The 233,684-nt window shown below is 50.7% G+C and overlaps 2 protein-coding genes and 3 long non-coding RNA genes across 14 annotated transcripts; 3 read left to right on the top strand and 2 right to left on the bottom strand.

The window, feature by feature from the left end:
- Positions 1-27,775: 27,775 nt before the first annotated feature.
- Positions 27,776-125,430, bottom strand: Ece1 (endothelin converting enzyme 1). 2 transcript variants are annotated; one of them, XM_020177126.2, is made up of 19 exons: positions 125,270-125,430; positions 76,470-76,556; positions 69,184-69,325; positions 64,260-64,472; positions 55,550-55,671; positions 54,010-54,156; positions 53,051-53,116; positions 51,937-52,128; positions 46,307-46,449; positions 45,401-45,515; positions 42,716-42,826; positions 41,326-41,424; positions 40,653-40,730; positions 39,011-39,114; positions 34,918-35,028; positions 34,226-34,293; positions 33,322-33,512; positions 30,790-30,885; positions 27,776-30,173 (listed from the first exon to the last, which is right to left on the bottom strand). In XM_020177126.2, the coding sequence occupies exons 1-19, from the start codon at positions 125,270-125,272 to the stop codon at positions 29,997-29,999; spliced, it is 2,265 nt and encodes a 754-aa protein (XP_020032715.1). In that variant the 5' UTR covers positions 125,273-125,430; the 3' UTR covers positions 27,776-29,996. The 2 variants fall into 2 exon arrangements, with proteins under 2 accessions (XP_020032715.1, XP_020032712.1); XM_020177123.2 differs by lacking the exon at positions 125,270-125,430 and adding an exon at positions 76,714-76,832.
- LOC141425018 (uncharacterized) lies at positions 78,430-82,370 on the top strand. The gene is made up of 3 exons (XR_012450085.1): positions 78,430-78,827; positions 79,658-80,151; positions 81,439-82,370. It is a non-coding gene; the product is annotated as an uncharacterized lncRNA (long non-coding RNA).
- Positions 125,431-125,609: 179 nt separating the features above from the next.
- On the top strand, positions 125,610-127,347 carry LOC109694911 (uncharacterized). The gene is made up of 3 exons (XR_002213159.2): positions 125,610-125,813; positions 126,574-126,630; positions 127,003-127,347. It is a non-coding gene; the product is annotated as an uncharacterized lncRNA (long non-coding RNA).
- A 42,034-nt stretch (positions 127,348-169,381) lies between these two features.
- Positions 169,382-221,819, top strand: Alpl (alkaline phosphatase, biomineralization associated). 4 transcript variants are annotated; one of them, XM_020177110.2, is made up of 12 exons: positions 169,382-169,527; positions 204,547-204,711; positions 208,300-208,419; positions 208,681-208,796; positions 209,937-210,111; positions 210,721-210,896; positions 213,834-213,977; positions 215,866-215,935; positions 217,179-217,313; positions 219,503-219,694; positions 220,154-220,273; positions 220,846-221,819. In XM_020177110.2, exons 2-12 carry the CDS (start codon positions 204,651-204,653, stop codon positions 221,109-221,111), a joined length of 1,575 nt encoding a protein of 524 aa, XP_020032699.1. In that variant the 5' UTR covers positions 169,382-169,527; positions 204,547-204,650; the 3' UTR covers positions 221,112-221,819. The 4 variants fall into 4 exon arrangements, with proteins under 4 accessions (XP_020032699.1, XP_073937178.1, XP_020032700.1 ...); XM_020177111.2 differs by lacking the exon at positions 169,382-169,527 and adding an exon at positions 190,308-190,771; XM_074081076.1 differs by lacking the exon at positions 169,382-169,527 and adding an exon at positions 195,735-195,857.
- On the bottom strand, positions 183,747-195,160 carry LOC141425016 (uncharacterized). 6 transcript variants are annotated; one of them, XR_012450082.1, is made up of 3 exons: positions 194,899-195,160; positions 193,883-194,085; positions 183,747-187,148 (listed from the first exon to the last, which is right to left on the bottom strand). It is a non-coding gene; the product is annotated as an uncharacterized lncRNA (long non-coding RNA). The 6 variants fall into 6 exon arrangements; XR_012450079.1 differs by having other exon boundaries at positions 183,747-186,536; positions 194,899-195,154; XR_012450083.1 differs by having other exon boundaries at positions 193,883-193,977; positions 194,899-195,152.
- Positions 221,820-233,684: the final 11,865 nt, after the last annotated feature.

Here is a 233,684-nt window from a genome sequence, read left to right as displayed (position 1 = left end):
GTGACATGAAGGTGATGACTCATCGTACACATCTTCTCCAGGCCCAGTGACCTAGTAGCCTGTGGGTCACCGCTGCGTTGCTGAGTGAAATGGGACGGGGTTCAGTGCTGGGGATGAGTCAGGGCCTCTTGCAAAGTAGGCAGGTACTCTACCGCTGGGCCACACTCCTGTCCTGATGGTTCTCTCTGTTCTCTTTGGTTTGGCTTTGCTTTTGTGGTACTGGGGATCAAATCCAGAGCCGTGAGCATGATAGGCAAACACTAACACTGAGCAACATCCCCAGCTCACCTAATTTTCTTTATGATCCTCTTACTGTTGTACGTGGGTACGTTATGACATTTACAAAAGCTCTTTCGCTATGTCACACTATGCATCCTCCCTCCTCCCATTCCTGTACGGAACAGTTCCAGCAGGTCTCACTGCTCCATTCTCACGCATGAGAACATATTTCCGCCATATTCGCCCTCCTTCACCCTTTCCTTATGTCCTCCTCCTCAGCCCATCTCATTTCTTTTTCTCTGCAATACTGGGATTTGAACTCAGGGCCAACACCTTCAGCCACTCCTCCAGCCCTTTTTTGTGATGGGATTTTTTTTGAGATAGAGTCTTGCAAACTATTTGCCCTGACTGGCTTTGAACCTCGATCCTCCTGATCTCTGCCTCCTGAGTAGCTAGGATTACAGGCGTGAGTCACCGGCGCCTGGCTGCAAGCCCATCTAATTTCTTAATTGAGGTTCATAAGAACTGGTTTATAGTATCCTGGTGACATAATCTTTATAAAACAAGTGAGCTGGTAGCCTCAGTTTTCCAATCCTTACAACTATAGTTCAAAAACAAAACACACAGGCTGGGGACATGGCTCAAAAGGTAAAGCACCTGCCTAACAAGCTTGAGGTCCCGAGTTCATGCCACCAGTAAATTAATTAAACCACAACCACTATCTCAAAAATGAAAAAAGAGGAGGGGCTGGGGCATGGCTCAAGTGGTAGAGCACCTGCCTAGCAAGTGCAAGGCCCTGAGTTCAAACCCCAGCACCACCAAAAAAGAAAAAAGAGGAGAAGAGGAAGGGCTCACACCTGAAGTCAAGGGCCATGGAAGGAGCAAAAGCCCAGTGGAAAAGTAAAGTGTTGCCCCATCTCCTGTACAGGGAGCATGGTCACAATGGAGTAGTCATCTTGCAGTGAAGAGCAGGCCCTTTGACATGTCTCACGGCCCAGTGGTAGGGAGCTGTGGGAGGGTGGTAGTTCTGTTCACAGGTTATAAATTTTTTCTTTGCCTGCTGGGGATAGAACCCAAGGCCTCTCACAAGCCTGGGTACACATCCTATCAGTGAGCTACAACCTCAGCCGGCCCAAAGGTCATAAACTTTAAGACAGAGCTAGACTCTATCTATCCTTGTAGACTAGCTGGTCCACCATAAGCAAGTTTCCTAATTTCTCTGGCCCATTAGCCAAGTAAAGACACGCAGTCTAGGCAAAAGTTTAAAGAACTGTCTGTAGAGACTTTCAAGAAAACCCAGGGTGCAGTGAGCACCTCCACAAACCTTAGCTCCTTCCTTGTTCCCTCCAGGCCAACCTTCAGCTTCTCTGAGTCACTGTCACTCTCAGTTCTCATGTGCTCAGGCAGTCCTACCCCTCTGCCCACTGGGTATGTAGCAGCTTCCCATCCTCAGCTCCTCCTTGCCAGTCACTGAGGCTGCAGGTGGTTCAGCTTTACCAAGATGCAAGAGAAAACAAAAAGTATTATCATAGAACAATTAAAGATGGTAAATTTTAGGTTATGTATGTTTTACCACAGTTTTGTTTTGTTTTCTTTTTAAGGTGTTGTAGTCTAGTCAAGGCTGAAGTTTCCCTTTCCCAAACTCTTGGTTTTAGGGATAGATCACAGAGTTGGGATTGTATATTGCCAAGGTCATACAACAAGTGAGCAGCAGAGTTCCTACTGAGTGCTGGGATTACAGGTATGCTCCACCACACTTGGTAAAGTTACTTTTTAGTTACTTTTTTTTTTTTTTTGCAGTGCTTGGGTTCAAACCCTTGGCCTCATGCATGCTAGGGAAGAGCTCTACCAACTGAGCTGCCTCCCTAACTCTTGCCTTCTTAAAAATTGTGTTCCCTCTGTTTTCCTTGCTGTTGTTGAATTGTGGAAATTCTAGCTCTGCCACTTTTTTTTTTTTTTTGGCGGTACTAGGGTTTAAACTCAGAGCTTTGTGCTTGTGAGGTAAGCGCTGTACCACTTGAGTCATGCCTCCAACCTGTGCCACTTTTACCTGTGTCTTTGAGCCACTGTGCCTCAGTTTCCTCAAGTATAAAATTTCTTTTTAAAACCTATTAATTTCTACTTCCTAAAGCTGTTGTGGCTCTTGACTAAGCTAACCAGCAAACAAACCAACCATCAGAGTGTCTGGCTGATAAAAATACCTAATATTTATTGAGCACTTACTATATGCCAAACATTAAACAAAGCTCTTCACACGGATTAACTCAACTGGACTCTGTATATTTTGTTTGTTTGGTTGTTGGGTTAGTTTGGTCTGAGCTTTGGTTTTTTGAGACAGGGGCTCATAGCCCAGACTGGGTTGGAACTCACTACATAGCTCAGGCTAGCCTCAAATTCAAGATCCTTCTGCCTCAGCCTCCTGCGTGCTAAGATTATACATGTGCACCACCATGCCCAGCAAGCTCTGGGCATTAATGATGCCTGCATATAAGGAGGAGGCCTCCTTCCTCCATTGTCTAGCAAATCACATGTTCAGTAGGCGGCCACTTAACCTGGGGACAAAGCAACCTTTGGCCTTGCTGATCAGGCTGTATTAGTGGAACTCTTGCACATACCACAGCCACTGAGTTGTCCTGTCACTGAGACCAGCCTGCACCTCCACTGGGCCAACCCCAGAGAAAGTCCATAATACCTACTAGCAGACTTTTAAGTTTTTAAGCCAAGGGGCGTCATCCAGTACCCACACATCCCATCCTGAATCAAAAAACACCTCCTTCTACCCTGGGTGGCTCAACCTTCCCATGACCCTTGGCGTCTGAAGCCATTTAAATACCTTGCCAAGCTTGCTGCCTTGGGAAAACCCGGGCTCTAATTTACCCCATATCTAGTGACTAGAGGAGGAAGCTGGACTTCAAGATGTCCACAGCTGGCGCCAAGTACCAGGCAGGCTCCAGTGATCTCCGTGGAAGCCGGCCTGCCAACCTGGCCTGGCCCAGCTGCCCTCCAGACACCTGGAAGGACACAGAAGCATCGCAGTGCACAGCCTTTCTCACAGTCATCTTTTTTTTCCCCCACCTTCATTGCATGCCTTGTCTTCACTGGACTAGAGAAGTTGGAGAAGGGGCTTGGTTCTCACTGTTCATGCAGGTTAAGCAGGAATGGATAGAGTTCAGGTCCTCAGCTGGGCTCCTCCAGCCTGTCACATCAGGCTCCTGCCCATCTCAGCACCTCATCTCCTGCCACTTCTCCACCGACATGCACCCTAAACAGTTACCCAGTCATGTCTCTGAGGCTTTTGGTGCAGTCCCTTCCCACCTGGATTATCTTCTGCTCCTAGATGGCCTAGAAGCTCTTATTTTATCCCACAAAGCTCAGCTCAGGTATCGTCTTGTGGGGCAAACTTCCCTGGGTTCCCCCTCCTCCCCTAGGCAGTCTTCATTGCTCTCTCCCTTCTGCTACTTTTGTGTTGGACCTTCTTTTCTTCTTCTTTCTTTTTGAAGTGGGGGAGAAACAGGGGTTTGGCCTATGCACTTGCAAAGCAGGCACTCTATTGCTTTCAGTCCATTTTTCTCTGGTTATGTTGGAGATAGGGTCTCACAAACTGTTTGCCTGGGCTAGCTTCAAACCACCATCCTCCTGATCTCAGCCTCCCAAGTACCTAGGATTATAGGCATGAGTCACTGGGGTCGGGGGGGGGGAACCTTATTTTCTTGAGATACTGTCACACTGTCATAAGGGGCTTATGTAGCCTGGTACCCGCCCCACAATCAGTACACAGTGAGTAGCTTATCCATCTCTTCTGTGAAGCTGGAAATGGCTGCAGGATATTATCAAGCCTTTTTTTGAACATAAAGAGAACCTCTCATTTCAAGCCATCATATGGCTAGCTTCATGTCTTTCTCCCAAGGACAGGGGCTGTGCCTTTCCCCCTCATTGCTGTAGGCCCAGCACAGAACCCAGCCCACAGGAAGTGCTCGGTAAACAGTTGAAGGATGGGTGATGATTGAGTCATGTTATGAAACCCTACTCTGGCAGATTTGGGGAACACCCTCTACTTGGGGATGTTAGAGTCCTCTGCCAGTCAAGGATTTCTGGAGTGGTTTTCTCTGTGCTTAGGAGAACGCTTGGGACCCTCTCGTTGGCACCATACTGAAAACGGTGGAAGATCAACAGACCTCCCAATTCTGAGACCTTAGTTAAATCGCTTCAACCCTGGGCCTTGGCCTCTTAACTCTGGACAACGGGGGTTATATTAGTCCAATGTTATAGCAGCCCTGTGAGGTGGAAAGATCTAGCATGGACCAGGGACACACAGGAGATTGTCAATAAATGAGGGTCCCCTTTCCTTTCCCTTCAGCTCTGCCTTACCTCTGATCCCACTGAAGCTCTAACTCCCAAGCCAGAAGGGGACAATGGTTAAGAGCTCAGGCTCTGGAGCCAGGTGGCTTGGGTCATTAGCTGTGTACCTCAGTCTCTCCATCTGTAACAGAGCACTGACTTTCTGAGGAGTACAAGAAGTGTGCCTGCTTGCAGGTGTGGCTCAGTGGTAGATCATGTACTCAGCACACTCAAAGCCCTGGGTTCAAGCCCAAGCACCAAAATAAATAATAGGATGCTAAACTATGAGTCAGCTCTTTTTTTCCAATAAGGGGGTTTTTTTTTTTGGTGGTACTGGGATTTGAACTCAGGGTCTCACACTTGCTAGTCAGGCACTCTACTACTTGATCCACTCCACCAGCCCAGCAAGTGCCTTGCATAGCTTCAGTTTGGTCATCTTCATAGCTTCCCATGGCTAGATCTGTCACCATGACTTGGGGTTTGGTGGGAAAATAATCTCTGGACTTTTCATTTCTTGCTACCCCTCACTCTACTCCTGACCTGGAAGTGAGGGGAAACCGGGCTGCAGAATGCAGTCCAGTGTTGTGATGGAATGTGTAGAGGGGGGCCTGGTTTAAATGTGTCCCCAAAAGCTGCATGTTGGAGTTTAATTCCCAGAACTCATGTTAATAGTATTTGGAGATGAAGCCTGACAACGTAATGAGGATTAGTGAGGTCATGAAAGTGAGGTCCCAGTGATGGCATTAGTGGCTTTATAAGAAGATGAGGGCTGTGGATATTAGCCGAGTGGCAGAGCACTTGCCTAGTACAGACAAGGCCCTGGGTTCAATCCCTGGTACTGCCAAAAATAAAGTTTCATAACCAGTTTTTGGTTTTGTTTTGTTTTGTTTTGTTTTGTGATACTGGGGTTGAACTCAGGGCCTACACCTTGAAACACTCCACCAGCCCTTTTTGTTTTAGGTATTTTCGAGATAGGATCTCGGGAACTATTTGCCTGGGGCTGGCTTGGAACCACGATCCTCCTGATTTCTGCCTCCTGAGTAGCTAGGATTACAGGTGTGAGCTACCAGCACCCACCCATAACCAGGTTTAAGTGAGAAAATTAGAAAAAGGAAGAGAGAGCTGACTGTTGCTCTTGCTGTCTCACCACGTGTTGCCCTCTGCCATGTTACTGTACAACAAGAAGGCCACCACTACGTGCTGGGGCCATGCCCTTGAATCTCCCACCCTCCAAAATTGTAAGACCTAAATTTCTTTTCCCTAGAAGTTACCGAGTCTGTGGTATTCAGGGATAGCAACAGAAAACAGAGCAGGAGAGAGGGCAACACCTGGGCTCTGGCGTCAAGCCCCACCCGGGTGTGGGTCTCAGCTTTGTCACTTCCTAGCTGGCTTGGCTTCTTCTCCAGACCACCGAGAACAACAGTGTGGATCCGAGGATTACAGGACACAACGGTCAAAGGTCCCACTACAGAGCCATGCCCAGGGCCAGTGCTCAGAGACACGGTTCCCCTCCTCGCCCTCAGGCTGGTGTTCCGCCCCTCCCCCGTGCTGGCACTGCCCACAAGTTCAAAAGTGGCTGCTGCAGCTGTCGCTTCTGAAAATACATTCCCTGGCTGCTTTGTGTCTTTTCATCCAAGTCTTCCTCCAAATCTTCAACATTTGCAAACCAAGGGTTTCAAAAGACAAAAAACCCCGGTTGACCAATCCAGGCCACTGGCTTGGCAAATGTCCCAGAGGATTGTGACCGCCTGTCACTCAGCTGACATTCAGTCCCCTCAGTCAAGTTCACTCCTATCTGACAAGATCAATGAGACAAACAGGCAGTGATGATCAAAAGGGCTGACAAAGGCTCTTGAGGCAGCTCTCCCAGCAGGAATGTCACACCTCACAAAAGTGCATGCAGGGGGCGTGCCATAAAAGCTTCTCCACCCCAGGCGTCCCTCATGCCCAGAGACACCAAAAACTGGTTCCCATGGCAACGCTGCTACAAATGTTATATATAAATGTGTGTGCATCCTGTGTGTACACAGCCACATGGAGATGCACAGAAATAAACTCTCGGCACATTTTTTTTTCCTATTCCCAATACAAAATAACCTGCAAAGATCGACTACTGGAGGAAAGGACAAAGAAGCTTCCTGAATGAAACGCCTCTAACGGACTGGCGCCCAGGGTCACACACACCTGTTCCGATGTGTGGCTATCTTGTTTTCTGCACCTGGGATACAGTAGATTGCCAATAAATAATTGTTGAATGAATAAATGATAGATAAGTGGCAAAAGGGAAAGGAAGGAGAGAGGAAGAAGGAGAGAAGCAGCCTGGTATGGCAGGGCTTGAAGGCCTCCTACTGAGTGTCCAGTCCACCTTAACCCCTATTTTTCTATTGGAGAAACTGAGTCTCAGAAAAGAGAAGGAAGCAAGGTGTAACAGGGCATACCTGCAATCCTGTCTATTTGGGAGGCAGAGGCAGGAGAATCTTTTTTGAGGTTGACCCAAGCAAAGTTGTTGAGACCCTATTTCAAAAACAAAATACTGGGCTGGCGGAGTGGCTCAAGTGGTAGAGTGCCTGCCTAGCAAGTGCAGGCCCTGAGTTCAAACCCCAGTGCCGCCAAAAAAAAACCCAAGAAGGCTGGGGCACAGCTCAAGTGGCAGAGTGCCTCATGGTGCAAGAGTCTGAGTTTAATTCACACTGCCAGGAAGAAAGAAAGTCCCAAAAGAAATTACTAGCAGAGCCCCAGTTCCAGAAATCTACTAAGTACTAATGAGAGTTAAATTTCTCTGATAATAAACATTCATTCAGCAATTACTGTGTGCCAGGGTCTGTACTCAGACCGTAATTGCATTTAAATTTGCAACCATAAGGGGCTGAATGGACCAAAGTAAAGCACACCCACACTGGGCCTGCATGGAGACGCCCCTTTGAACATCAACTTAACTATTAATAACGAAAACCAGGATGTAAAATAGGCACATTGAGTGTGTGGGTGTGGGTGGGCACTAGTGGGAGAGGGGAGGGTGAAAGAAGGAGATTAAGGTATATAGCAGATGGGCTTCATACACCTACATGAAACAGAACTAAGAAACTCTTGCAATTGCTTTAAGTGGGGTGGGAGGGGGCAGAGGGGGAGAGATGACGGAGGCAATGTAAATAGTGTGCAATATAAGACTAATCAGAATAAATATATCCTAATAAAATATTTTTAAAAATAAGTTAATAAAATTTGCAAGCTTGTAATGAGTAGCACTTTGTCTATACTTTACAACACTTGTTGTTGTGCATTATGGTCAACCATTTAGGAATGCATTCCTTCAAATAAACAGTGAGGTCTTCAAGGACAAAAAATAAATAAGATAAAATTTGCAACCATGCAAGGAGTGAGTTAGAATTCTCATCTAACAGAGATGGAAGCTGCAGCTAACTCAGAGTGGGAATTAAACTTAGGTCACTCAAACACCAAGTTCTGAGGCTCTTCCTAAAATGAGAGCCAGGGAGGAGCCAGGTTAGGTTGTTAACTCTGTTCTTACAGATACTGGGAGCTCAGAGAGGTGAAGTCTGTTGCCCAAGTCAGGAAGTTGTGGGGGAGGGCCTAGAACTCACATTTCTAGGCACCCAGTGCAGAATTCCTTCCAGCTTCCTCCTGGCCTTCCAACGAACTCCTAAGGACTGGAGTCAGCCATGTTTCTGGGGGAGAGGAGAGGAGAGGATCAAGGATTTTTGGGCTGTCTTTGCTTTCCAGGACTCAGTCCCCAGGGGTAGACCCAAAGCTGATTTCAAGTGTCTCTTTGGGTCTTGTGCCCCCTGGTGGTGACATCTTAAAACTGTAGAAGGAAACAGCTCCCCTAAATGAGAACACACCCTCTTTAGAATTAGAAGTTTCTGAAATGACCCAAGCCTTGTATGCACATATGAATAAAAAAAAAAAAAAAAAGAATTAGGAGTTTCATGTGTGGAAGGAAACGCAAAGGTGGCATAAGTCCAAGTGCAGGTTGCTTGCCACCCTGGGTATACTGTGCTCCCCTTTTGTCTCTGCTTCCATTTCAGCTCTCCTCCAATCCATTCTCTGCACAGCCCACCCAACAGCTTTTAAAAACCCAAAGTGAACCAGGGGCAGTGATGCATGCTTGTAATCCCAGCACTCAGGAGGTTAAGGAGGTTGAGGCAGGAGGAATCGAGTTTAAGGTCAGCCTGGGCTACACAGTGAGACCCTATCAAGAAAGGACAGAAAGATGAGAGAGAGAGAGAGAGAGACAGAGACAGAGACAGAGAGAAGAGAGACAGAAAGGGAGAGAAAGCCCCTAAAACTGAGCATGCTACTCACTCCCCCACTTACACTCCCTAAGAGCTTCCATGGATCTGAGGATAGAGCCCAGTCCTCATGGCCCACAGGGGACCAGAGACCAATGACCACCATCTCTCTCTCCCTAGCCTCACTGGTCTTCCAAGTTGGAAGAAGCATCTGAGTGCTTCCTAAGTGGGCTTTTCCCATGTCCTTTCCTGTGCCTGGCACACCTAGCCAGTTCTCTGCACCTGGCAAATTCCTGTTTGTCCTTCAAATCCCTGTTGAAGGTGATGGCTCAGAGATTCCCTCATGCTAGGCAAGCACACTGTCCAGATCTGCACCCTGGCATATCTGCCTGCATTTCCACTTCTAGGGTGCTCTGGGAACTGCGCTACTTGTCCAGTGACCGCCTTTATGGGTCATTAACAAGAACCCTGCTCATTCGATGCTGTGTGGCCAGAACCTAGCAAACTCCTAGTACAAACTATGGTTTCTTTTCTTTATCTTCCTTCCTTCCTTCCTTCCTTCCTTCCTTCCTCCTTTTCTTTCTTTTTTTTTCTTTTCATTTTTCTTTTATTATTCATATGTGCATACAAGGCTTGGTTCATTTCTCCCCCCTGCCCCCACCCCCTCCCTTACCACCCACTCCACCACCTCCCGCTCCCACCCCTCAATACCCAGCAGAAACTATTTTGCCCTTATCTCTAATTTTGTTGTAGAGAGAGTATCAGCAATAATAGGAAGGAACAAGGGGTTTTGCTGGTTGAGATAAGGATAGCTATACAGGGCATTGACTCACATTGATTTCCTGTGCGTGGGTGTTACCTTCTAGGTTAATTCTTTTTGATCTAACCTTTTCTCTAGTTCCTGGTCCCCTTTTCCTATTGGCCTCAGTTGCTTTAAGGTATCTGCTTTAGTTTCTCTGCATTAAGGGCAACAAATGCTAGCTAGTTTTTTAGGTGTCTTACCTATCCTCACCCCTCCCTTGTGTGCTCTCGCTTTTATCATGTGCTCATAGTCCAATCCACTTGTTGTGTTTGCCCTTGATCTAATGTCCACATATGAGGGAGAACATACGATTTTTGGTCTTTTGAGCCAGGCTAACCTCACTCAGAATGATGTTCTCCAATTCCATCCATTTACCAGCGAATGATAACATTTCGTTCTTCTTCATGGCTGCATAAAATTCCATTGTGTATAGATACCACATTTTCTTAATCCATTCGTCAGTGCTGGGGCATCTTGGCTGTTTCCATAACTTGGCTATTGTGAATAGTGCCGCAATAAACATGGATGTGCAGGTGCCTCTGGAGTAACAGTCTTTTGGGTATATCCCCAAGAGTGGTATTGCTGGATCAAATGGTAGATCGATGTCCAGCTTTTTAAGTAGCCTCCAAATTTTTTTCCAGAGTGGTTGTACTAGTCTACATTCCCACCAACAGTGTAAGAGGGTTCCTTTTTCCCCGCATCCTCGCCAACACCTGTTGTTGGTGGTGTTGCTGATGATGGCTATTCTAACAGGGGTGAGGTGGAATCTTAGTGTGGTTTTAATTTGCATTTCCTTTATTGCTAGAGATGGTGAGCATTTTTTCATGTGTTTTCTGGCCATTTGAATTTCTTCTTTTGAGAAAGTTCTGTTTAGTTCACATGCCCATTTCTTTATTGGTTCATTAGTTTTGGGAGAATTTAGTTTTTTAAGTTCCCTGTATATTCTGGTTATCAGTCCTTTGTCTGATGTATAATTGGCAAATATTTTCTCCCACTCTGTGGGTGTTCTCTTCAGTTTAGAGACCATTTCTTTTGATGAACAGAAGCTTTTTAGTTTTATGAGGTCCCATTTATCTATGCTATCTCTTAGTTGCTGTGCTGCTGGGGTTTCATTGAGAAAGTTCTTACCTATACCTACTAACTCCAGAGTATTTCCTACTCTTTCTTGTATCAACTTAAGAGTTTGGGGTCTGATATTAAGATCCTTGATCCATTTTGAGTTAATCTTGGTATAGGGTGATATACATGGATCTAGTTTCAGTTTTTTGCAGACTGCTAACCAGTTTTCCCAGCAGTTTTTGTTGAAGAGGCTGCTATTTCTCCATCGTATATTTTTAGCTCCTTTGTCAAAGATAAATTGCTCATAGTTGTGTGGCTTCATATCTGGATCCTCTATTCTGTTCCACTGGTCTTCATGTCTGTTTTTGTGCCAGTACCATGCTGTTTTTATTGTTATTGCTTTGTAATATAGTTTGAAGTCAGGTATTGTGATACCTCCTGCATTGTTCTTTTGACTGAGTATTGCCTTGGCTATTCGTGGCCTCTTGTGTTTCCATATAAATTTAACAGTAGATTTTTCAATCTCTTTAATGAATGTCATTGGAATTTTGATGGGAATTGCATTAAACATGTAGATTACTTTGGGGAGTATCGACATTTTTACTATGTTGATTCTACCAATCCATGAGCATGGGAGATCTCTCCACTTTCTATAGTCTTCCTCAATCTCTTTCTTCAGAAGTGTATAGTTTTCCTTGTAGAGGTCTTTCACATCTTTTGTTAGGTTTACACCTAGGTATTTGATTTTTTTTTTGAGGCTATTGTAAATGGAATTGTTTTCATACATTCTTTTTCCGTTTGCTCATTGTTAGTGTATAGAAATGCTAATGATTTTTCTATGTTGATTTTATATCCTGCTACCTTGCTATAGCTATTGATGATGTCTAGAAGCTTCTGAGTAGAGTTTTTTGGGTCTTTAAGGTATAGGATCATGTCGTCTGCAAATAGGGATATTTTGACAGTTTCTTTACCTATTTGTATTCCTTTTATTCCTTCTTCTTGCCTAATTGCTCTGGCTAGGAATTCCAGTACTATGTTGAATAGGAGTGGAGATAGTGGGCATCCTTGTCTGGTTCCTGATTTTAGAGGGAATGGTTTTAATTTTTCTCCATTAAGTATAATGCTGGCTGTAGGTTTGTCATATATAGCTTTTATAATGTTGAGGAACTTTCCTTCTATTCCTAGTTTTCTTAGAGCTTTTATCATGAAATGATGTTGGATCTTATCAAAGGCTTTTTCTGCATCTATTGAGATGATCAAGTGGTTTTTGTCTTTGCTTCTGTTAATGTGGTTTATTACGTTTATTGATTTTCGTATGTTGAACCACCCCTGCATCCCTGGGATGAAGCCTACCTGGTCGTGGTGAATAATCTTTTTGATGTGCTGCTGAATTCTATTTGCCATTATTTTGTTGAGGATTTTTGCATCAATGTTCATTAAGGAGATTGGCCTATAGTTCTCCTTTTTGGAGGTGTCTTTGCCTGGTTTTGGGATAAGTGTAATACTGGCTTCATAAAATGTGTTTGGCAGTTTTCCTTCCCTTTCTATTTCATGGAACAGTTTACCTCCTTTTCTTTCTTTTGAGGTATTGGGGCTTGAACTCAGGGCCTTCACCTTCAGCCACTCTACCAGCCCTATTTTTGTGAAGGGTTTTTCAAGATAAGGTCTCGCAGAACTGTTTGCCTGGGCTGGCTTCGAACTGCGATCCTCCTGAACTCTGCCTCCTGAGTAGCTAGGATTACAGGTGTGAGCCACAGGCGCCCAGCTCATTGTTTGTTTTAAGAAAAAAATATTAGTGACATAGTGTAGATTTATAAGTATGTAAAAAAAGAAAACATACTGGAGGAAAGGATGGGGTGGTGTCAGTCAAAGAACACAAAATTTCAACAAGAAGCTGGGCACTGGTGGCTCACACCTGTAATCCTAGGAGGAGATCAGGAGAATCGAGGTCAAAACCAGCCCAGGCAAATAGGTCTGCAAGACCCATTCTCAAAAAATCCCATTACAAAAAAGGGCTGGTGGAGTGGCTCAAGGTGTAGGCCCTGAGTTCAAACCTCAGTGCCATAAAAAAAAAATTCAGTGAGGAGTAACAAACTCACAAGATCTATTGTACATCACAGTTATTGTGATTCGTAACCACATATTGTATACTTGAAAATTTCAAAGAGATTATTTTTTGAGAGCAGATTTTAAATGCTCTCACCATATACAAAAACAAGTAATGAAGTAATGCAGATGTTAATTAGCTGATTTAACCATTTACAGTGTACGAATAGATAAGACATCATCAGGGCTGGAGGAGTGGTTCAAGTGGTAGAGTACCTGCCTTGCAAGTGTGAGGCTGAGTTCAAACCCCACTACTGCCAAAAAAAAAAAAAAAAAAATTAAGTTGATGAAATATTATATCATATACCATAAATACATACAACGTTTGTCAATTAAAAAGAAATAAAATGTCTAACCACAGTACACAAAGATAGGAGGGACTGTAAGTGCCTTGTTGTATGGTGATTTTGCTGCATGTGAAACAATATAATATTACTGGAAATCAGACTGAGATTAAACATATATGTTGCAAACTGGGCACGGTATCTCACACCTGTAATCCTAGCTACTCCAGGATTGGAGATTGGGAGTGTAGCAGGGAAGAGAATCAGAAGAAAACAGACTAGGCTTGAGTTCTGATAAAATAGCAGGGAGGTAGGGATGGCACAGCAGAGAGATAAAACTGGAGGAATCTGAACGTGGAGAGGGTCACGTAACACTGGGGTGGGGAAAGTCATGTAGCATTAGAGTAAAGTAGCCTATGGAATTGTACATAGCCATATATGGATTAGAGCTTGCTTTTTGCTTCTGTACCCTGCTTGCAAGGGTTTATAAGGTGAGACCCCTTTGTTCTTGGGGCCCAGCCTCTGGACACGAGTCCGCTGAGTCTGTACTGGTACAATAAAATGTTGCTTCCTGCTAAACTGTCTCAGTGTCCCATGTCTCAGCTTGAGATTCCCACAACAGGAGGATGGAGGTTCTAGGTTAGCCTAGGCAAAAAGTCAGCAAGACCTCATCTCAACAATGGCTGGGTGCAGCAGCACACACCTGAAGCATAAATAAGGAGGATCGTGGTCCAGACCAGCTGCACATAAATATAAGGAACAACTGGAAAAACAACTAAAGGCAAAAGACCTGGGGGCATGGATCAGCCAGTAGTGCTCTTGCATAGCAAGGCCCTGAGTTTCAACCCCAGAGGAAAAAGAAAAGAGAAGATATATGCATTGCAGATCTTAATTCAATGATTGAAAAGCCATGTTTGTGGGCCAAATTTACTCTCCATCACTGCTGTTTTTATTTATTTTTTTTAATGTGGAGGTACTGGGGTTTGAATTCAAGGCCTCACACTTGTTAGGTAGGTACTCTCACTTGAGCCATTCCTCCAGCCATTTTGTGTTGGGTTTTTTTCAAGATAGGGTCTCAAGAAGTATTTGCCCGGGCTGGCTTCGAACAGCAATCCCCCTGATCTCTGCCTCATGAGTTGCTAGGATTACAGTCGTGAGCACAGGTGCTCTGCCCACTGTTGTTTTTGTAGAACTTGCAAGCTAAGAATGTTTTCTACATGTCTTATATGGCTGAAAAAAATCAAAAGAAGAATCAGACTTCATGACACACCAAAACTATAAAAAATTCAACTTTCAGAGTCCATAAAATTTTATCGGCACCTCCTCTACATTTGCACATTGCCTGTGGCTGCTTTGGCACTCCAAAGTCCGTGACAGTGATAGAATGGTACACAAAGCCTGTGTTTGCCGGGCTGGGGGTGTAGCTCAGTGGTAGAGTACTGGCCCAGTGTGTGCAAGGCTCTGGGTTTGATCCTCAGCACTGCAGAAAAGAGAAAGAAAATGTTTGCCAGTTTCTGCTGAATGAGTGCCTGAATGAGTGCATGAAGCACAAATTCTGGAAACAGTGTTTCAGCTCACAGGGCTAAAAGGCCTATAACTGGTTGCATGAAACCTGGCCCCAAAGGTGACCTATGCAGAGCTGCTACACTGCAGAGGGAGTAATCCAAAGGCTTAGGGGTTGGGATATCACAGTGGATTTCTCATGAAAGACTGACTTCCTTCTGGGATGGTCAGAGGACGCGCGTGCCAGCGCTGAGATGGACAAGACGTGGGAGGAGCGCCCATGTCCTTAAGGAGAGTGGTGCTCTTTCTCTTTACCTCAGAAATCACAGTGAGAGTGGCTGAATTTCCCAATGCACCAGGAACCCCAAATACAGTGGGGGGCAATGGGATCCTGGGCTCGCAGAGGTCAAGCGGTAGTGCTCACTCTGCCGGGGACAAGATGCACCAGGTTCCGGAATGGACATCAGGGCTGAAGCAGTCACCAGAAGAACCTGAGTGATAGAGACCTGGTGCCGGCTCATGGTGAATCATGGCGTCCCCAGAGAGGAGAAAATGAGCCATCCACTAAATTCTGATTTGATCTGCGTAAACTGAATCACCAAAACAGAGATCTGTGGCCTGCTTACAGACTTGGAGACCCAGAATCCCTAGATTGGAGGGGGTGACAGTTCCTCATCCCAAGGAAGGGCTCTGCTGCACCGCCAACATTTGTACTGTTACTCTTTCTCCCACTCCCACCCAGGGACCGATGGATCTTTACCAGAGTGACTGTATATTGGAGAAGCTGCAGTAATCAGACTTGCCAGGGGTTACAGTACACTGGCTATGAATTGGCGCCCAATTCCTGGAGACCCAAGATGATGTCCTCCATCAGAGTAAGGGCTCCTGGAAGTCATGGGATCAATGGAGTTTTAGATCAGGTCTTACGTGTTGTGGGCTCCATGAACACTGAAATCCATCCTGCAGCCAACTTCCTGTCCTGGACTGCATAACTGAAGTGGATATACTCACCAGCTGGTAGAACCCCAGCATTGGTGTTCCCTGACTTGTGACATGAGGCTCTTTTTTTTTTTTTTTTCCAGTGCTGGGGTTTGAACTCAGGGCCTACACCTTGAGCCACTCCACCAGCCCTTTGTGTGTGTGTGTGTGTGTGTGTGTGTGTGTGTATGATGGGTGTTTTTCAAGATAGGCTCTCTCAAACCATTTTCCCAGGCTGGCTTTGAACTGCAATCCTCCTGATCTCTGCCTCCTGAGTAGCTAGGATTACGGATGTGAACCATTGGTGCCTGGCAGGAGGGCTCTTAAGGCAGGAAAGGCTGTGCTAGAATGGCCTATAGATACAAAATCAATAAACCCCAAACCCACTGCATTTCCAGAGGATTTACGATATTAGTGCTGTCATCAGGACTTGAAGGAGGCAGTGGTGGCCACTCACTCCTCTGCTTGGCCTGCTTGGCCCATGCAGTGGGTTGTCATAGGTCAGTGAGTGACTCATTGCAGCTGCTCTTCCAGCTAGGGTTTCATTTCTTTCATGAATCATCCCATCCTCTAGTACCTGGCACCACTGCCCCCAGCCATGTGACACACTCAAGTCTGTCTTATGCCATCAGGTGACAGGCTCACCATCATGAGACACACTGAGATTCGTGGTACCTGGTATGCAGCCATGGGTCTGGAAAATACCTTTTTCTCCACACTTGTCCCTAATGGCCATCCCAAGTGATTTTCTCTGAACTTGCAAGGTCAGCAGGACACTTTCACTGTCCTGCCTCAGGGGTCTGAAACCCCTCAGTCCTATGTCATAATTTAGTCCTCACAGATCTCGACCCCCTGTCCCTTCCACAAGCCATCACGCTGGCCCATTACCTCGTGACATGGCCGAAGGTGCCTAACACGTGGGAGGCAGCATCTGTCCTGGACCTCTTGGTCGTCCATTTGCATGTCAGAGGGTGGGCGATCAACTTCCTAGGGGACCGACCTGGGGCGTGGGCAGGTGAAAAGACACGACCTCTCTGAGGTGAAGGACAAGTTGTATCTGGACTCCTCCATCCAGGAAAGCGGCCCAGCACCCAGCAGTTCCCTTCCGTATCTGGGTGTGTTACTCTGGCTCATTGGCTGGGGGATTGGAAAGGCTGCTGGTTCCGGGTGGGCCCAGAAGACAGGCTCTGAAACAGACCCAGGTCAAGCACTGTGCAGGCTGCTCTGCCACTGAGCCCTACGAACAGCTGTCCAATGGCCCTAGAGTGTCACTGGCAGGTAGAGGTGCTTGGAGCCTCTGGTGGCCCCCTGTAGGCAAATCACAGCACAAAACCTCAGGGCTTTGGAGCAGAGTCCCCACTCCTCTCCTTTTGAGAAATAGCTTTTGGCTTCTTACTGGGAACTTGACCATAGGCCACCAACTTACCAAGAAACCTGAGCTGCCTTCACGAACCCTGGCTGTCTGACGCACAGAGTCATGAAGGTGGACACACACAACAGCATTCATGATCAAGGGGAGCCGTGTATTTGAGATTGAACTTGAGGAATCCCTGAAGGCATCAGGAACTTGCATGAGGAAGTCACTCAGATACCCATGGCTCCTACCCCCGCTACACCTCCCTCTCTGGGCCTTGCCTGCCTGCAGCCCGTCGTCTGAGGAAGAAAAACGCAAGCCTGGCTCACACCTGGTTTTGCACAGAGCAGGCATTTGCACACTACAGCTCCTTTCTGGGATGTTCCTGAAGGACAGTGGTGGAGGGAAAGCCTCCAGTGGGCAGACCTTCATTTTGCCGTCAGGGGAGTGGCTGTAGGTTTGAGTCTATATGGACTCACGGTTATGTTCCATAATTGGTTGTATGGAAAGAATGTGACTGGGAAATTGTTGATGAGTTTGTAGATGGATCTCTCTAAATGGGCAAGAGTGGGAAGATATTTATATCCTACGTGGCTCAAGGGGTAGAGCACTTGCCTTGCAAGTGTGAGGCCCTGAGTTCACACCCCAGTACTGCAAAAAAAAAAAAAAAATTAAATTTTTTTTAAAAGGTGAACTTAATGGAGGAAGACTCTCTCTCTCTGTCTCTATCATCTCTCTCTCTGTCTATTCATTTGCAGCACTGGGGTGTGAACTCAGTGAGTGAGGCAGGCACTCTATCACTTGAGCCACTCCACCTGACCTTTTTTGTGTTGGGTGTTTTAGAGATAGGATCTCATGAACTATTTGCCTAGGACCGGCTTCAAACCGCAATCCTCCTGATCTCAGACTCCTCAGTAGCTAGGATTACAGGCGTGAGCCACTGGTGCCCAGCTTGTTTAATTATTTTTTATGGTACTGGGCTTTGAACTAAGGGTGCTCTACTGCTTAAGCCACACTCCCAACCCTCTGCTTTATTTTTTTCTTCCTTTTTATTAACATATGTTAATTATACAAAGGGATTTCATTGTGATATTTACAACATGCATATAATGTACTTTGATCAAATCCACCCTATTTTATTACTCTTTATTAATCCCCCTCTCTACTTTAGTTATTTTTCTAAAGAGGTCTTATGTTTTTGACCAGGTGGCCTGGACCACGTTTCTCCTACTTACACCTTTCATATAGCTGGGATGACAGGCACACATCACCATGCATGGCTCATCAGTTGAGATGGGGTCTCTATACATTTTTGCCTGAGCTGGACCCAAATTGCGACCCTCATGATCGCTGCATCCCCAGTAGCTGAGATTACAGGTGCGTACCACCATGCCTGACATAGAGGAGAACTTTAATTATCAAGTGGATAGGGATGACCCATTCCATGGACTTCAACTAGCCTTCTTCCCTTGCCGTACAAAGTGGCCATGGTGGCAGGGACAGAGGTTTGCACCAAGGTTGATCTGGCTAGCAGCATTGCTGAGGGCACTCTGCCAGCAGTAGAGATCAGTATAGTCTCTGGTCACCCCTATTCCCCGGGGTGGTCAGCTAGCTGCCGCTCAGCAGGTTGATTACCCTGGGCCACTTCCATCATGGAAGGAACATCACGCTGTTTTCATTGGACTAGATGTCGACTGTGGACATGCATGGCATGGATTTGCCATCCTGTACATCATACTTTTGCCAGAATTACCACATGCTATGGCTTGGATGTGACTTGAGTGTCCCCCAGGGGTCCACTGTGGTTAAAGGTTTTGGTCCCCAGTGTAGCACGTTGGAAAGTGCTGCTGAAGCTTGGAGAGGTGAGGCCCAATGTGGGGTCCTCAAGCCACTAGGGGTGCCCATGGAAGGGATTGTGGGACCCTGGTTTTTCTCTCTCTGGCTTCCTATTTGGTGATGTAAACTCTTTTTTTTTTTTTTTTTGGTAGGACTGGGGTTTGAACTCAGGGCTTTGTACTTGCAAAGCTGGTGCTCTACTGCTTGAGCCACACCCCCAGCCCATTTTGCTCTGGTTATTTTGGAGATGGGGGGGGTTTCATGAACAATTTGCCCATAGTGGCCTTGAACTATGATTCTCCTGATCAAAGCTCCCAAGTAGCTGGAATTATAGACATAAGCCACTGAGCTTGGCTGTGTTGTAAGCATTTCACGCCTCTGCCATGATGTGATTCAGGTGAGAGAGAAGGCCCTCACCAGACCTGAGTTGTACCAGCTCTCGAACCTCCCAAAGGGTGAGTGGAATAAATCTCTTCGTCATTTGTAGCCGCGTCAGGTATTTTGTTACTGTGAGGAACAGCTGACCAATCATTGACAGACTTACCGTCTTGCTTCTAGCTAAGAAACTGTCTTCCACTCCAAATGAAATGTGGCAATGGCCCAGGCTCATGGAACTCACTGGCCTTGCCATGTTGCCATGGTCCTGAAGCAGCTGGCTTGATGGCACAGTGAATTGTCTTTCCAACTAGGTGGTAATACTTTGCAGGGCAGGGGCAGTGTCCTCCAGGATGCTGTATGTCCTCTAAACCAGCATTCAATCTACGATCACATTTCTCACAGCCAACACCCAGGGGCCAGGAGTCAAAGGGTGGTGATATGAGTGGCTCCACTGGCTGGCAGCCTCAGGGATCCATTAGCAAAACTTTGCTTCCCATCCCTAGGCTCAAGGTCTTAGCTCCAAAGGGAGAGATGCTTCCCCTAGACAACACGATGATCGCACTGAACTTGAACTTGACACTGCCACCCCGCCACTGTGGGCTCCTCATGCCTCTGAATTAACAGGCAAAGAAGGAGTTTACTGGCTGGGTGATGGATCCTGGCTGCCGAGGAGAGCTGGAGTTGCTGTCGCACAGTGGACGTGGAGATGGGGAGGCAGGTGCTGCTTTAGAGCACCTCGTGGATTATCATTCCCCATGACGAAGGTCAACGGAAAACTGAAATACAGCAGCCCAGTTCAGGCAGGTCTGGTAACGAGCCAACCTTTGCTGTTATCAGTAAAGATTGGGTCCCCCAGCCAGCAAAGAACCGTGATCAGAGGGGGTGCTTGCTAGAAAAGCAGACAGAGAAAGAAAAGTGTTGGGGGAAGCTAGAGAACCCCGCTCTCAGCTCATGACCGAGAGGAATGAGGACAGTCACAGTTTCTTTATGAGTATTTCTCCCTTGTTTTGTGATTAATATGGTTGTATGTATATTAACCTAATATTTTTGTTTTTTTACTCATCTTTTTCATTATCACTTCACATAAGGTGTGCTAAATAATAGTATGCTAACTTTATATTGCAATGTTTAAGTTACTAGATGTCAAAATGAAGAGAAAACATCTGCCAAGGGCCATGTGTGTCCCCCTCCTGTCCCCCGCCAAGGGCTATGGTTGTGTGAAGTAGAGTTGGGGCATGTTAGCTGGAAGTATGACTTTGTTATTGTCTGTATTTGGAAATTAAATGGGGTTTAAGGATTTAATGGAGAAAATTAAAACTGCCCAGTAAGTTTTAATTAAAAAAATTTTTTTGGGTAGTACTGGAATTTGAACTCAACCTCACTCTTGCTAGGCAAATGGTGTTCCACTTGAGCCAGGCCCCTAGCCCTTTTTGCTTTTGTTTGTTTTTCAGATAGGATCTCCCACTTTTGCCCAGACTGGTCTGCAGCCAAGATCCTCCTACTTCCACTTCCTGAGTAGCTGGAACCACAGGTGACTAACACCGTACTCAGCCCAACCTTTAACACTTTTTTGTCCAGACATTAAAAACTCTCTTTAGCCGGGCACCAGTGGCTCATGCCTGTAATCCCAGTTACTTGGGAGGATGAGATCTGGAAGCTCAAGGGTTGAGGCCAGCCCAGCAAATAGTTCGTGAGACCCCATCTCCAAAATCACCACCGCAAAATGGACTGGAGGTGTGGCTCAAGCAGTAGAGCACCTGCTTTGAAAGCATGAAGCCCTGAGTTCAAACCCAGTCCAAAAAAAAAAAACAAACAAACCACCTTTCAATGTAGTTTTTCCTACTATAAGATTTATTAAGATTAACACTCACAGAATGACGGCTTTCAATTCAAAGCAAAGCCCTGCTTCATTAAATTCTTCCCAAGACAGCCTAACACGAACCCAAAATTTTTTGGGGGGGCTTCTGGGGATCGCACATACTGAGCAGGCACTCTACCACTGAGCTACATCCTCTGCCTCAGATTCTAAAACATACTTTGCAGCGCCATCCCACTGACACCCCTGCGGTTTCCTATGGTGTGTGTTCTCTTTCATGTCAACGAGCAATAAACACAACTGTTTAACTACAGATGTGTTCCTGGTGGTCTTTAGTGAAAGCACTCTTCAGTTTTGTTTATTAGAGATGGGGGTTCAGTATGTAGCCCAGGCTAGCCTTGAACTTGCAATCCTCCAGCCTCAGCTTCTGGAGTGCTGAGTTTGTAGGTGGGTTCCATCATGCCCAGTCTAGCTTAGGGTATTAATACTTGTTAATTCCAAAGCTGGTCACTGGTCATATATCCTAGCTATTCCAGAGGCAGAGATCAGGAGGATTGTGGTTTGAGGCCAGTCGGGACAAATAGTTCAAAAGACCCTATTTCAAAAACACCAATACAAAAAAGGGCTCATGTGGTACAGCATCTGCCTAGCGCCTGCAGATATGAGGCCCCCAGTACTGCAAAAAAAAAAACTCCTAAGAATTTCATTTATAATATTGCTACTGTACATGGGTTTTCCCTTTCAATATATCTTCTAATTGGTTAGTATTGTGTGTATAAATGCTGTTGATTATTATACGTTAATGTAATATTACTTAAGAAGTTTTTTCGTTGGGTGCAGTGGCTCCTATTTGTAATCCTGGATATTCAGGAGACAGAGATCAGGAGGATAGTGGTTTGAGGCTGGATGGGCAAAAGTTAGCAAAAACCCCCATCTCAACAAACAGGCTGGACATGGTATCACACATCTATAATCCCAGCTACACAGTAGGCATACCTAGGTAGGAAGAGCATGGTCAGAGGCCTATCCAGGTGAAAAAAAAAAACCAAAAACTCAAGACCTTAGCCGAGAATTTTGAGGTTTTTTTTTTTTTTTGGAGGGGGACTGGGGTTTGAACTCAGGGCTTTGAACTTGCAAAACAGGTTCCCCTACCACTGGAACACACCTCCAGTCCCTTATCTAAAAAATAACTGAAGCAAAAATGGGCGTCACGGGTGTCACTCGAGTGGTAGAGCATTTGCCTAGCAAGTACAGACCCTGACTTCTAACCCAAGAACTAAAAAATACTTTTTTGGTGGTGCTGGCATTGAACCCAGAGCCTTAGGCATGCTAGCCCAGCACTCATCCACTGAGCTACACCCTTCTATGGTAATTTTGTTTAAGTCAGTTCTTTTTTTTTTCAGTTCTGGGGCTGGAAACTAGGGCCTTGCACATACTAGGCAAGTGCTGTACCTCTGAGCAGCACTCCAGCCTCTCTGTGGATTCATTTTCCTTTCTTAATTCCCTCTTTCCACTGTCACATCTCTGAAGGGGACCACTCCTCTCTATAGGGTCATCCACTGATACCTATGAAGATCCCTTCCAGGAATCCCATGGGTCCCAAATCTGCTTGCGTCCTTTGTATAAAATGGCATAGCATCTGCACTCGCACATCTTCTCCTGCGCTCTGAGTCACCCTAGATTACTGACAGCAGCTGACAGAATGTAGATGCAGTGGGACAAGCTGCTCTGTGTTAGCAAACAACAACAAAGAGAGCAAGTGTTTACAGACACAGCCATTGGAGGCCTATTTACATTTCCAGGTGTGGCGTTCAGAATCCCTGGTTGTGGAGAGAGCCACCTGCATCTGATTGTCCCCAAGAAGCCATGTTTCTCAGAAGCTGCCACTCTTTCCAGAAGCTTCCTGGTAATTGGTGCTGGGAGCCATTATGACCCAAACTCTGGATTTTTGGATTTGGTGGCAAATATTCTGAAGATGACTTTTGTTCATCTTCCTGTGAGGTCCCACCCCTCTTCTGTGGCCTTGCCCTGAGAGCAGCGTCGCTCGCCTCTCGAAGTTCACACGTGGCTTCGTTTCCTTCTGATGTTGCTCATTTCAGTTTTTCTTTTTCTTTTTTTTTTTCTGTGCTGGGATGGAACCCAGCTCTTTTGCACATGCTAGGCAAGGGCTCTCCCACAGAGCTGCAGCCTCAGCCCTGGCTTAAATCGTTATGGAAGGAGAAAGTAAGTGGGAAGATTTGAAATGAGGGAGTCATCACTCTCTCCCAAGCCTGGAAGTCTGGGTAAATGCTTTTTAAAAAATTTTAAATATTTTTTTTATTAGGATATATACGTCACACAGGGGGAATTCATAGTGACAATTCTGATTGGATTTATATTGTACATTGGTTAGATCACCCCCACCGTCTCTCCCCCTCAACCCCCCTCCCCGCCCCACTTAAAGCAATTGCAAGAGGTTTCTTTGTTCTATTTCGTGCAAGAATACGAAGTCCATCCACCACATTCCCTCACTTTAATCTCCTTCCTTCCCCCTCCCCCCACACTGTGCCTGTTTTACATCCTGGTTTCCGTTATTAATAGTTAAGTTGATGTTCAAAGGGGCGTCTCAATGCAGGCCCAGTGTGGGGCGTGCTTTACTTTGGTCCATTCAACCCCTTCCATTGCTCTCCCTCATCCCTTTACCTCCCACCCACCCCACATCTTTCAACAGCTTTCAGTACACATCCTTATATCCTCCACCTTCACATCTTACGTTATGCGACATTACTGATGCTCCATCATTCTCTCTTCCTTTCCCTCTGTCCCCGAGTTCCCTAGAGTGGTCCCCTGTTACAAACATGTTCTACAGCCGAGATTGTATACGATCATGCTTGGTTTTGTGTACATGTTTAAAATGCTTTTCTAACTAATTAAATTAAATTTTATCTTTTGGCGGTACTGGGGTTTGAATTCTGGGCCTTATACTTGCTAAGCAGGGTGTCCAACGCTTGAGCCATGCCCTCAGCCAGTGCATTTTAAATTTAATAAAATACTATCAAATTGGCTTTCGATGTGTTTTTAACAATCTGACAATTGACATTCTCATCCCCAGTGGGTGACAGTCACCAATTCCTCAGATCCTCACCAATTTTGCCAATCTGGTATTGTGTGTGTGGGGGTGGGTAGATGGGTGGAGGGGCGAGAATGCTAACTCATTGTGGTTTGTATTTACTCATTTGTGTTTGTTTGTTGAGATAGAGTCTTGCTTTGTAGCCAGGCTGGTCTTGAACTCAAGATCCTCCTGCCTCAGTCTCCCAAGTGCCACCATGCCTGGCCCTAATTGTGGTTTTAAGTGCATTTCTCATATGATTAGTGAGACTGGGCATCTTTTCCAAAAATTGTCTTTTTTTCTTCTCTGAAGAGTCTGTTTGAATAGTTTTCAATTGCTTGGGTTTTTATTTTGGAAGAGCTGTTTCCGTATGTTCTGGCCCTTTAGACATATACGTTACAAATATTTCCTCCCAATCTCTCACTTGTCTTAATTTTTAAACTATGTCTTGTTTTATAAAAGAATTAAAATTTGATACTGCCAAGGTGTTAATCTTTTCCCTTATGGTTTTCATGTGTATCTTTTTGAAGGACAGACCTTCAAAAACCTTCAAGGAGACAGACCTTCTCCTCCCTAGGAAATGCCCGTTTGCATTTGAAAGGCATCTCTGCCATCAGGCAATGCAAATAGGCTATAAAACCCCACTCCCCACCCTGACCCACGGGATCACCGGTTTCCGGGTCCCCTTGCATTCTCCAATGTGCAGTTTTTTCTCTTCTGTTCTCTACAGATAAATTCTCTACAAATAAAATCTTTCCAACCTCTGCTGTTAGAATCTGTCTGTGCTTTCATTCTCAGAGCAGGCTCAAGAACCCTGAGCACCTGAAATCATTTTTATTTATTTAAAAAAATTTTTTTTTATTGACACTGATTTTATTGATTGAATCTACACTGCCAGGGTAGAGACTGTGGACCCTATCTGAGAAGAAAGCAAAAAGGGCCGGGGGGTTTGGCTCAAGTGGTGAATGCCTGCCTAGCAGGGACAAGCACCCCAGTGCTGCCGAAAACAAGTAAGAGGCTGCAGCATGAGCTCAAGGAGAGGAGCAACTGAGTGCAGGGTGCAACCATTTATTTATTTATTTATTTTGGTGGTACTGGGATTTGAATTCTAGGCTTTGTGTTTGCTAGACAGGCGCTCTATTGCTTGAGCCACACCTCCAGCCCTTTTTGTGTAGGTTATTTTGGAGATGGGGTCTTGCTTTTTGCCCAGGCTGGCCTGGAATGCCATCTTCATATTTTCGCTTCCCATGACAGCTGGGATGACAGGTGTGCACCACCACACCCAGCTGTTGGTTGAGATGGAGTCTCACAAACTATTTGCCCAGGCTGGCCTCAAACTTTGATCCCCCTGACCTCAGCCTCCCAAATAGCTAGGATTATAGGCATGAGCCACTGGCACTTGGCAACGTGACTGATCCTTAAACAGGCATCCTTACATCTTCCTAGTTTGTGGGAGAAGAGAGTGCTAACTGTCCATTCTCTAGCTAGGGGAACTGAATCCAAGAGAAAGGACTGGCTCTTTTGTTTTGAAGTAGCATCTCTCTCTGTAGCCCAGGCTGATCTCAAGCTTGTGATCCTCCTGCCTCTGCCTCCTGAGTGCTGGTGATATGGGGTGGGCAGATAGAAGGGAGGGACACAAAGGAGCCAGGGAACAGGTGCAGCACACACCCAAGTACATTTTGTCAAATAGTCAACAGTCCCCAGCGACAACCTCAACAGACAGGGACTTTCCCAACTCTAGAGGTCAGTCAGAGGCCTCATCTACATCTCATTAAAGCTGTGGTTTCATGCACGCCCCTCCCCTCAAATTGCCACCTGGGCTCTGAGGACACCTTATTAGGTAAACCAATCCCCATCCCTGGTTCTTAGAAATGCCCTCCCATTCCTTGGGAACCTCAACTACGAACAAATCCTTAGCCTAGTCACTAAACCCTGTCCATGAAAGTGCCTACAGCTGAGGGCTCAGACACGTGACCTCTTGGTCACACTGCCTGCCCTATTTCCTTCGGAGGTACTATGTGAATCCTGACCCTCCCCATTCAGTCAACACCTATCTGAAACCTCTCTACTGGAAGCCTTTTCTGGTTCTCTCTGGCATTGATGCATTCGGGTTGGCCCCCTCAAGCATATTGCTTATGGCTCTGCCCATCTCGTGTCCTTCCAGCCACCCATCCATTTGTCCAGCAGACACAGGACTCTGCTATGTGCCTGCCCTGTGCCAGGAGCAGGGCTGCTGGGGACTGGGCAGGAGCCCCCAGAACCTACAGAGATGGGATCTTTGTGTTACGGGTTGAATTGTGACTTCCCACCAAATTCATGTGTTGAAGTCCTGACCTCCTGTGCCCACGACCTGCATGGATACGCTCTGTGAACCTGACAAAGAGCGGTGGGAATGAGAAATAAGACACACACAGACATACAGACATAACACAGAAAAGCTGGGGACGGGAGGGCTGCACATTCCTGATGGGAAACGTGAGCCCCTACCTGAGCCAGAGTGTTTATTTTATAGGTCAGTACAAGGAAAAGACTCAGGTAAAAATCAAGCTTCAACAATTCTTGATGCAAGGTGAAAGGAATGAGGTTTGGTGGGCTAATTTTCCTAAGGCTACAGAAGCTTAATTACAACACATCAGTTCTGGAATCATCAAGGCACACAGCACACCTTTTCTAAGGTATTGATTAATCTGGCATCAGGGAGTTTCCTAACAGTTCTGGTACTTTATCTAGTTTCGCATGGGGCCGGTATGCAGACACAGCAGGTTGTATTCTTCAAGGAGATGTGAGAACAAAGGTCAAGACACCAGGTACTGGGAAAAATATGGCAGAAGAGGCTGTGCAAACTTCTACATGGAGAGGCTGTGCAAACTCCATTATATCCCAGTCCAGGGTTCATGCCTGGTCTCCAACACTCCTGCACCTCCTCATGGAACTTTATTTGGAAATAAAGTCATTGCAGATGTAATGAGTTAAAATGAGATCACTGGGATAGGTCCTAATCCAGTATGGCTAGTCTCCTTATAAAAGGGAGAAATGTGGACACAGACAGACATGCACACAGGGAAAGTGCCATGGGAAGGAAGATGAAGGAGCACCAAAGGTGTCAACGGAGCACCAGAAGCCAGGAGAGAGCAAGAGACAGATTTTCCCTCAGTCCTCAGAAGGAGCCAACCTGCCAACGCCTTGACCTTGGACTTTTAGCTCCCAGAACTATGAGACAATACATTTCTGTTGTGTCTCCCAAGGTCGTGGTACTTTGTTACAGCAGTCACAGCATAACTAATACACTCCAGGGGAGCCCCCTGATCTGGACTGGGAGGTTGGGAAAGGCTTTCTGGAGGAAGTGATAAGGAGTGGGGCACTGAAGGATGGGTAGGCGTTTATCAGGCAGAAAAGTCAGGGAAGAACATTCCAGGCAGAGAGGGCATATGCAAAACCCAGGAGCCTCTTTCTTGAACCTCTTTGAATTTCCCTATTTCCACCTGCCCAAGTACCTGAGGTTTGCTAAGTCCTTTGCTTCAATGGACAGTGTTTTACCAGGAGGCCTCTTGGGCTCAGGTGGTGCTGTGCATCATTCTCACCAGGAGGGGGCGCACACATGAGCATCTCCATGAAGGAATGGCTAGGTGGGCAAAGTGACCTAGATTGATCAGGAGAGAGGTACAGCCAACCCTGGAGAGGCTAGGGCAGCTCTGTGCTGGCCAGGGCCTCCCAGAGTCCCACAGGAAACACACCATCATGGGAGAACCGACACTCAGACATGTGGCTCTCAGTACAAGTACTTTATTTTAATTACAATAGTGCCACACCAAAACTACAGTAGCACAAAACATAATAATACAAAACATAGATTCCCAACTCCAAACCCCACATCTGTGTACCCACAGGGAAGGTGAGGGGTCTCTCTTTAGGGCCTGAGGGAGGGGTCTCTCTGAGTGCAGCTGCCCGTCTCACCTCCACCTTTCTTGAAGCTCTGGAGGGGTAGTGGGAGCAGGGTGGGGTGTTGCCTCTCTACCCACTGTTCCCTGCTGGGCCCAGGCCCTCATCTCCGCCTGTCCCTGCCCACCCCGCACACCCTGAGCAGTAAGTGCAGTCTAGTTTCCTCAGGCTGGACCCCAGCCCAGGATACGTGCATCTGGCCGGTGGCACTGACCCTTTGCAGGAATGCCCATCCATGGGGAGGCAGGCAGGTGGGGAAGAGGAGGCAGGAGGACCTGGGTGGGGAAGGTCCTCCTGTGTGGCAGTTCCTGTCTAATTTTCCTGCTGAAGAGTTACCAGCCCTTGAACTTGTTTGCTGGCCTCCCTGCCAGTTCTGAGGCTGACCCAAAGTTGGCAGGACCATCGCTGTAGTCTGTGCTTCTTGGGCACGGAGGACTCTGGCTTCCTTGGCAAGGGGCTGGGCACTGTGGGGGCACTGACTAGCTGCCCCGCCCCATTTACAGGGGTGTGGGGACTATACTGAGGGTCACCTGGTGGAACTCATGCCTCTGCTGTCTGAAGAAGACATGGCCTTAGGGAGCAGACATCATTTCTGGTCCTCAGAAGCTGTTGCCCAGATTTAGTTGGGGAGCTCTTTGCTCACAGCTCCCTCTGGCGCTCAGGATCCCCAAAGGAGAAAATCCATCTAGCTACTGTTTGATTCAACCATAGGGGTTGCAGGTGGCTGGAGTCCAGGGCAGGTGGTTTCCAACTCCTGGTGTCTAGAGCTACTCCCTGCAGGCCATAGCTTCTGGGGGCTGTGTGGAGTGGCCCAGGGGGTCTGGGAGTGGGGGTTTGGTTTGGGGTTCCAGTCAGGACACTTGGGGGCTTCAGTGAGAGGCTAAGGGCGGGCAGTGGTTGCCTCCTTGGTGAAGCCCAGGAGCCACAGCCTCGATAAGGCACTAGAGAACCGGTCCTGGAGCCAGGCCAGGCTGGTGGTGCGGCTCGGAGCTCAGAGGGAGGATGTGGACCCATAGGAGATGAGTGCTGTTTTCTTTTTCCTTCCCCTGGGGAGAAGGGTCAGCAAGGCAGACCACTTCAGGATAGAAGCCTGCAGGAGGGACCAAAAGAGGACAACTGTGGACAACAGTATGGATCTGATGGCGGAGTGTCAGCTCTGAGGGCTCCTGTGGCCCAGATTCTGGGAGCTCAGGTGTCCCTAGGTTGTGTCAAAGGCCCTGACCTGGCCTCATTCTGCCACAAGCATCAGTCCTGCTGCAACTTTGGGGGTCAGCTGTCCCCTTTGCTGGGGTGCCCATGGTTGGACTAGAGACAGAGGCAGGCAAGCCCAGGCAGGCTGTGCCTGTGAGCAGGGGTCCCCTCTGCCCCCACCCATCTGCATGGGTGACTGCAGAAGCAGCAACAAGGCTGCAATGCACATCCCAAGGGTGGGGCGGCTGTCAATCTGTGGGCCTGCTCAGCGGCCTAGGGGGGGGTCCCTGCCTCAGTCTAGCCCTGCAGGAGGGTAAGTCAGTGGGGCTTCCTTTGTTCACAGGACATTTAGAAAAACAGAACATAATAAATATACCAATCCTTTCCCTAAAAAAAAAAAAAAAAAGTGTTTGAAATGCATTTTCCCTGAAGATTTCCAGTGTATTCCACTATGTTTAAAAAATAGTTTCCCCAAAAATATATCTTTAAAGCATTTGACACAGTGGTATTGTGGTTATCTGGCATTGGATGTGGGCAAGGGACTGTGTCCCATTGTCCTTGTCGGTATGAGGCCGGGGCCTGGTGAACCAGCAGCCTGACACCTAGATGCCTGCTAGAGCTGGCACCAGCACGTCTGGGATGATGGGTTTGCAGAGGGGATGAAATCTTGGGTTAGGTTCAGAACCTCTATCACAGGCTCGGTACCAGCTGCAAACCCTCCAGTGCGGGGCAGGGGACCTGGGTGGCCAAGGGGCTGAGCGGTGGCCTGGAGGCTGGAAGGAAGCAGTCTCCCAGCGCCCCCTGGGGGCCGGGCCTCAGCCCCTTCCCCTCCTGTCTTGGCTGTCTGTGCTCGGCCCTTCACCAGACTTCACATTTGTGAGGAGGGTTCATGGGGGAGCCAGGTAGGCAGCGGAAGTGCTCCGAGAACTCCTTGGAATTGGAGAGCGAGCCGATGACTCGGAAGCGGGAAGGGCTGTGGGGGTCGGTGATGAGGCCTTCGTGGGAGCTCTCGGGCGTGCGGACTGAGCACCAGACCTTTGGGAGGCAAGAGGGAGAGGCTGGCATCACTCGGTGCTCTGAGGCTGCCTGGTTGGCCCCATCACAACAGCAGTGAAATGAGACCCTACCTGGTTCTGAGATCCCAGGGGGTGAGAAAGGAGAAAGAGGACCAGTGTGGCCCCAGGCCCCCATGCTCTCAGGCAGCCCCCCCTCCACGTCGTGTCCCTCCAGCTGAGCAACATCTGTCTGCCTGACCATTCACTGGAACAAGGGTTCTGAAAACCTGATTTAGTCCACACCTTTTATGTGCTGGGCAGGACAGTCTATCTAATGGCCTGGGAGTTCTGGGCATTAACAGAAGTTATCAGCTAGCAACTGATAACGACATATCTAGGGTTAAAGAAATTTCTAGAATCCTAAAATCAGAAGGGACCTTGGCAATCACCTTGTTCTATGATCTAAGGATGCAGGATCCTTTTATTAGTCTCCTGGGCCTTCCTTGACTCTCCCTCATGACTGCAAGCATGGTTTCTCACAGGGTCATGTACTGTAGACGGTTCAGTGGGTGCAGAAGGCAGCCATCCATTTCAGGGGGAGCTTTTGGGCCAGCCCAATGGTGCCTGTGTTTTGCATTTTCTCCTACTGAGCTCACCTGTGCAAACCCCAGGAAGAAAAGCTGGTTGTTGGTGAGACCCAGGGCAGGCAATGTCTGCTCGGCGCCATTTTTCTTCACCCAGTTCTGGTAAGCCTGGGAGGAGAGAAGAGCAGGGCTCAGTGACTGTGCAACACTGACCCACAGGAATGGGACCGCGTGCCAGCTTTTGGGAAGCACTGCCTGCAGGGCAGGGACTGGGCCTCAGCTCTGCCCTGAGGAGCCTCTTCCTTCTCTTCTGTCACTGGGAAGGGGAGCACGTTCATCCCCACGGCCTGAGATACCACCTTAGTGCTGCTGGCTTCCAAAGTCATACTTTTGGCTACAGCCTCTTGCAGACTTGTATATTCAACCACCCGAGCTGGACATCCAAGATGCATCTCAAACTTAACATGGCACAAACAGAATGACAGGTCACCCTCCCAGGTTTTCCCTCATAGTCCATGGCACCACCTCCTACCTAGCTACTCAGGACACAGACAGAACCTTCTCTGGTTCTTCTCTTTCAACCAAAGCCAACACTCCATCTGACTGCTTCTCACCTTCCCTTTCCTCCTGCCCAGCGTCCTCGACTAAACTGATCCAGTTCTGACCCTTCCTCATGCAGCAACCTAAGTGGCCTTCTGAAGAAGGCATGGCAGCTCCAGCGGGCATCTGGGTGTCAGGCTGGTGGTTCACCAGGCCCTGGCCTCACACTGACAAGGACAATAGGATACAGTCCCTTGCCCACATCCAATGCCAGAGGGCAATATTTCTGCTTTGTGGGCTGAGTCCCTGCTGTAACTATTCAACTGCTTTTATTTATTTATTTATATTTATTTGCAGTACTGGGGTTTGAACTCAGGGCCTACACTTTAAGCCACTCTACCAGTTCTGTCCTTTTCTTTGTGTGTGTGTGGTGAGTTTTTTCGAGATAGGGTCTCACAAACTATTTGCGTGGACTGGCTTCTAACCGTGATCCTTCTGATCTCTGCCTCCTGAGAGGCTAGGATCACAGGTGTGAAACACTGGTGATTTTTGGTTTTTTTGTTTTGTTTTTTTTTTTTGAGACACAGTCTCACTATGCTGTCCAGGCTGACTTCAAATTCACAATCCTCCTGCCTTAGCCTCCCAGTTTGTTGGGATTAAAGGTGTGCACCACCACACCCCACTGTTCTAATATAGTGCAAAAGAAGCCACAGATAACATATAAACACGGTATGGGTGTGTCCCCCAAAACTATGAAAACAGGCTGGGGGCTGGATTTGGTCCACAGACTGGAAGCTTACTGACCTCTTTTAAAGATAAATGAGACCCTGACAGTGTGCATTTAAGAACCCCATGGTGGCTCTCCACTGTAACCACAGAGCCCCGAGAGCTGGGTCCCAGCTGCTGCCCTGCAGCCCAACTGTGCTTGGGTCACGTCCATCTCATGGCCTCTGCACCTGCTCTTCCTCTGTGGACACTATTTCCCTGCTTTTCTCCTGCCCCTTCTGATCAGTAAGGTCTTAATTCAATGTCAAATCTTCTAGAAGGCCCTTCCCCACCCCCTATCCTTCTTGGCTCTATTTCACACTCCTCACCTTCTCAGCCCCTCACACACACTCACTTTTTGTGGGGTGCACTTATTGTCCCCCCTCTGCCTCTGTGAATCCTAAGCTTTCACGGGAGCCTCTCTCATCTATCTGCCATACACCCTCCAGTGCCTAAAGGATATCAAGAGGAGGGCAGAAGGTTCTCAATGCATGCCCACTGACTGATGGACTTTACTCAGCGATGAGCTCAGTTCAGCTCTCCATCTGCAAAACTGGGATTTTTAACACTTAAGTATGAAGTTGTGGGCTTCACAACTTCATTGGGGTGTAGCTCAGTGGTAGAGCACTTTCCTAGCGTACACAGGCCCTGGGTTCCATCCCCAGAGTGCAAAAAGAAACAAATATTTGTAAAGTTGTTGGGAAGTAATCCAAGCCTACACATCGTAAGACCTCAATAAATGGTGGCTGTCAGCATTTCTGCTCTTCTGGTCACAGGTAGGAGCTAAGACTCCTTGCCCAGCCTCCTTCGTCTCTCAGCCTGTTCTCTCTCACGGAGCTTGGCTCATATCTCCCAGGGCCTCTCTTATTTTAATCTTCCCAATGCTCCATGGCGTGAGGGTTAGTGAGCCACAGTCAAGAAAACTGCAGCTCAGGTTAGTGGCTTGATCCAGAACCGGGATTTGAACCCAGAACTGGTTCCACGCCTAGGGTTCTCCTCCCTCCCTGCTCTCCTGCTGCCTGAAGTATAGTGGCAGGTTCTGTAGGTGGAGCCACCTTAGGCCTCCCTTGTGTCTCTGGCAGGCTCTAAGCAGGAGCCTTCTGTGTGCCAGGCCCAGCTCTGCACCAGCTGTTTTCACAGTCAGCTATCAATGAGTCCTCCCAAACCATTTCCCAGATGGGGAAACTGAGGCATGTAGAGTGGCTGTGGTTTCCCCGGGGTTGTTCATAATGATCTTCTACTGATGAGGCATCTGAACAGACCCAGCCCTGGGATGGGGCCCGTGGGCATCACACACACCCGGTAGGCTGCCTTGAGGCCTCCGTTGTCGGCGATGTTCTCCCCGAGGGTGTGCCGCCCGTTCACTGGCTCCCCGTTCACGCTGTAGTTGCTGTACTGCTCTACCATGCACTCAGTCTGCTGCTTGAAGGCCTCCACGGACGAGTTCTTCCACCAGGGCCGCAGGTTCCCGTCCTTGTCGTACTCCCGGCCTGCAGAGGGAGGGAGGGGAGCAGGGGCACAGTGGGACCACTGTCCCCAATGGATCGCTCCTGTCTCCTCTCACTGGGAAGTGGGTTCATCCACCTCCCTCCCCCAAAGGGGAAAGGACATCCATCCATCCATCCACGTGCTGGAGGCCTGGCCACCAGTGTGGTGTGTTCAGGGGGTCAGTGGAGTGGGCTGGTTTTCAGCACTGGATAAGGGTTGCCAGTGCTGAGGAATGGCTGCCTAGCAAGGGCCACTGGTGCCAGCAGCAGCAGGATCACATGGCAGGGCCTGGCCTCAAGGGCTCTGCCTCATCCTTCTTGGCTGCAGGGTCCCCAAGACTCTGGCAATATGGAAGATTCTGGACATTAGCTGGTAAGGAGGGCCTCAGTTAAGCTCTCTGACTGCATTCAGACCAAAGAAGTCTCTAGAATGCTGAAGAATGTACACTCCCCAGTGACGAAGAGTACCAGCACCCGTGTGCAGGAACACTCCATGTAACCTTCCCGATCACCACATGATATCATCTGCCCATTTTACATACAAAGAAGTGGAGGCTTGCCAAAGCCCATTCAGCAGGTGGCAGGGCCAGGATTCAAACCCTGTTCCTTCTGTCTCTAAAACTGAGATCCTTGGAAGTGAAAGGACCAGTAAGCAGAGGCAGGGGGTCCAGAAAGTTGATGGGCTCCATCTGAAGGGGACCTCAAGGAACCCCTACCTTGATCATCAAAAGCATGAGTCAGCTCGTGGCCCACGACAACGCCGATGCCGCCAAAGTTTAAGGCCCTGGAAGAGGGACGTGAAGGTGAAGGGATGCCTCAAGAGGGCCTCTGGCGCAATGGAGTGCCACAGCGCTTGGTGGGGTATGGCCCCTGGAGCCAACAGGAGGTTGGGCCAAGTCTGGGACCAACTGGGCACCAAGCATGGTGCTGAATGCTCTGCAGACTGCACTGTCCTTTCAGTGGTGTCGGCGGAGTCAGGCTTAATTATAAATGAGCAAACCAGGGCTGGCTGGGTCAACTAGTTTGCCCAAGCACCACACAGCAGCTCACCTGGGATTCAAACCCAGGACTGTGGATTTCACTGCAGGGTCGATGCCCTCACCCCCCCAACTCCACAGCTCTGACTGCTTTAAATGGCCAGGAGCAGCGTTTCCCCGACTGGGGCTTTTGACTCCATGGTGCATCCCTTTGCCCCAGCAGGCTTTCTAGAGACAAGAGACCTTGGAGGGGGGATGGGGACAAGAAAGCTTCCTTTTGCACCTTCTCTTATAGTCTCAGGTCACCTGAACCACTAGGGCACAGATGGCTCAGGGAGAATGGCTTGGTCAAGTGGTCAGTTGGGGGAACAGGGCCAGGCTGCACTGGAGTGGTGGGGGGGAGTCAGAGTGACAACACCAGAACAGCTTACTTGGGTGAGGAGCGGGTGTAGAACGGCGCCTGTAGGATCCCAGCTGGAAACACAATCTCGTTTTTGGTGGGTGAGTAGTAAGCGTTCACCATGGGTGGGGTCATGCTCCACCTGGAAGGCACACACACAGGTGAGATCAGGCGCAGCTGAAGGGAGGGCAGATGGGGCAGCCCAGGCGCTGGGATCAAGGACCTTAAAAATGGGGCGTGGTGCACGACGATTAGTTCCAGCTACGTGGGAGGCAGAGGTAGGAGGATCATGGTTTCCAGGCCAGCTGGGCAAAAGTATGAGCCCCTATCTGAAAAACAAACTAAGAGCAAAAGGACTGGAAGTGTGGCTCAAGTGGTAGACTGCTTGCCTAGCAAGGTCAAGGTCCTGAGTTCAAACCCTAGTACCACCAAAAAAACCCAAAAATTAAGATGTTATTTGCCTTTGCTTGTGTTGACACTTGTACAATGACACATAAACAACATTCTCACTTAGAACATCCTTGAAGATGTAGGATGATTACTAACTTTGGAGCCCCAGAGGACGTCTTTTTCAGTATTCTGTGTGATCAAGTGGGAAACACCCACACAGCACTTCTGTTTCTTTCTTTCTTTCTTTTTTTTTTTTTTTGAGACCAGAAGATCTTACTGTATAACTCAGACTGGCCTGGTCCAGGTCCTTCTGCCTCAGGAGTGCTGGGATTACAGACCTAAGCCACCATGTCCGGCTTTCCACTAGTCTTTTTATGGAATACCATTTATATTTTAAGGACTACTGACAAGCTATGGAATTTCAAACTTGGATACAGGGCAGACATTTTCTTACAAATGAACAAAGTGAGCTTATCACCTCAGGGAAGACAACTGACACCATTTGTTGCCAATTATAAAAATTTGAGGTTTCAAAAAAAATTAAAATTTCAAAACAAAAATAAAAAATTTTGAAAAACTTGTATCGGCCACCACAAATCTACAGCTTCCCAGCACTTAAAGGCTCTTTCACGAGGTTAGCAGTGATATCAACAAACATGGACTCTATTACGAATCTATTACTTGCTATTGTCTCTGACTGGTGTGTGATATTACAAAGCTGTGCTTGCGGAAACAATCTGTTCAAAGTGCAAGGTGGCCAGTGGATCTCAGTGGAGCCGAGCATGAACAGGTCACAGGAATGGCTTCAGATTCCACATTACATTCACCTTTAAGAAATTACCACTGGGCCTGGGGCTGTAGCTCAGTGGCAGAGCGACTGCCTGGCATGCACTAGGCCCCTGCCCCCAAAGAAGAAAACTAAAACCAAAAGTCACTTGTCAAGTTTTGACGTAGCAGTATCACTTAGATATTCCTCCCTTTCCAACCATTGAGTCTATGTGAGGCTACATTTTCTCTACATATTTCAAAAAACACATTACAACAGGTCGAATGTAGAAGCAGATATGAGAATCTAGCTGCCTTCTCTTAAGCCAGCTATTAAAGAAACTTACAGGGGCTGGAGGTGTAGCTCAGTGGTGGAGAAAGGCCCTGGGTTTGATTCCTAGCACTGGAAAAAAGAAAGAAAGAAAAAAAGAAAGGGAAGGAAGGAAGGAACGAAAGAAAAACTTGCAAAAGGTAAAATAACACCTCTCTTCTCACTAAATTTTTTTGAGAAAATAGCTATTTTTTTCATAAACTTGTCATAAAATGAATACACCTTTGTTAAAAAAAAAAAAGAGCTTTTGAAAAATTCAGAGTATGGAAGGGTCCTAAGACCAAAAAGTTTGGAACAGTATAAAGTGAAAGAAATATTTGAGGCCAGGCACCTGTGGCTCACGCCTGTAATCCTTGCTATTCAGGAGGCAGACATCAAGTTGTGGTTCAAAGCCAGCTGGGGCAAATAGTTTGTGAGACCCTTTCTCAGAAAAACCCTTCACAAAAGAGGGCTCAAGGTGTATGCTCTGAGTTCAAACCCAGTACCACAAAAAAAAAAAAAAAAAAAAAGAAAGAGAGAAAGAAAGAAAGAGAGAAAAAGTACTATTTGAGGCCAGGCACCTGTCATCCGGGTTTGAGGTCAGCCTGGACAAATAGTTCATGAGACCCCCCATCTCCAAAATAACAAGAGCAAAATGGACTGGAGGTGTGGCTCAAGTGGTAGAGCACCTGCTTTGCAAGCTCAAAGCCCTGAGTTCAAACCCCTGTCCTACAGAAAATAAATAAATAAATAAATAAAAATAAATATTTGCCATTGCAATGATTTTCCTGGTGAGAAAATCATTTCTCAGTGAGAAACAAGAGCAAGAGAGAGACAACATTTTTCCCAGGGGCCCAGATGGTCTCTCTGTGTCTTTCAGGTGAGCCCTACAGAGATATATTTTGGGGCGTCCCAAAGCCTTGTAAAGATAATAAGAAATTTAAAACATCATATTTATATTCAAAAAGTCACAGGTATATTAATGGGTAGATGACAAAATTTATATGAAAAACTTTGAGTAAAAATTTAAAAATTCAAATGGCTGCACACAGGGGCTCCAGCCTAATTCTCGGGAGGCAGAGACTGGAAGAATCATAGTTTGAGGCAGGGATGGAGGTGAAGTTTGCAGGACCTCGTACAACTAAGGGCGGGGCAAAAGGATGCAAACCTGGCAACCCAACTACGTGGGGAAGCACAGATCGGAGGATCACGGGCCCAGCTGGCCTGGGCTTAATGCAAAAATAACCATTGCAAAATCAGTTGGCAGAGTGGCTCAAGTAGTACAGCGCCTGTCTCGTAAGTGCAAGGCCCTGAGTTCAAATCCCAGTAACCCCCTCAATTAAAAAACTCCGATAAATTGGCAGCCACGTCTGCGCAATATTTTGAAGATTAAAAAGTCCCCTGGTATGTTTTCGGATGTAACCTGCGCGAAGCCGGGAAAAGGAAACCGATGTTTGAACCTCTATTGTCCACGAGGGGGCGCCGGAGGCACAGAGAGGTTGCTTTCACCTTCTGTTATCCTGTTTATTCTGCAGTGTTTTGGGCATGGGGAGCCTGGTTGAGGAACAGCTCCGGTCTGACTACATCTCTCTGAGGCGCTAGGTCTTTTTGTTGTTGTTGTTGTTTTGTTTTGTTTATTGTTTCTTGAGGCAGGCTCTCACTACGTAGCCCAGGCTGGCTTTAAACCCTATCCTCTTGTTTCAGCTATCTGAGTGCTGGGATTACAGGCGTGAACTGCCACTCTCAGTCTTGTTTTCTTTTTCAGTCTGGGCCCAGGGCCTTGCAAATGCCAAACAAGCACTTTATCACATGCCAGACCAAGAGACTTGAGGTGGAGGCCAGCCTGGGTCACATCGCAAGATCACATCTCAAAAAACAAAACAAAACAAAATCCAGATCTTGCTTAGGGTGGTGCATGCCTGTAAACCCAGTCCTGGGGAGGCTGATTATGAGTTCAAGGCTGGCCTGAGCTACATCATGAGACCCTGTTTCAAAAAAAAAAAAAAAAAAAGAAGAAGTCAGGAGAAGACATGCACATGCAGGCACGCAGCATGGAAATCTGTAAACCATATACAGAGTGTTTTGTGTGGTGCTGGGGGTGGAACCCAGCGCTGGCTAGGGCTGCCATTTTGCTACACCCCAGGCCCCGTATTTCTGAAGAAGTTCCCAGGGGATGCTGCTGCCGGGGCCGCTCCAGGATCTTCTCCGGGCCTCTGTGGGAGACCTGTCCCTGAGAAACCACCCCTCCTGTTGGTAAGGACTCAGGGGACACTCATCCCCGCTGTGGGCCTCCTCTCAGGGCCTGGCCAGCCCACGGATTCTCACAGTGACCCATGACCCAGTGGCTTCCATCCTATTTTACAGAGGATGAATGCTGACACTGTAGAGCAGATATGTGCACCAGGACCACTCGGCTCCCGGGCCAGCCTCACTGGGACGACAGGCTGGCCTGGGGTGCACAGACCTGGGCCCATCCCAGCCCCTCACTGGGCCCCACTTTGGTCTTGGCTTCATCTAAAAAGTGGGCTAACAGGAATCTCTCGTGAGCCACACCCAGTGAGCGTGACAGGGAAGCTCAGCCCAGGACATCCAGGGTGTGTGTGTTTGGGGGGTGGCGGACCGGGTGGGGGGGACTTGCAGTACCCTCCTGGGGACTCACTGATCTCTGTTGGGTGCTTTCCTGAGTTGGTCCGCAGTGACCCTCCATGAGAAGTTGAAAAAGCGCATGGCATTCTCGAAGTAGAGGTCTGGAACTGCGGTGTACTGGAAGAGGAAAAGCAGTCACAGGGTCAGAGCTCGCCTGGGCTGGGAGAACCTTCTGGAACCAAGGAAACCCAGACCTGCAAGGTTAAGGGATTGGTCTGCAGGCCTCAGGCTAGAGCAGAGGGCTCAGGGCTGCAGGCTCAGCCTCCTCCCTTCGCCTTTGCCCCGCTGGTGCTGGCACTGACTCTTCCCTTCAAGGACGCACTGGCAGCTTCAGCCAGGGCTGCCAAGGAGTGCCACGGGCTCAGAATGGCCTGGAGCAACACCTGGGCCTTAGGCAAGAAGTGTCTCCAGCGCTGGTCAACAGAGCTTTCCAGGATGACGGACCTGGCCTGTGCCTGCCCTGGTAGATGCTGGTGACAGGTGGCTGTTGAGATCTCAAATGTGCTAGTGTGGTTTCTAACATTAAATTTAACTTTAATTAATTAAATAGTTTCCTGTGGCTACCAACTGGACACACAGATCTGCTGACTGGAGCTGGAATTTAGCTCTGAAGTGTCAGGGGCTGGGCGTTATCACACGCCCCTCACCAGGCTGCCAGGCCTTTCTGTGCCTGACAGGTGCAGAACCCTTAGACTCACTCCAGATCCTTCCGGCTGAAGGAAAGGGCCTTGGTAAGATCCTGGGTGCCAGGAGAAGGAACCTGACCCCGTGACCCTGCCTGGCTGCTCCAGGCGCCCCTGGATCTTGCATCACGACCCCGGGAGCATCTTAAATTATTCTCAAGGGCTAAGGCTGCAGAATGAGTCTAGTATTCTCAGAAGTAATGTTAATAGCCTCAGGCTTTCACACACAACCATGAAGAGAGGTTATTCTAATTTAGAAAATGCCTGAATTCACAAATTTCAATCATGAGAACATAGAAAAGTTTATCATTTGGGCCAAAACCACAATCCATTTAAAGGAGTAATTTGCCAGAAGCTCTAACCAGCTGGGATGGAGCAATTACCACTGCTGCCTAAATTAACTTAAAAACACACTTGGGATTTATGCTTTCTTTTTCTTATTAGCAGTTCAAGGTCAAGACCAGAGCCCAAGTTTTCTCTGAGAAGGCGGGGGAGGACCCCACAGTCAGGAGGCAGCCCTGGGGGCGGGAGCAGCTGGTGTGAGGGGCCCCATTGTTATTCCACCCCTGCTGTTTTAGGGCCGCCCATTCTCTCTGCACCTTTCAGGGTATTTCCCCATTCTTCTTTATGGTGCTGTGGATGGAACCCAGTGCCTCTGCATACCAAACACAAGCTCTACCACTGAGCCACACCCCAGCCCACCCCCCAGGCTTTTCTCATTCACTGGAGCCCACCATTCACTGTGGGCACACAGCATGTGTTCTGATAATGACTGCTGGGCCTCCAGCAGTGGAGGTGCTCCAGGGATGGTGGCTCCAGGGAGGCAGGGTCTCTGCTGACCCAGGAAACGAAGCAGCAGGGAATGTCTTCCTCATGCCTGACCAGCCCAAATCTCATCCCATCATTTTGCCTGCCTCGACCTTTTCCCATTGGGCATTAGGGACCACTGAAGGGCAGGTGGAAGCCACTCACATCATTGAACACTTTGTCCAGTTCCTTGGGGTCCATGATGAAGTTGGGGTAGCCTATCATATTGTAGATGGCATCCGCCTAGACAGGAGGGACACAAAGGAAGTGAGAGCCCAGCAACACTGGCCAAGCTGGCCCCAGCTCAGAGCATGGGCTGAGGGGAGACAGGGCTGGGTTCCTCCCTCCTGAGGGCTTTCATCCAAGCTTTTTCTGGAGAGACCCATTTTTGGGTCTCTGCTTAAATGTCACTCTCCCAAGGGAAGCTACTGTCGTCTGAATGGGCCCTCAAGGTTCACACGCTAGAAACTAAATCCACAGGGTGGGGCTGTTGACAGGTGGAGCTTTTAAGAGGAGATTGGGTCCTGAGGGCTCGGTCCTTATGAATGACAGACATTGTGGCATCGTTGTGGAGAGAATATTAGTTACCACAGGAGCAGGTTCCTGAGGAAAGAGTAAGTTCAGGCTCCTCCCTCTCTTCTCTCTCTCAATCTCTCTCTCCACCCCCTTCCCCAGGACCTTCTTTTATGGGATACGATCATGTGACCAAGGGCTTCATCATGCCTGTTCCTGCTGGACTGGTCACCACACAGAACCAGACTCTCCTCCTGCCTCCCTCTCGGTGACTCCTGCCTCTGTGCCGGAAGCCCCGTGCCTCCGAGCTCCTGTGTAGCCTCACCTTCTCCTTGGCCGCTCTCCGGGTGTCTTCGTCCATCCACTTCAGGGTGCTCAGGCTCTCCTCAAATGCCTTCTTGATCTCCAGGATTATTTCACTGGCCTGAGGAGACAGACCAGTAAGGTCTGGGTCCTGGCCTTACTTAACGCAATGGTGCCCTGTGCAGAAGGTACTGCCACTCGTCAGGGGCTGAGCTTAGGTTTGGCTCAAACCTCAGGCTCCTCCATGCTGGAGACCACGGCCGTGTTTCCAAACCACAGTCCTAACAGTAGCTTCCTGTAAGGCAAGACTGGCTTTCTGAAACAGGGCTCCGTGGTCAATCAGCTCGGACAAGCTTGCAGAAGCTGGAAGTGTCTGCTGCAGGACTTTCCAGAGCCTTTAACGTGGACAGGAGCAGTGAGATTCTTCCAGAGAAGGCTAGAATATGCAGCCTCGTCCAGACTGACTGCACTGCTGAATCCCCTTTACATGGGGTGAGCGTTAAAACCCGGAGCACTCGTTCTGAGGAGCACTGTCAGAAGGGCTGTGCTCACACAGAGATGAATGGCAGCTCTAGAGGGTGACAGTGTCATAGGCAGACCTAGAGGCCAAAGACAGAAGGTGGAAGATTCTAGAGAAGGGCAAGGCAGAGCCATGCAGCAGCAAGAATGGCAGGGCTGAGAGCCAAGAGACCTCAACTCAGATTCGAGTCTCAGTTTTCTAACCTAACCTTTGACTGCAGGCAATATCTGTGCAATCAGTACTACTAGTAACAAAAACTGGGGCCAGGTGTGGTGGTGTATGCCTATAATCCCATCTCTTGGGAGGCTGAAGCAGAGGGATGGAGAGTTCAAAGCCAGTCTGGGCTACAAAGTAATAAAAACGGCACCAGTAATGTAATAGCTACCATTTCTTATACCTTATTTTGTGCCTGGCACTCTTTACATACAGTATCTTATTTAACTTGTCCTTGTGGGCAGGACAGCCCCACCTCCATGTCACCAGGCCAGGCAGTGATGGAGCTAGGGGCTGAGCTGGAGCCTGGCTGTCTCTATAGGATTATCCTCTGTCTCTCTAGAACAATCTGTCACCGCACAGTAAGAAAAATGTTACTTTCTGGGCCAGAGTGACTCTGCCAACCTTTTCTCCTGGGTCCTTCAGGGCCATGGGAGGTAGAGATGGCTATAGTAACCTTGGGGGAGGGGATGTCGCTGGGAAGGTCAAGTTGGATAATACAGGAGTAGGTACCACTCAATGGTGATAGCTCACATGAGTACCTCACATCTTGGGATCCTTGAGAAAATGGACTTCTGAGCCTGGACGCTGGGCCTCACAAACTCAGAAAAGGGGAACCCAGGATGACCCGAGTGTGGGCTGTCAGGGCAGGCATGATGTCATGGCCCATGGCACTTACGATGTTTTTGCTGTCCTCAGCAAAGGTCGCCTTGACAAACATGGGGCCCAGGGCAAAGCCGAGGTTGTTTTCTGTGTCACTCACGCAGAACTTCCAGCGGGGAAGGCAGGTCTGGAAAACAGTGTGGTCACTGGGCCCAGGCCTCCCAAATCCCTTCTGTCTGGGAGGTAATGCCACCAGGGGCCCATGCCTCCCTCCAGAGCTGCCAGGACTGCAGGGAGACAGGCCTTTTCTGACCCTGCGGAAGTTATCTTAGGCACTGCACCCAAAGGTCATGGAATACTCCTTGTCACCAAACCTACTGTTTCCCAAGGGCCAGCCTGTGTACTCAGCACTTTGCAAACACTGTGTCCCCTAGCCACCAAGATGCCCCCCTGGATAGACAAGAAAACAGAGACTCAGTAAGGGGTGTCACTGGCCCAGGGCCCCACAGCAATTAAGGGCAAGTGATGGGTGCTGCTGGAGCGGGAACCCAGATGTGCCCCACTCCTCCCTGTGTTCCCACCTACCGCCACCTTGCCCTGTCCCCTAGAGGACCGGGAATCCTGGTAGCACAGAGCCTTGGGAAGTTGCCCATACACCTGAGCAACAGGAAGCCTTCCTAGAGGGCCAGGACCCCGACCCCCTTTACGGCCTCCTGGAAAGAGAAGCACCACACCAGGATTCATGCATTTTTCTTCCATGTTTCACCCCAAACTCATAGTACAGGGATGCCTCCCTGTGAACCAGAAACAGGGTCCACGGGCTGCAGCCGCCTGGAGCATAGGTCAGGGAAAAGCCCTTGGGACACTGCAGCCATACTGGCCCTCCTGTCTGGGTATCCCCTGTGTCCAGCGTGTGACCACTTGTGGCAGCCATCCTCATACCAACCCCTCTGGCTGCAGGGTCCCCTTAACCTGGAGAACATGTGTGACACGCCCCATGCTCAGGGCAGCCTGACTCATACAAGCACCAAACTGCAAACAACCCAAATGCCTATCAGCAGACAGACAGATAAACAAAATGGGGTATTTTCATACAGCAACACTACTTGTCACAAAAAAGGACCAAGCTACTTGGTTACAACAACACAGATGAGTTTCACACACTTGTGCTGAGCACAAGAAGTCAGGCCTGGGTATGAGTTGGTCTATACTCATTTGTACCACATTGGGGCGGGGGTGGATGATAGGTGAGGGGCCCCAGGGATAGCCAGCAAATGGGTTGTGGAAATGTCTTCTATCTTGACTGAGGCAGTGGTTACATTTGTCAAAACTCATTAAACCACATACTTAATTCATAGTGTATATTTCATTGTATATAAATTAGGTCTTCATAAACAACTTTTTGTTTTTGAGATAGGGTCTTGCTACGTAGCCCTGGCTGGCCTGGAACTCTCCATCTTCCTGCCTCCTGAGTGCTGGGATTACAGGCATGCACCATCATGCTTGGCTCATCTTAATTATTTTTAAGTGCACAGTTCAGTAATGGTAAGTATGTTTTTGTGCAACCAATTTCTAGGACTTTTTCATCTCATGAATTGAATTTATCTCCATTAAACAATAGTTCCTCTGCCCCGCCCCCAGGCTCCTGGCCATGATGGGGAAGCTGTTTTCCCTGTCACTCCTGCAGAGTGGAGGCAGGGAGGTACAGCTAGAGCTCAGGGGCATGGGATGAGCAACTTTGAGCAAGCCCCTCCCCGCCCTGAGCCCCAGTTTCCTCATCCGTCAGGTGGCAGCTAGTGATAGTTCTTAACACATGGAGCTGTGGGAGGCTGGGAGGTGAGGCCTGTGAGAGGCCGGTCTCCAGTAGTACTGTCTTCGGTTATTGGGATTATTATTAGCAGTGAGTGGCTGGATGTGTGGGTATGCAGACCTGGAAGCTTGGCTGCTTCCTTGCCAGGTGACTTTATAAAGTCCTTTTACCTCCCTGAGCCTCAGTTTCCTCCTCTGTACCCTGGAGGGAAAGAGAGGATGCAGATGAGTGCTTGGTGACCACAGTCCTGAGATGGGTGTAAAACCCCCAGGAAGCTGTGGGCTGGTGGGGACAGAAGACAGGCTTTGTCCACATCTGTGACCTGGCTGGTCCAATGCAGAAGGCAGAAAAGGAAGGCAGGGCAGCAGCCCATTGCTTTCCCTCGTTCCTGTCCTTTGACTCTCCTGGCCAAGGCCCACTGGTGGCCTCAGAAGCTCCACTGGTCAGAAGCAAGATTTGCTCCCCACCACCCTCTTCCTCTGTCCCCCTACTGCCACAGGTGGATGGACATGGGGATGGGAGAGGAAAGAACTTCTCCCATGGACTTCCCACAAGAGGCGGGAGCTTGCCTCCTGCCGTTCTGCCCAGTCCTTGTCTGGTCTCACCCACTCCACTGGGAGGGGCGCAGGAGTGGAGTCTAGCTGAAGTCTGCTCTCTGGCCTGGGGGAAGGGGCACAGTTGTGGTGGTCGTGGGTGCGCAGGGTGGGTGACAGGGCACCACTCAGCCACCCCTGGGCCATGGCTGCACTTGGTTGGTATGTGAGGGCAGGTCAGCCCTATTGGCTCCCTCAGCAGCCTGGGCCACGGGCACAGACCCCATCTCACCCACATCTGTGTTCCTACCTTGGGCTCAGGGCCTGGTACATGGCAGGAGGTCAGTGAGCAGCCTGCCGGGTGCCTGGCATACAGCAGGGGCTCCACACGTGCATGGAAAGGCAGCAACAGGCTTACCTTCTTGGTCCCGTACATGACTTCCATGAACTTTTCGTCGGCGTCTTGAAAACGCTGATCGAGGAAGGAACTTGTTTTCCGCACCAGGTTCCAGATCATGTAGTTGTTGAGCAGGCTGGGTAGAGAGAGATGGGACCAGGGAGCTGAAAACGCCAGATGCAGCACTTTCCCCGCGGACTCATAGGGGGCGCTCACGCTCACCCTCAGATCCCAGGCTCTTCTCCCACTGCCCACTCCTCTGCTCTCTAAGCACGTGAGGAACTCGTCCAGGGTGCAGCCTGGGTCTTCTACCACCTTGGTGTTTAGTGCAATCACTTGTACACCACCGGTGCTTAATAAATGCTATTGCTTAGCTGCTCAGAGACTGGAAGCTATGAAGCCACTGCACGGAGACAGTCCAGGGGTGTGTGCTGCAGGGCTGGGATGGGCAGAGGTCCTGGCCAGAAGACCAGAGAGGATAATGGAGGCCTAAGACTAGGAGAGGCTGGGAAGGAGGCTCTGTCTGGTCAGGCCAAGGTTTCCGTGAATGGTACCTCCCATGGCCCTGAGGACCTATTTATGTCCACTGCCACCCTTATAAAGAAGTCACCTTAGCACAAAGATGTTCACCACAGTGCACATCTAGCCTCTATTGGAATTAAGCTAAATGTGACAACAGGAGAAGGAGTAAATAAATATATTTACGCTCAATGGAATACTATGTAATCACGAAAAATGATGCTTGCAGAGGGTTACCTCTGATGACCGAGCTGGTGGAAGAGGGGTGGGATCAAAATGCACCTGTAATCAGAACTTGGCTGCTTCTCATAGAAACCTACCCAGGGGCCTTTTCCTGAGCCAGGGGGTCACCCCATCCCCACCCATCCTGCCTGTGGGAGGTCACCTCGAGGGTGCTGCGCCCCTCACCATTTGTCGGTGTTATTGATGAGGGTGGAGACCTGCTCAAGGTATTCCTTGTCGTAGACCACAATAGGCTCAGACTCGTTGATCTCCACGGGGTAGAAGATGGTGTTGAGAAAGGGCAGCCAGTTGATAGCTGGTGCCAAGGTCTGCAAGAGAAGAGAATGGTGTGACACTGGCTGGACCACTTCTCCCATAAACCGATCTCCAGGGGTTCCTCTGAAGAAGGCGGCACTGCACCTTCCACCTTCTGACCAAGGAGAGCGTATGGCATCATGTTGACAGAGCACAAGGCAGAGACAGACAGGGGCTGGCTAGCTTCTGCCAGAGTTGCTGCAGCTGGTAGCCTAAGGAGCCAGGCATCAATACCTCATGTGAAAGCCAGGGATGGTGGTCCATGCCTGTAATTCCTGCTACTTGGAAGGCAGAGGTGAGAGAATAGAAAGTTCAAGGCCAACCTGGGCTACACAGTGAGACCCTGAAACAGCCGCCACCATCTCACTTGAAGTGGAACGAGGACGGAATAGGAGTACGTGCGGCATCTGCCGTTCTGTGTGGTATGCGCCTTTGCTCAGGAATCATAGGTCCTAGCCCAGTGGGTCCTCATGGTCCTCGTGAGAGGCCAAGTAGTAGGTGCAATCACCTCTGCTTCACAGAGGAAGACGCCAATCCTCAGACAGGCCTCTCACAGTTAAGAATCTGGTGCCAAACTGTCTGGGCTCAGAGCCTGCTCCCTGCTGACTAGCTGTGCATCCTTGAGTGAGTTAATGAGTCCCTCTGTGCCTCCTCCGAGAAGGGAGATCTCTAGAACTACAGGTTCTCCTGAGGGCCAGCAGCCAGGGGTGTCAAGTGTATGGTCCTCAGGTGGTGCTTCCCAGGCATGAACTGAAAATCAGGTCAGATAACCTGCAGCAGGAAGGGAGAAACCGAGATGCAGCCCATGTGCACACAGGATGCCAGTGTTTTAAGACAAGCCTCTGTGCCCTGGGCTCCCTCCCCACGGGCCCAATTCCAGGGCACCCAGCTGCTCAGAGGGGCTCAGGGCTGCCTCCCTGTCCACCCCTACTGCCTCAGCACCTGCCCCAGCATTTCCCCTACTCCAGGCATCTTTCTCCCTTGCCGGCTAGTGTTCTCACTACAAAGTTGCACAACTTAAAAAAAAATTGTGACTAAATGCAAACATAAAATGTATCATTTTAACCATTTTTTGATTGTTTCTTTGGTGGTACTGGAATTTGAACTTCCGGCCTCACGCTTGCTTAGGCAGGTGGTCTACCACGTCAGCCATTCCCCTAACCCCATCTTAACCACTGTCAGGAGTCCGGTGCGGTGGCATTAAGCCATTTACATTGTGTGCTACCAGCACACTGTCATCCACAGAGTTCCTCTGACCAAACAGAAACTCTCTGCTGTCAATCTCCTACTTCCCCCTGCTCCATGGAAACCACCATTCTATTTTCTGTCTCTATGAATTTGATTTGACTACTCTAGGAACCCCACATAAGTCAATTCCCAGTTACTTGTCCTTTTGCGGTTAGCTGATTTCACTAGCACAATGTCCCTAAGCAGAGATGCAATTTGTATTGTGCAATTTTACAGAAGGTGAAGGTTTTCAGGCTGCATACACTGTGTTTAGCAAAGATGCCTGTGCATGTCAACCTGGGCACCTGGCCGTCAGCAATCACTCCATCACTGTTAGCCATTACACTCATTGCTTAAGGTCTCTCAAAAGAGGCCCTGGCCTGTCTGATTTCAAGCTCTGTGTTCTGTTCCCATGAAAAGGGCAAAATGTGAGACAAATAAAGGAAATGAGAGATGCATGGTAAATGCTCCCTCTCTGGACAATCAGTAATGCAAAGTTAATCGATGAGAACAGATGAATGCCTGTGAGGTCCTCCATGAGAAGCACTTAGTCAAAGACCACCTGGCCTGAGGTCGTGACTTTCCTGAGGTCACATGGCTAACTGGAGATAGCACAGGTTCAAATCCCAGGTTCACTTCTCTCTGGGTTTATTTATTTTTCTGATGGTACCAGGAATTGAACTCAGGGTCTCACGCATGCTAAGCACATGCTCTATGACTGGGCTATGCCCCAGGCTATTGTCTCTGGGTTTCAAAGTGCACCTTGGCTATTGGGGAACAAGCATCTCGAAGGACAAATGAGACTGGGGAGGACAAGCTCCCAAAGGCAGTAGTGTGCTGGTGAGAAAGTTAAAGGTCAGCTCTCAGGGAGGGGACCTTTTCCCCCATGACCTTGCTGGTTATGGGGGAACGTCCCAGCAAGACTGACTGCAAACTACCCGCTAGCCTGGGAAGTGTACAGTGGGCCAAGGGTCCATGTGCCACGGCACAGCCCTGTCTGTCTGGCAGTGACACAAGCTGGAAGTGAGCAGACTAGGGTCAGGGTCCCCAGGAGGAATCACTTCTGGGAAGCTGAGCCATTTTCTGTCCTGTTTGTAAAACAGTGACAGCAATCCTCCCACCCCAGAGCTGGCTGCTCTGCACCCCAAGCCTCCTGCTACCTGGCTTGTCCTTCTGTCCTCTTCCTGGCAGGACACCTTCAGGTATGTCTTTCACTTACCTGTGGCTACAAGATGTAGAAAGTGTAGTGTGCTCACGAGATCTTCAAATAGAACTCAGCAATCAGAGCCACCTGGCTACAAGACCAGCTGGCAAAGATCCCAAGAAACAGATATGTTTACAAAATGTCACTGCTCATGCAGTTCATGAGAGCTTCATAAATGGCAGGTGACTGGAACTCTGACTGAGAGACAGGTATCAATGGTGAGAAACAGCCAGGTACTTACGCAAGCCTCTTCCTTCAAGGAGAGCAGGTGCTCAGAAATTTCCATGGCTCTGAGCTAAGGAGATGAGTGTTGAACACCCAGGATTCTTGCATTTTCACTCCCTGTTGCTCCTAACTTAGACACATGTGCCTCAATCTATTTCCGTGGAGAGGGCTGTTTTAATCAACTAGGACATTCCACGGTGAGTCAAACCTTCTGGGGACACTGATGAGCTCGATTTTCCATACCCACAGCCAAGGAGCACTGCTGAACATCACCAGCCAACCCGAAGAGGCTGAACACGGGAGAGGAGAGCCTAGGCTTTTGGCTCTATCTCAGCTGGAAAAATGGAGCAGAGGACAGGGCCACAGCCTGTGGCATAGGGGCTTCAAGAAAGGAATGGGAGGTGTCTGGAGAAGCAAGGGAAGGCTGTGTGATTCATGGCTCTGGATTTACACTGCACTATGGGCTAGCCTGGAGCCTTCTGCACTCCAGCAGAGCTAGCCTAGAACCCTACTGTGAAGCCTGACTGCCTTTCTTTGATTCACCCAGAGCAGAGAAGAAAACCAAATTCCTGAGCTGGGTGCTGGTGGCTCATGCCTGCAATCCTAGCTACTCAGGAGGCAGAGATCAGGAAGATTGAAGTTTGAAGCCAGCCTGGGCAAAAAAATTCAAGAGACCCTATCTCGAAAAAACCCAACACAAAAACAGGGCTGGTGGAGTGGCTCAAGTGGTAGAGCGCCTGCCTAGCAAGCATGAGGCCCTGAGTTCAAATCACAGTACTACAAAAAAAAAAGAAAGAAAGAAAACCAAATCCTTACCTATCAGAGAACGAGACAGTTTCTGTCCCAGGGTGGAATGACTCCAATTAATTTAGTGCTGGGGACCTGGGCAATGCCACCACTCACAGAGGAATAATAACGATGATGACTATGACATATTATGCTTCCATTGCACGTGTCAGTTTACAAAATGAAATCCCACTCTCGCTTTGTCTTATCCTCTAACAACCCTGTGGGCAGGCCAACAGAAATTCTTATTCCAGGCTTCAGGGGTCCTGGGCATCCTCAGATGTTGCGTGTATATTAAAATGCACATCCGCACATTTCTCAGGGGTGAAGCTCCACAGTTTTTGAGCTATTCTCCAAAAACTCTGTGACTTAAAGTTAAGAACCACTGTCCCTTGGGAAGCCAGGAGCTATGTCTTATTGCCTCTGCGATCTAGCAGAGTGAGTGAGTGAGCCATGTCCTATTTTACAGGAGGGAAACCAAGGCTCAAGGGTGTGTTATGTGATTTGCTCAGGTTCACACTGGGCTGGCACTGTGCAGGCTGCTGTGGCCGCTGAAATCCCCCCAACCCTGGCAGTGGTACGGCAGGGAGGGAGGAGCCGCCTTCCTTTTCCTCCAGAGAGAAAAGGCAATGGGGAGAGGGCGCCAAGGGCAGAATCCCATGGGCATGCTGGCTGGCATGCTAAATGATACTGTGCTCTCCCCATGCTCACGATATCAGCATCAGCGTCGTAAGGTCTTGTGGGCTGAGATCTGCAAGGCTTGAGCAAACCAAATTACACTGCACAAACACATCTCCCTCAACCTCCTGGCCTCGGAGTGGAAAACAGAGCCAGATGGTGCCCGACACAGGCTGCTGATCTCCATAACAACCTGCCCAGCACCACTTCCCTGGGGACCTGTGAGCAGCTGGCACCAGATTGACCCAGGCCTTTGCGTGGGCTGCACCTCTGCCTATGAAGCCCCATCAGTCTGGCTAATATGCAGTCATCATTAGACTCACCGTCCCCAGCTTTTTCCTGCTTGGCCCTAGGGCCCTGCATCTCTTGGCCAAAGCACTTAGAAGGGAGAGGGGGACTGCTTCCTGGTGAGGGTCCCCTACCAGCCTGAAAGCACACAATAGCAAGGTCCGAGAGGGGCCCAGATACACCCGTCTGATGGAGGAAGAAACAGGGGAGGACCCAGTGTCTCTCCTGAAAGAGGGAGGAACCGACAGGCAGAGCCTGGATGGTGGAAGGAGACGTGCTGGTGAAGTCCCAGCCCAGCCCTGACTTCCACCTTAGTGAAGAGCAAAGCCCAACCTTCCCACCTGAGGCGAGACATGAGGAGGTCAGCAGAGCCTCTCTTCTGAGTCTCCTGAGACGATGGAGCTTGGACACAGTGGGACACAACACCCATGCACTAGAAAGAAGGGACCCTCAGACAATGCAGCTCGGCATCTCAAACCTGAGCAGCCACCAGGAGGCAGCCTGTGGCAGAGCTGGCTTACAAAGGGACCTCTCTGATGAGTCACACCAGTCACAGAAAGCACAAGTCGGACTCAGTTACATCTCCAGGATGTCGCCAAAGGATGTGGGCAAGAACTGAGTTTCACTGAGCCACACTCAAGTCTAGAGGCCAGCTCCTTGGCTACATAGGAGCCTCCAGCCCTGACCAGGTTACTTAGCCTCCTGGGACAGGCAATGGCAGAAGGTACAGATCACATTTATTTAGTGCTTATAGGCGTTTGGGTTGGGGCTGGAGAGACTTGAAAACGTCCTGTCTCTTATATCTATGGCTGTAATGGTCATGGCCATAACGTCTCCAGGGAAACGCTGTCACAGAAAGCAGGCTGGAGTGGGGTAAGCTTAGCTTTGGAGTAACTTACTACCATGTGGCCTTCAGCAGGTAGCCTTACTTCTTTGAGCTCAGGCTTTACATCTGTGAACCGGGCAGAACAACCCTCCCTCCTTTACTGGGTGAGTCAGGGATGTGATGAAGTGGAGAAGGACAGTCTCCCTCCCAGCACGCTGTGTGAGGCCCAGGGTCAGCCCGCCTCTGCGTGGCTGGTGCTCCAGTCACCTGCAGCTCAGCGGCCGTGACTTTGTGGTAGATGAGCTCCTCATCCCGGCGCTTCTCCTGGGGGATGGTGATGTTGGCGAGCGCTGTCTCAAAGTCCAGGATCTGCTGCATCTGGGGCCGGATGGCATCCTCGTCCCCCCCGCCCAGCAGCTTCCCCAGCTGGACCATGTAGTTCAGGTATCCAGTCAGCACCTGTGGGACCCAACACCCCCAAACTGTCAGTGGCCGCCCAAGGCTTAGGGCCAGGGAATGGCACGCTTCACCCAGGAAACCCTTTGGAAACAGCTTTGAGAACGATTTTGGTTCCACAGTCCTCAGGATAAAGTGGAAAGGCCTTTCCATGCCCACAGGTCCCTGCGTGGGCTGGCCCCTGCTGTCCTAGTGCCTCTAGGGCTGTCCTTCTGGTCTCAGAACACACCTTTTCTGAGCTGCCCTCTACTGCTGTGTCCCCAGATCTGAATCAGGTCCTCATGTTAAACTTTCCTGGCACTCCCCTCCCACACGTATGGCTGTGCATCTCAGTGGGTGGTCAGTTAAGTCATGTCTTCTGCTCCTATTGGACCTCAAGGCCGGGATGGGGACCACGTGAGTCCTTTCAAAACCATCACTACAGCACCAGTGCTCAGTACAAATGAGTCTCTGACAGGGTCACCCTGGGGCATCAGGACAGGCAGGCCCAGGGAGAGGGAAAGGTGTGGGTTTTGGAGGAGGTGGATCTGGATCTCAGCTTCACTGGTTACTGACTTTGTGACCTTGAGCAGGTCTCTTAGTGTCTCTGAGCATTACTCTCTCCTTTGAGAGGAAAGATAAAAATAATAACCATTCGACAGATGAGGCAATGAAGTTACTGGGAAGGTGAGAGGTGATGTGTGCAAAGGTCTAGCCACCACCTCTCTCTAAAACAGGGACAAATGACACCTATCCCTTGCCCCTTGTGCCTACAATGCCTGACTGTGACATGGCAGGCCAACCTGGGGCATCTCTCCCTTGCCTGGGTCATCCTTCAGGAAAGTGTCATGCCTCTGTTCTCCCCTGCCTTCTGAGACCTGCCCCATGTGCTAGGGGTGCACATGGAGGGGAAGAAACTATCACAGGGTAGGCTGGGTGCACTCACCTTCTCATTTTCGGTCTTATTCAGGTAATAGTCTCTGGAGGGTAAGCCCAGGCCAGACTGGTCCACCTGGAGAGGGAGGAAGGAGGAAGAGGGAGTCCCCCACTGCCCGTGCCCCTTGCCCTGGGGACAGCTGGCAGGTAGCACTGGAAGACCAGCTCAGGTATCAGCAGGAACACAAGCTAGAAGCTAACATCACTAATTGGGCCCGCTCTCAGGGACTCTGGGCCCCTCTGAACCCAGAAGGGGCTTTAAGTATCTTCTGGTCCCTATTTCACTTCACCAAACACTGTCCAGAGCTACCACAAGCTGAGTGACCATGGTAATAGTCTCTGAACTTAACCTTTACCTGGAAAATAAGGGAAATGACACTCAGCCTGCAGAGCTGGGATGGGACAGGGCCAGTAAAGGGCCTCCTGAGAGCCAGGCAGGTTTGGGGTGGAAATGCTTGGTAGCTACCATTGAAGTCTTCTGACTATACCTTGATGTACCTTGGGTAGGTTTATTGTAGTTCCTTTGACAAGGAAATTGTAGCTCAGAGAGGCTGAGCCATTTGCCTAAGGCCATACAGTGAGTGAGTGACACAGACAGGATGACAACTCAGTTTTTATGACCCCCCAGTCTGGGACTCCCAAGGCAAGCTGATTCTTAGCTCTGGAGGGGAAAGATGGACTGGAATCCAATCTAAGCAGAGTCACAGAGGCAGAGGGAAGGGAGCAAGAGGTAGCTCCAGCTGTGCTCACAAGCTGACATCACCCACCACTCCTGTTGCCACTGTGAGCCACCTTCCAAGAATGGTGGCCTGTCCTCTCACATTCTCTTCCCTGCAAAAATCTTACCACTAGAAAAAACCCAGGCTCACAGGCCAGAGTTGCTATCCCACTCAGGGCAAGTCTCTTCCTCCCAGCACCTGCTAAGCTCAGGACAAGGTCCTGTCCTGTCCTGTTCCTGGGCCAGCTCACCTGGATCACGTTACTGTTAGAGTTCTTGGAGTCGGCACTGACGTAGACAGAGAAGAAGGGCGAGGTGCGGTAGTGAGCTGTGACCACTTGCAGGGTGTCCTGAAAGTTGTCCTTGGCCCAGGGGCCTGTGATGTTCCAGCCTCCGAGCTGTGGGGACAGAGAGTAGACAGTGGGGATGAGGTGATGGGGACACCTGTATGCAGATGCTGGCTCTGCAGCCTACCTGCTCGATGACCTGGAGCAGTCCTCTGACCTCTCAGAGCCTTCAGGATGGGATGGTTTTCATTGGGGTTCCTGACCTGTGAGCTGGAGACCCCAAGACAGAGCACTTATCCTCACCAAGTCAGCCATGACTCCACATGGCAGCTGCTCCCTGGAGGGATGGGATGGGAATGGGACCAGGCTTTGCCCATATGCTGTTTACCTTTGGATACTAAATCATGTGAATGTAATTACTGTTACTGGGTGCAGGGGTGCATGCTTGTAATCTCAACACTTGGGCAGAGGCAGGAGCACTGGGAATTCAAGTGTAGCCTGGTGACACAGTGAGACCCTGTGGCAAAAAACCAAACACCAACCAAACAAATAAATATAAATTCAATTGTGCCTATGAGAAAAAAGGCTCCATATTTCCTATTTATTTATTTTTACTTTTTAAAGCAGCACTGGGGTTTGAACTCAGGGCCTCATGCTTGCTAGGCAGGTACTCTTACCACTTGAGCCACTCCTCAGCTCAATTTATTTAATTTTAATTTTTTTTGTGGTGCTGGGGATTGAACCCAGGGCCTCACACTTGCTAGGCAGGCACTCCACCACTTAAGCCACTCTGCCAGACCAAGGCTCCATATTTTGAAAAAGGTTGGTAAGCTAAGATTTCCATCAGTCTCTCAAAACTGGAATTAAAAAAAAAATCTCTTAGGTCCTCCCTGGCTTGGCACATACTGGCACAAAGGGCCTGGGCGAGAGAGGAGGGACAGAGACCATCCCAGGACCTGCAGCCACTAACCCTGCCTCAAGACCTTCTTCCATCTTGGAGTACACTCCACGCCATTTCACATTTCCTGGCCCCTTGTTTCCGTCTGTCCACGCCCAGGACTGCCAGGGATGTCCAGGAAGAAGGACCCCTTCTGCTACTCGGGAGTAAGGGAGGGCTGCAAGTCAGTAGGGTCCTCCTCATTTCTGGAATGACAAACACCCCTCCACACGTACCCACAAACACACTCTTGGAGGAAAAGAAACAGTGACAGAGAAGATTTTCTCGGTGAATTTAGCCCTTGTCCTCCACAAAGATACACTCACATACACACACACACACATATGCACCACAGAACACACAACTCCATACAATACAAGCAGATAGTCCCATTCACACAGAGCCATATACACATGCTCAGGCAGAGAGACAGACTCTGTCAGTTGGGTGTGGTGGCTGGAGGTGCAAGGTAGCAGAGATCCAGTAGTGCCTGAGAGCTGGGGTGGAAGCCAGGGGGCTGGCAAGTGGCATGGGTAGTAGCTGTGAGTCTGTCCACAAGGGACCCACCTTCTCAATCAGCTCCATCAGGGGTTTGGCCCTGAGCGCCTCGATCCTGGTTTCATTCATGCACGCACGGTAGTATACTTGGGCCTTCCTCTCTGCCTCACTCACGCTGGCTGTGGAATTTTCTAGAATGACAAGAGATGGCAGAGTTTGCAATGTGCCCCCTGGGGAGGCACTGCCTGCTGGGGAGCTCTGAATGAGTCCTTCCTGAGCCTTGGTGTTCCTAGCTGTACAACAGAGCTGGGGCCACTCCTGGCTGGCTCAGTCCCAGAGGTACAGGTACCGATGGGCAGAGCCGGCAGACCGAAGGTCTCCCCGAATTCTAGCTGACTGCCAATCAGAAGGGTGTACTGTGTTTCTCCCCTTCTCTGCTGATGGGCTTGCAGATGTGTCCCTGGGATGGCAGCCTCAGCCCATCCAAAGGACAGTTGGCCTCCCTGTTAGCCAATATGTGACACTAACAACCCTGCCTGGTGCGTGGGACAGAGCCCTGTCTTGGTTTCCAGATCCCAGATAACCTTTCTTAGAAGTAAGATTGCAGTTGGATGAAGCTTGAAAGACCTCATTCATTATGAATTGACTTTCCGTTTCCTCCTCAGAGGCCCAGACATGCTTGCCAGACGTAGATGATGAAAAGGACCGGTTTCTACCTCCCCCACCAGCACAGCCAGCAGCATTTCGTCCAGCTGTGCTTCTCAGACTTCTCAGACTTCCCCTGGACACAGGAGACACCCTTCTCCTCCTCCCCCATCCCCAGTGCTTGGTCCAGATGTCACCTGCTGAAGGCCACGCACCTGTGTGCACAGCATGGGACATTCCCACCTGCACCCAGTGAAGATGACCACTTCCTGCTGCTCAGGTCCTCAAGGGGCCTACCACGTGTTGGGGCTCCTGTGCCTGAGCCCCCTGCCACGGAGCCCACTCCAGGCCATGCTGGATTCCCTGGCCCTGTTTCCATCTGTCCGACTCCCTCTCTCCCTAGGGAACCCCTCACTGTTCCTGCCACTGCCCTCATTTCAGATTAGTTCCTCTCTGACCTTGAAACTCCTTCTTTTGCTCCCTTCCAAGACCTCCCCACATCCACCTCCTCCATGAACACTTTTCTGATGGAGCTCTATCCAATTCAGCTACCAGACAGATGCCAGATGCTTACTCTGTGCCAAGTGCTGTGAAGCTCAGGGGATGCAAAAGATGACACCCCAGCCCCATGAGGCTTCTCACGAGACCCTCAGCCCTTCCCAGGGACACTTCTCTCTGAAGCCTGTTCTCAGATGTTCGTTCTAGAAGGTCCTACCAAGTGCTAGGCGCTGGGCTAGGTCCTGCTCCCTGCCCCCAAGGAGCTCACACAGATATGCAAAGGAAAGACAGAAAGATGCACAAGAAAGACGCACAAGTGCTTTGAATAATGCAACAGCTTTGACACCCACACACCCTTCCATTTGGAGGGCTGGAAGAGGCCAGGGCCTCCAGAGGATGTTCTATTTAAACTGGGCCTAAAAAATGAAAAAGTATACACCATGTGGAAAAGAGGGGAAAGGGCAATGATTGGCAAAGAACAATAGGGACCAAGGAAGGAGAGAAAAGAGCACGCTGTTTGAAGAAAGAAAGCTGTTTGTCACAGCCAATTGATGTCAAGTCATTTCCTGACCAATCTTCCTCAGTCCTCATCTCAGAGAGCTCCCTGTCCTGGATTGTCACTGTAAATGTCACTGGTCAGGGAACACAAGCCTGTCTCATCAAATCAGATAACATCATAGAAAAGGGGATGGGCACAGCCTGGGGCTGGTGTGAAGGGAGAGGTAGAAGCTAGAGAACCCCCTGAGGGGTCAGAGAACCCCCTGGGGTCTGGAGACTACAGGCTGGCATGCTTCTGAATTCTGGAAACACCTGCTTGTCTCCAGGTCCTGAGGAAGCAGTTGAGATGAGGCCTCCTGGAGAGGGAGGGCGGAAACAGGGGGAGTTGGGGCCTCAGACTCAGGAAGCAGAGGAGGGGATGCACAGGGGGAGCTCCCCAGCTCCAAGGGCCTTGTCTCTATGACAACAACTCCCAGCAGCTAGGCTCTTGGAAGGGAAGGCAAGAGAACATTCAGGGCTCTACCAGATCCCAGAAGCTCCATCTCACCACCCACATCTGGCTCTGGCCATGACCCCGAAATGCCAGGGCCAGGATTGGGGGAGGCACTTTGTACACTGGCTCAAGAGTAGGCCTGGCATCTTCTTCCCCCAGGATCCCAAGGTCACTAAGATAAGAGATCCAAAGAAAGCCTCCAGAGGAACAGGCTGGATGTGCTAATCATAGCAAGTTCTGAGTCCAACTGGAGGCCACATGGCTCCCCTATTCCTGGCACCTGTAGGGAAAGAGAAGGGCCCTTTCCATCACGGCTTTGCTGAGTCCACTCTAGCCAAGTTCAAAGTTCTTCTGGCATCTCAAGTTCAAGGCCAGCCCAGACAAAGGTAGTGAGACCCCCAAAATAAAATACTAGCAAGAAGTGGTAGAACACTAGCCTAGCATGCACAAGGCCCTGGGTTCAATCCCCAGCATCCTCCAAGCACCTGGGTTCACGCTCCCTGGTGTTTGCACAGCTGATTAAATGTCTGGTGTTGGGCGCTGCCAGGCTGGGTGTGGGGATGCACAGGCCTGAGTGCCTGACACTTGCAGGCCGGTGGCGAGATAGACAGTGACCACTCCCAGGGGCATCTAATTGCACACTGGGGTGATGGTGAAGAGAAAGTCCGGGAAGCCAAGAGAGGCCTGCAGGAAAGCCACAGAGAAAGCCACTCAAGTTGCTTCAATATGGAGGAGGAGTGGGGGGAGCTTGGACTGCCTCGCCCCACATTCCGTGACTTTGTCATCTCTCTGTTCCCAGAATGAGCTCGGAACAGGCATACAGTAAGCCCTCAGTGACATGATGAAAAAACAGAGTTCATGGGGTATTTCCTTCCAGGGGCCCTGAGTTCCAGAAACTTCCTCAGTTGCTTCCCCAAAGCCCCAGAGAGGAAAGACAGCACACCACTTAATCGGCTGGCTTCTTCCTCTGGGAGTTTTCATTGGAACAGGCTTTCCCACATCACTGCTGGGGAGGAAGTAACGCCCAGATAGGCAGGGCCGAGACTGAGGTGGGCTATGAGGATGGGGTGCCTGGGAATTAATTCCTGTGTGGCCAGGACCATGTAGGGGCCTTGATTCTACCTGAGGGCAGGACCAGTGTTTGTTTTAGATAAAACCAGAGTCAGTTCAGACAGTCACAGGCCCCCCCAGGGAGGGGATGGGGGGAGCTGATAGAGGAGGCCTTTGTTGTGCAGGAGAAGGGAAGTAAAAGATAACACCATCACACTTCCTGGTGCTGATTGCAGACCAGGCTGGGCGCTGGGCCTCATCACCACATGACATACCCCAAGGGGGCTACGGTGTTATCAGCCCATTTCAGAGAAAAGGAAACTGATGCTCAGGAAGGCAAAGGAGCTTGCCTGTGAAGGCTGAGCTAATTAATAAGCAGTGTGCTGGAAGATGAATGCAGGTGTTCTTAAGCCTCCCCGCTGAGAAAACGGGCTGCCTCCTCTGGGTGTGGGTGCCACTGTGTGGGTGCGTCTTGTCATAACAATCCCACGGTGGCTCTCATCAGTATCACGCCCAATTTATAGGCAAGCGGTTAGGTAACTTATTCAAGGTCACACAAGTAAGTCGCTGAGGTCAGGACTGGAGCCCGTCTTTTTACACTCCTGGTTCTTACTGCGGGTGCACTCAGAAACCAGAGGGGGCCTGAGGCAGCCCACCTGCTCCCAGAAGCCCTGGACACAACCTCCCAGCTTTTTGGTGGGACTGAGGTTTGAACACAGGGCTTCACACTTGCAAAGCCGGCGCTCTACCACCGAAACACACCTTCAGTTCATTTTGCTCTGGTTATTTTAGAGATAGGGCTCTCAACAACTAATTGCCCAGGCTGACCTCAAACCATGATCCTCCTGATCTCAGACTCCCAAGTAGCTAGGAATACCGGCGTGAGCCACTTGGCACCATTCCCCAAATGAGAAAGGTCCCACTACTGCAGACACCATGCAGACAGCAGGAAAAGAAACTAAGTCAGATAGCAAATACCAGGGAAACATCAAAATAAAAATACGAGCCGGGCACCAGTGACTCACGCCTGTAATCCTAGCTACTCAGGAGGCAGAGATCAGGAGGATCGAGGTTCGAAGACAGCAAACAGTTCGTGACCCTATCTTCAAAAAACCCATCACAAAAAAAAAAAAAAACAAAAAAAAAGGCTGCTGGAGTAGCTCCAGGTGTAGGCCCTGAGTTCAAACCTTCAGTACCACAAAATAAATAAATAACTAAATAAAAGTAAGAGTGAGACATGACACAGGCTGTCATCATGCACATTAAATCACTGACATGGACACATTTCATGCTATTGGAACACTGTACATTTCTCAGGGAGGATGGTGTCAGGGACAGAAGGGGGACAGCTACCTTTTCTTTCTTTCATTTTGTGTTGTTGAGGATCAAATCTTTTGCTTCATGCATGCCAGACAAATGCTATACCTCTGAGCTACATCCTCTGCCCTGACAGCTGACTTTCCCCCATGGACTCTATGCTGTTTCAATTGTTACAACAAGCGTGCATTATTTTTTAAAGTATTCATCTTATAGTATAAGATATCGTAGGGCCAGATGTGGTGATGCATGTCTGTAATTCCAGGCACTTAAAGATGGAGGTGGAGAATTGTAGTCCAAAGCTAGCCTGGGCAAAAGCAAAAGACCTTACCCAAGAAACAAACTAAAGCAAAAGGACTGCAGGCGTGGCTCAAGTGGCAGACTGCCTGCCTAGCAAGCTTGAGGCCCTGAGTTCAATCCCCAGTACTGCCAAAAGAAAGTATCATAGATGTGACAGTCACACAAAATGTTAGTGTGGCTCAAGCCCTAAGAGGCCCTTTGGTAGCCATAGAAGATATAACAGAGGAAGCAGGTTTAAGAACAGTGTAAGCTGGGCACTGGTGACTCACATCAATAATCCTAGGTACTTGGGTGGTGGGTGGGCAGTGAGATTGGGAGGATCATGGTTTGAGGCCAGTGGAGGAAATAGTCCTTGAGATCCCATTTCCAAAATAATGGACTGGAGGTGTGTTTCAAATGTTTCATGCTTTGGAAGCATGAAGCCCTGAGTTCAAACCCCAGTCTCGCCAAAAAAAAACCCCAGAATAGTGTAGAAGCGTCTGGGCGTTGATTAGGCTGTGTGGATAGTATAATAATCTGGGCTGAGTACATCTGGAAAGCTAAAGACAAGGCCAAGTGTAAGGGTGATGGGCTGGCCTCTGATGACTTGAGGCTACTGCTATGTCCCCAGAGCCTACAGAGGGCCACTATCCAGGCCACTTGGGAGAGTGGTGGATTGTGGGTAAAGCATCTGTATTCCAGAGCTGAGGTCATCCCCCTTCAGCCAGCAGCCAGCAAGGACAGGACACTGTGGCACTGGACAGGTCAGCCCACCTGCTCCAGATCTGCCTGGACTTCCTCTGAGGGGACCCAGGATGAATTCATCCATCAAAGAAATGCCTGGCTTGCCTGAGGCCAATTAACAAGTGGGTGGGAACAGCTGTCCTTCCTGGCCAGGCCACAATCCTCACTGGCATTCTGAGTGTCCCTCTTCCTCTCTATTGAGAGAGACCCTCCTTCTCCCCAGGCCACCTTGGAAGGGTGGGGCATTCCCTGCTAGTCCCAGTCCCCCTCAGTGCTGGCTCCATTTAAGGCCTCCTGGCTGACCCCTTTGTCTTGGTGAAGCTGACACCAGTCTGGGATTAAGCCCAAGAATGTACCTGAAGCATTCCTAAGTTTTTTTTATCATCCACTCACCTGCTGCCTGTCCCACTAGGGGCTTCTAGGTATCAAGGCCACACTGGGGAGGGCCATTTCTAGGCTAGTTCTCAGGAGAGAGGCTGGGGGAGGGAATCCCAGGATATGCCTTTTGGGAAAATTTGACATGAAGGTGACCCCAGCTCTGTGGTGCCAGAGCTTACATGGCCTGCAAAGTTCAGACCAAGCAGCCACTGGGGAAGGAGCTGCCTGGGACCTCTTCATGGTGGATCTGATTTAAGAAGAGTCATGAAAGAAAGAACACAGGTTTTGGGGGCCCCATGGCTCTAGGTCAGATTCATAGCACCACCATTTCCTGGGACATACATTTTCTTTCATCCCTAAGCGTCGTCTGTAAAACAGGCATATCCCATGCCTCTGCAGATGCACAGGGAGAACCAAATGAGACAGCACAAGTAAGAAAGCGCGTCACAGTCTCACTCTGCACCACCTTCCCTGGTAACTGGTGAACATACCAGTGCTCCTGTGATGAGTACAATAAGCAATGGCTGTTCTTTTCTTCGACTCCCCTCTGATTAATCCTTACAGCATCCTTCTCATGATCTGAATTAGATCCCACATCACTGAAGTGCTGAGGTGCTGAGAGGCAGGGAGACATCTGGTTGGAAGTCACTCAATGTCACCAAGCAAAGCAGCTATGTCTGGCTGAGCGCTTTAGGTGCCATGTTCAGTGCTAAGACTTGGCACATCATTTGCAAATCGCTTTCATGGCAATCTTATGTGTTAGGTGGTGCTGAGGTCCCTGGTTCAAGATTAGAACTAAATTCAAGAGGGTCAGGCCCTTGGTACACAGCTGAGACAGCATGTGGGGACTGCCTGACTTCACAGCTCTGCAGTTTGGCCTCCTGATACTATGAGACCGTGGCCCTGGGGTCAGGGGCTTGACTGCCTGGTTCTGGCTGTTCTGTGCCCAGCTTGAGGCGGCTCCCTGCCCACAACTTGACCCTGAGGGACAGGATAGATATAAGGTCACAGCCCAGGACTGGAGTCTGCTCTTCACGAGCTCTGCCAAATTAGGGGAGGATGGGGGTAGGATAGGCTCAGTCTGGGCAAAGACCCAGGTCCTCTGGATAAGAACCAGCTCCAGAAGATGCAGAGAGCTCAGTGCTATACTGTAGATGCTTGATTCGTTTTTCTCACAACCCCCCAACTTCCGCTAAAGACGTGCTGCCTTTCAACACATCTAAAATTATCACTCGGTCACTTCGATTAAGCACATTCACTTTTACATTGCTTCTGGGACACCATTTACTTTTTGGGAGGCATACTCTATTTCCACAAAATTAAGGGCAGAGAAACACAGCAGATTATAAAACATAAACGTGCATCAACTGAGCCGCATAAAGCACATGCAGGAATTTAAAGTTTTGTTTTTGGAATCTTTTTCGACTTTTTAAAATTTATTAATTTTTTTTTAGTGTGCTTGGTCAAAACTGTGCGTAATGAATCTGTGAGTAAGGCTCGCTGGATTTTCATAACTCAGAGAGGCCTGGTTCTCCGCGCACTGGTGAAACCAAGCCCAGAGGCTACGTAACAGACCCCGGATGTTAAAGTGGCAGAGCCAGTACTGGACCCAGGGGCTGACTAGCCCACCTTGTCCCACACAGACAAGTCCCAGCTGTGTCTTGAGGCACTGGGCACCAGGCAGGCATGGGTCACCCCGGGCTGGGACTTAGCTGTCTCTGGCATGCAGAGTTATTCCAACCCCACCTGCTCTGGTCCCCAGGAGACAAGCAGGAGGCTACTGCCTCTGTGCTGCCGAGGGATCCCGCCTAGGAGCTGCTGAGGGCCGTGAAGACAGGGCAGGTGTTAACCTAGCAACAGCTGTGCCCCGGGTTGGCATGGGAGAGAAAGGCAAGGTATCCTTAACCTATGTATGTGCAGTCCCTGTCTTGCGTTCATATAAAGACACAGCTGTCTTACATCCACCAATTGTCAAATTAAGAGTCATCTTAATTAAGAACCATCTCATAAGAAGGTTTCTGTCCCTTTGAAAGTATTTGCCCTTTTAGATAGCTTTTTCTATTTTACCTAGTAGTATTTTGAGGATTAAAAAAAAAAAAAAACCTTAAGTATTTGTCAAATCTAAGTTCTGTCATTGATGGATGAATTAATTGGTTTTTCATGAATTGGCCTCTCCCAGCATTGTGGGTCCTAGGATAGAGCAAAGGTCAGCAGGAAAGGGTGATGGTCAGAGTCCAGCTGGTGCTGGGATTCCCTTTTGGAAGAGGACTACACGGGGTGAGTGGAAACTCAACAAACATTAACCAAGAATATGACCGTAAACAACACAGATGGGTTCTCACCTGAGGGAAAAACTACCGAGTCCAAGGGCAAAGGACTTTGGTCAGACGGCTCACACTGCGAGGGTGATTATCGGGAGGCACGCACAGAATAACTAACTGATAAGCTGTCATCACAGCTTTCATTAAATCACAACCTTTAAAATCTGATCTGGTGTGTCCAGCCTTGCTTCCTTTTGCTCACGACTTTCAAAATAAAGTCAGTAGTAGTGAAGAACTAAGCTGCAGCTTGAGGCCACAGCATAAGGACTGCAGCTACCTGCTCCGTGGCACCTGCACTGTGCCACACACATTGTGAAGACACTTCATATGTGTACACTCCCCAGCCTGGGTGTTACCCCATTTTATAGATGAACAGACTGAGGCTTGGAGGTCAGGAACTCGCTCAGCAGGATCCTGCACTGAGTGACAGGCAGACACTAACCCAACTCCAAGGTCCATGGCCTTCGAGGTCTGCCCCACCTCTCCTCTGACCAGGCCTGGCACAGTGCACATCTCCCTCTGTGGCCTACTAGTTGGTCCCCTGGCTGCTGCTTACCGAGTAGGTGCTTGATGATAGCCTGGTTATGTTCCCAAAGGTTGCTGAAGGTCCCCCAGCGTGAGTGGCCATCAGGCACGGGGTTGGCCTTGATCCAGCCCCCGCAGGCATAGCTGAAGAAGTCCTGGCAGGGGTCCACTGAGGGGTCCATGGAGCTCAAGATGGAGCTGGTCACTGAGATGCAGGCCTCGCTTAGGCACATGGGTGGTGTTCCTAGAAGGGTGAAGGACAAGAGGCCAGTGAAGGATAGCAAGGGAGGAGACAACAGGAGGGCAGCAATGGTGGCCTGGGACCCAGGGGACACAGTCCCACCTCTGTCCTGACCAAGGACACTTGGAATAGATGGTCACTAGAGCCCTAGTGAGACAGGACTTCAGGGGATCGATGGTCTTCCAGTTTGTAACATAAGACCTCCATTTAGCTGTGCCCTGTGCTCAAAAGTCCCGAGAACCAAGTGTGTTTCTTTCCAGCAATCTTTCCCTCAGGGAGAATCATTTTCTTTTTGGTGGTGGTGGCACTAGGTTGCCTACCAAGGGCTCAGTCACTTGAGCCACACACCATTTTGCTTTTAGTTTCCTTTACAGATAGGGTGTCATGCTTTTGCCTGGGCCAGCCTCAGACCACGATGCTCCTAGCAATGTCTCCCGTATAGCTGGGATTGCTTATGTATGCCACAATGCCCAGCTCAGTTTTTGAAATAGGGTCTCACTAACTTTGGCCCAGCTGGCCTCAAATGTTGATCCTCTTATCTCTGCCTCCCAAGTAGCTGGGATTACAGGTATGCACCACACTCACCCCTCCCCCCAACTTTTTTTATTATTCCCTGATACTCAACAAATTCATTCACTCATTCATGCATTCCACAAAATAAATACTGAGTGTCTTCCAGGTTCTTTACTGAGGACTGTGTGTGTGTGTGTGTGTGTGAGTGTGTGTGAGAGAGAGAGAGAGAGCGAGAGAGAGAGAGAGAGAGAGAGAGAGAGAGAGAACATAAAAGGCAAAAGCAAAGTCCTTTCCTTCAGGAGCTAGTAATTCAGCCAGGGATACTCACATTATATAAGAACAGTCAGAAGGCAACAGTAGGACAAGCTGCCACTCATTTTATGAAAACAACTGAATGCCGAGTGCCAAGTGGGTGATACAGACAATATGGTCCAGGACACAGACAGGGCGAGACTGTGAGGAAGGGAGGGCATCTGAACACAAGGACAGTAGGTATCTCAATGAATCCTCAGAAAAGCAAAAATGAAACCTAAGAGACTGGTTTGCCAGAGGCATGGAGAAGGGACTGACCCCTGCCTCAAGATTGGTCTGGGGGCTCTATCAAAGGGACTGAGCCACAGATGGCTCTCCAGAGGCTTGGCTGAGTTGAAAGACAAATCTGGTCTGAGGAGCCCAGGCCTGGCCTCATGAACTGTTGACACAAATCGAGCAGAGGATAACAGGCATGGTTCCCTGGACATGGCTCTGCACCAAGCATGTCACATGTACTCACCATCTCAACCCTCAGTATGGCATCAGATGCAGCTGTGATAACCGTGTGCAAAGATGAGGAAACTGAGGCTCTGAGGGAGTGACTGGAACAAGGTCACCCACCTCCAAGGCTGCATTTCTTGCTGTCCCTCTCCAACTTTGCTGACCACACCTGGGGCTGTGGCGGCCCGACTGGCAAGATCAGCTTCCCCCCCACACAGGGAAGCAGCAAGGCAGGGTGGCTTTGGGGACCGTTAGCCCTGGGTTCGAATCTTGGCTTTCTGCTTCTGCTGTGGGCCCTTGTGCAAGTGACCTTATCTCTCCTAAGGAAATTAGTTCTCCAGCAGGAAATTAGGGAGGAGGAGGAGGATCGATTCCACAGTGATGATGGTGACCTCATGGCCAGGCACAGGGTTCTGCTTGCTCTGGACCCAGGCCTGAGGGTTGCAGGCTCATCTTCAGAAAGCAGGAAGGAAGGCAGGGCTGGTGTGTGTTGGGTCCTCACCTCACCCAGAGGCACATCGGCAGCCAAGCAGTGGTCTGACATGCAAGGTCCTCCAGGTGGGTGAAGGGCTCAGAGGAGTCACACAACAGGAGGAAAATCACCGTGACTTTATTTTGAGATAATTATTCAATAAAAATTTAACACATAGGGAATCTTTTTGTTTAGGTGCTGGTGATAGAGCCCAGGGCCTCAAGCATGCTCGATACACCTCAGCCCATGGGCGATCCTTTCTGTGAAGATGGGGATGCTGCCATTTGTAGTATTTCTTTTCTTTTTTAACATTGTCTCACTGTGTTGCCCAGGCTGCCTCAAGCTCCTGATCTTTCTGCCTCAGCCTCCCAAGTAGCTGGGATTTCTGGGATTATAGCTATGCACCACCTAACCTGGCTTCATTTGCAATATTTCTAGATCGCTCATCTAATCAGGTTTGTCTCAGTCCCCAACCTTGGGGATGGCCAGAATCTTTATGGAGGAGGAGGAAACGGGTTTCTGTGTAGTTTGAAAGAGTCTATTCACTATTATGATGTAATCTCATACTTGGAAAGGGAAAAGAATGCCTATTGTTTTTATATACCAAACCACAGGAAACCAAGCTTGACAAAATCTTGGCTGGTAGAAATACCCAGAAGATAGACTGCAAGGTGACTTGGGCTTAAAAACAATATGAAGGCTGGGCATAGTGGCTCATGCCTATAATCTTAGCTACTCAGGTGGCAGAGATTGGGAGGACCATGGTTCAAGTCCAGCCCAGGTTAAAAAGTTAGTGAGACCCCATCTCAACCCAACAAGCCAGGTGGAGTGGTTCAGTTCTGTAATCCCAACTATATAGGAGGCTGTAGGTAGAAGGATCTCTGTCTGAGGCTGGCTGCAAAAAGTGTAAGACAGTATCTAAAAATTATTAAAGCAAAAATGGCTGGGACTATGGTTCAACTGGTAGAGCACCTGCCTAGTGAGCATGAGGGCCTGAGTTCAAACCCCAGTACCACTAAAAAAAAAAAAAAAAAAAAAAAAAAAAGGAAAGGCAGGGACCAGTCCCAAATCTAATTCACTCATCTAGATAGTGCCTGGTCTCAACGACATCCAGACACTTTAAAATACTTCCTGGGAGAGTTTATTGTTTGTTTTGCTGCTATTTGCAAAGCAACTGCAGGTTTCTAGAAGAGAAGGTGTAGCAGGAAGGTGTGTCAAAATACACTAAAGTGCGCAGACAAAACACAGAGGTGAGTTTTCTAGAATCATCTGAGGATTTGCTTTGACTGGCCAGATGTTTGCTCAGACGTGGCCAATGTCAGTCTTGCTGTTGCCTGGCCAGGTGGCCATTGCTTTCTCAGGTAGCCCTGGGGTCACCCAATCCTCTTCCAGGTCCAGGCTGGGGAAGACCCTTGTGAGGTCCCAAAGAGCTGGGACTGGCATAGCAGTGTTCCTCCCTCTGGGTCCCAGTTGGCAAAAGCAGCAGAACTGTTCTGGGTCTGACCCCAAGGATCTGTGTCTTGGGGACCCCTGGGTTGGTCTCAGGGCCACATGGTCTGCTGGAATCCAGCCTGCTTCCTGCATCCTGGGCCAAGAATCCGGCAGGTGGGGCTGACTGCAGAATGGTCAGAGCTAAATCTGATTTAGGATGAGGCAAGATTGCAGCTGTACTGTACAGTGGGCTTGCACACACACACTCACAAAAACACACTTGCACACTTAAATGCACGCCTTGTAGAGAAAGGCGGTTCCCAACTCACTCCTTCTCACTCCTCTGTTCATTTAGTCACTTGCTCATTCGATTTACTGTCTGCACACCTATGGTGCGCTAAGCACATATGGTTAAAGGCCTGGAAACTAGTAATTACTTAGTCAAATACACATTAAACACCTGCTGGGCCAGGCACATTTGGTAAAATGTCTATAAGCCATTAAATAGTCAGTTAAATAATCAAGCAACTATTTCTTAAGTACCATGTAGGTACTTAGCTCAGAGTCTGACACAGAGTAAGCACTCATTAAATGTTTATGGAATGACTAACTGACATGTGCCCCACATGGGAGGGGTTATGAGGATAACTCAGATGAAACTCCTGTCCTCTCTCTAGGTTCCCAAGGCCCTTCCATTCCAGTTCAGCATGGCCAACCTCAGGCCAGCAATTTAGCAGTGGGGAAGGCTGAACACAGCCACAATCTCTCTGACAGGGTGAGTGACCAAGTCGGTGGGTGGGACCCTGACCAAAATCCCCCTCTGGTTGCTCAGTCAGATGGACCATCAGAAAGTTAGGAAGTTGGGAGGCAAGAAAGTTGAGAGTACCTGGACTGGTTGGATTCCTTGTCCTCGGTTTTAGCTTGGATCTGCCCTTTCTAGTTGCCTAAGTGCTAACTGAACAAGGAGGCTGACACAGAGAGCCGGCCTCAGACCCCTGATGGCCACACTAGGCAGAACATGCATGTATAGAGGTACATAAAGGCCCTGGAGCCCAGAAGGACAGCCTCTCTGGGGGTATGGTGCAGGGCCTGAGCTCTGACTCCTCTGGGGCCTGGTGGTCTGTGTGCAAATTCCATCCCCCATGCAAATCTCCACTCAAGAGGTGCTGGCAGAGGAGATGTCAGTAAAGAGAAGCTAGCAGTGCTGTTTCACTGGGATTACGATGGCAGGCAGCGTGACCCTATGTCCAGCAGCCACGGTGGGTCACTTCTTCCCTCATTTAAAGTGAGAAGACACAGGCTCTGGGGAATTGACTTGTCCAAAGTCACACAGCCATTACGTTGCTGGACCAAGATGTGGACTCATGTCCTTCTGAATCCCAAGCCTTTGTGCCAGTCACACCACCCACCTCAGCACCTCTAGACCTGACTTCCTCCTTGTCCTTGGAGACCAGTCCTGGCTTGAGCAGGAAAGTCCATCTAGCACAAGTGGACAGAGCAGAGAACAGAATGAATCAGGCCCACTACAAACACAGAAGCACCTACTTGTTCGGTACTGGATGCCCAGTGCTGCCAGGCAGGCCACCAATCCTGCTGCCAAAAGTGCCACCAACACCACCAGCCGCTTCTCCACCTGGGTCCGCGCTGCCCAGCACCTCTGGTCACTCCGGGGGCTGCGGAAGTTCACCTGCAGGGAAGGGGGCAGGGAGGGTGGGGTGGACGTGAGCCCAGGATGCCCCCACCCCAGGAGGAGGGGGCTCTGAGGCAGGCCCAGGCCTCGGGGAGGCATTGGGCTGCCCTCCTGTCTCAGGGGTGGTCCAGTTCCCACAGAATTAGTCCTAATCCAGGAAAGGAGCCACCACCCTGGCCAGTAGCTGGGATTTGCTCCCACACATGAGACAGCAGCTCAACCCAGCTGGGTTTGAGTTTTCTGTGTCACCCGATATGGGTAGAGGAAAAAAAAAGTTTCCCTGTTTCTCCAGAAGGAGCTCAAAAAAGAACAGGATGTTTGGACTTCAGGCAGCCAGTGGGCGGCCAGCTGGGCTTGCCTTAGAGCCCCACGTCCACAGGGCTGAGGACAAGAGTGACATACCATAGCTCATGTGTTCCCCAAGCAAGGACACACTTAGCTCCTTAAGCCCTCACAATCCCACCAGAGCTGACTTTTTGGTTCTCTTTTTATAATGGGGAAACTGAGGAACAGAGGGGCGAGACCCTTGCCATTCATCACATAGACCAATGGGGAGTGCTGGGAGTTGAACTTGGATCTGTAGATTCCTCAGTCCCCCAGTGGGTCAGCGTGGGTCTAGGGAGATGTTGAGGAGACAAGAGGAGAAATAGCTCCATTCAGGCAGTTCCTCAAAGGGAGGAGAAAGGTCCCCCACCTCGCTGTCTAGCTAAACAGGAAAGCAGGCACAATGAGGGGAAATGGAGGGCGTGGTGGGCCCCTGGCTCCAGGAGAGACACGCCTGCCAACAGCGCTTGGGGACCTCAGCCCAGGCCCTTCACACCCAAAGCCAGCTCAGGGTCCCCTATTCCAAGAGGTGCTTCCTCCAAAAGCCAGGGCCACAGGACAGGGAGGCTCTCCTGCAGGCAGGGTTTGTTAATGACACTGAGGCCCTGTACAAACAGCTGGGCACTCAGGGCTATGTAGGAAGATGGGATCCTTTGCTTTCAACTGTTCCCAGCCCATAGGGAGGCAGAAAGACTGGAGTGGGCAGGGGTTCAGTCAGGGAAGGCTTCCTGGAGGAGGTGATGTCTGGGTTGGGTCTTAAAGAATAAAAGTTGCTAGCAAGGGGTGTAAAGTGTAAGCTAGGTTAAGAACATAGACTTCCTCCTGAAGACTGGAGAGACAGGACAGGATTAGATTTGCCCTTTGTGAAGGATAAGGAGCAGGGAGTGAGGCTTGTACCTAAAGTGGCTCTCACAGCCCTTCCAAGGGACATGAGAAGACCAGGCTCTGACCTGCCAATGCTCCACATGGCTGAGGATGGGCTGCTCCCAGAGCTGGGTCAGAACCCGGAGGCCACCCACCCTGGCACCTGGAGGGTGGGCCACCTAGGGAAGGGCACTGTGGCCATGGCTGGGTCTCTCTCCTCTGGGCAGAAGTGACCAGGAATTGCTGCACCAGAGCGAGGGGAACAATGGGAAAACTGGCTTCTAGAACTGAGAAAAGAATCTTGAGGATTGGTGACAGTTCTGTAAAGACAGGAGGCTGACACCACAGCAGTGGCCAGGTAAAGGGAGGCTATCTGCTAAAAATCTCCTAGGAATTTTCCAGCAAGTGTTCTACCACTTGACTCATGTTCCCAGCCCTTTTTTTCTTTAGTTTTTAGATAGGTCTTGTATTTTTTGCCCAGGGCTAACCTGGACTGAGATCCTCCTACCTCTGTCTCCGGCATAGCTAGGATTACAGGTATCAGCCACCGAGCCCAGCCTCCCTAAGAATGTTCTTAAAACTGGGAGAAGCAAAGCTTTCACGTGAGAGCCTGGTGCAGAAAGAGATGGACTGAGAAGCTACTCACATGGAAAATTTATAAAGTTTTTTCTCAGCCATTAATTCTCTCTCTCAGTTTACCCTGGGCACTGGTATTCAGAGGCTTCTAGGGCTCACCTAGAGACTCTGATGCTAATGCCCCTCTGCCTGGTTGTCCTTCTGCCCCTGGACTATCTCAGCTTCTCTCCTCCTCCTCTCCCTTCTCCTCATGGTCCTATGACCATGGCTTGGCTTGCAGTGGGCAAAAAGGCAGCGAGACCTGGGCTGAACAGCTGCCCGCTCTAGGGAGCTGGAGGACACGGTTAGGTGGGGAAAAGCAGGGAAACCCCACCTTATTGGGACGTAGACCTGCTGTGGGATGCAGCCAGGAGCAAAGGTGTCTGAAGAGGTGACGGAGAGGAGGAAGCAACAGGAGGCAGAGGAAGGAAGGAACAGGGAGGAAGGGGAGGAGAAAGATGCTAAGATATTCAAGGGCTGACCAGTCCCCCAAACCCTGTGCATTCTATTCTGTTGCTAGATGGTGTATTCTGTCTTCACAACGACTCTTAGGGTAGGTAGTAGTCTAGCTCCAGGAGAGACCGGAAAGGGAAGCCAGGGGCAGCAGAGGAGAGGGAACATGAGCCAAACCATCTCTCCATAGTGGGCAGGGCAGCCTCGTCCCCTCGAGGGCAGCAGGCCATCAGATTGAGCTCATTGTTCCATGCCAGGCAAAGTGTTTAAATCTAACCAGATGGAGCTCGCTGTAAATTAAATTAGAATTGAGCCAGAACTGAATTAAAAATTCATCACTCCAAGCAAAAATGGTAAATGGAATTTGAAGAGAGAATCTTTAACCTCTGTCCTGTTCTTTAACCAAGAGTCTCTTAGTTTCTAGACAGGCGTCACCTCTGGGGGCAGAGTGAATCCTGAGTGGCCCCCTGGGGCAGAAGTCACTTGGAGGCAGTGGGCTTGAACCAGGAGAGGCTAGCATTTCTGGGCTGCATCAGGACAGCACTTTGCTCCTTACACCATCTGGCCTTGGCCCTTTTCTCTGAGACCCTATTGCACCTGCCCTGCCTCCCTTCCAGTACCCTGGAGAACAGCCCATGAGATGATGTCACAAGCGGGGATGTGATGATCTCTCGCTTTCCTTTTGGAAATAAGAGCTTGTCAGTCGTGGGAGACCGGGCTGCTTGGAGGGTTGGTGGCGAGCAGCCCAGTCCATCTGGGGAGAGGTAACCGGCAAGTGGCCGTCAGCCAAGGAGAATGGTTGATGCTCGCAGGATGGAATTTGGGGTCACCGGGCTTCATTGTCTACTTATCACCATGTGAGGCCAACAGAAATAAAAGCAAGAGCGAGGTGCCTTCCAAAGATGAAGATGGAGAAGGCAATTGAGCAGGATGAAGCTCGAGCCAGAGAGGCAGAAGTGTGAGAAAGCGCCAAGCTGCCGGGTCACTGTTCCCAGGGTTGGCACAGCCAAGGGAACAAAAGCCTAATCAGGGATAAATATTCGGTTACAGAAGTGAGAGTGTGGCTCACCTCGGCCTGTAGCAAGAACGGGTTCTACAGGGGAGGACGGGCACCTGCCTGGGGCCCGGGAGACAAGCTGGCAGCTCCAGGGTGGGAGCCGGGCTCAGCCTGTTTCAGTGGGATCAGGAGGGAGGGTCGCTCTTTCTGAGCTGCCCCAGGGCCCTCAGTGACTGCAGGGAGCAGCAAAGAGGAGTCATCTGCCGAGGGTTTGGCGGGAAGTCCACCCCTACAACCCAGAAGCCCGGCAGTATGAGGGCGGCCGGGGGCCAGGCTGTCTGCCTCTGAACCAGTCTTTCAAAGTAGACAGAGCGTGACAGCTTAGCCTTGAAGGGCCCCTGCCTCTGTAAGGGTGTCTATTTAGGGGAGTTTCTTCCAGTAAAGTTTCTATGAGGTGGACATCCAGCTGAGGACACTGGGTTCAGCCCAGAGCAAAACTACAATGTTCTCCCACCTCTGCCAGAGTCCTACCTGCCACCTTCCCCATGCCTGACTTTCCTCAAATGACTGGTGACAGCTGCACATACTCCCTGTTGCAGGGAAGGGAAATGGCCCCTTAAGTAGCATCCCAGCCTGGCATTTAGAGGAAGTGCCCCCAGCTTTCTTTGCTTCCCAGAAGGAAGCAAAACTCTCCTGGCACGTAGGAGAAAGATCAAAAAATCTCAGAAGTCAAAGGTCAGCCAAACCCTGCCATGGGTGCCAAGGCAGCCTCTGGGCCTCACTCTCCCTTCCTAAAAGTAGGAAGCTGGGATGAAGCTCCAAGTGTGACCATTTCAGAGTCTAGAATCTTCATTAAAGAGTCTGGTGCTCCAGTATGTGGACAGAGATAAAGTACCTCCTGGCACGGGGGAGTCTTCCAAGTATTAAGTAGTCCTGTCCCCAAAGTCACTCTCCAAGGACCACGCTATGCATGGTGCAAAAACATGAGAAAACCATCACAGAGGAGGTAAGTATTTCAGCTTTCCTTCTTCAAAAAAAAAAAAAAAATTACGAGAGGTAACTGGATGAGTCTCAAAGGTTTTGGTCACAGCCATGAATGCCCCAGGCTGGCTGCAGGTATGACCTGGGCTATTCCCTTTCCAGGCACTGCAATGCTGTGAGTTCAGGTACAGGGGGGAACCAGGCAGCTGGCAGAGCAGAGGCTTTAGTGCGGGAAAACACCTCTTCCAGATGAGGTGCAAGTAGAACTTTGTCCCAGCTAAATTCACCACTGTATCAACCCATCTGCCAACCCACTGTAATAACAGGGGCAAGTCTGGCTGGGAGATGGAAATTGTAATGTATTTGTTATTGGCTTCCTAGAGCTAAGAGGCTCCAAAAATCCTTTTTTTTTTGGACAGTACTGAGGTTTGAACTCAGGGCCTCACGCTTGCTAGGCAGGTACTCTACCATTTAAGGCACTTCGCCAGCCTGAGCTTTAAAAATCTTGAAAAATCAAAAATTTTTATAGCTGTCAATCAAGAGAGAACATTTTGAGGTGCAGGGTCCATTTTTTAAAAAACGTCTAAAATTGGGCAACTGTTTCTAGCAACCAGCCACAGGGAATAATCTGAAAGGCTCAAAGATGGTCACCCACAGTGTGGTAGCAATTGGGCTTAATTGTGCAACTATACTGGACTGAATAATTATATATATATATATATATATATATGTTGGAACCACAGTGTTAGGATTTCTAAGGTAGCATTAAAATTGGAAGTTTTTAACAACATAGAAAATACTTAGGAAGTGCATTGAGTGAAAATTCAAGCTGTAACAGTACATCTGCAAAGTGAGTGCAATCGTGTTTAAAAATAAATACAAATGGGCCAGGTGTGGTAGTCCATACTTTTAATCCCACCAGAGGAACAGGAATTCTAAGCCAGCCTGGGCTACACAGTGAGATCTTGTCCAAAAAAAAAAGGAAAATGAAAAAAAAAAAAAAAAAAGAAAGAAAACTCTGCCTTGTAAATTGAGGTGGGTGTGTGGATCTTGATTGAGCAAAGCCAACACTGGCCGGCTCCGGTTTGCTCTGGAGAAGTCTTGGAAGCTCCAAGCATGCCAAGCAGGGAACCCACAAAAATGCCCCAAATCCATGGGCAGCCTTTTGGATTTTTCTGCATGAAAAGTGGAAAACAGCTTGGTGTGGGGACACCAATACTGAATTTCAGCCCACACAATAGCGATGTGACCACAGGAATGTCCCTAAGCTTTCTCTGTGCCTCAGCTTCGTCATCTGTAACATGACTACATCAGCGCTTACCTCACAGGTCATAAAAACAACAATCCTAGCAAGCTCCACAACACGCACCATGTCCACTTTCTCCAGTCTATTTTACAGATGAGCAAATCAGGACTGACATTTAACAGCTTGCTCAAGGTCATGAGTGGAGTCAGAATTCACACCTGGGTCCCTGGCATAGAAGGGGGCTCCCTGCGTTCTGCAGGCTGTAAACCAGAGTGGGTGGCTGTTATGACAACAAGGCAGATTATTTTGTGGTGAATTTTGAGAGGCTTTTGTGCTGATATATTTAGAAACCTCTGTGGAAGATGAGACTGAAAAAGATCACTGATTAGATTGTTTTGATTTGAGCAGAAAAAGTGCCCACCACAGAAAAATAATTTCCTGTTGGGTTTAACCTCTTAGGAAGGGCTCAGGGGAAGAGGCTCTAGAAAGATTGGCTTCTTGCAGGGTTCTAGCTCTGTGACTGACCTAAGGCAAGCCTTCTCCTCTCCCAGAGCCTCAGTTTCCCCATCTGTACCAGTAGTGGCCCTTAAGGTTGAGGAGGATGTGCCATATCCTAGAGGGTGGTGCACCTGCGATCATGAGTTCCGATCTCTCTGGCCCTATTTAACTGACCTGAAGAAGGAACACAGGAACTCAATTAACCTGCTTCCCTTTGTTGCCATTCTAATTCCAGCTCTAAGGGTTGTGTCTGCCCAGAGGGGGGCTGGTCAGCCTGAGTTTCTACTCTTTCTAAGCTTCAGGTGTGGGTTCCCCTGGCCGCCCCAGGACTCTCTCTCCTGCTTTCCTTGCTCTCCTGGTAGAAGTCCTGGACTGAGGGGTCCCAGTTCCTCTCTCTAGGCTGGTTTCTCAGCAGCCAGATCACACCTAACCTGGGTGTTCACATTTCCAACTTGTTCCCACCTACCTGCCCAGGTTCAAACCCAACCCGGGCAAAACCCCAGGTTGGAGGGGCACAGCCTGGCTCACAGACCCTGCTGGAAGGTGGGAAGATGGCCAGGTCTCCGTTGTGAGTTCAGTTCTCACGGGGAGAGGGGACGGGGTGTGGGGGGGGAAGATGGAAGAGGGGGAGAATGTGGGGGGGTCGTCTCTGGTGAGGAGGAACTGGGCTTCTAGAGTGGGCTGGAAAGGGCGGGGGGTGGGAACAGATTGAAGCCCTGTTCAATTCAGGCGGTAGTGGAGGGGAGGGCAGGAAGAAAGGGGTAAGGCCTCCCTGATAGAGCGACTAACTTTCCTGGTGGCCCAGGACTGGGCGTGGGTCCCAGGGATGCGGAGCTTTTCGTGCTAAAGCTGGGGCAGCTTTAGACGGCCAGTGACGGGCTGTGTGACCCTGGGCAAGTCCCTCGGCACGGGGGATGGCCTCTTCTAGGAAAGAGCAACCGAATCACTTCAAGTCTGGAGGGGACTTCAACTCCGCCTGGGCTGTGGCCCCAAGCAGGTGGCCGGGAGGATCTGGGGCCGGGCAGGAGCGGGGTGGCGGACGTCGGCCGGGGCGTTCGCGGAGCTGGGGCTGCGGGGCTGGGGCTGCGGGGCGCGCGGGCGGGCGGGAGGGGGCGGGGCGGCGCCAGCGCGCATGCCCGGGCCGGGCCGGGCCGGGCGCCTACCTGCAGGCCGTTGGGGTAGACGTCGCCCTCGGAGAGTGAGTCCACCAGGTCCTCCTCGTCCAGCGTGGCCCGCTTGTAGGTCGACATCTGCAAGGTCAAGTGCAGCACGGATTCCCTCAGCGCCTCCATGGCTCGCGCGCCCGAATGGGGAAGCGGCCCGGGCGCCGCCCCGCCCCGGCCCGGCCACCCGAGACCGGCCCACGGACCGGCCCCCCTCCTGTCCCCTCCCCGCCCCCCGCCTCACCCCCAGCGCCGCCAGCACCGCGGCCACCGGGGGCGGCGGCCACACGCTCCGCATGCTGCGCCCCGGGACGCCCGTCCCCGCGCCGCCACCTCGGCCGCGCGCTGCCCGGGGCGGGCCGGGCCCGCAACGCGCCACCTTCGCGGGCGGGGCCTGATGGCTTCTCTCCGCTGCCCTCCCCGCCTCTGGGAGCCCTGCGGACCAGGGGAGCCCCTTCGATCCCCAGAGTCGGGAGCCTGGCCCCAACAAGGCCCTCGCAGGCAGAAAGGGACTCACAGAGCCCCTCCTGAGAAACTTCAGGGTCTTTTCAATGATGGGGTCCCCATGGCAGGTACCGAAAGTCAAGATTAGAGAAGCCTGGCAGAGAAAGAGAGGTCCCCCCACTATCAGCCCGTAGAGGGGCTATGGGGGGGTCTCCTCCATCTAGCTAGAAAGACTGGGGGGGAGGAAAGTGGAATAGAAAAGACGTATCTCCCTCTCCCCCTTTAGCTCAAGAGTTTTTAAGACAGGGTTCCTGAATGAATTTCAGAAAACCCCAGGGAACTCCCCTGACCGAATGAAGAATGCTGTGCGCATTTGGGTGGCTGAAGGGTAACGCAGTGCTTGCCACCCTCTCCCAAAGGTTCCACCCACACCCCAATTAAGACTCACTGCTGGCAGGGCTCCTGTGGCTCACGCCTGTAATCCTAGCAACTTGGGAGGCAGACATCAGGGGGATCACAGTTTGAAGCCAGCCGGGCAAAGAGTTTGTGAGACCCTATCTCAAAAACACCTAACTCAAAGGCTAAGTAGGGGCTGGTGGGGTGGCTCAAGAAGTAAGAGCTCCTGTCTAGCAAACATGAGGCCCTGAGTTCAAACCCCAGCATCGCAGAAAACAAAACAGAAAAAATTTTTTAAAAGCAAAAAACAAAACAAAAAAACAAAGGCTCAAGTGGTCGAGTGCCTGCATAGCAAATGTGAGGCCATGAGTTCAAACCCCAGTACTACCACCAAAAAAAAAAAGACATTGCTTTAGGCTGGGCTGGGGGTATAGCTCAGTGGTAGAGCACTCACCTAGCTTGTGGGGCTCTCAGTTCCATCTCCAGCATCACAAAAACAAACAAGACCTCATAGACTTGGGGTAGGTCAAAACCCAGGAAGGTTGCTATGGTCAATTAAAAATTAAAACATAAAAAGAAAAAACCCAAGAAAGTGACCTTGGCTTTCACCTTCTCTGTCAGGAGTACAGGTTCTCCTTCCCAGGCCCTTCCTTCACACCTACTGTGACCCCAGACTGAAAGAGTGGGCTCTGTCAGTGTCAGGTCGCCAGGTAGGGACTCAGCCCCAGCGCTCTCCCTTCCACCCCAGGACCCCAAAAGGCCCAACCTAGCAATTCCAGAGGACACTCCCACTTCTAGTAAGACATGGAATCTCTACTTAAACATACTTTTCAGCTCTCCAAAGCGCATTTTTGCTCACTCTCAATTTGATTATCATAGTCACGCATTTGTCTAAATGGACAGGCTGGAGAGGCAAGGTGAATGCCCAAGGTCTCAGAGTCAGTGACAACAGTGACTCAGGGTTTCCCAGTGCCACCCCTGCCCTCATACAGCCCACTTTGCAGCCACAGCCAGCCTTTTTAAAAGCAAAAATCTCACCTTGCCACTCCCTCCCTTAAAAGCCTTTGGGTGACCCTGGCATAGCATCCCCTCCCCCTCCCTGGCCCTTTACCTGAGGCTCCTGACCCCATTCAGTTGCCCAAGCCCAGATACTTTCTTTGGCTTTTTAAATTCAGTTTCTCAGATACCCCCAGTTGCCCCTTCTCCCAAGACCTTTGTAGCTGCTGCTCCCTCCATCTGGAACATTCTTTTCTCTCTGCTCCTCCCACAGCCAGCTCCTGCTGCAGGTCTCGGCTTAACCGCCACCTCCTCAAATGTCCAGCCACCTTGAGTAGCTCCCACACTCTCTAGTACAGCAGCTGGCTTGTTTTCTTGTATGCTATTTATTGCAGTCTGTTAAACTTGTTTTGTTTTGAGACAAGGTCTCCCTATGTAGCCCAGGCCTCAAATTCTCCTGCGTCTGCCTGCCAAGTGCTGGGATTGCAGGTGTGCTCCATCACACCCTCCCAGCAACAGTCTGTAAGTTTTTAAGCTTTTTATGTCTTTATTATCTAGCTCTCTTCCCCTTCCCAGAATGTGTGAGCTTTACTACAGTGGCTGGAACCTTGTCCCTTGTCCAGCCTGTCCAACAGACAATTCACCTGGCATACAGCAGGTGCTTAATAAATACTGTGGTGGAACGGTGTGTTTGGTGTGGGGGGAATGCCTTTATATTCTCATGAGCTCTCTTGCTCTAACTTTGTACTGCCTAAGAATAAAAGAAATATGTCCAATGAGCAGAGGTCCTGGGGGAGGGAGCTGTGTAGGGGGAGGGGTCTTAGCTCTTGGAACTTTTGCCTTATTCCCACTGGGTGGAAGAATTCCCATTAACTCCCTCAAGAGAGAAAGGACTTGAAGGCTAGGTTATAGCTGGGGTCCCTTCCTTCCTTCAATTTGAACTCAAGGCCTTGAGCTTGCTAGGCAGGTACTCTACCATTTGAGCCATGTCCCCGGCCCTTTTCTGCTTTAACTATTTTTCTAATAGGGGCTCACATTTTTGTCTGGACCAGCCCCTGACAGTGATCTTCCTACCTATGCCTGTCACAAAGCTGACAGTCCTACTGACCTCTACCTCCATTTTAGCTGGGATTATACTAATGTACCATCATACCCAGCCTATAACTGGGGTTTTTCTAAAACAGGATACTTGTTACACTAAGTGACAGGTCTCAATCACCAGAGGCAGAAGCCCTTGCAAAGGAATTTTGATTCACCCAACACCACCCTTGGACACCTAAGTAGGTGAGGCGTTTGTCAATTTCTTTTCTCCCACCCTTCCCTTTCAGTCTCTTATCCTTCCCTGTTTGTAGGTACCATCGGCCCCATTTATGGAGAATGAAACTGAGGCACAAAGAAGTAAGTTGCCATGAGGTTGAGCAATGGACCCTCCTCCTTCCATCTCATTGCAGAGATCTCCCCTTCCAGGAAGAGCTCCTGACCTCTCTTCCCCCACTCTAGGCAGCTCTGCTCCTCCACAGGTCCCCACACAGCACCCACCATCCTGTCATCAGGAGCACAGAGCACTCTAGGGTGGGGAGCCCCAAAGGCAGAGGCTGGGCCTGTGCCGGGAGCCTCTAGATGTCTGAGCAAAGCAGCCCAACTGGATGGCCATGTGGGCAGGGCCAGGCTGCCCTGCACCCACACGCTGAAGATCTGAGGCTGGACAATGTAGGAAGAACTCAAGTCCCGGAAGGCGAGTGACATTCCAGCAACAATGCTTACCCCATCTTTGGACCTGCCAGGTCCTCTGCTCACCACTCACCATCTTGCTGGATCCTTACAGCCACCTGGGCTGGCTTCAAAGGTGACTTTTCCATTTATAGGCAGGGGAAGGGGGTGGGCTGAACAGACCCAGAGTGCCTGGTCCCTCTCAGGCCAGAACCCTCACCCCCACCCCTTTGCAAATGAGGCAGCTGAGGCTCAGGAGATGGAGAGGCATGGAGCTGAGGGAGCCAGGATGTGAAGTTCCAGGTCTCCCTGAAAATCTGCCTGTAGACTTCATTGTGTTGCCTCCAAGAGCCCAGCCACACAGCCAGCAAGTGTTAGAGTTGGGCCTTGAATCTATGCCCTGTGTAGAAGGCGGGGCTGCTTCTTTAGGTGGGGACCACACAGAGTCCCGGGGCCCTGGGAAGACCCAGCACTTATCTCCCTAATGGCCTCATTTGTGGTTGTGGATGCCACACCCAGCCCGCAAGCTTCAGGAAAGCAGAACAGCAGTGGCTCTGTGGGGAGCTTCCTCCTTGCTCAGCCAGCCCTGTGGAGAAAGCTGGGCTGCATCTGGGCCTGGTGCTCACAGGAAGGGCTTGGCCGAGATCAGGAATGGAGAAGTGGGAATCACAGCTCCCAGCAGAATGTGGGTCCCCAGTTCCCAGAGCCCAGCTGCACAGGCAAAGCGATGCAAAGCAGATGAGGGTGTGTGTACCAGCTCTGGAATCCCCGCCCTGTGGAAATCGAGGGCCCAGAGTGAACAGAAATAAGAAATACAAAGGCTCATGTGTTTCTGATGACAAATGCCCCATAGCCTGGTGGCACCCAGGCACACCCCAATAGTCCCCACAGGCGTTGGCCACTCAGTGACTCTTGTGGTTGGTTTGCTGAAGGCAAGGGGTCTTCAGGGAATCTTGGAGCATGTCAGAGGCGACAAGGAGAGGCCTCATGAGTGAAACTCTGGGCCTGGCCACACCCTGCAAGCAGTTTCCATGTTGGTTCTCAGCCTCAGCTCCTCAGGGTGGCCACAGGCCCATCAGGCCCTGTTTCTGGTGTCAATGATTGGCCAGGACCTTTTGATCCTTACATGTCATTTAGCACGCACTTGCGTTACCTAAAGACTTCTATCTATCAGGCACCGAAACATAGGGGCTGGAAGCTCTGAACCCAAACCTCACTTCAGGTCCCCACTCTGTCATCACCCAGTTGTGACTCAGTCTCTCTCTGACTCAGTTTTCTCCTCTGTAAAATGGAGGTGACTTAAAATAGCACCTCCCTCCTAGGACTGTTGTTCTTAAACGAATAAGTATAAAGTGTTGAAAACAGTGCTGGGCCCACAGCAAGTTTATACCTTTTACTTATTATTTGTATTGTCTTTCCTCAGAAAACAAGGCTCAAAAGCCCTCAATGGATACCTACTACCTCAAGAACAAAACTCAACCCCCTCGGATTGGCATTCAAAGGCTCCCTCAATGGCTAAAACCTCTCCAGGTCCATCCTCCATATAACCTTTCAGGTGTGTGGCCATGGCCCTGACCCTGTCTTACCTGTATAGGTGAATTGACTGCTCATCCCAAGTTCACCTGGCCATGGCTGTCAGCTGGAGGGAGCCTGAAAACTTGTCCTCCCCATCCCCAGGGATCTGAACCTCCTCTGCAAAGATCAGTGACCCCTCCACAGTTATTTCTTGACACCGTGGCTGCCTCCTCCTCCAAGAAGCCCTCCCTCCTCCAGCGAGCTCAGCACAGTGCCTGCAGTGTATGCAGGCCTTTGTCCAGGGGTCTATCCCCAGATGGAGAGAACTAGAGGGGATGGGCAGCCATCATTTCATCCCTTCCCTTCCCCAGGGCCCAGCATAGAGTGTGGCGTAAGGATAACTGGATACTTGGGACCTCAGATTTTTATTGGGATCTACGCATCTGTGACTTCAGCAAAGAAGTCAGCTTGCTGACAGTCAAGTAAGACCAAGAAGGACAGCTTAGGCAAGAGGTGAAATGGATGGCTATCACTCTGAAAGACGACACTCCTGGCATTCTTATTACATTATCAATTACAATTCTCAGTGTCCTTTACCCAAGAAATTTCCATGTGATTACTTCTTTTAATACTTACACAAGACTCTTGAAGGAACAAACTGTTTCTTTACTTTTTGATCATAGTAATCAGCCTGTACCCCTTTTTCCCTTGGCTGCCAGGATACTCAATCAAAGCAGAAACTCATATGTCTGTACTTTTCTTGGCCTTGATGTTTAGTCTGTTCTTTGTCCACATTCTCCACTCTATTTTCCCTGACCCTGATTTTCCATTTCTGTAAAATATCACTTATTGAATCCTTTGTGGAATAAAGTGAGTTAGAAATAACCTGTGTTGGGAACAGGCTTTCCCTAACTCACTCTCCCAGAAATGCAGCTGAAGGTAATTTATTCAACAGTGGGAGACTGAGGCAGGAAAGGCAGACCCAGGCCTCAATGCAGGTTCCCTGGCTCATGTACCGTAGGCATGCTGTTTTCCATCTCAGGCCTCAGTTTCCCTACCTGTAAAATGGGCTGTGGTAAGGATGCACTGAGCTGAAACACAAGTTGCCTGGCATACGGTGGCCCCCTCCCCAAGTGAATGGCTCCTCACCAACCTCACACCTCCTTCCCTTTACCTCTGCACCCGCTTCGCCTCTGTCCTGCCTTCACCCCCATTTCTCAGTCTTGGCCAGACTTCAGCTAATGTCCTGCATTATTCTAAACCTGCTGCCATATTCAGGGCAAAAGTAATCGACCACCCAGGTGACCAAGTTATCAACGGATAGCACCTAACTGTGGTGTGGCCACGACAGTGGCCCTCTACCTCTGTGGCCCTCTTCTCAAAAGCATTACTCAAATTCTAATGATGAGAGAGACATCAAATCCCCACTAAGGAACGTCCTACAAAACACCTGACCAGTTCCTCACAACTATAAAGCTATCAAAACCACAGAAGTTCTGAAAAACCATCACAGTCAAGAGCCTAAGGAGACAAAAAGACCAAATGTGATGTGAGATCCAGGCAAGGACAGAAAAGATTGTTAGGTATCAGCTAAAGAAATCTGCATAAAGTAGCTGGGATTGGTGGCTCCTGCCAGTAATCCCAGCTCTCAGGAGGCTGAAGCAGAAGAATCTAAAGTTTACGATAGGACTACGCAGCAAGACCCTGTGTCAAAAAAAAAAAAATCTAAAAGTATGACTTTAGTTGGTGACAATGTGTCAGTATGAGTCCATTAATTGTAGCATATGTGCCATGGAAGATGTTCATAGCAGGGGAATCAGGAGTTGTGTATAAAGTCACTCTCTTCCCCATAATTCATTTAAAACTACCCTAAAATAGAATTGTTTATTTCAAAAAATAGATGGTGGCTGGTGGAGTGGCTCAAGTGGAAGCGTGGCTGCCTAGCAAGTGTGAGGTCCTAGGTTCAAAACCCAGTACCACGCCCCCCAAAAAAATAACTAAAAAAATAGGTGGCCATCCCCTCAGACAGTAAGCTAGTCATTGACTACGACCCTGCCAAGTCCGGAGGCTCCTTTGTTTCTTTTCTTTTTTTTGGCTATACTGGGGTTTGAACTCAAGGCCTTGCACTTGCTGGGCAGCGCTCTGCCATTTGAGCCACGCCTCCACTCTCCAGGGCTTTTATATCCTTGTCTTATTTATGTCCTATGACCACCCTGAGGGACCAGTCCTGGGACCCCCATTTGGCAGGTGTGGAGACTGAGGCGCCCGGAAAGGAAGCAGAATGTGCCTCAGATCTTCCGGACGTCTCAGGGCCTTCTCCCCTCTCTTTTCTTGGGGCTCTTCCCCAGGGCTCAGCTCTTAAGCCAACCTCCTTGGAGGCCTCAGGCCACAACATCTGGGCTGTGGGGATGGGGCTGGGGGTGGGGAAGGAGTCCCTGCTTTGTGTCACCAAGGGCTCAGATGATGCTGGAGGCACCTGAGCAGGGAAAGGGGAGGTGGGCAGGAGCTGGGGTAGAGGGGGCCGAAGACCAGGGGTGTGAGCACATGTGGGAGGTCAAGGTGCTCAGAGTCCTTTGCGAAGCAGCAGCCCCATAGGCCTGTGAGTCAGTACCGCTGGCCTGGGCCCCTGTGCAGGGCAGACTCGCCTAAACACATGGGGGTCAGGGACACTGTCCATTCAGCCTGTGTGACTTCCTGGGCCCTGGGAAGCCCTGAAATTCCCTAGTGCTCCCAACTGCTGCCTCTGTGCTCCTGGCACAGCCCACCCCACACCCAGGTCTCCAACTTAGCTGGCAACCTCTCATCCCCTCCAAACAGGCCGCTCGCCACACCAGTGACCTGTCTCCCTCCTTTCTACCCACCTGGCAACCCCCAGTCAGCTCTGCCCTCTTGGGAAGCTGGCCCTGGTTATCCCCCAGGGGCTGCAGGCAGAACTTTCCAGAGTAACTGAAAAGATCCAGGTACTCTCCTGCTCACAGAACGACTCCTGGAGCTGGCCGAATAAAGGCTGTGAGGTGGCTTCCCACCCCCCTTCTCCGCACCCAGGGTCTGGCTCCTGCCCACGGTCCAGCCTCGTTCCTCATTGCTCCCTCCTCACACGCACAATGCCCACGACTAGTCCCCAAAACGCACACTTCCGCTTGCAGGCTTTGCATCCCCATGGCCCTCGGCCTTCCTTCCCGGCTCACGCCTCAGCTCAGATGCCTCCTCCCCCAGGCAGTCTTCTGGGGTTTCATCATGGCCCTTCCCCTGTGCTCCCCGGAAGCCTGCTTCAAGCATCTCATCTCAAGTGGGGCTGATGACTTTGACAAAGTCATTTCACTTCCTTCCTGTGCTTTGATTTTCTTGTCTATGTCATGGGATGATAAAAGAGCCTTGCCCACAGGGTCATTTTAGGAAGTGAATTAACTAAGTGTAGGTCCTCAGCCCAGTGCCTACAAGAGAAGCAGCCTGTGGGAAGGGGACCGAGGAGACTGGCGGCACACCAGGTACTGGGCTGCGGACGCGCTGGCGCACGTGAGCCCAGGCTCCTTCCTCCAACAGTGGGCAGCAGACTGCAGGGAGGGCTGGCCACGTGCCCAAGGTCCCACATCTGGCGAATAACGAAGCCCGGGGTTGAACCCGGGTGTTTCCGTCCACAAACGTGTGGTTTTGCCACAACAACAAATAAGGGTGGCCACCACCTCCTTCCTCCCGAACCTCACCAGCTCCTTCATTGTCATGGCAGGGGAAAGGGTGACGTGGTCTGCTCTTTCTTGGAGCACCAAGTTCAAAGCAGATCAGAACGCCACAGCTGGCCCTGATTCTGAGGCCACCTGCAGATGCCCCGCACCTCCTGGTGCTTCAGCGCCCTTGTGTGTGGGGCCACCAGGCTAGGTGAGTCCCAGCTGCCAATGCCAAGTGTGCCTAAACAACTTGCTGACCTAATCACATGAAACTTAGGACAAAGTTAATCTGTTTCATTTGATCATATTTCTAATGGTGGTGACTGACCTGCCCTGTAATTAGACTCAATCAGGAGACAACTCGTGGAAATGGCTATAATTAGTATTTGTGTTACCCAGGTGGGCAGGTAACAACTGAGAAGAGGGAGGAAGAAAGAGATGGGACAGGAAGCTTTGGGGAGCTTCGGATCTATGAACCCCAAGCCAATCCACTCACATGGATAACCCTGTGCAACTCACATGATAATCCCCTGAAGGTGGGTATGATGAGTCCTTTTCTAGGTGACAACACAAGCTCACAGAGGTTCATTCACTTGTCCAAAGTCACACAGCCAGCCAATGTCAGAGCCAGGGTTTGCATAGGCTTGCCTCTGTCTTTCTCCAGTCCAGGTGACATCCTGGGCAGCAGGAGGTCATCAGGACTAGGGCTGGGAGGCAGGAGGTCACGTCACAGTTCTGACACCTTGTCCTGGGTGTCAGCAAGTGACATCCTCCTTTGCAACGCCCAGGGAGAGGTGGGTATATCGGCCTGGAGGCACAGTGAGTGTGTGGCCAGGGGAGCAAGGCTCTCTGGATTCTAATCCTTGGGTGGCCACTCACCAGCTGAGCCTCAATGTCCTCATCTTTGAAACGCAGCCAACCATAGCGTCTCCCTCACAGACTTGTGAAGAATCAATGGGTGAAAAGGCTTAGAACAGTGCCTGAATATTATTATTGTTTATGGGGAAGAAATGGGCTTCGCCATCAGTTTTCCCATCTGTAAAATGGGTAAGTGGTTGCCAAATCAAACAGTGGTTTGCAGACTTCGTGCAGTGGTGCATGCCTGTAATCCCAACCACTCAGGAGGCAGAGATCAGGAGGATGGCAGTTCAAGGCCAGCCTAGGCAAAAAGTTCCCCTGATCCTGTCTCAACCAATGGCTGGGCACAGTGGTGTGTGCCTGTCATCCCAGCTATGCTGGAGGATCTCTGTCTGAGGCTGGCCCTGGGCAAAATCTTGAGACCCTACCTAAAAAATAACTAAAGCAAAAATGGACTGGGGACAGGGCTCAAATGGTAGAGCACCTGTCTAGCAAGTGCAAGACCTAGAGTTCAAATCCCAGTACCACCAAAAAGAAGAGCCGTGGTTTACAAATAGTTTTTGTTGTCGCAGTGTTGGGGATGGAACCCAGGACCTTACACATGCTAGGCAAGTTCTCTGCTCTGAGCTCTGGCCCCAGCCCAAATACATGGATTTTTAATCCATAGAGCCATTTGTTTTAAAAACTCAACATAGCAACTCAAAATACAAAGGTGACATAAGCAGAGAAGCAAATGCACTTTTGATGGCCTCAAACCCTGACTTGAACCTGGTTCCCACAGGGGGTCCAAGAAAGGGTGTTTGAAAACCACTCACTCTATCTGAAAAGGAAGGGCTCTAAACTCTGTGATAAAAAGGAACAGAAAGCCAGGCTGGGATGGTGCTCATGCATGGGGCTGGGCCCAGGGGGCTGTGAGACAGGCAGGGGTCCCCTTGAGGTGGAGCTCCCTGAGGCCTGCTGGCTGCCACTGTTCAAGCCTGACAACAGAGTCCCCAAAACGCAGCGGAGAAGCAGGGGGAGTGAGCTGGGCTTGGCATAGGGAAAGGAGCAAGGCTCTCCATTGGCCTCTGGTGGGTTTTGTCTGGGCCTCACTTTCCTCAACTGTTAGCTGTCCTTGTCAGTGTCATCAGGACAAAATGGAATCACCTGCATGCAGGAAAAGGCTTACTATTTCCCTTCCTTCTGGAAGATCTTTTTCCCTCCTTAATAGTGCAGACTCCAGAGCCTGACTCAGATCCTCAATGCACCAAGTGGCTCAGTGTCCAGGGTCCAGTCACTGAGCCTGTGTCCTCCTATGGAAAATGACCATGTGAAGGGCTTCACATGGGGCTTGGTATGCAGTTGGTGCTCAGTGTTTGCTGTGTTGACTGAATAGTAGTTAACCTGGATCCAGTGAGACAGAGCTGAAGCGGCCTAGTGTCTCTTCCTGACCCTGTAAGTGGGGTTTGAGGAGTTCTGAGCTGACACGAGGATCAAGCTTTCCTGGGCTAGACTGGGGACCTGTCCTGTCTGTTCCCCGTTCCTAAAGCACCAATTCAACAGCCATGTCATAAAGATTCTGCAATGCCTGTTACTAAGTATCTATAATGTGCCAGGCCCTCACCACAACCCTGCATGGTAGGTAGCACTGTCCCCATTTGACAGGTGAGGAAACTGAGGCAGAGAGGTGACTACAGAGTCAGGTTGCCCCTCCACAACGCAGCCAGGCCTTGAGGGTTTCCCTGGGGTGGAGGCTTCTGGAAGGCGTGAGAGGACCTGGAGTACCTGCTTCAGACACTTGCACTGGTCTGCCCTAGAACACAACCTTGGCTCCAGGGGAGCCAGCAACCTGACAGGCTGAGTGTCCCAAGCCCAGCCCCATGTCACCTCCTCCAGGAGGCCCTCTGCCCAGTCCTGCCATCTCCTCTCTACTCTGGCCTCTGTCCCACCCCTGACCCCTGCACTGTGCCCCAGACCTACACTAAGCATGCTACACATTCATGCCTTTAATCCCATTCATGCCTCCCTGGCTGTGTGACCTGGGCAACCTCTGCCTCTCTGAATCCCGGCTTTCTCAGAGATGGTGACAACAGCACAAATCTCCAAAATGGGATTGGGAAGAAAACTGGGAAAATCAGTAACAAGGGCAACCACTTATTTAGTACTTACTGCATACCAGCTCAGGGCACGGGGAGGGTCTGGATGTGTCTGCTGGTCCCTCCCTGCCATCCCAGACAAACCACATGCCCCTTTCTCCAACATGGGTCCTGAATGTCCAGCTATATGGTACCTAAAGGACGCTGGATTGGGAACCAAGAATCCCAGTGCCTCCACATGTCATTGCCCTGTCCCCTGGTGACCCTTATTTCCCCTACCTTCAGGTGGCAGGCTTATCCTGATGGAGTCCCCAGTGAGTGGAGGGTGCCGGCCACTAGCACCCTAGGGCAGCAGCTGCCCTGGCCCTGGACTATTCTTAGCCTCTTTTCCCTACTCCTGCCCCTCCTAGGCTGTCTACCCCCAGACCCCTGCCTCAACTTCACACCCCTCTCTGGCTCCTCATCAACCACCAGCTAGGGTCCTGCAGTCCCTGCCCCACCACTGGCTGCCTTCCCAACACTGCCAACGCTGGGTCCTACCACCTGCCAGCCAAGTGCCCGGACATGAAAACTGCTCATGCCAGGGCCGTCCCGGCAGGTGGGGCAGACAGGCGGCTGTGGTGCTTTCAGGTTGTTTGGGGAGGTGGTGCCCTTGATGGCTGGCAAAGCTGTACCCAGGTGACAGCCATTCCCAGCAGCCCCACCCTTTACCCCTACTCCCAGAGAGAACAGGCAGCGCTCAGGACCTGGTCCCTGAAACTGGCCAGTCAGGGTTCAAATCCGAGCTGCCGGAGACTCAGTCTGTAACCTGGGGCTACTCACAGATCCCTCCCAGGCTCACAGGCAAGAAGGATTTATTAGGAAATCATTTGGGGCTAGATGACTCCACAGAGCCCTGGGAACAGACCTGTGACAAAGAGCACTGGGAAAAGCACCCCAGCTACCTGCCGGGAGCTCACGCACCTGCCGGCCACTGGCTAGCTCTGGTCAGAGATGCACAAAAGCTTTTGAAATGGCCACGCTGTGGAGACTTTCACTGGCAAATCAGTACTTCCAACTTTCCTTTCAGAAAACGGAGCAGGACTGACTGAGCAATGCCTGGCCCACATTCTCATATGGCAACAGCCAGCCACAGCTGAGGGGTGGCCATCCCCACGGACGGGTCACAGATCATCTCCACTCCTTCTTCCTTCCTCTTCACAGTGGCCCAAGGTCAACACTGTTATGGTAACAAAGAGGAAAAAGACCTGCTTCTTGTGGCCTTGCCTCAGTCAAAAATGGGGGAATGGTGTATGTGAAAATTTGAAATAGGCCAAACTAATCTACAGTGACAGATGTCAGAAGAGCGGTTGCCTCTGAGGATGGAACTTACTGGAAGGGAACACAAGGGAACTTTCTGGCGGATGAGAATGTTCTGGAAATGTCTCCTATTCTGATTCCGTTGTGGTTTCACAGTTATCTGTATTTGCCAAACACATCCCAATGTTTGCTTCTGGTCTGTGCATTTTACTCTTCACAAGAAAGAAAACACAGAAATGCGAAGAGTCGGTGAGGTCTCTCATGCTGAGGAAAAGAAGGACTGACTCCTTTGGGTGTGAAGAAGATGATGCCTGTGAGCTTAATATGCCAACAAGTGTGATAGGGACATAACTCAAGATGCCCCAGGACAAACAGCCCACTCCCCTGCTCACATTGGAGTTGGAAACCCTATAGGTGAGGGCTATGAATGGCTGACCTTCAAAGAACTGCACAGACCCATGGCGTCCAAACAGAAGCCATTAGCTACATGTGGCTGCTTAAATTCATTAAAATAAATTGGATAAAATGAAAAACTCAATTCCTCCTTTGTGCTAATCACACATGGTTCCTGGACAGCACAGACAGGGGACATTTACGTCACCACGGAAAGTGATGCAGGTGGCCAATGCAGGTGTGCATGCTATCTCCAAAACTGGTCTCCCCTCTGATCTGATTGAAGTCTGAGTCCCTGGTCAGGGCACGCACCAGGATCCTGGCTGTGCAGTGCTAATGCACTGCTTAGGATACACAAGTTGAGTGAATGACTGATGATAGAAGAAGCAAGTGGTAAGATCTGGGTTTGAATCCAGCCCTGGTGTCCTCCATACAAGGTGGTACCACAATTGCTCCTTCCCTTTCAGGACTGGGCACACCCACCAACGTTCTCAGGGGTGCACAGGGCACCGGGCCGGGAAAAGGTCTGCGGAGAACTCATGTCAGCAGTCCTCCCTGAAACTCTAGAACAGGGGAGGCATGGGAGTGGTGAGGGCCGTAGGGGTGTTTCTGTTTGTGAGAATTGCCTTGAAAAAAAGGGGTGGTGGAGATAAAAATAAGCAGGCTGTGGGCTTGGGAGGGGGGCTGCTGACACAGGGGAAAATCTGCATCAGCCCCCATGCATGGTGGCTGGAATGTGAGCTGGGAACAGCATCAGACACTTATAAACACTGCGGTCATCATGGAGGTGGACAGGGAGCCAACTCATCCCCAGGGAGACCCTTCTGGGGCATAGACCTCACCATGACAGGTGGAGACAGGGTCTCACCATGGGGACTTCTGGGATCAGAGAGGGCTGGCTCCATAATCCTGGAGTCAGTCTGTCTTTCCAGCATCCATCCTTCTCCACGTTCAGCTCTTCAGAGACACTTAGAAGCCAAGGATGTCAGCTGAGTGTGGTGGTGCATGTCTATATTCCCAGCTTCAGGTTCTGAGGCTGGCTGCCCCAGGCAAAAATGTAAGAGAAGACCTATATAAAATAGTAGCAAAAAGGGCTGGAGTTGTGGCACAAGCAATGGAGCACCTGCCTAGCAACCACGAGGCCCTGAGTTCAAACTCTAGTACCACACACACACACACACACACAAAAAAAAAAGCCAGGGATGTCAGCACTCATCCATCATTTATCCATTCAACAAACATTCCTCACGTCCCTGTTATGTGGCAGGAAATGAGCTCCCTGCCAGGAATATGTCATTGAACAAGACAAAGTCCTTGCTGTCAGCAGCATGAATTGTGATGGGGGGAGAGGGACAAAAAACAATGTGGTGAAGGATAATAATAGTTGCATCCAATATTTATTGAGTGCTTGCCGTGTGCCAAATACTACATACTAAGTGATTTTTAATACATTTCTTATTTGATCCTTATAAAAACAATAATATGCATTTATACTGACTTGACCCTGCTGTGTAGTGAGGAAACTGAGGTACAGAGCAGTTACACTTTTTATCCAGCCTCAGGCGAGGAGTTTGGGATCTGACCCCAGGCAATCTGGCTGCACTGTTGCAGATGTAGCAGCAAGCTGGTGGCCTCACTGCAGAGACTGGGTTAGCACCATGAAGAAAGGACAGCAGGGAGGGGTGGCAGCAGAGTCAGGATGATTTCCACGAGCTGGGGACATGTCAACTGAGACCAGAAAGACGAGGGGTGAATCATGAGAAGGGCACTTCAGGTCCTTTGCAAGAGCAAAGCCAATTAAGGCCAATGTCCAGGGAGGCCAGCTTGGGCACAGCCAGGATGAGAAGCCAGGCTTCTGATGCCCAGCCCTGCTCTCTGTCCAAAGTCCTGTCACTAGCTGTGACTGCCAAGAGCTCGGTGCTGTGCCAGCTGTCGGGCTCAGGATGACAGGCCAGCAGAGGGGTCCCTTGTCTCCCTGATCCAGACTCTACCCTTCCTGTGAAGGGTAGAGCCGAGGCTGTGGGATGCCACTGTGACCCTGACTCACTCCCCCATTTGCATTTGCTCCTCACAGCAGCTCTGAGGCACGGGAGTCCAGATCGCCACACCCTGGACGGGCTGGGAAGGTTGATTTTGAAGTCAGACACTTTAGGCTTAGCCACATAGCAGCTGTCTAAGTGAGTGAGCCTGTCACCTCTCAGAGCCTCCGTTTCCTCCCTCTACACAAGGAGGGTAGTGGTGGCTTCTTTGCAGGGGGGTTATGGGGTCGAGGGCAGTGTGTATAAAGTGCCAAGAGTGGTGGCTGGTGCCTAATGCTTCCTAAAGGCAGGTTTTAAGCATTACTGTCCAGCCGTGGATGTGGTGATGCTGCCACCTGTACACAGACACCCAGGAGACTGTTCCTGGACCCCTCATCTCCCAGAGACTGGTCCCCTGCCCACACTGCCTGGAGAAAACAGCCTCAGGTGATGGCCACTAGCAGAGCAGTTCTGAGCCCAGGCCATGGCCACACTACTCCTGGGCGTTGGGCTGCAGACAGGAAACAGGAGGGGACAGACAAGCCTGTGAGGCAGGCAGCGAGGCACAGGGGGCAGGCCCTGGTTTCCTAAGGTTGGGACCCTGTCTTGAGCACCCTTGTGGGGTACAGAGATCCGGGCAGAACAGAAGAGAAGAAGGGTCTTGCTCCCAGTTTTCTTCGCACCCCAGTGGGTCATACACCTTAGGATCCCCTAGAAGATCTAGAAATCTGGCCACGCGGCTCTTGCCTTGTAGCCATGAGCAAGCTCCTCCCACCCATGGCAGAGCTGCCACCCTTCCCTTGGAGACTTCCCACTTCTCCATATCCAACCCTTGCTCTGGCTTTGCTCTCTGACCAAACACTGTCCTTTGACCCCAGCTGAAGTGGCTCCTTTCTCAGAGCTTCAGTTTAACAGTGTTATGGAGGCCTTCAACTTTGGCTGGCCTCCTTTCATACCCTGCCAGGACCCAGCTGCTGTGGGACAATTGGAGGCTTAGTCCCTTAGCCCCAGCCCCAGAGGCCACCTGCCTACACTTCCAGGGGCTGTCGTCCTTCCCACAGATGCAAAAGCAATTGGTCACAGGGGAAAAAAAATCCCTTCTTTGGAATTGAGGATAAGAAGAGGAAGGGTGTTTGGCTGGTGGGGGGGGCAGTAGGACGCCTGAGGAAGCTCTAGTATGTGTTCTAGAAACCCTTCAGATCAGAGACTGGGACCTAAGAGGCAGGGTCAGTAAGGTCATTTTCAGCAAACTGGCTGTGTGACCTCAGCAAAGTCACTTGTTAAGACTGAGCCTCAACCCTCTCCTTTGTTGACAAGGCTCATACTCCCACCCTCTGAATGAGGAGGTGGATGGCTTGGACACATGAGAGGTCCTGGGCCTGGGTGTGGAGGGGCAAGCTGCAGCCTGGGCTGGGCTCCATTCACAAACACCATTCCCCGCTTCCTGCCTGTCCTGGGCTTCCCTGGCAGGCAGCAGCTCAAAACTCCCCCAGTCCCTGGGCTCCAAGCCAGAGCTGCTTACCGGCCTCCCGCCTAGGGCTCAATGGGACCTAGCCAGAGCCCATCACTCACTACTGTGGGAGATTATCACGGCTTACAGCCCGGCAGGGAGCCCGGCAGGAGCCTGGCACTAGCTCCTTATTAGCTTGGGCTGGAACAGGGCCAGGACAGCACCCCATGTCCTCTGAGAGAATCCACAGGGCCCTCCATTCCTCCTTCCCCATCCCCCGGGCCACGCTGGGTCTCTGGTAGGGGGTACAGGCCACATTCCAGGTATGGGCTCGACAGGCTCCTTTCTCCTGGGCCCTGTATACACAGGAAAGAACTTAACTGGAGTCAGGATGCTCTTTTTCCCCCTCTGTGTTTAATAACAAAACTCTAGAACCAGAGATAGCTTGAGTCCAAGTTCAGCTTTGTGACCTTGAGGGAGTTACTTAAGTTCTCTGTGCCTTTGTTTTCTCACCTGTACAGTGGTGAAATAATAGCGTCTACCTTACAATCAGTTCTCTGTAAAGCGTTTGGAACGGTGCCTAGGGAGGGCTGGGTTGGTTGGCTGAATGGATGGATGAGTGAATGAGTGAGTCATGTGTTCGAGCTCTGCTCCCAATCCACGAGGCTCTTCCGGATCTGCCCAGACATCACCATGTGCCATTCCCTCCCACAGGTCATGATCATGTCCTTCCAGCCAGCTCCCTCTGCCTGGCATAGCCTTGCCACTGCTGTCTGTTCCAAGAACTCCTCCCACACACGGTCTGAATGCCAGCTCTTCTGGGGAGCCTCCTCAGTCAGGACCCTCAGGGTTGTGAGTGACAGAACTCAACTCCGGCTGGATCTTGTACCTAAGTAAGCATCTTGGCTTGAATGCCCGACAGGGAGGGAGCACCAGGCACCAGGCATCAGGTAGGAGGCGATCCGGTTCAGATGATGCTGTCGGGTTTGTCTCCCTTTCCCTGACCCAATGCCCTGCCTCCCCTCTGCGTGTGTCAGCTCCTGAGATAGATGCCCTTCACACACAGCGGGCCAGGCTCGCCTTGTGGAGGGCCAGAGCACGCAGAAAAGAAAGTTCTCTCCCGGGAATGATTATGAAGCCCAGGGAAGAGCTCTGATTGGCCAGGCCTGGCCATGTGCCCTCCCCTATGATGAAAAGGATGTGAGCCCAGATACACGATTGACAGCCTAACCTCCACCACACGGAATGGGGAAGGAACAGTTCCCAAAGAGAGGGGTCTGCTGGCAGCAGAGTGGGGAGGGCAGGTAGACAGGATCAACCTATGTCCCTGCCATCTCCCCCCCTGCACAGCCCTCTACCAGATGCCACGGTGCTGCCACAGATGGTTCGGGTACCTGGATCCACGTGGCTGCTTGTCAAAGCTCTGGTTACCTTGCTATATCCCCCACCCTAACTGCAGAATCTTAGTCTAGGCTTTCCCACTACCCTGCAGCCTCCTCCTTCTACCCACAACCATCAACTCCATCCCAGAAAACCCACACTGACAAGGAGATGGTCACCCTGCTTGGGAGTCAGGAGATGGACCCCCTGACAAGTGTCCTGTACAGGCAGTTGGCCCTCCACTAAAATCCTTCTTCTTGTAAAGACACTCTGTAATCTTGGGCAGTGCAGGGCTGTGGGGATGAGAGGAGAGGAGGAAGGCAAGGCACAAGGCACATGGCATACGAGGGACCAGGTGAGTGAGGGCTGTTTCCAGAGTTGGGTGATCAGAACTCTCCAGCCCATGGCTGGGTCACAACCCCAGTGCTCCCCTTGGCCTGGTACAGAAACATCAGTGTTAGTAAACACAATAGGCACATCCTGTGCAGCAGCCACACAGTGGGTTTCTAGGGCAAGTAAAGTCTCCAGCTGACCTGGTGCCTTCCTTCCCTATCATCACTCATGTCATCAGGAGGCAGAACAGTGACGGCATAGCAGGTAGACATGTAGCATACACGGGGGCTGCAGCCACCTGCGTTCAAATCCTAGCTCTGCCTCCTGCCTGACTTGGGCAAGAGACTTGACCTCCACGTGACTCAGTTTGTTTCTCAGGAAAAGATAACAAGCAGAGCTGGGCACGGATGGCTCACACCTGCGATCAGAACTACTTGGGAGGCTGAGATCAGGAGGATTGCAGTTCAAAGCCAGCCCAGGCAAATAGTATGTGAGATCCCTGTCTCCAAAATAACCAGAGCAAAATGGACCGGAGGTGTGGCTCAAGCAGTAGAGCCCCTGCTTTGCAAGTACAAGTCACACACACACACACACACACACACACACACACACACACACACACACACAATCTCTCTCTCTCTCTCTCTCTCTCTCTCTCTCTCTCGCACACAATTTGAACGTTGGCAGTGCTATTTACCTGATTCTCTCCCACACCTATAAGGTGAATACTGTCCCTTCCCCCGCTTTGCAGATGATAATCTGAAACTCTCTGCTCCCTGCCCCCCATGGGTCCCTCATGGACACTGAGATCCTGACTCAGCACAAAGTGCTTGCCCCCACCAGCTGGCTACAAAGCCAAGGCCTCACAGGAGACCAATGCCCTATGTCCAGCCCTAGCCAATCAGAGTGGACCCTCAGCCAAACCAGATGCTACTGAGCTGCGGTTGCCTGGGTGACCAGGAATGTCTGCCCCAGAAAGCCCACTCACTCCCCCCCCGTCAGGTTCCCATCACCCCATCCACCACGCAGGCCTGGGGAATGGGGGGCCAGGGCTGTACTGGCTCAGAGGACAAGAATGGCCCATCTGATGCCTCAGGCAGGTCCCCAGATACAGAGCAGACCCAAGGGGCTGGGGAAAAACCAAGGACAGGAGGTCATGACAGGGAGGGGATGAGGGGTGAGCACCAGGCTCAGATTCCTGGGGAATGAGCAGCTGTCCCAGTCTCAGAATAGGAGGAGCAAAGTTTTACAGTGGACAGACCTTGGCTTGAGTTCCTTTAATTTACGGCCGTGTGACCCTGGGCAAGTCGCCTCACAGCTCTGAGCATGTGTCCTCACCTGTGAGATGAAAGAAAATGAAGGAAAAGGCACACGGGGGATTCACGTTCTGCCTCCTAAGAGAGGCACTGCCAAGGTGCCAGCTGTGACACCTTGGATACTGTGCAGTCCAGGAATATCCCAGTTCATGGAGAGAAAGCATGGGCAGCTGGAATGGCCCTGGAGTGCTAGAATGGTCTGGGTTACGGACATGACGGTGATGATCACTACCAAGCAGCAATAACGACTTCTGGACTGATGACTTCATTCTGGGCCCGGTGCTCAGCACTTTACGTGTTTTCTTATTTCATCATCCCAGCAACCCCATGTAAGAGATGTAGAAAGAGGAACAGAGCAGTTAAGTAACCAGTCTAACATCACAGAGCTGGTGAGAGGATGAGGTTAAGTTTGCATCCAGGTCTACCCAACTCTCAGGTGCTATGAGATCCTGCAGAATGGAGCAGGAGTTCTGGGCAGAGAGGTCGAGCTAGGCCAGGCAGTGTCTCTGGCTGGGACATAACAGAAATCCCCTCTTGGCCTCTGAAATCCTGGCTCTGTAGACAGCCGGGCTCCTGCCAGCCTGCCAGGCTCCTCCTCCCCCTCTGGGGCTTGGCTCTGCTCAGCCCAACTCAGCAGCCAACTTGCAATTGCACAATTAACAATTAGGAGCGAGTTTTCTTCTCTTTTAAGGGAGGGTTCAGCCCACGCTCTGTGACAAGGGCACAGCAGACAGAGAACCTAGGGGATCTGTTCCCAGGCCCTGCCAGGGTGGGTAGCCCCTCTCTTGCCCCAGCCCAGCCAAGAAGTCAGGGGGTGGGGGCCCCAAATTCTTATCTGCCTCTCCTCCAGGAACATTTTCTGACTTCCTCCCCACCCCTGACACCACACACACACACACACACACACACACACTCAGGGTCCTCAGATTCCAGCACCACAGTGTCTTTGATCTTGGCATCTGGCTTGTACCACTTTCACAGAATTGTGTATCTCTTGTAAGCAACTTGTGTTTTGCTTCTGTGTATGTGTGTGTAAACAACACTACACAGTATTCTCCTTGCCAAGTCTACTGCAGAACACATAGAAGATGTTTGACTCATTGTCTACTTTTTGACTTGGAGAACTCCTATTCACCTTTCAGAACCCAGATCAAATGCCATCTCCTCCATGAAGTCCTCCTGTGTCTTAGGCTGCCCTATCTGTGTTCACCTACAGTGATTTCTATGTGCCTCTAGTAGAATATCTTCCCCCTGCACCATAACCACTAACTCCTATCCAGCTGACTATCACGCTTGTTAATTCTAAATCTACCAGTAACTCTGAAGGAGAGTCAATACCCACATTTCACAGGTGGAGAAGAGAAGGCTCAGAGAGGTTACAAGATTTGCTGAAAGTCACATAGCTGGTAAGTAGCAAGCTTGGGATTTGAACCCAGATCTGCTCACACCCCCAGCATGAGGTCACACCTCCCTCGTGTAAACTGCATCTGAGTCCTGAGCCTGGCATTTGCAATTTGTTGTGAACCAGTCCCCAAGACAAGATGTCCCTCACCCCCAACCCCTAGTGGCATCCTAGACCAAAGGTGATCAACCAGCAGGCTGCAGGCTGTCAGCCTCCAGAAGAACCCAGGAATCCTAAGTGCTCATGTCTAGGCAGCCAGGCTGGTCCTGCTTCCCCTGCATTCTGGGGCTCTGTCCAGTCTACACTGGCAGCCAAGTGGGGTGTTCATGGCAGGACCCAGGAACATGGATTCATCTTTCTCTGAAATGAGAGGGGCCCCTCCTTACGGAGGACTGTGCAAGACCCTGCGAGTTTTTCTCAGTACTCATTCAATGACCAGATACTTACCGTGCACCTACAATGGGCCACACAGTTCTTGGTGCTGTTCACAGTGGCAAACAAAACAGAGAAGCCTTCATACGGGGGAGGGCAGTTCACTCACAGAACAGGACCCTCGATGCGGCTCTCAGTCCTTTCAGTCCTAAGATGCCTGATTCCCCACCTTAACAAAAAGCGACCATCCATTCATCTCCTGTGTGGCCACCAGGAGCCTTGGACAAGAAAGTCACAGCGCCTGGGGCACAGCAGGGGCGAGGAACAGCCTGATTGTCCATCTTCAGCCTGGATAAACCACAAGCCACCAAGTGACACATCACAAACCTGCCAGGAAGGGAAGGTGGGCTGCACATGTCCTCTAGGGAGGTACATCTAGGACAGTACCAGGGCGGTCATGGAAAGCAGGGGTCCCATAGAGGGAGGGCAGGGTGGGGGCGGAGCCTTAGGGGTGACTCCACCACATGTGGACGGTTGAGCTCAAAAGCTGGGTGGTCAGCCGCCCACCCGTGTGCGTTCATGGCACCTCAGGCTTTTGAGTCTGAGATATCTTGCTACACACCAAAAAGAGGCACAGGCTGTGGAGTAGACAGACTGGGTTTCAAGCCTGCCTCTGCTTTGCTGTGATGTGAGCTCACACTTTTCTGCTCTGGGAAATGGGGAGGGCGGTGTGTCCTGATCTGTACCCCAGCATCCAGGGTTCTTCCAAGAGTCAGCAGGGCCTTTACACAGAGTGTAACAGGCTTGGCTCGTACCACAGAGGGGAAGGGCCAGCCACAGGCTCAGGTGAAGGAGGAAGGGGCTATGAGGCTTTGTTTGTTGCCAGGCTGAACTGGCCTTGCCAATTCTTGGCTGGTGACATCTTGGCTGCAGGGACTGGGCAATCTTGGTCCCTCCATCAGCACAGAGAAAGTCCTGGGCCTGCCCTACCTGCAACCCCATCCACACCCAAAACCTACTCCTCCAACCTCTGTTCTTCACCTTTCAGGCAGGGCCAAGCCCTCCCCATGGTGAGCTGTTCTTCCTCGCCTGGTTCTCCCCCACCTCTCCCCATTCTCCTCAGTCCTCCAGGTGACTTTGGCAGGTCGCTGCTCTCACAGGTGTGGCCATCAGTGTGGGGTCCAGGTGTTTGTCTCCTGGCTCAAATGCAGGCACTGGTAGGACCCCAATGTCTCAAACTTAAATTGGAGCCAGCACCCTCTCTCTTAGTGCTGGTGAATGCATGCCAGGCAGTGCCCCCATCTTGAGGTACACCTCCACCTCAGAGATGCCAGGACCATGAGTCAGGTGCCCGCACTGGTGCTATCACATTAAACAGTTCCTTCCAGCTTTGGCAGAGCCAGGTGGCCTATCTGTTGGACACAAGGGTGAATGAGTGAGGGGAAATGTCAGGGAGGGAGCAGGACAAGCGAGGGGGGAAGAAGGGAGCAGGAGGCCCTTGGAAGGGCTCTTGTATGGGAAGGACTGTAAATCCCCAATGCCTCAGGGCATTTCTGGGGCACAGTAACTCAGCACAGCTGAGTGTGGTAGCCAGGAAATTGGGTTTCAAGTTGTGATATACCTGGGGGAACCCATTTACTTTATCCCCGCACTTTCCTGACACTGACCCTGACCCTGACCCCACCAACACCACCAACATAGGCCACATTGGGACCTGGGCTCTACTTCTGCCCTGGCTATTCTCTACGAGGCTTTGGGGCAGCCTTTTACCCTCTTTGGATTCTGGGTTTCAGTTTTTCCATCTGCACAATGGGTGGCATTATTTCTAAGGTCTTATCAATTTCTAAAATCCCATTGCTGACGACGTAGAACTGGTGAGCCTGGCTGAGGCCCATGCAACAGGTCTAGAGAGCCAGCACTGGCAGAGTCCTCTTCCCTGGGGGAGAAAGAAGTAAAACTGAGTTGGGTCAAACTAGTCCTCTAAGGACCCCAGCCAGAGCAGACATTGCCACAGCCTGGGCAGCCCCCCTGCAACGTGCCAAAAAGTAGACCAGCAAGAGCTACGGCCACCAGGCAGAGGCATCATGGTGGTAAGTGTGCAAATGCTGACCGGGGATACACAGCACCCACCAAGGCAGACGCAAAGGAATATTGTTCAAGTTGTGCCCCCAAAGTCACCTTCTGATATAACTTAGATGTGTCCCTTAAAAGCTGTCACATTAGAAACTTAATCCCCAGATCCTTATGGAGGTGGGGACTGTGGGAGGTAATTAGGATTGGGTGTGGTGGTGAGGGTAGGCCCCCATGGTAGCATTAGTGGTTCTATAAGAAGAGGAAGAGGCCCTGAGCTGGTGTATTGTCACCCTCTCAAATGTAACGTCCCGCGCCATGCTGTGACATGGCAAGAAGGTCCTCACCAGCACAGTGCTCTTGGCCTGCTTCCCAGTCTCCAGATCTATGTGTCAAATAAACCTCCATTCTTTATTTATTGGCCAGTCTTAGGTATTTTGTTATAGCAACAGAAAACAGACTAGACACCATCCCAGGAAACCAAATTATGTGGTTTTCAGCAAAGCTGGGACTGTACGACTCATAGAGTTCTGTTTCTTCATCAGCTAAGTAAAAACTACAAATGAGACCACACAGAGCTGTTGTAGAATCACACTAAGACATTATCTACAAATGGCCTGGCACATACTAGGTGCTCAATAAAAGCTGGCCATCCCTGCGTAGACCAGGGCATCCTGGCACCAGCACCAGGCCAGGCATAGGGAGTCACTGACTGCTGGTTCCTGGCTTGTCTCCATCCCCCACTGGGCTGACAAGCCATCCGGATGTTTACACTGGCTGGTCAGGGCCCTCTGCCTGCCTGGGACAGGCTGAATAAACATACAAGGTCCCACGGCTCCTGGGCTCCTGCCACCAGCTTCCCACGCACACACTGCTCACCTCCCAGGCTGTCCTCATTCCACGGGGCCTCTGTCAGACAGACCTTCTGTTTACAAAGGTTTGTTGTGTCCGGGTGATAGCCAGCAAGACAACCTCGCCTGGTCCATGACCACCTTCAGACAAGGAGCACAGTGAGAGAGAGATGGTCCCCAGCTGCTGGGAGGGTCAGTTTCTCCATTTCTAAAGTAGGGAAGATGACAGGGCCAACTCCATGGAGCACGATGACCGTGAAATGAGATGATATACCAAAGGCACTGAGCACAGTGTCTGGTTCACAGAAGGTGCTGGAGACAGACGTGTTCACAAAATTTTATTATTGTTTCATGGCACTAAAGAGTGGGGCTAAGTAGTTGGTGTGCCCTGAGAACACATCCTAAAAGCACACAGGAAATTCTTGGCCAGACTGTGCTAAGCACTTTCCATGAATTAAGTTTGTCAACTCCTTGCAACAACCCCAGGAGATAGGGTACCTCACTGTCTCCATTTTCATAGGAGGAACCAAGACTCAGAGAGGTAGGGTCATTTATATGGGGTCACACAGCCTCCATAGGTGGAAGTAGTGTGCGCCTGGTCCACAGTCTGCGCTCCTGGGCGCCACACTCACCTTGCTCCCGTAGGGAACGCATCTCTGTGACTCCCCTCTCTGACCCCCTTCCTTCTAGAGGTTTTTTCAGGGCCTGGCTTCCTCAAGGTCAAAAGGACTTGGGAGCAGCCTGCAGCCCTGGGGTCAGCTGCAAGGACGCCCTAGCCCACTGTCATGGGCTCTTCCCTGCCTGGGTCTGAGCCCGGGGACCCTGCTGCCACCGTGCCTCCTGGTCTCGCAAAGGGAAGAGCTGTCTGACTTACCACTGACCCCAGTCAGGCACCACATAGAGTCCCTGTCATCCTCACGAACAACTGGGCTACAGTTTGTTATAGAGGAGAAATCAATATTCCAGGAGGTAAAATCATTTGCCCAGGGTCCACAGAGTGGCACAGCTGGGGACTCATATCCAGGTCACTCTCCAGACCCTCAGGGTCTCTTCTGGGAGAGGTAAGAGGACACAGACCAGAGAGCAATATGGCCTTCAGGGAAGGCCAGAAAAGGGGCTAGACACACACAAAGAAGAGCGGGCCCCCTGTATGAAGGACACAGGGGATTCCCCACTGGGGAGAGGGGTCTAACAGCCAGGCCCAGGAAGGGGATCTGCTGAGACCCAGGCCAGCACCTTCCCAGGTAGTTAAGTGAGTGTCATAGTGTGGACTGGGTCAGGCACAGACTTGGCACACCCAACAATAACTGACTGCATTTTCCCAGCAGTCCTGTTGCATGGGAATGATTTTCGTTTTAGAGACGGGAAACTGAGGCTCAGAGGGAAGGGTGCTTTTTCAATGCCATATTGCTTGGAAGCAGTAGGTCAGTCTGACTGTCAGGTCCTCAAAGTGACCTGACACTGAAACAGAGTTGTGTCCCTGGCCACCTCTCACTGGCTGGTCCTGCTTCCCTACTCTAGGGTGCCCTGACTGCAGCCCAATGACTCCAGGACAGCTGGGATGGCTTCTAGGGCAGTGTCAGATCCCCATATTATAAGTGAGGACCCATCTGTTACACATTAGGGAGAAGTCACAGAGCGATAACCCAGTGAGATGGGCTGAGGCAGGGTATGTGTGGATGAGACTGGGGGCTACACACCTCGAGCCCAGAGCACTGCTCCTTGTTAATGGTGTGGACAGGTCAGCAACCCCTACCTCTGCCTCCCAACAGATGCTTTCCTTCCTATGACATGGCCATCTAGAGGAGGGGTTTGGTGGTCCTTTGCTAGAAGAAACCAAGGCATCCTGGCTGCACGGTTGCCATGGAAACACCAGAGGATGCTCTGGGGACAAGAAACCTTAGCCTTTCTTACCTGGCCAGTACAAAGAGCAGGCAACAGCACAAGTTGCGGCTGTGCCACAGCTCCGAGAGGGCTCTGCCAGGCCTCTTCCTCCATGCACCCCATCCTAAGGCCCCAGGCCTTGTTACAAGAATGGCAATGCTACTTTTGGCACAGCACTAATTGAATATCAGCTGGAAGGTGAACTACAGACCTAGCCAGGTGAAAACAGAAAAACCCAGAAATGGGGAGGAAAGACAGAGGAAAAGAACAGGCAGGGGGATAGTCAAGAATACCCCTCTTGGGGATATACCCAAAAGACTGTTACTCCAGAGGCACCTGCACACCCATGTTTATTGCGGCACTATTCACAATAGCCAAGTTATGGAAACAGCCAAGATGCCCCACCACTGACGAATGGATCGAGAAAATGTGGTATCTATACACAATGGAATTCTATGCAGCCATGAAGAAGAACGAAATGTTATCATTCGCTGGTAAATGGATCGAATTGGAGAACATCATTCTGAGTGAGGTTAGCCTGGCTCAAAAAACCAAAAATCGTATGTTCTCCTTCATATGTGGACATTAGATCAAGGGCAAACACAACAAGGGGATTGGACTATGAGCACATGATAAAAGCGAGAGCACACAAGGGAGGGGTGAGGATAGGTAAGACACCTAAAAAACTAGCTAGCATTTGTTGCCCTTAACACAGAGAAACTAAAGCAGATACCTTAAAGCAACTGAGGCCAATAGGAAAAGGGGAACAGGTACTAGAGAAAAGGTGAGATCAAAAAGAATTAACCTAGAAGGTAACACCCACGCACAGGAAATCAATGTGAGTCAATGCCCTGTATAGCTATCCTTATCTCAACCAGCAAAAACCCTTGTTCCTTCCTATTATTGCTTATACTCTCTCTACAACAAAATTAGAAATAAGGGCAAAATAGTTTCTGCTGGGTATTGAGGGGGGGGAGAGGGACGGGGGGGGGAGTGGGTGGTAAGGGAGGGGGTGGGGGCAGGGGGGAGAAATGAACCAAGCCTTGTATGCACATATGAATAATAAAAGAAAAATGAAAAAAAAATGCATTAAAAAAAAAGAAGGATGGGGGTTCCTGAGCCTGTACAATACAACAGCCTGGCACCAAGCTGGTACTTTCTTCACACTCATTTGATCACTTGATCCTCTAAACTGTCCTGCCTCACATAATGTAAGGAAAATTTCTAGAATTGAGGAGGGAAACTAAGGCTGGGGGGTGGGAGGTGATGGACTCACTCAGGGGGACAAGGTAGGGAGAAATAGAGAGCGGGATGAGAGACAAGGAAGGGATGCAGGCAAACACAACAGGTGCCTGGTGGAGGTGAGGCAGTGGAGCCAAGGCCAAGAGGGAGAGCAATGGGAGCAGAACTCTCCTCAGCCTCAAGCCAATGTTTCCTCTTGCTCACTGCCAACCAATGGAGCTCAGGCATCATGCACAGTGGAAAGAGCCTGAGTTCAAGTCAAATTCCCTGGTACTCACCTGGTGTGTGACTGTGGGCAAATCACCTGCCTTCTCTTAAAACAAAAGATAGCCTACCTCCTTCCCCTACCCCACCACTGATCAGAGGACAAAAATGAAACTCCCAGCATAGTCCACAAGGACCTCAGGCTCCAGTCCTGTCCCTCTGTTCACCCTCATTTGACAACATCCCCCCACCCTCCTCACCCTGGGTGCTAGTGGGTCTTTTTTTTTTTGTCTTTCACATTCCTTTAAACCACAGGGCCTTTGCACACTCTTCCTTGTGTCTAGAATGCTCCTCCCTACCACCTAATTAATATTGACTCCCCTTCAGGTCACATGTAGAGTGTCACCTCTGCAGGAAGTACCCAGACTTTCCCAGGCAAAATCTCCTGTTACAGCCACATGTGGCATTAGGACCCATCTTCTTGGCATCTGTCATGGCTGCAATTTCATACTTGCTGTGAACTATTTGGTAAAGCACTTTTTGCCCTGTGCTCCCTCACAATGAGCAGCAGTTATTTCTTAAGCACCTACAATGCACCAGGCACTGTCCAGGGTTCTGTGGGGACAGTGGGGAGCCAGGCAGACAAGGCCTCCACAGTCATGGAACCCACAATCCAAGGGCAGAAAATGAAGAGGACCCAGCATACGCAAAGGCAAGGGGAAGGGAGAGAAGAAGAGGCTGCCTGGTGGGACCTGAAGTCAGTCCTGCTTGGCTGAGGCAAGGGCAGCATGGGTCTGGTGAAAGCTGAGGCTGGAAAAAGAGGCAAGGGCCAGATCACAAAGCACCCAGAATTCCTGTGGAGGAGACTGTTTGCTCCCCAGGGTAACAGGAAGCCATAGAGGGCTGTAAGCAGGGCTGTGACATGCCTAGCCCTGAGTTTTAGAAATATACTAGGCTGCAGTAAAGGAGGAAAGGTGGGAGGGAAGGTGGAGGCTTTACCTTCATCCAGGTGAGCAGGTGGCCTGGCTAAGGCCAGCAAGGGGGGGCGATGCAAGGAAGTGGAAAGAGAGCACTGGGTCAAGAATGGGGGACAGGCATGTGGTGAGACCTCAAATTCCATTCAGGCAGCTGCATAGCGCATAGCCATACCGTTGACTGAGGTCAGCAGGGCAAGGGCAGCTCCTGGCAGGAGGTGGGGCAGCCCAGAGGTGCCCAGGAAAGGGCAGCATCAGTGGCAGGAGAAAGGACAAGTGGAGTCCAGGTGATGATCTCAGGGGCCACTTCAATGTGCAGCTGAGAGGTGTCACATACAGGTGGCCCGACTTGAAGGACACCCCCCAGCACACCTGGGCATGCCGAGACCATGAAAACAAGGCAGAAACATGGGAGAAATGGTCACAGACAGAGGAGACTACAGAGACATGACAACCAAATATCACACGGTGTCCTGGATAGGACTCTGGAACAGAAAAAGGACATCAGGGTAAGCAAACAGTGAAACCAAACACAGCATGGAGTTGAATTCACAGGACTGAACAGTGTCAGCTTCTTAGTCTGCCACCCCCCGCCCCTCCTGTGGTAGCAGAAGAGTTAAGAATTAGGGTAAGTTGGGGGAGGCTGGACGCAGGAATCTAGCATCTATGCAGCTTTCCTGCAAAGCTGAAATGATTCCAAAATTAAATCACAATTCCTTAATGAAATGGCTTCCTGGTCTCAGAGGCTGACTGCAGAGAAAAAGAGGAAGGTCAGGAGGAAAGTGGTGACCATGCACTTTGATCTGCCCTCTGGGGGAAAACCCATGTCTGCTTAGTATCCTTGGCTGGGGCTTTGGAGGGTGTCAGGCCCTGGAGCTCTGGGGATGGAGTCATTTCCAAACCACAGCTCCTCACACTTTCCTAAAGTGCCCTGAGAACAAAAGTGCAAACCTGAACCTGGCAGTTTGGAGGAAACAGCTAGAAGACTTCACTAAAAGGTGAGGAGCTCACATTTGTAATCTCAGGAGGCAGAGATCAGGATGAGAGACTGAGGCTCAAGACTAACCCAGGTAAAAAGTTATCAAGACCTATTTGACCAGTAGGCTGGATGTGGTGGCATGTACCTGTCATCCCAGAGACTCAGGAGGCATAGATACTAGAATCACTGTCCCAGAGGCTGGCCCCAGGCAAAAATGTAAGACCCTATCCTAAAGCACAGAAGGACGGGAGGTGTGGCTCAAGTGGTAGAGTGCCTGTGTAAAAAGTGGGAGTTCAAACTTCAGTCCTGCCAAAAAAAAAAAAAAGTTTGCTGAAGTCTCATTTTTGTTTATCTTAAAAAAATCTATGCCAATTCTGCATTCTCTCCCAAAATAGTGCCTTTTGATTTTGCTATAAAAGTGTCCCACTCTATGCCCCAGGGCAATCTTGTGCCCTGGTATGAAAAACCCAAATATATACACATTTAAAAAGAAAAGCTCAAATATAGAAATCAGGCATAAGACCTCAGAGGGGATAAGGTGACTGGGTGGGTGGGTGGAGAAAGGCTGGAGAGTGGTGTAGAACAACACAGCCGGAGAGGATGGGGAAAGGGGGCAGGGGGAGGGGAAGGAAAGCTCAATCAGGCTTAAGAGGAAGGGGGTGGGATGGATCTCTATGTCCCCCAAGGATGCTGGGTGGGCAGAGGAAGGGGGCGTGGATCTATGCTGGTCACAGACAGTCCCTGAGGCACAGGCCATCATTGGGGGACTGTGACAGACCTCTACTGGCTCAACCCTGCCAGGGATTGCTGACTTAACCAGGGTCTGGCTGCCCCATCCAACAGTTGCCCTGAGGTCCCTCTGTGGGTGGCTAGAGTGCTCCAGAGAGCTGACAGCAAATTCAGAGGGGCTGTCCCTACCCTGTTCCTCTGCTTCTCTTTTTGCACATAAAGGGAAACATCTCATGGTTGCAGAAATGACTCATTTTCCCAGGAGAGGGCTTGGCGGGGCTGAGTCAGCCTAGAGGAGCCTCGGGTCACCAAATCCACCACCCTGCTCTGGCTGAGGTGGCCCTGGGCCCCAGGAAGGCAGGGGATAAACGGAGGCGAAGGTGCCAAGACAAAGAGGCTAGAGAGGGTGCCTCCCGCCTCTCCTTACCCAACCTCCAATGTGTCACTGGGTGTCACCCAGCACTGCTCAAATAGAACCTGACAGAGAAGAAAAATTCCTGTGGATTTTCCTGAATGAGCTTTAGGCTGACGCACAGGCACCGGGGAACAGCACAAAAGCTGACGAATCACCAAAGAAGGAAAAACAGTCCTCGTGAAGCAATCTGTTCAATGGAGAGGCCAAGAGCCCTAAGGGACGCTCACACACAGTTCCTTCTGGGTGTTGTTTTCTAGAAAAACACATTACACAATGGTCGAGCTCGGCGCTGACTGCAAAGTGCAGTGTCCTGCTGTTTCCTCGTTAGCCACACTGGCCACGGAGAGAGGTCTCCTTAGTGACCAGATGAACACGAACTCCGAACTGCCCACCTGCACAGGAAGGCTGTTCTCCATCGTCCCCTCCCCTACTTCGGCCCTGCAGGGTGGGTGGCTCCCTCCCTCCTGTCATCTGCCTTTCCCTGAGCATCTGCTGAGGACAGGTAGGGGGACTGGCCAGGGGAGTCCCCAATATCCCCTCCAGGGGAGAAGTAACAGTGATGATGGAAAACGTGAGTGCCCCAGGCGAGAGATGTGCCACCCCTTTATTTAGCTCTGAACTTGCTCCCAGTTGCCTAACTCCCTTGAAGGGTACCAGGTAGTACCAGTGTCTCTGAACGTGACAGCTCTCAAGCAACCTTCTCCTCCTTGGCAGACCTCTTCCCTCAGCTGAGTGCTTCCTCAACCACAAGCAAAATGCCCTCCATCATCATTGAAGTTGAATGTTCCCCAAAGACAAAACTCTGGGCCAGGTGCTACTCAGGAGGCAGAGATCAGGAGGACCGTGGTTGGAAGTCAGCCCCAGGAAAATAGCTTGTGAGACCCTATCTCAAAAATACCCAAAGCAAAAAAGGGCTGGTGGAGTGGCTCAAGTGGTAGAGTGCCTGCCTAGCAAGGGAGAGGCCCCGAGTTCAGACCCCAGTACTGCCCCCAAAAAGCAAGCAAGAAAGAAAAGACTGTAGAGTCAGTGAGAATCCTAGCTCTACCACCTCTCAGACCTCACCAACCCTCAGCTTCCTCATCTGTGAAATGGGATCGGAAACCAAGTGCAGTGGAACATACCTGTAGCTTCAGCTACTTGAGACTGAGGTGGGAGGATTACTTGAGATCGGGAGTTCAAGACCAGCCTGGGCAACACAGCAAGACCCTGCACTTAAAATCAAATGGGGACACACTAGGACCCATCTCGATATGGAATGAGTCAATATGTTTGTGGCTTAGCACAGGGCCTGACTTGAGGTCAATGCTCAATAAATCGTGGTTCCATCACTTGCTCCAGGGAGCAGATGCGACAGGTCAGGGAGGCAGCGAGCATAAGGAGTTACACTGTACCCGGGGTCCTGGCTTCTGTCCTCCAGATGTCAGGAGAGGCTCAAGGCGCCCTGGCTTCTCCATGCAGCCTTGGGCTCCTAGGCTCTGTCACACATTCCCCCACCTGAGGCCCCATCTAGGAAAGGCACTTCCTTTGACTTGTCCTAAACTTGCCCTGACACCCAGGGCATGGGGACCTGGGGACTGAGCCCACAGCCTTCGCTGGTTTTCCTGCCTCCTCAGCCTGTTTTCTCCACCCAATGCTCAGCTAACAATAACTGCTCCCACAGGGCAGCTCCCTGAGCAAAAATACCCTTGTAGGGGAGGTGGGAAGGCTTGGGAGGGGCAGCGGGGGGTGGGGGGGAAAAGGGGAGCAAGTACATTATTTGAGGGCCTACAATGCATCAAGGCTGATGGGGGGACACAGGACCCTGGGAGACTGCGTGCATCCAGAGAGGATCAGGCCCAGGTTCAGGGCTTGGAGCAATTCCATGGAGAAGAGGCCTGTGGGGAGGGCAGGCTCTAGAACTTGGGGAAGAGAGCCTATGGAAAACAGCGGCCCAGGTGTAGGCTGAGTTCCTCACAGGGGAGTGAGGCGTGGCTGTCCCCAGGTGGGATGGTAGAGCCCAAGGCCAGGAGGCAGAGGAGGCCCCAGAGCTGAGATTCAGGTAACTGGGCATCTCAGAGGCACAACTGGCCAACCAGGGAAGAAAAGCAGATGAGAGAGGGCTCCCTACTTCTCTCCACTGAGGGAGGAACTATTTGTGCATAGTGGCTGCAGCACAGACCCCCAGCCTCTGTGGCTCTCCATCAAAGCCTGGGGAGGGAAAGGGAGGCGGTCTGGTCTCTCCTGGGTCGCAGAGGTCATGGGGAAGGAATCTGGAGGTCAGAGCACTGCCCCTCCCCCATTAACTGCTTCAAAGACAGAATCTCTGTCTTCCCAGCCCCCCACTGCCTGGAAGCCCTGGACTCTGCAGGGAGGCAGGGGCACAGGGCCCCCAGAAGGTTGGGGGGGAGGGGCAGGGATTCTGTTGGCAGGGCTTTGCTATGGCTGTGGACTCTGTGGCTCCAGCTGTGTGATGCCAGCCCTTCTGGGCTCCAAGCTGTCCCTGTCAAAGCAATGGGCCGGATATCACCCCAACTCCATCAATCACCAGGTTGTTCCCTGACCACCACCCTCCTCAGACTTCATGCCTGCCTCTCCCCCAAGCCCACCCTCTCACCTGCTAGAAGGCAAGGGGGTTCCTGCCACCTCCCAGCTCTCAGCCTGTCCAGATCCCATGAACCCTCCACCCTGCCTGCTATAATTTTTCCCCTTTTCTTCCTTTCAGGACTTAAATTAGGCTTTTTGGTATAGATGAAAATAAAGAAAACTTTTAGTATAAAGAAATAAAGGTTTGATTTGAAAATACACACCCTTGTACCTCTACATTGCTCTAGGGATAAAGTTCAAATCTCTCACCTGAAGCTGGGTGCTGGTGGTCATGCCTGTAATCCTAGCTACTTGGGAAGCAGAGATCAGGAGGATCATAGCTCATCGAGGCTGGCCTCGGCAAATAGTTCACGAGACCCTATCTCTAAAAAACCCAACACAAAATAGTGGAGTGGCTATTGGATAGTGGCTGGTGGAGTGGCTCAAGTAGTAGAGCGCCTGCCTAGCAAGTGTGAGGCCCTGAGTTCAAACCCCAGTGCCGTAAAAAAAAAAAACAAAAAAAACTCACCTGATCTTTATGGCTCTGCAAAGCCCAACCCCTGGCTATCCTTTAGCGTCACCTTGGGTCACTCTGCCCTTACTCTCCATTCCAGCTACACAGAGCATGCCATGTAGGTCACCAACCTCAGCCTTTGCATGTGTTCATGTTGCCTTGACTTAGAATCTTCTTTCTCTCTCTTCACCTGGTTAACTCATTTAACACTTAACCTCCTTTCTCCTTAAATGCTTCTTCCTCAGGAATCCCTCCCCTGCCCCTGCCCCTGCCCCCTGCCCGGGACCAATCCTCTGACTTACACCTCCATGGTGCTCTGCTCATAATTAGAGATCAGTGCGATCAGCTAAGACCACTCGACACCTGTGCCTGGCACACATTGGTTGCTTAATAAATGGCACTGTCACCAAGAGTCACCCCTCATTTCCCTGCAGCAGGGGTGTTAGAGAAGGAGTCTATGCCTCCCAGAGCCCCTGTGGGGGAGTGTGAGAAAGAGGCACTGGGGGTGGACCAGAACACAGACTCAGCAGCTCAGGGATCTGTGTTCTAGTCTCAGCTCTGTCACTACAGCGGCTTGGTTCTAGGCAAGTTGCCTAACCTCTCTGAGCCTCAGTTTCCTGACCTGAAGGTTAAATGAATGCTTCTGACACACTGCTTTGAATGTCTTCATGATGGCTGGCAGAAATCTCTCTCATCTCCTTTGCCTCAAGTTTCTGCCCCCTCCCAAGAGATGCTCTGATAGTTGAAATGACAAAATGAGATGCCCAGAGGACAGTGTTGGGCCAGAGCAGACATGTAATAAACCAGGGTTTCCAGTGTGCTCCACGGTCATCTTTGTTCCTGCTGGTCTCCTGAGAGCCTCTACAGGCCATGTGGTCTCATATCTGCTTCCACTGCCCTGCCATCCTTGGGGACCTGATCACAAGCACAGCTGTTCTGGAGCAAGCTGTGAGCACCTGTTAAGTGTTAATCAGGTAAAGAGATGGAGAGGAAAAGTCTAGCCAAGAGAACACGCGTGTGTGAAGGACCTGAGGTACATGACCTACATAGCACACTCCATGTAGCTGGAATAGACAGCAAGTGAGTAAATCAGATGAGGCTGAAGGGTGGCCAGGGACTGGGCCCTGCAGGATGGTGTGAATGACATCACAAAGGTGTGTGGCCTATCACAACCCAGGGTTCTTCCTAATAGCTCAAAAACAGGCCTTGGAGTGGGACTGGGCGAGGTGCAATGGCCCAGTTCCTTGACTTATTTGTTTAGCCTGTGACCCTGGCCACGTGGCTCTGCCTCTGAGGGTCATCTCCTTATGTTTAAAATGGCAGTAAACAACCTGCACCTTCCAGGGCGGTGGGACTGATCTGAGGAGGGGCCTTATTGGAGGTTCCGGCCAGGTGCTGGGAGCAGGGGCGCAGGGAATAGTTACACAACAAAACAGGAAATGAGACACTGTCTCCCTGTGCCTCCTCCATGGCCATAAGGTGCCCTGGGGGTGGAATTTGTGTAGCCTTAGGACACCAAAGTCCTGGCTATCTACAGAAACAGAGGCTCCCTGCAAGACTGGTCAAACACCCCACGGGGGCAGGGAGAAGGGTTTGTGAGGAACAGATCAGCACAGGTTGGAACAATGACCGGTTAGTTGTCTAGGACTCCAGCTGAGTGACCACGACCCAAAGTCACACTTCCAAGGCTAGGCTTGGCAGAGCAGCAGAGCCAAGAATGCCATGCAGGTGAGAAAACAGACTGGAGCCAGACTGTTCAGGCTAAATTCTGGCTCCACCACTATTGGAAAACTCCTACTTAGCCTTCAAGACCCAACTCGAACATCCCGGGTCAAATAGTTGTCCTTTCCTCTGGGCCTTCAAAGGCTCCTGCTCACACACTCACCAAATACTATCTAACAAGTTCTCTGCTGACTTGTCACTCCGTCCCACAGTCCTGGCACTTCCTGGAGGGGCAGACACCCCAAGCCTGACACAAATAGGCAAATGTTGGCATCATCAGAATTTCAACTTTTCCCACTGTCCGAGTCCCCTTCTTCTTCCCATTTAGGGCTTCCTATTCTAATCCCTATGCTTCTCCCTTTATTCGCTGGGGTTTGAACTTTCAGCCTGCCAGAGTGCAAGCTGAGAGAAGGCTCAGGAAGACCTAACACAATTTCTTCCCACTAGGGTGAGCCTGGAGCCCAGAGGCCACTTGGCAGGACTCCGGGGAAGTCAGCTACAGAAACAAGCATTAGAACATGGACTCTCAGTCAGGAGCCAGTGGCTTACTCCTATAATCCTAGCTACTTGGGTGGCTGAGATCGTGAGGATCAAGGTTCAAGTCCAGCCTAGGCAAATAGTTCACAAGACCCCCATCTCCAAAATAACCACAGCAAAATGGACTGGAGGTGTGGCTCAAGAGGTAGAGCGCCTGCTTTGCAAGTTGAAGCCCTGAGTTCAAACCCCAATCCAACCAAAAAAAAAAAAAAAAAAAATTGGGGACTATGTACCAAACTGTCCAGGTTCAAATCTAGCTGGGCTGCTTACTGACTGAGAAGGATTTAGTTTCTCTCTGTGCCTGTTTCCCCACTCATAAAACAGGAGTAGTGGTAACAGATACCGTATAGGGCATCTGATGGGAGGATCCAATGAATTTATCACAGAGAATATTCAGCACTGTGCCTGGCACACAGCAAACACTCAACAGAAACTGTTATTATTACACGAGTGCTAATAAGATGGACAAATACTAAGGTAGGACAGATCAAAAAGATTATTAAAGAAAAATCCAGTATAGCCAGTTCATATTTTACCATTCCCTCGAGGACTCACTAAGGATTACCAATCCCAGGAAGCCTTCTCTGAAGCAACTGGCCCTGCTCTGGGCTGAGATTATAGGGTGATCACCAAGTCCCACTTGTTTATTGAGGTACGGTCTTGCTAACTATTTTGCCTGGGTTGGCCTTGAACTGTGATCTTCCTAATCTCTACCTCCCAAGTGGCTGGGATTACACATGTGAGCAACTGCACCCAGCCTGGGCTAGGCGTGTTTTAATGGCATCAGGACCACTGTGCCCCATTTCTTCACTGTGAGCTGACTAAGGGCAGCATCTTCTCCACCCCATCCCCAGCACACAGTGACGCACAGCTGGTTATCTGCCAAACAGTGTGGCTTTGACCAAGGCCCAAAGCAGTCTCACTGGAAAAGCAACCCTCCATCTTGGGGGGCAAATCCTCAGAGAGCCTGAATCTCTTCCTGCCTGGGTTCATCCTTGGCCAGAAGCCGGGAGTGCAGAGAGGACGAGACAAAGGCTCTGCTCCAGCAGAACCTTGGTCATAAATCAGCTAACATTTATTAGGCATTTACTGTATGGCAGGCACTGATCCCAACACTAGAAGAATTCTATGGCTTATTTAAACAACTCTCTGAGCTTGGTAGATCAAGTTACCTTTACTCCAGCAGACATGGCTAAGAATGAGGTCATTTGCCTAAGTCATTTGCCCAAGTAGTGGCAGAGCCGGGATTCAAACCCGGGCCTGTGGGGGCTGGAGCTCGGCCCTTGATCCGGCCCTTGATCCGTTAGGGAAGATGGAAGAGCGGTGGTGAGTGGCAGAGCAAAGGGCTTCAGCACTGCACAGGGGGCAGGAGGCACTTTAGGAGCACTGCGGAAGTGCAGGCCTCAAGAGTTCGGGGCCTGCACTATGAGGCCATCAGTCCCCTACGTCAGGGAGCCCTCTTGGCTCTAAGTGTGTGACCGTGCTGTGCTCACCAGAGAAGGGGTTGTTGCCTCCACTTCCCAGACGGAAACCCAAGGCTCAGGAAGGAGAGCCCCCGTGACAGGTTCTTAACAACAAGCAAGGTGGCCCAGGGGGAAGTTAGTCTTCGCCCTGACCCACTGACCACACTGCTACGGGCGTGCCAGAGGCTCCAACACAGGACGGGGGGAGCACCCACTCCTCACCCTAGGGCAACGCCGAGTGTCTGTCTGCTCCCCACTCGGGGCACAGCCCCAGTCACTGAGCTGTGTGTGTGGTGTGTGGTGTGTGTGTATGGTGTGTGGGGTGTGTGGAGTGTGTTGTGTGTGGTGTGTGTGGAGTGTGTGGTGTGTGTGGTGTGTGTGGTGTGTGGTGTGTGTGGTGTGTGGTGTGTGTGGTGTGTGTGTGGTGTGTGTGGTGTGTGTGGTGTGTATGGTGTGTGTGGTGTGTGGAGTGTGTGGTGTGTATGGTGTGTGGTGTGTGTGGTGTGTGGTGTGTGGTGTGTGTGGTGTGTATGGTGTGTGTGGTGTGTATGGTGTGTGGTGTGTGTGGTGTGTGGTGTGTGTGGTGTGTGGTGTGTGGTGTGTGTGGTGTGTGTGGTGTGTGGTGTGTGTGGTGTGCGTGGTGTGTGGTGTGTATGGTGTGGTGTGTGTGTGGTGTATGGTGTGTGTGGTGTGTGTGGTGTGTGGTGTGTATGGTGTGTATGGTGTGTGTGGTGTATGGTGTATAGTGTGTATGGTGTGTGTGTATATGGTGTATGGTGTGTGGTGTGTGGTGTGTGTGGTGTGTGTGGTGTGTGGTGTGTGTGGTGTGCGTGGTGTGTGGTGTGTATGGTGTGGTGTGTGTGTGGTGTATGGTGTGTGTGGTGTGTGTGGTGTGTGGTGTGTATGGTGTGTATGGTGTGTGTGGTGTATGGTGTATAGTGTGTATGGTGTGTGTGTATATGGTGTATGGTGTGTGGTGTGTGGTGTGTGTGGTGTGGTGTGTGTGGTGTGTATGGTGTATATGGTGTGTGTGGTGTGTGGTGTGTATGGTGTGTATGGTGTGGTGTGTATGGTATGTGGTGTGTGTGGTGTGTGTGGTGTGTGGTGTGTGGTGTGTGGTGTGTGTGGTGTATGGTGTGTGGTGTGTGGTGTGTATGGTGTGTGTGGTGTTATGGTGTGTATGGTGTGTGTGTATATGGTGTGTATGGTGTGTGTGGAGTGTGTGGTGTGTATGGTGTGTATGGTGTGTGTGGTGTGTGGTGTGTGGTATGTGTGGGGGGTGTGGTGTGTGGTGTGTGGTGTGTATGGTGTGTATGGTGTGTGTGGTGTGTATGGTGTGTGTGGTGTGTATGGTGTGTATGGTGTGTATGGTGTGTGTGGTGTGTATGGTGTGTATGGTGTGTATGGTGTGTATGGTGTGTGTGGTGTGTGGTGTGTGTGGTGTGTGTGGTGTGGTGGGTGTGGTGTGTGTGTGTGGTGTGTATGGTGTGTATGGTGTGTGTGGTGTGTGGTGTGTGTGGTGTGTATGGTGTGTGGGGTGTGGTATGTGTGGGGGTGTGGTGGTAATTAAGGGTCTGTGTAAAGAGTCTCCCGACTGTATTAGGGAAGCATAGTAAGTTGAGGCAGGATGGCTGATGATGGAGATCCTCCCCTCCCTTTCCTACCTGCCTTCCTCAGGCTCGTAGTCACATGAGGGTCAGTGGGTAGCCATTCTTTCCAGCAACAAAGGACAGAAGCTGTGATCATGTCAACAGGTCGCATTTACTAAGGACCTGCTGTGGGTCACACCCACCCACCTTCTCCCCCTGGTTTTGTACCTTTTTTTTTTTTTCCGGTACTGGGGTTTGAACTCAGGGCCTACTGCACTTTGAGCCACTCCACCGGCTCTTTTTGCGATGGATATTTTCGAGACAGGATGTGGTGAGCTATTTGCCAGGGCTGGCTTCGAACCATGATCCTCCTGATCTCTGCCTCCTGAGTAGCTAGGATTACAGGTGTGAGCCACCAGCGCCCAGCTGGCTTTGTAACTTTATATCCATCACCAGCCCCTCTTCCCAGTAGCACTGCGAGGACAGTGCTTCTACCACGCCGCTTCCCAGAGGAAAAACACCGAGGTGCAGAGATGGCCCCTCATGGAAGGTCACCAAGCCAGGACTAAATGGCAGAGCTGGGAGCAGAAGCTATGTCTGTCTGGCTCCAGGGCCCACATCATAACCCAAGCGAGCATTAGATCAGGAGTCAGGCCAGTGGAGTGGAAGGCACATCTGACCTCTGCGGGGCCTCAGGCAGACTCCTCCCCCTGTGACTTTGGCTCCCCAAGAGGAAGCTGACCTCTGTCCCCTCCCTTTCCCTTCCCTCCCTCCCACTGCTCTCTAGAAAGCCAGCAGGATGCCCAGTGACTACTCAGGATACTCAGAGGCAAGGAAAGCTACCATGTTCTGCCAGCCCAGCGGGGGACACCCAGGAACCACAAAGCCACAGGATTTCCTGGAGGCTGTGTGGGAGCTGCAGCCCAGCGGCCTGGGGCTGGACACCCCTTGCGGACATCACATCCCGCGCCCTGGCTTCTCGGCAGGCAGGGTGTGCGGAAGTGGGGGAGGCAGGCTCAGGCCAGTGCCCTCTGGGCTCCTGGGGCCAGGCATGGGAATGCGGTCACTTTGGGAGAATCCCCACGCTGAGCGGAGTACAGGTTCAAAGGCGGTCTGCCTGGCTCCGAGGGCAACTTCCACTCACCATGCCCTGCTACCAGGAATGCCTGAAAGAATCTGAAAGGATGTCTCCCTCTCTCCTGTCCCTGAAGTAGCTAAAACCCCAGATCCTGGACACCCAGAAACCTGCTCCTCTTTGGGACAGGGGCCTATGCCGAGGCTTGCCTCTCACTGGATACGGTCTCTCTGCCTCACTCTTGCCCCCTACAGTCCATCCTCCACACAGCAGCCAGGGTCAAATAAAAGCAACCATAGTCACCCCATTTGGGGCCCTCCAGTGACTTTCCATCACCCTCAGAATGAAATGCCAACTCCCTCTCACTACCACCTGACAAGGCCCCCCATGACCTGGTCCCTCACTTCCACCTCTTGTTGCTTCTGCTTGGTCACATAGGTCTTCTTTGCATAATGTGCCAAGTTCCTCATCCCTGCCCCAGGCCATTTACACTTGCTGTTTTTCTGTTGAGAACTCTCATCTAACACATCTTTGCCAGGATGCCCCCTCCCCAACCTTCAGCTCTCAACTTAGAGGCCACCTCCTACCCTGGCCACCATGTCAAGTAACCCCTCCCCGACAGCCATTCTCCCCCTTCTTGCTCCATTTCATTTCCTTTCTCGTCTCTGCATGGCCTTTCACTTTCATGGTTTGTCTGTTTGGTCTCCAGCTTCCTCTGCTAGAATGGAGGGCCTTGAGAGCAAGCGTTCGGCTGCTCTACCTTGTGCCCTTGCAGTGAGTTGAGAGAGTTGGGACTTTATTTGGCCCTCACAATCCTGTAGATGAGGAGTCTATAGCTCAAGAGGTGACGAGAATTGCCCAAGGTCACAGAGCCAGGGGGTGGCATGACTGAGACCCAGGGTGGCCCAATGCCATCCATGGCTGTCCCTGCCAGGCCTCTGAGGGTGTGGTTCCCACCCAGCAAGGGCTGGTTCTCAGTGAGGGAGGGTACCGATGAGAACCCACCACTTCCTCAGAGTCCTTCTACACAGGGAGGAGACAGCTGGGGTTCACAGGAAGCCAGGTCCAGTCCTGGAGGCAGAGAAGCCTTGATCAATAGGAGCAAATTGGTGCCCAAATGAGGGAGACCCAGAAACCACCAGACACCAGTAAGCTGGAGACCTTCAGTCCACCCAATCTTTTGCAGAAGGGGAAACTGAGGATCAAGGAGGGGAAGGGACTAACCTGGTCACACAGTCAATCAGCCATAGACTTTGTATGGGCCCAGGACCCCTTCCTTACCCTGAGGAACATCAAGTGCAGCTGAGTTCCCAGGGCTGCCAGGCCCTAAGGGCATGGGCAGGGTTACTGAGGACCTGAGGCAGAGGCAAAGAAGACAGAGAGGGCCCTCAGATCAAGTGCCTGTTGCATGCACACTTGGTGTTGGGTGGTCTGCAGAGAGGGGACCGGTGTGCTCTGAAATGGGATGTCCACCTTGAAGGACTGTTGGCGGCTTCTACGAAGGCTAGACACACATGGACAGACATAAGAATGTCACAGCCACCTTGGATATTTACATGTTTAGCTCCCTCAATGTGACACGAGTCAGCCTGAAAAAAAGCAGATACTAGAACCAGTAACAGCTCAGACCGACCTCAGAGACAGTCAGTGTGAACCAGAGCTGAAGGGAACCATAGCCCAAAGAGCACACATCTATAGGTCAAAGTTCAAAGCCAGGCTGATGGGCAGAACAGAAAGCTGGCCAGAAGCTACCTGAGATGGGACTGATGGAAGGGCACACTGGAAATGGATCACGTTGTGGTCCAGGGGGTATGCAGGTGGGCATGCGTGCAAAACTCAAGCTGTCGAGGACGTGTGCCCCTCACTCTGGTAACTCCTACCTCCACCTGTACTGCGCACTGCCTCTGCCCCCAGGAAATGCAGACAGGCCATGTGTCATCACAGTCAGGATGATGACAGTAGCTGGCCTCCACTGAGCCCTGCACCTGCCAGCACTGAGCTGAGCTCTTCGGAAACAGAATCTGATTAAACTCTCCAACTACTGTGCAAAATCGGCCCCAGCAGCTCCATATCAGAGAGCCCAAAAAGGGAGACATCATGTCCAAAGTGACACAGCAAAAAGAGAAGGAGTCGGGCTTGAACCCGGGCCTACTGGCCTCCAGTCCCCCACCTTGCCCTACCCACACTGGCTGCCAGCCCTGTCCATTGCCCCTTTCTCTCCGGCTGGGAACAGCTCATATGAGTGCCAGAGTCCCTTGAGTTTGGATTCTCTTAAGCTTATCTGAAAGAGCTGCCTAGGAAATGAGTCGTGTCCCTCCCCCTTCCCACCCACCCCCATCCCCACCTCCGCCCTCCCTGGCCCCTGACATGGCTACACATCTCTGAGGTCATTTCACCTCGTGGTGTCAGCCCAATAATTAGGAACTCCAAAGACTGGGCAACTGGGTGGGGGCGTGGTTGACCACAAGTCCTTTTCCACCTCTGGGTTCCCCCAGCCTGGCGGGTGGCCCCAGAGTACCAGGAGGGCTTGAGGTTAGAGTCCCACCCTTGCCTTCAGCTCCAAGTGATGCAAGCCAGTGTCTGAATTCGGAGAGTCATAAAGGGTTTCTTGGAATAACAGCTACTGCTGCCACTATCGCTCTCCCATTCTCACTCTGTGCCGAGGCGCCGCTGGTCTTCACCGACCTCCTCGACAAACGAGCCTACAAAATAGGTTCCACAGGGTCCCCCTCTGCCAAGAAGAAGAAGCCAGAGCCCAGCACTGTGCTCATGCCCCATGGCGAGGAAGTGCTGGGCTGGACGCAGAGCCAGGTCTGCGTACTTAAAGGCTGCTCTGAAACCACAGCCCTGCGTGTCTTCCATGTCACTGCTGGAAACCAGCCTTGAATTGGTCTTGCAGACTGAGGCCCAAGAAGGGAGAGTGTCTTGTTCAGGGCCACGTTAAAGGTTAGTGGCAGGGCTCGGGCTAAAAGCCAGGTCTCCCCCCTTGGCCTTACTCTCAAAGAGCAGAACCAAGCCACAGCCTCAGAGTAGGTCACCACCTGGATGAGCAGCTCAGAGACAGGAGGGGATGGCTCTGGTTCCAGGCAGAGGTAAATATTGACATGACTGTGTTTACAGTGTAACCCGAGCCCTCCTGGCTGCCGCCCAAAGCCAGCCCTCCTGTTCCCTTGCCAAGAAGGCAAAGGAGTGAGGAGCAGTGAGCAAGGAGGTGGGAAGAGGCCAAGAGGTGAAGAGGAAGGTGGCTTCTGGACCAGGGGCTGCTGCTCTGCCTGTGCACAGGGACATGTGGTCAGAAAACAGGGCAGTACTCACAGTAGGCGCCCTGGGCAATGGAGGCAGGGAAGAACTGTTAATCTGAGCCAGGGAGGGGAATCTGGGCTGGAAGTCACGAGGCCTGGTTTCAAGTTCTGCCCCTGTCACTAATGGGCAATAGGATCTAACAGTCAGTGATGAAGGCAGAGGAAGAGGCTTTCCTAGCTGTCAGCCTTTCAGCCTGGCCAGCGTCCAGCACTGTACTCCCCACACCTCTGGCTGCAGCCTGTCTCTGTCCCCAGGGGGACTCCACTCCATCACAGTTCCTTGAAGCCTGGAGTCTGGCTGGTTACTTGCCTGAAAAGATGAGTAAGAAGGGCAATGCCTGCAGGGGACGGCGCTGTGGGACCTCTGGGTAGTATGGTGGGTGTGGGTTTGGGGGTGAAGGGTCAGGGAATGGTGTCCACATAACCTGAATCTCTCCCTTGGCTACTCCAGCAGCTTCCTAACAGGTTTTCCAGCCTCCAGCCTCACCCTCCTACCATCCTCTATAAAGAGCCTCAGGATATGCAGAATCTGACCATGTCACTCCCTCGCTCTAAACTCCTCCATGGCTCCCCACTGCCCTAAGGATCAAGTCCCAAGTTCCTCCCATGGCTCTCCCCTAGTTCATCAGCTCTGGCCACCTCCCAAGCACTGTTCCCAGCATGTCCACATGAGCTCATCCCAGAGGTCCATGTTTTGCCCACCTTGAACACACTGCTCCCTCTGCCGGATGCCCCCTCTGGTTCCACCCATTCATTCTTTAGGCTGCCACATGAAAAACGTCACGTCTCTGGGGAGCCTCTTCTGATCCCCAGATCAAGTTCCCTTATCTGCTCCCCAGGCACCCTGCATGTCTCCATGGCAACAGTAATTGCACTTGTCATTTCCTGCCCACATCTGCCTGCCTGTCAGACTGTGGCAGAGACCTGTTGGTCTCATCCACACTGACCCCAGCCCCAGGCATAGGGTAAATACATAGGGTAAATGAGTGACTGAAGAACTTAACAATGGCTGGGTGCTTACCTAGACCACTGAAGTTAAAAACAATGGGGCAGAAGTGCACGCATGTGTTGTCCTCAGTCCTCCCTGTAACCACTGAAGTGTGAGCTTCAGCCAACCTGGGTGTGTCTCAACTGAGGCCCCAGACCTTTTGCAGAGCCCACCTGGAGCTCCACCCTCCTCAAATCTTTGTCCTCCTGACAGGGTGGAGTTTGCAATTCTGTCTGGGAAACTATATTTATTCCTTAACAAAAGGCAACAGTATCTTTTCTTTTCAGTACTGGGGCTTGAACTCAGAGCCTACACCTTGAGCCATTCCACCAGCCCTTTGATGTTAGATATTTTCCAGATAGGGTCTCGTGGAACTATTTGCCTGGTCTGGCTTCAAAACTTGATCTCCTGATCTCTGCCTCCTGAGTAGCTAGGATTACAGGCGTGAGCCACTGGCTCCCAGATAATAACATCCTTCTTTACCTAAAACTGTAGTAATGCAAGGAAATGTGAACAACCTGGTTACAAGCACAAGCCCAGGGCAGGGAGTCTGGTTCCAAGTGGGTAAAGGCAGGAGCACTGCTGGGGCATCCCCATCTTTGAACAATAAGACTCCACCTGTGTTCTTAATTCTTTCCTCAGTGTTTCTATGTTCATTGTACATTCACAATGATATCCCAAGAAGGGGAGTAAATCTGCCAAGCTTGGTTAAAAAAAAAAGGTGGGATGGGGGGGGTACAGAGAGGGGACATGGTTGACCCACGGTCACACAATAAGTTGGTGGTACATCAGGATTCAAACTGAGGCCTAGATCCCATCCTCACCTCAACCACTATACCATCAAGATAATTCCCAACTCCCAGCTGTGGACTAAACTCAGTCCCCACCCCATCCCCCACTCGGAATGTGAAGGAACATTCTCAAGACACCACAAGGGTAGAGAGGGAAGTTGGACTGGGTCTCTTTCTCCCATCTGTCTGCCTGGTTGACTCTCCAAACATCTGGGAAGCTCCTGCCTGCTCTGTGACCCTGGGCAACCACTTTCACCTCTCTGTGCCTTCTGCCAACTGTTTGAGGATAGAAGGGGGCAGGAAATATAAAAAGCCTTCTCATCCCACAGCCAGGGATGGGGTGTCCATGGAGGCCTTTAAGAACGTGGACCAGCCGCTGGTGGCTCATGCCTGTAATCCCAGCTACTCAGGAGGCAGAGATCAGGAGGATTGAGGCTCAAAACCAGCCTGGGCAAACAGTTCACAAGACCCTATCTTGAGAAAAACCCTCACATGCACAAAAAAAAAAAAGGGCTGGTGGAGTGGCTCAAAGCGTAGGCTGAGTCCAAACCCCAGTACCACAAAACAAAAGACAGAGCTTGGACTCCCTGCCAAGGGGTTAGAGACCTGGGTGGGGACACCAGGGAGATCCAGCGAGGACAACAGGAAAGAGCCCACATGTCTGCCAAGGAGCCCCCACAGGAATCTGGGGGTCAGGGGAACTTGGCCCACTGCAGGGACAGAGGGTGCTGAGTTTGTTTAAACCCCGGCAGAGTGGGAATAAACACTTCAGCAGTCCCCAGTCGCTTCACCTCAGCTATGATGGCACAGAGACTGTGTGGAGAAACTGAAATGACAGAGGCCAAGGCAGCATATGATACCCTGCACCCTGCTCACACGTGCACCCTATGACTTCGCTCTGGGGCTCTGGCAATTTCCCGTGCCACTCTCTCTCTCCTGGCTCCCTCATACCCACATGCCAGGCCAGTCCAGGCTGGTCTCTCAAAGAGAATTCCTGCATTCTCACACCTCTGGTCCTATGTCATTCCGGTCCTCCTCCCTTGGACTTTCTTCCCAATTCAGGTGCCACCTGCTCAACAATGCCTTCTTTCATCTCTCCAGCCAGAAGGGAGCCCTCACCTGGCGTGGTATCTCCACCTCTCCTAAAGACATGCCACCAGCCAGAGGACCATGGTGGACATTTATGGTCTGACGTGAGTTCCATCGACACAGGGATTATGTCAGACTTTTCTGCCCTTGAACAGGGTTTGGCGTAGTGAGCATTCTATAATCTCTGCTGAATGATAAATGAAATATTCCCTCTGTCGCATGTTCCCCTTCTCTCCCCACAGCGCCAATATATATTAATCCTTCTTCCAGACCAGTAAATAGATAAGATGTTAGGCAGAACTTCCCAACTTGAGCTCAAGGATGTAAGAAAGAAAACTAAACAGGATTCAAGCAAAACACTCACTTGAGTTATCTCACCCAATCCCCACACTGTCCTAGGAGATAAGAACTATCATCCCAGCTCATCAATGAGGAAGGTGCCACCCAGGCATGATGGTGTAACCTGATCAAAGTCCCAGTGGGGAAGGGAGGAGCTGGGATTGGAGCTTCTGTCTGAGGTCTTCCTGGTGGACTCAGGTATAAGGCTCTATAAAGTGTCACTAAGGCAGGGTGAGACACACACACACAAACAGAGTGTTCTCTCTCTCTCTCTTTCAGATGTCTCTTACTATGTAAGCCCAAACTGGCCTCCAACTCAAAATCCTGCTTCTGCCTCTAGAGTGCTTGTATTACAGATGTGCACCATCATGCCTGGCTTTTATGATGTGTTTTGGTTTATGGTACTGAGGATTGAAGTCAGTGCTCTACCACTTGAGCCACACCCCCAGTCCTTACTGTGTGTGTGTTTTAAGTCCCCCCCTCATTGTGTTTTTAAGGAGGAAACAAAGTCCTCTTTCTGAGTAACTTAGGTCAGGGTGGGTTAGAGAAAGGATGCTCTCTCCTCAAAGTCTTTCCTTTTATTACTCAAACTAAGACTTTAAATCAAGTGTTGGTTCACAGGTACAGCTGTGAACCTGTCCAGGCAGAGCACTTGGGAGATTCTTAACTGAGGAGGTAGGTGGAGTCCAAGATGGTCTCTAGGCATCTCAGGTGTAGAATTAAGCTATGACTCTCTAGAGGAGTAAAGAGGAGACTCAGAGGGTGATGGTGAGGGTTGGAGTCCCTTGAGGCCTGGCAGCAGCATCATAAAGTGGAGGTGGCTGCATCCTTGGGAACGGCACTGCTCTCAGCAGGCCCTACGTGGTGACTTGTACCCAGTGCACTGGGCACAGACCCTGACTAGGGGGTTGAATCTTGTCTGTGGGAAAAGAAGCCAAAGAGAAGCAGGTGGCCTCTTGTCCCTGTGATGAAGAGGCAATCACCAGGTCCTGGAAAGGTGGGGTCCCAGAGACAACTCCCCATCCCACAGTGCTCAAGAAGCCCAGCCTGAGCTGGGTGTGGTGGCGCATGCCTGTAATTCCAGCACTTGGAAGGGGGAGGCAGGAAGATTGCAAGTTTGAGGCCAGCCTGGGTGGAATAGATTTTCCTCCCCGAGCTTCAGAGACCCCCATGAAATCTCCTCCCCCTTTCTGCCCATCACGTCAGCACTTGGCCGCTCCTGTGAGGACTCAGTACAGGGAGATGCAGAGAAGACCGGACCGTAGGACCCCCAAGCATCTCCTGATCACTGACAGCCGCTGACCCGGCCACAACCTCCTCAAGTCACAGCGGGATCAGCAGTCCCACAGCGTCCCAACCTAGCCCTCCGCCACCCACGATGTCCCAAATCAAACCACAGACCAACCTCAGCATTCTGGGACGCTCAGGTCCAGCTGGACCCTGATGTCTCGGAATCGCCACCACCCACGATCCAGACCCAGTCCAGCTGTGCAAGATCTCTACGCCAAGTCAGGTGCGGGGCGGGGGGTGGTTTCCCTGACACCCCAACCCGGACCGTACTAACTGTCCCTTAGACGAACCGGCCACCCCCGAGTCCTCCACGCCCAAACCAGGCCAGTAGCCCAGAATCAAGGTCTGCACGGCCGCCGCGGATGGCATCCAGCGCAGCGCCGTCCCGCCAGCCGAGCCGTGCCCAGGCGCCCCCAGAATCCACGCCTTCCGAGTGCGGAGCGCGGGCCGCCGCTGCAGCGACGCCCAGCCCCCCGCGAGCCCGGCCGGCCCCGGTGCCATCGCCGCGTCGCCGCCGGGGACCATCGAGGCTGCACCGGGACAGTCGGTGGGCTAGGGGCTGCACTCACCATTGCTCGCGTGCTCCGCTCTGCCCAGCTCGCGGCTCTAGTTCCGGGCTCCGACTCCCGGCTCTGCTCCCCTGCCCCGCCGCGCTGCGCTGCTTCTGCTCCGACAGCGCGGCTCGCTGCCCGGTGGCGCGCTCGGCTCCCCGCGGGCGAGCGCGCTGCTAAGGCGCCCAGTCCCAGGGAGGCGGGGCCCACCGCGGACCAATGGCAGAGCGCGGGGGCCAGGGCCCAGGCGGCGCAGCCAATCACGTGCGGAGGCCGGACTCCTCCCCGCCCCCGCGGGCTCCTTAACCCGTTACGCGCCGGGCGCTGGAGACGAGGGCGGCCTGGGGACCCCGGGCGGCCTGGGGACCCCAGGCGGCGGGCGAGGACTCGGGCCTCCGGCTTCCGGGTGCAGGTTGCAGACCTCGCCGACACCTGCTCCGGGGCCAGGCGGAACCGGGGAGAGGCTCAGCTGTGTCCAGTGCGGGACGCCTGGTGTCTCGGCGACCTTTGTCTCCTGCCTGGCGCCTGCACTGGAGCATGACCCAGCGCTCTGCAGCTGTGTGTGAGAGAGGGAGGAGAGCGAAGAGGAGGGGACGGAAAAGGGGGAAGGGATGGATTCCGCATGCCTGTGTGTTTAGGTGTGGAGGAAAGATGGAGACTGACTGTATCTGGGGATTGTCACTGTGTGTGTGTACACTTGAGAGAGGGACTAAGGAAGGGGTGGGAGGGGCGCAGAGAGGAGGCCAGGCATGTGCATTTGTATGTCTACCTCTCTCTGCATGCGTGTTGTGTAGGTGCAGTTTTGTAGGAGGAAAGAACAGAAAACGTGTGTCTCTTTGTGTGAGGTGTGCATTTGTGTCGTGTTGTGCATGTGTGTGTATGTGATGGAGAGACTGTAGCTAGGGGCAGTGGCTCATGCCTGTAATCCCAGCACTCTGGAGGCAGAGGCCAGCCTGGGCCACATAGCAAGACCCTGTCTCAAAAAAAGAAAAGAAAAGAAAAAACAAAGAAAGGAGACTTTGTGTCTTTGTTGTAAACAAGTAGAGAGCAAATCCCTGTGTTTTTTGTGGTTCTATTTGTGTGTATGCGTGTGTGTGTGTGTGTGTGTGCATGCATACAGACACACACGAGAGGAATATGGCTATGATTTGGTACCACTTTGTTTGTGGCCCAGTTTGTGACATAGATGACAACATTGTGTGTGTAGTGAGAGCGTGTGTGTTTTGTTTGTGTGACTTTGTGGTGTGGCACTTGTGATCATCCATATTTATGTTGTGCTGAGAAAAACTAATATGTAGGTGTGTGATGTCCACATTCAACAGAGACAAAGACGCCCTAGAGGAATTGGGATCTGGGTTTTGAAGGATGTCTAAGAGTTGGTGAGTCCAGAAGGGAAACCTTGCCTTAGTACCACAGGGAGCGAGGTTGGGTCAGCTGTAGAGGCAGTGGGTTCTTACTACTGGGAGGAAAGAGGAGAAAGGTGGCTGCAGCCCCTGTCCAGGAGCTGGCCCTGAGCGCCCCCAGGCATGTGGGGAGAGAAGGTCCTAGCAGAGTCAGGATGCAAAGAGGGCCACCTGTGTGGAGGAGCCTGGGTGCAGGGGGGCGGGGGGACGACTCCGTGTAGATAACTCAGCCGTGTACACATGGAACACTCTTAGTTCTTTACTGTGGAGGGAAGGATGCAGGGGAGGGTCACAAAGCATGCTGAAGACAGCAGGTGGGCACATGGGGGGCCTCTCTCCTTCCTGCAGGATGCAGAACTTATACCCATCAGCTGGCCTGGCCTGGTTTCACATTTCTGACTGCTCAAGACACTTAATGGACAATCTGAGATCCATCCAGGGAGACGTGAAAACAGAACCCAGTTGTCCTGGCTCTCTGCTTGCCAGCTATGTGGTTGTGAGATTCTCTTCTGTTCTCTGAGCCTTATTGTTCTCCTCTGCAAAACAGAGTTCGTAATTCTTGTCCACCTGACTCTGCTGATGTGAAGATTTGAGCAGTTAATAACATTCATAGTGTGTACTTTGTAACCCACAGACCACTGACTCTATTTATCAAAGTTCAAAATGAAGTAAAACGAATCTGTCCTGTCAGAAGTCAGGCTCATGTCCCTTGAGAGGGAATGGCTCAAAAGGGGACCAGGGAAGCTTCTGGTGTTAGGCTATTTCATGATGTCAGGGCTGGGAACACAAGATGGGTGTGTTTAGTTTGTGAAAAATTGTCAAGATGTCTCTTGTGTGCCTTTTTTTCTGTTACATTCTAACACTATGTTCCAAAAAGAAAAAGAAAGATCAGGTATCATGACTATGTTTTATTTACATGTACCATGAGCAATCTGGAGTGCTCTATCATGGGGGCAGGAGGTGGGCTGAGTCTTGGGGACAGAGCAATGGCAAGATGTGGCCCTAGGTGTGGTCCGTGAAGAAAGCAGAGGAGAAAAGCTGTGCCTTTCTTGATTCTGAAAGGGGCACATTGGTGGATGGCGGGGGGGGGGGGGGAAGCTGCCCCAAACCACTCACTAGGCTGGCAGCAGGATCAGAACTAGAGCCAAGGGTTCCCAATGTAATGGCCGAGGCTGCTCTGGGAGAGGTGATCCTGGGTCTTTTGCCACTCAAGGGAAGGCACACAAGGTATCCTGCCATCTGTGACCCTTACCAAGTCCTTGGGGAGCCTCAGCAATCACCTCCTCCAAAGTTTTTCTGAAACCCAGATGAGCTGAGCAGTTGTTATGTCCAGACCATTATTACATGGTAGGTGCTTCACTTATTATCTTCACCATTATCTTGGTGACTGACAATTCTATACCCACTCCACTTCTATACTGCAGGTGAGAAAATCACTATTCAGAGAGGGAAAGTGATTTGCCCAAGGAGACACAGCACTCTGTGGGCATTCCCTCTTCACTGGCATCCTGATGCTTCTTGTTGGCATTTGCAGACTCACTGCACTGTCTGTGAGAGGCCCTGAGAGGACCGATTTGACCCCTAGCACCAACACAACAAAGCAAAAAAAAGCCTTTTTTTTTTTTATTTCAGGTGTAATACATAAATAACCAGTGGTCAAATAACCAGTGCAGAAATGAATGCCACTGCAAAGAAGTGGCCACGGTCCCAGTCCTTAGCCGCTGCCCTCTGCAAACTTCCCTGTGCCTCTATTTGCTCTGTCAACAGAGAGACCACCATTGACCTGCACCCCTTCCTTTGACCCTGAGGGCCACCAACTTTGTGGAGGGTAGAGAGAAAGATGCTAGAAAAGAGCAGAGGCCACAGGGGGAGGGGGCAGAGGAAGAGCGCCTGGGAGGGATCCGGATGCAGAATTGGGGGCCCCCTCCCGGGCTGTGTGAGATGGTGAGCAGGAGAGTGAGGGGCAGTAGGGAAGGAAGGAGACAGAAAGCAGAGGGGAGGGAATTTGGGGAACTTTTATGCGATGATGGATGAAATTCCCTCCAACTCTTACGAAAGAATTGAATAAATATTTTAAATTGTTTTTCAATATTTTTCGGAAGGAGGAACTGGTGTTTCTCATATGGGGCAAGGGGTGGGGGACGAGACTGGCCTGAAGGTGAGTCAGTTTTATCCAGATGACTTTCTTATAAACAAGAGAGACAGAGAGAGAGAGAGGCAGAGAGAGAGAGAGAGAAATTATCCTAATAACTTTTTTTTTTCAGTACTGGGATTTGAATTTAGGGCCTCATGTATGCTAAGCAAGCTCTGTACTTCTTGAGCCACACCCCCAGCCCTGACTGAGATGTATTAGTTACCTACTGTATACCAGGCAATGTGCTAAGCACTCTTCTGTATTATTTTAGTTACAAATGGGTACCATTATCATTCTACTTCACAGATAAGGAAACTGAGGCTCAGAGAGACAAAACAACTTATCCAAGGTCACACAGCCACCAAGTGGGCCAACTGAGATGAGACAACTTGTCTATTATTTTAATCTTTTGATAAATGTAGGGATTTAAACAATTATTTGTTTCTTACAAGCTGCTTCAAATCCTGTCCTGTTTGTGGATATATTCAGAAGAAAAGGTGAAGATCATGAGGGTCAGAGGGGTGAAGCAACTGTCCCCAGGTCACACAGCATGTAAGTGACAAGGCAAGCTAGTTTTAAAGCTCCTGTCCTTCGCTGTGGCCTTGGGCTTCGCCCCGCCATCCTTTCATGTGGAGGGGAGAATGGAGACTCCTGCTGCAGCCACCTGTGACTGGGTCACACAGACTCTCTGGGCCTCAGTCTCATTTGTAAAACGATGTGGTCATATCAGAAATTTACAACCCTGCTGGGCTATTCATGCCATTGGAGGACTGCCAAGAGGTGCTGATGAGCCCTGGCAGGCGTGGTGGCTCATGCCTATAATCCCAGCATGGATCAGGAGGATCGAGGTTCCAGGCCAGCCTGGAGGGAAAAGTTCAAGAGACACAATCTCAAGCAATGTTTGGGCTTGCTGTCACTCCCTGTCATCCCAGTCCTGCGGAAACCATAAATAGAATTGTGGTCCAGGCCAGCCTGGGCAAAAATGTGAGACCCTATTTAAAAAATAACTAATGTAAAAAGGGTTGGGGGTGTGGCTCAAGTGGTAGAGCACCTGCCTGGCAAGCACAAGGCCCTGAGCTCAAATCCCAGTACCACAAAATAAAGTGCTGATAGTTGAACCCACCTCAAGTCAATTGACCCCAAATTTCTGAGTGAGGGGAGAGCCCCCTAAGTTTATAAAATCTCCACAAGACACCAGTCAACCTAGCAAGATGGAGCTGAGCAGGCTGTGGAGCTGAGCAGACAAAGGTTCTAATCCCAGATCTGTTTTTCCTACCGGTGGTGTCCACACTCTCGTTCCGGAGGCAGGAGAGCCAGGCTCAGAGTTTGGAGTTCGTGCTGCAAGGAGGTGACAGTGTGGGGTTTTCAATCCAGATCAGTCCCCAGGAACCTGCGAGGCCCGTAGGAGCCTTAGGGAACTGGACAGGAGAAACGGTGAGGGTGGGCAGGTGCCCTTCGAACCTGTGGCTCTCCTGGTGGTCTCTGCCCATGCCTCTGGACTAGGCAGAGCATCCTGGGATCCCAAGTCCATCCTGCCTGGTGACTCACACTGTTTTGGTCCCAGCTGTTGGGGCAGCATGACATCACCTACGTCTCCTCTCCCAGCATGTGCCCGGGCAACTCCACGACCTTCCGCAGCCCCAGTCCTGGGCAGCAGCAGGCTGGACAGGACACGCTGGCCAGTGAGTGTGCGATCTGGTGCTGGCGTTGGTGGCAGGAGCACACCACAGCGGAGCTCACGGCAAACACCTGCCGTCTCTCTCACACACCATGTGGTCTTGGGCCCCACCCCTTTGTGAACCCCACAAATGTACAAGTAGGGCTCACCCTCTTCAAAGCAGGATCAGAACGCTGGGCTCGCTCCCCACCGGCCTGTCTCCCTGTTGTCCTGTTCTGTTAGGTCCTCTCCTTGGCCCCCCTCTAGGGATGTCCCCTTTTCTTCCCAACCCTGCGTCACCCCAAGTCCTTAACTGAACGTGTCAGAGTTCATAATTTTACACTCAGCTGCCGGTTACTTACCAGTTGCCTTCTTTCCCAGTTAGATTCTAACTATCTTTTTTCTTTTTCTTTTGTGGTGCTGGAGATCAAACCCAGGATTTTGTGCACACTAAGCTGCACTTGCAGCTCCCAATTAAATTATAAAGCCCACAAATAGAAGCACCATGTCATTTTGCTTTGTGTCCTGTCTCTTCATTGAGATGTAACTTACACAGCACAACATTCACAACCACCCCCCTTTTTTTTTTGAGACAGGGTCTCACTATGTAGCCTAACTTGGCCTTGAACTTGTGATCCTCCTGCCTAAGTCTTCCAAGTACTTCAATTGCAGGCATGCACCACCAGCCAGCTCATTCACTCCTTTTAAGTGTGTATTCACTGAGTTCTTGGTGGTGTGCAAGTGTCTTAAAGCACAGTCAGCTTTAAGACACCTGCACACCACCAAGAAGACCATTTCTGTTTTTCTGCACCCCCAGGCACTCACAGATCTGCTTCCTGCCTCTACTTTTGCCTTTTCTAGAAATTTCACAGAAATGGATCCCTGCAGTGCGTGGTCTTCTGTGTCTGATTTCCTTGGCCTGGCATAGAGCTCTCGTGCTCCACCCATGCTGTGTGGGCATTGGTGGTGTCTTTGCACAACTGAAGCAAATTCCATTGTATGGATGGACCCCGTTTCATTCCTTGACTTACCTCATGGATTGTTGGATTGCTTCCAGGTTTTGTTTTGAAGAACGCTGTCCATCCGTGCACAGGAGTCTTCGTGTGGGCATGCATCGCCATTCACCAGACACCTAGAACTGTGGGTTTGCATGGGAAGTGTGTGTTTAACTTCTCAGCAAACTCCAAACTGTTTTCCAAGGTAGTCTTGTCATTCTACATTCACACCAGTGGCGAATGAGGTGGCATCATGCCTTTTACTTACCAAAATAAAAGAGATTTAAGCCGACCACCTCAACATAGTAAGTGTTCAGTAAAGTGTTTTGAGTCCATCACAAGAAGTGACAGCCCCACTGTGAGCCTGCCACTGTGCTAATCACAGGGTTCGGGAGGCTCCATGTGAGATGACAAATGACACCCAACAGCTGTCCTCTGGGGTTGGCATTCAGTCAGCAGAACACTTCATACCAAGGCTGCATCGTGGGACCTCCCATCGTCACGTTGTTACTATGACAAAATACCTGAGTTAAACAACTTTCTTTCCACTCAAGTTTTGGGAGATTTGGTCACGGTCAGCTGGTTCCGTGGCTTTGGGGCCTGTGGTGAGGCAGTGACATTGTAACAGAAGAGCTTGTGAGGAAACCTGCTCACCTCCTGGCAGCCAGGAAGCAAAAAGAGAGAAAGGGCCAGGGACAAGATGTGCCCTTCAAGGGCACCAAGGGCACACCCCAGTGACCTACTTCCTCCATCCAGCCCCCACCTCTTAGCTTCTTCCATCTCCTAATGCCATCAAATTATGAACCCATCAATGGATTAGTCCACTGATTAGGTGAGAGCCCCCAGGAGCCAATCACTTCCCGAAAGCCCCACCTCTGAGCACTGCATTTGAGGACCAAGCCTCTTAGGGGACCATTTCGTATTGATATCCTAACAGATTCTAACGGAGTGAAGCTTAATGTATGCCCTGGAAGCTCCTGGAAGGTGATGGAGCAGTCAACCCCGAGAGGGTTGGAGCATGTGCGCCTTGCACGAAAAAGGCTGCTGGAGAGCTGTGGAGCAGCACAAGCATAAGGGGTGTTTCCCCTTCAACCATGAGTTCAGAGACGGTCCGACATGTTTCTCTTTTTGCCTTGGCTGAACAGATGCTCAGAGCAGCACTGAGTTGACTGTAAAGCACTGGATGACAGGGAAGGGGCCTACCTGCCTCTGTCCCAGGTGGTTTTCTCAACAAATATTGGCTGGGTAGAATGAGATGGGAGTTCAGTAACTTCGTTGTCTTAGAATATCTTACAAAATGTTTTCCAGGGCTTTCTATGCTTCTTAACAGAATTCATGTGTAGGTTAGTGTGACATGTAAAGGTTACATGGTGGGGTATAAATTATGAAGAAAATAGATATCAACGCATTCATTTCTGGAGGGAAAGGTAAGCTACCTGGTGAGAAAGGAAAGGAGAAAACGACAAATACCTTGAAAGAGTCAGTAAGGGCCAGAGCAGTCCATAAGCCAGAGTTTGGCTGAGGTAAGTGTGAAAGGACAGGTAAGATTCCCAAGACAAATGCTGTTAAGAGGGGAGTGGACCAGTTTGGGGAAGCCAGGCGCTCCTCCCCTGCAGGTGGCAGCTGGTCTCAAAACACGTCCCTTTCAACAGGAAGCTCTACCTCAGGATTCCTCCTTTGGAAGTAATGAAAGTCACGCATAAAGATAGGGCTGCAAAGGTATTCCTTCACAGTGCACAGAAAACCAGAAACGGGTTAGGCCTATCACACTTACGTTGAGAACATTTCAGCACACTGTCTGTGGAAAATGAAAAATATATTGGTGTAGTATATTTCTTAAAATGAGAAAAATGCTCACGAGCCCTATTACTCAGCAATTCTAACCTGGGTATTTATCGCAGAGAAATCCGTTCTTCATGGATACACAAACACTTGTTCTGTAGCATAATTTGCAAAGGTGAAATAGTGGAAACTATTTAAATGCCCATCATTAGTGGAATAAGTTCCACAAAATGGTTCATTCATCCTCCAGAATTGTGAATGACGAAATAAATGAACAAACTGAGATGACAGGGATCAACAGGAACCCTAGTCAACCCCGAAAGAAGAATGCGTGCAGAGCCGTGCCAGCCTTGAAATTTAGCAATACTCTGTGTCAGTGGGAAAGACAGACCTCAAATAGTGAGAGAGACTGATTGACTGGGGGCAGGACAGGGGGAGAATTGCAGAAGGCCACCAGGGGCCTCAAGCCAATACATCACAATATCAGTTGTGAGTTTGACTGTATCTTTTATCATTCTCTATAATTCTGCTTTATAATGCTTCATTTGAACAATAGCACTTATGACATGTTGCTAATGTAAATAAATGGATACACGGAGGAAATTATACAGAAATGAATCAGTTAATCATGACTATTTCTGAGAGGTGACGTTCCTGATTTTTTTTTATTTTTAAATTTTTATTTTGGCAGTACTTGGGTTTGAACTCAGGGCCTGCTTGCTGGACAGGTGCTCTACCACTGAGTCACACCCTGAATCCTTTTTTGCTTTAGTTTATTTTTCAGATAGGGTCTTGAGCTTTTGCCCAGGGATGGCCTTGGATCTCTAGCCTCCCACCTCTGCCTCCCAAGGAACTGGGATTACAGGACTGTACTACCACACCAGGTCCAAGATTACTTATTATTTTTATTTTCCTATACCTGCATTTTCTGATTTTCCTATAGTGAACATGTATAACCTGTGCAGTCTTTTAAGACTTAAAAACATCTAAAAAAGGAAAAAAAAAAAAAAAGCATAGAGAGAGCGCTCTGGGCACAGACACTAACGGGGCAAAGGCCTGGGTGGGGACCCTGCTGGCCTGATGCATACCAGACAGGAGAGAAGGGAAGAAAAGCCACTGAAAGGGGAGCCAGTGATGTCATTTGCAGAGCCTGAGTACAGCCCAAGGAGCTGTGACTTGAGCTTGAAAGCTGCAAGGAAGCAAACTGGGGTCCCTGGCCTCTGGGGAACCCCCTGTGTGTTCCATTAGGAATCTGGGTCTATTAGGATTGTCATAATTTGGGGCCTTTATTTTAGTGATATCTAAAAACAACAAGTACAAACATATCCTGCCTCCTCCAAATGGCCTAGCCTCATAAGCCAGAGCTGCCCATCCAATGCAATGCCTGGGCTGGTCTGCGCCTGGGGTCACGTTGGTGCCAGCTTCTCTACTTTAATTATCTGGGGCGGACGAGGAAGGAAAGAAGCAGGTCTCAGCTTGGCTGGTTTATTTTCCAGTGCTATGAGCTCACCCCTTGGGCCTGGAAGAATTCCAAGGACCTGGAAGATGTTTCAGACTTGAACAAAGAATTTTAATGACTCTAAAGTAACCACAGCCACCTCCAAAACAACAGGGACGGACACACCCTGTTGGTTGAGATAATTCAATGCAAACTTTAAAGAGCAAACTCCTTTTATAGCAAGAATTTATATTTGATATGACGTGTGGGTGTTAACATGCTTTTAGAAGTGAAGTCTCTAAAGATAAGAACATCGAGGATCTGTGCTGGTCCATGAAACATGGGCTGAAAACTAAGCTCAGGGCTGGAGTGTAGCTCAGTGGTCGAGGTTCCATCCTCGCCACGAGGGACAAAGCAAAGCAAAGCAAACAAACAAAAGAAGAGGAACGGCCATACACAAGGGAAGCCAGATGACAAGACCCCATGCTGTGCGTACTCTAAGACAGGTTTCCCCTCACCCAAATGGAGAAAGCAGTGGTGAACTGAGTCAGCCCCAAAGTCAAAGCCAACAGAAGACATCGCTGGGGCACGGGCAGTAAAGGACTCACCAAAGGGGTGACCTTGACCCTGGAACTCCATATCGCCCATGAACTCCATGTCATTCATCTAATGGTGTTTAATCTGGGTTTGTGCATGTGTGGAGCGTTCCCCTGGTTTACACGTCAAGGAATTCTGTCATGAAGATCATTTGACATCTGTCTGGCAGGGAGCATTGTCCTCATTTGGGAGCCTGTTTGTACATCACTTGAGTTTGTGAAACACTGCTAAGGTCCTCTGCACAGGGGGCTTCTGGGAAGGAATTGGGCAGTGTATTCTGGAGACTGGAGGTACTAGGGCAGGGCTGGCGCGAGGCTTAAACTCCTGAGGGCAGGGAGGGGATCTTTTTTTATTCCCATAATGCCAAGAACCTAGGATGCTGTGGAGATTGACGGGCTGGCCCCGGGATTCCCTGTGTGGGGAGAGTCCTGGGTCTCCAGGCTGATGGCAGAGATGTGTGTCCCCCTCCTGGTACCAGTGAGAGCTGTGGGCCTCAATACGCATTTGCAAATAATAGGGGCCAGAGGAGAAGGCCCCTCTCTTCCCTCCATCACTCACTGGGTACTAGCTTTTGAACTTCGGTTTTTTGGTACTGGCATCTTCTGCTTGCTAGGCAAGTGCTCTACCACTTGAGCTAATTTCTCCATGGCAGCCTCCAAAGGCCTGTGAGATCTGCTCTGCACGCCTCCCCCACCTCCTCTTCTCCCCGTTTACCTTGCTCCCTGAACTCCAGCTCCTAGGAAACACCAAACTCATGGGACCTCGAGGACTTTGCCACTGCTACTCCTGTGTCTGGGTTGTCTCCCTTCACAGTGAGTGAGTTGGCTTGCCTTACCTGCTAAGTCTTATCACATATGTCAGCTTCCCAGGGGGTCCCTTTCCTCTGATCCCTGGGAGCTGCAGCACCACCCATTGTTTACAGTGTCTCGAGCCTTCATAGCACTCACAGCTTCCTGGACTCACCTTGTGAATGCATCCAGGACTCCTTTAGCGTCTAAATCTGGATAGAACTTGAGTCTCCATGAAGGTAGGGACCAAGTCTGTCCTGTTCACCGCTAGATCTCCAGCACTTTGAATAGAGCCTGGCACATACTAGGTGCTCAGCAAAAGTTTATTGAGTGAACCTTGAAATTCCACTTGACACCCATGGGAAGTATAGAACCCAACAGGTAAGGATGTGGAGAAATTAGAACTTTTACATATTGCTGCTAAAATGGCGCAGACACCTGGTGCTTTCAGTTCCTGAAAAGGTTAAAGAGTTACCATGTGGCCCAGCAATTTCACTCCTAGGTGCACACCCAAGAAATACAAAAAGCTATGTCCACACATATGACTGTTTATAATAGCCAAAAAGTGGAAATGACTCAAATGTCAGTCAGCTGACAAATACATACACATAAAATGTGCTATGCCATTACAGGGTGACATTGTTCAGCAACGAAGAGCACTGAAGTCCTGAGATACGCTATGACCTGAGAGAATCTCAGAAACATTGTACTAAGTAAGTAAAAGATGTTACACACACAAGGCCACTTGTTGTATGGCCTCGTTTAAATAAAATGTCCAGAGTAGGACAATCCACAGAGGCAGGAAGTAGATTAGTGGGTGTCCACACCAGAAGGAGGGAGGGCAGGTAGTGACTGGTACAGAGTATTGCCTAGGCTTGGGGATGACAGAATGTTCTGGAACCAGACAGTGGGGCTGGCTGCACCACTGGATTGGGTCACTGAGTGCAAAAGTATATTTGTTCTTTCATTTGAAGGGTGAACTTTATGGTATATGAATTTTATCTGTAGTTTTTAAAAACACAGGACGGGAGTCATAGCTCAAGTGGTAGAGCACCAGCCTGGCAAGCATGAGGCCCTGAGTTCAAACCCCAGTACCTCAAAAAAAAAAAAAAAAATTCAGTACACAAATGTTCTTAACAGCCTTATTCACAGTAGCCAAAAAATGGAAACAATTCAAAAGCCAATCAACTGATGAATGGATGGATGGACAAAAGGCGGTCTGTCCACACAATGAAATATTCTTTAGCAATAAAAAGAAATGAAACCAGGAGTGGGGTGCACACCTGTAACCCCAGTACTTGGGATGCTGAGGCAGGAGGATCGGAAGTTTAGTGAGACCCTCTGCAGTGTTGAGCCACGCTACGATGCGGACGAACCTTGAAAACATTAGACTAAGTGAAAGAAGCCAGTCACAAAAGACTGCCTCCTCTTTGATTGCATTTATATGAAATGCCAAGAGTAGGCTAATCTATAGAGCCAGGAAGTAGACTAGGGGTTGCCTAGGCTGGAGAGGGAGGAGGAGTGGGGGTGGGGAGCTGGAGGCCTGGGGAGTGTCTGTGGATGGGTACAAGGTTTCTTTTTTCTTTTTTCTTCCTGCAGCACTGGGGTTTGAACTTAGGGCTTTGCACTTGCTAGGTGGGTGCTCTTCCACTTGAGCCACTCTACCAGCCTTTTTTTGTATTGGGTATTTTCAAGACAGGATCTCTTGAACTATTTGCCCGGGGTGTCCTCCAATCTCGATCCTCCTGATCTCTGTCTCCTGAGTAGCTAAGATTACAGGCGTGAGCCACCGGCGCCCTGAGATACATGGTTTCTCTTGGGGATGAGAATCTTTTGAAGTTGGATTCTGGTAATACTTTCACAGCTCTAAATATATGGATTTCATTGCATTTTATATTGTAAATGATGAACTTTTATGGTATATAAATTATAGATGAATTGTTTTAAAACTTTCTTGAATGAGTGAATGAGACGATAAAGTGGGAGCAAAACTAATCATGAAACTCTTCCCTAGGTGTGGACAGAGTTGATTCCCTAAGACTCCACCCCTGTCTGGGGAGCCAGGCTCACCTTTTGGTTTCATTCCCTCCCCAGTTTTTGTTTCTCTCTTCTCCTTGCCCCTCTTCTCCCCAGCTCTGAGACTCTTCCAGAAACTCCCACTGAAGCTGGGCAAGATGGAGGAGCCCCTGATGCAGAGCACAGCTGCCCCCTGGTGGCCATCTGAAGTGAGCACCTGGGAATGTGGTGGTGGGCAGCCCTGAGAACAGGGCAGGCAATAGAGAGCTGGGGAGATCCTGGTGAAGGGCAGGGAGTGGAAGAAGCTTCCAGATGCCTGGAGACAAGGGAATGGCAAGGATGGAGCTCTGGGGTCTCTGCATTGTTTCTGAGGCTGATACCTGGTTGTAATTCTTAGAATCAGAATTGATGCCTGCATTTGCTTCCTTCCCCCTCCTGCAGTGGCCTGGGAGCCAGGAGGGCAGGTTGTGTCTGCTGTGCACTTCACCTGCCCAGCCCCCAGCACAGTGCATGCCTGGTGTTTAGTTGGTGCTCACCAAAACTGTGTGGGCTGTAGCTGTAGGAAGGTCAGAGAGAGAGGCCTGGGCTGGAATCCAGCATCCACGCTGTTCACTCAGTGACTTTGGGTAGGCCACAAGCAGGTGAGTTGCACACTGATCAGTGACAAGGTGAGAGCATCTCTTTCCCCTGGATCTGTGATGGGTTTAAATGATCATGGATGGGCAAGAGCCGGCCAATTCCTGGTGGCTCCTGGCATCAGGAATGGGGAGGAGCATTATATGCCAAGGTTAGCACCCAGGTAGGGTCCAGTGGCTCCACCAGCCTGCTGAGTGATGGCAGGCAAGTTTTTTTATTTTCTTATTCCTCTTCCTCCTCCTCCTCCTTTCTCTTCTTCCTCCTCCTCTTTTCCTCCCCCTTCCCTCCTCCCCTCCTCCTCCTCTTCCTCCCCTCCTCCTCCCCTCCTCCTCCCCTCCTCCTCCTTCTCCCCCTCTTCCTTCTTCAATGGGGAAAAGAACACACAAAAATTATAGCATGCCTAAGGTGAGGGTGTATTAGACTTTTTCCCTCTGTTGTCTTCCTTTAAAATAGAACACGCCCCTGGCCTCTGCTTCTTCCATCCCCTGATGGTTCTGTACCAGAACCTGGCATGAACCCGCACTGGATCATGCTGGTTCTCAGAAGCAAACCAGCTGTGTTCTCACTCCCAGGGGGCTGACATTCCAGACAGGGAGGCTGGTGCAGCAAAGTGTCCCACACCTGACCCTGTCAGTGCAAATTGAGGCTGAGGGTTCTGAGGATGCACCAGCTGTGTGTGTTGTAAAGAAGACACCAGATTAGGTCACAGAAGGCCCTCTGCACAACAGCATTCAGCTTGTGAGTAAGGAGTGAGGCGCACCAGGAAGAATGTTTTAGAGAGGTGTAAAGGCACCGTTCAGGCTGGAAGGAGCTCTGTCCATGGGGAGTCCATGGAGGCCCAGGCTGCCAGTCCAGAGGTCATTTGGCAGGGCCAGATCACATGGGGCTTTCAGGGGTCACCTAAAAGTGGGTTGGTGGAGTGGCTCAAGAGGTAGAGCACTTGCCTAGCAAGAACAGGGTTCTGTGTTCACCATCTAGTACCACCAAAGAAAAACATCTGGGCTTCATCCTAACAACAGGAAGTTATCAGAATATGCTGAATCAGCTAAAACTTGCTCTAACTTAGATTTAAAAAGTGCTAAAGCATGTGTGAAGACTTTGGTTCAATCCCCAGTGCACAGTGCACTGCCACACACACATACAACCATTCTGTCTGGGACAGGAAGCAGATGTCCAGGTGAGTCATGAAGGGTTGGGGAGGAGACCAACCTGAGATGGAGTCTGCAGACAGAATCCAGAGGACTTGGATGTAGGGGAGAAGGAAGGTCACTGAGAGCCTGTACCCCCCCACCCCTGCAGTGGTAAGGAGAGGTGAGTGGGGAGGGGGAAGCCAGTGGAGATGGGAGACTGCCACTGAGGATGTAGCTCAGTGGTTGAGTGTTTGCCTAGTGTGCATTTAACAACCAAGGGCAGCTAGAGAGCCAGGCACAGAAACAGAACCAGATGGAAGCGCACTTGTCATTTCAAACCATCCTGTTAGCTTTTTTTTTTTTTTTTAACAGTACTGGGGTTTAATTCAGGTCCTCCACTTGGTAAGGAGATGCTATACCACTTGAGTCACTCCAAGTCCCTCTTGAGAAAAGCCCTAGCTTTTCTTTTTAAATTGTGAAAGTCATGCATGCAGGTCATCACAAAACCCAAACAATTCGAAAGGGTATAAAGTAAAAAAGTAAAAACAAAAACCAAATGAAAAGCACATTCCTTCCACCCCACCTTACTGCTCCCAGACAAGTCCTTAATGACTACGCAGAAGAGTGATAAATTGAGGGAGGGAAGGGGATTGGTCTGGGAGGTGGGGCAGGCTAGCCCACCCTGAGAGCTCATTTTTTCAAAATAATTGAGAACATTTGCAAAGGCAGATGGAAGGATTATCAGTGCAGCACAATTTGAAACAATAAAATGTTGGGTGCCACCTTTGTGACCAAAAAGAAAGGACTGGTTCAGTGGCGAGCATATTATAGCCCTGGCACGCCTGTCAGAAGCTCTAGGGAAGTTAAAGAAGTAGCAATAACTGGGACTCATCCAAGTCTTCCCAATTCAGAATTTCCTGCTTTTAAAAAGCTCACCATGGGAGGCACCTATAATCCTAGCTACTTGGGGAGGATTGGAGTTCGAGACCAGCCCAGGCAAAAAGTTAGAGTGACCCCATTTCAATCAATGGCCACTGTGCCCAACCACCCCCAGCTATGTGAAGAAGCATAAAATAGGAGAGTCAGGGTCCAGGCTGACCTGGGGCATATAAATTGAAACCTTATCTAAAAGCTAAGGCTACCGGCTGCAAGTGAGGCCTTGAGTTCAATCCCCCCGCAAAAAACCAAGCTCCCAGCTATTTGAACGCAGCAAACCCAATGAGAATCCCTGGGTGCAAGAAAAACAAACCATTGCTCTTTACATTTAGGGTTATCATGCATGAGCAACAATGCTACAAAACTGTAGTTACTGACAGGCCTCTAGACTGTACCTACTATTCATGTTTTATCATTCCTTCTTTGGCTTGTGTTCTGATTTTTCTGCAACAAGCATCCCTTGCTTTTGTAAAAGGAGAGAATGGAAGAAATGCACATCCAGGGGAAATGAAAAGGTGGATGACAGATGCTGCTTCTTGATGCGACCCCCTGTGTGATCAGACAGAAAGGCTAGCTGTGCTCATGCCATCCTGCCCGGGTGACAGTGAGCCCCTTCCATGTACTAGGGGCTGCCCAGAAGGCTCAGATGTGGTTCTGTCCTGGTAGGCACAGAGCCACATCCAGGAGACATGTCAGTCAGTCATCACATGGGTGAGTGGGGGGATTACAAGATGAACCAAGTGTGTTGGAGGAAAGAAACACAGTTTTTTTGAGAGGGCTTATCATAGAACTTGACCTAGACTCTGGGGTCATTAGGGCAGCTCTGAGAAGGTGGTCATTGAGGTGAGCGCTAAAGGATGAACAGGAGCTAAGTAGGTGAAGGAGGCAGGAGGAAGGAGAGCGGTCCAGGCATGGAGAACAGTCTATGCAGAGGCTGTGGGGTAAGAGGGAGTCCAGAGGATTTGAAGAACTGAAGAATAGAGCTATGGTATGGGCCCGCGCTCCAAGTGAGGCTGGAGGCTCACCAGGTGCCAGAACACGCGGCTACGTGAAGAATTTGGGTATTGATCCAAACAGCAATGGAAGCCATCGATGTTTCAAACAAGAGGATGTCATGATCACATGGCTTAATCTGCTGTTGTGGGGTCCTGCTGGCCAAGAGACCAGGCATTTGCAAAAGCCCAGGCCAGCGACGATACCATGAAGAGATGCTGAGGTAAGTGGGCAGCATCTGGGATGGATAGGATAAGGGTGCGGGGTAGGGGAGGTTTTAGCATGGCTGACAGTCTCTGGCTTGTGTGACTGGCCAGAGGGTCATGGGAGAGGTAATCGGTTGGATCTGACATGAGGGATATGAGGTGTGTTTAAGGCACCCAAGTAGAGATGGGGTACAGGCACCTGGATGGACCCACCTGGGCTCCGAGGAGAGGAAAGCTAGAATAGAGGTTTTCCACCTTGACATTGTCGGCATTTTCAGCTGCGTAGTTGCTGTGGAGCTGTCCTGTGCATTGTAGGAGGTTTAGTGGCATCCCTGGCCTCTACTCATAAGTGCCAGCAGCATCCCCCCTAAACGTGAGGCAAATATGGAAGCCATCAGCCTGTGTGGTAAGGGGTTAGATTACCCAAGGAGAGATGAGGCTGGAAGGAGAGGGTCTGGGGCCAAGAGTTGGGGGGAGCACTGGCGCTTAATGGCTGGGGAATGACAATCAGCCATCAAAGGAGACTAAGAAGCAGAGGGTCATGAGATATGAGGAGATCCAAAAGCCAAGTACATGGTGCTTCCATGTACTTGAGGCTGTCAGCATCAAGTGCTACTAAGGAAGAGGTCAAGTGTTCTGAAGCTGAGCGGCGGGCCGGGCCGAGACACTGCAGTGCGTGTGACTTTAGGGTGCTGTGGTGCCTCCGTGGGCCAAAAGCCAGAGCCGCCTGGGCTGCAGGATGCAGAGAGGTGAGCAAATGCAAACGCCGGGGGGGCGAGGGGGGACAGCAATTCCAAGAGCTTTTTCCGTGAGAAGAACCAGGAAGGCGGGGAGAGTTTGGGGCAAGTGTGGGACGACGGAACTTTCTGTTTGCTTCTTTATTTAAGATGAGAAAGACTTAAACTCTCGGAATGCCTCTGGAAGGCTCTGGTTGAGAGCATGGGGTGGAATGTGTAGGAGAGAGCTGGATAATTAGGTGAAGATAGGAAGGACTGGAACCCAGATTCGCCTGAAACAGGAGGGGAAGTTGAGGCAGGGCGCGTGTGCAGGTAGCCTTGTATACTGTGTGAACATCAGAGTCTCCCTGAGAGTGGAGGAGGCCAGGCGGGCTGTGTTTGGGGAAAGTCTGTTGGAAGTGTGGGGTGAGTGGAGAGCTTGATACCAGGCTGCAGAGAGTGGAGGGAGAGTTCAGGGAAACCGTGGCCGTGCGTTCACAGAGCCCGAGGCAGGCCTGAGCTTGGCAGGAGCGCCTAGTGCCACATGCTCTTTGCTTTGCTTCTCTTTTCTCTTCTTTCTTTCTCTTCCCTCCTTCCATCTTTCTTCTCCTTCTCTCTCTGTCTTTCCCTCCTTCCTTTCTTCTCTCCCACTTTCTTTCCTCCTTTCCTCCTTCCTTTCTCCTCTCACTTTCTCACTCTTCTTTCTTTAAAATTTTTATGGCTCTCTCTCTTCCTTCCTCCCTCCCTCCTTTCTTCCTTCCTCTCCCCATTCTCTCTCTCTCTCTCTCTCTCTCTTTTTCTCTCTTTCTCTCTCTCTCCTTCCTGACCTGGTCTCAGGTCCGTTCTTAGCTGAACTGAAGTGATCCTCCTGCCTTAGCTGGGACCACAAGCCAAGGCCTTGGCACCCTGCTGCTTTGATTCTTATTGTATTGGGTTCAAAACTGTCTCTAAACCTTAGTTAAGTGACTTAACACTTTAGTGTCTTAGTTTCCAATCTGTAAAATAGGAGTAATCACAGGACCCACCTACTACAGTCACTGGGTGCATTCAATCCAATAAGAGCTCACCAGGGCTGGTGTGAGTGCTGGAAAGGGTAGCCCAGTGGGTAGGTGGGTAGGAAAGCAGTTAAGGTTTGCAACAGACTGTCCAGCAGGGGGCAGGAGATGTCCACACAGGAAGGGCCTGGAGCCTGCCTTAGGGTTGTGATACTCACCCAAAGAAACAAAGGTGAGGCAAGATAGATAAATGAGGAGACAGGAAATCATATTATTTTAATAAATATTAAAAGGGCAAGACTCAGACATTGGACTGAAGAAGTAAAAACTAAAAGCCAGAGCAGCTAGCCCCCTCCCATCTCCTTTTAGATTCTAAATTACAAGAAAAGCAAGACTTAAAGGGACTGCCTGCATCTGCTTTCTTCTGTGATAGGTTAACAAGATGCCTGGCTCCTTAAATGGGTAAGGGAAAGGCTGGTGTGGCAAAGGGAAGTCCCAAAACTCACCTATTGGCCCAGTGTTTTGGGTACTTCCCTGTTTCAGCACCCATCTTAGCCACCCAGATTCATTTGTCTTAATGTTTAAAGGTCAGCTCAGAAAGTATAAGGTCACAGGGCTGGCAGAGTGGCTCAAGTGGTAGAATGTCTGCCTAGAAAGCATGAGGCCCTGAGTTCAAACCCTAGTACTGCCAAAAAGAAAGAAAGTATAAGGCCACAGCTATGAACCAGTGATTTTGAGTCTTTATTCTCATTTCCTACATGGAAATCTCCTCCACCTTCTCTCTACTTTATCCTGTCATAGTAGAATAAATCCTTGCTAAAACTTCCACCTTGTGAGACTCCTTGTTGTGAGACACCTTGAAATGCTGTTCATGTTTGTGGATCTCAAGGACCTGTGATTTTGCATGGAAACCGGGAAGCTGTGGGAGCCCCCATCTGTCCTCCAGTGACAATGGGAGTGGAGGGGAGCCCAGGCCAGCATGGAACCCCAGTAGGGGTGAATAGGATAGGAGCAGAGCAGGGCGCCTCCAGCTCAGGTGGGGTGGGAATTGATCAGGTCCAGCTTATGCAGAGCCTGTGATGAGGTGGGAACAGCTCTGAGGACAGAGAGGAGAAAATGCCTCACATAGGCCAGGAGGGGACAAGTAGGTGAAGACTGGTCATTTCTGCAGGCCCAAAGCAGATCCATGCGGTATTCAGGGGATTTCTGGGTAGAAGAGGGTGAAGAACCAGGTCCAGGAGAGAATGACCTTGTTTGGTAAGGAATGTCAGCAGAGGGGAGAGGGACCTAATCTGGGACTGAGAGGTCAGGGTCCAGGCTGGGCTGTGGGATGAGGCCTGGGGAGTGATCCATGCCGGTGAAGCTGGGAGTCAGAGGTGGCAGCAGGGAACTGGGGCCAAGAAACAGGGTAGGAGGGGTTGATGAGGGGATAAGGAGGAGGAGAAGGTGGGAAGGGTGGGATGGGACCGAATGGGACTCCAGCAAGGCCAGGGCCTAGAAGTGGTCTGCTGGCAGGAACCCAGAGCCAGGTTCAGCTGGTCTCAAGCCAGTAGAAGACCTCTGAAGGCTGAGGGAGGCCCTGGGATGCAGATAGTATCACATAAGGCTCTACTCCCTTGCCAGCAGATACAAAGGCAGTCTTCTCTTGGTCCTCCTCTTTCTCCAGGGGCCCTTCTGGCCCCTGCCTGTTGTCTTAGAAGACTGAACCCAGAACCTCTTCTCTCAGATGTGCAGACCCACAGCAGCTCATAACCCCAACCAGATGGGGTTACAGACCCTCGACTGGACTGCCCTGTGCACTGCTGTCCTGCCAAGTGTCTTCTTCTCCACTGGGTTCTATCTGTGCCTTTGAGCTGGGCCCAAATCCCGGAGCATCTGAGAATCACAGAGACCCCAACAGCCAGGGTAGGAGCAGCCCTCAGTGTTTGCTGATCCTGAAGGAGGAAAGGAATGTATGAGTCCTTTTGGCAGAGCAAGAACTCGAACCTAAGACCTCAGCATTCTCTTCCCTGATTGGTGGTGTTAGGCACAGGTAGCTGGGTGCTGACCAGCATCCTTCTGCCTGACAAAGCAGAACAGGTAAGTGACATTTCTAAGATGAGTCTTTTTCAGAACAGAAAAATGTCACCAACTCTCCAGGTGATCTTTGTCAATTCCAATGTCTCACTTCTAAAGCAGGAGTACCAGAAAAAAAAAAAAAAAGGAGGGGGAACTATTTAACTCATTTAATGAAGCAGTATAATCTTACCTTCAAAACCAAAAACAAAACAAGAGAAGAAAATTATAGGTTCATTTCACCTATGAACACAAAGATGAAAATCTTAACTAAAATACCAGTTGACTGAATCCTATGTTTATTTATTTATTTTTAAAAAAGCATGACCAAATGAGGCTTATCCTAGATAAGAAAGGAGAATTAACCATCAGAAAATGCATCCATTGCATTTTCACTTTAACCAATGGACTAAAGGAAAAAGAGTGTGTGATTGCCTCATTGTGAGTACATGCACAATATATGCATATTGCAGTTTGGGGTTTTTAGCATATGCTTTTCTTCTTTTTTTTAAATTTACTGGGGGTATATCGTGACATCTACAAAAGTTCCTACAATGTATCATAGGTGAATTCACCCCCTGCAGTTCTAGTTTGAACATAGGCCCGCATGCTGGCTATGCAGGCACTCCACCACTTGAGCCATCCCTTCAGCCCTTTTTTTGTGTTGGGTACTTTTGAGATAGTGTCTTGCTTTCATTTTGCTCAAGCTGGCCTTGAATTGAGATCCTCTTTATCACCTCCGGTGTAGGTAGGATTACAGGCCTGAGCCACCAACCCCTGGCCCAGATATGTTTTAGAGGACAAACTTCAGGTACCTGGGAGTCAGCAACAACTCGAGGCATCTGTAGCATAGCTACTGTTAGGTTAGCTCTGAGCTTGCTGACATTATGAAGAAAAGAAAAGTTACAAGGATTGGAAGATCAGAGGCAAAACTATCATTACTTGCAGATCATATAGTCACCTGCATAGAAAACCAACACAGTAGTTAGCAGATAAAAGGCCTATGGATGCAAATGAACAGTGCCTTTCCATAGCAGGAAAAACCAAGTGAAACATCCAGGAAGCTCTCTTTCTTCTCTCTCTTTTCCCTTCCTCTTTGAGAAATCCAGTCCTAGGGGTGCCCAGATGGGCATCTGTAAAAAGGGGCCACTGGGGTGGGCACTGAGCCCCAGTGGGGTGGGTGCAGGGGAACCTGGCATGTGAGGCTGCCACCTGAGTGTATGTTCTCTGACTCTGTCCCCCAAGAGGTCCCAACATGGTAACACCAGGTCTCTGCTTCTCCTCCCTTCCTCTTCCCCCTCTTCTTCCTCCCCCTCCTCCTCCCCTTCCTCCTCCTCCTCTTCCTCCTTCTCTTCCCACTCTTGCTTCTTCTTCTTCTGGGTTTGAACTCAGGGCCTCCCACTCTCCAGGCAGGTGCTCTACCACTTGAGCCATACCCCAGCCCAGATCTTGGCTTCTAACTACCATTCTCCTCCAGTGTACCCCCCATCTCTCTGGACAAATGGTGGACTCCAGTATTGGGGCGGAAGGTAGTTCTGGGTCACCTTGTATGAGAAAGGAAGGAAGTGCTTGCCTTCTGTCTGAAGGCAAGCAGCAGACAGACATGGGAGGATCTGAGAGAAACCTAATAATAATAATAACAGACTGAATAAAATAGAAAACCACCAGTCCATGTTGTATTTGGTGAAGATGGATATTTACATAGTCTTCAGGAACCACGCCACAAAATAATTTTGGTTATGGGGCGGGGGAGGCATTCCACAGGTCACAACCTGGCAAATGCCACTTTAATCAAGCGATCAAAGTAAACACATCAGCCATGGGACAAATGGCAGCGATGTGCCTTCCGATAGGCGACAATGGGAACACGGTATTGCACTGCTGCTGTGTTCCTGTGTCTAATCACAAGGAAGCATCAGACAGCCTAACTGGGGGACGGTCTGCAAACCACCCGCCTGGGAGCTCACAAGGAAGGACTGGGAGCCCCCGCACGCAATGAGCTTATCCTTATGTACACAGAGCACCAGGCTGGGGACTGAACTCAAAAGGTTCAGGAAAAAAAAAAAAGTCCTTAGTGTTTTCCTGTAGCTCCTCCATTTGTCTGACAGTGTTTCCAAATTTGGGGGAAAATGAAAAAATTTGCATTAAATTTGCTTGGTGATAGAGCACTTGGCTTGGGTTCGATCCCAGCACCCCCCCCACCCCCCACACCTATGAAGAAACTAACCGGAGGGATGCAAAAGATGAAATTTAAAACGCATATAAAGGATGCCTCAGAAGGCGTAAATAGGCACCTACACCAGACTCTCAACTAGGGCAACTTAACATTGTAAAGCTGCTCAAGTTGATCTATAAATTAGGACAATTTCAAGCAAAATTCTAGATGGGTTTTATTTTGAAGAAACTCAACAAGCTGTTTACAGCTTGGAAATAGAGCTCCAGAAAGAGAAACCAAGTTTTTGTTGGTTTTTTGGGGGGGGCTGTATTGAGGTTTGAACTCAGGGCCTCATGTTTACATGTTTGCTAGGCAGATGCTCTGCTAGCCCTGTTTTGTACTGGATATTTTTGAGATAGCGTCTCCCAAACCATTTGCCCGGGGCTGGCTTTGAACCTTGATCTTCCTGATCTCTGTCTCCCTGAGTAAACGTAGGATTACAGGCTGAGTCTCCATAGGGTTTCATGCTTCTTATCCTGGTTGGTCTTGAACCACAATCCTTCTACTTTTACCTCCTGAGTAGGTGGAATTACACAGTGCACCACCACACCCAGCTTGCTTATTGAGATGGGGCTCTCACTAACTTTTTGCCTGGGTTAGACTCTAACCTTAATTCTCCCAATCTCTGCCTCCCAAGTAGCTGGGATTACAGGCATGGACAACCAGGTCTAGTCAGGAGATAAACTTAGTGAAGGAAGAAGTAAGTGGAAGAATCTTGTCAGGTGTAAAAGAATACAGACATAGATAAACAAATTTATAAATATAGATACGTAGATTTGGTACATAACAAAACTGGTATCATAAATCACAGAAGAAGGAACAGACTTTTTAGTAATGGTGTTGGGATTCTGGCAAAAATGAGAGGCGTGGAGAATGCTGAGCACTGGGGAGGATGTAGGGGAACTCTCTCTGCGGGGAACAGCTGGTTGGAAGGCAGGCTGGTGGGCCATTCTAGATAAGAAGCAGGCAACGTGTAAGTGAAACTCAGCAGAGCCATGGGGGCAAACTTGCACTTAGGTCAGAGCAGGAAGTTCTGATGGAACACTATTATTGCACAGAAGGTGACTTTAGATAACAATCTGTGCTGTACATTTCAAAACACGAAGGAAGGAGTTTGAAAGTTTGCACCACAAAGAAATAGTGAATGAGCCAGAGAGGAGAGCTGCCTCACGCCTGTAAACCTAGCTACTTGGGAGGTGGAGATCAGGAGGATGTTGGTTTGAGGACGGTCTGGGCAAAAAGTTCATGAGACTCCATCTCAACCAATAAAATCTGGGTGTGATGGTGAGTGCCTGCCATAACAGCTGCTCTGGAGGCATAAATAGGATGATTGAGGTCCACGCTGGCCCAGGAGTAAATGCAGACTCTATCCCAAAAATAACCAGAGCAAAAAGGGCTGGTGGAGTGACTCAAGTGGTAAAGCACCTGCCTTAACATTACAAAGCACAAAGCCCTGAGTTCAAGTTCTAGTATTCCTACAAAAAACAATCCAATTCTGTGTTTTTATTATATTCACAGAGTTGCGAGACCATCGCTCAATTGACTTTAGAACATTTTTGTCACCTTAAGAAGAAGGCCATACTCTGGATTGGGAACGTGGCTTAAGTGGTGGAGCTCCTGCCCAGCAAGCTAAGGCCCGGAGTTCAAACCCCACTACCACCAAAACCCTCTCCCCCACCCCCACCCCCACCCCCACCCCTGCGGCAACCACCAACCCCATCCGTCTCTACGGACTTGCTGATTCTGGACGTTTCGTGCCAATGGAACCAGACCATCTGTGGCCTTGGTGTCTGGCTTCTTTGACTTTGCACAATGTTTTTAAGGCCCGTCTATGCTGTAGTATGTACTAGTCCTTTCCTTAAAAACGGAGGTAAAAGTCACATACAGTAACATGCACCATTTTAATCATTTTGCAGTGTTCATTGGCTTCCAGAACATTCACCATGTTGCTCAACTGTCTTGGGCCATTCCTGCCGCTGGAACAAAATACCTTAGACTGAGTAATTTATGAAGGACAGGCTTAGGGCTCTCAGCTGGGGCGCTGGGAAGTCTGAGTTCAGGCTCAGCAGATTTGGCCTGTGTCCTCATGTGGCAAAGGAGCACACACTGTGCCCTTGCATGACCAGCGGGTGCCCCGGGCCTCTGCTGTAAGGGTCCTAATCCACCTGTCAGGGAGCCCTGCTATCACGCTGGGTATTGGGCTCCAAGGTGGGAATTTGCGGGGGGAGGGGACGGTCACCAGCATTCAGGCCTGAGTACCACTGTCTAGTTCCAGAACATTCTCAGTGCCCCCAAGGGTCCTTGCACCCATTAAACAGTCACTCCCTAACCACCGCCCCCAGTCCCTGGCAACCACTAATATACTTTCTGTCTCTATGGACTTCCCTACACTCCATACCAACAGACTTATACAAAATATGGCTTTTATCCCGTGTAATACCTTCAAGATGGTTCCATGTTGTAGTGCGTATCGGTGTTTCATTGTCAATAACAGCCATTCTGTGCACACACCACATTTTCTCTGTTCGTGCGTTAGGAGACATTTGGGTTGTCACCACTTACTTGCTGGCCCTTGTGAATAGTGCTGCTTGAAACAGTGGTGTAAAAGCGTTGGTGTTGGTTTTGGTTTTTGAGACAGGATCTCGTTACGTAGCTCAGGCTGACCTCGAACTCACAATCCTCCTGCCTCAGTCTTCCAAGTGCTGGGATTATAAGTGTGTCTCTCCCACGCCTCACAGGGTAAAAGTTTTTGTTTGAATACACTGTGTTCACTTCCTCTGATTATATCTCCAGGAATAGAATTAATGGGTCATAGGTAATTCTATGTTTAACCTTTTTTTTGGTGGGACTGGGGTTTGAACTCAGGGCTTCACACTTGTAAAGCAGACACTCTACCACTTGAGCCACTCCTACAGTCCATTTTGCTGTGGTTATTTTGGAGATGCGGGTCTCACAAACTATTTGCCCAGGCTGGCCTCGAATCTCAATCTTCCTGATCTCAGCCTCCCAGGTAGCTGCAGGTGTGGGCCACCAGCACCCAGCTTGATTGTTTTCTTTGATGCAGGAAAGTTTTTAATATTGATGAAGTTCAATTTGCCTATTTTTTTTCTTTTATAGCTTGTGCTTTTGGTGTCATACCTAAGAATTTATTGGCAAATTCAAGATCATAAAAATCTATCCCTGTGTTTTCTTCTAGAAATATTGCAGCTTAAATTTTCAGTTAGGTCCTTGATCCTTGACTTCTTTCTTTCTTTTTTATTTTTTTTTTGATCCCTGGTTTTTTTTATTGTGTTAGACTTTTTCTTGCTATGACAAATTCCTGAAAAAAAACCCAACAACTTAAAAGAGGAAAGGTTTAATTTGGCTCACAGTTTCAGAGGCTTCAGCCATGGCTGCCTTGGTCCATTGCTTTCAGGCCTATGGTGAGGCAAGGGCATGGCCAGGAAGCTGCTCACTTCATGGCAGCCAGGAAGCAGAGAGAGACAGAGGAAGGGACAGGACACAAGCTATAACCTCCAAGAACTCACCTCCAGTGACCTACTTCCTCTAACTAGGCCCTACCTCTGTAAGTTCCCACCCCTCAAGTCCTGCCATCAAATTATGAATCCATCAATGGACTAATCCATTGATTAGCTCAGAGACCTCATGGTCTAGGCACCAAGTTTTCAACATGAGCCTTTTGGATGGACATTTCATAACTAAGCCATAACATATATGGTGTGAGGTAAGGACCTACTGTCATTTTTTGGCAGGTGGAGGTGCTGTTGTCCCAGAACCATTTGTGGAAAAGACTCTTCTTTCCTTTTGTTGAGTCTTGGCACCCTTGAAGAAAATCAGTTTACATAGATTTTTGAGTGCATTTCTGAACTCTTAATTCTAGTCTAATTGATCTGTCTTTATGACACTACCACAACTGTCTTGAATACTGTAGCTTTGTAAGATGTTTTGAAATAAGGAATTGTGACTCCTCCAATTTTGTTCTTTTCTCAAGATTTGTTCAACTGTTTGCCTTGAATTTCCTTGTGAATTTTAGGATGAGTCTGTCCATTTCTGAGAAGGTGTAGGTTGGAATATTGATAGGGAACGCATTGAGTCTGTTTACCTACTTGGGAAGTTCTGCCATCTTATAAATATTGTCTTTCTCCCTGGTGGAAGAAATTCATTCTTCAGAGTTGAGTCAGGCAGAAGAGGAGGGGCCTTTTGAAAAGTCCTGAGTGGGTGATGGGTTCAGGGTCTGAGAGGGGACACTGGTCGTGGGACTTGAGCTGTAAAGATGAAGATGAAGACAGTTCAGGCAGTGAAAGCTGACAGTGTCCAAGCAACTGTGCAAAAGGAATCTGCACACCAGAATTAGGACCTGTGCAGTGGCTCTGTTTAGAATGTGAACTTGGCTGCTTCTGGTGCAGGAAGACAAACAGACTAAGAAATATCATGGCCCTGCTTACCCCAGCCCCTGTACTCATTGTTCCTGCACTGAAGCATTTGAGTGGTGTTCTTTGAAAATTCCAAGGGCACACTTGACCTCTTATCTGGCATTCTTGGGTGGAAGTGTTTTTCTCCAGGGGTTTTAGTGGATATTCAGGCACACTAGGATTGGTGTTTTTGTACTAGGCACGCATATCACGATTACCGTTGGGGAATGAAGCTCTTGATTGTCACTGGCAGGACAAGGAAGAGAAAGATGGTGTTAGTCTTCCTCAGCCTCAGGCTTGGAAGTCAGGCTTGGGTGCACCTGCACAGTCGCTGTCTTCCTGAATTAGCACAGCTTAGTGACAGTGGACTAGAGTCAGGAAACCTGAATTCCCGTTCCAACCTCATTGTTCCAACCCGTTCCAAGCTCATGCTGAGCTTGGGCCAGGCTCCCTAAGTGCTTGGTAAAAAGAGTGGGTTAGAGCGAGGCACATTACTACTAAGCACTGCTTGGGATGCAGAGAGATGCGACAGTCCTGTGCCACCTCTCACTGTCTTTCTCTTGCATGGCACAGGAGATAGCAACTGATGGTGATGGTACCTGCAACCTTCTACTGTGAGGTTAAGAATATGGAACTAGCTGAGCACTGGTGGCTCACGCCTGTAATCCTAGCTACTTGGAACAGAGAGCAGGAGGATCGCAGTTCAAAGCCAGCCTGGGCAAATAGTTCTGTGAGACCCTATCTCAAAAATACGGGGGTTGGCTGAGTGGCTCAAGCACTAAGAGTGCCTGACTAGCAAGTGTAAGGCCCTGACTTTAAACCCTAGTGCCACCAAAAAAAAAAAAAGAGAGAGAGAGAGAATATGGAATTGTTTTTTCAGTTTGGTGATCTCATAGCTGGAGAGATGGCTGGACCTTTTGTGACAGTTTTTACTGGCTATGTTCTATGGAGGACTCCAGATAACGTGAGAGTGTGCTGTCTAAGTCACAGGTCAACATTTGCTGCCATCCCAGCAGATGGGCTGTCCTTATAGAGACACAGCTGTTAGGAAGCCAAAGCTGAGTGGCGAATCATCCAGGTGGTCGTCAGCTGCTTCCTCATACTCACCTTTGTGACCCACAGGTCCCTCGCCATTCTTAGCAGCTGAATGAAGTCAACGCACACCAGTCACTGCCATCATCAGACTCCATGGAGTGGCCGAATCCGTTGCAGTGAGAATAGCTCGAGACTGGAAGACATGGTTCCTGCTCTAATCATCCATTCTGCACCTGTCTCTTCACACACGCATGCACACACATGCACACACACCACATGCATGCACACACAATGCATACACATACACACCACACTACACGCGCTCACACAACCTCCTGAACAGAGGTTTCCTTTACAGTCTTGGAGATAAAGTGGTAACTTCCCAAACTGCTTTACCTCCCATTTCTCTTAGAAGAAGCCACCTATGAGCCAGGCGCCTGTGGCTCATGCCTGTAAATCCTAGCTACTCAGGGGGCAGAGATCAGGAGGACCCTATCTTGAAAAAAACCCTTCACAAAAAGGGCTGGCGGAGTGCCTTAAGGTGAAGGCCCTGAGTTCAAGCCCTGGTACTACAGGAAAAAAAAAGAAAAAGAAGTCACTAATGAGATGCCTTGCCTCTCTCGTGCTCTCACATCCTGGTCTAATCTACATAGTTTTCCAGTCAACAATTTGATCACCTGTTCCCTTCTTTAATCTTCTGGATTTGTGTTCCTTTATCTTTTTGGTGGTTCTGGAGTTTGAACTCGGGGCCTTGTGTTTGGTAGAAAGGCATTATACCATTTGGGCCATGCCCTCCACCCTTTTTGCTTTAGCTATTTTAGAATAGGGTTTCACGTTTATGCCTGGCTGGGCCCAGACCCCTGTCCCCTATTTATTTTTCCTGTGTAGCTGGGATGACAGGCAAATGCTCCAGCACATGAAGCTTTTATTGGTTGAGATGTAGTCGGGAGAGCCTTTTGCCCAGGCTGGTCTTGAACCTCAATTCTTCCAATCTCAGCCTCCCAAGTGTCTAGGATTGTAGGTGAGAGCACCAGTGCCTGGCTTCTTGGGATTTTCTATATGCAAGATCATGCCATCTGAGAATAAATACGGTTTGACTTCTTCCTTTCCAATTTGGATGTCTTTTATTTCTTTTTCTTGCCTGATTGCTATGGCTAGAATTTCCAGTCCAGTGTTGCACAGAAGTGATGAGAAGAGACATCCTTGCCTTGTTCCTGATCTTAGGGGGAAAGAATCAGCAGTAAGCATGATGTGAGCTCTGAGTTTTCATAGATGCCTTTATTGGGGTGAGGAGAGCCCCCTTCACTCTAGTTTGTAGAATTTTCTTTTTTTTGTGGTGCTGGGAATTGAACCCAGGGCCTTGCACATGCTAAGCAAGCATTCTACCACTGAGCTGCACAACTCTAGCCATATGTTGCATGCTTTTAGTTATGACAGGATGTTGGATCATTTAAAAAAAGTTCTGCAGCAATTGAAATGGTCATGTGGTTTTGTTCCTTTGTTGTGTTGCTATGGTGTAGCACATCGATTGATTTTTGTATGGTAATCCAATCTTGCATTCCTGGGATAAATTCCACTTGGTGATGCTGTATAATCCTTTTAATAAATTGCCATTTTCTAGGTGCTGGTTTTTTCTGAGCATTTCTTGCATGTGAGTTCATAGGAGATATTGATCTGCAGTTTCCTTATGAAATATTGTGTGACTTTGGAATTAGGAAAGGTGATCTCATAGTGTTCCTTTCTCTGTTTTTTGGAAGAGTTTTAGAAGGGTTGGGGTTAATATTCCAAAAATGGTTGATCTAGTTGATCAGTAACTAGTCCTGGTTTCTTTGTTGGAAGTTGGTTTTCTTTTTTTTCTTTTCCTATGGATTCAATCTCTTCATTTGTTATAGGTGGGCTCAGACTTCCCTTTTCTTTTTCATTCAGTTGTGATGGTTTGTGTCTTTTAAGAATTTGTCCATTTCATCTACACTATCTAATTTGTTGGGCTACAATTATTCATAATTCTCCTATCATTCTTGTTATTTCTATAAGGTTGATAGCAAGTTTCTACTTTAATTTCTGATTTTAGTAAATTAGAGTCTATTTTTTCTTGGTCTGTCTAGCTCAAGGTTTGTCAATTTTGTTGATCTTTTCAAAGAAAGAAGTTCTGGTTTCGTCGATTTTCTGCTATTACTCTGTTCTTTAATTCATCTTCACTCCACTCTTACAGTTTCCTTCCTTTTGCTTTGGGGTTAGTTTTCTCTTTGAAAGGCTGGATTATTGGTTTAGATGGTGGGGCTCCCTCAGACCCTGACAGTTGGCATAAAGACTATTTTAAAGTAAACCATTTGCATTAAAGAAGCTGTAAAAGACTGGCAGAATGGCTCAAGTGGTAGCGTGCCTGCCTAGTAAGTATGAGACCCTGAGATCAAACCCCAGCACTGCCAAAAAAAAAGTAGAAGCTGCAAAAAAGAAACCTTAGCAGCAGTTCTCTCTCTGGAACAGAGGTCTGTGAGAGTCAGCTATTGCAAACCCTCCTGTGTAGGTCCCCAGGCAGGCAGACGCTGACCTCAGACACCAAGACATTCCAAAAAAATCGTGGAATGTCTTGCATCCACTGAAGCTTTTAAATGCCCCCACATTGTTTGGTAAGTTTGGTGTGTGAGTCCTTTATCTCTGCCTATTCAGTGACTTATCGCCAAGTGACTCCTGTGCGCGTATAAACAAACCCGTCTCCTCTCCTGTGAGTCTGCTAGAGTCAGTTAATTTGCAGACCCCCTACCACTGGACCCCAGTTGGAAGAGAAAACATTTTCCTCCCAATAAAATCTTCTTTTTGATGTAAGGATTTGATCTACAGCTGTAAATTTCTCTACAAGCATGGTTTCTCCACTCCTAAATGATTTTTTTATGTCCTTTCTACTTAAAAAAATAAAACATAAGTCTGATGTGGTGATACATGCCTGCAATCCTGGCACTTGGAAGGCTGAGACAGAAGGATCTCAAATTTGAGGCCAGCTTGGACTACATAGCAAATTTCAATCGAGACTGGGCTATAAATCAAGACCCTATTTCAAAAAATAAACCAACCAAGCTGGGTGCCCATGGCTCATGCCTATAATTCTAGCGACTCAGAAGGCAGAGATCAAGAAGATCAGGGTTCGAAGCCAGCCTGGGCAAATAGTTCCCTACATCCTATCTCGAAAAAACCCATCACATGAAAGGGCTGGTGGAGTGGCTCAAGGTGTAGGCCCTGAGTTCAAACCCTAGTACCGCAAAAACAATCAAAACCCACAAAACATTTTACATTCTAGAGTAGGTTTAGGATGGCAGCAAAAGTGGAAGAGATTTCCCACATACCCCCTACCCCCACACTGACAAAGCCTTTCTACGAGTCGCATCCCTGACAGGAGTGGTGCGTTCGCTCCAGCCAGTGACTCTGCATTGACGTATTGTCACCTGATGTCTGCTGTGTGCACAGGGTCACCCTTGATGCTGCATGTTCTGTGGATTTGGCATACGTACCAGGACACGTACTCACTGTGAGTGAGCATACAGGGTAGTTCTGGGGTTTTTGGCAGTGCCTTGTATTTGCTAGGCAAACACTCTACCACTCGAGTCACTCCACAGCCCTCATACAGCACAGCCTCACTGCCCTGCAATTCCTCTGTGCTCTGTCTACTCCCTTCCCCCAACCCTGCACTGATTTCTTCCTGTCTCCAAAGCTCTGCTTTTCTCAGCGTGTCACACATCTGGAACCATACAGTATGGAGCACTTTCAGACTCACAAAATGCACTAAAGTTTCTTCCATGTCTTTTCATGTTTTAATGGCTATTTTCAGTGCTGACTAATATTCCATTGTCCGGAGGATACCTTGGTTGCCTCCAAGTTTTGGCTGGCATGAGTAAAGCTGCTAGGCACATCGTGTACAGGTCTTTGGGAGGACACTTTTCCAACTCCTTTGGGCCAACACCAAGGAGGCAGATGGCTGGATTGTATGGAGAGAGTGTGTTTAGGTTTGTTAGAAACTGCGAGGCTGTCTTCACATCCTTGTCAGCACTGGATTTCGCCAGTGTTTGGGAGCTGGGCTGTTTCAATAGGTGTGCAGCAGCCTTGCATTGCTCTTTAATTGCCTTTCTGATGACTTACCTCCAGGAGCATCTTTTCCTGTGCTAACTGGCTGTCTGTATGTCTTCTTTGCTGAGAAGATCACAAGCACTGGGGCCAAAATATTCTCTGTTCTTAATTTAACTCTGCCTTTTATTAGCTGTGTACTATGGTCGGGTTACCTAACATCTCTGTGAGTCTCAGTTTTCTCAAATGTAAAATGGGTCACCTGTAAAAATTAGGTGGAACGCTTCATTGTAAGTATCTGGCATTGTGTATCTACTAAACATGAATTCTCTCTCCATTTCCCCCTTCCTCTTCCTTATTTGAAGTTCAAAACATCCTTTATTCAATCATTTATTCACCCAATAAATCCTCACCGAGCCAGACGATAAGCTCTAGGGAATCACTGTGAGTCTCTGTCTGCATGAAGGCATGAAGGTTACAGTCAGGAGGGAAAGATGGAAGATGGGTGTCAATCAAATCGTATACTAAGACCCTGGCACTGGTGGCTCATGCCTGTAATTTAGCTTCTTGGGAGGCTGAGATTGGGAGGATTGTAGTTTGAAGCCAACCCGGGCAAATAGTTTGAGAGACCCTGTTTCCAAAATAATCAGAGCAAAATGGACTGAGGTGGGGCTCAAGCAGTAGACAGCCTGTTTTGCAATTGCAAAGCCCTAAGGCTGGTGGAGTGTCTCAAGTAGTAGAGTACCTGCCTAGCAAGCATGAGGCCCTGAGTTCAAACACCAGTACTGACAAAAAATAAATAAATAAACATACTAGGGTAAGGGTTAAGAAGTAGCCAGTGCTCTAAAAGGGTGCAATGGGGGCCTGACTCTTTCAGAGCTGCTTATCAGGAAGGGCATCCAGGAAGAGGTAAACCTATAGCTGAGACTGAGTAAATAGGACAGAATGAGGCAAAGCTTTTTGGGGACAGAGGATGGGGATTTCCAGGCAGAAGAGACAGGATGTGCAAATGCCCTGTGGTGGGAGAGAGCTTGGTGTATTTGAAAAACTGAAAGAAGGCCCAGGTAGCTACAGCCAGGGGCAAGAGGTGGCTGAAGGTGGTGAGAATCAGACCCTGCATCGCACAAGTCAGGCTGGCTGGAAATTAGAATTGCAGCTCCAAAGCAGAGCCACGGGTGCCTGTGTCAGTCAGTGTTTCATCACTGTGACAAAATACCCAAGATAGTCAACTTATAAAGAGGAAAGTTTTACTGTGGTTCTCCATTTAGAAGGTTTTGGCTCATGGTCACTTGACCCATTACTTTTGGGTCCAATCAGCAGAGTTGCATTTCAATTTCCGAGGCATCTTGTCCTCCATCCCTGGGGGAATGGGTAAAACTCTGAAACAGGGGGGACAACCACATCTGAAGGGTACCTGTCACTCACTGCTGCCAGTCGGGAGAAAGCAAATGCTGGTGGGGCCATGGGAAAAGAGGCCACAGTGAGTGTTCTTCCAGAACTTCAAAGATTAATGCTGCACGGATAGCACTGGAGCATTGCTTCCCCAGGAGGGAGATGGGCTTCCCACTCCTCTCCAGAGTGCCCTGCATCATTTGACAGAGAGGCTTGTGAGACCCCAGGCTCAGCAGCAGTTCCACAGTGAGGCCTGCCTTGGACCCAGCACTCAGAGTCCCCTGGGCCCCTCCCATTAGAGGTCCGAGGGAGGCTGCTGGTCCCAGGGTTGACCTGTCACAGCCCTTATGCACAGGGTCCCCAGCGTATGGGAAGTATTGGCTGCACTTCAAAGGTGAGGCCGCTTTGTGAGAGGGAACAAAGGACACCTCTGCCCCGGAAGCTACAGCTTCCTAGAACAGCCGCATTGCCCAGAGTAGGTGGGACCCAGATGTGGTCCTAAATAGCCTCAAATCGCAGGCTCAGCATGGCTTTCAGGTGCAATTTTATTCCAATCTATCCAACCAACATACCGTCAGCACGCTCCTACTACTTCCTAAAAGTCTGTGGCAGGCGACAGATTGAAGCTAGAATTTAGTGAAGCATTTTGTATTGGTGGGAATCTATGCTTCTGATGGCTTTCTATTTACAGCAAAAATTGCCCTTCCATTTTTTGATAGCCATTTAATCCTAAAATAAATCTACCGGTGTTAATAAAGACAGTCACGAGGCAACCAAGCTTCAGCATAGGTGGTGACGATCCAGTCACCGAGACAGAGGTAAGCAGTTGTCTATAACTGGAGAGAAATTTCTAGAAGAAACACACTGCCTCCCACCCAGTGCCACAGACTTGAGAATTTGCCCTGCAGAATCCTGATCCCATCTATTTAAAAAATACCCTAAAGATTAGGGGACTTTCCTTTTGGCCCAGGATCAGTTGGCAAAGGCCCTGCTTGGGATAAAGGAGCGATTAGCCTCTTGGGTATTGTTTTCAGGGGATTGTTCCCTCCGTCCCACCCCAGCCCCTGGGAAAAAAAATAATAGGAGCAGAATCACTTGGACTCAGTAACACGGGTAAGTAGAGCAATGCTTCACGACTAAGGTCTTAAGATATTTCAAGAGTCACTGATTAAAACAGACAGGTCTTCCACTGCAAGAGACGGGAGAAGGGGTAGGATGGAGAGAGAGGGAGAGGAGGAGGTGATGGCTTGGGGCTACCAGTTCCAATGTTGGGAACCCAACTCCCAGTGCCAGAGCTCACTTTGGACCTCAGATGCCTTGGGCACAGCTATGCCTCTTACTCACCCCTTCCCATGTAACTGGAAATATAAGTGACATCAAGCCACAAATACATACCTAACAGGTATGCCAAAAACAAAAGTAGTTTGTACTTCTGATAATTGACTGACTGCAACATTCTAGATCAGATTGTCAGAATGAACTTTTGTTCTGGTGTTTTGTTTGGATTTGGGGATTCTTCACTTTGCTGGTACCCTGGGTGCATTTTGTATAGTCACCACTGATAGCTAAGGGAGGGTGTGGTAAGGGCAGGGTGAGGTGGGATGCAACTGGTCCAGCCCCAAGGTTCAGAATGTGGACACATCACTTGTCAGGGTCTCTGTGCTGTTAGCCTTTTAACCAGTCAGTCAGGGACCTGTTTTGTCTCCTTGACACCAGCTGGCTTCTCAGACAAACAATGGTGAGAGTTTATTCCACGAAGACCTGCTGCACTGGGGAGATAGGAACATCAGGAAACATGGTGACTTGCCTTCACAGGTGGAGAAAATGGCCCAAGAATAAGGAAGCAGATAGCTGCCACCCACCGTCATAACATTACACAGCAGCAGTGAGAGACGTTCCCGGACTGGCATGGCAGGGCAGGCCTTGGACCAGGCCTTGTCCAACCTTGTCATTTTACAAATAAGGAAATAAGAATCCTGTGTTACCCATGGCTCCTGAACAGGAGAGACAGAGTGAGAGATTTAATTATGGACAGGTCATAGCGCACGGCAGGTGCTCAAAAAAAAATCATTGAATCCGAAATCTTTGTTGGTTTGCTAGAGAGACAGGGCTGGAGTTGGGTCTCTGGGAAGCTACTTAGGTGTGGTGGGGAGGTGGAAGGGAACTGGCCAGGTGGCTTTGTAGCAGATGCTGACAGGCTTATCCAGTGAACTACTGTCTGGTCTGTGAGCAGCTTCTATACCCAAAAGCAGAAGCTCAAGATTGGTCGTTTGGGAGATGTGTTTTCTGGAATGTCCACTGGCTCCTACTTTGACATGTCATGACCAGCCCAACTCTAGGGACTGGAGTCTCCTTCCCTCTCCCTGCCCAACTGGGGACCTTCTCCTCCTGCCCCGAGGGACACAGTGCCCACGCTCTGAAGTTGGCCTCCATCATGGTTGTTTCTACCTATTGTTTTGGGCAGGTTGCCTTCTGTCCCCTTTCTCCTAAGAGAGGTCAGGTGATGTTGAGACAAGGAGAGTATTATGGTGTGGACCAGCATCCAGAGTGTCCTTAAATGGACGGGATTCTGCGAGCTGCAGGCACAGGCCAGCACCCATGCCCACGGGGACTTCAACAGCACAAACACAGGGGTGCATTGGTTGTGTCTTCTCTCCTTGGAGAAATAAAGATGTCAGATTATTTGAGGCTCATTTTAGGGAGAAATAAGGAAGTGAATTTTTCTGGGCAGGATCTTTTTGGTGACATGAAACAAGACATTTGGATGGAGGGAATTGTGTGACTGTAACTGGAAATTCCCGCAAAGTTAAAGGCAGCCAGGCTTCTTCCACAGTGAAAGTGGGAGCTGGAAAGTGGGGGACCCAACCTCCTGGCCAAGGGCTGCAGGGTGTGCTCCCCTCGGTGTCTCTCTGGGTGACTGCTCCTCAATTTCTGCTGGCCCATACTTCAGCTCAGCTTGGCCCCAGCACCCAGGAGACCCAGCCTTTCATCCCTCTCCATAAATTCTCAGATTCTGACTGGGAACCCGAGTGGGGCAGCTCCTTTTTGAGTCAGGGGACAAGCCTAGGGTCTCGCTGAAGGTTATAGTCAGCTGTGTGGCAGGGTGACAATGAGTGAGTGTCCTCTCAGCTAGAGAACAAAAGAGGAAAGTAGGAAGGCAGTAGCACGGCGGGATCCATCTTCTGAGGTGTCTCATCTCACAGGCCAGTCCCCTCTTCTCCCGGAGCTACCATGATGGCACTGCATGGCTCCACCCCCACCCATGGTTGATTGGACCAGGAGTGGACACGTGACACAGCTGGGCCAATCAGATACTCCCTCCTGGGCCCTGAAATTGCAATGCCTTGATGCATTTGCTTAGGAAGCCCTGCGGGAGGTCAGGCCTGCTGCAAATCCTGAAAGAGGAAGAACCAGGTCCTGAAGAAACTGAGACAGAAAACGGTCTGGACTGGTAACTGATCACATCCCTGCTCGCAGTCTTTTCTGGAGCCTGACTAATGATCAAACCCCCTTTTTGTGAATTCCCCTCTTCTGTTAGTCCAGCAGGAGAGATTTTTCCTATTACCTGCAACTCAAATGCTCATTAATGAAGCTATCAAAGTGGGCATGGTGGTGTGCACCTGTAATCCCAGCAGCTGGGAGGTGGAGGCAAGAGGGTTGTGAATTCAAGGCCAGCCTAGACAACATAGTGAGACTGTTGGCAATAATGGTGCCGATAGGTTTCAGTTCTTACTGCACCCTTAAGCCTCCGCTTTCCAGGGTCACGGTCCTGCCTCAAGTCTAGCTTGAATCCTCCTTTTGCCCCAACCTCCAATCAGCATGAACCATAAGATCCTAACCAATCAGATCATGCTGAGTCCCACTGAGGGGTATTTAAGCCCCTGCTTCCTGCTTCGCTCTCTTGGCTCTCTCCCTCTCCCACCGGGCAATAAAGAATCTCTTGGCCAGATCACTCCTCTCCACGTGGTCATTTTTGGGGCCTACATTTCCAACAGAGACCATTCCAAATGGAATAATAGTAATGATAATGATAACGATAACGGATATTGCACTTTTAGCATGTGCCATATACTCTTCCAAGGCAAGTGTAGGTATCATTTTGTTTCTCAACAACTCTGTGTAGTAGGCATTATGATTCCACGTCACAGATGAAGAAACTGAGGCAGGGAGTCTCACTTGGTCAAGGTCACACAGCTAGTAGAATCGAATTTGAACCCAGTTAGTCTCACTTCAGATCCCCAGCCTAGGCCAGTCACTACAGCTGGAATCCTGGTGCCTGCACAGGAGGCCTGGCAACTGAGGAGGGTGGTGCCCTCTGGCCTGACCACTCCCACTCCATGAAGGCAAGGGGAAAGTCCAAAGTCCCTAGGTTTCAGGACACTGCTGTTGGGGAGGTAAACATTAAACCCATTGGTCTTAGCCACTTTGTGTCTCAGAGACCTCAGGGACCACTTAGGAGGAGCCTGGAGAGGGGACTGGGCACATGGTCACAGTCACTTTGGGGAGCCCTTGGTGGGCACCTCCTGCATGAGCAGTGGCAGGTCCTTTCTCTATCTGTGGAACTAAGGAAGGGGCACCATGTTAGGGGTCTGCACTGGGAGTCATGTGCTGATTGATCTTGGCTTGACCTCCAAGCCTCATAATCTGTAAAATGGGACCACAATACTACCCACGGGAGTACCTGAGATGACACACCAGAAGGCTAGGGGAGCTGCACCTCACTGGGAAAATGGTGGATTATATGCGAAAAGTTGGGTCCTCAGTGTGTATCCCATTTTTTTTTAGAAGTTTCTGTTTGTTTTTGAAATTAAATTTGGAAAGATAAATGTCAAGTGTTAAATGGGCTATCTCTGTGAGATAAGGCTATGACGTATTTTAACTTACTTTTTGTCTTTCACTTAAACTCTGTTGCCTGAACAGAGACCTGGGCTTTGCTAAGAGGCCCTGTGCACCTGAGAGATGCTCCCCAGGTTGATGGTCGGCCCAGGGTTCCAGTTCCAAAGCTGAACTCTCTACCTCATGCTACATTTAGAATAAGCAGAGTCCAGGAGGCAGGAGACCTATCAGATCAAACTGCCAAAAGACCCCTCGGGCCCCAAGCACATTCTAAGCATTTCTTTGACAAGGAGATGCCAGTCCTCTCAGCTCCTGCTGGGATGTGGGCACGAGGCCAAATAATGACACCTCTCCACCCCTGCCATGGCTTTGACCTGCCAAGCTAGGACCACCCATTAATACAAGGACCTTGTCAGGAGACAGGCAGTCCCACACTGTTCTGGACATGAAGAAGTGGCAAGTCCTGGGGAGGGTCACCAGTCTAGCATTTGAGTGCAAGCAGATCAAATGGAGACCTGTGAAGCCTTTAAAAACATTGCTGCTGGGGGCGTGGCTCAGTGGTAGAGCATGTGCAAGGCCCCGGGTTCAATCCCCAACACCAAATCTATGCTAATAAACCAATTCCAACCTGCTGATATTAGCCTGCCAGTGTCAAGCCCTAAAGCATCCTCAGGTCCCTGAGTGTTCTTCTAGCAGAAGTGGGGTGCTATAGTGGTGCAATGCCCAAGGGCACATCTCCAAGGCCCACGATGTGAGTGTGGAAGACAGGGAGATGGACCAGTCGATGGACAGGCAGGAGGATGGATATTTTCCAGGAAAATGGTGAGAGATGGAAAGAGCCCGTGGGGGTGCAGAGGAAGCCTTCTCTCTGTATTCACCCTACATTCAGCCAAGCTCTCCCACTCATCAGGTGACTTCTTTTCTGTTTCCACTCTGGAAAATGCTACAGGCCTGTTCAGGCCGGGCCTGCCTGAGTCTGCCCTGGCCTCTGGAATCCAGCCCCTAGCAGATAGCCTTGACCTTTCCTCTTGGCCTGCTGCCTTTTCCATGACTGAGAATAGGAAGTGACATGCTCCATGTCAGAGCTCAGAGCCCGCTCACAAGTCCCTTGAGAAATAAAGACAAAATGGGGCACTGTTTGCTGGACAATGGGATTTTCTTACAAAGTGTACTCCCTGGGCCTTTGTCAGGAGGACTTCCTTTAAGGGCAATAAGGGCTGAGGACAACCTCCGGGCCATGGGCTGAGGGCAGGGCTGACTGCTGGGAGGAGCCTGGGGACTGGAGGTGGAGCTGCACATGTAAGGGGATCCTGTGGGTTGGTTCTGCCTGCGACAGTGGACTAAGGTAGAGAAGCAGAGGCTGGAGCAAGGGCTGGGTTTGAGCTAGGATTAGGAGAGAGGCTGGAGGCTGGGTTAGAAGGTTAAGCCTAGGACTGGGGTGAGGCTTGGGGGCTGGTCCCAGGAGGGCTTGTTGCACACTGCTCAGAAACCCACATGTTAGATACAGGCAACCTGGGTTCAAATTCTGTGTCTTCCCTGACTATCTGGGTAGTGTGCGCAGGCTCCCTCCTTCATCCTTCACTCCACTTTCATTTCTCTCCCTAGTTCATGCCACAGTCTGCTCCCCTTCAGTGTGCCTGTCCTCCTTATCTGCTCTCGTTCTTTGTCCATCCATACCCTCACCAGCTTTGAGTTACTGTGTCGCCTACTTATTTATACCATTTATTTTTATCATCTGTCTTCTCTAGCTAGGATGTTTGCTTCACGAAGATGATCTTGTTTCCTTCACCTGGGTCTCCAGCTCCTAGAACAGTGTCTGGCACACACTAGGCACACAGTAAATCTTTGTTGAGTCCACAAAGTAGCTAAGCCTGTCTTAGCAGAGAGTTTCCTCATTTGGAAGGTGATGATGTCAGGCTGCTGCCACCTTCCTATTGTGAAGAGGAGTAAATGAGATCTTCCTGTAAAAAGCCTCGCACCTGGCTGACAGGCAGGAAGGAGGCACCTAGCAAATGACAGCTCACTTGTGGTTCTGCTTCCTCACCTGCAATGTGAGGGGAAAAGTCCCCGATCTGCAGCATTACTCTGAGGATTCCATGGCTTACTATGTACAGAGTCAGCGTTCAGTAAAGTGGGTTCACTTTCTAAGTCTCTTCCATCCCAGTCCTGTGGGATCATTTTCTTGTTGAGTTGAAGTTGGGGCTACCTGGGAAGTCAAATGACTAAGCTTGGGTTAAGCCTGGCTTTGAGATAAAATGATTCCCCTAGGAACCATTTTGACCTTTTTCCAAGGTCAAAATGAACACATTTCCAGTCCCCCTTGCCTGAAATATCTGCCTGGATTTTGGGCAGTCTTGTCCCAGCCCCCTTGTCAGTGCTGCTTCCTCACTGCTTCTTGGGAATAGGACTTCAAGTCTTGTTGCCTCTGTCCCTCATCCCTGCCCCCTCCTGTCCTGTGCTCCTGGGCTACTGGCGTCTGCCTCTAATGCCCTGGAAACCTCAGGTCGGGTTTGAGGCAGGGAGCTCTCAGTGTGTGCTTAGTGGATATGGGATACATGAATGAGTAGATAAGTAGTCTAGACAGAATCAGCAGAACTGGCTTCCAGTTCCAGCTCTGACTCTGACCTTTAAGTAACGAATATCTGGCCTTCAGTTTCCTCAGCTCTATTGGAAATAAATGAACACCTGCCTTGTCCACCTTACCAAACTGGTGTGGGAATTCAAGGTGACCACTGGGCTTAGAGGGCAAGTGGTTTGTTTGCCTATTTTTCTTTTTTCAATTGGGAAATGGTACCCCAGGGTACCATTAGTGGGTACATCTAAGGTACCCACTTAGATGGAGAGAAATCTGACGTGTGAGCTGCTTTCTGCTAGGTGAGTTGGCCTGGAACCCTGGAGTCTGGGCTGTCTTTAGAGATCATCCACTCCAGCCACCCACAGGGAATCTGTGCCCTGACAGGGAAAGTGACCTGCTCAATGCACCAGGGCAGAGATGGAAAGAAGACTTGGTCTCAAAGTTTGAAGTCCAGGCTTCCTTCTTGCTGTGTGGACAGTGTCAGAAGTGGCACTGGGAGGCACTGATAACCATGTCTCAGTTCAATCCTTTTTCATTTTTTAGTGCTGTGGATGGAGCCCAAGGCCTCAGGCATGCTAGGCAAGTACTCTACCACTGAGCCACACCCCCAGCCCTCAGTTGAGGGACAGAGCCGGAGTCAGGGCAAGATGGTGTGAGGGAGGAAGGTGGCAGAGCTGTCCAAGCAGTGGTCCCTCTTGCTGGTAACTGATCCCCAGATTTCAAAGGTAGATGTACTTGGTGGGAGTGTTGGGTCTGGAGACCTAAGGCAGATGAGGGAGTATCCCGTCCCCCATGGAGGGCACTGTGACTCCTGCACCCTGAGGAGGAAGGAGTTGTAAACCTGCATTCCTGCACCCTGAGGAGTTGTAAATCTGCATTTCTGCATCCTGAAGAGGAGGTACTGGGTCTGATAGATCTGCCACAGGGCTGATGAACAAAATGCTCTCAAGACTGTTTCCCCTCCCCCAATAAGGGCAAACAAACCATTCATCTAAGAAAGCCCGAGAATCCACAGCCAATGAAAAGAGCCCTCCTAACCCAGAGTTAAAACGCCCATAAAAGCCCCAGCCTTCACCTGAGCAGCGAGCTACCGGTTCCACTGCACTGTCCTAGCTGTAGCCTTTCCTTTCTCTCCAATAAATCCTACTTTGTATACCAGCTTTGGCTTATAAGTCAATCAGCTGCCACATGAGCCAGTTCCCTGGCCTGTGAAGGCAAGGACCCTCGACACCGGCCCACAACAACACTTCAAACGGGCATGTAACAGGAGCACACCACTGAGATTCACAGTCCTAGTCTGCCATGGGGCCCAAGAGGAAGTGCCATCCCCCTAGGTTCAGGGAGATCAGAAGCCAGGGGCAGGGGCTTGGGGGGCATGATAAGTGGATGGGGTGTCTCCAATTGCGTTCAACTCAGTCCCCAAGCCTCCATCGGGTTGAGAAGGAAGACTTTTGGTGCCTGGAAATGTTCCCTGACTCTCAGTCTTCCGAAACCTTGAAACCTTTCGTTGGCATTAATGAGTGATTACTGAACCTTCTCTTGCCCCTCATGTCTGGGCTTATCACTGTCCTGTCACTCCCAGCTTCTAAGCTTCATTCATTCACCGCCCCGGTGACTTTGCCATGATCATGTTAACCCACGAAATACGTAAACAAGTAAAGTAGTACTTACTCGGTACTTGGACTCACTTTCTAAAAACATAAACTTATTTTAAAGGGAAATTTTATAGCACCTCTGTAAATAAACAGTATCAATTATAAAAATACAAGAAGAAATAAAAATAAACCTAGACATTCTTGGTTTTTGGCACCAGGCCCCAGTCCTGGGTCCAAATTTAAAGATGAATTGTGCTCTCTCTGGGCCTCAGTCTTCTGCTCTGGATAATGAACTTGGGAGATAACATATACAAGATGCCTGGCCTTGCACCTGAAATGCAGTAGGTGAGGGAGAGAGTTCTGGGCTGCAATTGGTTTTGTGGGCATTGGTGCCTTCCCTCTGCTCTGGCCTCAGTCCCCTCCTTATGACCTTCAGTAAAAGGTAGCTGAAGCAACAGGGAAGCAACCAGGAGGCTTAGATGCTGAGGAAGGCAGGACTCAGGGGACTTGTGGTTCTGGCCTTCACACTACTGGGTGGCTGTTGTTACAGTCACACATTGTTCCAGGCAGCCATGAGGCCCACAAGGAGACCCCCTTCTTAGGAGGCAGTGAGCTCTTTGTTACAGGAGGCATTCAAACAGAGCTGAATGGGGGAGGTGGGCGACTTCTTGGCAGAAAATTGACAGAGAATTCAAACTCAGTCTGGTTCTCAGAGGAAAGGGTTCAGGGAAAGGGGGCAGTGGACCCTGGGAAGCCAGGACAGACCTGCAGCACCCCGCGCCCCTCCCCCCACTTATCGGCGAATTTAGCTTCCTTTGTGCACTTTTCAAACACTGTCTCCTATCCAGCCGCGCACCAGGAGGCAAAGGAAGTCAGGGGAGAGGGCGTCTGTCTGTTAAAGGGGACAAGTGACTTGGCCAAGGTCACGAGAGTTTGAGCCTGGGCTGTCTGGCTCCACTGCCCGGGAAGTAGTCTGCCCTTGCTCTTGTCCCCGGGAGGCAAGTCCCGGACCCAATCCCGACACATCCCTCTCTAAGGAGAGGAGGGTAGTGAAGGCCCTTGTGTGTGTGTTGGGGGGGGGGGCGGGGTCCTCCCTCTGCTTCCTTGGCCCTAGCCAACGGCACGAAAGGACGACAGGAAAGTCCGGAGGGGGAAAAAGGACATTCAGACGCACGTGGACAGAGACAGAGAGAGACACACACACACAGACCCAAAGAAAGCCACATAGGTAAACAGAGTCAGACGCTCAGGGAAAGGTGCAGACAAGAAGCTGGCCAGGGCAAAGACACCCACAAAGAGACCAAGGACAAAGACGAACAGCAGCCAGCGGGGCCGAGACCAGGATCGGTGCCCGAGCTCGCTGAGAGGGCCGGGCGGGACCGCAGGCCCGGGACACCCCGCTGCCCCAGCCCCGCGGGCCCAGTGTCCCGCTCCCCGGCAGGGGGCGCCCTGGCCGCGCCGCGCCACCAGCCGGCGGGGCTCTGGGCTCAGGCCGGGGGCGGGGCGGGCCGGGGGCGGGGGCGGGGAGGCGGCCGGTCGCTGGGGCCCCGGGCCGCCTTTATAAACCGGCGGGGGAGGCGGCCGGGCCAACGTCGCGCTCCCGCCACTCGGCGCCCTGGATCCCAGCTCGCCGGTCCCACGCCGCTTGTGCCCGGACAGATCTTCACCACGAGTTCTGCGCAGGTAAGGACTGGACCCCCGGCTGCCCGAGAACCCCTCCTTCATGGTCGATCCGTGCATCTTCCGCTGGCCCCGGGGTGGCGGCGATGTCGGAGACAAATGGCAGGGCAGGAATCCTGCCCCGCCACCCAGCGCACGCACGCACGCCGCCCGCGGAGGCCCACGCGGGATCCCAGCCACTTGTCCCTCTCCGTCCCGCGCGCGCATCCTGGCGGGTGCTCCGAGCAGGGCTGGAGGCTGGACGTGGCGCCCGCTGAGCCGGCTTGCTAATGGACCTCACTCGCGACCACGCTGCCGTCCCGGGGTCTCCTTTCTCTGGGGCCGCTGCCCGGGATCCCATCCTCAGGCTAGACACCTGCTCCTGCTTCCCCAAGACTGAGCAGCACCCCATGGTGTCCCCTCCGTCCCCAGCCTGTGACCAGCGCCCTCCCCGGCCCCCCAGCCTGGTCGCGTCCAAGTCTCCGCAGCTTCAGGTGAGGGGCTGCTGTCTAAAGTAGTTGGGGCTGGAGCTGGGAGGGAGGTGCTGGGATTCCTAGAGGAGAAAGGGGGAGACCTCGTGTTGGTGTATGTTTGGGGCTGGGGGCGGCACCGCAGCTGCTGGGCAAAGCTTTGGAGCCCGGGAAGCCCAGGAGCCTGCGACTTGTGTTCGTCGGTGATTTGGGGGGGTGGGAGGGAGCAGGAGGGCTGATGTCCCGCGCAGCCTTAGTAAGAAAGGGTTAAAAGGCCTGGTCACAGTGGAAGGGCGGGAGGCAGCTGAAAGCCTTACCCAACATTGTCCCTTCTGATCCTTTCAACCCAGAGTGGGGCCGGAGGAGGAGGCTTTTACAAAGACTCTTGCAGTGTGTGCATCCTTGAGATTAAAAGAGGGGATGACTGACTCTCAGGCCAGAAAGGACCTTTGGGTCCTGGGAAAACATCAGAGACCCCCTCAGGTAGGCCAAGCTTCCCAGGAGACCAGGATTGGCTCCCCACATCAGTGAAGATGGCAGGAACTGTTCACCAAATGCCTACTGTGTGCAGGGCCTGCACCAACACCCAGCATCTCATCTTACAAATGGGGAAACTGAGCTTTAGAGAATTTAAGCAAGTGGCAGGATCAGAATTTGAACCCTGACTCCAAACCCTGCAACCTTAGCCTCGTATTGCCATCACTGGCCTAGAGATGAGGAGTTATCTAGGTATTCCCCTGCAGGCCCTTCCTGGCACAGACCTGCCTTCCAAATATTGCCCTTCTCATGGGGCTTTTGCCCTGCCCACACACCCCACTCCCTGCAAGGGAGCTGAAGTTCTCTTTTTCTCTTCCTGAGCTGAAGTTTTCTGAATTCCCTGGACACAGCTTCTCAAAGTCCCCCTGGTGGAGTGGGACAGAGCTCATGTCTCTGAATTTGTGGCCCCATCTGTAAAAAAGGACTATGTGTCTCTCCTGGGACTGCAGTGAGCAATAAAACTGAATGGAGGCCAGGACAAAACATTGTCCTCAATCCTCAAATGCTTATCAGCCATCCTCTTTGCCCTAGGTTCTGTTCTAGGTGCTGAGAGTAGGGCAATAAATTAAACAGACAAAATCCACCTTCATGGAACAGACATTGATAGAGCAAAATTTTTTCAGACTTTGAAAATTGAGTGTCAGAGTTGACATCGTAAAACTGAAATGAAGCAATTCACAAAGAAAAGGTCGAGGTGCATTACCATATGTAGAACTGATCTCCCAGCATTGGTCCTCACTAATAAAGAAGGCAACCTCGCTGTGTGACCAGAGACCAACCCTGTTCCCTCTCTGTGCCTCAGTCTCCTCTCTGGTGGTGAGGTCTCCATATAATTAATGCTTACAAAGTGTTTAATCAGTGACCATGCTTAAGAGAATAGTGACTATCCCCAGCTCCAATCTCAGCAGAAACTGTAATGTCGAGACTGTGCAGGGTATGTCACTGCCTCAGAACTCTGTGACCCTTCCACCCACCTGCCCTGGCCCTGCCCACTCTCTGGTAGACCATGCGGTGGGGCAGCATGCCGCCCTAATAGCTCAAACTCAGATGCCCAGTCTGGGCCAGGAGCTCAAAGTTCCCAGCTAGAAACAACCCAGAAGGTGTCTGCAGTACCTTCTCCCTGTGACCAGGCGCAGGACAAAGCTCCACCCTGTTCTAGCCTGTGACGTCTATGTAACGGACTCTGCAGACTAGATGTGATCGCCCAAGAAACTTCTTAGAGAGGCAGCCAGTTGCCCTAGGACACACAGAGACTACCTGGGCAGCGGGGACTGGAGTGGGGATCTTGAATTCCAAATCTGGCAATGGTCGTGTGGTACCCATCCAGAGTTCTGGGATCCAGAGGCAGAGCTTGGAGTGGTCCGACTTGAAATCAGTCCGACTGGGCTTATTAATATAAAACCCAGAGCTCCAAGAGGACATCGCAGGAAGCATGAGCGAGCTGGGCTGAGAACAGCACTTAGAATTCTCCACATGGCCACAGGAATGCTGACTCAGCGCCCCAGCACGACCGTCCACAGGCCAGGGCTGGGTTTTGTGGTATGTGTGTTTTTATTATTTTTTTTTTTTCCTGGAGCTGTCCTAACTTTTATAATACAGTTGGTGCAGTAGATTGGAGATTCACTCCCAGCACTGCTGTGTGACCCTGGGACAAGTCATTTTCCTTCTTGGAGCCTCAGTTTTCTCATCTGTGATGTGGGATAGTATGTACTTTGTAGGATTGCTGAGAAGGGCTAGCAAGATGGTCTCTCAGCTTTGAACTTTGAGCTTCCTGAGAAGTTAACGGTCCCTGTGAGACAGTTTCCATAGTCCAGAGGACCAGAGTGAAGTCTCTGCCTAGGATACAGAAGCCTCACGGCAGGAAGCATACTGGCCTAATGTTAGAAAATTGGTTTCAATACCCAGCTGTGTGACCCAAGGCAAGTGACTTAGTCTCTCTGAGCATCACCTCATAGTGAGTCCTCAGCATCACTGTATGGTGCTCAGTGTCCATAGAATATTCCAGAAGGTTCTCCATCTTTCTCTGCCTTCCCATACCATCCCCCAACATTTCGTAATTGCTCCCAGAAAAACTCCATGCTTAAAGTTTTCCATGCCTAAGCCCTCAGCCTTACTGTGGCATGAAATCAATTGTTTGCATTTAATTTGACTTCTCAAATGAAGGGGTAAAATTTGAGATGAGGGTAGGGATGGAGGGAGAAGATGAGGAAGAAGTTAAACCAGATGTGTTTTTGTTTAACTGTAGGATGGTGGTTAGACTGTCCCCAGTATTACTATGGCTCTCAATTCCAGTAAGCAAGAGTTGGGTTTCAGTAAAAATTGCAGTGTTCTTTTCTGGCTGGTGTGGACTTGCTCTTTCGTTATTATTATTATTACTATTTTATATCATTTTCAGGCCACAGAGTGCTGGCTGGTGAGGAGACCACATAGATGTCTAGAATTTCAGGGCTGGCTCTGTCTGCTGGCATCTTTGCAGAGGAGGGAGACTGAGGCCCAGAGAGGGGAAGGGGCTTGCCTAGGAGCACACAGCCATGGCGGGGCAGTCTCTATGACCCTTCCAAGCTGACACCCTCCTTAATTTGGTGTGTTTCATTTCCACAGTATGGCCTTAGTTTACCTGTTTTTTGAAAAGAAATAACTGTTCAAAGGATGTAGATGGTGTCAGTGGTAGAAAAAGATCTAAGCTCAGGAGAGCAGAGCTTAGGTCAGCTTTAATGACTTTTGATACATTTACCATCAGTGTGACTCTGGACAAGTCACTTCCTCTCTGGGTCTCAGATTCCTCAACCAAGATATCTGAAGAGCAAGAGGGAGAATGACATTTCCCTAAGACGTGGCCTGGGACCGCAGGTCTTTATGGTATACCTTGTGCTACGTCAGGCTGGCTCAGTCACAAACTGCCCTCCCAAAGCAACAAGGCTTGGGGCAGTGGATTGTTGGCTCCTACAGTGAGTTAAAAACTTCAGTTTAGTTGCTGGTATTGTTAGACCAGTCGGTTTCATTTTACATAAAAACAGGGGTTTCTGGCTTCTCTTGAAAGAATACGTGGCTTTGTGAGGCTGAGTCCCTGCCTGGCCGCAATGGCCAGAGCTAAGTGGCAGCCATTCCAGCCACTTCAACCATAGTCCTCACCGCACCCCAGTCCCTCACACAGCCCTCTTGGGTCACTGAGTCTGCCTGCCCACCTTAGAGTTTGCAGTTTCTGGGCTGATGCTGGGAAGGCCCACTATGGTGGGCTCAGATCTTATTTGGGCCAGCCTGCTGGGGGTCAGCTTAGGAACATAGGCACCAGCTCCTCTTTGGTGGCCTGGCAGCATCTTTTCCTGTTGTGGTGGTCTCCAGGAAGAGTCTGAAGGTTCTGGAGGCTTGGAGGTGACAGGGCATGCCTGCCAACATTCAACAAGCTGGGCCTGCTCAGCTGTCCCCCTTTGGTGACAAACAGCCCTGGGTGTCTTATTCTAAAGATTGCCCCACCCCCTCAGGGACAGATCTGCCTTGTCATCTGCCATCTCACCTGATCCTCCAATGGCCAGTGCATTGGTGTAGACGCACTTCACACAGAGGACATGTGACCTTGCCATCTGAGCCCATTGTTCTAGCTCCAAGGCCAGTAATGGCAAGAAGGAGCCATGGTGGCTATGAGTGAGTGTATCTCAGAATCACCAAGTCAGAACTGGAGGACAGCGGGAGTGACCATGAAATCTGGCGGTGAAATTCAGGGCTCTGGAGACTGCTGGCAGGATGTGAGATTCTAGAAGTTCTCTGCTAGTAAAATGCCTTGGGCAGCACAGATGATTTGGACAGCAACCACAGGTTCTCCTGGCCCTTGCTCCTGCAGAGGAGGTGCCCTGTATGGAAGGAGTAACACTGGCTTCCAGGCATATGTGCTCACGTACTCCACCCTCTGCTGTTTTACTGTCAGGAGATCCAGGCTCAGGGAGCCTGTGTCTCAGGTGCTTCTGTCCCCTGCCCTGACCCAGGGAAGGAAGGAGAGGATGGCTGGAAGGTGATTGTTTTCTGGAGAGTAAGACCTCCTTCCACCTGGGCTTGTTTCTGAGATGTGTCCCTAGCCTTTCTGGTCTCTGTGAGTTACTGACTCAGGAACCAAGTTCACCTGGCTGGGTCTGCCCACTGCTGGACAGAGCTCAGGCAACGGTGCGTGGGCTCTACGTGTTCAAGAGGCCAGAGCAAATCCATACTAGGCAAGCACGCTACCACTGAGCTGCTTTTTGTTAGGTCAGTCTCTTGCCTTCTCTAGTCCACTTTAGCCCAGCAAGTGGGTGCCCTCCAGCTCTTATGCAAGATTTCCGGCCTCTCTGGGAATCCCCAGGGCTCCTCGTGCTTCCCTGAGCTATGTCAGGCTCTGCTTTTCTGGACTTACTTATTTTTTCTCCACCCACCTGACCTCACTGTCACTTACCTGCCTCTTCCTTTATAGAAGTGAGTCACTGGCCTGTCACCATCCTGGGAGGAAAGCGTCGCACTGGTTCTGAGTACCACTCTGACTCCCCGGCTCCTAAGTGCTTCCATTGCTGCTCTCCTTCTTCCTCTGTTTAAGGTTGCCCTATCCCAGCTAAAAGTCCACCATCTCTAACTGCTGACCTTGAATACCCCACCCGAGATCCCTCTTTTGGCTCTGTGATGTAAAGCAGGTGCTATGTCACACATTACAGATGAGGAAACTGAGGCATAAACTCTCCAGCTGGGAAGTAAGAAAGAGATGACTGTCCCTACCATTGCAAGCAGCTACTTCCTTCCTTGTAGCCTCAGTGACATAAATTATCTTCCTAGAAAAATTAGTTCCTTCTTTTGAAATAATTCATGTTTCAGGTCAGTTAGCCTATGCAAATACCAAAGAGAAATAAAGTTCCTCTCAGTAGCTTGTGCAGGCCCTGACCATAACCAGCTGAGAGTTTTTGGGTTTTTTTTTTTTATAAAAATACTTTCTTTACCCCCTTGACTTGTCTTTATAATTGCCATTTCAGATCTTACTCTGTGCCAGAAACTGAACTAATTATTTTGAGTATCCTGAACTTGTTATTTTGCCCATTTTTTAAAAAAGAAAAAAACAGATGCTCAGAGAAGACGATTAATTTCTCAAAGTCACGAAGCTGGAAAGTGGTCTCATGCCCTGCTGCCCAGTCAGATTAGCATCTGCTGGATACAAGCCCTCAGGGGACTTGGCTGTGTGTCTTTTGTTTTCAGTTGAACCACCTGTCTCTGGGGTTTGTGGATGCAGGGGTGGGCTTCTCACTGGGAGGGAACCTGGCATAGGCACTCCTGGCTGGCAGCAGGGTCCATTCTCCCAGACTCACTTGGATACTCCCCCCGCCCTTCCTAGTCCAAAAGACAATGACAGTCCTAGGAGGAAGCACCCTCAGGTACTAGTGGAGCCTGGGTCTGAATTCCAGCCCTGCCATCTCGAGCTGTGTGACCTTGGACAAGTCCCCTTCCCTCTCTTGGCTTCTGGTTATCCTGGTCAAAAACCATCCCTTATGTAAGTGAGACAGGCCTTAGGGCTTTTCTAAGTTCATGGATGGCTCTGAGCTGGCACGTATACTGTCACTCTCCTGTCCTACACCCCTGTCAGATGTCACAAATCAGCCACTGCTCTCTAAAGCTCAAGTTCCTAGCTGGGTGCAATTGCTCATGCCTGTAATCCTAGCTACTCAGGAGGCAGAGATTAAGAGGATCACAGTTTGAAGCCAACCTGGGCAAATAATTTGCGAGACCCTATTTTGAAAAAAACCTATCACACAAAAGGGCTGGTGGATTGGCTCAAGGTATAGGCCCTGAGTTCAAATCCCAGCACTGCAAAAAACATATAAGTAAATAAATTTCAAGTTTCTTCCAGTACAGTATGGTACTCCAGACAGCCATGAGCATCTAGTTAGAACCAGCTCACGACATGAAAGGACATCCCAGAAACAGCTTAGGTTTGGTGACTGTGTGGATGGGAGTGGGGAAGGGATGGGCCCAGGTGGCACTCTGTTTAGTGTCACAACACGCCTCAGACTTCTTTTCCTTGTGTGGAAAGACCCTGAGCTAGACTGTGCCAGAACCTGGTTCTCTCATGGGGCCACAGCTGTGCCACTCTCAGTTGCAAGGGGGAAGGCTGACCAGGCTCTGAGCCTGTCCGCTGCATAGGCTTATGTATGAGGGGCTGTTTCAGGTCCCCTGGAAAGAGCGAGGCTCCCCCTTCCCCACCCTTCATAACCACAGCAGGGCAGAAACAAGAGGGACCCCATGTGCTGTGCATCTGTTATGTGCCATACCCTTCTGCTGGCTTTATTTCCAGACACTCAGTTAAGCCTTAGAACAGCTCAGTTTTCAAGTGGGGGAAAATGAGTCCAGTGAAGTGTATTGCCTGAATCCCTTGCTGGTGAGATTTGAATTCACATCTGTCCAGCTCGAAGCGAGGCCCTGCTTGCTTCTGGGGGCTCAGTCTGGGGACAGCAGCCTTTGTTCTCCCTCAGTCATCATTGTCATTCTCACTCGTGACCATGACATCTTTGTGTCTGAGAAAAGTGCTCCTCCATTGGCAGAGCCTCCTTTATTTTGGTGCTGGGGATGGAACCCAGGACCCCGTGAAGGCCTAGCACGTCCTGTGCACTGAGTTCCAGCTCACCCCAGCGCCTCCTCCTGCACAGCACTCCAAACAGCACCACCATTTTGGCAGGTTAGAAAAACTGAGGATCAGAGAGGGAGGATGGGGGCCCAGGGTCACACAGCGAGTCAGTGTTCTACCTATTCCCTGAACCTTGCTGAACGGATGGCCAAGGGGAGCCTGGGGTGGTGGCGGGAACTCAAGAGTGCTGACTTTGTAGAGGCAGAATTGTTATCATGGTTCCTTTTCTTTTTTTTCTTGGTGGTGCTGGACCTTGAACTCAGGGTCTTGTGCTTGCTAGGCAGGCACTCTACCACTTGAGCCACTCCGCCAGCCCCCGGTTCCTGTTTTTAATCAACCACATGACCCTGAACCAGTCACTTTAACTCCCAGCCTCAGATTCCAGGTTCCCGTTATACTTTTCAGGTTTTTTTTTTTTTTGTCCATGCTAGAAATAGAACTCAGGTCCTTACGTATGCTAAGCAAGTGCTCTACCACTGAGTTACCTCCAGTCCCACTTAACAGGTTGTGTTTTTTTAGACAGTGTCTTGCTATGTAGCCTAGGCTGGCCTCAAACTCATAATTTACCTACTTCAGCCTCCTGAGTGCTGGGATTATAGGCGTGCACCACCATGCCTGGCTTCACTTTTCAGTTTTTAAAGCCATTTTGTATTCATGAATTCAGTGTTTTCTTAACACAACCTGAGAAGGTATTATCTTCACTTTGCAAAAGGAAAAACTGAGGCTTAGAGAGAAAAGACAACTTGCCTGAGGTCAGACTGATGGTAAAATCTTGCCATTCAATTCAGGTCAAGGCTTCCCAGACCTGAGAGCTTTCCAAATGTGTCCCCAGATCTTGCACCTCTGCTTGGCCCCTGCTGCCCCTCCCCACGGTGTCCTCTCCTTGCTTGTGCCAGGTGGCATCACAGCTGGGTTTTGGAAATCCTGAGCCCTGTGTAACCTGGTCATGAACACAGTGTCTGGCTGGGAGCTGCATCCCTGGACAGCTGGGTCCTATCAGAATCATTCCTGCATCCCAGTGTCTATCGGGGTGACCGTGGTCAACATGTATTTAGTGACTTTTGAATTAATAAGAGGCTACGCACATGTCGGGCTTTCTACAGACCCATTGGCTCGGTCACCTGGGGAAAACTGTGAAGGTTGTCCCCCACGTGTGATGCCTGACCCTCTTGTGGCCACCCTCCCCAGCCTGAACTGGTGTCTTCCTCTATCCTCAGATGACACCAGCTTCTCAATGGTTTGTTAGTGACCAGCGGTGGGACGGAATGGTTCCTGTGGGCAGCAGCTTAGGCCTTTCAGCAGGTCTGAGTTTCCCCAAGGTCACAGCTCTGGCCAGTCTTTGTGTCCACAGTGGAATCCCCAGTCCCCAACCATCTCAATTTCCTTAATAATCCAAACAGTTGTTATAACTGTCATTCCTGAATCCACACCTGCGCTGCTCCACGGTACACGGTAGGCACTTCACACAGACATTGAGTGCTCACAGGAGTCACATCTCACGGGGACTGAGTTGGGTGACCTCCGTGCCTCAGTTTCTTCATGTCAAAAAATAACTCCATAAGAGATAAACAAAGGAGTAAGCATTTATATCAATAAATGTTTTCATTTTAAATGTGTATCATGAGCCCAGCTTTGTTCTAAGCACGTCACTTATATTTATTTATTCCTAGTATCTGAGGCTCAGAGAGGTAAAACATGTTCCCCCAGGCCACCCAGTTGCTATCAAGTGCAAATAGTATCTCCCAGGACATGCGTGTTCCAATTAGCATGATGTGGGTGGGACCCCCCCCAACACACACACACACACACCCCAACCTACTCCTATAATGCAGAGCCCTGCCCTGGATCTGAGGGCCAGAACACACAGGCAAGGGACGAGGTGGGTCAAGTGACCATGTAGCTCTACTGTGAAACACCTCCAAGAACACAACATGCCTGGTCCAGGCTGGAGCATGTGGCAGGTCTTGTGACTGTCATCTGAGGAGCAGACAGTGGTGCCTGGAGTAGAAGCTGGCAGGAGAGGCAAGGGGCAAATCGGAGTGAAGAAGGACGAGTTCCTGATTTACCGTGCTGACTGCTCTGCGTGGGTGCGGATATAGTGACTTACCCAGGACGGAGATGCCACTGTCATTTTCCTGCTCTCAGATGGGAACCAGGCTTGGAAATGTGTGCCCATGTGGACAGTGAACGGTTAGTAGCTGAAGGACCTGGGGTGTGCACCCCAGCCATCAGGCATCCGATTACGTGACTGTGACCTGTAAGGACTCCCAAGGTTTCCTTCTGGGTCACTCCCTGATGTGTCACTGGGCTGGCTCTTGGTAGGTAGGCTAGTGTGGTCATGCATGAGGGTGTTGTCCCATCCATGGGGTGGAGGGCAGTTTCCCCATCTCCTCTAGGGCCTCCCCCACATCACACCCTGAGGCTGGGTCCAGAGAGAGATTTCCAGGAAGGGAAACTGACTGTCACCCCACCTGTCCCAGATGCCTCAGCTCCCTGGTTCTCTGTCACCACCCAGGGCTGACCACACAGGGGAGTACCACGCCTCCAAGGTGGGGAAGGCCTCATAGGTCGGAGGACCACTGTATAATCTGTGCTATACAGAGACAGAGGCGAGGCTCAGAGAGTCAGTGACTTCCCCTGGGTCGAAGCTGGTGGTCTAGAGAAACAAAGCAGAAATTCCAGAACTGCCTCACATTAGTTGTGTAACTTCAGGCAAGTAGCTCAATATCTCTTAGCCTCTGTTTGCTCATCTATAAAATGGAGCACTGGGATTTGAACTCAGGACCTACACCTTGAGCCATTCCACCAGCCCTTTTTTAAAATCTAGAGCCTGAGATCTTTCCTGCCTGCCTCCCAGGTCAGTCTTGGCTCTGGTAAGTGAGGACATGTCTGCCTCGAGGATGTCTGGCCCAGAGACCGAGGCCTGTCTTCTTAAGCCTTAATCTGTTCACGAGTCACGGGAAGAGCTGTCATTTACCAAAGCCCTTTGTGCAGTGTGGCCCCTGAGTGTGCTCTGTACCCTTCCTTTTGTAGATTCTGGAATCCCCGTTATTTACAGATGAAAAACAGACACAGAGAAAGGAAGGGAACTGAACCCAGGAAATGTAGCTCTTAGGTAATTAATCCCGAATGAACCTGGGATTCATTCAGGCTGTGTAGCCTGGCCTCCGGGTCTGGGTCCTGATCACTATTAGATGAATGTCTGCAGGCCAGATGGATAAACTCTTAATGAACCTGTTGGTCCTTCTGGAGAGGAGAGGGGAGTTGAGCAAGCGGCAAGAATAGACTACATGACGCTCCAGGAGAGCCACTGAGGATGCCTATCCCCTCCTGTGCTGGAATGCAGAGTTTGTCTGTCCCCTGTGATTCCTGGGGAGAAAGGAGGAGAACAGAGGGTGGGGGACCCAGCTGGGGAGTCCTGGTGTCTCCAGAGCTGGGGTCAGGGGGAGGCCAGGGCAATTAGCCTGGCTGAGGCTGCCTCTAAGTCAGAAGCCTCAGTAGGGGACCGGCCCAGCCTCTGTCCAGGGCTCTGGCCTTGGGCCTGAGCCTTCTGAGTTTCTGTCTCTAGCTTCCAGCCTTCCTGGGTGGGGAGCTCAGGCGGCTGCTGGCTTGTGTAAGACCTTCACTCTGAAATTTCCTCCAACACCCTGCTCCCCTGGCCGCCCTGCCTGCTGCCTCATTTCCCACTCTTGGAGGAAGCACATTTCACATCCTTCCCTCTTGGGAAGCTGCATGATTTGGATACTCAAAGTGCTTCCTGTGGCCGCTGGCCAAGCAGAGCCCGGCCGTGCCAGGCCTCGGGTCAGGCTCAAGGCAGCCCTGCCAGCCTCTGCATCCTGTCACACACTCCAACTGCCCTGGGCAAATTACAGGGAAAATGCCTGTCCAGTTGGCTGTGCTGGCTCATGCCTGTGACGAAGGCAACCCTTGCTTGGGCTTTGTCCCCTCACTGGCTGCAATAGCTCAAGTGGGGGAATAAAGGTTTCTCTGTCCCAGGAAATTCCTGCTGCAGTGGCCTTTATCAGCTGCTCACCTAGGCACCAGCATCCTAGCACCTGTGAGGGTGGAGAAGGAAGGAAACAGTCAGGAAGTGGGAAGGATGGGTACAGAGGATATTCATTCATTCAATCATTCATTCAACAAACATGGACCCTGAGCTGGTGCTGGGATTCACAGATGAATGTGTCTGCCCTCCAAAAGCTACCAGTGTGGGGGAAGATGGCCAGGTACACTGACCCATACAGAGCCCAGGTGGTTCAGGAGGGAGGAAGCACGAGATGTCGCCTAACTAGGCTGGGGCAGGATGGCTGCAAAGGACTCCCAGGGGAGACAGCATTCATCCTTTCCTCCCCACCCCCCACAAATATTTTTAACAGCCCCCTCTATAGGCAGGTACAGTTCAGGTTCTGGGGAATACAGCCTGGAACAACATGGCACCAGGGTTTCCCTGACGCTCCATCATCCTGGAAAAGACAGACCAGAAAGTACTGCAGTTGATTTCAGGCAGTGGAGAGAACTGTGGAGGAAACCAGCAGGCTTGGAAAGCAGCAAAGGTCTAGCTCAGCCAGGGGCTCCTAGCATGGGCAGGGACTCGGAGGAGGGGGCCTTTGAGCTGGAGACTGGGAAGGTGGGAGCCAAGGAAGGATCTGGAAGAGTGTTCCAGGCAGGGCGACAGTGAATTCAAAACCTTGGGGGACAGAGAAAGAGGCATAGAAGTCAGAGGGGGTGGGGCGTGGCCAAGGGTGATGTCAGAAAGGTGGTCAGGACACAGGGTGTGGGGTCCATCTGACCCTGATGAATGGAGAGCCAGCAGGGACCTGCCAGGAGAGTGCAGAGGTGGGTGACCTCCTGTTTGTTGGATGGTCCCTTAACAACAATTTGGGCAAGAATGGCTTCAGGGGGCTGGCTGCTCCTGCCCACTCCAGGTACACTGGGGACATGGAGGCCCAGGGAGGGCAAGTAGTCCCCCCGAGGTCACAGGGTGGGGAATGCTATGTCCAGGTCTCCTGGCCACCATCCAGTCTCTTTCTAGTGCGTGCACACGACCCCTCTGGATCAAGGTGGGCGCTTACTGAACAGCTGCAGTTTGCCAAGAAACTCCTCTAGCTTGCCTAATGTAACAGGAGCAAGGGAGTCTCAGCCAGGTGTCGGGGACCTGAGTGCATTCAGATCTGGATTCCAGTGACTGACCTTGCCTCGTGACTGAAGCTCAGACATGGTAGGGCTGTGACACTTCCAGCCTAGTAAGATTGTTAAGACCTCAGTGAGCTGTGGTACACGTCAAGTGCTTTTTATCGTGTTCAGCACGATGTGTAGTTTTGCTAAGCGTTTTGGTTTTCATTTGTTCTTTTTGTCTCACTCTTAGAACATGGTGGCTTGAACTCATGGTCCTCCTGCCAGGCTCCTGGGTCCTGGGACTGCACCCAGGACTTCATCTATTCGTTTATGGACCTGGGATCTGTGCATGGATTAATCGTCATCCTTGTTTCAGGAACTTTCATCATTGGTCCACAAATGGCCCCTGGTCTATTTTATTGTAAAAATAAACTTAGAACACGCATGAATACCAGGACTAGAGTACTGACAGATCCCTACATCTTCCTCTAGGCTGTTTCATCCCTCCCCACCCACCTCCCTTCAGTGTGGGGTAACTGAGTCTGGATTAGTACTTTGTTATTTTTATTAGTCTTAGTATCACGTACAGCAGGATAACTACTGTCAAGAGCTCTGCGGCTTCTGTTCCCTTGCCTTGTTTCTGATTAGTGGTTTTTAAGATTTTTGTTTCTGCTGGTATTAATGTCACATATAGGTATAGATCATATATAAGGGGCTTCTCAGTCTCTGTGTCCTTTTGATTGTTATTTAAAACCATATGTACAAGTCAGATGCTAATGAGTCATGCCTGTAATCCTAGCTACTTAGGAGGCTGAGATTGGGAGGATTGAGGTTTGAGGCCAGCCCAGGCAAACAGTTAGGCAGATTCCCCATTTCCAAAATAACCAAGGCAAAATGGACTAGTATGACTCAAGCAGTAGAGCACCTGCTTTGCAAGTGTGAAGTCCTGGGTTCAAACCCCAGTCCCTCAAAAAGCAAATAAATAAATGAAAATTATATGTACATGTGTTGTACATATATATACATATGTACATGTATTGTACAAAATATGTAATTAACTTTGTGAAAAATCATCAAGCTTTACATAATCTCTTAGAGCTTTTCTCAATTTTATATTGCTGAGATTAACCCAAGTTGTTGCATGTGTTTGTAATTCTTTTTTTTTCTTTTTGTGGTACTGGGGTTTGAACTTAGGACCTTGTGCTTGCTAGGCAGTGTAATTTTTTTTAAGATGGGTTTTCACTATGTAGCCCATTCTGGTCTCAAACCCACGATCTTCCTGCCTCAGCCTCCCAAGTGCTGGGTTACAGGTGTGCACCACCACCTTCACAGCCTCAAGAAAAAATTTTAAGCTCTATTTGCAATTTGTCATAGTGCCTATATAGGTCACCAGTTATTGTTCTGCTTTGTGGTATTGGAGGTGGAACCCAGGGTCACCCGTACGCTACACAAGTGCTCTACGACTGAGCTACACCCCAGCCCTAGTTTTGTATTTTTATTTGTTTATTTTTTTGTGTGGGACTGGGGTTTGAACTCAGGGCTTTGCACTTACAAAGCAGGTGCTCTACCACTTGAGCCACACCTCCAGTCCATTTTGTTCTGGATATTTTGGAGATAGGGTCTTACAAATTGCTTTTTTTGTTGTTGTTGTTGTTAAGAAAGCTCTCTTCTGTTCGTTTTTGGAAACTTTAAAAAGCTTTAAAAAAAACTTTTAAAAAACTCTTAATTTGTGTTGAACTATACTGAATGCTTTAAAAGAAGTCCTTTGAGACCATGATGTGGTTTTTCTCCTTTAATCTATGAATGTAATTAATTACATAAAAGACTTTCCAATATTTCATTCCTAGGACAAACTAAGGTGTTCATTCTGAATCTATTTGTTTAGAATCATTTCTTCAGCTCAGTGTTTTCTGGCTTTGGCAGTGTTGTTACAAAGGCCTCATAGAATTAGATGGTAAATTTTCTTTTACCGTTGTCTGCAAGAGTGTGAATGAAATTGAGGGAATTGATTGTGAGAAGTTTGGTAGGTTTTACCTGTAAAATCATTTTAGCCTGCTGTTTTCTTTGTGGAAAGACTTTAACTATGGTTTCAATATCTTTATTCAGGTTCTTTATGTCTTCTTGAGTCAGTTTTATAAGTTGTATTTTTAGGAATGTGTGCATTTAATTTGCATTTTAAAATGTATTAGCAAAAGGATGTTCATAGCATTTTCTCATTCCACAGTATTCCTCTTTTCCACAATGATATGACCTCTCTCTCTCTCTCTCTCTCTCTCTCTCTCTCTCTCTCTCTCTCTCTCCCCCTCCCACCACCCCTTTCTTAATATTGCCATGGTTTATTGACCATTTTTTTCCTTGGTGGGACTGGGATTTGAAACTCAGGGATTCACACTTGCAAAGCAGGTGCTCTACTGCTTGAGCCACATCTCCAGTCCATTTTGCTTTGGTTATTTTGGAGATGGGGTTCTCACAAACTATGGGGCTGGCCTCGAATCATGATCCTCCTCATCTAAGCCTCCCAAGTAGCTAGGATCACAGGTCTGAGCCACTAGTGCACAGCCGGTTTATTGACTTTTTAGAGAAAACACTTGTGGCTTTGAGCTTCTCGATTGAATGATTTTTTTTTTTTTTTAATTTCCAATCTTCATAATCACATTTTTTTAACTTCCCAAGCTGGGTGCTTAGCTATTAATCTTTAGCTAGTTTGTGGTATTACAGACTTTTTGATATGTAGTATTTTTATTATTGTTCAAGTCTATGTAATTTTAATTTGTACCATCATTTTCCTTTTCTCTATGAGTTATTTAGGATGTTTTTGATTTCTAAGGGTATGAGTAATTATTTGCCCTTTTAAAAACTGCACTTCTAACTTAATTGCGCTATGGTCACACAAAGTGGCCACTATTTGAAATGTGAGACTTGTTTTCGGGCCTGATGTGTGATCAATTCTTAAAATGTTTGAGTGTTCCTGAAAAGAATGTGTACCTCCCCAGCACAAAAAAAAACTCACTTGTGACTTTTCCCTACAGGGACAAAGTGCATTTTCTCCTGTCCCTGGGTCTCCCTCTTCCCTTTGGCCCCATACCCTTGACGACATGCCCTGTAATCCTCAGGACACCACTCAGATCTGTCTAGATGTCATCGGTCTGAGTTGTTCAAGATACCTTATATGTTCTTTTCTTTGACCTTAGATTTAAAAGTCTAAGCTTTAGGAAGTGATTTGCTCAGTCTGCAGATAGCTTCAGTACCAACTGTGAACTTTGTTTCTATTACTTAAGTTGTTCCTGCAAAACTTTTCTTTGGAGTGGGAGGGGGTGTCTTTTTGAACAAACCCAAACCTTTGGTGCTTTAATGTTTGAAGGACAGTTTAGCTGGTTATAAAGTTCTCAGTTGAATTTTTTTTTTCCCCTTTGGTGCTTTGGTCAATTCAATTTGATACCTTTTTCTTTTGGAAATGATGTTTTGTTCAAAACTTTTAGAATGTTTTTCTTGTCTTTTGGTAGTCACTTACATATGTCTAAGTGTAGGTTTTTCCTTATTATCCTACCTGGGACATTTTGCGCCCTTTCAAGCTGAGATCTTTTATCTTTCTTTAGTGCTGAGGTAATTTATTATTTCTTCAAATATTCTTCCTCTCCTGGCTTCTTACTTTCTTGTTGTTGGCACTTATACTTCTTTCTCTCTCTCTTTTTTGGTTGCTGTAATTTCACGCAATAGATCACATAGATTTTAAGGGCTCAGTTCATTGAGTTTCAATAAATATACATTGTCTTGTAACTATGACCCCAGAACAGGATTTTAAAAATTCATCTCTGCCATGCAGATGGTTCTCTCACATCTCTTTCCAGTTGATTTTTGCCTCTCAAGGTCAACCATTATTTTATCCCATTCACCATAGTTAGACTGGTCTTTTCTAGGGTTTTGTATAAATGGAGTCCTCTTTTTTCCCCCAGATACTTTTACTTCTCATGTGTCTCTTTTTTTTTTTTTTTGGTGTTGCTGGGGATTGAACCCAGGGCCTCATGCATGCTAAACACAGACTCTTCCACTGAGCTACACTCCCGGCCCCAGCACTTAGTATGTTTCTGAGACTCATCTTTGCTGCATCAGTTCCTTTGTATGGCTGAGTTGTAGTCGCTATATCAGTTTATTCATTCATCTGGTGTGGACATAAATCCAGTTGTTTATAAATAAAGCTCCATGGACCACGTGCATGTGAATCTCCACGTAGAGGTATGGTCTCATCTCTTGTGAGCAAATACGCAGTGCGGCATCCCTGGGTCCTGTGATGCGAGCAAGGGTTAGCGTCATAAAAATGAGTGAACTCTTTTCCGAAGTGACTGCACTATTTTACACTCCTGTGGCCAATGTACACGAGACGTCTGAGTTTTTCTACATTCTAGCTAATGTTTGCTTTTACCAGTCTTTTTTATTTTGTTTAGTCCTTCCCATGGGTGTGAAATGGATTTAATTACCTGATAAGTAATGATGTTGAGCCCTTTTTCATGAATTTACTGGTTGTTTGCATACGTCCTTCCTTCCTTCCTTCCTTTTTGGTGGTGTTGGGGGTCTGAACTTAGGACTTTGTGCTTGCTAAACTGGTGTTCTACCACTTGAGCTACACTCCCAGCCCTTTTGGGGTTATTTTTGAGATAGGGTCTCACATTTACAGTGGGACTTCAATTCTCCTATCGATGCTTCCCTTGTCGCTGGGTGACAGGCCCACGCTGCTGTGTCAAGCTTTTATTGATTAAGATAGGATCTAGTGAACTATTTGCCCTGGCTGGCTTCAAACACACTCCTTCCGATCTCCATCTCCTGAGTAGCTGGGATTACAGGCGTAGCCATTGCACCTGGCTTGCTTCTTTTCTTGTTGGGGTGGCTCAGTCTCCTGCCTATGGAGGAGGGGGTGTTATTAATCTTTTCTTTTTTCTTTGATGGTGCTAGGGCTTGAACTCAGGGCCTCAAACTTGCCAGGCAAGCGCTCTACCTCTTGAGCCCCTCCCCACCCTATTCACCATTTTATTGTCAATGTGAGGGAGTTCTTTCTTTCCCGAATGACGGTCCTTTGCCGGCTATGCCTACTGTGGATGTTTTTATCCCAATTTTTGTCTCTCTGTGCAATTGCTTATTCTCTCTTGATGAAAGGATATTTAAAATTTGGCGCCTATTTACCTTTTTTTTATGAAGTTAGTACACTTTGCCACCCCCAAAGTCATGAAAATTACCTTTTATGTTTTATCTAGAAGCGTTACGATTTTTTTACAATTAGGTTGCCGTTCTATCTCAAATTATTGGAGTAACAGTAATTTGACTTGACATTCTTTGAGCTTTTCTTTCTTTTTTCTCTTTTTAACCCTTTGTTCCCTCCTGGAAAAGTGCCTCCAACTGATATCCTAGTTCCCTGCTTCATTCTCTAGTCCCTGGATCTGCTCTGCAATTTATTCTCCTTCTTACGTTGGCCATCGTAACTGTGTTTTCATACGGAGTGCCTCCACTGGGATCTTTTAGTATTTTGTGTTCTGTTTTGGCATCATTTCTTCTACATGTTGCTTACTTAGACTTCTCCCCACCTGTCCTCATGTGGCTGATTCTGGGGCTTTCTCTGCTTGGTTTGTTTTTCTTTGAAAGTCGTTGTGCCCCTCGGTACCAGTTTGATAACTTGGGAGCTTCCTCTTTGAGGTGCAACTACTCTGTTGGGTGTGTTGTTGGGGTGCGAGCCTAAGGCTGACCCTGTTCTCCCAGCCCCAGTGAGCCCAAGTAAAGGACAGGGCCAGGACACAGATATTCCAAGTTCCTCTGTGCTGCCCTGGTGTCCCCACTGGACACCTGTCCACTGGGTGAGGGCGCTGGCTTTGGCTGTCCCAGGACAGCAGGCAGATGTACAGGCCTGACTGAGGGCTTGACACAAAGAGGTGAGAGCTTGAACCATGACTGGAGGTGTGGCTCAAGTGGTAGAGAGAGCATTTGCCTAGCAAGCTTGAGGTCTTGAGTTTGATCCCCAGTACTACCACAAAAAGAGAGAGAGAACTGAAACCCTGTTTTCTTTTCTAGAATATTTTCCTTCACCCTAAAGAGTGTTCCCTGCCTTTTCTTCCTTTTCTCTCATCCACACACACCAGCTTGGAACCCCTTCTATCTCCTGGGCAGGTCCTGTCTTCCTCCTAAGTGTCTGGGTTTGGTGACATTTGCTCCATGGTTACCTGGGGCTTTTTGGAGAGTCAGGATGTAGAGGCCATACATCTTCTCTTGCTGTTAATTTTAAGAGCAAGTTCTGCCTGTCCCAGCCTGCCCGCCCCCCACCAGCCAGGGCACAGTGACCTCCAAATGAAAACCACAAGCTGCTTAGAGAAACACGGGAGTCACCAGTTCTGGGACTGATGGACCTAGTCTTATTTCTTCTTTTTAGTCCTGGGTATCAAACCCAGAGCCTCTCACCCGCCAGGTGAGCCCTCTACCACTGAGTCACACCCTCTCCCAGGCGGACAGAATCTTAAATAAGCATTGTAAACATACCAAAGAAACAAGGAAGGTTATGAGTAACATAAAGCAGAATGAGAGAGTGTTAAAAATAAAAGAACCCAGTAGAAACATCAGTATCAAAAGCTAGCCCTGCCCTGCCCCCCCCAACCTCGGCACATGCTGGCAGCTTGAGAGTCGAGACTTTCATGGCTTCTGGGGCTTTGCATGGGCTGTTCCCTGAGAACGCTTCTGCTGAGAAGTTTCTAGCACATTCTTAAGATTTCTTCTGTGATGGGTGGACACGCAGTGGTCAAGGGGACACTGTGATGATGTGGAGGTTGAGGGGTAGGAAGTTGGGGTGTAGTTCTGATTCTTCAATTAGCTGTGTGACTTTGGGCAGGTCCTGCAATGTCTCTGGACCTCAGGGTCTTCCTGGGGTGGGGGAGGGGATAAGAGCATCAGGCTGGATTATTCCTGAGTCCCCTTCAGCTCAGTGTGCCTGTACCACCATGGTTAAGAGCACAGGCTGTGGAGTGGGCTGCCTGCCACCCCCTATGGGCCAGCACTTAACTTCTGTGTCACTGAGCAGTCATTTCAACTCCTGAAGCTTCTGTAGATTTAACTCTAGCATAATGATTCAGAGTTGGATTTCCCACTACTAGGAAGGCTGAGGCAGGAGGATTGCAAGTTCAAGGCCAGCCTGAGCTACATAGAAAGACCTTACTTATCTCAAAAAAAGAAAAGAAAAGGAACTTGAACTTCAGAGTGTGATAGTTTAGGCTCACAATCCCACCTCAGCTGCTTCTGTGCTGTGTGATCTCAGACAAATTACTTACCCTCTCTGCTTTTTCCTTCTCTGCAATGGGAATGATAGTAAGAGTATCTACCTCAAAGTGTAAGAGTCCAGCGAGTCCAGCTGTGCTCTGCTGGTGGCCGCTTTGAACTCAGGGACTTGCACTTGCCAGGCAGGTGGTCTGACACTTGAGTCATGCCCTGAGCCCTTTTTTTTGCTTTAGTTTTTCGAATAGGGTCTCACATTTTTGCCTAGGACCAGTCTCAGACTGGGAGCCTCCTACTTACAGCCTCCTGCATAGCTGGGATGACAGGCATGCACATCATGCCTAGCTTGTTTGTTGAGATGGGGTTTTGCTAACTTTTTGCCTAAACTGGCCTCGAACCTCCATTCCCCTTATCTCTGCCTCCTGAGTAGCTGGTGCTATCACACCTGGCCCAGCAACAAATTCTTGATGCTTGTCTGCTGGTCTCTAAATGCTTTCCAAACACTCTCTGTCCATGTGTATCTTTGATCTGCAGGGTGGGGGTGACCTGTTCTGTTTGAAGCTCCCGACATGGTTGTTTCCAGCTCTCTGGCCAGGACTTAATCCAGGCCCATCCCCTTCAAGACCAGGGTCCTCTTTCCACAGGCTGTGGTGTTGGGAAAGACTGGAGTGGGTTGGGGTAGCTGACACATCCAGATGGAAAAGCATGAGCAGCCCCTGGTGCCACGTATGTGCTCCATCTGTGCAAGGGGTGGGGGGCTGTGCACAGATGGCTTTTGGAGGTTCACACAAATATGGCATCAGTGATGGGACAGAAGCTAACTGAGGAGGCAGAACAAGGGTAGGTTGGACAACTGGGAGCTCATGTGACCTGGGACACAGCCCAAGGAGTCTGGGAAGGGGAGGAGGATCCACGGAGACCATGAGTCAGGAAAGAGGAGACTGAGTTTTCCCTAGGCTAGGGCAGGAGAGCAAGGCCTGGAGTCAAAGGTGGACGTAGCCAGGTCTCCCAGTGTGTTCCCTGGCAGTTTCCCCACCATTTACTCTGGAGGATCTGGGCTTGTGGCTTCATCTGAATCTCCATACCACATCTGTAGAAGGCGCCACTCAGTGCACTCGGGAGGCGGCTGCTGTGGCGAGAATCCCCATATGCAGCTGGGCCAGATTGGAGCCGTAGCCTGGGATGTAGCCTCAAGGCTGTGGTTTACTTCTCCATGACTTGGGACTTGCACTCTTAGCTGTGCAGGAGGATTGCAAGGCGACAGTGACCTCACTGGGTGAGACCTCTATGAATCTCTCCCTCCCTTTCTTCCTCCTGCCTTCCTTTCCTCCTTGGTACTTCTGCTGCCTGGCATCCAAGGGAGGTGGCATACTTCCTCGCTGTCTGCATCCCCACCAGCAGGGATGTGGTGGTTTTCTCGCCCCTGGTCTGTAGAAGCTTCTCAATGAACAGTGGTCTGGGGCTGGTGGAGTGGCTCAAGTGGTAGAACACCTGCCTAGCAGTTATGAAGCCCTGAGTTCAAACCTCAGTACTGCCCAAATAAATAAATGAATAGATAGATAGGTAGATAGATAGATAGATAGATAGATAGATAGATAGATAGATAGATAGTGGTCTGGAACCATTGGTGAGTAGGGGAGGTCCGAGGGAAAGGAACTGATGTCAGTGGATCTCTGAGACATAAGGCAAAGCCCTGGAGAGGCTGCAGAGCCCACTTGGGGTGACAGGGGCTGCCCAGGAAAGCATTTGGGGGTCCAGATTTCAGAGGAGGTGGGCTTCCTCTCTGGCCATAGCCTGAAAGCTGAAAGCCCTGTGGGAGAGGGGACAGCTGGATGGGTGTGAGCGCAGGGCAAGCTGGAAGCCCAGGACACTTGGTTCTCCTGTTTCTTCTCCTGACACTTGGCTTTTTAAGCCACTCTGACTGCTCTGAGTGGAACAAATTGTCCAAAGGAATGATGGCCCCAGCCCTATCCCAGCTGTCCCAGTGGCTGGGAAAAAGAGTGCTGGGCTTGGAGCCAGGCAGATCGAGGACATGGGCTGGCCCCACCCCTCTTTGGCAGAGGGACCCTGGGCAAGTCACTTCAGCCCTCTGTGTCTCCATTTCCCAGTATGAAATGGGTATGTACTGTGCTGTCCTCCCTGCAGTGATCTTTTGGGCCTTTTGTGTAAATCCAGGAGACATGTGGTCACTAGGCTGAAGGAAGGACCTAGAGGGCAGGGGTGGCATCTGCGGCCCCTAGCACAGGGCCAGGCACAGTAGACACTGGGATCTTGTCCGTCAGAAAGTCATTGTACTATGCCTATGCCAACCTGTCGGAAGGCAAGGGTCCTGCCCACAGAGCAGGAATTTGAGGTGAATGCACCCAGCCATCGCCTGGAGCTCTGAAGTTTGTGAATTCCAAGTAGAAAACTACTCGTGTTGCACTGGACTCTTCCTTTACCACACACTTGAAACTTGTCACCCTACCTCCAGCTTGTTTCCAGAGTCCCCTTTGGAAACAGCTGGTGGAGCGTGACATCACACGATTGTTTACAGTGGAAGAGACTGAACTGGTGCTCTGAGAGTGGAGTCTGTGTGACAAGTAACAGAAAAGCCAGGGCGAGACGTTCAGAAATGAGCTTCAGACATGGCTGCATTCAGGGACCCAAGTGCTGGCATCAACACTCAGATTCTATCCTCTGAGTCACAGCTCCACTTGAGGCTGCACACAGTGCCACCAGGTGGAACCTGTCCCACCTGGACCAGCTGAAAGGGGGAGGGGCACATCCCACGACTGTGGTGTTGAGAGGAAGTAGATTCCCAGCGGCCCAAAATGTCAGCAGAAATCCACTGCAGTCACCAGAGGTGGTGCAGAGGAGAGCTTGCCACTCCAGTCTGCAAGGTTCCTGCCATTCCTGGAAGCCAACACTGGAGGCAGCATGGAGCTGACCATCCCTGCTTCCCCATGGGGGTTCAGCACAGCCCTGATGGTGGCCCTCACCGTCTCTCTGCAGAGGAGCAGAGCTGGCAGGGAGGGTGAAGGGGGATGGGAGGAACACTTGGTCCAGGTAAGAGAGACCCCAGGAGGCTGGATCATCAGCAAGCCCGAAGGACCTGGTCCAGAGCCACAGCCCCAGTCTGGCGTGAGAACGGTCACTGGGCACAGATGGATGTGGACTTTCTGTCACTGCCGGGACGCCCCACCCCACTTCATGTGGGATGAGGTGGTGCTGCCCTGAGGCTACAGGGCTCCTTGGACAGGGCTGGTGTAGGGAGGCATCTGATCTGGCACCAGTGCTGAGGTGGTCCTGGCAGATGCTAGAATGGGTGGCAGGGACACTGCAGGTGAACCAGACTGGGCTGGCCCAATCCCAGTTCCCTCCCCTTCTGGGCCTCTGTTTTCTCCTCCTACCACCCAAGCACACTGGGTTCTTGGAAGCCTTAGTAGAAAGTTCCCATCATACAGTAGGTGCCCTGTTGAGACTTTCTCCTCTTCGTGTTAATTGCTGTGTGACCTTGGCTAAGCTACTTAACTTCTCTGCATATCAGGAGCAAGGATAGCACCTACCACACAGGGTTGTTGTGAGCCCTAGATGAACTAATGCTTGTAAAACACTTAGAACAATCCTAGCCCACTTGTCACCATTAGTATTAGGTGACACTTGTGTTTTATACCTGCCCCATTGAATTCTCATTCCTCTAATAGCTCATGGGGAAACTGAGGCCCAGAGAGGTTAGGTGATGTGTACAAGGACTCTGCAGCCAGTAGGCCACAGAGGATCTCCCCAGCCAGGTGCCCTCATTTCCTGTCCCTCTAGGCCCCTGGTCACCAAGAACACCAATGCTCCAGCTGCTGGAAGCCTGGCCGGCTGGCTGGAGCTTTGTGGGAATTCAGGGAACGCTGCCATCAGAGCCCAGCTGCGCTGAGCACAATCCCCGGGGACATCCAAGTGCTCAGTGCTGACGTGAGCCCCACTCATGCCACCCAGGGACATGCTTGTGCTGGCTGCCACCCACCCGGCAGGTTACAAGGTCACGGCCCATTCCCCACACAGCCCAGAGCCTCCTCAGCCCCTTCAGGGCCATCTGGGGAGCGGATTCAGCATTACCGAGGGAAGGCTGCCAGGACATGGGGCTGAGTAGGCGCCAGGTGGCCATGGCCTGCTGAAGGAGGAGCTGAAGCAGGGCATTGTGGGAGAGGCAGGTGCTCCAGGGTCGTGTCCTGCTGGTGGAGTCAGGACTTGGACCCAGTCGGTCCTAGGTGTGGCTCTCAGCCACCTTGGGCAAGTGACCTCACCTCTCTTCTATAACGTGGGGGAGAGGACACTGACGCAGATGTACTGAAGTAACATTTGGGAAGCACAGAGGGAAAAGGAGCCACATGGCAGCTGTGTGTAATCTACTCACCTGCAAGTGTGCCGTGTGCACTCACTACGTTCACATTAAACAGCAACTGGTTCATTTCCAGTCGGGCCTGCTGCATTAGACTTTTCCATCTGGTCCTGGGAAACAGAACCATTGGGTAAACAAGGCTGAATTCTGGCTCTGCTCTTCTTTGCTGTGAGACCTTGGGCTAGCTGCTTAACCTCTCTGTGCATTTGCTTTGCTATCTGTAAAATAGGGATAATAACAGAGCTTACCTTGCAGGTTAAATTAAATGAATTAATGTAGGCAAAGCTTTTTGAATAACACCTGGTGTGTGGCAAGTGCTACAGGGAGGTTTGCTATTATTACAAGCTACACAGTGACAGAGTGCATAGTCTCAGTTTGAAATATTCTCAGTTGACACAAATCATTAATGTATCAAATTTCAACATGTCAGCATCTACACTGTGCCTTGCAGACTTCCTGGACTTGTAGTAATTGTTCCCCAAGTCCTTAGCTCGTGAGTGCGGGGACCTAGCCCTGCCTCAGGTGTGCTGTGACTCTGCAAAGTTACGTACCCTTCCGGTGCCTGATACCAGAGTGGTTCCCACTGCAGAGGTGCTGAGTTAAGTACTAGAGCAGGTCAACACTCAAGGACACATGATACATGAGCCATACCCATCCCACCCCACCTCTCTCCTGCTCAGCTTCCAGGCTTGGCCTAGAGTGCTGTGGCCTGGAGCAGACGTGTCCTCTCCATGGACTGGCAGAAGCCCATGTGCCCATAAAGCGGCCAGCCTAGGCCTTAGACACCTAGGATGCCCTGGGTGGCTCCATCTCCCTCCCAAGGCCACTGCTGTCTCTCCTCCCACATCGCACTGTGACTGGCTTCAGGCCTTGGCCCACAGAGCTGCTGTGTGGCATAAAGACTGTCCCAGTCCCCCAGGGAGCCTCAGGCAAGCATTGGCTATAGAACCTGGAGCCTTGACCTCCTGATTCCAGTTCTGCCATGTGGCCAGGAGCAGGTGGCAGGCTTGTCTCCACCTCTGTGTCCTCACCTGTGAAATGGGGCTGGCGATGAGGCACATGAGTCAGGTGGGTTGTGCTGGAGCTGGTTCAGGCTGCCTATCCTCCACCACCTGCTTTCTGCTCTGACTTGCTCTCTGACCCAAGTACTGTGCATTCCCACCTCCTGGCCTTTGCACACTGGTCCTCCTGGCTGAGAGCCCTCTCTCCACTCAACGCCACCCTACCATGCTTCCAGAAGGTTCCTTCTGGGCACCTCCTGCTGAGCCTGTCCTGGATGTGCTCAACCTCTGCAAAAGAGAAAGAAAGTTCCACACTGCCTGTTCTGTGTGCACGTGTGGGGAGGGGACAGGGAGAGGAATCTGGTCCTCAGGAGAGGTGGAGCCCCTTGGCTCTAAGAGCTGGGCCTGGGCCCTCTGCCTCCTCATTAAATACCATCCCCGAGGTGATCAGCAGGAAGTGAGTTTTGGTTTCTAGACTCTTGGAGGTGGAAAGGGCCTCCAGGTGAACAGGTGTGTGGACAAGTGAGGCTTGGCAGAGCAAGCAGGGAAGGTCGGCCCATTCCCCCCACTCTGTTGCCACACCATCATCCCTGTGTTCCCCTTCTGAAGCTGCAGTCACCAGCCAGCCTGGCCCAGGCACTGGTGAACTTGGCCTGGCCATGGGAACTCATGGATTCCTTGGGGCAGCCCTGGCTTCTCCCAGACCCCACTTCGCAGGGGAGAGCCCTGAGGCCAAGGGTGAGGTCCCTTGCCCCGGGCCACCCAGGGTGAGGGTCAGAAGCAGGATCTGCCCCAGGCGGCCGGCCCCAGAGCCCGCTGTCAGTGCTGACTGGCTGCCTCTTCTGCCACCTACCGCTGGCCCTGCTGGCTGGCCTTCCACCCACCCACATTCCCTTCCCTGCCAGCTGCCCTGTGCCTTGGACTGTCTGCCAGCCACAAGCAGCCCCGTCAGCAGAGCAAGGTCCTGCTCTCTAGGAGCTCAGGCCATGGTAAGGAGGTAACAAACCAGTTGGGCTGGGGTGCAGAGCAGCTGGCCAGGTAGAGCTGAGGAAAAGAGGGAAGAAAGACAGGAGGATTCCTCAGGTAGACAACAGAGAACCTTCCAGAGCAGGGAACTCCGTGAGCAGGAACGTGAGGCTGGGGTTGCTTGGAGACAGCTGATGGTTCATCAAAGCCCCAAGGACAAAGTGGCTTGGCTTATAGCCTTCCGGGCCCTCCCACGTCTGCTTTCTGCTGGGATGGGTGCCATCAGTGCCTGGAGGTCTGAATCTTGCTCTATCTCTGGCTCTTGGCCCACTACCCTCTGGGTAGTCCCTCCTTGGATCTGACTTGCAGCCCACTCTCTCCAGCACACATACCTTCTGGAGCTGTTCACCCAGAGGCTGCTTCATGGCAGCCGTATATAACTTCTGCCAGTGAACGAATAAAGTCCTGGCTGACAAGACTTGCCAGATACGCCAGGCCAGGGGGAGACAGATCTCATGTACCCTCTATGACCCTGCAGCTGCAGTCACAGGATTGGTCTTTGGCAGGGTCCCACCCTCAGGGAGCCACTTGTTCAGCATTAGCTCTGAAAGAGTCAGCAGGGCCTGACAGCCCAGGGGATCTATCTGGCTGCAGGCTGACTCCATTGTGCCTGGGCATCAATGGGAGCAGAGTAGCTGGGAGGCCTGGAGTCTGCTCCCAGTGCTGCCCATCACGGAGCAGGCAGGTCTTCCCTCTTCTGTGGGCCTCGGTTTCCCCCATCTGGATAATGGAATGATCTCTAAGATCTTCCCAAACCAACCTTCTCAGAGGATAGCATCACAACTACAGCTCCCAGGCCTTGCCCTGGGAGTGTCTGGACCAGGAGGTCTGGGATAGGACCTAGGAATAGGGATCTATTTCGGGTTCCTTATGTCTCTTTGATCTCTCTTAAATTTGAATGTGGCCACATCAGTCCATGAAACATGTCTTCCACATTACTCCCTTTATTCCCGTCTTACAAAGGCGCACAGCCGCCTGGTGATGGAGCAGGTGGCCATTGTTGGCCTCCATGACTCTTTACATATGCACATCACCCCCCCTCCCCCCCCCCCCCCCCCCCCCCCCCCGCCTTCAGGAACTTTCCTCCTACACTTTAGTCAAGACCCCTCCCCTGGGATCCACTTTGAATAGGACTTTCCCCACAAGCATCCCCAGTGATTTTTGTGGTCTGGTATATTTGGGAATCTGCTCAAATGCCCCTTTCCCTCCCAGGTCTTCTGAGCTCTAGATTGGGGACCCCTAGGGGTAAATAGCAGTCCCTGTGAGCACAGATGACACTCTATGAATCTCACATCCATTTATTAGGCAGAGAGATGGAATCTTGGGGGCTTCCGGGAGCTGTGTGGGGCAAGGAGGGTCCTGGGTGAATGGGAGGCAGAGCCTGAGTGGGTGGCCCTGGATAGGTCCTGTGTACAGGATTATGCAGAATTTTGCTCACCACTTGCCATCTTTGTGAACCAGGGCCATCTTCACATAGCCACCTGGCCCTCCGTCCCCTCGCTTGTACAGGGAGGCAGCTCTGCCTGGCTCTCAGGGCTGTTGATGAGGACTGAGTTAGGTGAGGGTGTTAAAAGCGGCACCTGGCACTCACAGGTGCTCTCTTGAATAAGAGGGATCCAGAATTAGTGTCGGTGGTGCGGGGACTGAGCCAGCATCACATACCTGGGGAGTGATGGGGCTAGGCTTGGACCAGACATGCTGGCTAAGTCTCAGTTTTCCCATCCATCCCTGGGGGACCATCACCCCCAGCCGCTTGCATCACTGGGCTAGGTGAGGATCGGTGCAGTTTGGGTTAGTGAGTGTGGGGGACGCAAGGGCTTAACAGAGACAGGAACTGTCTGGCTACTTTCATGGTGAGTTCAGTGACCTTGGATCAGGAAGAGGGGGGTTCCCGTGTATTGCAAGGGTCCAGCTATCTCCCCTTGACTGTGGGTGCTTTGTGGGTGTGGCAGCAAGCAGAAACATGGTCAGAAGAGGCCCTGTGGTGTGTGTGTGTGTGCGTGTTTGCGTGTGTGCGCGCATGCGTGGGTGCGTGTGTATGCATGTATGTGTGCATGTGTGTGGGTGTATGCGTGTGTGTGTATGTAGGGTCCTCTCAGCCCTGAGTCTCAGTTTCTGGCTGTGAAATGGGGACCCTACTCACCGTCCTGACTGCATAGGATATTTGGGGACCCAAGAGAGACTGGAGAAGGGCAACTTGGGAAGCAGAGGCCCCTCATACAGGCAGCTGCTCATCCTCCTCCAGCCTGTGTGGACTCTTGAGTGACTGCTGGCTTTGGACTGACACCTGGCAGGCCTGGTACTATCCCAGTTCTGAGACTGGGAGATCTGGGTTCAAATTCTGACTCTGTCATGGCACCTCTGAGCTTCTGGCACCTAGCTCAGGTGCAGCCAAGCACACAGTAGGTGTTCAGAGAATAGTTGCTTTAGTTTGAATATGGGCACCTCCCTCTGGCACTCTGGGGGAGCAGCTGCTGCTGCTAGGGTTAAAAACCTCCTGTGGACCCTGGCCAGGACTTCCTTTCCTTCTGGGCTTTCATCTCACAAGGTACCTGGCATAATGTCTGGCACACAGTAGATGCTCTGTCTGCACTGACTTGTCCATAAACTCCAAGTGCACAGAGATGATGTTTGTCCTGTTCCCCACTGTTTCCTTAGAACCCAGAACAGAGCCAGGTATACAGCAGGTGCTCAGTAAATGGGATGAGGAATGAGTTGGCAAAGTTAAGTGAACAAGTATCAGGTGTGCCCTCCCTGCCCCCCACAGTACTGTGGGGGAATGGGAGCTTTGTCACCCCCCTCCCCTACCCCATTTCATCTGTCCTGACTAATCTGATGAGATTAACCCAGGGATAAACCCAGGTCACAGCCACTGACCCAAGGCTTCCGAGCAGGTGTCCAAGGCTGGTGTGAGAGTGCATAGCAGCTAGTCCTCAGGGCTATTTGTTCCAAGATGGCCCTCCTGTCACCCACTCTGGACATGGTCCTCACAGCAGTCATCAGCTTCCTTCTCTTCATGCTGGCCCTAGGCCTGGTGTGTTTCTTCACCTGTCGCCTGGCCAGGCCACTCAGGTAGGGGATCCACCTGTCCTGACCCCAGGCCTGCCAAATCTCTTCCCCAAAATGTCTGTGCTTGTGGGACAGAGAAAGGATGGGTACCAGTCTCTCTCCCTTTCCCTGGTGGAGAACTGAGGCAGGGAGGATGAGCACTGGAGTCAGCCTGGGGTTGTGGCTAGCGGGGACCTCAGCTTAGTGTCCTAAGCTATGAAATGAGGCCAACAACACCTGTGGTTGTGAGGATGGTGTGAGGTCTCAGATGGAAACAGTAGGGTACAGTCGGAAGTGCCCATACCTGGGGATGAGTCCCGTTTCCCTCCTTGCCTTGGCCTTTGAGACCAGCCCAAGGCTGGCTTTCTGCCAGACTCTGACCGCTGCCCCAGGATGCTGAGTTGGTCCACAGGACTCAGGCCTGACTCCTCGGCCCCTTCTCCTGACCTGCCAAGTTGCCATTCCCTGTCCCAGGGCCAGAGCCTGGCCAGGGCTTCTGCACTCTTGTCATAAATAATCAGGACACGTAGCTGGGAGCCTGGCAGACAAGGTCTGGCTGGGAAGTAGGAGGGGGTAGCAAGGGGGCTGACCCACACCCGGAGGCTCCATTCAAGCTGCTAGAGCTTGGCAGAGGGCAGTGGGCGGCCGGGGCCCCTGCAGGCCCAGACTGGGCCCCACAGAGTGCTTCACCCAGGGCTGCCAGAGGCCAACTTGGAGCTTCTAGAGGAGATGGGGGAGGGTCCATTCGAGAGGCAGGGCCAGCAGGAGGCTCTGACTCCAGATGCTGTCCCCATCTGTCCTGGGCAGAGGCAGTGGGCGAAGGCACCTGTCTCCAGGTCAAGCCCATCTCAATGCAGGGCCCTGGGACCAAAATTCAGAGCATCCTATCCTGAACCTGGGCCTGTCATTAAGTTAGCATTTTGGAGCAGCCCAGCACACAAAGCTAGGTAAGATGGTCTGTTCTCCAGAGCGTGTTCTGTGGGTGTATTTACATACGGGGTCCTACCTATTCTTTACATTCTTCACTCAGTCCAATGTTTCTAAGCTCCATCCATTTTATGGTTTTTGTTTTGTTGTTGTTTTTCTTTTGTTTTGATAGGGTCTCACTATATAATGTAATCTAGCCTTGAACTCCAAGTCCTCCTGCCTTAGATTACCAAGTGCTGGTATTACAGGTGTACTCCATCATACCTAGTTTGGCATCTAGTTTTAATACCACTGCCACAAAAATATTCCCTCCATAACTCTTTTTTTTTCTTCTGGCACTGGGGTTTGAACTCAGGGTCTCATGCTTGCTAGGCAGGCACTCTATCACTTAAGTCACACCCTCAGTCCTTTTGCTTTTTAGTTTGTTGTTCAGATAGGATCTCACTAACTTTTGCCAGGATTAGTCTTGAACCACAATCCTGTGCCTCCCAGGTAGCTGGAATTACAAGTATATTCCACCATGCCTGGGTACTACTCCATACTAACACTTTGTTCTAGTTATGGGCAGAGAGCTTGCCCCAACTCCTCACACTCATAAGCTAGTGTTAAAGAGAATTTGCCAAAAGTTTCCCCAGTAAGCCCGATGGTTTCCATAGGATTTTGGCAAAAGAGTGCTTTATCAAGTTAAAGAAATTCTTTTGGGGGCTGGAGCTGCAGCTAAGTGATGTAGCACTTCCCATCCCTAGATTCTGTTATCCAACACTGAAGGAAAAAAAATAGCAATTCTTTTCTGTGCCTGGTTATCTGAGTGCTTTTGGCACATGCAGTTGTCTATATCATGATCCTTAGGTGATCAAGTTTCACCAAAGATCTGACTGCCACCTATCTACCCAAGATCCCCAAATTTATGCCCCTCTCAAATGTCCGACTATTGTATCCAACTGCCTACACAATATCAATGTCTCCAGTTCTAAAAGACATCTCAAACTTATTATGTTGCAAACCACATTCCTGATTGTCCCCTACAAAATCTACTCCCCTTCTACCTCAAAGTGCCACTCCAATTCCTGAAAGGCTGAATGTTTTTTGCACTGGAAGTCCTCGCCAGTGCAATAAGGCAAGAAAAAAGAAATAACAGGCAGGAAAAGGTGTGAGGGTTGGAAGATGTCACATGGGCCATAGAGAAAGATCAAACCAAAGACTGTGTTCACAATTGGACTTATTACTGCGAAGATGTAAACTCTCCCCACGTGATCTACAGATTTAATACAAATGCCAGTCATGTGGTGATAGAGAACAGGTCAGAGTAACCAGGTTTAGGGAAGGGGGCTGCTTGATTACAGACAAACAGCACAAGAGGTTTGTGGGAGGGTAGAACTCTTCAGTAGTGGTGGTGGTCAGATGAATCTATTCATGTGTCAGACTTCAGACTTCATTTTAGAGCTGAGGAATGGAAAGGTCAGAGTCACCAGGGGTAATTTGTTGGTAACTCTAGAGTCAGAAGCTCTATGGTTAATTGTCTGCTCTGTCTCCTGCTTGTTTGTACCCTTGGGCAAGTCACTTCTCCTTCTGGTCTTGTTATCTGCCAAAGGAGCTCCTCTCTGTCCCCTGCAGAGGTTATCAGTGAGAATCCTAGTGAAATTCTACATATGCTTAAGTTCGGCACACAGGCCTCTTTTTACATTGTTTATATGAGCTCCCAAAGAGTATTTCTTACTTTGTTGAAGTATAATATATGGACAGAAAAGTATCCATAAATTGATGGCTTGTTAGATTTCCAAACTGAACCCACGGGCATCACCAGAATCCCCTCAGTGAACAGATGGCATCACCTGTCATCAGAAGTTCTGGTTGGTCCCTTTCTTTCTCCAGAGCTCTAGTGGAACATTCTGTAAGCATGAAATGGGCCGTAAGTCAGCAGAAATGCTCAGTTTTGGTGGGTGCTACTGGGTCCCCAAAGTTGTACCAGCAACGCTCCACCAAGAGTGAATGGACACTCTGGTCATTCTCTAGTTCTCTGACTCTTGGACTTTTCTGCACACATAAAGGAAAGATTTTTGAATGGTCTTCCCTCCCCCCTTAGACACTTATGTAATCATTTACTATTATGCCAAGCACTGGGAGTTCAGATAAACAAGGCGAATCCCTGGCCTTAGAGGTCCCCAGAATAGTGGCTGGGATGGATCAGGAAAGATTATTTTGAAAACAGGGAAGTACATGCCAACGACTGAAGGGCCATGAAGTTCAGAGGAAGAGAGTTGGAATGAGTGACAGTCCGAGAGGTTTCCTGAAAGAGGCAGCTTTGCTTTTTAAACTATTGTGAACAATGTTTTAATGTACTAATACTTTATTGTAATTTTTTTTCTGATTTTAGGACTTGCTATAGAAACACCTGGCAACTAAACTAGAATAAAAAGTTGAGAAACCATCTGAAACTCCACACTCGGAGTTCAGCGCAGTGAGGTGTTAGACACAGGCCTTTCCTTTCAACTCCCAGCCCCCTCTGCCCACCCTTCCTGCCCCAGAGCCCTTGTGGTTAAGGTGGAATGGAGATCCCTGTTGTGGTAGAGTGGTGTCTTTTCTCCCTAACACCCTGCTAATGGGAGAATATATGTCATTTCCGCTTCCTAACAGCGGGATAATCAGTCCTATCTTGGTTTTGGCTAAAGTAAGAACATTGTTTCCCAATGAACACTTTCTATTTGAAACTTCGCATCTTCCCGTAACGTTCATACGCTTTGCAGCTGCCTGTGGGGTTGTCCTGTTCCCAAGAGGATGACCACAATTTAAAAACATTCTTAAGCCCTTCAGACGTGCTCATTTTAGGCAACCTGGAAAAAATTTTTTAAAAAATGTAAAGAGGAAATAATCACTCACAGTCCTACCTTCCAGCAAGCCACGTGAATGTTTGGTGTGTTTCCTTCAATTTTTTTTAAAATTAATTTTTAAATTTTTTTTATTATTATTGTTGTTCTGGGAGTACATAGTGACATTAACAAAAGTTCTTACAATATATCATATTTGAATGCACCCCCCATCATTCTCCTTCCTCCTGTTCCTAGAGCAGTGTCAACAGGTCTCGTTTTTTCTGTTTTCATACATGAGAACCTAACATTTCCACAATATTCACCTTCCTACACCTTCCCCCCTCCCACTGGTGCCAACCTCCAGACAGGACCTGTTTTACCTTCCTGTTCTCCATTTTTGAAAAAAGACATTTTTGTTTGTGTAAGATAGCTATACAGGGAGTTTTATTGTGGCATTTCCATGTATATATGTATTATAACCTGAACTGGTTCATCCGTGATATTTTTCTCCTTTCTACCTTAGTCCCCTTCTTATGGTGATTTCAACAGTTTTAAAAATTCTATATTATTGTATAGAAAATACATCAACCGTATTCACCTTAATTTTCTTCTTTTATCCTCCCTCTCCTGTTAGTGACCTCCCCTTAGCGTGACTTGTCTTTCATATTTTTTTTTATTATAAAGGTAGGCTGGGTGTGTAGCTCAGTGGTAGAGCACTTGCCTAGCATGTGTGAGGACTTGGGTTCGATCCCTAACACTGGGGGGGACATAGGGAGAATAATTTAACAGATGCACCATCAAAGAAGGTATACAAATGGCATATAAGCATGTGAACATTGTTAGTCATTGAGGAGATGCAAGTTAAAACCATATAATCTAAGACAGGGGTTCCAACTCAGTGTGGAGCACTTGCCTAGCTTGTGTGAGGCCCTGAGTTCAATTCCCCAGCACCACACAACACACACACACACCACACACCATACACACATATACCACACACCACACACACACCCCACACACACCCCACACACACCACACACACATACACACATGCACACACACACACACATGCACACACACACACCACAAACATACACATACACCACACAAACACACGTGCGCGCACACACACTTGCACACACACACACACCACATACACGCGTGCACACACACATGCACACACAATTGTAAAGGTAACATCTCAACACAGACAAAACTTGGGGGAAATGCAAAAAAGACAATGAAAAATAATCAATCACCCTTAATGTCAGCACCCGGAGACAGCCATCCTGGGCAGCTTTTCCTATATGTTTCTCCTTTTGCTTTTTATGTCTCTTCCCAAAATGACAAGTTCTAGAAGAGAACCTAGCAAATGTAGGTGTCCTGCAGGGGCTAATGTCCCTGTAAGGCAGGGTGGACTCTTTGTTTTGTCCCTGCTGTGTGTGGGACACAGAATTAAAAAGCTGAAGACTGGTGTTCTAGAACAGTGTCTGGAGGTGTGGTCCATGAGCTGGCAGCAGCAGCATCACCTGGAAGCTTCTAGAATTCAGGCAGAGACTCAGGCTGGGTCTAGAGCTGGCATGACATGCCCTCTAGGACGTAACACGATGCATCCAGAGCTGGGAAGTGCTGCTTCAGGTGGGTTGAGAGTGGAAGCCCCCTGAGAAGCAGTGCAGGATTGCTTTGCAGTGTGGAACTCATGTATACCTATGCAGGTGTTTCTGTGATTTTGTTTGCAGAGAGAGGGCCCACCTAGGTTTGGCAGCTGAACAAATCTTGCTGAATGAATCAAGGGATAAATACCTGAATGAAGATGCTAACTCCAGAGCTGTGACCCACGTGTCTTTGCTTTTTCCATTTTTAATTCTAGGATTGGAACATCAGCTAACGGCTGAGCACTGCCAACCCACCTCCTCCCATCCACGTCCATCACACCTCTGGACTCCAGAGAGGAAGCAGGGCTTGGGGTGTGCCATGATCTCAACATTCTTAGTACTGGCCATTGGCACCTGTCTTACCAACTCCCTAGTGCCAGGTAGGATTGGGGGGCACAGGTGGAGGGATGGGAAGACTTAGTGCACATGGGGATTGGGTGAGGGCATGGTCTGTGTCCAAGGTCATGGGACCATCCTAAGTATTTACCAGCTGCAAACCAAGTGTTCAGAGCAAGAGACCTCAGCTCTGCCACTGCACAAGCCAATGTTGGGTGACTCCCTTGTTTGCCCGGTGTATTATCCTGTTCTTCTGGGTTTCTCTTTATCGCTACTAACCGGAAATGCACAAGTTCTGTAGACTCTTCAAGTCTTGGAATTCGAAGTCTGCTCTTGGCTTTGTGAGTTTACACTCTTTTGTGGCAGTACGTTGCTGTGTGTGGTGTGAAATTCTTGCTTATGAACTCATCTTCAGTGGCAATTTGTTTTGTTCATTTTGTTTTTTTGTTGGCGACTCATGCAGAAGTGTTTCTGTGGTGTGGTATTGGGTTTGATCCTTTCAGGGCCTTGGCAGTTCCACTCATTCTAAACAAGGTTTTATGTTAATTTCTTAGTTTGCAGTTCTTATGCTATAAATTCAAATCCGTTCTTAGACCTGGCTCAGCTTTGGAGTTGGGTTCACCTTTCTCAGGAAGGACTCTCTTCCCATTCCTTCACCAGCAACAATGAATGCGTCACATCAGCTCTCTGGCCTAGACTTGTGTCTATTCTGGTGTCCCCAGGGAGGCTGTGCTGCAGCAGCCCTGTGTGTCCCTCTGGTTTTGAATTTCCTTTTAAAATTTGCCTCCTGGGGATTCCTCCTTCCCTTTTCTTCCTTTTTGAAGCTCTGTGCTGGTTTTGGTGGTTTATCTTTTTGACATTTCTGTAGCCAGAGCCAGAGAAGAGAGCCTTCCTTTGCTCAATGCGTCATGTGTCTGGCAGTCCCCACCTATCCTCCCTGAGCCTCAGTTTCTCCACTTGTCCCATGGAGATGATGTTCCTTCTCCTTGGGGCTGTGGTGAGCATCACATGGGACTGTCACAGTGTCTGGCAGAGTGCCACTCAGGAATGTTGGTCTCTTCTCTACAGAGGAGATGGGGGTTGCAGAGAGGGGTCTGACTCAACAGTCAGCAGGGCTGAGGCTAGACCCCAAGTAGAAGGATTCTGAGATCTCATAGGCCTTTCTTTGTGCATCTTTGGGGACTCAGAGTCACTCTGGAATGGGGTCCCTGCTTTCTCAGCACTCACGACACCCCTGGGTGAAAGCTGAGCCCGTGGATGAAAGGGAAAACATGAAAAAATCTTCAACTGTTCAACAATTGAATTTCTGTATTTGTTTCATTCTGGCCATTCTGATAGGTGTGTGTTATATTGTCTTTTTTTAAAAATTAATTATAGTAAAGGGCTCAAATCTGTTTGGAGAGCATGGTGGATTTTCACACATATTCGCACTCTTGTGACCACCACAGAGATCAAGACAACATTACCAGCCTTGGGACGGCCCAAGGCTTCTCTGTGGTCTCCCAACAGTCCCTCCCAAAGCCAGAGGAAATGACCACCTGCTGTCATACACTTGTTTTGCCTGCTTTGAGCTTCACATAAATGGAGTCATACAGGACATGCTGATAAATTATACCATGAGCATTTGTGTGTAATACTTCATGGTCACCCGAAACAATGGCCTCCTGGTATTCAGGACTCTTTATTGCTTAAGACAGATCTCTAACAGCGCAGTCAGTTTGATACTTCTTTTGGGGATAGGCCTTAGGGTGGCCCTGGTGATAAAGACATGGGCTCTGCCTTCACTGAACTCCCAGTCTTGTGGAACCTGCAGACTGGTAGCAGAAGTCAGCAGGCAGACCGTGTGGATGGGCAAAAGTTCTACACTCCCCAAATGGCACCTGAGTGGCCAAAGAGGCTCCATGCCCACAGGTTCTGCAGTGCCTGTGGAGGAAGGCGAAATCTCTGATCAAAGTCTTTGACCCAGGTCACTTGGCCAAGCTTTATCTCCTACGATCCTAAAACCACCTGGCAGTAGCTAGTACTCTCCAATCTCCCTGGGGCAGAAACTAGTGCAAAGAGTTTGCCTAAAGGCCACCGCTGGAAAGATCAAGGCCTCCAGACTGCCAGCTGAGGGCTCTCTGTCTGTGAGGTCTGAAATTGGCGACCTTGGTAGACACTTCCAGAAGAGAGGTGGAGCTGGGGCTCTGGGGTGAAGGTATGGGTGCAGAGACGTGAGGCGGGGAGGTGTATGGGTGGGTGGGTGTCCACAGCTTGAAGTGGGGCCTGGGTCCCTCCCACTTCTCTTCCCTGCTGCCTGAGGCATGGCTGTCTGCTGGACCTGAGCATCTCAGTTCCTCCTCTGTAGCGCTTGGCTCCATCTCTTCCCTTCCTGATGTGGAAGAACTAATGCCCCCTCACCCCAAGGCTTTGAGAAGACCAAAGGAGATGTGGCTGCGTGTGAAGTCCTTGGTTCACTGCCCAGACACACACTTGTCAGGAGGAGAGAGGCTTCTCTGTGCCCACACCTGTCGTGAGAGACCAGGGCTGAAGATGTGTCCCACAAACTTTCAGTGTGACCCTGGACAAGACCTTCCCACCTCTTCTGACCTCAGCTCCTCCCTCTCTGTAGTGGGAGGTGGCCCCACGGGGATCCCATCTCCAGACTGTCTTGGGTTCCCATGGGTGGATCTGATGGGACCTGAGGAACCCAGGGCAGAAAAAACCCTGAAGATGGGGGGACCCTCCCTCCCAGACACAGGGTCCTGGGCCTGTGCTTGGCTCTGACCTGTGGGTGAGACCTGTCACTTATCTCATCTAGTTCAGTCCTTACAAAAAGGCCCTGAGATGATGGTATAAACAACCCATTTGACGGGAGGAAAAGGTCTGTCAGACACTGAGGCTGTGGATTGAGCACTGATGAAAGAGAAAGGGAGAGGGAAGGAGGGAAGAGAGAGGTGGAACATGCTTCTAGTTCTTTCTAGTTTTATCTCAATATTCTAACAGGCCATTCGATGGGAGTTAGCGGCCATGAGTGAGGGTTGGAGCTGCATGCAGCTCAGCCTCCTTGTGAATCTATCCCAGCGGGAGTGTGATTGTGGGGTTGCCTTAAATTTGATGCAATAAGCCAAAGGCAAAGCTCGTAGCACTGTCACCAAGAAGCCCGGTTCCTGCTAAACCTACTGAAATGAACAAGCCAAGCAGAGTTTATAATTGATGGCTGGATATACCTGTGGACTCCTGCAGTTGGAAGGAGTTTGTTCTGAAAATAGGTTAAACATTACCCTCCAAATTGCGCTAGCAATTGCTGCCTCAGAATTCCTCTCTACCGGGTCAAAGGCAAGCGTGGGCTCTGGAGGGAAGCCCAGCTCTGCCAGTGTCTGCCAATGCTGTGTGGCCTTGGGGGAGCAGTATTGATGTCTCTGAGCCTTGGGTTCTTTATTCTGAGACTTGAGGATTAAGGAGGAGATGCCAGGACCCACAGGCTTGTGGGATTTGCCTGGCATGTGATTGAGATGGGCACCTGGGGCTCCCTCCTCCAGGTTCTGACATTCCAGCCCCCCCAGCCCCCGACAATAAACTGCTGGGGTGTATATTAGTCTGGGGAGAGCTGTGCCCCACCCCGCCGAATCACTCTGCCTCTCTCTATACAGAGAAAGAGAAAGACCCCAATTATTGGCGAGAGCAAGCCCAGCAGACTTTAAAAAATGCTCTGGGACTTCAGAAACTCAATACCAACGTGGCCAAGAATGTCATCATGTTTCTGGGAGATGGTGAGCCTGGGGCCAAGGCGGGGGCTGGACAGGGGTGCACCCAGTAGGAGGTAAAGGGACTGGGTGGAAAGGCTGGGCTTTGGGGGTAGGGAGGGGAAGAGAAAGGGGCCAAGCTGTGGACCCAACAGGTCTGGGAGCAAAGGAACAAAGGGTCTGCTCAGTGACATTTGCCGCCTGCCTTTGCACCAAACTAGAGCGCTCTGGGTGCCCGATTGGATAGGCGGGGAGCCCAAGAGCTCAAACCTCCCACTCCCTGTGCAGGGATGGGCGTCTCCACGGTGACAGCCGCCCGCATCCTCAAGGGTCAGCTACACCACAACCCTGGGGAGGAGACCCGGCTGGAGATGGACAAGTTCCCTTTCGTGGCACTCTCCAAGGTGAGCCCACCTGACCCAAACCACCCCCCTCTCCACTTGGCCACCTGGAGGAAAGAACAGGGGAACAGTATCCCTGGGTGCTGTTAGGGACCCAGGGACCCAGGAGGCTGTCAGACCTCCTGGGTCTCATGGTCCCACTGGGAAACGAGGGGGGTACTAGCCACTTCCAAGACAGATTTGAGGCTTTCAACTCACTGATTTAGAAGCTCTTGTTTTTGGTGGTACTGGGGTTTGAACTCAGGGCTTCACACTTGCAAAGCAGGTGCTCTACGGCTTGAACCACACCTCCAGTTCTAGAAGATCTTTTATTGAAATGTAGCATACATGGGAAAAAGTGCACATAAACCTGCACCCATTTGTGGCACCAGCATCCAGCTGAAGCAACTGAGCATGGCAGAAGCCAGACGCCCCCATGAGCCCCCTGCAGCCCCTGCCCCTCCCCACCAATATGGATTAGCTGCACTGCTCTTATATTTTCTATAAACAGAATCAGGCCAGGCAGTCCTGGAGTGGATTAGATCACGGATGTAACTTCTAGTCCGGTGTGCATGGAGACAGTTAATGTAATGAACAGCTTCCAGATGCTCACTCCGGGGTCAGGCCCGGGCTCCTGCTAAGGGAAGATCAGGGACTGTAGACTTCCCTGTGCCTCCAGAGGGCTCTCAGGCTGGTGGGGAAAGGAGACAGGGGTCTCTACTGGAGATCTGAATGGGGTGGGGGTGCAGCTGGCAGGGATGGCTTCTCCACTCCCCTGCATTCCCCACCTCTATTCCACGGATCCTCCTTCTTCTCCCTTCTCCAGGACCCACCTGCTCCCAGGCCCTTGCTGCCTTGCAGCCCCAGACCCAGAGAACGGCCCTGCCTGACCCCATTCCTCTGCCTCACACTTCTCCATGTGGTGGGGGGTTGGCTTCCTGCCCCTCCTGCTGCCTGTCACTGCCAGGGTGTGGGAGGCAGGCAGCTCAGATAGGTGATTTTATGGCTCTGGGTGTGTGTGTGGGGGGGGGACCTCAGTGAGCAGTGGGGCTCAGCCAAGGCTGCAGAGACGTCTGGTATCCCTCACACCCTGTCCCCATGGGAGTGGAGGTGGGTTGGCAGCAGTAAAGGCTGGCCATCACTTGACCTCCTTTGTACCTGCAGACTTACAACACCAACGCACAAGTCCCTGACAGCGCAGGCACTGCCACTGCCTACTTATGTGGGGTGAAGGCCAACGAGGGCACTGTGGGGGTAAGCGCAGCAACCCAGCGCACACAGTGCAACACCACTCAGGGAAACGAGGTCACCTCCATCTTGCGCTGGGCAAAGGATGCTGGTGAGTGGGGCTGGCTGGGCTGGGTTCTGTAGCTGTCTGGGCTTCAGTCTTTGCACCTGTGCAGTGGAAAGAGGGAGGGGACGGGAGCCCTCCAGGCTCCCAGTTCTGATGTGCAAGGTGTCTAGGAGCTGCTCAGGGAGGCCCTTCCATGACAGGGAAGGCTGTGGTTCCAGGCCGCTCAGGGTGATCAGGGCTCCATTTCCTGGATCTATTCACTTGACTGTGGCACAGGCTTGAACATGTAGTGCCCTAGCTTTGGTAGGGGAGGAGTAGGCAAAGCACAAAGCCCAGGGACGGCTCTTCCTGGGAATCAGAAGGCCCAACTCCATCCTGGGGACTGTGAAGTCAGGGAAGAAAGCCAGCTGACCCAGGAGACAGAGGCCCCTTCCACCAGAGGCCCCTTCCAAGGGCCTGGGGGCTTCCTGCAGGAGTGGATCCTGTAAGTCCTGCACAGTGTCTTGCTGCACCCCCCTTCCTGCAGAGGGGGAGACTGAGGCCCAAGGCAGATCAGTTATATGGGAGGCTGTCTTCAGCACGCAGAGGGAGGACAAGGCTTAGGGGATACCCTCGTCTACAGATGGTGCCAATCTCTCCTGTCCCGCACCTCAGGGAAGTCTGTGGGCATCGTGACCACCACTCGGGTTAACCACGCCACCCCCAGCGCTGCCTACGCACACTCAGCAGACAGGGACTGGTACTCAGACAACGAGATGCCCCCGGAGGCCCTGAGCCAGGGCTGCAAGGACATTGCTTACCAGCTCATGCACAACATCAAGAACATTGACGTGAGTGGTCTGCACTGTGCAGGGACCAGCTGGGAGGCCTCTGGGGGCGGGAGACCTCAAGCCCGGGCTGGCCCAGCCAGGCCTGGCTCCACACACACCCGGAAGGTCTCCTGGTCCATTAAGGGATTTGTGGCTGGGGCAGGCAGGGTTTCTTTGTGGTGGGGCTGCAGGTTAAACCCTCATGTGGTGACTACCACACCCCAAGAACCAGGCGCCCAGGGATTATTCCATAAATTAGAACCTGGCGCTGCACTGTCCCCCACCCCCAGCAAGGGGAGGCAGGGGTGCTGTGGTGGCTGTCTGAGGGAACAACCTGCGCATACATTAACACGTGCGCAGGTAGGCACATGTCTGTGTCCACAGCTAATACACCCAGAGAAGACTGTATGAAGCTGTGGGTCTATAGGCTCTGAACTTCCCCGGATCCTGTCCGTGCCCTGCCCTGTACTAGCTGTGTGATTATGGGTCAGTTACTTAACGTCTCTGAGCCATCCTCTGTATAACCCCTTTGCAAACTGCACTTAGCCCATAAACTCATTGCAAGAACTGAATAAAATAATCCCCGTGCAGTGTTGCACAAAGCCTGACTCCTATGAGTGCTCAGAAAGTGGCAGCATTTATGTGTGAGCTATGAGTCCTGCCCTGAAACACACAGCAACACAGGGAGCAGGCTCTCACCTGCTGATGCTATGACCTTGCCTGCTCTTAAATAAGAATTTCCAGCTGTTCCTTTTTAGCCTTCTGTTACCTACTGGGGGGAGGGGGAGGGGAGGGGCTGGTGAGTGGATCGGGGAGACTTGGACCCGTGAGCCCAGAATGGGGATTCAGTGAGGCTCAGAGGCAGCCCCCAGGCCCAGCTCCCCTCACCTGTTTGCCTCTGTTCACCACCAGCTCAACTGCCCTCTGCTCACTAGGGACCTCTCTACCCCCAGTTTCTGGGTTCCACCTGGCCATCTGCCACCCCATCTTGCCCCTTTTCCAAGTGGTGGCAGTCCTGTTGACCCTTCTTAGCAAGGAGACACCTGGGACAAAGCCACCCATCTGGCTTTGCCTCCACCTGGCCCTTCCCCTCCCTGAGCCCCTGTTTCTCACCTGTGCAGTGAGAACAGCAAGCCCCACCTGCTGGCTCCCAGGGTTGCTGGAGGCCGGCGTGAGGTCATGGACATGGGAACCATGCTATAGGGCACAGGGAGGGTAACCACAGCGGCTCTTTAGAGAGTTTAGGTGGGAACACTGACATGGGACAGGCACTTCAGGGAAAACCAAGCAGAGATATTTCAGGCGGGGACTGAGGGTGAGCAGGGGGTGAGGGGAGGATGAGCCAGGGAGGGAAGAAGGAGGGAGTCCGTGTGAGTCCCCCTTCTTCTCACTTTCCACTCCCCTTTCTCTCCCAGCCCTAACTACTCCTCCATCGCCACCACTCTGACAGCCCCCCAGGCTATACATGAAACAAAAATTTTGGTGTCCGCCCTGAAAATAAATAACTTTTGCTTAAAAAAAAAAAAAGAAAAGAAAAAAAGAAAGAAAGACACAAACCCAAACCCCAAAGGCAAATAGCAAGTCTGTTATTTGGGAGTTTAATGAGCCCGTGTGAAGTCCCTGCTGGGGCTGGAAACCATGAGGCTCCAGGCAAGAAGACTGGGGACTTCGTTTTCCACTCAGAAAATGCCAAGTGTCAGGTTATGTGGTGACATGGGGGCAGGAGTGGGGGTGGGGACCATGGCCTGGGTCCCCTCAGGCTTGCCCTGCCTGAGCGCCTTGCTGCAAGGGGGTGACACCCTTGCCTCCCTGGAGTGCTTCTATCCTTCCTATTTTTGCCTGGGAGGCTGCCTCCCAGTAGAGGCTGCCTGGAGGTCCTGCGTCTATGATGGACAGCTGATAGGCCTGGGGCAGATGGGTCCCATTTTATAGATAAGGAAAATGAGGCTCTGCGAGGTTAAAGTGACACCAGAGTCAGGATTCAAACCCAAGTCTGACTTTAAAGCCAATGTCTTTTCCATTCCCTGTGGGCGTCCTGGGGCACCTTCCCCACATCCACTGTTGATGCAGACACCCAACTCCCTCTGCACCCTATGGAACCTGGGTTCTGAGGTGGGAAACAGAGTGAAGATGGAGAAGAGGGCTATGAGGTGCCTGGCCTGGGGACAGGGGATCCCAGGTGTCAGCCAGGGCCAGCAGCCTTGGTTGGCACCTGCGGTGACAGGAGGACACCGGTGTGGTGGTCACTGCGGGCAGCGGCTGTTATGCTCTTGGCCCCTGTTTTAAAAATAGTCAGGACTTCAAACATGGACTCCCGAGAAAAACAAACAGTCCCGTGTCCGTCTGCCCGCACATGCCAGCCGCAGTGGGTAAATTTAGCCTGGTGGTGACTACACAGACGTGAGGCTGGCTTGTGTTTGCCCAGGCACTGGGCTGGTTCCCAACTGGGTTGCCCTAAGACCTCCCTGGCCAGGGCCTGTCCTTGGCTCCATGCATGCAGCAGGGCACTAGAGATGGAGATGGAGAAGCCCTGGGTTCCAATCCTGCCTCTGCCTCTTACTGGCTGTGTGGCCTTGGGAGAAAGAGCCCAACTCTGTGCTCTTGCCTTTACTGGGAAATTGCTGACAGATTCCTTTAGCTGTGGTATGAAGTTGAGCAAGAGTCTGTGCCTTATGGGCTCAGGGCCTGGCATACAGACCCCGTAAGTGGTCTTCTACACATGGCAGTTGCATGGTAACCTTCTAGAAAAGCCTGTGAGGTAGCTCCAATGTCCCACAAGTTCCTAACTGTAGTCCCAGGCTGCTGTGGAAAAGAGGGTGCTAAGAGCGCTGATTCTCAGTTCTGGGCATGTGTCCATACCACCCACAGGGACTCCAGGTGTCCAGCTGTCCAGGCTGGGGCCACTGGAGCTTCTGAACATATTGGAACCCTGGACGCCATGGCTCCTGTCTCCCTTAGGTGATCATGGGGGGCGGCCGGAAGTACATGTACCCTAAGAACAGAACCGACGTGGAGTATGAGGTAGACGAGAAGGCCAGGGGCACCAGGCTGGACGGCCTGGACCTCATTCACATCTGGAAGAGCTTCAAACCAAGACACAAGGTAGTCTGCATGGGCTGAGGGCTGCAGAGGCAGCTTGTGGGGATGGGGTGGGTGGTAAGGCCCATCTGTGGTTCAGTGTTCTCCCTAATTCTTCCCTACGTGGGCTCTGATGGGCTAACAGACCTGTGAACAGCACACAGTAGGTGATAGGCTTCCTTCTGGGGAAGGCAGCAGAGGGGTGCATGAGGAGACGGGCAGGAGAGAGTGACCTGTATGGACATCCAGGCAGCCTGAGCACCCATGGAGCATGGAGCCTTGACTGGGCTCAGCACAAACGATGAGTCAAGATCAAGGACACAGGGAATGTCATATGCTCAGGTTGTGGGAAGCCTGGGACCTGTAGGTGCCCAAAGGGGACAGGCCACAAGGGAGGGACCCGAATGTCCTGGGCAATTGGGTGGAGAGGGTGGAGGAGGCAGCATAGGACAGATGGCAGGAGGAAACTGCTGGCCGGAATGAAATAGGAGTAAGGTGAGAACCCTCTGCAAGACAGGGGTGTCCCCTCAGCCAAGAGAGGGGAAGTTGGAAAGTGGGCAAGGGCTGTGGAGTCCCAGGCTCTGGTATCTCAGAGAAGTCTCTGGCCCTTTAAATCTGTGCTGCACGCCAGCCTGGGACAGCTGGATCTGGAAATGACTGTGGTCAGGGCTAAAGACAGTGGGGAGCACCCTGGCAGCCACTTTGATGTCACTCTGGGGTTGGGTTTCTCAGGGTTCCAGGATGGGCCCTGGGGAGGCTTTGTGGGATGAGGCTGGGCCAAGAGCAAGTTGGGGGCAGGGCAGGGGAGCAGCCCCCATGGGTCGTGGGAGGCATGGGACAGGGTGGCTTTGAGCCCCTTCTCTTCCTTCTGAGCCAGCTCAGAGCCAGGGCCCCTTCCCTTCCAGCCTCAGTTTCCCTACATGGAACATGGGGCCGGAACTTCATCCTTCTTGCCCTGGAGCTCAGTCTAGACTCCCAAGATGGGAAGGGGGGTCCATACCAAGATCCTGAAGGGTGCTGAGTCCCATGTAGGTCACATTTTTAGAAACCCATGCTTCAAGAGTGGGTTCTAGAGGCAGTTTCACCTTGACCTTGTGGTCTATGTGCCTCAGTGTCCTCATCTGTTAAATGGGGACAGCCTTGGGACTGCCCTAAGGATTAGATGAGAACACAGAGGAACCCCGTCAATGAAGCATGGCCCTGGGGGGTTGGAGCTCAGCTTCTTGGCCTCCAGCCTGACTCCCCACAGCATCCCGTCAGTTTGAAAACCACTGATCACAAAGCCATTGCCTGAGAAGGCAAGGAGTGTCCTGAAGACGCAGCTGATTCTCGGCACTCCTGGGCCCAGTTGTCTCTGTCTTCATGCCCTGGCGAGGCCACATTTCCTGGGTGTCCCCTTTTGGAGTGGGTCCCCAAGGCAGAGCTGGGGCTCGGTTTCCTCCAGGCTGTCCATGCCCCCACCCCTCACTCACTCTTTGTAAGTGCTGAGCCCAGTCAGGGGTCCATGCTCCGTGGGTGCTCAGGCTGCCTGGATGTTCATCCCTCCCACCCCCCACTAATCCTTCCACGGTGTTCAAGGCCCCTGTGTGCGCTTCTCTGCCCGTGCACCCCACCTCTGGCAGGGAGCTCAGACTCCCCCCTGACTCCAGGCTGATCAATTCCTGCCTCGCCTCCAAGCCCCAGGTGGGCATCACCTCCACTTCCATTTGGCCTCAGGACTCATGGATTCTCTTGCTCAATGTGCATAATGACCTATTTATTTGTCACTTCTTGAGGTCAAGGAGGGTAGGGCCTCTGGGCAGGATGTTGAAAGATGAAAGGAAACAATGGAATAACCCCAACTTGGAGGTCAGCTGGGGACGTCCCTCTGCCTCCCCAGCCCACATGTGCTGACGCAGGCCCTCCCTCCTAGCACTCCCATTTTGTCTGGAACCGCACGGAACTCCTGGCTCTTGACCCCTTCACTGTGGACTACCTCTTGGGTAAGTCGCACGGAACTCCTGGCTCTTGACCCCTTCACTGTGGACTACCTCTTGGGTAAGTCGAGGAGGCGGGAAGCCCATGGCTAGGACTGTGCAAGTCCAGTCCTCAGATTTGGGACCTTTGCCCTTTATTTCCAGGCCCTGGGAGGGGCAGAGAAAAGAGTTCCTGATGCATGGAGTTAGGCCTGAAGCCTGCTGGCCATGCAGGGGAAGGAGTCCCAGTGAGCTAGAGGAGAAACTGAAGCTCAGAAAGGGGTGTAGCCCATGGCATGCCACACAGCAGGGTTGAACCCTGGCTGGGAGCTGGAACTTACACAGCTCCAGGCCTGGGGCTTCTGGGCCTGGAGGCAGTTCTATACCCTGGTCAGAGCAGAAGCCAGCTAGCTGGGTTGTCTCTGCCTGTCCTGATAGTTGTCTCTCCTCCTCAAGGAGTAGGGAACAGGTGAGGGCCGGGGCAGCTCTGGGCTGTGCTGGACACACAAAGGCCAGCTCTCGTCAGTGTGGACAGCCATGCAAGGGCTGAGTTCCAGGAGGCAGTCTTGCAGGGTGCCATCTTGGAGGCGTACTCCTACCTGCTCCTGAGGCTCCTGGAACAGGCTGTAGTCTAGAGGGGACACTTGGCTAACCAAAGCTATTGTTTGGCTGGACACACAGGCAGGGCAAGGTGTCCTGGAAGGACATCCAGACCAGAAATGCCAACACAGCCCACATGGGGAACCTGGTGACATGGGCAGGAATGGATCACTCTCCTTGTGTCACAGTTGAGAACAGACAAGTGGCAGAAGGGACAATGACCCCAAAGTTTCTGCTGCTTCACTGTACAGCCCACGATGGTCTTCAGACCGCATATACTCAAGTGGCCCCATTCATTCCAGGCCAGAGTCCTCTGTCTTAGGGCCACATGCTGTGTTGTGGGCCCTGCATGCTGAGGTAGACGTGGATTTGAATCTAAGATCTGTCACTTCCCAGCTGAAGGCAAGATGTTGGACCCCTCTGGGTCTCAGTGTCTTCCGTAAAATGGGTTGGTGATCCCCTTCATCCTAGTGATGTTTGTTAAGATGACAGGAATTACAGGCAAGTTCTGGACCCCAAGAGCTGCCCATATAAGGCTCCTACCTTCCCACGCTACCCCCCAGTTGAGTGTGGGGAGCCTGTGTTCTCTGAGACACCCCAGATTCCTTGGAACCCTCCTTCTGGCAGCATGAGGGCTGCAGCATCCACATTCTCCCTGTGTTCTCCCCAGGTCTCTTTGAGCCTGGAGACATGCAGTATGAGCTGAACAGGAACAACGTGACTGACCCATCCCTCTCCGAGATGGTGGAGGTGGCCATCAAGATCCTGAAGAAGAACCCCAAAGGTTTCTTCTTGCTGGTGGAAGGTAGGGGCCCAGGCCTGCTGGGAGAAAACTTCCAGAAGCATGACTCTGGTCCAGTTCTCAAAGAGAACTGACACTTTGGGGGTGAAGGGAGAACTTCCCTCTGGGATGGTGGGCTGTAGACTCTAGGAAGAGGATGCTGTAGAAGCGCCCAGCCCAGCACATTCTCTGAAGGATGTGGAGATTGCTGGCCGGCTGGGCCAGGAAGGCTTCCTGAAAGAGGAGGCAGGAGGCTTCCTTTGAGGAGTCCTTGAACCTGGCTCTAGAGGACATATAGCCCCTCAGCTTTGCTCCAAGACTGAGAATGGTGCCCAACTACTAACTATTAAGGAGACAGAGATCGGAAGAATCAAGGTTTGAGGCCAGACCTGGCAAAAAGTAGCAAGACTCCATCTCAACCAATAAACTGAGTGTGGTGGTACATGTTTCTTGTCCCAGCTACATGGAAGGCCATAGGTAGGAGGAACACAGTCTAAAATTGACCCAGACAAAAAACATGAGACCCTCCTGAAAAATAACTAAAGCAAAAAAGGGCTGGAATGTAGCTCAAGTGGTAGACTGCCTGTCTAGCTGCCTAGCAAGGTGCAAGGCACGTCCGCAAAAAAAACAAAACAAAAGACAGCTCTGCAGGCCCCAGCTTTCCCAGGCTATGTGCCGCCCTTCTGTGCGCTGTGGCTGTCAGAGGCTGTGGAGTCAGACTTGAGTTCTTGACCTTGTGCTGCCACCCACTGGCTGTGTGACAATGACACTTCTGTGCAATAAGACCAAAAATTTGTTCCTTCTCCTAGAGGCATGACCAGCTACCATCACGCTCAGAGACATACAGCCCTTGGGACAGGACCTGCAAAGAACAAATCCTTAAGTGTTTCTAGAGTAATTACAACTACATAGTAGCTAAGGCAACAATGGGAGTGGGAAGAAGAGATAAAGCTTCCAGAATCTTCCAGAGTTGTGACAGCCCTTGCCCTCTGTGGTCCCTCGTGTTTCCTGCTAGATCTACATGGATACACCCCCACGCGGACACGTGGGCCTGTCTGCACACACACTCACCACTCGTGCATACACACTTGGGCTCCTCCACCTTCCAGAGGCCAGTGGCTGCCAGCCCCACTCAGCTGCTTTCTTGCCAAACCCTGGCATTCCCACAAGCACAATGGTCTCCGCCTGGCCCCAAACAGGCCTCCAATGCAGAGGAACCGCCAGTTACCAGTGGTGGTGAGCACAGGTCCCCCGGGAGCACTTGTCTTTGTGAACAGGGCCAGGCCAGCCCACTAGGCCAGCTTCTCCCAGTGCCACAACAAAGGGAGGGTTCTCCCTGCCAGGGAGGCCCGCCCTGCCAGCCCACCAGTGGGCCAGGCCAGCAGTGAGGCTGAGGCTGGTGGGGACGGAGCACGGCCTAGTGGCCAGACTCAGGACCCTCAGAGCTGGGAGTGTCCACCAGGCTGGTAGACAAGGGGCGGGGTTCCCTAAGACCACAAGCCCTCACTGCTAGGCCAAGCGTAAAGCCAGGCCTCTGTGTGCAACCCAAGAGAGGTAGCATGGGATTGGGCCTTCCATGGGCCTTTATGGAAGCCCACCATGGAACTGCCTTGGCACTGAGGACTTCTGCCACCTTGATCCAGGAGCCCTGTGCTTTCTGCTTAGGAGAATAGAAAACCATAGACTACAGAATGCCCCACCTGATCTTAACCCCTCCGCAGACCCTGCCATGGGCACATCACTCCCTGCCCTAGGCTCATTGCTCCCTGTAACCAGGGTTGGTCACACCCCTCTCTGCTTGGGATGATTGTGAAATTTGCTACACCTAGCACATGGTAGGGACTCAGTTGTGTTCCCTTTCCCTTTCTCCTTGAAGTTTTAGTGATTCCTTCAGCATCTGAAGGTAGAGACAGTGCTGGGAGCAGAGGGATGGTGGAAAGTTCTAGGCTGCTCAGACTGGTGGGTCTGCTTAGACCTGGGCTCTGCCTTCCCCCATGGGTCCTATGGTCCTGCAGCTCTCCCTGTTCAGCCTCCATAGGTTGAATGGCTGCATAAGATGACTAAAGGTGTACCTGGCACAGAGTAGTTCCTGGTGACAGTCATAGTCCTTCTCCATCAAGGAAATGTTTATAGATGATAGCGTCCTGGAGCTTGGGGGTACAGGCTTCTTTTCACTTCCCCCTCACCCGAGGTCTTTGCCTTGGTGTCCTAAGGAGGCAGGATTGACCATGGCCACCATGAGGGCAAGGCCAAGCAGGCACTGCACGAGGTGGTAGAAATGGACCAGGCGATCGGACAGGCAGGCACCATGACCTCTCTGGAAGACACGCTAACGGTGGTCACTGCTGATCATTCTCACGTCTTCACCTTCGGTGGATACACCCCCCGGGGTAACTCTATCTTTGGTAAGTGGACCTCCATCAGGGCGGGAGAACCAGCAAGCCAGGACATAGTAGGAATTGAGTGAGAACTGAGCAGGGGGTGGGGCAAGGTACTGGTAGCAGGTGGACAATGCAGGATGGGGTGGCGAAAGCTGAGTGCGTAACTGAGTGATGGGTGGGTGGGGGGTGGAAAGCAGCAAGGATGGATTGAAGAGTGAGAGAGAGGATGGAGAGAGGCATGAAGAGAGGAAGAGAGGACGGATGGATGAATGCATGGGTGCATAGATGGACAGATGGATGGGAGGGGTGTTGGTGCAGAGAAAAATGAGACAGAGGCTGGGAGTGCATAGGGCTTGGGAAGTGACCTCATGGAGGTGGGTTGAGGCCCCTCATGGAGGATTCTGGGGGTTTAGGAGCGTACTGGGGAGCGGGGACTCTGCTTCCACCATTCCAATGTGGCCCCTGGGCCCCCTCCCTGTGCAGGCCTGGCCCCCATGGTGAGCGACACAGACAAGAAGCCTTTCACGGCCATCCTGTACGGCAATGGGCCTGGCTACAAGGTGGTGGGTGGCGAGAGAGAGAATGTCTCCATGGTGGACTATGGTAAGACCCCCCAGGCCAGGGCTGGGAGGGGACAAGCAGCCTAAACTTGAGTCAGCACAACCTCAGCTAGAATCCCCTTACTGGAATTTAGTCACTCTGTCCTTGGACACATAACGTCACTTTGCTCACCTTCAATTTCTTCCATAAAAGGGTTGTACCTCCCAGGTACTTTAACCTGAAGGATGAAATGGGTCTGACGAGCTTAGTTCAGTGCCTGACATAGGGAGGAACGTCCAGTTGGCTGTATAATATCCCATACTACTGGGTGTCCAGTTGCTCTTGAAGCCCCCAGTAGTTTTGGGGGCTCTGGGGTCCCCAGCCAGTGATAAGAGTTGCCTCTTCTCTGCTAATCCAAGTAACATGAGTGAGGTTCGTTTTCTCTGTGGGAGGTGGAGCATGTGAACGTCTGTGTCAGACAGACTCAGGTTCAAATCCTGCGGCCTCAGGCAAAATGCCTCCTTTGTTCACTGAGCCTCTTCCATGAACCGGGGGTTCAGGCCAGCCTGGGTGGGAGGGAGACGCTGCTCTCCCAGTGCCAGTGCCACGCTAAGCAATGTTTTTCTGGCCCGCAGCTCACAACAACTACCAGGCCCAGTCAGCTGTGCCCCTGCGCCATGAGACCCACGGCGGGGAAGACGTGGCGGTTTTTGCCAAGGGCCCCATGGCGCACCTGCTGCACGGCGTCCACGAGCAGAACTACATCCCCCACGTGATGGCTTACGCTGCCTGCATCGGGGCCAACCTTGACCACTGTGCCTGGGCCAGCTCGGCGGGCAGCCCCGCTCCCGGGCTCCTGCTGCTCTTGATGGCGCTGTTGCCCCTCAGTGATCTGTTCTGAGGGCCCCTGGCCCTCCACACATGGCCAGCCCCACCCCCAGTGCTGCCCATGGCCGGCAGCCCACACCTCAGGAGCTGGAGGCCCAGGCCTCCACAGCAGCTGAGCTGCCAGAAGGGGGACCCAGGAGCCAAAGTCAGTCGCCTGCCCTGCTCCCCTTTGAAATCTTCCATGGGCCAGACCCATTCCTGGCTCCGGCCTTCTTCCCGCCCCAATGTCCTTTGGCCAACAAGGTAAGCTGCTCTTGGGCAGGCAGAGCCCAGACTGCAGAAATTCCCAAAAGTATCTTATTTTTCTACCACATCTACTTCTCCTTTCCCAGAAGCCTGCAGCCTCCACAGGACATTCAGCTCTGACTCTCTCACTCCCCTCTGGATCCCACCTGGCCCCATGTTCACGCCCTATCCCCAAGCCCAGCCCTCTATACAGGGGAGACCTGGTCTCTCTCCTCAGGAAGGTTGCTCGCTCCCTGCAAGGCTCTGCCAGGGTGCCCAGGAAGCCAGCTTCTGAAACTGGCTGTCCACCTGCGGTGGCCAGGCCAGGAAGAGCAGCCTGGCGGGCACACACTCCAAGCACTCATGCCAGCTCCTGTCTGAAGTGACTCTCCTGTTTGGAATGGCAAAAAAAAAAGAAAGAAAAAAATTTTTTTTTCTCTTTTTGGTGTTGGTTAAAAGGGAACACAAGACATTTAAATAAAACTTTCCAAATATTTCTGAAGACTGAGCTGAGTCTTTGTGGTCAGTGGGAAAGGGACAGAAATAAGCTGGTTGCTTGGGGAAGAATTGGACTCTGGGCCCCAGGGCAGGAGGGCTGGGCTCCTGCTGGGCTGGGGGCTCTGCCACTCATGACCAGGGGGACTTTGGACAATGAGTTTGTCTCTGTGCCTCTGTTCTTGTGTGTGGAAGGGGAGACAGCCACTCTGGGTTGCTGCCCCGTGGCATGTACTTCCACCTCATGGTACCCACACATTGTACCACGTACCCTGGCTGGTGCTCACTGCTCATTCATTGCTTTCACTCAACAAATACTGAGTGCATGCTCCCCGAACTGAGACATTGTCACCTCCCCTCCTGTTACACACACCTGGGCACTGGACTGGGGACAGCTCCTGACAGTGGGTGAGCAGAGCACCCCAAGTTCCCTCCATTTGCCACATTGGAAGTTTCTAGATGATAACGATCCAAGTAAATCCTGCTGGTCATTTCCCATATGCTGCCCTGGGTCTGATGCCTTATATGGACTTGTTTCATTCTATTCTCACTAGAAGCAGTCCCTTCACTTACACTTATAAATGAGGACACCAAAAGCACGGAAGGTGGTAGGATTGTCAAGGTCCCCAACTTGTGGAGCAGGGATTTGAATCCAAATGTGTCCCATTCCAAAGCTCGTGGACTTCGTGACATCCTTTATAATGTTTATAAATGCCTGCTTGCTAGGTCCCAGCCAATACCAATGACTCATAACACACACCAGTTAAACGTGGATTAAGAGAAACCCAGTGTCTGAAATGACTGAGAATGCAAACTGAGTGCATTTCTCTCTGAGCTTCCTAGCAGTCCTGGCAAAAAGGGAAGCTTAGCCAAGCTGATTCCAGGATTTTAAAAAATGGAATCATAGGCACATGTTCTCACCAGGAACTTCAGAGATAGCTACCTCATCTTGAACCATACAGCATAGCACTTGAAGTGTTCTTATAATACCTTCATAATTTTTGCCATTTCTCTGTACTATTATTTCCTAAAGAAGTTCCAGTTGAATTTTGAAAGTTTATCACTACTGCTTGTAATCAACTTACATGTTTCGGGGTGTGCAAACCATACTTTCGTATCACAGGCTGGGTTTCCCCAAAGGCAGACCTGAGAGGAGGAGCTGGGTATGGGTTGTTTACAAGAGGAACCAGAAAGGCACCAGTCAGGATGTGAAGAAGTGAAGGCAAGAAAGGGAAAGAGGCTGAGGACAGTGCGTTATTCATCAGGTTGCATTGTGGACAATCCACTGTGGCCTCCTAGGGGATAGTGTAAGAGACGCACTTCAGAGTTATTCCCCTCTCCCCCCAAGGGACTGGCTGGGGGCTGCTGTGGGGAGAATTGACCTGGCCCCTCTAATCTGCCCCTGGAGAGGCTGAGGGAAAGCCCAAGGCATGGCACTAGAATGTTGGATTCTGGGAAGACAAGCACCAGCATCTGTTAAGCTTTGGGACTCATGTTTGGGCTAGAATGCTAAGAGAGAAGTCACGGGCTGGGAGTCCAGGAGACAGAGGTCCTCCCCCGCCCCATCGCTTTCTTGGCCTATGGACTTGGGCAAGGTCTTGGTCATCCGTGATGCCCCTGCCTAGCACAATGCCTAGCACACAGTGAGCACTAAGACCCCAACAGGAGCGAGGATGATGTATCCTTCAAAGGTAAGGCATCAGCAATGCTCAGGTCCCACCGTGCCAAGTCCCCCATGAGGTTGGGTCCTGGTTCGCTCACTCCAGGGCCACTCATCGCCTTGTAGGTTCATTGCTGTGGACTCTGAGCTAGGGGTCCAGAGGAGGACTTGTCTCCATCCCACAGCCATGGCACTGGATACTGTGGACAGCAATCAGTACCCACGGCCCAATGGTCCCACTGTCTTTGGATGTTTCTCAGGAAGAAATGACAAAGAAGAGTGACAGATTCTCTTTTGTTCACAGAGACAGCTCTGTCTCCTGTTAAAGATAATCCAGAAACCTCAACAATTTAACACAGTAAATTTTCTTTTTCTTTCTTTCTTTCTTTCTTTCTTCTTCCTTCCTTCCATCCTTTCCTTCCTTCTCTTTTTCTTTTCTTTGCACTCCCTCCTTCCTTTCCTTCCTTCTTCTCTCCTTTTAATGAGACAGGGTCTTACTAAGCAGACCCCATATATGCTATATAACCAGGCTGCCCTTGAACTCATGATCCTCCTGCCTCTGCGTTCTAAGTGCTGGGATTGTAGGCATGGACAATCAATCTATTTCTACCTCAAAGAGCAGATGCCTCTGGGATCCCAGCTCTTTTCATCTTCAACTCTGCCACCTCCTCTGAGGGCCTGACTTCCTTTCTGACCAGCACCTTCATGGGAAAAGCCAGTACTGCTTTTCAACCACTTCTTGGACCCTCATGGCTCCCACTAGGAGTCCATTGGTAAGACTTGGTCAAGAGCCCACCTAGGTGCAAAGGAGGCTGGGAAATGTAGTTTTTGGTTTAAGGGTGGCTGCACACAGCATGTTCTCACCCTTGGCACCACTAACCTTTGGAGCCAGATAGCTCCCTGCAGTGGGGGGCTACCCTGTGCATTGTGGGATGTTGTCAGCACCTTTGCCTTCATTCATTAGATTTCTGGGGACAAAATCTCCCCTGCTCTAGGGTCAGCTCTGCTGATGCTCAGGTCACCCTCTCACTCATGTGCTCCCCAGCCATCCCCGGGCACTTCTACACTGGGGTATTTTGTGGAAGATCTGGACTTCTGATTGCTTTGGAAAATTGGAAGACCCAGCTGGCAGTGGCCCCACATTTCTGCAGGACAGTGGTCACCCGGAGCTGAGAGATGGAGCCATGCTATTTGTCCACCCTGTTTGCCACAGTCCCTGGCATTCCCTGTATGCCACACAAGCCCCTTCATGCCTGATTGGTGGTGTGGAGGCTAAGCTGCAACATGGCCTCATTGAGGGCCACGCCCTGTTCTGGGTCTGGGAGACAAAACAAAGAACAAATCGAGGCCCTGTCCTCAAGCTCCTATCTCATGATAGAGACCACCCAGTGTGAGGGAAGCAAGGAACTGTGGGAGCAAAAAGGAGCAGCTAACCTGCTAGGGGCCCAGAGGGGTGGCATGGGGTAGGAGGACAGAGAAGACAGTGAGTGAGCTGAAGCTTAATGGGAAGAGGGGGACTTAGAGCAGAGGGACAGAGGGGAACTCAGGAAAAAACATTGTGAGAAGAAACACATTGGGAGAGAAAGGTAGCTGGGCCTCGGATGCCATTCCAAGAAGCCAGGAGGTTGACCACACAGGTCCCAGGGAGCCATAGAACGTAGCAGTCATCCGAGCTACACAGCAGGTGGAGGTAGGAGGACGGTGGTCCAAAACCAGCCTTGGGTGAAAAGTGCAAGACCCTATGTGAAAACTAAACTAAAGCAAAAATGGCTGGTGGAGTGGCTCAAATGGTAGAGCACTTGCCTAGCAAGCATGAGGCTCTGAGTTCAAATCCCAGTACTGCTCAAATGTGGCCCTGAGTGTCCCAGCATGAACCAAATGTCCCGAGTAGAGAAGAGGCAGCTGCACACCTACTGTGTACCACATGCCCTCCTATGCACGCAGTCAGGGTGGCAAGGTTGCCCCTTCGAAGGTGGGAATATTGAGACTGGACAGGGCATAGAGACTGCTCCAGGCTTGTAGGTGACAGCAGGAAATTGAACCCAAGTCTGCCTGGCTCCCAATTCATCTCTCTTGCTTCTGAGCTGCCAATCTTTCAAAGGAAAAGGAGCCCTCCCCACCAGTCACCAAACCATGGCTTCCCCAGGGGTGCCCCCAGGAGCCCTATAGTGTGTGGGGGGGTGAGAAACCCATACAGCAGTGTTTATAATTAACCCTGAGGTTACACTGAAGACCTCCCACCAAGATCCAGCCACCATCGGGGGTGGGGGATTAAGTGATCAGAGAGGATTTGGGCTCAGGTTCCTGTGTGGCTTCCTCTGGGCCTCCTCGTGATGCTGTCCTACTCCTATCACGGCGCCAGTCCCTTTCCCAGCTTCCCAGGGTGGTCTGTGTGATGGCGTGGGCACGTAGGCCACCAGCAGAGCAGGGGCAGGCTGGGCTGGGGTCACTGGCTGGCCTGACAGTGGCTGGCCAGTGCCACCTCACGCCTGCCTGTTGGACCTGAGGCTTAGGAGTAGGTGCACAAATGCAGTCACAATGGTGTCCCTTGGGTCTCAGGCACTGTCCCTAAGTGCTCCATAGCACACACTGACTCATTTTTCTCCCAACCACCCCTGGAGGGAGAGGCTGTTCTCATCCCATTTTACAGATGAACAAGAAAAGCCCACTAATGAGGGCTGGAGCCAGGACAGCATGGCTTCTATGCAGTGCAGGATTTTCATCACACTGTGTGTCCTCTGGTGTCAGGCAGGGCCAGCTGGAGCCAGGGACTCCACCAGAGTCCAGACCCTGACCTGTGACCTGTGAGAAAGATAGGGACTCAGTGTCTGTGGGGGTCACTAGTGCCGATCCTGGGTCCTGGGCCAGGGTCTGGCTGGTCACTGCCTCTGGCTTACTGGAGTCCACTGCCCTCTCTGTGGACTCCTTGACCTTGAAGACATGGAGTGTGGGGGGAGTAGGTGAAAGGAGGGTTTGCAGAAAGGACAAATCTGGAATCTGGAATGTAACTGCACAGCTCCAAGTGGCAGGGTAGGCGAGGGCAGCCATCAGAGGTAAGGGGTCCTGCCACTGGGCCTGGAACTGGGAGGGGTATCCATGGTTGAGCCCTTATTCTGGTGGGGGTGCCCAAAAGCCGCTACTACCCATACCAGGATGGATAGCACCAGGGATTCTGGGCCTCCAGGGTCAGCCTGATTTGAACACTTGCCTGAGGGCCCTGTCATCAGCCTCCTGCCCACTCAGGTCACCTGGCTATGGAGAAGTGGCAGCAATGAGGCTGAGTTCTGAGGGCTTAGGGTGAGAGGCGTACCCTGGGGAAGTGGGGGAGGGCAGAGGGTGATACTGCACTGGGTGCCACAGGAGTTTTCATACTCTTTTGGTGTCAGAAGGGACATCACCAGAAGGTGGGAAGCATGGAGGAACATGACCATTTGGGCTTTGGAATATGGCCTTGGCTGCAGTGTAGAGGCCAGGAGCTCCTCACCAGAGGCCACGGTGCAGGCTGAAGGCCCTTCTGTAGTCAGGTTGGAGGTGGTGGTGGCTTGGACCCAAGTCCTCAACAGTGGTGGCAGGAAGGAGCTGGATCCCGGACTTGTTTGGGAGCTAAAGCCAGCAGGGCTGGTGAGGATGGCTGTGGGAGTGGAGGAAGTGAGGAAATCAGGGAGCACCCCCAAGATTTGGACCTGGCACCTGGGCTGATAGAGGTGATATTTATGGATATGAAGGGCAGATTTGGGGAACAAATAGAGTGGGGTTTGGTTACATTAGACTGGAGGTGCCCATTGGGCTTTGGGGCAGAGAGGCTGGATAAACAGCTGGCAAATAGGTCATGGTGGTGTTTGGTGTTCATGGGCAGACAAGAAGTGACTTATCCAAGGTCACAGAGAGCCAGGGCCACTCTAAAACCCAAAGGGGCTCCTCCTGCTCCAGAGATGTCCCTTTCTTGGAGCCAGGGACAGAAAGGGTTTCAATGAGGTGTATGAGGAACTTTGCACCAGACTCAAGCAGAGCAAGGAGAAGCCTCTGAGAATGAACTTGGGAACAACTGAGATTCCCCCCAGCCTGGATTGCCCACCCATTCATAGCTGCCCAGCTCAAGGCCTTGCCAAGCATTGAGACCTGTCCCCTGTACAGAAGGGGAAAACAAGGTCCAGAGGAGGTGGGGCTGGGGTCCAGGTCCTCCATGGGCCACCAGTTCTAAGGTAGGCTCCTGTCTGAACCAACTCACTCTGACATCCCTGAAGAGCTGGGTGTCTTCATGAGAACCCCTCAATCCCGGTCCCAGGAACTGGGGCTTGGAGTCAACCCTTCTGGGCATTGTTTACCCAATGCTTGCCTCTGCCACATGTCTGACCCGTCCCTAGTCTTGGGGACCCCTCTGGATCCCTGGTAGGGCAGCCTTGAGCCTGGCTCTGGTCGTAGCTCCTGTTCTGTGGCCAGGACCAAGGTTCCCTGGCCACTGCCCAGACCACCCAGCGCCAGGGCCTGGTGGAGCCCGGCGGACTGGTGGGCAGTGCTCCCAGGCTAGCCAGCCGCGGTCTGGCTCCGCCTGAGGGGCTGTGGCCTGGGAACCACTTGCTGTCTCCTTGGGGGAAGCGGCTGGGATCTCCAGAACAAACAGGGAACCGCAGGCTCCTCACCCGCCTGCCCCAGGAGGGAGCTGCCTCTGCCTCTGCCACCCATACCCCACTCTTCAGGCTGGCTCCCTGCTTTGGGGGGATGGGTGGCTGGGCTGGGGGGGACCAGGGAGTTGGCACACAGTACTGAACTGGAGGCAGAAGGCAGTAGAGCAGGAAAGGCCAAGGGGAGAAGGGTCTTTGTTACCAGGAGGACAGGGCAGAGAGCTGTGACCAGATGTGAATGGAGAAGAGTGTGATGGGGACTCAGTGATCTGGGGAACCCCTTAGAGATCCCCCAGGAGAAAGGCTTTGACTGCTGGAATGGAGAACTTCAGCTCAGCTGCAAGCCAAGAGCAAAGCCCTGTAATCAGACAGAGCTGGGTTCAAATTTGCACTCAACCAGTTCAAGCTGAGTGGTATTGGTTCTCTTTGCCTAAGTTTCTCCCTTTACAAAAAGGTCCCCATAGCCTCTGCCTCCCAGAGCAGATGACACAGTCCTCTGAATGAAGTGCCTAGCCCAAGGCATGACACAGGGCAGGTCCTAAGAGACATAAGTTGTGGCCCCATCACTGGCTCTGTGGGAGCCTGAACAGCCCAGGGGGTGAGGGGAGTGTCCTTGGGCCTAGTAGGGCAAGCCAGGACATCCTTGCTGATTCACACCAGCTGGGGGTATGGGGCCCATCTGACTCCACTAAAAGCCGCAATTAGAGCCCAATTTAAAGAAACGCTGGGTTAGTTCTTCCCCGGACAGATGTGATTATAGGCTCAGAGCTAAAGCGTTACTAACAGGATGACACACAGAGGCCCATTCAGGGCACAGGGGTGTCCAGCCCAGCCCCCTTGCTGCACATTGGGGAAATCAAGGCCCAGTGCAACAGGGGCCAGGCCCCGGTTGACATTGCAGAGATGAGCCCTCAGTTCCGTCCATTCCAGTCCCTACTTTCTCTGAAGGATTTATGGCAGTATCTAGCACGGGGACCTGAAGGAGCCAATAATGTGCCCTGAAAAGAAGGGCTGGGGCTGAGACATCAGCCTCCAGAGGAAGCGTGGCATCTTGGAGTGCAACATCTGGCCATGGAGCCAGACCTCTGCCCTCTGCTCATCCCCCAGGGGCCTTGACCTGATAATAATAATGAGCACCAGCACCACCAGCCACAACAGTGCCAGGGGCTCCAAGGCAGATGTCCCTGGTGGGGCTGGATGAGCTGCCCAGACCCTCTAGCAGGAGGCCCAGAAAGTAGGGACTCCTCTCAGGAAATGCAGAGTAATCAAGTCAGCAGGGAATGGATGGATGGATGGATGGTTGGATGGAGGGATGGATGAATTTATGTGTGGGTGTGTAGATGGATGGATGGGTTTATATGTGGGTGGGTAGATGGATGGATGGATGGATGGATAGGTGGATGAGTAAATGGGTGGAAAGGTTGGCTGTTTAAAGGACTCTACCCTTCGGGAGGTTTGAGTTCTTCAGGCCTCTCCCTAGTTGTCACCTTCCAGGGAGACCCCTGAGATTAGTAGATCATGGGATGAAAGTCCAAATCTCACCTTCCCAGAAACAAGGATCCCCAGTTTCCTGGTTTCAGGAGACTCTGACAGGTCCAAATGCCCCCTAGGTAGCACTGAACAGCACCTCAAGCCCATTTTTCCACCTTAGTCCCAACCATGACCCCAGAAGCCAGAAGACACCCTGCCCTACTCCCCGCCCCTCAAACTCTAGCCAGGTCCAAACTCCTACATGGGCATGGGAAGGGGTGGAATAGGGAAAGGGCAGACCTCCTGGGGCTGGGAGCAGTGCACATTCCAGTTGGCTCCCAGAAGCTTGGGTGCTAGAGCCTTCTTCTGGCCATGTGCCCCCAACCCCACAGGGATGGGCTGGGAGAATTCTTATTCAGTCAACAAACATTTGTGGAGACCCCACTATGTGCCAGCTCTGGAGCCCAGCAGAGCACCCATGGACCCTCTCTTCTACTGTCTATGTCTGCACTGAGAAGGTAACTGTGCTTGGGTGTCATGTGCCCCCCACCATGTCACAGAGGACTCTACCCAACCTCAAAAACTTGAGTGCTCCCTGTAGGCAGGAGCTGTGCTGCCCCCATCAGACTGGTCTATACAACCTGCCATCCCTGAGAAGCCTCCCCCCTCACTCTCAGAGCATCCCTGGACAGGAGTGCCAGATAAAACACAGGACAACACCCAGTTCAATTTGAATGTCAGGTAAACAAGACATAACTTTTTTTGCTATAAGTATGTCTCAAATATTGCGTGAGGTATACTTAAACTAAAAATTATTCCTTGTTTATCTGACATTCAAATTGAACTGGGTACCGTCTGTTTCTGTTTGCTAAAGTCTGGCAACTCTATCCCCAGAGCTCATTCCTCCTGCTGGCTCTTGGCCTGGCCAGATGGTCCAGGTCCTGCCTGGACATGGCCCCTACCTGCCTGGTTACAGCTTCTGTTGGCTCCAGGCCCCACCTGCAGCCTTGCTCCCAGGTGGACACCATCTTCCTCCACCTGGCTGCACCACTCAGCCTATGGATGTCAGGAATGCTGTGTCCAGCCTCCCAGAGGGTGGTTCTGGAGAGAGGGACAGAGGTACAGCTGCAGCAAAGAGATCAGGAGCTTCAGAGACAAAGAAGGACAGAAGCCCAGAGATAAAGGACACAGAGACTATGCAGATAGCAACAGAGAAGAGAGAGCCAAGAGGGAGAGACAAAGAGTTTAACCCTCCACACACACTGCTTCAGGACACTGGGACAACTGGGAGGGTCTTAAGAACCCCCCAGGATTCATCTGGGTAGACTGGGGAAGAGGGAAGCCTAAGACCCTGAACCCCAACATTGGAGACCATAGGCGTTAGGAGACAGCTTGGGATCTCCAGCACTAGCAGGAAGGGTGGGAATCCATTCTGAGCCTCTCCCAGGGGCACACACAGGGACATTCATGGCTTCCCAGAAGAGCCCATGGGGCAGCCAGAGTGGCTTTTAAAATTAGCCTTGTTAACCAGATCTGGTTATTTCAGGAGGCTCCATCCTGGGCTGTCCCTTGGTAGGACAGGCCCAGGGAGGGAGGGAGGAACCTCCACATTCCAGGGTCCGTGGCTAGGCACCCCACGGCCTGAGCAGCAGAGAACGTCCAGGTCCCAGCCTCTGACACTGGGCCAGCTGGGCCTATGGCCACCTCTTTGACAAAGTTGCCCAGGGGTTGGTTATTATAGTCCAGATACCCCAACTGCAGAGTCAGGCCCTCATTTGGGGCATGGGTTCTGTGATGGGCACATGCAAGGCAACTTAGAGGCCTGAGAGTTCGTTTTTGGCCACAGGTGAGGAAGCCGACTGGGAACGATGGAGAGATCCTAGCTGGGAGACAGGGAGATGAGGATGCCAGGTGGGCCAGGAGCCTCCACTGGCTTCTCCCATGGAGGGGCCTCTTCCCTCTTGTGTCTAGCTGCTGTTTCTACCATCAGGGTTATTTCAAACAGGTCCTGGCCCTTCCTGGAGCCAATGCCCCCCACCTGAGCCCTAATCCCAGCCTCGTGTTGGTGACCCGACTTGCCCTCCACACCTCAGAACCAGGTTGGGTGCTGAGCTGGCATGGGGACAAGAGAAACAGCCCTGGACACTTTGATCCCAGAAGCTAGATGTGTCCTCATCTTCCTCTGGCCCCACCTTGGAGCGGGGGGGCTGAGGGGGCTGGACCCTGGCCCAGAGTCTTCCCTTCCTGCTGCCGGGCTTGGCACAACTGGGCAGGAGGGCGGGGCAGGTTCCACTCACCTAGCTGCCCACTCCATCTGCCCCAGCAGTCCCCACCACTCCTTCTCTGCTCTGGGGTGGACTGGGGTAGGGGTGCCCCATTAAATGAAGGGCTTCAAAAGGATGCTCACCCCAAAAGCCTGGGAGGCACAAGCAGGTGGGCCATCCATTCCCAAACCCCGTCAGAACATCTGTGCTGGGCCCTCCAGCAGTGAGCAGACCTGTTTCTCAGAGGGCTTATTCATAGAATTCCTGCTAAGGGCTAATCACAACCACCCCTGCCTCCAACCCACACACTTGGTGAGACCTCACCCCACTGCACCCTACACCAGGTACCAATGAGGCAGGACTGTTATCTGTACTGCACAGATGAGGAAGCAAAGGCCCGCACAGCCAAAACTATTAGGTAAAGGAACTTAGCCCTTTCCCAGGAAGCTCCAAGCAGCACCAGTGGCTGCTGGCCCTGGTGGGGCAGGGAAAGGCTGCGGCAGGAAAAGGCTGGAGCAGAGAGTGCTGCAGAGTCAGCCAGGAGGGGCCCTGAGGTTGGGAACAGTGGGGTGGCTGATGGGGAATGGGTACACTAGGAGGGGACCACTGAGCCAGGGCAGCTTGGGGAAAAATCCAGCTGGGAAGAGCTGGGATTTGGGTGGGTAACAGCCCTGGGATGGCCTGAGGCATCCAAGATTCACATAGGACCTTTTCCAGTCAGGAAAGGCATGGTGCATCCCAGGGAGCCCCAGGGCTTATCATCTTGGGAAGGGGACAAGAATAGGGGAGGGACCTGCCAAGCTATCAGGAAAGCCAAGCACAGCTGACACACTTAGGGTTCAATTCAATATCCACCTCCAAACCCAAAGTCCCCCAACCCACCCCAGAAGCCTGCTTTTCTTGCGGTCCTGTCCGAGAAGAGAATTCTTCACTCACCCAACATCCAGGCTAGAATGCTGGGAGACTCCCCAGTCTTCTCCCGTGCCACAGTCCATCAGGCCCTTTGTCCAGTGGTTCATGCCTCCCAACACCTCCACCTGCCCACTGTGCTCCGGCTCCCCTCCTCTCTCCACTGTCCCCGCCCAGCCAGTCCCCAACAGCAGCCACCGCATCTCTCTATGGTGCCTCACTGCCTTGGCATAAAGCTGGGGCCCTGTGCCTGGCGTGCAAGGCCGTATGGGCTCTGGCCTCAGCTCTGGCCATCTCCTTGTCCCTTCTATCATCACCTCTCACCTTTCCCAACTCCAGACACTCCATGCCTTTGCATGTGCAGTTCCCTCCCTCAAGGCCACATTTCTCCACACCGGCTCCTGCCGTGGACTCCAGGCTGCCCACGCCAGCGCTCCTCACCCCTTACAATCAGTCCTGCAGGAGTGAGCTCCTGGGGCCTGGACTTTGCCCCACTCAGCCCCCAGCCATCATGCTTAGCGGTCCCTTGGTGCCCCCTGGTGGCTACATAGGGAAATCCTGGGAACTCACTGAATATGAGGAGGCCGTTACTGAGCACCTACTGTGTGCCAGGTGTTTGTGTGCACCAGCTCATTGAATCCTCATAATACATCCTTGGGGAGGTCCTCAGAAATCTGAGGCTCAGAGAAGCTACTCAGTTTCTCAACACCACCCAGTGGAGAATAAACCCAGGTCTGTTCAAAGCCAGGTTCTTCCTCCCTTGGGGAGGGGAACAAGGTGAAGGGAGGGGCAAGGCCTCACAGACCCTGACACTTGGCCTCAGAGGTGACCCCACAGCCAGCAGCTCTGACAGGGACAGGCTTGGCCCTCCACCTGGGTACCGCTGGCCATCTGAGGTCAGTCTGGGCAGTGTTCACACGAAGCCAGGCCCAACTCCAGGT

This window comes from Castor canadensis, chromosome 7 (assembly GCF_047511655.1).
Source record: "Castor canadensis chromosome 7, mCasCan1.hap1v2, whole genome shotgun sequence".
Classification (NCBI taxonomy): Eukaryota; Metazoa; Chordata; class Mammalia; order Rodentia; family Castoridae; genus Castor; species Castor canadensis.
This window is presented reverse-complemented; position numbering and strand designations above follow the sequence as displayed.

What these genes read in the sequence shown, in the direction of transcription:
- Ece1 (XM_020177123.2), bottom strand. Translation starts at nt 76,767, where the DNA reads ATGCGGAGCGTGTGGCCGCCGCCCCCGGTGGCCGCGGTGCTGGCGGCG. An exon ending in TGATGGAGCTGATTGAGAAG is followed by an intron (nt 54,157 to 55,549) that starts GTGGGTCCCTTG and finishes CTGTCCCCACAG; the next exon opens with CTCGGAGGCTGGAACATCAC. An exon ending in TGGACAAAGTGTTCAATGAT is followed by an intron (nt 39,115 to 40,652) that starts GTGAGTGGCTTC and finishes TTCCTCTTCCAG; the next exon opens with TACACCGCAGTTCCAGACCT.
- Alpl (XM_020177110.2), top strand. Translation starts at nt 204,651, where the DNA reads ATGATCTCAACATTCTTAGTACTGGCCATTGGCACCTGTCTTACCAAC. An exon ending in CTTTCGTGGCACTCTCCAAG is followed by an intron (nt 208,797 to 209,936) that starts GTGAGCCCACCT and finishes TTGTACCTGCAG; the next exon opens with ACTTACAACACCAACGCACA. An exon ending in GCGCTGGGCAAAGGATGCTG is followed by an intron (nt 210,112 to 210,720) that starts GTGAGTGGGGCT and finishes CCCGCACCTCAG; the next exon opens with GGAAGTCTGTGGGCATCGTG.